Source organism: Mustelus asterias, chromosome 24 (genome assembly GCF_964213995.1).
Source record: "Mustelus asterias chromosome 24, sMusAst1.hap1.1, whole genome shotgun sequence".
Classification (NCBI taxonomy): Eukaryota; Metazoa; Chordata; class Chondrichthyes; order Carcharhiniformes; family Triakidae; genus Mustelus; species Mustelus asterias.
The window spans coordinates 8,606,383-8,852,012 of NC_135824.1; the positions used below are offsets into that span (position 1 = coordinate 8,606,383).

Consider the following 245,630-nt stretch of genomic DNA (forward strand, 5'->3'; position numbering starts at 1 on the left):
ACACTCTTGCTTTGTTTGAGGTTCAGCTGAATGTGTGATCATTATTCAAGACAAGATTTCAAAGTGACAGGATCAAAAATGGTCTAGATAATTAGTACATCTTGATGGAAGATGCATATAAAGTCTCCCACTTTGTTATATTTATTAAAAATCTTTATGGTTTTGATGGTTAAGAGGGGGCAAGAAAGAGCACTGTGGGTGGGGCGGGGGGGTTGATTTCATGGGCTGGAAGTGATTTTTTTTCTTTCCTCCATCTGTTTGGCATTGGATAGCCATTCAGTGCCCTGAAATGGAAGGGCAAGGGGAAGCTTAAGAGAGAGAGAGAGGCTTTCTTTTCTGTCCCGCTCTGTCTCTCACTCTCCCCCTGCCCCCCACCCCACTTTCTAAATCTATCTCTCTCATTTTTCCTACTTTCCCACAATGTCCCTCTCTCCTCCCTTTCCCTCTCTTTCTATTCCCTTTCCCACCTTGTCCCTCTCCTCTTTCCCATGCTCTTTTCCTGGCCCTGCACTCAACCCTGGAACACCTAGATAATAAAGACACCTATGTCAGACCCCTATTTGCTGACTACAGCTCAGCCTTCAACACCATTATTCCCACGAAACCCATCTCCAAACTCTGTGGCCTGAGCCTCGGCACCTCCCTCTATGACTGGATCCTGAACTTCCTAACTCACAGACCACAATCAGTAAGGATAGGTAACAACACTTCCTCCACGATCATCCTCAACACAGGTGCCCACAAGGCTGTGTTCTCAGTCCCCTACTATACTCCTTATAACCTATGACTGTGTGGCCAAATTCCCCTCCAATTCGATTTTCAAGTTTGCTGACAACACTACAGTAGTGGGTCGGATCTCAAACAATGACGAGACAGAGTACAGGAATGAGATAGAGAATCTGGTGAACTGGTGCGGCAACAATAATCTCTCCTTCAATATCAACAAAACGAAGGAGATTGTCATCGACTTCAGGAAGCGTAAAGGAGAAAATGCCCCTGTCTACATCAATGGGAACGAAGTAGAAAGGGGTGAGAGCTTCAAGTCCTTAGGCGTCCAGTTCACCAACAACCTGTCCTGGTCCCCCCGTGCTGACACTATAGTTATGGAAGCCCACCAACTTTCTCAGAAGACTAAGGAAATTTGGTATGTCCACCACGACTCTTACCTTTACAGATGCACCATAGCATGCACCTGCCACAGAATCGGAGTGGGCGAGGTTCCGACGACGGAAATCTCCGTTGATCTTGGGCGGGAATTTCCGGTCTCGCTTGAGCGAGGCTGTAAAATCCTGCCAATTTTTTTTTAACTTCATTAGACATGCCCACTCCGGTGAACAATAGTGCATTCAAACTTAATACAATCGTGGAATCTCTGATTATCCAATCAGTTAGGTGCATTGACCCGAACAGGCGCTGGAGTGTGGTGACTAGGGGCATTTCACAGTAACTTCATTGCACTGTTAATGTAAGTCTTACTTGTGACTAATAAATAAACTTAACCTAACTGTTCTGGCCTATTGGCCAGTCAGGTATTGAAAGGTTAACTATTCAGGGCAGCAACGAGATGTCCAATGCTAAAGGATTCTGGGCAAGAAGAATGTGCAGTCTGGAAACCCAAAAGTTCAGGTTTGTTGGAGATTCTGCTGCAATGAGTCACAGGACTCCATTGATAATTGTACATCAATTGTGCTTAATTGTATGCAGATGGAGGGCATTTATTGTGGTTTTACTTGAGCACATAAAGAGGCGCAAATACAGAAGCAGGTCAATGACTTTATCTGGGACAAAAGGATGCATGGGGTCACTGGCGAGATTCTGCATCTCCTGCTTAGGGAGGGTGGTCAGTGGCTGGTGTGCCTTTGCGCTTAGGTGACAAATTTCCATCTCCAGACCCTGCAGGATACCTTTGCGTTAAATCCCATCACTAATAGAGTGCCCTGGCGATGCATTTCTTCCCCCAGGTGCATGGCCTCAACTATGACCTGCAGCTTCTGGTTATAGACCGGGAAGTCTCCATGCCTCCTTGCAGGAGCTGCCTGTCTTCTCCGCGGAACTGATTAGGGTCTGGAACATATTCGTCTCCTCCAGGAGCTCTCTCCCATCAGGAGTAGTGACTATCGTTAGAGAGCCGCTGCTCAGGAATTCACATCTCCATCAATATGGATTTTGATGGCTGGCGGAAGAGAGGGCCCAGGCCGCTAGGGTGACCAGAGTCAGGGACATGCTGGTGGTGGATGTCACTACGAGAACTAGCCAGGTGTGCATCTGTTAATGCCCAGCTCATGGCCAAAGCCATCCGCAGCCTGAAAACTGTGGTACTTGGCTCAGACAGCAGAGGCAGTTCAAGTGTGTGGTGGATCCCTGTCCAAACTGACACCATTTGGAAGGAATTCCACATTGGTTCAGTGCCCAGATACCTCCCTCAGGAGCTGCAACCCCACAATTTGAGCCATCTCACAGAAATTCCCTCCATACCTTCCCATTTGGTGCAGCGGGCTTTCCTGGGTGGCCTGCAACCCTCCACGTCCTTTCCTACCTCCCTTGTCAAGACACACCTTGGCATTCTGTTCTACTGCCTGGCAGTGGGGGAGTCGCCATTGGCGGGCTCTCTACATGGGAGTCCTCCCTTTTTCCACTGGGGACCTGGCGTGGAGGATGTTGCACGCAGCAGTGCCATGCAATCATAGGTTAAGATGGTTTACAGACTCCTAAGCTGCATGCCTTTTCTGCTGCTGAAGGGAGTCCGTGTTCCATGTTTATGTAGATTGCCTGAGGTTTAGCTATTTCAAGGGGCTGCTCCTCAACCTCTGGTCATAATTCAGCCCCACTCTCCTAATCTTCGGTTAAATGGTGTGGAGGGGGCCAAGCATGGCGGAGGACTTCCTCATGAGCCTGCTCCGAGCCAGGTTGGCCACTAACAGGTCCAGTGGACTGTTGAGGGGTTGTCCAACCTAACTGTCTACCCTTCAACTGTGGCAACATTCACAGCCGGCCTTCTTTGGAGAAGAAGTACACGGTGTCCGCCAGCAGGCTTCAGGCCTTCTGCTGGCCACTGTGGGGACTGGGAAGAATCATCACCTCCGGTAATGACACTTTGGTTTTATTCTGGTTTGATTTTGCAAGTTGCCTTTGATGTTTCGATATCTTTTTGTCACAGGGCCCCATCAGGGGCAGTCACCCCTGTCATTTTTGATTAATTAATTAATTATTGTTTTATTAAAGAGAAGCAATGACCGTGTGGGCTAATGATGTTTATGAAATTGTTGTAAAGTGACACTTACCAAAGCTGACTGTGTTCCCCTTAATAAATAAATGTAGTTTGAGTATCCTTCACCAACTGGCTTTTTGGAATCGAACTTTGGACTGTTTCCTGGCTGGCAGATAGATGCTAGCATTTATTCTCCTCAAGAGCCTCCTCCTATCCTTCTTCATTTAACGCTATTAGCCTATCCTTCTGAAGATTCTTCCATTGCAAAATAAAGCTTAAAAATGAATCCAAGAGGTGGCAAGTGGTTAGCACTGCTGCCTCACAGCTCTGGGGACCCGGGTTCGATTCCTGGCTTGGGTCACTGCCTGTGTGGAGTCTGCACGTTCTCCCTGTGTCTGCGTGGGTTTCTTCCGCGTCCTCTGGTTTCCTTCCACAGTCCCAAAGACATGCTGGTTAGGTGCATTGACCATGCTAAATCCTCCCTCAGTGTACCCGAACAGGTGCCGGAGTGTGGTGACTTGGGGATTTTCACAGTAGCTTCATTGCAGTGTTAATGTAAGCCTACTTGTGACACTAATAAATAAATAAACTCTAAATGGTATAATGAAACTACAGTGAGGGGAGAGGCAATTGTTATATTGTCACAATAGAGGGGGGCTACAATATTGAGGCTGTTCGGTGACAAGGGCACGAGACATCTCTCAAAACCAAGACTTAGAGGAAGAATTGTGGGTCCCAGTGAAAAATAGCTTCAAAGAAAGCAGAAAAGCTTGTAGATTGTAGCAGGAAAGGAAGGCTGACACAGGCCATAAGTTTCAATTTTGAGGTCCTGTGAAACAATGGTTTATATAAAAATGAGTCTTGAATTCCACACAGTGAGGATCTAGAGAGTAGGAAGCTTCATATATGTACAGATTAGGGTGCATGAGCGAATGCTCCTAGGAGCAATTACCATAAAAAAGCATTGAGAAAATATAAAAAGGCTGCAAATAGAGGCTGAGGGATAGCAGTATACAACATACTCAACAGACAACAAATCTTGTGCTGTTTTGCCAAGCTGAAAAGGTCACTCATTTTGTTGAATAAATGGAGGAGAAACAGAATGGTTATTGATGCCTATGCTGACTTTTGAGCACTGAACATTGACAATTATTTCATAGAAAAGGCACCACATTTTCTTCCATCGCCTGAAGTTGCAACATCATTGAAACCTGTCATGTTTAATCAATTGCTGAGATTTTAATGAGGCTCAATGTTAACCTTTGCACTGCAGCAACACCTGCCTCAGGTGATAAGGGTGACAAAGATTCAAAGGAACTTCTGCTTCCTGCTTATGTTCCACTCGCCTCTTCGTTGCGTGAGGTAGCCCACAACAGGAAAGTGTGCATTTATTTCAATAAAGCTGATGAACACGGCTGTTCAGGACTGTGCACCTGCAACTCAGCTTAATCCATTTTTCTTGTGCATACTGTGCGGCAGAGCTTGCTGCTTTCAATGTTTACCCCAGCCTGTTGAATATGCATGCATGTGTCACTTGGGAGGAAACTGCCATTTGCAGTAATAAAAATTAAGGAAGGCTGAGGGACTTTTTTAGACAATGATGTCTGAATGTTTATTACTTTATTGTTCACTTTTGAGGTGATTATTATTATCCCAGGGTTTTTAACCCCTCTCGATTTTAGCACCTTCTCCAGCTCTACAATGCTTGCACATTCTGGCTTCCTGTGCAGCCCTGATTCCATCATTCCATCTCGGAGTTACGTCTTCAGCTGCCAAGGCCCCAAAGCTCAAGAATTCCTTCTCTAAAACCTTCCATCCCTCTACCTCTCTGAAGATATTCCTTAAAAACCAATTTGATCATGATTTTTGTCACCTGTCCCAATATCCCATATGGCGCAGCGTAAAATTTAATTTTTATAATCTTCCTGTGAAGTACATTGAGACCATTTATTAAATGCACTACACAAATGCAAGATGTTGTTGCTACTACCAGAATAAAGACTGGGGGGTGGTTCTCTCATCCCGCTACGCTAATAAATTAGTGCAGCGGACTGGGAGATTTCAGTGGGGCTGGATTAGCGCGATCTGTGCTGGGCGTCCGGCCCTGAGCCATACTCCCAGGGCCAAATTTCTGGCGCTGTCAGCTCCATGCTGGAAATAGGCACAGAGATACATTAGGTATGCGGAGGGGGATTTTAAAATAATTTAAATATGATTAGCAGGCCCAGGACTGAAATCTTCGGGCCTGCTAGGCTCTCCCCCCACCACTATGAGTGGTTCACTCCAGCGGGGTTTAGAGTAGTTCCTCACTTTCAGGGACCTGGCGGCCCGACCCTGCTGGAGTGAAGGGGAAGCAATTGGGGCCCCCCACAGGGTCGGGTGGCAGGGGTGAGAGATGCCCCCTGGGCATTGGCACCTTGGCAGTGCCAGCCAGTTCCCCCGCTACTGTCCAAGGGGCAAAGTGCCAATGCCCACTGGGCATGGGGCAGTGCCAAAGTGGTGTGGCATATGGGGGCAGGGCCTGGTGGGGCGATCAATGGTGGTGGGGGGGGTCCTGCTGCCACTCTGCAGACGGGATGAATGAGGGAAGGAGGGAGGCCAGCGATCGGGGCGGGGGGAAGGGCACTGCAGGGGGGGTCGGCACTGCGGGGGTGTTGGATGGACACTGTCGGTGGGGGCGGAGAGGAGTCATGGTTGGGCCCGGACATGGTCGGGGGGTCAGCAGTCAGGCCTTGGGGTGGTCGCATGGCTGACGATGCGGTGGTCGCTGGGTTGGGGCCAGCGATCGGGAGGCCAGCAGACAGGGGTCACTGCACATGCGCCGATCTCGGCGCTGACAGATTGGCACATGCACAGTCGCCCGCTCAGCATCATGCTGCCGGCCTCTCCAGTGGGAATAGGCCCTGCCCACTGATTTTCAGCGTGAATCTTGCTGGGGCACTCTGCAGTGCACTGAGTGTGGGAGATTCATTTTGAAATTTCCACTGAAAAAAATGGCGTGATTTACTCCAGTTGTCACGCGAATTCAGCACTTAGAATTTTTTCGGGAGAATCGCCCCCACTATTTTTGGTCTGTGCAACTGTTTGCATATAGTTACATCAGACTCCTTCAACACTGCGGACCTTGTCCTCATCAATCGATAGCACTATCCAACATAGCAGGAACCTTGCTGGTTGGAATCAGTCCCAACTGGTGTGTAGCCATTATGTAACAAGCACAGGGCAGAAAATAAGGCTGGCTGTGAATGTTACGTATTTCCCTGAAAATTGTTCTTCGAGTGCACGGCCATCCATCATCCCCAGGTAATCTTGCTCCACTGAGTACAGATTTCCAGCAATTTCTGTATAAACTGAACGTTTTAAATGTAAAGCCATTATCAAGGCTGAAACTGTCCTGTTCAGCTCCTTGCAGATATTTTATGCCTCAGATACAAATTTGTTTTCCTCCAAGCCACATGTTCATACTGAAACCAAAGGATTGCAACACTATCATTCAACACAGATCTCAGCTTAAAAGTTCACATCTGGTTCCATGTTAGGGCTACTTGCTTATGATAATCCCTTGAAATGGTCAAACATACTTCTTCACCACAAAAAACCTGATGCTTCTCCTTGCACTAACTCTAACTCATCCAGAGGTTTGAGGCTTTCATCCTCATCTGAGCCCCTTCATCAATGTCCACTGAATTTTACGGTCCCCAGTATGTCAACCACCAATCTTCTGTTGGAAGTAATGAGAGAGAATCATAGAATCCTACAGTACAGAGGAGGCCATTTGGCCCATCGAGTCTGCACCGACCACAATCCCATCAAGGCCCTTATCCCCATAACCCCATGCATTTACCCTAGCTAGTCCCCCTGACACTAAAGGGAAATTTAGAAATCCACCTAACCTGCACATCTTTGGACTGTGGGAGGAAACCGGAGCACCCGGAGGAAACCCACGCTGACACGGGGAGAATGTGCAAACTCCACCCAGACAGTGACCCAAGCCTGGAATCGAACCAGGGTCCCTGGCGCTGTGAGGCAGCAGTGCTAACCACTGTGCCACCGTGCCGCCCTACATTCAAATACGAATCAAGAGTGTGTGGTTTTGTGAAATGCAAACTACCAAATAATGCAGGAAGTGAATTATTCAGATTCAGTTCATTGGGAGATTGCCAAACTAGACCTGTCATGTGCGCCATAAATAAAACATGTGGATTTACCATTATGGCCAGCCTATTCATGCAGTCCAACACAATTTTTTAAACTGCGTCATGTGGCCAAATAGCAATTGATAAGTTCCGGAATCAGGCTGTCTTGTTGCTCGTTATGAAGAGACAGTAAACAGCGATCAACATTTCCATTCTTTTGAAATAATGGCATTAATCTTCAACAATTGGATGTTGCAGCAAACATTAGACAATTAAGGCTTTTACAAAATGTTGGCACCAAAAGCAATAGTTTAAAAGGCTGCCAAAGTGGATATTCATGTGCGTATGTTGCTTTGTGTGTTGTGTAATTTTAAAAGTTAATATTCAGTTCACATATGATGTAACTTCAATATACCCGTTGAATGACGTATCACCTCTATTTATTGCAAGGAAGTTTCAAATCTAAAATTGTTACATAGAACATAGAACAGTACAGCACAGAACAGGCCCTTCGGCCCACGATGTTGTGCCGAGCTTTATCTGAAACCAAGATCAAGCTATCCCACTCCCTATCATCCTGGTGTGCTCCATGTGCCTATCCAATAACCGCTTAAATGTTTCTAAAGTGTCTGACTCCACTATCACTGCAGGCAGTCCATTCCACACCCCAACCACTCTCTGCGTAAAGAACCTACCTCTGATATCCGTCCTGTATCTCCCACCACGAACCCTATAGTTATGCCCCCTTGTAATAGCTCCATCCACCCGAGGAAATAGTCTTTGAACGTTCACTCTATCTATCCCCTTCATGTTTTGATAAATAAAAATATAAACAAACTCCCTTTATGACATAATGATAAATGCACATTCTGGTGTGGTACTGAGCCAGACAGACCTGGAAGGTTGAAGATTCCATCCTATTATGTGCTGAGTTAGCTGAATTTTTCTGTACTGGGGCGATATAATTCATTTCAGCAACTATGTGGTACGATTGAAACCAGAGCCTTTTTCCCTGATTGTTAACCAGTGACCATTTCTGGAAAATGTTTCTGGAGGCTGGATGATGACAGGATTGGCTAAGGTACCATCCACTGTCAAATACAACCATTATTTTGTTCCATTACTCCTAAATAGCTACTGTCGCTAATTATTGGGCGGCACAGTGGTTAGCAACGCTGTCTCACTGCACGCAGGCTCAATTCCTGGCTTGGGTCACTGTCTGTGTGGAGTCTGCACATTCTCCCTGTGTCTGCGTGGGTGTCCTCCAGCTGCTCTGGTTTCTCCCACTGTCTGAAAGATGTGCTGGTTAGGTGCATTCCATGCTAAATTCTCCCTCAGTGTACCCGAATAAGCGCCGGAGTGTGGAGACTAGGGGATTTTCACAGTAACTTCATTGGAGTCTTAATAGAAGCCTACTTATGACAATAATAAATAAACTTTAAAACTTCACAAGAAGAATGGCCCTTCAGACAAAGTAGTTGAGGCGCTTCTGTAATTGTACCTCTTCACAAGTCAGCCTCCCATCCATGACTCTGTCTACACTTCCCGCTACCTCGGCAAAGCAGCCAGCATAATTAAGGACCCCACGCACCCCGGACATTCTCTCTTCCACCTTCTTCCTTCGGGAAAAAGATGCAAAGGTCTGAGGTCAGGTACCAACCGACTCAAGAACAGCTTCTTCCCTGCTGTTGTCAGACTTTTGAATGGACTTACCTTGCATTAAGTTGATTTTTCTCTACACCCTAGCTATGACTGTAACACTATATTCTGCACTCTCTCATTTCCTTCTCTATGAACGGTATGTTTTGTCTGTATAGCGCGCAACAAACAATACTTTTCACTGTGTGTTAATACATGTGACAATAATAAATCAAATCAAATCTTCAGGAGAGGTTGGGCAAAAATAATTTGTTTATTTAATTTAAATGACAAAAATAAAACTATCAGATTCAACTTCAATGGGTATAAACATTAACCATTTTGGATTTAATTAATCTCGGAATGATATTAATTTACAGACTAGGACTATTTCTAATACCTTCTCTTATGTGCTGACAATGTTACCGATTAAAAAGCATTGAATATAATTATTTATTTGATTTGAATTTCTGCTTTGGCTCAGTGGTAGCAATATAGCTTTCGAGACAGGAGATTGTTGGTTCGAGTCCCATACCAGAGGCTTCATCACATAATCCAGGCTGACATTCCAGTATGCAACTAAGGGAATACAGCACCACTGAATGTGTGTTTTTTGGATGAAATGTTAAACTGAGGGTTCATTTTCTCTCTCAGATGGATGTAAAAGATCCTGTGACATTATTCAAAGAGCAGGGGAATTCTCCAATTTAACTAAAACAGATTAAGAAAAAAATAAAAGATTTGTATTTATATAGCACTTTTCATGATCACTGGACGTCTGAAAGCACTTTACAGCCAAAGAAGTACTTTTCAGCGTAGTCACTGTCATAATGTACGAAATGCAGTAGCCAACCTGGACTCAGCAAGCTGTCACCCAGAAAAAGCAATTTGATAATGAACAGATAGTCTGTTTTGAGATTGGCCAGGGCTCTGGGGATATTTCTTCTGCTCTTATTTTGAGTAGCAGCATGGGGATTTTTTACATGCACCCGGCATGCCATAGGGGCCTTTATTTAATTTGATATCTCATACAAAAGACAGCACCCGCAACAGTACAGCACTCTCTCAGTACTGCACTGCAGCATCAGATTTTATTTTTCCTGCAGTGGGACTTGAGCACAGAACCTTGTGACTCAAGAGGTGAATGTGCTATCAGCTGCGTCACAGCTGACGCAGCCATGCCTTTATTAGCATTGCTGTTTGTGGGATTTTACCATGGGCAAGTTGGCTGCTGGTTTTCCTCCATTATAACAGTGAACCCGGTTCAAAAGTACTTTGTTGATTTTAAGGTAATCTGCGATGTCCTGGAGCTATGAAGGATTCCACATAAAATTAATCCTCTCTTTTCACATTGCTGGTAATACTGCACTCAAATTATCAAAGAAAAATAAATAACTTCTATTTTTATAGAACACCTCAAAGCACCTAACCAAATAAGGAAATGCTTTTCAAAGTGCAATCAAGGTTGTTATGCACAAGAACAAATCAAACATGGTTCCATGAAGAGCAGATTAGATGGGGAAATCAGTTAATCTGCTCTCTGTTGAGGGAGAAATGTTGAGGAGGATAATAATCTGTTCTTTGAAGAGTGCTGATGGAATCATTACTTCCACCAGTGTGGCATAGTGGCACAGCGGTTAGCATTGCTGCCTCACAGTACCAGGGGCCTGCGTTCGATTCCTGGCTCGGGTCATTGTCTGCGTGGGTTTCCTCTGGGTGCTCCGGTTTCCTCTCAGTCTAAAAGACGTGCTGGTTAGGTGCATTGGCCATGCTAAATTCTCTCTCAGTGTACCCAAACAGGCACTGGAGTGTGGTGGCTAGGGGATTTGCACACTAATTTCATTGCAGTGTTAATGTAAGCCTATTTGTGACACTAATAAATAAACTTTAAATTTCTACCCAAACAATCAGCCTTTTCTAAAAGATTGCTGCCAGGATTCTTTGGTCTTGCATGCTCCACCACCACTGCCAGTGAGAACGGAGAATTTGACACTCAGCCAAAACTCCATTCATTGCAGCGGGACTGGAGAATGACAGCTACGAGTGAGGTCGGAGGATTCCAGGTCTGCATCTCTGTCTTTACTGCAGAAAGGGCAAACCAGGTTGCGTGTTTAATTTCCAAACTGGTGCTTGGACCCACAAAATTTTGATTCGGAGGCAAAATACTGCAGTTTAAAATTCAGTCTGAGACTATTCAAGCTGTTTGTGGTATTCGTTCGGTGTGGTGTCTTGTACTTCTGGTGCTCTTCAAACAACGTTGTGGATATATAAACTTTTCTTCAAAGCAGGGTGAATTCTGATGTTTCAAGCGGTCACTCCTTACTGCAGCTGGAGTCTAGCACCTAGTTTTAACTGAAAATAACTTAAAACAGGGAGGTTATCTTCAAAATGCAAAACTGACTGCAGCAGCATAGCAAACCCTGCAATTCCACCACTCAAAAAAAACCTCATCGGTGACTGACAATCACCGTCTCAGATAAAACGAACCAACCTAACTAAAACTACAGTTGGGAAAGTGGAGCTTCCAATTTTCTGGGCGGTCTTCAAGGCAGAAGTAATTTTTTTCAGGCCTGTTATTTTAGCTCAGTAGAGATGAGGTTTTAAACCAAGACATGTTTATTCCACTCCATTGGATGGTCATTAAAGATCCCACCTTACAGTTGTAAAAGTAGAATCTTCTCTCACAATGCAACCCAGCATCTCTTTCTCAACCAACACCAGCAAAAACAAATCAACTGATCGTTTATCTCAACATTTCTACACTGAAAATTACTTCTTTGGCTGTGAAGTACTTTCAAACGTCCAGTGGTCATATAAAGTGCTATATAAATACAAATCTTTTACTTTTTCTTAATCTGTTTTAGTGAAGTTGGGCAATTCCCCTGCTCTTTGAATAATGTCACAGGATCTTTCACATCCATCTGAGAGAGCAAATGAACCTCCAGTTTAACACTTCATCCAAAAAATGCACGTTAAAATGTGCTGTACACTCTTTGTGGTGTACTGGAATGTCATCTCAATGTTATTTATGGGGACTTGCTGACTGCAAAGCAGCTGCTGCTTTTGCCTATGTAACAATGGCTGCACTTCAAAGCAATCCATTACATTTTTAATTCATTCTCAGCTGTGGGCATGTCTGGCAAGGACAGTATTTATTGCCCATTCATAGTTACTGTGAGGTGGTGGAGGTCTCGAACCAACATGGTCGATGTGCTATTCTTTGTTATGGTTTGATACAAAGCAAATCCACGTGTTTGTGTGCCAAAGATGCAAATCTGCCTGTTTCCCAACCAGAAATCATGGATGAACAGGGATATCCACTGCTTGCTGAAGTCTAGGTCTGAGGCGTTCAAGTCAGGCAACCCTGACCTATACAAGCCTGATATGATCTATGGAGATCCATCAACGATGCCAAAAGACAGTATCTGACCAAGCTAGAATCCCAGGCTAGCCACACGGACTCCCACCGACTACGGCAAGGTCTGTAAGACATAACAGGCTACAAAATGAAGGCAGGTAAAATTGCCGGCTCCAATGCACCCCTCCCCAATGAGCTCAACGCATTCTATGCCCGTTTTGAGCAAGAGGTCAGTGAGAGCACTCCCTCCATCCCAGAAGCCTCGGACGAACCCCTATCCGAAGCCACCATTGCCAACTTCAGAGCAGCCTTCTCAAAAGTCAACCCACGGAAAGCAACTGGCCCAAATGAGGTACCCGGACGAGCACTCAAGTCCTGTGTGGACTAGCTGACGGGGTATTCATAGACGTCTTCTCCTCTCTTTACACCAATCTGAGGTCTCTACCTGCTTAAATAAGACGACTATCATCCCGATACCAAAGAAAAGCCAGGCAGCGTGCCTTAATGACTATTGTCCGGTAGCTCTGACATCCAATATTATGAAGTTCTTTGAAAGGTTAATCATGGCACAAATCAATTTCTGCCTCCCAGACTGCCTGGATCCACTACAGTTTGCCTATCACCGCAACAGGTCCACAGCAGACGCCATCTCGCTGGCCCTACACTCAACCCTGGAACACCTAGATAACAAAGACATCTATGTCAGACTCCTATTCATAGACTACAGCTCAGTCTTTCACACCATTATTCCTACGAGACGCATCTCCAAACTTTGTGGTTTGAAGCTCAGCTCCTCCCTCTGCAACTGGATCCTAGACTTCCTAACCCACAGATCGCAGTCAGTAAGGATAAGCAACAACACCTCCTTCACAGTCATCCTCAACACTAGTGCTCCTCAAGGCTGTGTCCTCAGCTGCTTACTATACTCCTTATACACCCCTGACTGTATGGTCAAATTCCCCTCCAACTCGATTTTCAAGTTTGCTGATGACACCACCATTGTGGGTCGGATCTCAAACAATGACGAGACCAGTAGAGGAAAGAGATAGAGAATCTGGTGAACTGATAAGACAACAATGATCCCTCCCTCAATGTCAACAAAATGAAGGAGATAGTCATCGACTTCAGGAAGTGTAGTGGAGGGCATGCCCTGTCTACATCAATGGGTACGAAGTAGAAATGGTCGAAAGCTTCAGGTTTTTTGGTGAACAGATCACCAACAGCCTGTCTTGGTTCCTTCATGTAGATGCTATAGATAAGAAAGCCCATCAACGCCTCTACTTTCACAGACTAAGGAAATTTGGCACGTCTGTTACAACTCTCACAAACATCTACAGATGTACCATAGAAAGCATTCTTTCCAGTGTATCACAGCTTGGTAAGGCTCCTGCTCTATCCAAGACTGTAATAAACTACAAAGGGTCATGAACGAAGCCCAGTCCATCACTCAAACCAGCCTCCCATCCATGGACTCTGTCTACACTTCCCACTGCCTCGGAAAAGCAGCCAGCATAATCAAGGACCCCATGCATCCCAGACATTCTCTCTTCCACCTTCTTCCATTGGGAAAAAGATACAAATGTCTGAGGACAGGTAAAGTTATTTATTAGTCACAAGTAAGATTTACATTAACACTGCAATTAAGTTAGTGAAATTCCCCTAGTCGCCACTCTCTAGTGCCTGTTCAATGCACCTAACCAGCAAGTCTGTGGGAAAAAACGGAGCAACCGAAGGAAACCCATGCAGACACGGGGAGAATGTGCAAACTCCACACAGACAGTGACCCAAGCTGGGAATTGAACCTGGGTCCTTGGCGCTGTGAGGCAGAAGTGCTAACCACTGTGCCGCCGTGTGTACCAACCGACTCAAAGGCAGCTTCTTCCCTGCTGCCATCAGACTTTTGAATGGACCTCCTCGCACAAAGTTAATCTTTCACTACACCCGAGCTATGACTATAACACTACATTCTGCATTCTCTCCTTTCCTTCCCTCTGTATGGTATGCTTTGACTGCATAGTGCACAAGAAACAATACTTTTCACTGTATACTCATACATGTGACAATAATAAATCAAACCAAAACACATTTCAGGGGAAGTTAAGAGTCCAACAGATTGGGAGTAGGACTATAATCCCAGCTTCATGGTACCAGTATTGTATTTAGTTTTAAATGAAAATGAGTAAACTGCAATGGTGAAACTTGGACTAATTTCCAGTAACATGACCACTACACTACATTATCTGAATAAGTGAGATGCTTTGAGACCAAATACATTCTTTCAATTCATAATTCTCTTGCTCAATTTGCAATAGGGTATAACACGTATAGATGTAGTTGAAGAACAGCTAAAAGCCTCCTATTTTCTTCTTGAATTTATGAAATAATATTCAATTCGACATTTAGAAATTGAATGCTATGTTATAGCGTGGCTGCATTGAGGCTTCTCAATAAAACTTCCAAAAATAAATGTGAAATGCTTCTCAGGACAGGTTTGAAGATGCTTAAATTAAGGAACTATGATGAAGTGATTTCCATTTCCCACTCTTTTGAAGTCTGAAAACTAAGAGTTTGGATTGTCATGAAGTGTCTCAACAGATGAACAAAGTAGCTTTCATCCTTTTTGCAGCTTGTGCTAGTTCAGCTAGTTCCTGGTGTGTGAGCTCTGTGCAGCCAGCCCATATCAGACAAACCTGCTGGATTGGCAATGGCACTATGGTGAAAATGCATCTTCCTGACAGATGACGGTGAATCCTGGCAGATTTACTTTTGGATTGCAATCGACTGAGCAGTAAACATGTTAGTGTAGGTCTTGCAGAGCATAAGTGCAGTTGAAGGTCTACAATCACAACAACTTTATTTATATAGCACCTTCAATATAATAAAATATCCCATGGTGCTTCACAGACGGGTCATAAAACAAAATGCACTGAGGCATACAAGGGGATATTAGGACAAATGGCCAATAGCTTGATCAACGAGTGTCTTAAAGGAGGGAAGTGAGGCAGATAGATAGATTAAGGGATGGAATTCCATAAACTTCAGATCCAGGCAGCCACCAATGATAGAGTAATTAAAATTAGGGATGCTCAAGAGACTGGAATTAAAATGATTGCCAATAGAAGATCATAAGAACGAGGATCAGGAGTAGGCATTTGGCCTCTTGAGCCTGTTCCATCATTCGCCAAGATCATGACTGATCTGATTGTGGCTTTAACTCTACTTTCCTGCCTCAGCCATATAATCCTTGACGCCCTTGTAAATCAAAAAGCTGTCTAATGCAGCCTTGAAAATATCCAATGACCCAGCCTCCACCGCTCTCGGACGATTGTGAGACTGGAGAAGATTGGAGAAAGGAAAAAGCCAGACCTTGAAGGGATTGAAAAGCAAGAATGAAAAATCTGAAAGCGAGACTTTGCTTAACTGGGAGCCAGTGTAGGGCAGCAAGCACTGGGGTCATAGGTGAATAGGATTTGGTGCAAGTCAGGGTACAGGTGAAAGAGTTTTGGATGACCTCCAGTGTTCAGGCAGTAAAATGTGAGAGATGGTTGATGCATGTTAGAATAGCCAAGTTTGGAAACAAAGGCTTGGAAGAGGATGTCAGCAGCAGTAAAGCTCCACTGATGAAAGGTCACATGGCCCAAAAAGCTTGTTTCTTCAGTTGATCATAAACAATAACATAAGAAACAGGAACTCTCACTAGGGCCCCTGTGGCTTCTCCAGGTTTGTCTATGTTACCACAAATAAGCAATAATAACAAGTAATAAAAATAACGTGCCACTCCATGGCCTCACCTCTCCCTGTCTTTGTAATCTCTTTCAGACCTAATTTTAGCTCCTTGAGCTTCCCCAGTTTTAGCCACTCCACCATTGGTGGCCACACCTTCAGCCCCCTGCATCCTCCACTCCGGAATATCATTCCTGCGCTTGTCTGCTTCACTACCCCACTTAAGATACTACTTAACATCTACTACTTTGACCAAGTTTTGGGCAGCTGCCCTAATATCTCTTTATAGTGATGAGGTCATCTTTTGTCTTATAATGCTCCTATAAAGCACCTTGGGACTTTTCAGCACTGAGGATCACTGGTTGAATAAAAGCAAAGTATTGCAAATTCTGAAATAGAAACACAAAATGCTGGAAAAACTCAGCAAGTCTAGCAGTGTCTGTGGAGAGAGAAAAATAGTGGCCCTGATTTTACCAGCACGGCTCGCAGAACGGCATTCCCCGTTGGCCTCGGGCGCGATCTTACAAGCCTCGGGTGGGTGTGCCCGTCAAATTCCAGCCAATGTTTTGATACTCTATGACTCTTCTGTTGGCCAGCCCCTGTCAGTGCATACTGCCACCTGATTCAGGGCTGGAGGGCAGCCGGATGGGCAGCACTTTGTTAGAATGTAATGGGTGACAACTTTGTATCGGACGTAATGTCATCAATGGTAACAAGCTGTAAGAGTCAGCTGACCCAGTAAACCATGGAACCAATTACAGAATGATGTGATGGTCAGCTGACTCACTATAAATAAGAGCCTGTTGGGAATTGTGGGGAGCTTGGATTGGCCCAGGACAAGGCCCCAAGTTTGGAGTAATGAAGTTTCTTTATTAAACCCTTTCTTTGATTTATAAGTTGGAGTAAGTTTTGTTATATTTTTGTCTGCATTTGAAGAGTTCCTTCTGAAGAAACACACTTCTTTCCTGTTAACGCACAGCGTATTTGTGGGGAATGGTGCAAAATTATTCATGGATGACCTGATACTGGCTCAGGGTTTTGTATACAGCGAACCAGATATTTCACTGCGATTTACTGAATGTCATCCCTCATGCTAAACTTTTGTTTGCTACTTTGGAGAGCCAGCGTAAACATGAAGGGCCAAATGGCATCCTGTGCTTCAACCAGTCTTAATTCTCCTTCATTACTGTTCTGCGAGCCGTGCTGGTAAAATTAGGGCCATTAACTATGCTTCTCTCTCCACAGATACTGTTAGACCTGCTGAGTTTTTCCAGCATTTTCTTTTTTTATTTCAGAATTTGCAATACTTTGCTTTTATTCAATCAGTGATCCGCAGTGCTGAAAAGTCCCAAAGTGCTTTACAGGAGCATTATAGGACAAAACATGACCCCAACACTATAAAGAGATATTAGGTAGCTTTGTAAGTATAAAAGCACCGAGGATCACTGGTTGAATAAAAGCAAAATACTCAAATTCTGAAATAAAAACAGAAAGCGCTGGAAAAACACAGCAGATCTGGCAGCATCTGTGGAAAGAGAAACAGAGTTAATGTTTTAAGTCCAATATAATGCTTCAAAACATTCTTCTCTCCTTCGGCTTGAGTTGTCATCATAGATCAGTTGTGCATTTGCAACATTATCTGTTTTTATTTCAGATTCCCAGCAGTGGCGGATTTACAGTTAGTGGGGTCTCACGCTCACCTTCATTTCTTCCCTCCCAATCACAACCTCACCCCACAGAACGCAAAAGCAGAAGCCACAAAAATTCACAAATCGATCCCTGCCTTTTCACTTGTAAAAACATGCTTGTATGAATAATTATCCTGCTGAAGTCCAAGCTTCTCTCTTGTCAGAATGACGGGAAAGATGGTCAATATTGCGATGTGAGTTTTGAGGTGAGAAAACATGGAGCTTGCTCATGAGCAACAATTTGGAAGAATCAGCTGGTGACATCACAGGCTTGTACAGCTAGTAAAAACATTGCCTAGCAACTCTTTATTTTAAAAGATTCATGCGTCACAATTAGGATTTCGTCAGAATGAGCCAGTGCAGAAGCAAATACACCAATCGACAAGATGCATATGCTGCCATTCAGTAGATTCCAGTCTCACTCAGTTTAAAAAATAAAAATTAATTTCCTTACTTCCACTTACAAGATAAAAGAAAGTTGTTGCCATAAATTCACGTGAGTGGAGTCCGGTGAGTCAAGGTGGCTTTGTCTGGCAGGGTTTCATTCTTTGTCCTAGAGATTTTCTGAAGGCCGGTCTTGAGAACTATGGTGGTTAGAACTAGTAGCTTGAAACCTGCTTCAGCCATTATATCAGCCTGGCAATGGTCCATTTTGAAGCACAGAATTTAAACAAGAGAATATGAAAGAAGGGCAGATTTTTAAGATTTTCTTACTTCACCCCTCATTGGGAGATTTAGATTTTATTTCTACACATTTTCTTGACAAAATCATCAATTACATCATTGTTAGTAATATCTTGTAAAGATGCACTTTCAATTGTCAATATTGCTGAAATGTTCCTGGCTCATAGTACTTTGCAAATAATCTTAAACTATTTTCAATACAGATAAAATAATATTCACTGGAAGCATTTCTGACAGGTATTGTTAAAAATATTTTCAGAATGGTTTCCACATTTGAAAAGGTTGCCTGAAAATCATCACACACAAGTCTGTACAAATCAACTGGTGATCTCAGAGGGCAGATCTCATCAGTATCGATGAAATGAATGAATTGTTTCCTTTCATCTTCAAAAAGATCTGTGTCTATGTCCTCCCTTTCTTACTGCAGTGGCTTTTGGCATTTACATTCTTACCTCTGTCAAAAAACACACAAAATTAATCAACAGGTTTCTTCAGAGATTCACTTCTATTCTGCAATTGCACTATTATTGTGTCACAAATAACATCGAGTCTCAATGATCTCTTTCCCTTTTAAATTGATTTCATTGTCATTAGTTTCATGAAAAAATAACTTCCTGCATCTTTTTCACTTCTCATCAGATACATTAGAGGAATCTATATTTTTTTGTTAATGTTCGCGTCTCTTTCACCAAGCTTTAGTCATTTCAAACTTCCATGAAAAAGCTTTTAACTGAGGCTAACAATTGTGCAGCATTCAATAAATTTGTATCAATATTTGGTATGACAGTTTGTGTGGAGTTTGCACATTCTCACTGAGTCTGTGTGGGTTTCCTCCGGTTTCCTCCCACAGTCCAAAGATGTTTAGGTGCAGGTAAGGGGGATTGGCCATGCTCAATTGTCCCTTCGTGTCCCAAGACATGTAGATTAGATGGATTAGCTATGTGTGGGGTTACGGAGATAGGGTGGGGGAGAGGGCCTGGGTAAGATACTCTGATAGAGAGCCAGTGCAGACTCGATGAGCCAAATGGCCTCTTTCTGCACTGTAGGGATTCTATGATTTTTCAGCAGTTTGCTGACAGTATTAATTCTCTGAAGCAAACAGTTCCACAAAACAGTAAAAAAAATTGTACTTTTCAAACTTTCTCCTAAGGATTTTGCTTCAGATTTCAAGTGTTTTTTTCTGAATTTGATGTGGCAATGTCTGGGATGGTTTCCCTTATATCAGCAAAGTTCATTTTTAAAGCCAAAACAGCATCTGCGTAAGCAGATCGCCTGGGGTCACAAATTCTTTTTGACTCTGAAATGTTTTCCATTTGCCTGTTCCAAGCGTGACTGCAACATATTCCACTGACACGTGAAAACCAAAACTAAAAGGCATACACGTTTTGAGCAATGTCAAAAAAACGTACAGCTCTCTCACAGGATTCAGCTGCAGCATTGCAGATTAAACTCAAGGAGCGCCTGGAACAGGGATAAAAAATATACATGGGCTTGCATTGTTTAGTCTTGCTTCCAGACCTGAATATTTTCCTGCCATATTTATGGCATTATCAAAGCTCTGTCCATGACAATTTTGATGTCTTGACCTAAATTTGTAATGATTGCCAAAACAGTTGTCTCCAGACACTCAGAAGTATGGGGTTATAGCTGGATAAACAAAGATATCACTCCACAATCCTCACCATCACCAGTCATATATCTTAAAATTAAAATTAATAAGTCCACATGACTCACATCTGGTGCTGAATCAATTATTATGTATTAGTATTCGGTATCTTTTACTTCATGAGTGAATTGGTTTCTGAGATGCTCAGCCATTATAGTGATGAAGTCATCATGGGTTTCGTGTATTACAAAGTTCGTCTTCCCTGAGCCACAATATTGATAACTTTTCAAATGCTCTTCGAGAAGCTCATCAAATTCATTGAGATATTCAAGGCAGGCTAAAAAATTACCTTTTTGGTTTGACAGTGATGACTCATGTCCTCTTCATGGTAGCCCTAAAGAAGACAGCAGTTTGATTGTGGCAACACACATTTCAGCACTTTCCTCCAGTAAGAACACTCCTTTCCAAACAGAGCTGATAACTCAGTTCTTCCAGATAATTTACATCTTTGAACTGACACATAGCTTTAATATGAGCTTTGGAAGTTTCTTCCCTCACTTCAACAGAAACAACAATATCTTGTAGTTCTGTTGTCATTCCAGAGTCCATTTGTTCAACCTTTTGAGTCGATTTGTTTTTTTTTGGAAATTGGCAAATCAGATAATTCACTGATACTTTTGGATGAATTTGTACTGTTCCAATACTTCAAAAATTTTTAAAGTAAAATGACAAGCTGTCTTTTTGCTTAGCTTCTTTCTCTTGCCTTCATTTTTCTGCGTTTTTGACTGCCATATTGATAGTGTTGTGTCACATCGCTAAATAAATTGATTTTGATTTTAGACAGCTAAATAAGTGTCTGAAAGAGCAGGCATTTGCGCAGTCAATCCCATATCTTTATTAGGTTCAAGCTCTGCAAAAATGGAATTCAACTTTTAACAAGAAGTTATGATTCTGATCATGGATTTTAAATAACACCCATTCTACTCTCCTGCCCATTCCCCCTTCACAAACATTCCCTCTCTGTGGACCTTGCAAACCCATCACAAACTCTCCCTCCCCACAACTTGGATCTCACGCTCCCTCCCTGCAAGTCTGCAACCCAAACCCCCTCACACACTCTCCCTCCCTCCATTCCTCATACTCTCCCATTCTCACCTCACTTGCTGGGGGGGAGGGGGGGCGGGGGGTAGTTTCTCTCTGCTGCCAGTGCAAACCTCAGCTTGTCTCATGGCCGGCCTCTCCCTCGCAGTCCATCTGACGAAGGAGTTGTGCTCCGAAAGCTTATGGTATTTGCTACCAAATAAACCTGTTGGACTTTAACCTGGTGTTGTGAGACTTCTTACCTTGATTTATTATCACATGTATTAATAAACAGTGAAAAGTATTGTTTCTTGCGCACTATAGACAAACATACCATACATGGAGAAGACAAGAACAGGGTGCAGAGTGTCGTGTTATATCATAGCTCGGGTGTAGAGAAAGATCAAATAGTGCGAGATAGATCTATTCAAAAGTCTGGCATTAGTAGGGAAGAAGCTATCCTTGAGTTGGTTGATTTATTATTGTCACATGTATTAACATACAGTGAAAAGTATTGTTTCTTGTGCACTATACAAAGCATACCATTTATAGGGAAGGAAACGAGAGAGTGCAGTATGTAGTGTTACAGTCATAGCTAGGGTGTAGAGAAAGATCAACTTAATGCAAGGTAAGTCAATTCAAAAGTCTGACAGCAGCAGGGAAGAAGCTGTTCTTGAGTCATTTGGTACACGACCTCAGACTTTTGTATCTTTTTCTCAACCGAAGAAGGTGGAAGAGAGAATCTCCGGGGTATGTGGGGTCCTTAATTATGCTGGCTGCTTTTCCGAGGCAGCAGAAAGTGTAGACAGAGTCAATGGATGGGAGGCTGGTTTACGTTATGGACTCGGCTTCGTTCGAGACTCTTTGTAGTTCCTTGAGGTCTTGGGCAGAGCAGGAGCCCGACCAACCTCTGATACAACCAGAAGAGTTGCTTTCTATGGTGTAAATGGCACCATGAAGTTGCCACCTGCCTGTCTGGACGTTGCCCCGTTGTCTGACCAGATGCTACTTGGCCATGAGACCATGCGGAGCTTCCCATTGGCCAACTGCACCGACCGTTCAGCAGCCTGATTCCCACTCTGATGCGCCTCCGGCCGGCTTGATTGACAGGTGGAGCCGACCCTTCTCTGGGCCCCCTTCCCTGTAAGAAGTTTAACAACACCAGGTTAAAGTCCAACAGGTTTATTTGGTAGCAAAAGCCACACAAGCTTTCGAGGCTTGTGTGGCTTTTGCTACCAAAGAAACCTGTTGGACTTTAACCTGGTGTTGTTAAACTTCTTACTGTATTTACCCCAGTCCAACGCCGGTATCTTCACATCATGACCCCCTTCCCTGGGCAGCGCCGACCCGCCCCCTTCCCTGGGCAGCGCCGACCCCGCCCCCTTCCCTGGGCAGCGCCGACCCCGCCCCCTTCCCTGGGCAGCGCCGACCCCGCCCCCTTCCCTGGGCAGCGCCGACCCCGCCCCCTTCCCTGGGCAGCGCCGACTCCTCCCCCCTCCGGAGGCACCGCCCACCGGGGCCATTCCTGCGATCCCATTAGCTGGATCCCTCATAGGTGCCCCGCCCCCCAGCCCGGGGCCCCTGTCAATCACACCCGCTCAGCGCCTGACGCCGGCCGTTATTCAAGTTAGGTTGAGCCGCGGCCGCTTTCATATCAAAAACTAAAAGAGAAAAACCCGCGGGCTTTTGTTCATACAGGGCGCCTTCTCCTTACAAAACCGACACAGCTGGGGGGGTGGGAACAGTGAGGAGAGAACGCGGTTTCACGAGCGAGTTAACGTTTTATTTACAAAAAAAAGCATGATTAAAAAAAACAAATTTCAAGAAAAGGGTTCGTTTTCCGGATTACCTTCCGTGCAGGTAGGCGGTGCGAGTGGAAGCGGCTGTTTTTTATTTGATTAATTTTTTTTATTTCGTTGTGTTTATCGTCGCCCTCCGGGCCGGTGAAGCTCGCGCAGCCACCGTTGGCCGCCCGCGAGCGAGACCCCGCCCCTTTCGGCGATGCCGCCCATTGGCTGGAGCGGGCCGGCGGGCGGGCTCGCGCCCCGGCCGCCGATTGGCCGGCCCGGCCGTCAATCACCAATCGTCCCCGCGCATGCGCGTCCCGCACCCCCCCTTTCCTTTGCGCTCACCCCTCCCCCTTCCGGGTGTCTGCCTGCCCGCCCGGGGATGTAGTTGGTGAGCGGCTCTCTCTCCTGTCTGCTTTCTGACCGGGTACAAAGGTGTGCATGCAGAGTTTTTGGCAGCATTTTGGCTTTCCCCACACCCTCCTGCCTGCCTCCTCCCCTCCCTTGCAATCGTGCAAATTTTTCATGTTTATTATGTAGAAATAATATGCCAGGGGTGTGTGTGTGTGTTTTTTAAAAGTACAACAAAAACCTACCGGTGTCAAAATCAGTGTTGTGATGACTGGACCTACCCTGTGGGACTGAAATGTAAGAGGTTTGTTATTTTTTTGCTGTCATTAACCGCTGAAATCAGTTTCTTTGCACATCAGTAGTTCAAAATGCGCCCTCTTGTAATGTTTTCCTTTCCATTTCCCTCTAATGCATAAAATGCAGTGGGTTAACTGCGATGCTTGGTTCACCTAGTGCAGTTGAGTTAGATTTTTTTTTAAAAGATGGTGCGTGTGGAATATCAAAATGTGCTCTAAATTATTGGACGGGCACCGACCTTTAGTGAGGAAGTAACAGGTATGCAAATCGAAACTATTGCCACAAGAATGCGATTTTTTTTTGTTTTGTTAATGGAAGTTCTGTAGACCAGTATAATTCATTTACTTGAAGATAACTTTATCTTGTCTAATGGCCTTTGAAGATTATTCTGAGATTAGAGTTAAAATGGGCAAAAGGCTGAACTGGAGTATGACCAAATCTGGTTTGAAAATGTTGGCTAATAATGGGAGATGCACAATATTCATGGCAACAGTTTTGTAACTGCAGGCAAATTTAAAGGTTGTGCCCCTCAATAGTTGCTGCCAGTTTCTCTTAGCAGTAGCTACTGCATTACTTTGGTTTGTTTAAAATAGAATATACCTCAATAGTGCATTAAGATCTGTGTGATTATAACATTATCTAAATTGTGGCTAAAAGCCATTTGGATTTCGGTAATACAGAACTAAATATGTGAAATTTTTATGCAGTGGTCATTTGAGCTATGTCAAAAAACAACAAATTCAACATTTTGACCTTGTGATTTGCAATATGCTTTTTGAAATGCATTAAGGTAAGGTGTGATACATGTTGATTGCAGCTTTCACTGGCTCTGGGAGCAATTTGTGTTGGTAAGGAGTGATGCACAAGAAGGTTATTCTTACAACATTTAATCATATTTGCTTAAGTGCACTTTCTCTTGTAGTATATTGCTGTTAAATATGCCTCTGGATAATACTTTTCACAAAGTGATAATGGACAGTTGTAACGTGGTACGTGAAGTATCATCTGTATGACGATTGTTCAGTTAAATTTAGAACCTCATGGCTAGAGAAGTATCGAGATACAGATTAGTAAAGGAGGCGTTCTCAACTTAATCATTGGGGAAAGATCAAATTTGAAGGTATCCTTAATGGTCCACATTCTTTTTTTAACATTTGTGAATATAGTATGTGCGTTTACGTCCTCTGCTTTAGAGATGTGTGATAAAGAAAGACTATTATTTCTGAGTGCGAAATGGATAATCAGGTATTCATATTCTTCCTGTGGGGAAAGTGATTTTGTTTCATCTTTTCATGTACTACATTCAATACCAATGCAACAGGGAGGTTGTCAGTTTAGGTGAAGCCTATTACATTGCGCATTGATCTATTTTCCAGTATCCTCTCATCCTGCAATAGCACAATATAACATTTTTAATTATTTTGGAGGATTCTCATCATGATTATTTGAAAGCAAGGCATTTGCCATAAGCATTTTAATGCTTTTTAAAATTAATATTTTTAAAGCTGGCTGAAGCTCTGGATGAATTGCATGGTTTGAGAGATATGGTTTGGGTCATTACAACCCTCACTGCATTGTGGTTTGTCTGACACAATTTTTACATAACTAATACCCAACATCCAATGTGCTTGGTTAACAGAAAAATGTGAACGGGCAAGTGTTGAATGAATCATTCTGTCCACTATGTATATTTCATAAATATAGTGATAATTGGGGTTTTGCAAACATCTGTTTAAAATGTGTGTCACTTTTTGTATAAATGAATGTTAATTTATTGAAATTAGAAAGCTGTGCTTGGATAATATGAGCATGCAAATCTAGTAACCAAGCAATCAATATAATTTTTTTCTGGTGTAGCATTAATGAGGTAATACATTCCTGTTATTTCAATCAAACTGTATAAATTCATCCCATCAATCTTTCACTGTTTTATACCTTGATTATTTTCAGTTACTATTTGGAATTTCCTCCTCCTGTTGAAGTAGTTGCTTCAAATGTTCACTGGGGGGGTGGGGGTTATAAATAAATGAATTATAAACATAGCTGAGGCAAAAAGAAATGCCACTGTCTATTTTCTTTCTCCTATTGCGGTTTTGCGGAACTTAGTTTTGGACATGTTTTTCTCCACACAAACCTGAAAATAAGCTTAGAATGTGGGGGGAAATAAATCTCTCACCTGCATGGACAGGTTGTTGTTATAAATATGTGTGTGTTGGTGTCTTGAATTTTTGTTATGGTTATTCTTTGGATGTGCATGACACTGGAGCAATAAATGTTAGTATATGCCCTGTGAACATTGCGTCTGCATGTAGCGGTGGCAGGATCTTTTCCCCAAAGGAGATCAGTGAGCCAAATCACTAGTTTGTGCCAGTGCCAGATCTCTCACATTACAGCCAAAGCTCGCACAAATTGTTGGAATATTTTTGTTACAGGGGGCCACAACTCGTGACCCCTAAATTGCTAATCTAGTACTGTAACCATAATGCATACCATACCCTACATTCAATTCCTCTCCCATCTTTCTTTTAAACACTTTAAAACCGGGTATATCTCAGATAACTTGTGTGAAGCAGCCAGAGTTTGGCGCAAGGTAGACTGGTGGTAGTTTCTCCCTAGCTTTCCGTAAAGCTTTTAGCACCTAATTTGTTGCTTGAAATAGATAAGACTGTTAGTGAGTCCGTGCTTTTGTGGCATTTGCAGTTTTCTAAATGTCTCAAAAAACCAAGTTAGTGTAAAATCAAAACTAATTACTCCCCTTCTTCCCTTGTTCTGCATTAATTAGACATTAATGAAATAGTTCTGCTTTTTTGTTTTTCAACCGAGTAAAAATTTATGGGATCAGCCCTCAATCCAGGATAAAGTGTGCTTTCTAAATTAAGTTCCAAAATATGAAGTGGCAGGTCGGTGTTTCTGTAAATGAAGAAGTTGAAGTTATATAGTGTGCTTCATGTCCTCAGGATATCAGAGAAATGTTTCATGGCAAATTATTTTGAGGCGTAGTCACTGACCTGTTGGAAAACATTGCAATAAATGTTGGCCTTGGCAGCGACACCAACACCCCATGAACAAATGAAATTAAATAGCAAGTAATTTCCTTTAACAAGGAACTGTCCTGAATAGTGAGATCTTTATTCTTTTTGAATAGGCAAATGGGGCCACTTGCAGCTAACGAGTACTTGGTAGCATTTGAGAATCCATACGTTTTATGAAATATTACTACTTTTTGATGACCTTAATCTTCTGTGGATGGGTGACTGATTGTTGGTGCAAATTCTTAAAGTAATTAGCCCTTTCCAGTGTGTCTTTTAATTAGCTTATCCAATTACATCCAGAGTTAACTGAAGCCTGTACTATTTTGGTTATATTTTCTTGACCCAAAAGATTGTCGTTCATCGTAATACTGAGGAGGCTTAACATTTTGCTTAGTCCTTTCTGCTAATCAAAAGATATGCATAATTGTAATTTAGAAAGTAGTGTCCAATAGCAATAACTTGATAGATTAAAGCTTCTTGTGATTTTATTTATAATTTTTTGTGTAAAATGTTAACATTTGGTTTCAACTTTTGATTTACATGTTATTTTGAGGCATATTGCGTTGCCAGTACTATACATTTTTCTTGTTGGTTTTAAGTACTGCTAATTAATTTTCGCTGTCACTAGCATGTGAAGTACTGGATTTGGCTCTTACTGAACCGCCTATTCTCATTGGCAATGCTGGCTTCATTCCTAACAGTTCTAGAGTAGCCAACTTGCAACCGTAAATGTCTGCTTCAGTGCTCCCACCACCACCTCCAATGTATCTCACGATTCTTCTATCCCTTTCCATACTGCCTCTCGGCAGTTATCTTGTAAGAATGGAGTTGGCTTCTGCATGCACCAATGAAACACAGTTTTAATTATGTCACCTCTAACTCCACTCACTTGATTTTGACCCTGAACTTGTCTTCAGACTCCGAATCTAAACAAATGTTCATTTCCATCATTGATTCCCATTTGTGAAAAATTACTTTTCAACTGTAAAAGCGTCCCTTTTGAATGGAATTATGATATTCCTGTCCAGCGCAGCCAGAACAGTTCACTACACCTCACATTAAGTTTTGTTTCTGGACTATGTAATAATACATGTTTTGGAGAACAATGGTAGAACAAGAAGATTTTTAAAAATTTGTACATGGAATGGGGGTGTTGCTGGCTTATTGCCCATCCCTAATTGCTTTTGAGAATGTGGTTGTGAGTTGTCTTGAATTGCTATAGTCCATGTGGTGCAAGTACACCCACAGTGCTCCAGTGAAGGAACAGTGATATAAATGCTCGAGCATTCTACCCCAGTTAGTTGCTAGCGATTGTATTCACCAGACTATCATAAATTGTGTTGAAACGTTGCTGTTAAACTTGAATGAGGACTGTTCTCGGCCAATTACAAAGTTAAAAGCAAAAATTGTAGTTTTGTTAAAACTGATCAATACTTCATTTTTGGAATTCTAATCAAATAATACTCTGATAATGCATATTGTTGGTTTACCCGTTTGCATCTATCCACTGTGAATTATCTTAACCAACTCTTGTTATTTTGAATACTAGTTACTTGCACGCGGATTAAGTTAGATGATGAAGAAACAGAATGATATGCAGGCTTTTGTATGGAATATCCCCTTTAGCAAAGTTTATCATGATTATACCTGCTTTTTAAGTTGATCTGTGGAAACAGTGCTTATTCCCACCCACCCGAGAATCTTAAAAGCATTCAATCCACTCAAGCATGCAAGATTTCCCAATCTACTTTAGCTTTTGAAAAAAAAAACTGTAGCTATTTTGGATTCAGGGGTTGGAATGTTTTCTGGTTGGTATGCAAAGGATTAAATTTGAGCTGCATTAACAATTATGCATATTTAAATTATTTTAATGTTAAACTTCCCTTGCAGTGTTCTGAGATAAATTGAATCTAGCGATATTCTTTTCAAACAATGTCATTTTTACTGTATGGCAATGTTCCATTTTATTAAAATGGTTGACAGGTTGGAGGGTTCATTTGATGTGCATCGCATGTATAAAGATAATACTTGAGGCTGTTACTGAAGTATCAAATATCTAACAATTGGGCATTTCATTTTTTAAAAAAAAGGCCCTTATTGCAGTTCAGCTGTGTGCAAGACCCACTGACACTCGGTAGATGCTCACTAATTCTTTCCATAAACCACAGCCGTATACAATGTATGTTCTATGGAGAAACATTTAATTAATTACAAAGAAACAATTGCTCAAATTTTCAAATTTATTAATGAGTGTTTGGCTATTTAATGCTTACAAATATTGAGTTATACAAATAGAAAAAGGTCAGTTTTTAGATGGGTTCTATAGAAAAAACTAGTTAGCTTTTAAATCCAGCCTATGCATCTAGCAATTTAGATAATTTTACTGCATAAAGGTTTACAGTTACTTCATGCCAAATGTTAACCCAATGATGCAGGCAGCATTTATAAAATTAAACTTTGAGTCTCATTCAGGTGACGCAAATATGAAAAGTGTAATATTTCTCCCCCCCACCAACAAGCTCTGTAGTACCAGTGAAATGGGCTTAGTGACCTTTGGGTTAGTTCAACTATATTAGGGCAGATACAATGGCAATTGAGGAATGAAAAACATTTTTAATAAGCGCTTGGATATCTATGTCCTTCCGCACAACCTGAAACTAATAGTTAACAATTACACACACTTGATTTTTAGCTGGTGCAATGAGCTACTTAAATGCTCAAAAGTGCAACATTCTTCACCAGAAAGTTGTTAAAGTTTATTTATTAGTGTCACAAGTCAGCTTCCATTAACACTGCAATGAAGTTACTGTGAAAATCCCCTCGTCGCCACATTCTGGCATTCGTGCCACTTGAAATTGGTTTGCCTCAGTTGCCTTAGATGAAACTAATACATTGTGTGCATTGTAGTGTGCTGTTCAGGGTAATAGTGTCTAAGTTGATATTACCCTTATCATTCAAATTGCTAGAAAATTCATGTGTAAAATAAAATATGGTGCAACTTGGAAAAATAAGGTAAAATTAACTGATACAACACATGATTTAGGTAATTTTGCAGATGACAATATTTTAGGATATAGCCCAAATAAAACTTAGTATTTATAACAAACTCTTCATATGGTGCTTTTCATGGAATTAAATGTTTCAAAGTATTTTACAAGAGGGAGCAGTGGAGACCAAGCAACAGAAAGTAAGGGAGGAAGTTTACAGAAATGACTCGAGGTGTTCTCAGTAAAATATGCTTTTCTTAGCTTTTTACAAAAAAGGTTGAAAATAGGTCACAAGTTGAGAATTAGGAAAACGATTGTACAAAGTTATGATGGCCACAGGCTACTACTACATGGTGGTGGAGTTGACGATCTCACTATGTGTCAGTGGTGAACAGTTGCAGCTGGGATGAAGTGCTGCAGCAGGGCATGGAAGAATTTGAAACACGGCGCTAAGAGCCAGTGATCAATAGGACAGAAATAGTGGATTGCAACCTTTAGGTTGTAGAAATTTGTATATATTGGTGTGTATAGGGCAAAGATGGGACTGTTCAGAGCAGCTTGGGAGAAATCTGGTTTCTGGTCACAAGGTTGGTGATTTAGGGTTGTAAGCGGAATGCTGTGGAGTTGGAAGTGAATGGTTTTGCCAAAATCCTTTGTCGCATTTGAAATTTAACTTGGAGTCACATGAATGATGAGTGAACACTTATGGATTCGATTTCAAGTGAGCATCTGTGCAGGGCGAGACTGTCAGTTAATGAATGGAGAACATGTAATATGTTTTAAAGCATTGCTGAATTTCAGAAATGTGTCTGAACTTGTTTATGATGGCTTAATTGATGCCAAAAAAGTTTTCACCGTTTAATCAATCATGTTTCTCCAGATCTTGTCTTTTCCTTCATTTAAACTCTTTCTCTGTATAATTAAATATTTTTCTTTTCAAATAATGACATTTCAGAGATAAAACAAGTTTTTTTTAGTGTGCTTGGTTGAATCACTGTATTGTGTTTAGATATGTTTGCAGGACTGCAAAAGTAGTTGAAATTCCTTGGCAGTGTTGCAAGTGCTAGGTTGGTATTGAAGAGGCTACAAGAAGGAACAAGGAGTAGTGTGAGCCTGTACAAAGTGAGCACAGGTTATTACCGACAGTTTTCCAGCACTGCTTAGAGGCTGTGTTCCTAAACCTCTTTTTGCACGTTTCAACTGCAAAGGTTAAAAGTGTGAAGAATGATTTTAAAACAAATCTGCAATAGATTGAGATCCAGTCTGGATTCAGATGGATTATTTTCTATTTGCCGTGCCTGTAAAGCGAACTCCTCTCTGTGAGCATGAGCCTACAGAGCAAAACTAATTAGCAATTCAAAGAAGACTGATCTGTAAAGTGCAGATTATTCAGGTGAAGTCAACGCCTTTCTTGTGAAATTGTAATTGAAGCACATTGTGATGAGTACGTGTATAATGTGGTGCAGTGGGTAGTGCCCCTGCCAATGAACGAGAAGCTCCGGATTTGAGTCACACCCAAGATCAAGGAAGACGCATTCATAACACAGCCAAACAGAACATATGCCAAATGTAGGCTGAAAGAGCGGGAAAGATTCCTTGTCAGCCTTGTGATGGAAAGAAATTTGGAGTCTCTACCATCATTATTCATAGCTCCAGACTACATTGTGCAAGTGAAAGTGCATACTGCCACACCATGTTGCACACCACCGTCACCACATGTATAAAGATCTTTTAAACATCCTGTAATGCTGCATTTGGCTTGTACTGTTTGATAATGCCAATGGGTGCCTGAAATGTTTTGTTTCCCAATGCTAACATCCCTCATTTTGAACAGGAAAGTCACCAAAATATAACTCTATTAATAGCAACAGTGTAGGTAAGGATTTTAAAGTTTAATGTTCAGTATTGCAATCTCTGGACCTTCAGTGCTGAAACCGTGCGCATATGTGCAATTGCCAGAGTTGAATTGTGGGACTGCCGGAGTAGCCAAGTATCTAATCATTGTTCTGATAGGTGATTGATTTGAAAATTTTAAAAAAAACCTTTTTCATTTTGAGATCATTTAAAACTTTCAAAATATGATCTTTGACTCCTCTTGCATTTAATCTTTTGGGTTTAACTGCTTCTGCAATTATTTGATTTATTTGAAATATTTTTCACAAAGCTATTTGGCTTATTTCCCTGTTTTGCACGCACTTTTAAAAAAATCTTCAAATGCCTAATTCCCTGTTAAATAGTGCAAAATAAGACTGTATAATGTATTCCATATTTTAATTACTAATTCAACAAAAATATTTGTTTTATTGGTATGGTTATTTTAGATACTTGATATCTTCTACTTTTACAATACCTTTCAATGGTGCTTTTTTGACAGGATTCTCAATGTAATGTTGGTGGTTAATGTTTTGTGGTTGACTCTTCTGGTGCATGTCTTGAATATGATTAAATAAATAATGAATGTTCAAGATACTGATGAGTATCCTTGAAAGACTTCTGCATATTTATAAGGACACCTGACATTTAAATGAAATTCTGTGGTGCATAGTAGCATTACAATTGCCAATGTAATTGAATCCAAATAAACTATTATTTATTTTACAATTTGCCAAGAAGAAAGTGGAACTTTTCTATACTTGAAATATCCTAACATAGATTTGATTTTTTATTGTCACGTATTAATATATAGTGAAAAGTATTGTTTCTTGCATGCTATACAGACAAAGCATACTATTCATAGAGAAGGAAAGGAGAGAGTGCAGAATGTAGTGTTACAGTCATAGCTAGGGTGTAGGGAAAGATCAACTTAGTGCAAGGTAGACCCATTCAAAAGTCTGATGGCAGAAGGGAAGAAGCTGTCCTTGAGTCGGTTGGTACCTGACCTCAGACTTTTGTATCTTTTTTCCGACGGAAGAAGGTGGAAGAGAGTATGTCCGGGGTGCGTGGGGTCCTTGATTATGCTGGCTGCTTTCCCGAGGCAGCTGAAAGTGTAGACAGTTAGTGGATGGGAGACTGGTTTGCGTGATGGACTGGGCTTCATTCATGACCCTTCGTAGTTTCTTGTGGTCTTTGGCAAAGCAGGAGCCACACCAAGCTGTGATACAACCAGAAAGAATAGAATAATGTGACTTGATGTTTCGGTAGCTTTGTTTGAGCTTGAACTGGTAACTCTACTCTAAAATGGTACAGATGGCTGGGAAGTACAAACAATAATGCAGTTGGGTAATTTTTTATCACGTTGGGGTGAAATAGAGAGAGCTTTACTTTATATACATTTAATCTATCAATGTGCCTGTTGCTAACCTGGGATACAAACCTGTTCAATTCACTCATGCTAATAATTATTTAAATGCAAAGTTGTTCAATACTATATAATGTAAAAGAAAGCTTGAGTTATGCAACTACCATAAAAGTACTAAATACTGGGCGCAACAGTTAAATCATAACATGTTTTAGAAACCTGGATCAGTAGTAAAATCTGCCGCATTATATTTTATAGCTGAAAAGAATTTTTATGCTGTAATGAATAATTTTTGGGAGCAGATTGCTTTGTTTTAGGCATACTAGGAAGGCTAAAGCCATTGTTTGCGGTCCTCACTAAAAACTCAATTTCCTAGCCATCAACCCCATCCCTCACCCAGGCGTTTGTCTGAGGCTAAACCAAATTGTTTGCAACCTTGGTGTTACATTTGACCTTTGGGCTTCCAACTATGTTTTGATATAATCACAAAGACTCTATTTTTACCCCTGTAACATTGCTGAATACAATCCGTGCCTCAGGTCATCTGTTGCTGGAACCCACATCTCTTTGTTAGCTCTGCTTAACTATTCCAAGTAAGAGTTTTAACAACACCAGCTTGCATCATAACTATTCCAACACATTCCTGGGTCTGCCTTTTGTAAACTTGAGGTAATCTTAACTTGTGAGATCCCATTTACCCACCTATAGTCACTGACCTACATTTGTTCCTGGTTCAGCAAAACCATAGTTTCAGAATTCTCAGTCTTGTTTTCAATTCAACCACAGAACCACCCCCTCACCTCTTTCGCTGCATGTGCTAATGTTTCCAATCTCTTGCAGGCCTAGGCTGCCACCTCGGAGATACCTGTGCTCCTTAAGTTATGACCTCTTGAACGTACCAATTTTTAATCTCATCACTTGACTTCCCAAAGTGTCTTTGTCATCTATGTGGCCTAAGTCAGGAACATAATGGAAAATGCGCTTCTTGGCTTAATGAATGCAACTCCAACAGCACTTGAAGCTCGACACCATTCAGCTTGACTGACATCCCATCCACCACTTTAAACATTCAATCCATGCACTGCTGGTACACACTGTAGCCATGGTGTATCATCTACAAGATACCCTGCAACAATTTACCAAGGTGTCTTGATAACACCTCCCAAGCACCTAGAAGAACAAGAATAAATGGGGCAGGTTCATGTGAATTCCACTGCCTCCAGGTCACCCATCTTCCTGACTTGAAAATATGCTGCCATTCTTTTATCGATGCTGGGTGTAATCCTGGAATTCTGCCTAACAGTGACATGGGGATACCTTCACTACACAGCAGCAGTTGAAGAAGGCAGCTTCTCAAGGGTAATTAGGGATGGATAATGTGTCCAAATCCTGTGAATTAAATTTAATAAATGACTCACTATTGGCAGCTGTGCTTTCAATTGCCAAGGCCCTAAATTCCCAAACGCCTCTGCTTTTGTTCCTCAAATTTATCTTTTAAAACCCTTCTTAAAATCTACCCCTGATCAAACCATTGATCACCTGCCTTAATATTTCCTTGTGTAGCTCAGTGTTAAATTTTGTTTTACAATGTTCTTATCAAATGCCATAGGATGTTTTTCTATATTGACACCAATGACTGGCCTTTTCTTTGTGGATTTAATGCGTGGGCAAAAGTATATGTAGGATCTGATAACTGCGAAGTGATTAGGAGCAAATCACCAGAAGACAACTCAAAGGAAAACAATTAAGTATTTTCTTTTATAATCTGTCTGCAGATTTCTGATTTACGCACCCAGAAATTAAAGACATCATGATAGCTAATTGCTTTCTACTCATATCCAGAAATTCAACCATAATTCCGCATTCAAGTATTAAAATTTGCATTTGTACAAATTGAACTTTAAAAACGTTAACACATGGCGCTCTAAGTTTTTTCCCCAAGATCTCATTTTTGCTGTCAGTTGAAGAATTTTAAGGAGGTAGAATTGGGAATTCTGTCAGTTGAAGCACTGATGATGATGTTTACGCTTGGGTTTCATTAGAATTGTGTAAATCTGAAATGAATTTGCTTTGCAGGCTATATCCGTTTCCTTTTTGATGTGCACTAAACTGTCATATTGCAAATTTGATATCAGGGATAGAGCTGAGCAGGAATTTGAATTAGACTGTGTGCCAAATTGTAAGTCTAGCTTGATATCTACATCCCCACATTTCAAAGGAACAGCATTTAAATTTAATGGATGGCTTGTATGGACTGCTGTACCGCATTTGTAGTTTAAGGTTGTGTTCGAAACTCTGCAATGAAATGGCTTTTGCCCATTTGGTACAGCTGCCTATATTATTGGCTGTACTACATATACTTCTCATCTTTGTTTCACATGTACTCCTATTTATTTTCTCCAGCCTGCGTAGATCAACTTTGAAAACAACATGCGTTTACAAAGCGATTGAAATGCGAAACAATGAGCAATACTTTATACTGACCAGAAAAGTAGTAGTCAAAAGAAGGAGTCAAATTCAGTTTTTTGAAGATGGCAAATAGAACTTTTTGAGAGAAGGAAAGGGTATACCTACAGCAACGTCTAGAAGATTTGCTTCCAGTGAGTGACCAAGCAAAGGGAAGTTGGGAATGAACATTCCCAATCAGCAAAGTGGGGAATGCATGTGAGGACTCGTAGCTGTCAAACTGTACTTCCATAGGGTAAAGTATTTTTTAGTTTGATTTTTAGTGGCATAGCAAGTCATGGAGCTCAAAGGTAGGGGGTGGGTATTCAAAAAAAATTGGGAAGGGAAATTGTGATGGAAACTGCCAAGGGCATTGGTTTCTCAGTTTGAGTTACAAAAAGGGAAATTTAGTTTTCAACAGCATTTGTTGACTTTGAGGATATGAGCAATGTTTGAATTCTGTGTGATGTTCCCTATTCGTCAATCAAACCATGTCCAACCTCCTAGTTAGCGCTGACCTTTGGCTATTGAGAAGCCTATGTTTTTTTTTTCTATTTAATTTGCTGAATGTGATGATGGCCAGATTTTTTTTGTGTGACATTGATTGTTGAATATTTGAGGTTATCGGTGATAATCAGTGCTACAAAAGGCAGTCAACATCTGTGAATATCTGCTATTGCTGAAGTTTTCAAGATTTTGCCAGATTGGACATGGCAATGGAATGAATGAGTTGTTTCTCACCAGTGTCAAATTCCAAGTGTTCTTTTTCTGACACTAATTCATTTGCAACTTGTAGTGTAATGGCCATCTTTCATCTGTGAACTACCACATGTCAAAGCTACAAATCAATTTACTTTGTAGCCCATTAAGGCTATCATCCTGAATTATCATTTATCAAGTTTTGTGATAAAACTATTTCTTATAGATTTTCCTTTTAAAATCTTTTCTATGTAGTTCTATTATATATTATTGTTGTCATTATAGAATTAGAGCATATTCAAGAAAGCAAAAAGGTTCAATCTGTATAAAAGTCTACATGAGACATTGCACATTCGTTGAACTGTTTTGCACTATTTGGGCTTACCGGTATATTAGTATTGTTGAAGTACAGCAAATTTTGTTTGGTGTAATAGATTTTCTGTTGTATGTGTTATGCCACAGATGTTATTAAAGTACAGAGACTGTTGTAACAGTCTGCTTGCAACTTTCTCAGTGATTTGCTCATCCTAGATTTTATAATCATCACAATGCAGAGTTCCAGGTCAGTTGCTTTGCTGCAAAAGGAATTGAAAATTAAAGCTGGAATGAGTTGCTGGGAAGGCTGTTTTTTTTATGCCAAGACACTGGGCACATTCAAAAATCTGATCCAAGGCTGCATCTGGAAGTTAATTGGGTTAGTACTTTGGATGGCTGAGATCAAATGGGCTGAGGGGCTTTCTTTTATCTTGTGAAAATCTTGAGTATATGGGCTGAGGTGTTTTAATGCATGCTTTTGGTTTTAAGGTTTGGATGTTTAAACCCCAGTCTTTTAGTCAAATGCAGCTCACAGACCTTGATATTTTGGCCCACAAACCTCCGACAACTTCAGAAGCTTTTAAATTTGTGTCAGTTGAGTATCCACACTGTTTGTTCTTGAAACCCAGGCCTTTTAGGTTTGCATTTGATTGCTACTAATTCTATCTGATTCTCTATGACCATTAGCCATGAAAATCAGATTAAAAATGCATCTTCCCGGATTCCAGCATTAGTGGATATGGGAGATTTGCTGTGAAGATGTCATTGGTTGAGACTGCTTTTGTGTCTTGCACCATGCTGGCACCATTTTATATTTCTGTTTGTGCTTCTTTCTTGCTTTTTTTGTTCTATTTTGTGAACCTGGAGTTTAGAGAATGAAGCTGTTTAGTTTGTTCTCTCATTTGTGCTGAAGTAAATACTAAATAGACACCCTAAACACACATCTGACATTGGAACAACAAGCCCATTTACTATGTTACTTTTTTTTATTCATTCATGGGACATGGGCATCGCTGGCTGGGCCAGCATTTATTGTCCATCTCTAGTTGTCTTTGAACTGAGTGTCTTGCGAGGCCATTTCAGAAGGCAGTTGAGACTCGACCACATTGCTGTGGTTTTAGAGTCACATATAGGCCAGACCAAGTAAGGATGGCAGATTTCCTTCCCTGAAGGACCAGATGGGTTTTTCTGACAATCAACAATGATTTTATGATCATCAGTCGATTCTTAATTCCAGATATTTTTTTATTGAATTCAAATTCTACCAGCTGACATGGTGGGATTTGAACCCAGGTCTCCAGAACATTAGCTGATTTTCTGGATTAATAGTCTAGCGATAAGATCACTAGGCCATCACCTCCCCTAGCTTGAAGCTGGTTACTCAAAAGTTCCTCAACTTACTCACAAATCACGAACGGTACATATCAGGCATTTCTAGTAATGTTTAAAGGATTCCTTGGCCAAATCAGTTGCAAAATTTGGGGAGCTATGTTGCTTGTTTTTTTTGTACTATTTCAGACTGCTTGTGGCAGTTGTACACTGAAGGGATTTCTGGCAGTCCAGTTTTTTAAATCATGAGGCGCTTTCTCAGTTCTACTCTGGTAAATAGAAATACAGTTGCAGGGAAACCAAATAGATTTTAAGGAACTGCCAACCACCTTGAAGTAATCTCTGGTCCACTGAACTTATCATTGTCCCAATCAGCAAGCTGTTTACGGAGAACAAGATTACATCTAAAACTTTACCAATTTAAATGGGGCCTAACGAAGAAAATTGATCTCTGCTCCGTCAGGTAGCATTGATGGGCAGGGCATCCATTGCAGTGAAAATTGCTTGGGAAAACTGCTTCTCATTTTCTGCCAAGGTCATTATTATGAGAAGGAGTCATCCATTGGCAGCATTGAATCTAATTTTTTTCAAATTAAAGATTTAAAAGTCAACCTCTCACTGACTTATTTGGTCTCCATAACCAGCTTGCTGATTGGGACGGTGAGAAGTTTAATGGTGGTGATTAATTAAGGTGGCTGACAGTTCCTTTTAAATTTGTAAAAATTCTGTTTACCAGAATGGAATTGAGAAAGAGCCTCATAATTTAAAAAAACTGCACTGCCAGAAGCCTTTCAAAAGATTAAAACATTCTGCCACAAACACGAGCACTCTGAAATAATCTAAGGAGCAAAATGTATCACCTCAACTCTAAGCATTTTAGCTGATTTGAGGTAAGGAATCCTTTAAATATTACTGGAAATGCCTGACATGTACTGCCCACGATTTATTGGGTAAGTTGAGGAACTTAACGACTAGAGAACCAGTGTCTTTACATCTGTACCTCCTGTTCAGTTGAGAATATTCTGATTTTAAATCCTTAATTTTAATTTTCAAGTAGTAGCAAAGCATTTGAAAACAATGTTTACAATACTGAATAATTTGTTTCTGATTTTGAAACTTCATGTTGACAGTGTCAGTAGGTACTGTGTCATGGCCATCTAGTTTGAAACATGTCTAAGCAGTCCCCTTCTAAAATTGGTGCGTGTTAAAGTAGTACTTTCAGATGGAGTGTTCTTGTGTCTGTTGACTTCTTTTCCAATAGCTTTGAGCAAAACTAAAAGCACTTTGGAACAGAACAAAATAAGTGCATGTGACATTGAACAAAGACAGATCTTAAGTTAGAAGGAATAACAACCTGTCCTTCTAACATTTTCCAGGCTCCAGGCCTGCTTAATGAACTACTTCAAGTGTTTTATTGTGTGACTAAACATCCTGATAATAGTAATTTGCTCATCCCCAAAAGCTATGCATTCTGAGGTGAAAAAAGATACAGGAATCAAAATCTGGATGTCTGAAAATTGGTTTTACTGCTGATGCTTATATTTTTATCAGAAAAGAATCTATCAGTAATGAATCTAAGAAGTCTGTGACAAAGTTGCTGTAACAATCTTAAGTTATCTTCTGGATGTAGCTATGTCTACTCTACAGTGAACTTTAGAATTTGGGGCATGAAACAAAGGCAACATCTGCCTCTGTGTCTCCAACTTGCCCATGCCTGTGATTCTCTCTCTCTCTTTCCTCTTTCTCGCTCTCTCTCCGCCACACCGCTGCCCCAAACCCGCACTGGGATGTCCAATTAAAGATGGCAGGCAGATTCTCTAAGCAGGCGGGCCAATCAGGGCCTTCCAGTTTCAAAGAAGCAACAGACTACAATGGAAGATAAAGTAAGTGAGAGGGTGCTTCAACTTTAAATCTTTAATTTAGATTAATTAACCTCTGCAAAAGCAGCCTGGACGGAGTGTCAGCCTGCCTCTGACCCTAACCTTGATGGGGGCTGAAACACCAACCCCTGGTGTATGTTGAGGGGTGGGGAGCATGGTTTTCTTTTTAAACTGTTGGTACCTTTATTAATCTTGCTAGTTCAGGAGAGGTGTATTAATTGATTCTGCCTTGATCCCAACGAGTAGTTGTCATTTTATGTTTTGGATTCTGAATGTATTGGCTTTATTAAGACATGCAGCTAATTTGGAGGAAGAGTAAGCCTCAATGCTATAGCTTAATCATGCTTTCAAACTTAAACCTGTTTTTCCTCTTTTTAAATGCAACACAGTAAATAATTCTTGACTTCTGTCTGAACACCACCCATACAAGTAATTCTTTTGATTGTCAGTTGATGGAATTAATTTTCTGTCTTTTTATTCAAAAAAACTTTTTCAATACTTTGAATAAAGAGATGTAGAATTCAATTTTTTTTGAATACATTTTGTTTTCATTCAGACTTTTCTTGACTCAAGTAAAATGAAGTAAACTAGTCATGGTTTTAAACATGTACTGTCTTGTGAAACATTCAGTATAACATAACTAGGAGCAGCTGTAGGCAATTCAGCCCCTCAAGCCTGCTCCATCATTCAATATGATCAAGGCTGATCTAATCTTGGCTTCATCTCCACCTTCCTGACTGCTTCCCATAACCCTTCATCTTTCTACTAATTAAAAACCTATCTCTCTCTTCAAATTTGTTAGTGTTGCGGCACCCATTATGCTCTAGGGTAGAGAATTCCACAGATTCGCTACCCTTTGAATGAAGTAATTCCTCCTTCTTTCCGTTTTAAATCTGCCGCCCCATAGCTTAAAACTAAGTCGTCTTATTCTAGAATGCCCAAAACGTTTAGAAAGAAACCCTTCTCAACTACACCAGGCTGAAACTCCATCCGGGCCATTTTTGCAGAATCTATTGAATCTAATTTTGTTTTTTTAAAAATGTTGAAAAGTTGAAGCAACTTCTCACTAGCTCACCTCCTATTGTAGTCTGCTGCTCCTTTGAAACTGGAAGGCCCTTGATTGGCCATCCTGTTAAAGAGCCTGCCCGCCATCCCTAATTGGACATTGGACCTGCCCTCTGGCCATTAATTGTTCACACCAATGCCCTATACAGTTGCAACAGTACCTAATAAGTTGTCTTTTTATTCCTCTGACCAAAATGGATAACCTCACACTTATCCATATTAAAATCCATCTGCTGAATTATGGCCCACTCACCTACCTATCCATATCCAATTGTAAATTCTTCTTTCTTCATTGCAACTTACTTTGACACCTATTTTAGTGTTGTCTGCAAATTTGGCTATAGTACATTCTATCCTTGCATCCAAGTCATTAATATAGATTGTAAATAGTTGGGCTCTGAGGACTGAACTCTGTGGCACACTACTAGTTACAGCTTGCCAACCAGAAAGAGACCCATTCATTCCCACTCTTTGCTTTCTGTTGGTTAGTCAATCTCTATCCAAGCTAATATATCCCACATATAGACAGAATGATTAAACATCTTGCTATTTACAGAAACTGGTTTGAAAATATACTGATTTTGACCTTTAAGTTGTAGCTTGACTTTTATATTCATGTTTTTTTCTTATTTTACTCTTTTAACTTTTTGCTGTTTTTACTAAAATCTTCCAGAAATGTACCTTTTTATATCGGGATATAATTTCATTTGTTAAATGTTTCCATTGGTTTTTAACAGGTTCCATAGGGGATTTTAAAATAATTCCTTCATCAATCTCTGTTGTTGGATACCTGTTGAGTAAATAGCTCTTTGCAAAAAGCGAGCTTTCATCTATCTTTTGACAAAATATGGTCAATCTTTGAGCAATTAAGGCAAGGCCATTTTGCAGATGCCCTTCTAAAATGGCATTCTACTGTATTGCTGCTCTGAAATCGGCAAGTATGACAGACTGGGATAATGTATTGAATTTTTAGTTTTTTCTGTAGTTTTGCTACATGATCTCTTATCAGTTATACAACAATACTGTGGCTTGCAATATGCATGGGTGCAAGTTTAAACTTGTCTAGCTACTTAGTTATCACCAGTCTGCTCAAATGGAAATTAGCAGAACAAAGTTACGACCAAAAAGTTCTCAGAGTTCACCCACAACTGATTTTTAAAGTTTTCTTAAAGGGGCCCTGGTGCTTTTGTGTTTGTAATCTCGTGCATGTTCTTGTGTAAATACTTTCAAGTGCTAAAATATATGTATCCTTTTTCAACTCCATCTAAACAGCCTTATTAAAGTGGCATTAGGTTTCCTCATTACATGTGTTTTAATATAAACTATAACATATAAGGATGTTTCTTTTTGTATGCATAGGTGAGACAACACAGTAGGTGACAGTAACCATTTATATACTGTGAGAAAGTAATTGTTTTAAAATAATTTTTATGGCCATTTATGTTTACCTTACTGAGCCAATGCAAAAGTATTTTGTTTGTATTTTCTGTTGGAATTAGAGAGAAGTGTGGAGAATAGAAAGAACGCAAAGCGGCGCCACATTTCTCACTTATGAAAGAGACCAGCAAGTCATTTCAGCTGAAAAAGTGACACCGCTGGCATCGTTCTAGCTGTTCTAATACATATTGTAATGAAAAGGGATTTTTTTTTTAGTGCTATTGAGGATTTTTTGGTAGAAAAATGTCTGTTGGTAGAAGTTACTAGCCAATCTAATTTGTTTCCAGTTTAAAAAAAATTACTAGTATTTGGGCCAAAATTTCACACATTAGAACATCTTGTATTTACAGAATTGAAAGTTCAGTTAAAGCTCGGGATTAAGCTCTGACGAAGAGTCATCCAGAGTTGAAACATTAGCATGTGTGGAGAGAGAACAAAACTGCCACACCTGCCTTTTCAGCATTTTCTGTTTTTGTGTAAAGCTCAGATTTGTTGGATTACTGATAATTCAGTGTTTTAAATGGCTGCTTATGAATCTGCTCCAATACCTTTTAATGTACCTTTTATAAAAGCAAGAAATGAAAGGGAATTACATAGAATCCCCACGACAACAATTCCACCAAAGCTTATTTTTAGTCTTCATCCCCCTTTTCATTTCTCTCCAAAATAAGTGGAAGATAAAACTGATGCCAGTTCTAACTCTGAACTGATACTATTGTTAACTTGGTTTGGATCATCATTGTGCAATTGGGGAATTATTTTTTTAAATTTTGCAATCTTCAAAGTCAGCAGTTAACCATGATTAGAACCCAGTGTGTCATTGCAAGTGTTTTATAAATTAGTCTAGTCTACTTTGCATTTGGAAGAGGACATTTTACTTTAGAATGTTTTGCACAAGTTGTTTTATGGAATCTTGTTCCCCAAAATGATCCAGCCTGATTTTGAAAATCCACCTTAAAGTTAGCTTCATTTTATGTGAGTCTTCCTAAATCTGTAATACTTTTATTTTTAAGTTAGCACTGTTATATGTCTCTCTTTTCTGGCAAAATCAGAGGAGCACATGTTTGTTGTGTGGAAGTTTTCGTAGTAGCCGTAACAATATTTTGAGAACTGTGCTGACCAGTTTAAAATTTATTTGTTTAGCTAGCAAACATTTCCAGTAAAGTGCAGAAAAACTTCATAGGCCAACAAGTGCAAAACTGCTTTTCTGGCTTGTTCAAGAATGCTAACTGCTTAGTCCCCTACCTACCAAAAAACATATCTACTGCAAGTGGTAAGTTTGATTCTGTGCACGTTGTATAGAAATCATTGTGTGTACCGTAGTTTCTGACCTCTGCCACGTTTTGGCAGGTGATGAAGAGACAGACTGAGTGGATCCACACATCCCAATATACAGAGAATGAAATTCCCTACTTCACAACTGCTGCTTAAATTATGGGAACACACAACTTTAAATCTGCGATTGGTTAGAGGATATTTAATTATAGATTAAAATACACATTCTATTTAACACTGAACCAGCAGAATCTCTGACCCACCTTCTATCCCTTCCACTAGCTAGTTGAGAATGGTATTGGATTGCTGACAGAGGGTTGGTCACAGGAATGGTTTTGGGAATGCAAGGAATGTGAAAGAAGAATTGATGTTTTCTTTAAAAAGTCACTTTAATATGCTGAATGTGTGCGTGTGTGCGCGCGTGCCTGTGCGCGCGCGTGCGCGCTTAATTGGAAATAAATTGCTGTTTGGCTTGGGTTCATTTGCCCAAAGCTTGTGTGGACAATTTGAGGCATATGTTGATCAGGAAGGTTCTGTTCAGATCACTTACCTTGTGCTGAGTTAACTGATCTGGTCATAAGAACGTAAGAAGTAGGAGCAGGAGTAGGCCATTTGGCCCCTTGAACCTGCTCCGCCATTCAGTAAGATCATGGCTGATCTTTTCGCGGACTCAGTTCCACTTACCCGCCCACTCACCATAACCCTTAATTCTTTTACTGTTCAAAAATCAACCAACGTTGCCTTAAAAACATTCAACGAGGTAGCCTCAACTGCTTCACTGGGCAGAGAATTCCACAGGTTCACAACCCTTTGGATGAAGAAGTTCCTCCTCAACTCAGTCCTAAATCTGCTCCCCCTTATTTTGAGGCTATGCCCCTTAGTTCTGGTTTTACCTGCCAGTGGAAACAACGTCCCTGCTTCTATCTTAAATATTCCCTTCATAATTTTATATGTTTCTATAAGATTCCCCCTCATTCTTCTAGATTCCAGTGAGTATAGTCCTAGTTTTCTCATAAGCCAACCCTCTCAACTCCAGAACCTAGTGAATCTCCTCTGCACCCCCTCCAGAGCCAGTATATCTTTTCTCAAGTGAGGAGACCAAAACTGTACTCCAGGTGTGGCCTCACCAGCACCTTATACAGCTGCAACGTAACCTCCCTGTATTTAAACTCCATCCCTCCTAGCAATGAAGGACAAAATTCCTTCTTAATTACCTGCTGCACCTGCAAACTAACTTTGTGATTCATGCACAAGGACACCCAGGTTCCTCTGCACAGCAGCATGCTGTATTTTTTTAACATTTTAAATAATAGTCCATTTTGCTGCTGTTCCTATCAAAATGGATGACCCCACATTTACCAACATTGTACTCAATCTGCCGGACCCTTACCCACTCACTTAAACTATCTATATCCCTTTGCAGGCATTCAGTGTCCTCTGCACACTTTGCTCTACCACTCATCTTAGTGTCATCTATGAACTTCGACACACTACACTTGGTCCCAAACTCCAAATCATCTATGTAAATTGTAAACAATTGCGGTCCAAACAATGATCGTTGAGGCACACCACTAGTCACTGATCGCCAACCAAAAAAATCACCCATTTGTCCCCGCTCTTTACTTTCTGTCAGTTAACCAATCCTCTATCCATGCTAATACATTACCCATAATGCCGTGCACCTTTATCTTATGCAGCAACTTTTTGTGCGGCACCTTGTCGAATGCCATCTGGAAATCCAGGTACACTGCGCTCGTAATGTCCTCAAAGAATTCCACTAAATTAGTTAAACATGACCTGCCTTTCATGAACTCATGCTGTGTCTTCCCAAAGGGACAATTTCTATCCAGTGCCATCTTACTGGAACTGGTTTATGTCTCCTTAAACTAGGAATAGTAAGGGAGGGAAAAAAAGGTTTCCATTCCTTTACTACTTCCAGTGACTGCTACTGAAAATGTGTTGGTGACACTAAGAACTGGATCAGGTGAGACTTTGTTACTTCCTGCGTTGTTGCTTCCTAAGCCCATTTCAATTCAGTTCAATAGTATCCTAACACACATGGTTGCTTGAGTATGATGCTGTGTTGATGGACTGCCTCACCACATGAGTGATATCTTTTGGCAGAGGAAGAGTAAAGAGCAAACACCCCAGAAAATTAATTTTGTCTCTACTTTCATTGTTTTTATATTTATTAAACATGGAAATGTAGCATTAGACCAAAACTACATTGTTCAATATATCTATTGCAACTTCCATGAGTGGACATTTTTCTTCTGATGCGCATTTATTTTCAAAGGTTCCCAATGTTAATGAGTGCTGCCTGAATTGAATTTTATTTTTGTAATATTCAAAAAACTGCAACATCCCACCTTCATGCATGGTTTTGGCAAATTCCCTGGTTTTATTTTATAAAAGCATATTTACAACACTTGTTAGACATATTTTATAAGTCCAGTGCACATTTTTTGGTAGGTTTCAAATGACTAAATATTAATCTGTGATTCCCCTCTTTAAGATGAAAGTAGCTTTGCTTTGTGTAAGTATTTGCATTGACTATAGTAATTTACCAAAATGCTATAGCATATTTATAATTTATATTTAAGTAGGAATATACTTAAGTATACTTAAGTATATTTCTACTTCTAACTAAAGTAGATAAAAGCATTAAAGTATGTATTTCTTTTTGTGGAGAATTGCATGCTTTGAAAATAAAACTGACAATTAAATTGGATCCATCCTCCCAATAACTGCGCAGGAATTTTAAGCTGAAATCTCCTTGTCTTTTCATGTATGATTTTGTTTTTGTCCCACTAAAGTATTTATCCTGGTGTTTTGTACTGTTATATGTAATTTAAGATGCGTCTTTGAAAGATGATACTGGACCCTAAAACCCCAGTTTTTAATCTACCATTTACTTTAAGGAGGGACCATCTGTTGGCAGTATCAAAGTTAAAGGCTAATTTACAAGAAAAATATCTCTTTTGATGCAGGACCTCCTGGGGGCTGGCACTGACTTGACTCGTACTGCATTTTTGCCTCAAATCCAAGTTATAATGCTGAGGGAAATTATTTTTGCCCTATTTCAGTAGGGTAGTTGGTAGAACAGCTTGAATATATAGTAAGAAATGTATAAGAAATATGTATTAATATTGAAACCTTTTGTTTTGGATAAAGTTTCAGTTTGGAGACCACTGCGTCAATTTGGTTTTATTCACCAGCAGTTTGCAGTTTATATGCACATTATTTTGCTCATTTTTCAATCGATAGAACGATTGAAGCCATTAGACTATGGCTCATTTGTAAGATTCACTTCATTACTTTCTACTGTTTCATTAGATACAAATTGAACAAAAGTGCATTTTAGCAAGATTCCTAGCAATTGTTAATTATGTACACTAAGATTGTAAATCTTGTGTTCCATATTAGGAAAAAGCTTGCAATGACTCATTTATTCACTGACAGGAATAGAGAACACAAACTGTGGTCTTCCACACATTCTTGCTCATTTCTGTACAAATTAAAACCAAATCTTGAAATATTCATTCGGTACAAATTACCTTGAAGTACATGGATCAGTGTTGTCCTACAATTATTATATAAATATGATTACAACACATCTGAATCATAGGTTTTCCTCATTCAGTAGTGAGGGTGAATACAAAATTCAAGCACTTTTGAGACATTGGGTTTTTTTTAGAAAATGAGACAATTTTATTTGTCACCATCCATGATATATGCATTTATGGGTACAATGCATTATAACTGAAAACATGGCATTTCAGTACAAGGTCAATATGAAAGCAAGTCAAGATTTAAGTACTGATATTAACAGTAATATAACGAAGTAGAGTGCTTGTAGCAGTAGAGAAATGTTAAACTTGGATAAATTTTATAATGCATAGCATGTAATTAATCGCAACCAACATTTTTTTCTCACACTAAACAAATTGTGTGCTCCTTTCTGTTGGAACAGCAAAAATAGGCCACTCATCTTTAATGAGTTTAGCATTTTAAGCAGAGTTTGCTTATGAAAGTGCTTCAGTCTAATTTAGGGGTTGGTCAAGGCATGGGTATGTAGAGAATTAGAATTATTGGTCTGAAAGGAACCTCGACCCATGTTTTGTTTCATAGTGCACAATTTAGGGCATTGTGATATGGGGGAGTTAAATAGAATTTTTGAGTGTTCATTTGTATAAACAGAACTGGAAAAATGACTGATTTGATCAAATTAGTTATGGATCACTATTGGAAGTACAAGATATGGACAAATGACATGTTTTCCATAACCTATAGAGTACTAAGCTTTCCCATAGCTGTTCCATGGAGATTTATCATTGAACACATTGTCCAAATTCTGTTCACAGTAACTGTCATGAGTACACAACCCCAAATTTGAGTCATCTCTTTTCCCACCTTCCTCTACACCCCAAAACCAAATTGTATAAAGGGCTCTAATTGATTACCATGAAAGTAAAGTTTACTTCTTAAAGTTTAATAGCTTAGTAATTATTGGCTTATTAGAGATTAGTGTTATAGAAGCTTCTTGATGCTTCAATAATGGTTGTCTTTGCATCCTTTGTTAACACCAAGAGGAAGGCCATCTTGCTTAAGATAACAATGCATTCCAGCCTATGTCTTCGTGTACTAGCATTTCTGCAGTTCTTGTTGGAATGGTGTGAGCTCCAGGTTTGGCTCCAACACTGTTGTTAGATGTTGGAAGGATAAGAAATTTGAAATGTGTATAAAGGTACATCTCTAGTGCACATGCAAGGGGGTACCAAAAGAGGGGAAGGTACACAGAGGGAAAAGAGGAAGAAAGTGGAGAGGAAGAATTGGTGGTCCCTGCCAAGCCAAGATAGGATATGAACCCAATGCCATTGGGTGCCTAATCCAGTTCAGATACTTTATATTTTAAAATTCTAAGCCAGCATTTATTGCCCACTCTTGATTGCCCTTGAACTGAGTGGCTTGCTAGGCCATTTAAGAGTCAACCACATTGCTGTGGACCTGGAGTAGGTCGGACCAGGTAAGGATGGCAGATGAACCAGACATAGTTTTACAACAATGGTTTTATTCTTTTAATTTCAGATTTTTTAATTGAATTCAAATTTCATGATTACTAGTCCAGTGGCAACATCACCACGTCACTACCTCCTCATATCGAGGGCCGAAGGGCCTGTACTGCGCTGTAATGTTCTATATATTTGTGTGCTTATGTATATTTTTGGGCATAAAAATACTTGCAGAAAATTACCAAATTGTTGTAAAAACACAGCTGGTTCATGGATGTCTTTCATGGGGGAGCGTTTTCGCCTCAAGTGTGCAAGTTCATTTCTACGCTATAGTTGATTAATTGGTGCCCTTGAGACAACTTTGAGTACTGCTTCGTCCGTGTCACCCAAGAACGGTGTCCTTTTCAAAAATATCACAGAGCCAAAGAAGTAGGAGTTGAAATAGAAACAGGCATTAAAACAGTTCAGAGAAATTATCTGGAAGATCAGCTAATGCTATAAAGACCTCTACCAAATACTGTGGAAACATGTTTTAATGAGGAGCTTCCTTGAAGCTCCAAAAATGCCGTGTGGTACATATTTTTAAAAAGTCATCATATCATGTGACTTTATGCATTATTAACCAAGGAAATAGCACATCTTTTAGTTTGTTGAGAGAGTTACAAGGGCCAAGATGGAGCAATCAAGAATAACAGTTAATAGCACCATCCCATGGAAGAACAAAGAATAGCAGTAGTTAATATTATACATTATCCATGGGGGTGCCACCAATTCAAAGATTTTGTCGGAATAATTAATATTTTTGAGTTGAATTAAAGAGCTGAAGCTGGACTTTTTGTACACCAGTGGGGTTAAGACTACCCTTGAACCAATGGCAGTGCAGCTTGGCAATTTGGCCCAGGATTTTGCTCTCTGCATTCTCCACATTTCTGATTGCAGTTCAGCTGTGTATGCAACCCCAGCCTGGCCCTTTGTTTTCCAAATCTGGAATTTCTTGCAAATTGTTTTCAAGGGTTTCTTCTACTTGGCCTGTTGTTGCAGGAAAAAATATGATTAGCAAGCTGCCTGTTTGAAACCAAAAATATTCTACCTTGTAAAAAAAAAAATCTCTTAATGGGGTATTGTGCATGGCTGTGCTTAAAATGCTTGCACAGGTCCCTTATCCAGTTTATGCATCCAGTTTATGCATCCAGTTTTTGAACTAAGACAGTCATCTGTGAATGGAAGACTCTTGAGGTCAAATTGTAGCCCAGGCATCCAGCATTCTAAAAACGCAGAAGATTGCAGTTATTATGAAGGCAATCTTCCCTCATTTGCAGTTTGCTAACACGCATTTGCCAACGTATGGAATGATGCTGTTTTCCCCAATGGGTCTCACCCCAGGAAATATCAGGGAGGCAGGGATATAGTAAAAGGTCCCTGCTGGTTGCTTTCTGCCAAACAAATCAATGGCATGAGGAGGCTACAAGTTCTAGGCCAGGGTGTCATCACATGTTACAACTTGGAAGTTGTAACATGTGATTGCAATAATCTTTAGTTATATATTAAAGCAACATTTGATCAAGTTTTTTCCAATCCTTCAAAGGGGAAAGTTGAATTTTTCATTTTTGAATTTAAGCTGTGTGAGAAATTTATTATGGTTTGATTATTATTTTTGTAGTAGCAAGCCCTTTTTAAGGGGAGAAGGAATTATAAGGTCATCTGACCCAATTGGCTAATTGGGCCAAAGAACAGAAATCCTGGGGCTGAGCATAGGACTGAATCGAATTTGGAGCTGGAGTACATCTTAGCATTCTGTATATAATATAGTTGTTTGTTTGTTCAAACCTGGTGGTCACCAATCACTCGTATACTACATCGGCGATGAGGATCATATTCTTATTTTTGGAGGGGATATTTCTGCTTTGTACCCTAAAAATCTCATTTATTAGTGCTTCCCACTGGTTTACGACTGAGTTATCCTTTAGCAGCTTTGCCTAGCCCACCTCAGCCAAGTCACTTCTCAGTTTTGTAAAATTTGCCTTCCCTCAGTATAAAACTTTTATTCTGATTTATCTCTTGTCATTTTCCATAATAATACGGAATCTAATCGAATTGTGGTCACTATCCCTGGTATGGTACACCATTCTCTAGCCATACATTCATCTGATCTATCCTCTTATTCCTGCTCTGGCTAGCGTGTGGCATTGGGAGTAATCCTGAGATTACTACATTTGAGGTCCTGCATTTTAATTTATCTTCTAAATTCAGCTTTCAGCACCTAATTTCTTTGTTTACCCATGTCATTGGTATCGTGTGTACCACAACCATTGGCTGTTCACTTTCCCTCTCCAGAATGTCCTGTAGCCACTCCGTGACATCCCTGGCACCAGGAAGATAACATACCATTCTGGATTGACATCTGCAGCCACAGAAATGCCTGTCTGCACCTCTTAGAATGAATCCTCTATCACCATAACCCTATCACTAATTTTCTTCCCCTTCCGTGCTGCAGAGCCATCCTTGGTGCCATGAACTTGGCCTTTGCTGCTTTCCCCTGAAACGCCATCACCCCCAACAGTACCCAAAATGATATGTCTGTTTGAGAAGGGGCTGACCTCCTTCCTGAGCCTTTTACTTTGTCTGATGGTCACCCATTCCCTTTCTGCCTGAAGTTGGTCTTGGGCTTATCACCTCCAGCACTGAAGATATATGGAGGTATTGTTTTTGCCCAGTAGGCTGTTTGACAATATGTCTCTAAAATTAAATTTGGTACACAAATAGGTCAGAAGGACTGATTTAAATTTTGGTGAAGATCAGGATTCTGGAATTTTTTGAAAGGATCCATTAACGTCAAGTGATAGGAGGAACTGACTTTTTTAGAAGGTTATGGGTTGTTTTATTTAGAATATTATTGATTGTTTTAGAATGTTCTAGATTGTCTCAGCTGCTCTGCTTAAATTTGTAACTGCTGTCAAAATGTGAGCAGTGTTGGGATATGGATTGGCCTAAAGCCGCCTCAGTGAGATGGGAGCTCTTAAGAAAAATATTTATTTTTTTGCTTTTTAGTTTGAGCATCAACCAAGCAGGGAAAAGCCACAAGGAAGGGCTGTGTAATTGTAATAATGTTGAGTTAACACAAAATGGCAGAAGAATGTGCTCTGCTGAGTGCCCTCTTTTCACTGTGACTATTTCTAAGATTCAAATATACAGGAATACAATGCTTCAAAATCTAAAGAACAATGTTTTAAAAATAAAGAAGGTAAATGGGAACACCACCACCTGCAAGCTCCCCTCCAAGCCACTCGCCATCCTGACTTGGAAATATGTCGCTGTTCCTTCGCAGTCGCTGGGTCAAAATTCTGGAATTCCCTCCCTAACGACATTGTGGATCAACCCACAGAACATGGACTGCAGCGATTCAAGAAGGCAGCTCACCACCACCTTCTCAAGGGCAACCAGGGACGGGCAATAAATGCTGGCCAGCCAGTGATGCCCGTGTCTCACAAATGAATTTTTAAAAAATTTGCTTATGTGATTATGCATTCAAACATATAAATTTGGAGCAGGAATAGACCACTTGGCCCCTTGAGCCTGCTCCACCATTCAATAAGGTCATGGGTGATCTGATTGTAAAATAAAGACCACAATCCTGCATACCCCGATAACAGTTCACCCCCTTGTTAATCACGAATCTGAAAATATAGGCATGCTTCTTGGTAATTCTGCAATCTGAGAGTCTGTAAAATGCAAATAAGTGACAGAGACAAGGAGGGTTGGGCAGGTGAAGCGAAAAGCATAGAACATGAAGTTTAAATCTGGCGCTCAGCTCTGTTCTGATCTATAGATAATTGATGACTTTGCAGATCTATTAAAAAACCCATACCAAGTTTTTTACAGTCCCAATTGTAATAAGGTTCATTTGCCTGATATGGCAGGAATTGAATAACTTTTTTTCAAAAAGCAAAGTTTCACTCATAAAGGTTTGCACTGTTTCTCTAATACCCAAGTCATATTTTGTTAAAATAGTCTATTTGGGAGAGTACATTAGCTTTTTCCTCTTTTCCTATTGGTTAGATAAATATATTTACAAGTTTTCCACTTGGGTTCATTTTTTTTGTCTGACTTCTAGTTTGAGACGTTCTGTTGTCAGCTATAGGAAATTTCTTTTCCAGATAATGGCAGCTATATGTTATAACTTCTGCATTTGGTACCATTTCTTTTTCTCTACTAGAAATTGCTTGGTTCCAATAGTGGAAAGTTTATGATTGTACCAGGGCAGTTTTTTAAATATTCGTTGAAGGGATTTGGGCTTTTTGCTCATCTCTAAACACCACTGAGAAAGAGGTGGTGAGTTGTCTTCTTGAATCAGTGCAGTCTGTGTTGTAGTTACACCCACAGTACTGTTAGGATTGAGGATTTTGACTCAGCGACAGTGTTAAAATAACGTGTATTCTTGAAGCCTGGAAAGGTGGGAGTGGGGACTGTTTTAAGAGAGAAGACTTACATATTTATACTCTGTGTAACTTCCACATTTTCGTTTTTTTAATTAACATTTTTATTGTTTCAAATGTGTGGTTTGTGGAATGAGAGTATTTACCGATAATGGGTACTAAGCAAATTGTGTTGAAACTTATTTAAGCAGCTTAATGTTGCCAAAAACAGCATTGAAAAGAGGATTTGTGAAAATTTAAATTCATGCAAAGCCTAAGTGAAGCTGCACCAGTTACTGACTTACTAGCTGAAAGCTTCTGACAAGCATATCGTCTTTGCCTAGAAACATCTGAATTATTAAAGTTGGCTTTGTTCATTAAGTTGAGCATCCAGTAAGGTGGCTGCACATTAATTAAGGAGGGGGACAGGAAGAAAATGTGTCTGTGCATTGTAGTGCTAGTAATCATTTGAGTACAAAGGATCTCTCGCTGCTTTTCATTGACTTGATTAAAGTAGAAAATACCCCATTAGTTAATGCAAGTTGGGGAATGAGTCCGTATATAAGTTTTCATGCAATGTTTTTACAGCACTAACCTATTCAATATTCCAGTAGTTCTCCCCATAACAACTTTACATTGTGACACTTCTCTTTTACAATCTAAAATTGTATTACCACTTGTGGTTATGTATTACTGATTTTTTTAAAAATGACTTGTACATTCTGCTCTGTAATTCAGGCCGACCTTCCGTATTACCCTGTGGTACCCAGGCAGTCTGAATACGAGTACATTTATTTCTGGAGGAAACTAATTGAAGCTATGATTTGAGCACCTAGCTACGTTGAATTTGGCTAATGTAGTAATATTTTGCTGTTTGTAACATTATTTCCTCTTGCTGCACTTTCCCTGCAAATACTTTGTAAATGTGCTACGAGGGCTTATGAAGCATAAGCTTAATGTTAGGTTTGCTGGAGCAAAATATAAAACTACAGAATCTATGCTGTTATTTGCCTTGTAAGAAGTTTAACAACACCAGGTTAAAATCCAACAGGTTTATTTGGTAGCAAAAGCCACACAAGCTTTCGGAGCTGCAAGCCCCTTCTTCAGGTGAGTGGGAATTCTGTTCACAAACAGAGCATATAAAGACACAGACTCAATTTACATGAATAATGGTTGGAATGCGAATACTTACAACTAATCAAGTCTTTAAGAAACAAAACAATGTGAGTGGAGAGAGCATCAAGACAGGCTAAAAAGATGTGTATTGTCTCCAGACAAGACAGCCAGTGAAACTCTGTGGGGGTTACAAATAGTGTGCCATGAACCCAATATCCCAGTTGAGGCCGTCCTCGTGTGTGTGGAACTTGTCTATCAGTTTCTGCTCAGCGACTCTGCGCCGTCGTGTGTCGCGAAGGCCGCCTTGGAGAACGCTTACCCGAATATCAGAGGCCGAATGCCCGTGACCGCTGAAGTGCTCCCCAACAGGAAGAGAACAGTCTTGCCTGGTGATTGTCGAGCGGTGTTCATTCATCCGTTCATTCAACCGGGATATTGGGTTCATGGCACACTATCTGTAACCCCCACAGAGTTTCACTGGCTGTCTTGTCTGGAGACAATACACATCTTTTTAGCCTGTCTTGATGCTCTCTCCACTCACATTGTTTTGTTTCTTAAAGACTTGATTAGTTGTAAGTATTCGCATTCCAACCATTATTCATGTAAATTGAGTTTGTGTCTTTATATGCTCTGTTTGTGAACAGAATTCCCACTCACCTGAAGAAGGGGCTTGCAGCTCCGAAAGCTTGTGTGGCTTTTGCTACCAAATAAACCTGTTGGGCTTTAACCTGGTGTTGTTAAACTTCTTACTGTGTTTACCCCAGTCCAACGCCGGCATCTCCACATCGTTATTTGCCTTCACATTGCTTGAGGACCTTTTTTTTAATGGTTCATCAGCCAAGACACAGGGCTTTCCTTTTTGTCGTGGCTGCGCTTGACGTGCTGTTTCCAGTTTTGCATTCCGTACACAACAGGAAATATCCAAACCCATAGAGGAAGTACAAATGAGAGTAAGCTAAATGATGTATTGCTTTTAGTTATCAGGCCAGTTTCCAGGAATTGGAGGTATTTTCTTTCAAGAAATACAGACTAAGTAGTCATCCAGACACAGTATAATCATGTCTAAAATTTACAATAACCATATTCAAATGCATAGCACTGTACTTGTTCACATTAATATATGTGGACTCAGTCACTTAACATATCTAAATTGCACTTGTGAATGGTTCCACTAATGCCCTTGTGACATTGCAGTAGTACTGCAGCATTATTTCAATATTTTGGTAATTTTTATGTTTTTTAATTAAAAAGGGACGTAAACTTGAACCAGTGCTAGAGGAGGGAGCAGAGAACTGGTACAGCACTAATTTGATGGAAAGCAGAAAATATCTCTGGTTGTTAATTCAGCTATTTTAATTGCACTAACAAATAATTTACAACTCTGGTGGCAGAATCTCAACTTTTTTGTGTTCTATTATCTAATGTGTCAACTTGCAGGGTTTTACAGTAGTTGCTAAATATATTTCAATTTTTTATTTGACTTCTCCTTTATGTGATGCTGTTGCTTATTGGATGTGTACAGCTGGTGATAAAGTTGGAAGAGCTATTGCCTCTTAATTTTTTTTGAAACTTTATTACATTGGAGCTGCTGGCTTTGAGCAGCTAACTGATAAAGGGATTAAATTGTCAATAGCAATAATTGTTAATTCTGGAGTACCTTGAGTGTTTTAGTTCAGTGCTCTCCCACTCTCTAGCTTAATAACCGCACCAAGCTCGTTTTCCCAATAATCAATACTTATGTAGGACATAAAGAAAAGGCTGTTAAACTTGCGTTGTAATACAGATGTCCATGCTGTGGGATGAAACGGTTCTCTGCTTCTGGTATCTGGGGAGTTTATGTCATAGACTCACCCCAGAAGCAACTTCTATTGAAGCTGCCCAAGCTCATTTCGTTTCAGCCCCGAGACGCTGCTAGAACAGATGTGGCAGTGACATAATGGAGCAGACATTGTTACAATCAGTTGTCAAAGGAGTGAAGTTCTTGCTATTTTTTTTAAAAAGCCAAAAGATTGATGGGTTTTTTTTCTAGTGAAACAACCAGATTTTTTTTTTAAAGCTGAGATTTAATTTTCAACAGTTTTTTTTAATCCAAGGGCAATTTTTGACCCCAAGTGATATTAAATAAGCTGGTTGTTTAAAATTCTTGTAGAAAAGTTTTTTAAAATGATTAGCTTCACTCGTGGCTCTAAACAGAAATTGATTTGTTTAAAACTTCCAATTTTTTTTAGCTGTTTTAAAAATAAGTCATTAACTTCTGAACAGTATGCTTAGGCTTTGTTTCACTATCTTTGTGCATTTGCTGAAATCTCAAGCTGTCTTGAACCCCATTTCTCTCCAGCTGCCAGTTGAGATAGGTGAATTCTTCATTCATTAAATGTTCAACTATAGTTCTAACAGCAAAAGGCATTGTTATATATCACTACTAGAAAGCTTCCTTCACTTAATTGTGAGAAAAATGAGCTAGTTAATGTGTTTACTAGAATGTAAACTGAATCCAGAAGCTGAGAACTAAGCATTTGACTTTTTACCAATGTGTTGTAGAAATGGGCGTGCTTATAGAAATTGTTATACATTCTTGTGCCAAATGTTACTGTCTTTCACTGTATAATTGAGGATCGGAGGATCCATTGTACTGAAACTCCACTATGATGGAGATCGGTTCTAATGGAGCTGTTGCAATGCTTACATTTTATAATATAAGTATTATTGATCAATATCTGAAAAAAGAGCAAACAGCTTAATGTTTCTGATAGATGCTTTTAATAAAAGTGCAAAGTTCACTTTATTTGTACCGTTCAGTCGGGAGGGGGGAATGGATTGTGTGCTGTTTGGAATTTATGGGGCGGGGGGAATCATGTTGAAGGTTACATGTCATATTTGACTATATGTTTTATGTTTTGCCTTGAAGAATAGACAGTAGAGCTGAAATTGGTGTACACCAGCATGCAAAACTATCTTGTAGTGAATATAATTTCTTTTTACCTTGCCAATTTTTATTTTTCACTGACTTTGAAAATATAGCCAAGAATTTTCCTTTCAAACCAGTGCAAGCAACAATAAGACAAGAGAACTTGTCTCCTAAAATAATTTCACATGGCTGGTGAAGCAGTTATAGTTCAATGCCAAGGTTGACAATCCATTCAACAGCTGCAGCTAATGCAGTGAGCATGTTTGTGATGGACCTATCAGGGCTGTTGTTATGCAGGTGATGGCCTGACCTGGATGGCCAGAGTCAAAGAACAGTACCTCATGTTCCACTTGTGGAGCAAGTAGCCACATCTTCCCCAGTCTGTCCTCAAATGGTTGAGGGTTGTCAGGTTTTATGTGGAAGGTCAAAACCTGGGAATTCAGTCGGGTCAGTTACCAGTTTGGATTTAGTGATGCTTGACCTTGTCTCCGGTGTTCTGAAGGTGTTACCAGTAGGTCAGTGTGTGGTCGAGTGATACCAAGATATTTTGATGTTGGATCATGGGTGAGTGATTGGCTACAGATCTAAATATGAAGTTCTATCCTAGCCTTTGGGTGGGATTTTCTGGCAGTGCTCGCCCCAAGGTCGGAAAATCCTGTCCACAGTCAATGGACTTCCTACAGTCTGTGTCCCGCCCACTACAATTCCTGTGGTGGGTGGGAAGGTAAAATTCTGTCATTTGAGTTGGTTCAGGTGGAAGGCTGAAACAACAGTCTTGAAAGCATTTGGTTGAAGTCTCCATTTTCTGAAGTAGGCTTCCAGAGAACATAGATCTTCATTGAGTGTTTTCTCAATGTCCTGAAGTTCTTTAACCTAGAAGGCTGGAGACAAGTCGTCAACATATGGGAAAAGCCCTGAATTTGTTTGATGGAGGAATATATTGTAGAGGGCTGGAGTGAGGAATGATCTTGTGGGAGCCCATTATTATTTGAGTGTCGGCGGCTGATTTGATCTTCAAGGACTTGAGAAGTCTGCCTGCTCTCTGGCACAACCTTGAGATACTGCTTCAGGGTTGTTTTTACCATCCGCTTTTCTTCCCAGCTGCATTGTATCTTTGACTTTATCTGGAGTTATGACACAACCTCAGTGGCATTGATTCTAAGCCACAGTTGTGGTTGTTGCAGGACTTTCCATGCCTATTGATTTGAGTGTGAAACGTGAGGGAGGCAGCAACCTTCACATGTTAAAGTAATTTTTTCTAACTTAAAAACCTGTGAACTAATGATGTCAAGAATTCTTGGCTCCAGCCCAAGCAGTAAAAACCCACTGGAAAATAGATTCTCTTAGTGACAACGAAGCCAACAAATAGGTTCAGCAACGAGAATATACCAGCTCAACGTTGAAGGCATATCCTTGACAAAACACCTCTGACAAGAATGCAGATATAGTTGTCCTGCAGGAAACCCACCTCACAGATCACTCCAGCTGTTAAACTCTCATTCCCAGGTCCCAACTCATTGCAAGCAGGGATAACAAGACACACAACCTAGCCACCTACATCAATAAAGCCTCCCAATGACATACAAACCTAAAATCAGATGACTCCTACTCCATCTGCATTAATGTAGGTAGGCTGTCCATCACAATTGCCTACAAACCACCTAATGACATATGGTCCAATATCTTAGGGCACCAAACATCTTCATTGGTGAGTTCAAAGTCACTGAAGGATTTACCCAAGAATAACACTGCTGGAGAACAGCTGTTGGATTGGGGCTCCATGTCCTAAAATTTGTCTATGCTGTACAACAGCCTAGCAGATTCCATTCCACCAGTGAAAGAAAGGGCTATTCATCTGACTGTTTCCGGACCCATCACAGCAATGGCCAACCACTGATGTACTGCCCAGCTACTCCCATAGACAACATCGACCAAGCCTCAAAGTCAATGTTACACTGGAATCTGCAGCATGGAAACTGGGCTGTCCACAGCAGATATATAGAAAACAAGATTAATCCTCCCTGAAAATTATAACCATGACATGCAACTTCTCAAACTGGAAATTACCATATTTGTTCCCTGGTTCTTCAGAAAAACTTTTGGATTCTGGAAAGTCAATGGTTCCAAGGAAATGAAGACTCCCTTGTGGCAACAGTACTCAAATCTCTTGATGAACTCATAAGATGGCAGAAAACAGTGGAGAATGTTGACTTTGTGCACTCGAGCTGAAAGGCATGAAAACTCTTTGCCACCTAGGGGGCAGCCAAGCAACAACCATACCAACAGTCCAAAATCATCAATGCTGCTGGCTCTTCATCTCTGAATAAATTTGGGGATACTGGCCAGCAAGAGTGATGCGGGGATGGTATGCAGCCTCTCGAGCCTGTATTCCAGAGCAGACAGATTACACGAGTGTAAATTATTGCTCTGATGTCAGCACATGAAGATTGGGTGAGGAAAAACTGCATACAGATTTTCTACAAGTTTGTTTTGTGCTGCTGCCATAGATCTATCTTGCGTTCAGTAAGTCTGATATTTCTGAAACCTGAAGGAAAAATATACTTTTTGCTTTAAAGGCATCCATCTCAAACTCTGGTACTGAGTAAATGAATGCGTTTTTACAGATTTTGAAGCTGTCACAATTTTTCCCCATGAATCCTGAAGTGAAACATTTTTTGCATGGATAAATGGTGCAGGTTAGAGGTATTGATGTGAATCAGTTTGTTACGATGACAGTGGATGATACTTCAAACATCCCATTAGTACTAAAGAATACGGGGGAGGAATTAAATACCATCACGAGAGAAGTAGCATCAGACAAAACTAATGGGGCTAAAGGCAGGTAAATCCCCTGGTCCTGATGGCTTGCATCCTAGGATCCTAAGAGAAGTAGCTATAAAGATATTTGATGCATTGGTTGTAATTTTCCAAAAATCCTTGGATTCAGGAGAAACTCAAGGAGAAATTACCCCAGCCCAACGCCAGCATCTCCACTTCAGGAGAAATGCCAGAGGATTGGAAAACTGAAAATGTGACACCCCTATTCAAAAAGGAAGGGAGGCAAAAAGCAGGCAACTATTGGCCAATTAGCCTAACATCTATTGTTGGAAAAATGTTGGAATCAATTATTAAAGAAGTAATAGCAGCACATCTGGAAAATCATAATCTAATCACGCAGAATCAGCATAGCTTTGTGCGAGGGAAATAGTGTCTGACTAAGAGTTTTTCAAGGAAGTCTCAACCAGAGTGGATAGAGGGGAACCAATACATGTGCTATATTTGGACTTCCAGAAGGCATTCAACAAGATATCTCAGTATTAAGTTATAAAATAAGAGCCTATGGTGTTGGAGGTAGTACACTGGCATGGATAGAGAATTAGCTAATGGGGAGGCACAGTGGTTAGCACTGCTGCCTCACAGCACCAAGGACCCGGGTTCGATTCCCGGTTTGGGTCACTGTCTGTGTGGAGTTTGCATGTTCTCCCCGTGTCTGCGTGTGTTTCCTCCGTATGCTCCAGTTTCCTCCCACAATCTGAAAAACGTGCTGGTTAGGGTGCATTGACTCGAACAGGCGCCGGAGTGTGGTAACTAGGGGAATTTCACAGTAACTTCATTGCAGTGTTAATGTAAGCCTTACTTGTGACTAATAAATAACTTTACTTTTAATGGGCAGGAAACAGCAAGTGGGGATAAGCGGTTCTTTTTCAGGTTAGCAACTTGTAGCCAGTGGGGTTCCACGGGGATCAATGCGAGGATTGCAACCATTTACAATGTGTAAATGATTGCAACCATTTACAATGACTTGGAGGAAGGAAGCAAATGTACTGTAGCCAAATTTACAGGCGACACAAAAAATAGATGGAAAGGTAATTGGCGAGGGATACAAACAGTTTGCAAAGAGATAATGATAGGCTAAGTAATTGGGAAAAATATTAGCAAATGGATATCATGTGGGAAAATGTGAAGTTGTTCATTTTGCAAGGGAGAATGAAAGAACAGAGTACTATTTAAACAGAGAAAAACTGCAGAAAGCCGCAATACAAAGGGACTTGGGGGTACTTGTGCACAAAACACAAAGCTAGCACACAGGTGCAGCTGGTAATCAGGAAGGCAAATGGAATGTTGGCCTTTATTTCAAAGGTTGGAGTATAAGGTAGGAAAGTCATGCTGCAACTGTACAAGGTACTGGTGAGACCATGTCTGGAGTAGCCTGAGCAGTTTTGGTTCTCTTTTTTAAGGAAATATATTATTTCATTGGCGGCAGTTCAGAGAATGTTCAGTAGGATGATCTCCGTATCTTTGAGGGAAGGTCAAACAGACTTGGACTCTATTCATTGAAATTTTGAAGAAGGAAAGGTGATCTCATTGAAACATATAGGATTCTTAAGCGGTTTGACAGAGTAAATGTGGAGAGGATATTTTCCCTCATCTCGGGACCAGAGGGCATAGTCTCAGAATAAAGGGGTACCAATTTAAGAAGTTTAAAGTTTATTTTTAGGTTTTGACTGGGATGAAGAGGAATTTCTTCTGAGGGTTGAGCATTTGGAACTCCTTGCCACAGAGTCCTTTGGGGTGACTCTCTGACCTCGTTGCGTCTATTGCAGATTGTGCTGATCCTGGAGAATAACGTGTGGGCCTAAAAATTGGTTTCGCACCAGGTGCCTCTTTCTACTGGCAGAGGCCGATTTGCATAAGATTGACTGGATTACTACCTCATTAGCAAGTTTGGCCCTCGATCATCCACCTGCCAGAATGCTGCCTCCTCTCCGGCGGGAGGTCATGCACGAATCGCTACTAGTTGCCACCAGCAGAGACATGGTGCAATGGCCATGCCGAGAGGTACGGAGGCATTTGACAGTGCCAGTTGGGCAGTCAGTGTACTGGGGCAGTGCCAAGGGGGTAAGGTCTGAGTTGGGGCTATGACGGGTGGACTATGTTGGGGGTCCAGATGGGTGGGGGGAGGGGGGGTGGGGCAAGTCAGGGATCATGATGGGTGACCCATCAGGAGGGCCCTGATGCCAGCAACCTGTATTGGGGAAGGGATAGAGGAACATGCTGCCAGGTGAACATAAAAGTAATCATGGCCTTACTGCAGAAAAGAAGGATAATATTTCTATCTCAACAACATTAAATCAGATTATCTGCTTCCTTGCTTTTTGTGGGAACTTGCTGTGCACAAATTAGATATTTTGTTTCCCTACATTAGACAATGCCTTTGTACAAGTACATAAATGTAAAGTTTCCAGTAACTATTCCAAGTGCTTTGTCAATAAGACCATAAGACATTGGAGCAGAATTAGGCCACTCGGCCCATTGAGTGTGCTCTGCCATTCAATCATGGTTGATATTTTTCTCATCCCCATTCTCCTGCCTTTTCCCTATAACCCCTGATCCCCTTATTAATCAAGAACCTATCTATCTCTGTCTTAAAGACACTCAATGACCTGGCCTCGACAGTCTTCTGCGGCAAAGAGTTCCACAGATTCACCACACTCTGGCTGAAGAAATTCCTCCTCATCTCTGTTTTAAAGGACCGTCCCTTTAGCCCAAGGTTGTGCCCTCTGGTTCTAGTTTTTCCTACTAGTGGAAACATCCTCTCCACATCCACTCTATCCAGGCCTCGCAGTATCCTGTAAGTTTCAATAAGATCCCCCTCATTCTTCTAAAAGGTATTGTTAAAGTAACCGATTGAGTTCCATGAGTACTTTGATTTCACATACACTTTGTCTTAATGACCTTTATTGTTATTGTCAACCGTAACTTTCTTTTCAACGAACGGGAATTATTGGAGACTGCATAGCCCATATCACTTTTGTTTTAGCATGGTTTTCTTCAGTTATATTACCATTGGGAATAGTGTTGTGCTTGATAAATGCAACAGTGTTTTCAAGAATTTTAAATGCGTATTATCATTGCCTATTATTTATGGCCTTAGTGTAAATCCATATTATTGAGAAGATAATTCCCGTAACCACCCCCATAATTTAATATCATATGAAGCCAATGCATATGTTTCTGCTTGGTTGCATGATGTATCAAATAACTTGGAATCTGTTACTGTGTATTTTCTGTCTTGGTTATAATCAAATTCCTGTGTGAATTCACATCATGATGAATTAGCACGCATGCTCGATTATAGACCTGACAAATTGACTGCACAACTGCATTTATGAAATAATTACTCTTTACAGTTGGTATGTGGTTTTTTTGTATAGGTGCTAGTGTTTCATGCCATTAATGTTGTGGTAGTCTAGTAATTATAGAGCTCATCAAACGAGCTTTGATTATAAGAAAGACACTTAAACTTTGTTCTGAGTCGGAAACATTCTTTCTGGTCGTTCTTCTCTTTCCTTCCCCACCAAACAAATCGAAGACTTTTGACATGCAAATTAATGTCACAAGGCACAAGCAATTGCAGTTCTTTAGAACGATTAACCATATCACTTTCTTATCTTGACTTGCACCAAATTCCGTTTACCCATCACCCGTGTTTTTTCTCTTTCACACTCTCTTGTTCTTTGTCTTTTTCATGCATTTGCTCTTTACCCGGCACTTTTTAAAACCTACCTCTTTAACCAAGCTTTAGGTCACCTGTCCTAATATATCCTTCTGTAGCTTGGTGTTCAATTATTGTTTGGTAATGTTCCTTTTCTGTTCTTTTTGAACCATTCACCACACTAAAGACACTGCAAAAAATGTTTTTTTATTGTAGTGGCCAATGTTCAGACAGATCAGAGTCATAGAATCCCCATTATACTGAAGATGCCATTCAGCCCATCAAGAATGCACCAACCCTCTGAAAGAGCATCCTACCCTGCCCTAACCCTGCACCTTGATCATGGCCAATGCACCTAACCTGCACATCTTAGGACTCTGGGAGGAAACCGGAGCCCTCTGAGGAGACACGGGGAGAATGTACAGCTCCACACACTCACTCAAGGCTGGAATCGAACCTAGGACCCTGGCACTGTGAAGCAACAGTGCTAACCACTGTGCCACCCACTAACTAACTTAGGGCATTTTACAGAAGAAAATGTATCCTATTATTAACTACTACATTCACATCAGTGAAGAGTTGAATATAGGAGATGTTAACTTGAAGCAAAGGAGGAAGCCTTTTCTTTTATCATGTCAAATGTAAAAAATCTAGAATTGTTATTGACTATGTTGTCATTTTTTAATTCTAGTGTCACCTGTAGGATCTCGGGATACTAAATCAAGTTCAGACATCTTTTTCTGCAACAGAAGATGAATAATATATTGGAGGTCATCAGTATAACTTGATGATGATTTGTGGAGTAGATCGAAAGTGAAAAAGGTGAGTTCATGTTTCCTTTATTCTCTCGCGCAAGATGAAGAAAGAATGGTAGAATATTGCGTTTACAAATATTCCCCTGTAATTTGAGAGTAAACCGTTGATTCAAGGTGGATTAAGAGAACTACACAATATGAAGATACAGTATGAGACTTGAATGTACAATGCACAGTGGTGCAATTCTAAACATGGCAGACCTTCATAGAATCATAACTAAGTACATTTTCATTTATATTTCTATATAATTTCTGCAGCATTTGAATATCCCAAAGACAACAGGGGTCACTGAAAAGAAGGAATTCTTTTGAAGTGTGGAGAAAGAGACTGCACGGATTTTGGGAGAACGTTAGTATGTGAAATTATTGCACAGTACACAAATGATTGGTCTCCTGTGGTAGAAAAATCAAGCTGTAACAGTGGAATTTGTGGATGTGTGACTTGGAACAGTTGCTCAGCTAGGTTGGAGCAAAGCCATGGAAGAATTTGAACATGAAGATTAGGATTAAAGTCATTAGGAACTAGAAGAACTGAGGTGATGTGTTTGTTGCAGAGTGCAAGTGTTGCAAATTTCTTGGGTAGCTAATGTTTGGAGATGGGCAAGGTAGCACAGAGACTGTTGCAAAAAAATCACACATAAAATGGAAGGAATCTGATTTTTGTTTTAATGCTGAAAATGCTCAGCACCTCGCGCAGCATCTGTGGGTGATGTTTCAAGCTGTGGCTTTATCTGTGAAGCCTCCAACACCTCTTTGAAATATACTCCAGCTTTGTGTTCCCTCCCTGAGTTCTCTCCTGTATTCTTCAGCCCACCAGCTGCCACATGTTTGTTCCACCCAAATAGTCTTGTCATCCTCCCCATATCACCACTCGGTGGTAGTACCCTTAGCTACTTCAACCTCATATTCTGGAACTTACTCCTTTTAAAGCTTATATCCATTTCTAAAATAAAATCTTCTCAAAGCCATTATTGTGGTACAGTCTTCAGTCACTTCCTATCTTGACATGTTGACCAGAGTACTGCTTTCCCCCATGACTTGTTTAGTGGCGGGGCATTTCATCAGGTGGGGACTCTGCCATGTTTCCACCTCATTGCCAATTGAGGTCTTAAGGTGGCCAATTAATGCCCATTTAAGGGCCTCCTACTGTTTCCGCTGGTATTAACCCAGTGGTAGGCAAGGGGCTTGCAATGTAGAGAGCATGCCAGGCAAGCCCCTGCCGCTGCCCATCCACAACCCCCACCCCCAGACACCCCTCCTGCCATTACTCACCTGTAGCCTGGGATTCAGTAACAATTATAGACCTTGAGTTGGTATTGTACTAGCAGCAGTAGCTGTCACCTCTCCAGCGGCAGTAGTGTTCAATAGAGCTTTGGCTGGCAATTCTTGGAGGGCCGGACTCCATCCCGGGGCCCTTGATCCTTTGTTCTCTTCCCCCCCACACACCTCGCTATTGGATAAATGCAAGTTTAATTGTACTTTTGGTTCTTGTGGATGCTGATTTAGGATGTGTATCCCATTTAAATATAGAATCTGAAAGGTAAATGTGTTGCTACAAAAATTGTATTCTTGCGTATTACCTGCTTTGATTTGGATTCTAAAGCAGTTTGCAATACATTTCTTCCAAGACTGTTTCTACAGATTCTACTGTGACTCTATGACTGAGATTTTTTTATTTTTACTACTGATAAGTAAACCGTACATTTATCTTCTCGGTTGAACTGTTGTCACAGGTTAAAAAACCTTTTTGAGTTAGATTGTCACTTCAAAGAGTAAAATGTCAGTGAGCGATTCAATCTGGTAATGAATTGAAGTGATGTGGAGATGCCGGCGTTGGACTGGGATAAACACAGTAAGAAGTCTCACAACACCAGGTTTAAGTCCAACAGGTTTATTTGGTAGCAAAAGCCACTCGCTTTCGGAGCTCTGCTCCTTCGTCAGGTCTGACGAAGGAGCAGCGCTCCGAATGCTAGTGGCTTTTGCTACCAAATAATCTGTTGGACTTTAACCTGGTGTTGTGAGACTCGTTACAATGAATTGAAGTACAGAGGTCTGCAGTGGCAAAGGATAATGCCTTCGGTGCAGGATATTTTGCAGAGGGTTCAAAATCTGGTTATTTCATATAACTTTCAGTTTTGCTTTCTGCAGTTTAATTTGTTCTCAATTCCTCCTAAGAAAAACATAATTCCAGTTTGCTGTTAGCTGGTTTCAATTCTTGCCACAATCATAGAGCAAGAAATTCACAAAAGCACGTTGTAAAACGGTAATCTGATTGAGGTGTTCGGGCTGCATCATTAAGCAAAAGAACAAAGCTGTAACAATTTCTTAATGTCACCTGAACCGAGATAAGATTATCTTGAAATCATGTCTTTCTGATTTTATAGTATATGCTTAGCATTGCTTATCGTGATGAATGCTTGTAGTTGGAAATGTTAAGATACTGAGAATTTTTCATGTTGGCAAAATTAAAACTGTGCTTGAATTATACTCATTTCTAGTTTTTGGCTATATTCTTGGGTGCTTTTAATTGGAGGCCACAAGAGGAAAACATGAAGAATTTTTCTGAAATTAAAAGAACACCTATCAGGTCATTGAGCTGATGGCTTTAACCCTACTTTTGTCTCCTCGGATTATGCATGACCAACCTAAGTGTTTCTACCACTTCTTGATTTTTTTGTATCTGCCATGTTTTAATTTTTGCAGAACTTTTCTGGCTTGTTATAGACAGAACCTAGCAACAAGAGTTGACTGCACTCAGCCACCTAACTGCTTTCCTGACAAATGGAATAAGGATAACTAAAAGGGAGCAGGAGCATTTAAAAATCTCTCTTACTGGTGGATTAAAAATGAGTAAAACTCTTTACTTCCTTTCCAGCCTGGGAGTTAGCTGATTGTTAAAATCCCAGCTGATAATACTGGACAAGTCAGATCCCAGAGGGAAATCTGGCTTGATAGACCATAACTTTGTATTTTTAGAAATTGTGGAGGAAAGTTACTAAACATTTTTACAGCCGATGAGCTTTTAACACAAAGGACAAAATGTTTATTAAACAAGAAAAAAGAACTATTTTACAGCAGATAAAAAATTTGGAAAGATCTCAGTATAAACACAAGAATATAATTCAAATATTCATTGTTCTTTCACGCCCAGCTATGTTTTTAAGAATTAGGAGAGATAAAACAATCTTATCATATCTATCTTGTACTCTAATATTCAGGATAAGTAAGAAGTACATGTATATTAACAGGTGAACTTTGGTCAGATGCACCACATTCCAAAGTAAATGACAGATGCAGTGAGAGAGAGATCATGGATCTCAACAATCCAGCCAGGCACTTGCCACAACGTGAGCCAACTGGTCTCATTGAAACTTTGTTTTTCTAACAAGGGTTTCCAATCTCCACATTTGAAGAACTGTCCTTGTAATTCCCTCAAAACTTCACTCTCGCTTAGATGACTTCATCAAGGATCCACCTCCAGAGCTTCAAGCTTGCCTTCTGAGATTTATTTTCTCCGGATCTCCATGTACACTCGAACATTACCTTCCAAGTATGTTTCGGATCCTCCGCCATCCCAAGCAGAACACCAGTGCTCCAAAAAGCCTTCAGTAAGGAATTGCCAAGCTATTCGCTTGGATCATTCTCTTGAGCCACTTTGCTCAAAGTTTGCTTCCTGCAGCTCTGTATTTTATTTGGAGTGTATTTCTCTGCTCCTTACTTTTAACTTTACTTAGGAGACCTCTTTCTAATCCCTTACCTGGGACTTCCTTCAGGGACCTCATCTAGTTCCACTCCCTGGTTTGACACCTCTTCCCCATGTCCTTCTGCCTGGAATATTTTCCTCCAGAATAATGGTCCCATTCAGGTCCCATGACCAGCTATTTTCATGCCATTTCACTTTCTTGCTTCCTTTCTGCTCAGGCACACTGGGCTGATTCCCAGCCTGAAGAATAAAACCAACCACTAACTGCGCATGTGTGACCATTTTTCACCCAGCGCATGCGCAGAAGGCCCAAGGGCCCCCCCCCCCCCCGCCCCGAGTTGCTGACATACGACATACGACTTCAGATTAAAGTAAGTATTTTGAGTTTCATCCCATTATCAAGTTTCAGAGTGCAAGAAGGTTCAGCATTGATCTTGATTTACAATGTTTTAAAATACACAATGGGTAGGATGCCAACAATTGAAATTGACATTTTGTGTCCTTTGGGTTGTTGAGGGAGATATAATCAGCCAGGATTCCTGCTCCTGTTTGACATTTATCAAACTCTATTGAAAGTGCATGTTTGCTGTTGAGTGCAGACAGATTTGGGCCAAGTTCTGATGGCCCCAAGTCAAACAACCTGCTTATGCTCAGTGTTGATTGATAGCTGACTTTGATAAATTTTATGGTGGGCCTTGTTCTTGAACCAGTGCAGTCCATGTGATGAAGGTGCACCTGCAGTACCTTTGGGTAGGGTACAGATTAATGTGTATGTTTTTCCCATCCTGATTTCTCATCAGGTACTTCACCCAAATGACAGGCTGCTCATCCTTGAGCCTTGACAAGTGAATTTTTGGCTATCTTAAAGCTGATGTGGATCCTGTTCTAACCACAGATCATGATGTGGAGCTGCTGGCTGGTGGAATGCGAGTCTTTACAGGTAATCAAGTCTTAAAGGTACAGACAATGTGAGTGGAGAGAGGGTTAAACACAGGTTAAAGAGATGTGTATTGTCTCCAGACAGGACAGTTAGTGAGATTTTGCAAGCCCAGGCAAGTCGTGGGGGTTACAGATAGTGTGACATGAACCCAAGATCCCGGTTGAGGCTGTCCTCATGTGTGCGGAACTTGGCTATCAGTCTCTGCTCAGCGACTCTGCAGAGGCTGATAGCCAAGTTCCGCACACATGAGGACGGCCCCAACTGGGATCTTGGGTTTATGTCACACTATCAGTAACCCCCATGACTTGCCTGGGCTTGCAAAATCTCACTAACTGTCCTGGCTGGAGACAATACACATCTCTTTAACCTGTGTTTAACCCTCTCTCCACTCACATTGTCTGTACCTTTAAGGTTTGATTACCTGTAAAGCCTCACATTCCAACCATTATTTTGTAAATTGAGTTTGTGTCTTTATATGCCCTGTTTGTGAACAGAACTCCCACTTACCTGACGAAGGAGCAGCGCTCCGAAAGCTAGTGGCTTTTGCTACCAAATAAACCTATTGGACTTTAACCTGGTGTTGTGAGACTTCTTACTGTGCTACCCACAGAGTAATTCCTCGATGTTAATCAGCAATGGCAACCATTGTGGTACATTAGATGCAATCTTTAAGCACAGGAATAAGAAGCAGCCATATAATGTCTATGAAGGAACATATGTTAGTTGAGCCAAGAGAAAGCTGTATCATGGAAGTGGAAGAAAAGATGTTTGAACAGAATTGGCAACAGTGCAGCAGGTCCTATTAGTAATATTGTATTCTCAGTACTATCAACTGATCAGAATAACTCAACCAGAATGTTGGAACGTAGTTGATGACCAGAACATGAGGAAAGTGGAATGTTGGAAGTGGACTCTGTTTCTTCCTCTAGACCTGCTGGATATTTCTTATTATCTCAGGCTTATGATGGGCAGAATGTGGGCAGCCGGCCAGGGGTGCTTTGGGATAGTTAAATGGAGGTAACAAAGGCATGGGTGCTTTCAGATGCTTTAGTGAATTTACGGTAAATCAAATCCAATCATAGAACATAGAAAGCCACAGCACAAACAGGCCCTTCGGCCCACAAGTTGCGCCGATCACATCCCCACCTCTAGGCCTATCTATAGCCCTCAATCCCATTAAATCCCATGTACTCATCCAGAAGTCTCTTAAAAGACCCCAACGAGTTTGCCTCCACCACCACCGAAGTCAGCCGATTCCACTCACCCACCACCCTCTGAGTGAAAAACTTACCCCTGACATCCCCCCTGTACCTACCCCCCAGCACCTTAAACCTGTGTCCTCTCGTAGCAACCATTTCAGCCCTTGGAAATAGCCTCTGAGAGTCTACCCTATCCAGACCTCTCAACATCTTGTAAACCTCTATCAGGTCACCTCTCATCCTTCGTCTCTCCAGGGAGAAGAGACCAAGCTCCCTCAACCTATCCTCATAAGGCATGCCCCCCAATCCAGGCAACATCCTTGTAAATCTCCTCTGCACCCTTTCAATGGCTTCAACATCTTTCCTGTAATGAGGTGACCAGAACTGCGCGCAGTACTCCAAGTGGGGTCTAACCAGGGTCCTATAAAGCTGCAGCATTATCTCCCGACTCCTAAACTCAATCCCTCGATTAATGAAGGCCAGTACGCCATACGCCGCCTTGACCGCATCCTCCACCTGCGAGGCCGATTTAAGAGTCCTATGGACCCGGACCCCAAGGTCCTTCTGATCCTCTACACTGCTAAGAATGGTACCCTTCATATTATACTGCTGCTTCATCCCATTGGATCTGCCAAAATGGATCACCACACACTTATCCGGGTTGAAGTCCATCTGCCACTTCTCCGCCCAGTCTTGCATTCTATCTATGTCTCGCTGCAACTTCTGACATCCCTCCAAACTATCCACAACACCACCTACCTTGGTGTCGTCAGCAAACTTACCAACCCATCCCTCCACTTCCTCATCCAGGTCATTTATGAAAATGACAAACAGCAAGGGTCCCAGAACAGATCCCTGGGGCACTCCACTGGTCACTGACTTCCACGCAGAGAAAGACCCCTCCACAGCCACTCTCTGCTTTCTGCAGGCAAGCCAGTTCTGGATCCACAAGGCAACAGCCCCTTGGATCCCATGCCCTCTCACTTTCTCAAGAAGTCTTGCATGGGGGACCTTATCGAACGCCTTGCTGAAGTCCATATAGACCACATCCACCGCTCTTCCTTCGTCAATGTGTTTGGTCACATTTTCAAAGAACTCAACCAGGCTCGTAAGGCACGACCTGCCCTTGACAAAGCCGTGCTGACTACTTTTGATCATACTAAACTTCTCTAGATGATCATAAATCCTGTCTCTCAGGATCCTCTCCATCAACTTACCAACCACTGAGGTTAGACTCACCGGTCGGTAATTTCCCGGGCTGTCCCTGTTCCCTTTCTTGAATATAGGGACCACATCTGCAATCCTCCAATCCTCCGGAACCTCTCCCGTCTCCATCGACGATGCAAAGATCATCGCCAAAGGCTCCGCAATCTCCTCCCTCGCCTCCCACAGTAACCTGGGGTACATCCCATCCGGTCCCGGCGACTTACCAACCTTGATGCCATTCAATAGTTCCAACACATCCTCTTTCTTTATGTCCACATGCTCGATCCTTTCTGTCCACCGCAAACCAGCAGTACAACCACCCAGATCCCTTTCCACCGTGAATACCGAGGTAAAGTATTCATTAAGCAGCTCCGCCATTTCTAACGGTTCCGCACAAACTTTTCCCCCTTCACCTTTTAAGGATCCTATGCCTTCACATCTCATCCTTTTACTCTTGACATATTTGTAGAAAGCCTTGGGATTCTCCTTAATCTTACCCGCCAAGGCCTTCTCATGACCCCTTCTCGCTCTCCTAATTTCCTTCTTAAGCTCCTTCCTACATCCCGTATACTCCTCTAAATCCTTAACACCTCCTAGCTCTCTGAACCTTCTGTACGCCTCTCTTTTCTTATTCACCAGGTTCATCACAACCTTCGTGCACCACGGTTCCCGTACCCTACCAACACCCCCCTGTCTCATCGGAACGTTGTCATGCAGAGCTCCAGACAAACATTCCTTGAAAATCCTCCACTTTCCTTCGGTACTTTTCCCCAAGAATGCCTCCTTCCAATTTACCCGTCTAATTTCCTCCCTGATGACACTGTATTTCCCTTTACTCCAGAGAAACACTTTCCTAGCCTGCCTGATCCTATCTCTTTCCAATGCTATCGTGAAGGAGATAGAATTATGATCGCTATCCCCAAGATGCTCACCCACCGAGAGATCCTCCACCTGTCCAGGTTCATTAGCCAGCACCAGATCAAGTACAGCCTCTCCTCTAGTAGGCTTATCCACATACTGTGTCAGGAAACTCTCCTGGACACACCTAACAAACTCCTCTCCATCCAAACCCCTTGCCCTAGGGATATTCCAATCTATGTTTGGGAAATTAAAATCTCCCATCACGACAACTCTGTTATTCCTACATCTCTCCAGGATCTGTTTCCCCATCTGCTCCTCAACATCTCTGTTACTATTGGGCGGCCTATAGAAAACACCCAGCAACGTTACCGACCCCTTCCTGTTCCTAACCTCCACCCACAGAGACTCCGTAGTCAATCCCTCCACGGCGTCCACCTTCTCTACAGCCGTGACACTATCCCTGATCAACAGTGCCACTCCCCCCCCCCCCCCCTCTCTTGCCTCCCTCCCTGTCCTTCCTGAAACATCTAAAACCCGGCACCTGAAGTACCCAGTCCTGTCCCTGAGACATCCAAGTCTCCGTAATGGCCACCACATCACAATTCGAAGCAGCAATCCACGCTCTAAGCTCATCCACTTTATTCACTACACTCCTGGCATTAAAATAGACACATCTCAGACCTTCAGCCTGAGCACTTCCCTTCTCCATCACTCGTCTAACCTCCCTCTTACCCTGTTTACATTCCTTATCTATTTGCGAGCTATCTCAACTTATATCAACAAATCATATATCGCACTTAAGACAAAATACAGCCCCTTGATATGTTGGGTGCCAGCTCCCCCAACTCGAGCAGAGTACAGCTGCTGTACATACTGTACCTTGTTCTCTTAGGATTCTAATTTGATGTAATTCTGAACACGTTATGTATGCTGGCTAAAGAACAAGCTATATACAAATATATATAGGAGAAATAAGTTTTTAAAAAACTTAAGAAATTGCATTTGTATTCACAGAACATTCTGTAAAGTGTAACACACAGACTCATTAAAATGAACGCTTGAATACAATACATTTATTCTAAATCACTTTCTTCTACTGTTGTTGAGATAAGTTTCAAGGTCTTTGGCTATCTTATTCCTTATGTACTTGCTCTGTGTACCAAGAAGCTATTCAATTGTGGGGAACATAATCTGTTGAACCAAAAACCTATTTTCCTGCAATCTAGTAACTCAGGTTTGACTCCCAAGATAGTCAGAATTTTATTCTTGAGTTATCTGTAGGAAAAGCAAGTTAAAAAGATAAGTCTTTTCATTTTCTGGTCACCTCAATTCCATGCTGTACAATTCCCTACCCAGCCTCTGCCTCCTTAAATCCCATCTCTAGATTGTGCTGTTGGTTACCCTTCCTCATTTCCTCACCATCCATTTATATCTGATTACACCTCTGAAGCACCTTGAAATGCCTTTCTAGTTTTGTGGTACTCTATGTTGCTCTGTGTGTAAGAACATAAGAACATAAGAAATAGGAGCAGGAGTAGGCCATCTAGCCCCTCGAGCCTGCCCCGCCATTCAATAAGATCATGGCTGATCTGACGTGGATCAGTACCACTTACCCGCCTGATCCCCATAACCCTTAATTCCCTTACCGATCAGGAATCCATCCATCCGCGCTTTAAACATATTCAGCGAGGTAGCCTCCACCACCTCAGTGGGCAGAGAATTCCAGAGATTCCCCACCCTCTGGGAGAAGAAGTTCCTCCTCAACTCTGTCTTAAACCGACCCCCCTTTATTTTGAGGCTGTGTCCTCTAGTTTTAACTTCCTTACTAAGTGGAAAGAATCTCTCCGCCTCCACCCTATCCAGCCCCCGCATTATCTTATAAGTCTCCATAAGATCCCCCCTCATCCTTCTAAACTCCAACGAGTACAAACCCAATCTCCTCAGCCTCTCCTCATAATCTAAACCCCTCATCTCCGGTATCAACCTGGTGAACCTTCTCTGCACTCCCTCCAATGCCAATATATCCTTCCTCATATAAGGGGACCAATACTGCACACAGTATTCCAGCTGCGGCCTCACCAATGCCCTGTACAGGTGCATCAAGACATCCCTGCTTTTATATTCTATCCCCCTCGCGATATAGGCCAACATCCCATTTGCCTTCTTGATCACCTGTTGTACCTGCAGACTGGGCTTTTGCGTCTCATGCACAAGGACCCCCAGGTCCCTTTGCACAGTAGCATGTTTTAATTTGTTACCATTGAGATAGTAATCCCATTTGTTATTATTTCCTCCAAAGTGTATAACCTCGCATTTCTCAACGTTATACTCCATTTGCCATATCCTCGCCCACTCACTCAGCCTGTCCAAATCTCTCTGCAGATCTTCTCCGTCCTCCACACGATTCACTTTTCCACTTATCTTTGTGTCGTCTGCAAACTTCGTTACCCTACACTCCGTCCCCTCCTCCAGATCATCTATATAAATGGTAAATAGTTGCGGCCCGAGTACCGATCCCTGCGGCACGCCACTAGTTACCTTCCTCCAACCGGAAAAACACCCATTTATTCCGACTCTTTGCTTCCTGTCGGATAGCCAGTCCCCAATCCACTTTAACACACAATCCCCAACTCCGTGTGCCCTAATCTTCTTCAGCAGCCTTTTATGGGGCACCTTATCAAACGCCTTTTGGAAATCCAAAAACACCGCATCCACCGGTTCTCCTCCATCAACCGCCCTAGTCACATCTTCATAAAAATCCAACATGTTCGTCAAGCACGACTTTCCCCTCATGAATCCATGCTGCGTCTGATTGATCGAACCATTTCTATCCAGATGCCCTGCTATCTCCTCTTTAATAATGGATTCCAGCATTTTCCCTACTACAGACGTTAAGCTGACCGGCCTATAGTTACCCGCCTTTTGTCTCCTTCCTTTTTTAAACAGCGGCATAACATTAGCCGTTTTCCAATCAACCGGCACTACCCCAGAATGCAACGAGTTTTGATAAATAATCACTAACGCATCCACTATTACCTCTGACATTTCTTTCAATACCCTGGGATGCATTCCATCCGGACCCGGGGACTTGTCCACCTTCAGTCCCATTATTCTACCCAGCACTGCCTCTCTGGTAACATTAATTGTATTAAGTATTTCTCCTGCTGCCAACCCTCTATCGTTAATATTTGGCAAACTATTTGTGTCCTCCACCGTGAAGACCGACATAAGAAACTTATTTAAAGACTCAGCCATATCCTCATTTCCCACTATTAACTCCCCCCTCTCGTCCTCCAAGGGTCCAACATTCACTCTTGCCACTCTATTCCTTTTTATATATTTATAAAAACTTTTACTATCATTTTTTATATTAATTGCTAGCCTAGCTTCATAGTCTATCCTTCCTTTCTTTATCGCTTTCTTAGTCTCTCTTTGTTGTTTCTTAAATTTTTCCCAATCACTTGTTTCTCCACTATTTTTGGCCACTCTGTATGCAGCTGTTTTTATTTTAATACTCTCCTTTATTTCCTTCGTTATCCACGGCTGGTTCTCCCTTTTCTTACAATCCTTGTTTTTTGCTGGAATATATTTTTGCTGAGAACTGAAAAGGATCTCCTTAAAAATCCTCCACTGTTCCTCAGCGATCCTCCCTGCCAGCCTGCTCTCCCAGTCTACCTTAGCCAATTCATCCCTCATCCTATCATATTTCCCTCTGTTCAAACAGAGGACACTGGTTTGGGACCAAACTTTCTCCTCTTCCATCTGAATCAGAAATTCGACCATATTGTGGTCACTAGACCCAAGAGGGTCCTTCACAATAAGATCCTTAATTCTACCTGCCTCGTTACACAATACCAGATCCAAAATAGCTCGTTCCCTCGTCGGTTCCGTAACATGCTGTTCAAGGAAACTATCCCGACAGCATTCTAAGAACTCTTCCTCCATTCCACCCTTACCGACTTGAGTCTGCCAGTCAATGTGCATGTTGAAGTCCCCCATGATTATTGCCATTCCGTTTTTACACGCATCCCTTATCTGCTTGTTTATAGCCCTCCCTACCTCAACATTATTATTTGGGGGCCTATATACCACACCTACTAGTGTCTTTCTCCCTCTGCTATTCCTCATCTCTACCCATAATGATTCCACGTTTTGTTCCTCAGAGCCTATGTCATCCCTCAGTACTACCCTGATATCTCTTATTAATAGCGCGACCCCACCACCTTTTCCTTCCTGTCTATTCTTCCTAAACGCCTGATACCCCTGGATATTCATCTCCCAGTCCTAGGTAGAGTAGGTAGAGCAATACATAGTCCAAATTACAAGGCTCTGTCTACTATACAAGGACTTGACAGGTAACCTTCCTCATAGATCCTGAATTATGAACTTTTATTTCTGATCCCTCCTCTAGTTTGAATCTGTCCCCTTGCATGATGTGCTATTTTGAGATGCAAGTTGAAGAAGCATTTGCAGTGAAAGGCACACTTTTTTATTCATTCATGGGCTGTGGGTATCACTGTAAAGCAGCATTTATTTCTATTCCTAGACAGTGCTACTGAACTGCCTTAAACCTGCAGTTCATGTGATGTGAGAGGGATGTTGCAGGATTTTCACCCAGCGACTGTGTAAGTTATATAGTTCCATAAAACCACAGAATCCTTACAGTACAGAAAGAGGCCATTCAGCTCATCGGGTCTGCACTGACTCTCCAAAAGAGCATCTTAGCCATCACGTGGCTTGCCTTCTGGAACTAGAGCACCAGTATGAGACAAATATACAACTATATGGTCCTGAGGCTTCCTCACATCAGTTGATCGATCACCACCTGTTGCTATAGCATAGCAATCAACTTTGCAGAATTGAGCTAGGCAAAAATGACTTTTTTGGAATTAAAGAATTGTTTTAGAAAGAAATTCCAAACTATATAACCTACAGCCATGTGAATTTGGATTTCAATATTATATCTGTAAATATATCATTTGTAGTCAAATGTATCATCATTTGAGGTTGGAGTGGAGATAAAGTACTTTTGGTGTGCAATACTCAATACCTCTTTCCTCCACTTCACCTCCCCTTTCTAACCCCACCCCAATTCCCACAAACCTTACGGCTTAAAAAAATCTACAGAAACTGCATGGCATAATTTAGCTCATGCGGAAGTACATTGTTGGTCTCGTATATATAAACAAGGAGCAGGAGTAGGCCATTTAGCCTGTCAAGCCTGCTCTACTATTTAATAAGGTGATGGCTGATCTGATTGTAACCTCAAATCTGCATCTCTCCTATGCCTGATAACCTATCACCTCCTTGCTTACCAAGAATCTATCCACCTCTGCCGTAAAAATATTCAAAACACCCTGGTTCCTTTCAGGAAGAGAGTACCAGAGTCACGACCCTCCCACATCTCCGTTTTAAATAGGCAGCCCCTTACTTTTAAGCAGTGCCCCCTCATTCTAGCTTCTCCTACAAGAGGAAATGTCATCTCTGCATCCACCCTGTCAAGACCCCTCAGGATCATGTATGTTTCAATCAAGTTGCCGCCTACTCTTCTAAACTCCAGCAAATAAAGCCCAGACTGTCTAATCTTTCCCCCTAAGACAACCCACCCATTCCAGGTATTAGTCTGGCAAACCTTCTCTGAACTGCTTCCAATGTACTTGCATCTTAAATAAGATGATTAATACTGTACACAATACTCCAAATGTGGTCTCACTATTGCCCTGTACAACTGAAATATAACTTCCCTACTTTTATATTTGATTTGCCTCACAAGAAAGAAAAACAATGAGGCCATGGCTTGACAAGGTAATAAATAATTATTGAAGTTTTGTGTATGAACAAGTATAATGCAGCCACAACAAATATGTTGTACTGTTAATGTAATAAATCTTCCCAAGTGCTTTATTAGCATTTAAAGCACACTTTGATACTGAGCCTCTTAAAACAGCATTATGGCAGATAGCCAATAGCTAGGTCAAAATGCTGGTTTTAAGATGTGTCTTTAAGGAGAGAATCAAAGATTTAGGAAGGGAATTCAAAGGCTTAGAGCCTGGACATCTCCTTCAATGGTAGAGCAATTAAAATGGCATATGCCCAAGAGGTAAAGATTCTGTAGTGATTTCAAAAACTTTGAGGCTCGTGAATGAGGTTTGACTTGGAGGGTAAACTCTGAAATATTTAGTTTCTTGCCTCCTTTGTGATTACCTGACATTGCTTATGTCACTGGTAATATTCAAGCATAAGGCTAAACAATAGAAATATAATTTATAAGCTCATAGTTGACTCATAGTCATTGGTCGGAATTTTTGGCCTTTCCTGCCTGTGGGATCTTCCAGTTGATAGCAAACCCCAGCCACGGATTTCCTGGCTGGGGGAGTGGATGCATAGAATGTGAAATCCTATTGACAGCAGCAACATCAAAAGATCCTGTCGCCAGCCAATGGTTGTCCACCTCTGCCACCGTAAAACATGCTGTAGAGGCAGTGGAACATCCTGCCCAATATCTTTGGATCAAAATTACAAGAAAACTTCAGAGTTAAGCGACTTGTTTCTATGCAGTAAATACATTCATTATGTAGGCTGTACTCCAGCTAGCTTCCACAGTGACATCACTTAACGGTATGGCACTGGTTGAAAAATGTTATTGCACACTTGTCAGCAGCTGCCACAGTTTGAAGTTATTATTTGTGCCATTAGCAAAGATTTGAATAACAGTACCCATCTGGTGATTAGTTAGATTTATTGGACCATACCTTAAATGGACTTGTAATTATGACAGCAATTTTCATAGAGGCTGTTCACTATTTTGAGTGATGTGCCAAGTAACAAGCTGTAGGAAACTAACTCAATTCCATAAAATTTGTTCACTGTTAGAACTCTTAATTATCAGTAAAAGCCATATGGTGGCAGGCCACTGCATTTTGGTTTAGCATTTTATGAATGATTGCAGTGTTTGTTTTGAGGCTGACAATATTGTACTTGTTCATAATCCAATTTAATCAGTAAAGTTGCAAGAACATGAAACTGAATGCAAGTCTTATGTGCAAAAGAAACAGGCTGGATGACCAACACCTTGCAAAAATGATTGAGTAGTTTTACGATAGTCATGTACTATGCAAGAGTTTAGTTTTAGACATTACATCTGTTTTTGATTAATCAAAATTTCAAAAATACTTCATTATTGAGACCATAGCATGATAATGAAATGATTTATTTCATTTATTGGCTCATTAATGAAAATTATTCCAGTCCTAAACAAAACAATAAAGGTAATATAAATGCTCAGTCACTGGAAATCAACAGCCCAATTAGGAAATGTTAATTCTGTTTAACATTATGCTGAAGATTTCTAGAGACAGGATATCATTAGTGCATAGTTCGCTCCATGTTGATGTATCTGATCTGTTATCCTATAATGAAAAATTCAACTTTGAAAGTTGGCATTTTGATTAGAATCTGAAATATCTTGTGCACTGCAGTCATTAAAGATATTTGGTGATTTAATGATAATTCTGTCTTCTGTTACTGACATGGAAGCTACATCATTTCAAAATCTTGTTGAAGTCTTTGTTCAAATTTCTATTGTGGTTTCTATTTGAGCCACGTCAAACAAACAGTAAGGGATTGGTATCTGAGCGCACTGGTGCCTGGAGTGCTGGTGAGTAGTTAGATTTATTGGAAAGCATCAAGTGCTGGAAAACAGGATTTGAAAAGTTTGGTGGCTTGTCTTTGACCGGCACAGACACAATGGGCCGAATAATCTCTTTTTGCGCCGTAGACCTTTGAGTCACAATTATAGATAGGGGAGCTCCAAATGTGAACATTTGAACTTCTTTGTAGCTTTGCAGGAGGAGCTGAAATGGTTGTCCCCAACAGCAGCTTTTTTTTTGGATTAAAGAAAAGCTTCTCTTCGGGAGCATTTCCCGATATCATTGTGCATGTTTATGATTTCAAAGTCAGTTGGTAGGTGCATGAATTGGATGTGAGCCTGCCAACAATTAAAAGGCCAATTAAGGCCATCAAAAATTCAATCAGCAGCAAATTTATGTTGCCCATATGATTTCTAATTCGTCACACAAGGAAAGTGGTTCGACATGCATTACATTTTTTGCATTTCCTCATCCAAGGACGGGATAAAAGTCTCCCAGAGCAGCAGCAGATTCTCTGATATAGTTCGTAGCTGCGTGAGTATAGAATTTACCTTAAGTTTTCTAATTGTGTTTAGCATTTGAAGCATGACTTCCAAGGAAGTCTTGAAATTTGAAAGGTTTTCCTGAGGATTGGAGGTAGTGTTCCATCATTTGTAAGGTACTGGTCTTCTGCATCTGATTCAATGGGGATCAGCTAGTGCAGGGCCAGTAGGGAGGCCAAGGCAGGGGATGCTGAAAGCACCACTACCCAGCAACTAGAGTATACAGACAATGCACCAACTACATCCAGATCTCCAAGTTCCAATACCACAGGAGTTTCTGCCTCCCCAGGGACACACTGACATCAATTAGTGACATGATAGGTCCCGAAAACACCTCCAGCTGCTGGCGATTTTGAAGGTCACAGCGGCCCTCAACTTCTATGCCTCAGATTCATTTTGAAGCACAGTGGAGGACCTGTGCAGTAGCTCTTAACCAGCTGTTCACAGTTATGTTAAACCAGTGATTGATATTGTCTTCAGACGTACCTGCACTTTCATCAACTACTGGACAGATGAAAGCAACCAGGTGGAGAACACATAAGGTTTTGTTGCAATATCTGGGTTTCTCTGCATCCAGGATGCTATAGACTGCAGATATGTGGCCATCAGGGCACCAGCAGGAGAGCTGGGGGGCTTTTGGCAACAGAAGGGGTACTGTACATAAATGTGCCGATTGTTTGTTGCCACAGGACACAGATTCTGCAAGCGTGTGCCATTTATACAGGAAGCTCATGCAATTCATACATCTTGCCGCATTCCCAGGTACCATGGCTGTTTGTGCTGCTGTAAGATTGGATTGATGGCTCATGAGCATCAAGGGCTATCCCTTGAAGAGGTGGCGCATGACCCCACTCCATCATCCAAGAACTGTGACAAGGAGAGATATAACAGGAGTCATGCATTCATAAGAGTGGTGATGGAGAGGACTATCAGGCAGCTCAAGATACATTTCCGATGCCTTGACCAATCTGGAGGATCATTGCAGTATCCTCCTGAGCGTGTCTCCCTCAGTTGTAGCATGCTGTGCCTTGTACAGTCCAGTTCTGACAAGGGGGAACCCACTAGAGGCTGAGGAGAGCAAGGCAGGACCAAAGGCCAAGGAGGCTGACTCCAGTAATGGGTCTGAGGGTGAATCTGGGATTGCACAAGGTGAAGACTTCGAGACGGACGATATAAACATTAAGGGGGGCAGAGATGTGAGGGATGCATAGATCCAGCGAACCTTCAGCTAGGAATCCAAGGTATGGAGGTCGACTCAATCCAATGACTGTCTCACTCTCAAACTTTCCCTTAAGAGCCCAGCCCAGAAATGCTGCACCACACAAAGCGCTCAGCTTACAAGCCTAAGCAACATCTGGCCAATGTGACTTAACCTAAGAATAGCATACAAATGTGCCAAACCCAACAGAAAATTCAAAGTAATTAATGCAAATAATGTCACCCATGATGCACCCCTTTTGTACTTAACATACCTTAAACTTGCACCTGTAAATGTTGCTTCCTATTGCTGTTCAATAATTTGCTACTGGGATGGTGAAGGAAGGCTTTACAGGCACTGTCAATACTTGCAATTCATTCACCATGACTGTATTTAACAAAACTGAAAATAGAAGTTTTGGTGCCTAAACTCCCATACTCTAGTTGTTTGTTTGTTTGAGATCATTATTAATTCTATCCTATTTGCATTATGTCGGTTGTAGAGTTGCCAGTTATGCTTTTTACTTACTCATCCTGACGTGGATTGTGTACATGAATGGATTCCTGTTGTCAGTAAGGGTTCATGTGTGAATAATCTTACTCTGATGTAATTAGGCAAAGATTATCCATTTAAAAATATTTTTTATTCATTGGATGTAGTTGGGTCAGCATTTATTGCCCATCCCTAATCGCTCTTGAAGCGAGTGGCTTGCTTGGCCAATTCAAAGGGTACCTGAGAGCCATCCGCATTGCTGTGGATCTGGACTCGCATGTAGGCCAAGGTAAGGAAAGCAGATTTCCTTCCTTAAAAGACATTAGTGAACCAGATGGATTTTTATGGCAATCAATAATGGTTTCATGGTCATCGCTTGATTTTTAATTTCAGATTTAAATTTTTTTTAAAAACTGAATTCAAATTTCACCATCAACTGTGGCGTGATTCAAATCCAAGTCCCAATATCATTACCCCGAGTCTCTGGATTATTGGCCCAGTGATAATACCGCTACACCATCGCCTCCCCCAGATTTCTAAAATTATTGTAAACATTTGTCTGAAACGAATCTTCCACCACAACATTTAGGGGGCAATCTTAACATTTGCCCAGTCACCTGATGGGCGGGCAGGCCGGTAAACTCGCAAGAGATTCGAGAAATGAGGTTTGCACCCAATTTCTCACCTCTCATGATCTTACTGACACCATATATTCGGCAAGATCAGCGTGAGGCTGATTATAATATTTAAATATGTTAACACTCATTTTAATAGAATTAGTGCACCCGGACAGAATCAGTTGGTGATTGGTCCGGGGAGGGGGGAGCCCAGCCCGTGGGGGGGGGGAGCGGCGAGGCAATGGTGATGGGCCATAAAGGCTGGCTGGCCAGAGTTGAGAGAGGCAGTGACAATTCTGTGCTCTCAGACCACATACATATGCACATATGCAATTGCACCCTCTGCTGCTATCCGCTGTCTTTTGGGTGATTTAGGTCCCGCCCACTCCCCCTGCTGGCAGATTTCAAGATTTTTTTGACCAATTCAGGTAAGATTCGATTTTTAAGTTACCCAAAAAAATGGCATGAATTTCTCCATTTTCATGCCTGCTCGGGCCTTAGAATTGTTTTGGTAAGATCGCACCGTTTAGTCTTTTTTCTGCATTCTATTTACAGTGGGGCATATGTTGGTGTGTTAAAAGCTAACCATTTTATCTTGACCCTTTTTGCCCCATCCAATATTTCCAAACAAAACAGATAATAGACCAACAAAAGATGTAACTAGATGAGGGAACAGTGTTGGGGTGGAAAAGAGTAAATTGGTGTCCAAACTAATTTCCAAAGGGGATGGAAAGTGCTGTGGTTTGTAAGTGGGTAAGCAAGATGCAAATTGTCAGACATGTTTCCTTTCAGGAGTTGAGTTGCACTTGCTTCATGAATCAGTATGACCCAAGAAAGAGAGTTAATCGACATAAATATTGTATATATGTGGGTGCTGTAAGGTGTTTGAAAGACATGTCTCAGAAACATGACCATTGCATAACTACTGGGTCAAATCCCACTGCGAAAATAACATGTTAACAATGCAAGCCATTATTAATCCAGAGACTGAAATATGCTGCGAATTGTGAACTTCCAGAATTTGCTGTTCGATTTATGAGGTGTTATCGTTTGCTTCTCTCAAACTGCGCCTCCCCCTTAGCCTACTTATTTTTTTTGTGAACTTGCTGGATTTGCGCATTAATTGCCTGTTGAACTCACCACAAAATTAAGTCTGGGAATTAAGAGCATAAGTATTCCAAGCGGGTGGGTGTATCACCAAAACTGCAAAACTCTGTACTATCCCAGAGCTATCCCTGATAGCTGTGCTATCTCAAGATATGTGCTGAGCTTACCTGCCGTTGACTTTTCTCCCCACCACTTTTAAAATTCTACCTTTGAACTGTCATTCTAAATTAGTCATGTTTGGCTTTCCTGATTGCCTAGTAGCTAAATGCTGATGCGGTACACGCACACGCATTGTGAAGATAGGAACACAGGACTTAGATGTAGAAGTAGGCTGTTTGGCCCTTGAGTCTGCTGCTTCATTCAAAACATAATGGCTGATCTGATTGTCACCTCAGTTCTACTTTCCTATCTGTCTGCCATAATCTTTGACTCTCTTGTCCATCAAAGATCTATCAAACTCAGCTTTGAATAAATTCAATGTCTCAGCCTTCACTACTTTCTGGGGAAGAGAATTCCACAGACTAGCAACCCTCTTGAGAGATGAAAACTTCTCCTCATCTCTGTCCTAAAAGGGTGACCACTTATTTTTAAACTGTGTCCTCTAGTTCTGGACTCCCCCCACAAGAACATCTTCCTGGTATTTACGCTAACAAGTCTCTTCAGGATCTTGTATGTTTCAGTAAAATCACCTCTCATTCTTCTAAACTCCAATGGGTAAAGGCCCAAACCTTTCTTCATAAGATAAGCCCTTTATCCCAGGAATGAGCAGTGAGCCTTCACTCAACTGCTTCTCCTGAAATTATTTCCCTTTTCGAATGATGTCTAAACTGTACATAGTACCCAAGATGTGGTCTCACCAAGGCCCTTTACAGCTGCAGTAAAACACCTCTACTTTTATATTCTACGCTATGATTGCTGTTGCCTAGAAGTTCCTTTACTATGAGGTCATTAATTGATCCTGTTTTATTGCATATTATCAGATCTAGAATAGCCTAGTTGGCATTAAAATGTACTGCTCTAATATAGTGTCCGGAATGCACTCTGAGCTCATTTTCCAAGCTTTGCAACCTGATTTGCCTGATCTATATGTAAGTTAAAGTCACCCATAATTATTGCAGTACCTTACTTACACGCACTATTTATTTCTTCTGTATTCCTAGTGCTACAGTGTAACAACTGTTAGGGGGCCTGTAAGTACTCCAGCAAGTGACCAGTTTTTCATATTTCTATCCAAACTGATTCTCCATCTGCTCTTTCAAACCAAGGTCTTACCTCATTACTGTATCTTTGCTGTCCCTAATTAACAGAGCTATCCACCACCTTTGTGCAGTATTTTGTCTTTCCAAAAAGTCCAGTACCTTCCAATTTTCAGGTGCTCGCCTTGGTCACCTTGCAACCATGTTTCTCTCATGGCTATCTGGTCATATTTACTAAAACTTTAACTCTGGTTTAATTACTGAAACTTCTTGATTTAATTAATTTGTTTTTTACAAGGGTACATAACGAAGAACTGCATTCACAGCTTGGTAGATAGTAACTTGGGTATAGACACTAAATTATTAATTGGAGGAAGGGAAAGTTATTTTCCCCCTTAGCTATTAGAGTACAATCTTTTGACCACAAATGGCTATTGAGGCAGGGCCATTAATATCATTTAAAAGACAGTTGGATACGTGTTTTAAAAGGATGTGTCATGAGCAGGGAACTAGCAGTAGAGTAGATGGTCCAATTAAGTGCCAACCATGGAACAGGTTCATTTCCTGTAACTTCTGATTTTAATTGCGATTTGTGATATAGGTTGCTGTTTTCAACGTGGATTTCAAACTAAAAATGTATTTTATTTTGGGATCTCCCATTAGTTTTATTTTTCATCTCAGAATTTATTTACAACGTAGCAACGTAGCCTTGTAGCAAAGCCTCAGAACAGATCATGGGGGCAATTCTCCCACCCCACCGCGCTAGTTTTCTAACGCAGCGGGGTGGGAGAATCTCGTATCTGGGCATGCGCGGGATTCGCACATGTGTTCCCGCTGCGTGTGCATCTCCCAGCCCCGGATTTCGGGCGCAGTCAGATCTTCGCTGGAGACCGGCTTGAGAAACCAGATAAGTCATTTTCATCTGTTTTTACCATGAGTTGAATGTAATTAGTTGGCCCAGGACTGAATTCTCTGGGCCCGGTAGCCTCTCCCACCCCGCCAGAGTATTTCACTCTAGCGGGGTTTACAGTAAGTCCCCACTTTCGGGGAACTATCAGGACAACCCCACTGGAGGAAGGGGGGCAATCGGGGCCCCACAGGATGTTGGGCAGAGGGGGGGAGTGGTGGGGCCCCAGTTGCCCCTGGCACTGCCCAAGGGGCAAGGTGCCCATGCCCAAAGGGCACTGCCTGGGGTCTGTGGGGGGGGGGGGGGGCTGCTGGAGATCGAGGCCGTCTGGGACGGGGGGGGGGGTCGAGGCCGACGGGGAATGGTCAGGGGGCTGCGATCGAGCTATGGAGACAGCGCTGCAGGCGTCCCTGGCTGGCCAGCGATCCAGCAGCCACAAACTGAGGTTGACAGTTCGGGGTCACTGTGCATGCATGCGGCTGATTTCAGCCTCTCCAGTGGGGAAAGGCCCCGCCCCCTGAAATCAAGAGTATTGATAGGCAAAGGGATCTGGGTGTACAGGTACACAGGTCACTGAAAGTGGCAATGCAGGTGGAGAAGGTAGTCAAGAAGGCATACAGCATGCTTGCCTTCATCGGCCGGGGCATTGAGTTTAAAAATTGGCAAGTCATGTTGCAGCTTTATAGAACCTTAATTAGGCCGCACTTGGAATATAGTGTTCAATTCTGGTCGCCACACTACCAGAAGGATGTGGAGGCTTTGGAGAGGGTACAGAAAAGAATTACCAGGATGTTGCCTGGTATGGAGGGCATTAGCTATGAGGAGAGGTTGGAGAAACTTGGTTTGTTCTCACTGGAATATGTACTCTGACCTGGCAACGACAGAGGTTGAGGGACGACATGATAGAAGTCTACAAGATTATGAGAGGCATGGACAGTGTGGATAGTCAGAAGCTTTTTCCCAGGGTGGAAGAGTCAATTACTAGGGGGCACAGGTTTAAGGTGCGAGGGGCAAGGTTTAAAGGCGATGTACGAGGCAGATCTTTTACACAGAGTAGTGGGTGCCTGGAACTCGTTGCCAGGGAGGTAGTGGAAGCAGATATGGTAGTGACGTTTAAAGGGCGTCTTGACAAATACATGAATAGGATGAAAATAGAGGGATATGGTCCCCGGAAGGGTAGGGGGTTTTAGTTCAGTCGGTGCAGGCTTGGAGGGCCGAAGGGCCTGTTCCTATTTTGTAATTTTCTCTGTTCTTTGATATTCACACTGGTGACCTCTGCAGTGCAGAGTGTGGGAAGTTCTTGTCTGAAGTCCCACTGAAAAAACCAGCGTGAATTACTCCAGTTTTCCCGTGAATTTGACACTTCAAATTTGTTTGGGGCAATTCCACGCCATGTATTGATTTTGATGTCTAACTAAATGAAATCAGTCTACAAGTAGCTGTAGTTATGGAGTCATAGAGGTTTACAGCATGGAAACAGATCCTTCGGCCCAACTTGTCGATGCCGCCCCTTTTTTAACCCCTAAGCTAGTCCCAATTGCTCGCAATTGGCCCATATCCCTCTATACCCATCTTACCCATGTAACTGTCTAAACACTTTTTAAAAGACAAAATTATACCCGCCTCTACTAACTCTGGCAAACGGTTCAACACTGTTAACTGATCAAACTTCTCAGTTGTGGTTGTGTTGCCAGGTCAGAGTACATATTGCATTATAGAAATGTCCACAATTCTAAGACAAATTTTCACTTCCAAGTAAAATAGAGCTGTCTAAATGAAAACCTGGAAAATCCTTTATAAAACTTTGAAACCAGGAAGGAGTTAGAGTAGGTAATTGTCATTTTGTTAATGTTTAACATTGAACCATGTTTGCAAACTAAAAAGGTTTGCTGATTAATTTCATAAAGCTATTGCTGTATTAAAGCACCTAACTCATCATATTCCATCTGTTTCAGCTATTTGGGGGTCGATGCAGTAGGAAGAGGTCATTTTGGTGTAGTTTTATTGTGTTCTTTAAATGTAGATCAAAATGCTAAGTGTTCAAGCCTTGTTAGTTGTATAATTAAACACTGTAATTAGCAGCATTACTGTTGGGCAGTGGCGTAAGAAGTGGTACTTCACTGTTTTAAAAAAAACAAACTGGTTCAGAGAGGTGAACAGATGTATTGTAATTATTCCATTAAGGTATTTAATGCTTAACTAGCTATTTTAGAGTCAGTGTATTCCTTGTTAGTCTTGTCTCCTTTGTCGAATGCAGTACTGTTCAGGCTAGCATATCCTTTATCTTCTCATGTACATAATGCACTATTGTTAAATATATAATTGCCTTAGCAGCAAATTGCAGGTACATGGTTTTAGCATCAACACTCATGTTGGCATAATGATGTGGAATTGCCGGCGTTGGACTGGGGTAGGCACAGTAAGTAGTCTCACAACATCAGGTTAAAGTCCAACAGCTTTATTTGGTAGCATGAGCTTTCGGAGCACTGCTCCTTCATCAGGTGAGTCATTTTAGCACAAAGGAAGAAACAACAAAAAATTTCTGGAAAAGCAGAATACTGTGTGCCATGTGTTCTTGACTTTTGGCTCCTAGATGTTGGTAATAATCACACTTTAAAATGAGAAAGATCAGATCACTTTACTTTTAACTTGACACGCTGCCTTGCACAACAGAAGGACCGATTTGAACTTGTGTTACACATCAGTCTATGGTGTGGCTGTGAAAGTGGTCCCCTGGAACACTAACACATGACAATTACTCCCTCGCTAATTGGTTCTGAGCTCTTTACGGATATTTACAGATTAGGCAACAATATCTACTATGTGGATGCTAGAAATCTAAAATAAAAGCAGAATTCTGGAAACACTCAGTAAGTCAGGCAGCTTCTGTGGAGAGAAGGAGTTAACAGAACAGTCCTAATTAAAGATCCTTGATCTGAAGTAGTAACTGTTTCTCTCGCCATAGATGTTGCCTGACTTGCTGAGTGTTTCCAGTGTTTTTAATTTAGAAATTTTCAAATCCAATTGGAGCAGTTCCAAACTCAGACAGTACTTCTACACACTGGGGCATCACAGGACCCTTTCATTCCATTGTTGCTGCCAAATATTTTTATTTGCTACTGTAAATAAAGCATTTAAATGTTATAAGAAACTACTTTTTTTTTGCAGGGAAAAAAATTGTATATTACCTAAGGCTTTAACTGGCTCAGGAATGCTGATTTCAGCTGACGTCTTAACTTTAGTGCATTGCCACAGTACTTATTTAGTGGCTTTTTTAAAAACAAAATATAGTGCTTGGGTAAATAATTGCTTGGACAAACATCTGGTCCCATGGAAGAATAGATTTGTGTATGAAACTTGTGGAGGCCTATTTCCAATTGATTTTTTTTGTGTGGGGAGAAATTGTTACACTCTGAAATTAAGGTGTTGCCCGATGGTGATGACGGGAGTAGAATCATAGAATCCCAAGAGTACAGAAGGAGGCCATTCAGCCCATCGAGTCTGTACCGATCACAATTCCACCCAGGCCCTACTCCCATAACCCCATGCATTTACTCTGCTAATCCCCCTAACACTAGGGTCAATTTAGCATGGCCGATCAACCTAACCCGCACATCTTTGGATTGTGGGAGGAAACCGGAGCACCCGGAGGAAACCACGCAGACACAGAGAAAGTTCAAACTCCGCACAGACAGTGACCCGAGACTGGAGTTAAACCGGGACCCTTGTGCTGTGAGGCAGCAGTGCTAGCCGCCATGCCGCCCCATGGGGTTAGCGTGAGCTATTTTGTTTCCTTATGTGATGCTTTGGTGCCTTGATTTGATGCACTGTTCCAGGCTCACCAAGTGTTTTAATATAATGTATAGTTTTGTGTGCTCTCTTGACTGAGATTTGCTTTATTGTGCATGCACTTTGAACTTTACAGATTGGAATTTGCTTCCTTTGGAGGTTTTTGTAGTTAACTTTGCTTTCTCGACAATGAATGTGGCCCGAGACAAGTTTGCATTACACAACCAGTGTGGCTCAAACTGTAAAAGTAGATCTAAGGGCAATAGTTCAAACTATTAAAATGTAATTTTAAAGCAAACATCAAATTCCTCACAAGGAGTAAACTTCCATTTAGAGAAATAGAAGCAAAAATCTGAAATCCTCAACAAAACACGTGGATGCTACAGTTGGATGACAATAGGATATGCTGGATAGATTAAATGGGATGGACTTTTTCATCTGTAGTCATCCAGTCATTGGAACTTGCATGCTGAGAGAGGGATCCAGTATTTATTTCTCTGTCAAGCAAGCCAGACATGATATGGAAATGCCGGCATTGGACTGGGGTGGGCGCAGTAAGAAGTCTTGCAACACCAGGTTAAAGTCCAACAGGTTTAGTTGGAATCACAAGCTTTCGGAGCATTGCTGAATTGCTGGAGAAACATCACCGGAGTTAAACCGGGACATCAGTCACCTGATGAAGGAGCAGTGCTCCAAAAGCTCATGATTCCAAATAAACCTGTTGGACTTTAACCTGGTGTTGTGAGACTTCTTATGAAGCAAGCTAGAAGCAGAGAACATTACCATCATCCAATATTCTAGCTGAGATGTTGGACACATTAGACATTTATCGCTCAGTGGGTTAGCACTCTCAAAAATGAGCTTTTGATCCTGGTGACCGTTGATTTTTTAAAAGCTTTTTTTAATTTGAAAAGTAATTCATTCTTCATGGAGCCTTTGTGTGTTTTGATTCCATGGTGTTTGTAGAGAGGAATGCATTCATGTATCCAAGCAATTATTTCAAACAGTTGTATCTTTCTGAAGTGTTTGTGAAACAGTTATTTATTGGTTCAATATCTCTTAACCCATTTGAACTGCAAGTTTAAGTAGTCTCATTTGTTGATTGTAGCTAGTTCTGACTCCAGTCTCCTGGAGACGGTAGGTTTCTCATCGCGAGTAATTAGATATTGCTATAGAAAAAATAAGTCCTACTCTTCATGTGACCAAGAGATGGTAGGAATTCTTGCATAGATAATGCGCATACCCCATTAAAACCTGTTTCTCCAGCAATTCAGTAACCCAAGAGGCGAACTAAACTACCAGCGACAAAGAAATATTAAAAATAACTTTTGATTTTAAAAAGAAAATTAAATGCCTGATCTATTAAAGCTGAGTAAACCTGCTTATTATTTTGAGTCATTTTATATCTCAAATAACTTCCATTGTGTTTTTACACTAAATATTGCACTATTATATGAAGCATAATTTGCCATTTATTGTTCCATTTTGAACCATTGCCTCTTTGCATGGCTACAGTTCCTTGGGCACTGGTTTTCCTCTGATACCTTGCACATGTTACCTTTCGATTCATCTGTGCCAGCTACTGCAAGAAGTTTTATTGCCAGCCTGATCCTATCTACTTTTTTCCCCTCCGCCTGTTTTTTTTTCCAGTATTCATAAAGGACGTTTTTCCGATCAAAGGCACTGGACAGCAATTGGAAAATGCTGATTATTTCTCATCCCTAACCTTGGGCCACTGAGGCCAACTGTAGCACCCCATCACAACATCAACTGAGATGAGCTCAACAAAATCAAAGCCGAATCTTTCCTATTTATCTCTAAGCTTCTAAAGCGACATTTTGATGCTTAATACATTGAAGTTGTGTCACTAATTTCTGCAAAAACAATTCTTGATGGATATGACAGTATTGTGCACTCAAGTGCTGTACATGTGCCTTTGAATTTTGCATTTTAATTGACTTGAATGCAAGTGTTCAGTGATCATTTCTTCTGAAGTAGGGGTGGTGTAAGCTGATAAAATTGTGATGGTTCTTATCAAGAACCTTGTTTTTATGCAGGAATTTTATATGTGTAAAGCCACAGTGCTTTTAGAGATAATTGTAAGCTTTAATCACAGTTAGCAGAAACCGTTCAAATCCATGCTTTTGAAATTTTAATTGTGGCATTCAGATATTTGAAGAAACTGTTTCAGTATTGTTGGCAACTGTAATTTGCATGTTCTGGCCGTTGAGGAACAACATTTAATCAGGTTCCGGAAAGAATAATTGGCGGTTGTCTACTATTTTGGTTTGAATTGTGTTGTATGTATTGAAACTGCTTTAAGATAATATTTGGCAATTACCTACAGTGGAATTATCCTCTTATCTGTCTGGTGTACATATTGTACAGAATTTTAATGCAAGATTTTGGAATATTTAAACACACCAAACTCTTAAGTGTCCAACATGAAGTAAAACTTACAGAACCACAGGATGTTTACAGCATAGAAAGACCATGTTTGTGCTAGCTTTCCAAATGAGCAATGCACCTAGTGCCGTTTCCTGCTCTGGTTGAGGTCAAACTAGTATGTTATACAAATTTAACATGATTTCTTCAATCTTAATCCAGTTCCTTGTGAATATGGATATGATGCAGATCACTCACATAAATTAATAGTCTTGTAAAAGATCTCAGAAGAATGGCGATGAGGAGAAAACTGGGGAAGTTGCCCAATGGGTGGACAACAGGTTGGTCTCTGATGTATGTGGTTGGGGTGGAGCAAACAAATTTTTGTAGTACAAATATGATACCATACTTCATTTGGAAATTCTTGAAATGAAAGAAAGATTCCTCCCTCCAACCCTCCCAACACTGACAACTGTTGCATTGAGTGCAAAGTGTCATTGCAACCTGTCATCTTGCGATGAGATGATTAGGCTGCCATCTAACTAGTACCTTTTGAAATTTGGTACAGAAACAACTTTTCGTTATTTTGGGTCTTTTGCTGAATGTTTGTTTTCTGTGGAGCTGTGGTCTGGTTCTGCACCCAGCTTCTAAAATATAGAGATGATTTTTTAATCAACACTCAAATTATTGTAGGATCTTAACGTTTTAATGAAGTACAACCTCGAGGTTACCATAATTTGAAAGCATATCTTGCGCGCTAAGGTTTTTTTTAAAAAAGGGTCTATCAAGTTTTTAAATTCTGAAACACCATCAGTTGATATTGGATTAGTTGATTGTATTTTATGTTTTTTTAACATAGGTATGATGTGAATATGCGGTGCTTGGCAGCTCGAGTTAACTACAAGACTCTTATTATCATCTGCGCTCTCTTTACATTGGTCACTGTACTTTTGTGGAACAAGTGCTCCAGTGATAAGGCAATCCAATTTCCAAGAGACTTGGGTCATCTGGAGGACCTGTTCAGAGGAGAAGGTTTGGAAAAACGGGGAGGTGACTCTGAAGGTAACAATGATGTGAATAGCCTTCTACAAGTAGGAAAGTCTCTACCAAAACAGCCATCAGCTGATGCATCCCATCAAGAACAGCAGAAAGCTCCGCCTGTAGCCAATCTTCTAAGTAATAATGCCAACAAACTGTTGGGTCTTAAATACGAGGAGATGGATTGCTTAATAAATGATGACTATACTATAAAAGGACGAAAGGAAGGCAGTGAAGTTTATCTACCTTTCTCCTGGATTGAAAAATATTTTGATGTTTATGGAAAAATTGCCCAGTATGATGGCTATGACAGATTTGAGTTTTCCCACAGTTATTCAAAAGTATATACCCCACGGGGTACTTACCGGCCAGATGGGGTATTCATGTCTTTTGAAGGTTACAATGTGGAGGTTCGAGACCGTGTGAAGTGCATCAGCGGCGTTGAAGGTTGGTCTTGCTATACAAAACTTCTTACACTAACCTTTCTGCTCCTTCCCAACCCTGAATAGGAATTGTTCTCGTTTGTGTTACCGCATATGGATTACTGTGTACAGTTTTGATCTCCTTAAGAAATAATGTAATTGTGTTAGAAGCAGTTCAGAGAACGTTGACCCAACTGATTCTGAGAAGGAAGGAGTAATCTTATGAGAAAAGATTGGGCCAATACCAATGGAGTTTCGAAGATTAAGTGCTAATATTAAAATATGTAGAGATCCTAAGAGAACTTGACTGAGTGGATATTTTCCCTTGTTGTGGGGGGACAGTTTAAAATATTATGGGTCCCCCATTTAAGACTGAGATGAGGAGAAATATATTCCTTGAGGGTCATTAGTCTGTGGATTCTCTTCCTCTGGGAGTAATAGCGGCTGGTCATTGAATATATTCATAGAATCGTAGAATCCATACAATGCAGAAGGTGGCCATATGGCCCATCGAGCCTGCACTGACAACAGTCACACCCAGGTCCGATCCCCATAACCCCACGTATTTACTCTGCTAGTCCCCCTGACACTAAGGGGCAATTTTGCCTGGTCAATCAATCTAACCCACGCATCTTTGGAGTGTGGAAGGAAACCAGAGCACCTGGAGGAAACCCATGCAGAAACTGGGAGAACGTGCACACTCCACACAGACAGTTACCAAATGGTGAAATTGAACCCGTGTCCCTAGACCTGTGAGACAGCAGTGCTAATCACTGTGCCACCTTGCCGTCCTTCCAACCAAGACTGGGTTAGATTTTTGACTGACGAGGTAGTTGAGGTTATTAGGGACAGACAGGAAAGTGGAGTTGAGGCCGCAATCCAATTAGCCATGATTTTATTGAGTGGCTGAGCAATCTCAAGGGGCTCAATAGCCTGCTCCTGCTCTTAAACCTTGAAGAGATGAAAGAAAAAATTCCACCCACCTATTTTCTTAAAACATTGGATATTTTTGTGCACTCAGAATCATAGCATTGGAAGTAAACTTCATTTTGACTTTGCTTTTTTTTTTAGAAACTACAGAATTTAAAATCTTTGAGCTGAAAATTCCAGCTCCAATGTTTTGCTTTTTGAAAAAAAAATGAACATTTGTAAGTATGCAGTTGGTGTTGCACCTGAGTATATCTTCAAAAAGCTTCCTTATGATGTGGTTATATTTGTGAATATATTCTACATATGGCTGTGATTTATTTCTTGACAGTGCATGATGACTTGCGTGCTGAGGAGAATGATTTTACAAATATAATAATCGATGGCTGGAATGTATTGGAAGCGTCTTAACAGATTTTGGAGCTCGAGAAAGAAAGGATTTGCAAACTGTTTTGTATCCAATTAAGTATTTTTGAAGTGTAGTCAGGTATAATGTAAAAAAACATAGCCATTTTTTTGCAACCTCTGAAATGATGCTCATTTGCAATATCAATGGCTTAATCATAAGATTGAAATGTAATGCTTCCAGGCACTTGACATTATGATAAAGTTTACAATCTGATTTGGAGGTGAAAAAAGTCTTTATCTAATAGAACAGGAAATGATTGTTGGCCTAAGTTGTTCAAGCATGAAATTCTCCAACAAGATGTTTACACTTGAACAATGCAAATATTGTGATGAATGCACTTGTTATATGACGGGAAGGAAATGCATATTTTTCATTGCGATATTGTTGTCACTAAATATTTGTAGAAGCTATTCTCTGTATGATCACTGTGGATCCGATCACCTGGCTAGATTTCCCCCCTCCCCCTGCACTATGATTTTCTTCCCTCATTTTCTAAAGGTTTTTGTTGGTTGTGCTAAAACTGCCCTCCAATATCTTGTTAATGCCTTGACAACAGTTGTCAACAGGCTATTCTGTTTAGCAGGACCTCCGAGGTTAGTATGATCCAGCTGTCATCTCCATCTCCATATGCATGCAGATACGAAGGATCTCTGGATTGGAAGAATATGGAATAGGAATCCTAGCCAACAGACAGCATTTAATCCAAGAATACTTGGGCTTACTGAAATTGTTACTTCCATCATGGCTAAGATCCATAATCCTGGCACTGTTTAAAGATGAAACCTAGGACCTTCTTGGTCTCGATAAATGTAGTAAATTATTCATTATTTTTAAGGTATACAATGGTAATTTTTCCACAGTATCTGCTAATACACAAAAGTTTATTTTTGTGTATGAATTCAGATGATGCCAAAATCTAATTTCTGTATCTAAAATAATCAAGATCCAATTAGCAGTCCACCTGAAATGATGGGCAAATTTAACCCTACCTACCCAGTGGAAATTGGGCCGGTGGACAGTTCAGTTTACCCAGATTCCTTTCTCCTTGGGAAGCGGCTAGGATCACTGTGTCGTATTTTAACCTCTACTGAGCAGCCAAATAGGACACCTGTCCAGAGCTGGCAGAATGCTGCTGTGGCTTTCCTGCCAGGTGAAGGCACCAGGAAGAGAAGACAGGGCCAGAAGAATCCCAAGCATTTGAAGATTTTTTTTAAAATTTCATGGAGTGAGGAGGATGTTCAGGATTGCTTCTTCCTGAGTACAAGACAGTCTGATCAATAGGCAGCCTCTGCGCTATCCAATTGCCACAACATTCTATCCAGAATGAATGAGAAGTTATACAGGGGAATGTAAATGAGGTCCAGGAGTTGAAATAACCTGAACCTTGTTGCTGAAGAAGTGGGTGAATTTCCAACTAGTCTCTCCACCCATCGAAGTTAAAGTGAGGTTTTAATCTGATATCCTGATAAACCTGCAGAGAACCAAATTTGATGGGGACCTATTTATATCTCTGTAGGGAACTGTTTCCATACCACTCTGTTGTCCCAGTGCATGTTTCACTCATTCAAAATGCAACCAGCAATGGACAGGAATTCAGTTCAGTTACAGTTGGAACTGATGATGAGTCTCATTCCAAAATGTGAGCGAACCTGTGTTTTCTATTTTCAGATGTCAATTGAATTGTATCTCCAGCATTTATTTCAAAAAGCATTTCCCTGTTCCCATTCCCCAAAAGCTTTTGTAACTCTAAATTGTACTGCACTTTGTGACCTTTGGCACAGATCTGATTTATAGGACATAGAGAACCATTGCAGTGAATGGAAATATGAAACATACCATGGAAACCAAAGTTTTCCAAAGTGTTCTGTGATTCAAACTGCAGGGCGGCACGGTAGCACAGTGGTTAGCACTGCTGCTTCACAGCGCCAGGAACCTGGGTTCGATTCCCGGCTTAGGTCACTGTCTGTGTGGAGTTTGCATGTTCTCCCCGTATCTGTGTGGGTTTCCTCTGGGTGCTCCGGTTTCCTCCCACAGTCTGAAAGACATGCTGATTAGGTGCATTGACCCAAACAGGCGCCGGACTGTGGCGGCTAGGGGAATTTCACAGTAACTTCATTGCAGTGTTAATGTAAGCCTTACTTGTGACTAATAAATAAACTTTACTTTAGGTTATATGTTACATTGATCAACCTGACCACTTCACTGATAGAATCATGCAGCAACTGAAGAGAAATGGTTAATATTTTGAAGCAAAATACTATTTATTGCCAAGTTATGGAGACTCTAGAAGTCTGTATGGACAGAGATAATGTAAAGGGTATTAAGACTATCCAAACCCTTGAGGCAAATGGCAAATAGACAAGGGTTTTGAAGACTGGGAAGGACATTTAGAAGGCAGTTGGTTATTCTCATGAAGAAAATATTCTACATTGATAAATTTTTGCATAAAGTGAAGAGGGATATTGCAACTATATATTTCAAAAAGGGAAAACAAATCTGACCCAAGTAATTGCAAGATTATTAGCATAATCATTACTGTTTAAGTGAGATAATGGCAACTGATGCATAGTGGATGCTCTGGAAGAATGCTCATACAACATAACTTAATAAATTGGATTCAGAAGGGGAATTCATTCCTAGCAAACTTTTTAAATTCATTACAAATGAGGTAGGTAGAAGACCTCCCTATGATGCAACTTATTTGGGAATTCCGAAAAGCTTCTAGCCAAATTCCCGATGAAAGACTAATTATACAGAGAATGACATGAAACCAAAGTAAGTTAATTCAAAAAAATAGGAGATCAAGTGATGATAAAGGTAATAATTGATTGTGTGGGAGGTATTGAGTCCTAGAGGCATCAGTGCTTTGAGCCCTGTTTTTGTTCTAAATTAATAACTTGGGTACTGAAACCTGTCAAAGTTATTGACATTACTTGTGTTGGAAAAATAGTGAAGACTGAGGATGCAGCAAAAGGTATTGAAGATTTTAACATTTATGTGCATGGAAATGGCAAATACAGTTTAACTAAAATAAATGTACAGTGCTGCATGCTGGTCAAAATGCATCAAATTCCTTTCACAAAGTACTTGGAGACAGGAAGTTGAGAAGAGCGGACTGATCCTTTTCATTCAGTAGATAATATGGCAAAGCAATTTTAAAGGGTATTGGAATGCTGAAATACATCCCCAGCACAGTAGAATATTGGCTTTGTATTAAGGCTTTGCACTGCATTAGTTCAGTCATGCTTGGAGAACTGGTCACCATTTTGCAAAGACAATATATTTTGGAGAGGGACAGTACTGATTGTAAGTGTAAAAGGGATATGATATGAAGAAAACTTGGCAAAGCTTGAACTCTCTACTCTAGAACGAAGGTGCTTTAAGGGGTGGGGATAGGGGAAAGCAACTCCGAAAAGAAGGATATAGGATGTAAGTCTATAAAAATGAACGTAAAACAGATGTGAGGTAACAATAAACGTTTGGAATTATCTTCCAGGAAAGGTAATTAAGACAAAAAAAGTCAGTGTTCAGATGCAGGTGGATGTAATTGTGGTACAGTTAAGATATTAGAGGGCCAAACTTCAAGGTGCCACATGCCATTTTCTTACCCTAAAATTTTCTTCAGTGGGAAATGAATGTGCAGAATAGTCAAGACTAATGAAATGTTATTTGTGCCCCACTAAAATTAAAATGAAATATTATTAACCTGTTGGTGCACTATTACAATAGTGTCAAACATGTAAAGAAAAGCTTGTAATTGTATACAACCTTTCATTACTACCAGAAGTCCCCAAGTGCTGTACAGCCAATGAAGTACTTTAGAAACAGAAGGTTGAATTTTACGTACCCGCGCCAAGCATATTTCCCACTGGGGAAGGGTGGATGTAAATAGGGTGGGCACCCATCCCACCACCTACCTGCTGACCCCCAGCTTTTCCCCCATAAAATAAAATCACCAGCATTCATATTTTTCAGCCCATAGTCACTGTTGCAATGTAGGGGAAAATGGCAGCCAGTGTGTGTCCAACAAACTCCAATGTGGTCATGACCAGCTAATCTGTTTTTGTGAAATTGATTTAAGTGGCTAAGACACCAGGGATAACTCCCATGCTGCTCTTCAAAATAGTGCCAAGGGGATCTTTTACATCCACACAGACAGATGGAGCCTCAATTTATCTTATCCAAAGACTGGCATCCCCAAAAGTGCCCCACAGCACAGCGCGACCTCATTAGGCACTGAAGGGTTGGCTTTGATTTTTATGCTCAAGCCCTTGAGTGGGACTTGACCTTTCCGTGGCCCACCCCTCGGGTTGTGGGCGGAATGGGAAAATTCACCCCAATGTGTATGTGTTTTAAAAGAGAGAGCCTCAGCTTAGCTGCCTTCCTATCTCATTGATCTCTGAGGTGCTTAGTCATCCAAGATTTTTCAGCTTGGATTATGTATCGAACTAGAGTTCCTCATTTAACACTCACTACTTTTCCAGTTTTAAACAAAGAACAAATTTTTTAAAGCAAGTATAACTAACTTGTATTTCTGTGATATAACATTGATGTGTGTTTCACACAAGTATAATCACAAATGGAAAACAAAAACATATTAAAGGGATACACATAGTGACACCAGTAATTTGACATTTGAGGAGTCTTCAGTTTTTAATTATTTGAGGTATTGACATTGAATTGATATGCTGACATCCCATGTGGTGTAGATTTCCACATGACTATCATCTAAACTTGACTGCTTTGAAATAAATGTATAACGTCAATGTGTATTTGATTTGTAAAACCAGTAATTAAGTTACTTGTTTGAGGCAGCTAAATTGAGGGGGAAAATCTAATTAGTTGGCACTCATACGACTGATAGTTGATGCGCCATTATTCATCTGGGTTTTAGGAAACTGCCTGTATACAAACGATCAATTGTGTATTATAGTTTTTATTTTCTGTATGATTTTGGGATTGGTTTTTGGAGGATTATTACAAAAGGCTGCTTTGATTCCACTGTGTTTCAGGTAAGATTTAACTTGTCTAGTGCTCCCATGAATGAATAGTTGCAGTTTCTTTAAACTATGAACCTAATTTCAAACAAATTATGATGTGCAATGTTTACATTTAACCAAATTAAGATCAAGCTGAATGAATGTGTTATTTTAATGTTGTAAGAAAACCATCACAGTCTCGATGGAAAATGCAAATATGGAATCAAATGGTCAAGCTGAAGAAATGTGGTATATTTTCACATTCCTTTTTCTTACACTACCCCGAGGAGCTTCTGCAGCAATGTCCTGGGGCTGAGATGATTGATCTCCAAGCAATCATCATCTTTCTTTTGTACTAACTATGACTACAACCAGTGGAGAGTTCCCCCTTTGATTCCAATAAGATCAATTTTGTTTTGTTCCTTGATGCCACACTCAGTTAAAATGCTGTCCATTTGAGTGTCGGGTTTTATTTGTAGCATCCTCCTCCTCCGTTTGGTGTTCAATTGTCCACCACCATGCACAACTGGATGTGACAGGACTGCAGAACTTAGATATGATCTTTTTTGGTTACAGGATCACAACACTGTCTATAAAATGTTGCTTCTGCTGTTTAGTGTGCTTGTAGTCCTGTATTGTGGCTTCACCAGGTATTCACCTCATTTTTAAGTGTGCCCCCTTGACTCCTTATTGAACCAAGATTGATGCTCTGGTGATGATGGTAAAGTGAAGAATATGTTGGATCTTGAGGTTTACAGATTGTGGTACAGGAATATTTAAGATATCTTATGTAGGGAAATGTGTTCGGTATTCTAGCAAAGTTAAGGGATAATAACCAAGAAATGGGAAGTAATCTGTCCCTTCAAAATTTACTTTTAACAGTGTAATTTTCAAAACCATTTAATTTGAATTAATTTATTCCATGTCCAGCAGTTAAATCAAAATTGGTTCAAAACTCCACACAGCACTTTTTGTAAATTTAGATACTTCTCCAAACATTTAAAATCCGAAGTTATTCAGTGAGGATGCTGCTTTCAAAAGGTCCTGGTTAGTGGGGGTCAAAGTGTTCTCATGAAAGTATTTTGCAGTTTAGGCATCGTTAAGTTAAAATGAACAGACAAGGAGGCCTCCTTGAAAGTTTTACAGTGGGATCCTGAGCAAAATGAATTATCTTTGTGTCCAAACTCTTTGTCCTCCTGTCACCATTCCAAAGCAGCCTCTCTTGAAGGCGACGGGTTCAAACTCTTATCATAAATCAAGAGAGAGGACATGCTATTAAATTGAAATTGTTTTGAAACAATTCAATATTCTTGCAACATAGACTTTTGGGGAAATGTTAACTCCAAGGTGGGCAGCCTACACAACGCACGGGTTGGCTGCCCACAAGCTGCAATGGAGGGAAGTTGGTGTCAGTTTTAACATCTAGGCTTCATTTGTATGTCGTTCGCCAGCTGTCCAGTAAAACAGAAAACCAGAGGCTGCCCGCTGGCTTACAACCTGTAAAGATTGGGTAACTACCAGGCCAGCTGTCAAGTATGTTGGGGTCCTGAGCACTCATGGCCCCAGCATTCCTATACCTGCCCTCTCAAATAAGTTTTCAACTTACCTGATTGGGTTTCTGATCCAGAAAATTGGTATCTGTCAGATGATTGCTCAGAAGATGTGAGGCTTCTTGTAAGTTGCTGCTATTACGTGCCAGTACCCTGGGTATCCTTTCCAGGTTGGTAAAATAATGAGTAAATGGTGCTTACAGATAGTATCGGCACTTTAGTTTGTGTAAATTCGAAACCTTATTTTTCACTCCAAAAAGGGATGCAACATAAGTGGAGTTCATTCATGTTGCATCTAGTGAATACCACAAAAGAAAGCTAAGTTATTGTGAATGTTAAGTTTGTGTAGGATGTAAGGAGCTTGCAATGCTAAATTTAATTATTAAAAAGCTATTGAGCTTCCACTTTTCTAAATGCATTTCTTCCCTCCTCCCCATCTTTATTTGCACCATCATTCTTGACTGCAGGAGCAAGTTTTATTGCAGTTTGCTGTAATACTGCTGGATACTTTATTTTTTGGGTTAAAATGGGTTCACTGGTGTTTAATCATAGAGACCCTACAGTACAGAAAGAGGCCATTCGGCCCATCGAGTCTGCACCGACCACAATCCCACCCAGGCCCTACCCCCATATCCCTACATATTTACCCACTAATCCCTTTAACCTATGCATCTCAGGACACTAAGGACAATTTTTAGCATGGCCAATCAACCTAACCCGTATATCTTTGGACTGTGGAAGGAAACCGGAGCGCCCGGAGGAAACCCATGCAGACACGAGGAGAATGTGCAAACTCCACACAGACAGTGACCCAAACCGGGAATCGAACCCAGGTCCCTGGAGCTGTGAAGCAGCAGTGCTAACCACTGTGCTACCATGCCGCCCCTGTTCCAAAGTGAGCGGTGATTTTGTAAGTTATCAAATGGATTATATTAATTAGAATACTACTGAGTTTTGTCTAATCCTGGTATAATGAATTCTTCCAATCTAAGAATAATGTGGAATACACTTTTTTGTATGTTGGAGTAAATGAGCTGTGCCTTCTTAAGAATTCACTTTTATAATTAACCAATGACAACCACAGTGAAGGACATGCTGTTAAAATGGCAGGGATTTTCATCGCACAAACACTGTATACTGGATAATAATGAATATTAAGTAGTAGAAGAACTTGTAAATTTCAATTTGTAATGGTGTCAACCCATTTTGTTGGCATTGTGTTGTGGGAAATGCACCACTGAGTCAGACTTGAAGGTTTCAAGAATACAGTTTTATTTTAACGAAGCTTCGTGGAGACAAGGCGCTAACAAGTAGCAAATCTTCTCTCAATGAGACAATAGGAGCGGTCCATCTTTATACCCTTTACACAATAGATGGACCGGACATCTAGCCATTATCACATTGTTGTAATCAAGTAGGTGATCGATCGTTAACACATCATTATAGACAAATACAGACAGATACAGACATAAGCATGTTAACATCGCATTGTTCTATGAATGGATACATTTCCTACGTCAGTGACTATCAATGGTTTAGTTTCGGCTCATTCATATAATAATTGGTTTTCCTGCATTTATGTATTCCCATTCCCATTTGTGGCTAATCTCTTTAACAGATCCTTTTGTCCCGGGACTGTCCCTATTTCCACTGGCTTCCTGCAGTATCTAATTCCTGCATGTTTTAATTTACAAGTAGTTGTCTGCATGTTTTAATTCCAAGTAGTTGTCTGGGCTAAGAGTCAGTGCCTGTTTATGGTCTCTCTCCCAGTTAACTGTTTATGTGCCAGGCAGTCATTTTTAAAGTGTACTCATCTGTATATTTTTCCCCACTTCACATTGATTCAAAAATATATATGTGGTGAGTGTATATTTTGATGGGTTTCACTGGCATTTCTTCTTTACAGGACTCCGAGGTACTGTTTACTTCTGAAGTGGTAGTATAATTTAGATAAATTTAAAATTGCAGAACACTGTCCAATCTCTTCAGTTAAGGATTGTCTTCAAGTTGATATATGTGATGACACAGCTGCCTTGATTAGAAAATATGAACATTCATTATTTTGAAGAAAGTAGCATTTTGGACTCTGAAAAGTACTACTTGTTCTGAAATATTGGAAGTAGTTGTTTACGGTTCATTGCCTAAACCATGGTTTCACAGATTTTAAATTCTACTGCTTCCTGAAATCTAGGAGATTGTAAGGGCACTCGTGACCTGTGACCTACCCGTAATTAACATCAGTTCCAGCTTGCTGCGTTTTGAAATATAAAGTAACTCTGGATCATAGTACATGGGCTTCCTTTATAGAGTATTCTTTGGCATTAAGCGCAAGAGTTTTTTATTTGTGGAGTGAACTTGAGCATCATGTGTCAAAATAGCTCTCACTTATAAAGCAAAATGTGTGATTGTCACTTATGAGTGCAACTTAACAAATCTTGTGAGGGAGAGAAAGCTCATCAAAGGCATCTAATAGAACATTGATTCGCTATATTTAGCATTTCAAAAGCATCTAGCTAAAAAACAGTATAGTAGTTGAATGTTTGAGAACAGTTATTAATATCAATTGTTATTATAGGAAGGATATTGGGGACAAGGAAAGTGGACAGTTAAGATTTGCTAGAATGATCAAGGGAATGAAAGATTAAAGTTACTATATTAGAAAAGTCTTGATAAACTATGCTATTTCACTGGGATGGGTGGGGTATGAGAGCATAACATAAAAAATAGGAACAGGAGTAGACCATTCAGACCTTCGAGCCCACTCCAGCATTCATGAAGATTATGGTTAATCTTCTGCTTCCACACCATTTCCTGCACTATCACTGTATTCCTCAATGGTTTTAATATGTAGAAATTGATTAAAAACAAGAAGGTTAAGAGGGAGCTAAAATTTTTAGAATATAAAAATAACTGGGATAATGGGATTACAGATAGCTGGCTCCAATTAAAGAGTTGGAATTACTCAAGACTACAAGTCCCAATTTATTGGAATTGCAAGAATGGCATTTATCACTGCAATATTATAATCTGTTACTCATCTCTCCTTTGTTGAGTCTTTGAATGCTATGTGAATGAAAATAAATCAGCGGGGCCACGTCCGTCATATCTACTGATGCATCAAACTGATTCATCAAACTGCAGCCTGATAAGTCTTGGTGTATTTGCTGAGACACTCGGACAACAATTTCTCCCTTCTGGCTACTGTTAAAGCACCAAGCAGCATGGTTTTGATGGCTGTCATAATTTCATCTTTGTTAAATTTGCAGTTTGGAAAGAATTCTTATTTTAACTATAGTCATTCTAACAACTCATTAAATTAGGAAGAGCCACAATCATTTGTATTAATGGCTCTTTAAAGCATTTGCACATGGAACCAGAATGGTCTCCAACCTTTTTAAGCACAAGATCATTTTCAGAATCTAAATGCAGCACAAGATCTTCTCTTTAAAATGTGACTTCACTAAAACCCCCAAGAATGTACGCAATGCATAATACTCACCTATTCTTAGTGTGCAAGCACAGGTGTCGCACTATCTGTGAGTACTGTAAAGTCTGCGTCATAGTTTGAGATGGCCAGTCTCTCTCAGTCCATCTGAGATGAGTGCGATAGTTGCACTTGATTATTTTCATCTGGCAAAATACCATCTCAGAGGTATGTGGAACCAAAGAAGGCCTTCACCTTGAGTGCACAAAATGTCAGAAGAAGATATCTTTGTTTACAAGTTCCCAAATGTCTTTGTCCCTTGACCTAGCTTTCAGGCCTATGTCATTTTGCCTGGTGATAATTTTCATGTCAAGTCCATTGTTTTGTTCAAACACCTGCTGAAAGTTTGCTGTCAATTCTCTAATGTCCGCTTGAAGAAAAGGATTTGACACAAACATAACGATTTGTTCCATCGTGTCAACCTCCTGAAAAAGTCTGAATTCCTTTTCCAATTTGTTCAGGTGTTCACAGAATTTGTTTGGGCGGTACCCTTTCTGTTCGACCGGTGTTAGCTGTTCTCCAGATTTGGGAATTGCTCAGTAATTTTATTCTTTAACTGAGAGGACTACAGGCCCAGTTTCAACTTGAATACATTTACTGCACTGATTGTGTGACAAGTCTTTGTCCCTCCCCTGGAGTTCATGATTCAGCTCGTTCAATTTTGCACTTACAGCCATAAGAATCACCACGTCTAGCAACCACATATTATGACAGCTCAACGTACACTTAATTTCTTAATTTCAGGAAGGTGACAATTTCAGGAAACATCTGATCTCTAGAGGACCTTTTCTCGACTTAACCACCTCACATCTGCATAAAGGATTAGCTCACCGTAGGTGGCATCAAGCTTATCGAGAACTCTGACACAAATTGAGTTGACAATTTTGACAACAACTATCATTACATGAGAAAAGTCAATAACCTTGCTCGCCTAGCACTTGTTGGTGGATAACACAGTAGTAATTGACAAAGGAGGGGAATTCAGGATCATTTCTGCGAAGTGCAACAAAGCCTGCATTGACGGTGCACAATCAGTTGTGATTGAAACCTGTCTCCTGATCGGAATGTTTTTCTCAGTCACACATCTTTTGAATTTGTTGTAGACATTCTTGCCTCTTATCCTTTCTTTGGCAAAAGAGTGAGGAAGTTCTCCTTTGTTGAGTCTTTGAATGCTATGTGAATGAAAACAAATCAGTGGGGTCACATCCGTCATATCTACTGATGCATCAAACTGATTCATCAAACTGCAGCCTGATAAGTCTTGGTGTATTTGTTGAGACACTCGGACGACAATTTCTCCCTTCTGGCTACTGTTAAAGCACCAAGCAGCATGGTTTTGATGGCTGTCATAATTTCATCTTTGTTTCTGAAGTCTTTGAACAAGTTGTCTGCAGCAACTGTCATAGTTTCCTTGATAACTTTGTCATCAGTGAATGCTTTCTTGTGTTTCTTAGCAGGTGGCTAATGTGTAAAGATGTCTCTTTGCTAGCCTTGCCTTTAGCCAAAGGTTTTGAAAAGAGCTTTCAAAATTCCCTTTAATTTTCTTCGTTTGAATCATACTGTTTAAAGGGAAGTTTTCTTGAAATTTTGCATGCGTTGTCTGATGAAGCCATTCCAAATTACCTTTTATGCAAGGCTACAATGAGAAATGAGACAAATGGTCTTCACTTTGACATTTGTAAAACTAAATTCACTTTCCCATTCCTGATTCAAAATGGCAGGTTTTTGCTCTCTTGGAGATTCCTGGCTCCTCGCTCGTCATTTTGTCTTCACCCAGCTTTTTCCAAGTTTTGCGAGAATCTTGTTTCCCCAGTCTCGTGGATTTTTGGCATGGTTCAGCACGCACTGAGCTGATGTGCTTGTCATTACGAGAATCCCGTGTCTCGCGGATTTTTGGTGTGGTTCGGCAAGCAATGAAAATCGACTTTTGAGACTCTAGGATCAACCTGTCAATTGCAATCAACGATTTGGAGTCCATGGACTGCTAAATGCTGTTTACCACCAACAATTTGAAAGATTCTTGAACATTGATATCTACATACACTCAGTAGCAATTGTTTGGAACTGGTTAAAATCCCCAGTAATCCTCCTTTTAATCACAAACAACGAGCGATATTTTAAATAAAAAGGTAAATTTCATTTTTAAAAAGTTGATACAACAAAGATAAATCTCACGTAGGTGCAAGCATTTGCATCACTTCCGCCCAAGTGTGGCGCCATGTGCAATCTGTCTTTCGAACTCTGCCTCCAGTACGTACAATCTCTTACTGTCCACTCATTAGATTTGGCCCTCAAGTCACTTTTGCTGGCAGCCGTATACCATTGGAGGTTCCCTGATACAGTTGCAACTCAAACAGCACACCTCCTTAGCTACATTTATGATAGTCTTTAAGGCACACATTCCCAAATGACTCCTTTATCCCATCCTTTTAAATGGCATGTTTGGCTCTGACATAAAGTAGCAGCAGGAGACTTGTCCCATTCACAATCCCTGCACTCCCTTTCTTCAGCTTTCTGTCCTTTTTTAACTATATTACCACTGACAACACATTGTAAATATGCCTTCACTTGTCCCATTCCTGTCCCTGTCCCCCCACCCCCAGAACTGAATATACGCCAAGATTTATGTTTGCATGTTCTGCAACTGCATTTCTGAGGTCAGCTGTAATTCAATCACTCAATTAGCTAACTATTTACCCTTTGCTTTTTAACTTTCATTTCCATAGCAACCTCTGATCACATGGACAGTTCTTGAAACTAAAATGCTTGCTATGAAGTCTAAACACTCTGCTGTCAGAATACTCTCCAGTTTCATTTTAGAATTAGAGGGATGTTTCCAAAAGAAAAGACAGGCTTTTTTCTCCCAAAGCACAAGAGTCATCACACCTAGACCTATTCTTAAAACAATCCTGCATTGTTGTCCTAAATTTGTGTGAGTGGTTTAACTGTGCTTTCACTCAATTATTTGAGGTTACTTTTTTATCTGTAAATGAGGCAAACTGTTGATTTTAAACCATCCTCTTTTTAACCAGACTAACTCAGATGATAGCATTCACTTGAGTCAGGATAATGTGGCCCCACAGGAGGACTTAGAAGTACAAAATCTAGGTTGGCACTCTAGAACTAAAAGTGCTGCATTGTTTCAGGTGCTATATTGTCTAGGTCAATGTTTAAGAACTATAATGACAAGAATGTTGGATTGGTGGTCTGGAAGGACATAAAATTATTTTGTCCATCAAATATCAAATTAAACTGAAGTAACAATTTAGCCAAAGATAATGCCAGATGTAAACAAAATATAATCATTAGTTCAGAAGACTTCTCTTCTTTTTCATTCTCTTCTAAAATTGTAGTTCCTCTCATCAAATACTGTTGTGTTAACAAAACAAATGGAGTCTTCTGAGTCTGTCCCTTACTGCTAAGCTGAATGATGTACAGTTTCATTCCTGCAGTTGTGCATTCAAATGGTGTTGTGCTTATCACATTTGAAGATAAATGACTACATTGACCATGGACTGGGTTTCATTTATTCTTTCTTTGCTCTGAGTACTTACCTTGAGCTGTCTTGTAGATAAATGACAATGCCCCTATCCTGTAACTTAAAAGTTGAAACATTCCACAACACAGTACTGTACTAAAAACCAAGGTTTAAAACCTGGATAAAAGACTGAAAGGAGGATGTTTGGTTTTACAAGTCCACTTTCACCTGGTCACTGTATACGTCATAAATTGTTCAATCGCCACTTTTTTGAAAGGTTTCCAAAATACAAATTAAAGCCATTAAAAAAATAGTACTGATCCTGGTGAAGTTTTTGGTGAACGTGTTGTCACAATGATGTGACTTTGCACGAATAATATTAATCTGCAACTTCACTGGCTGACGAAACAGACTTTTTCAAGACAAGAAAAGGCACTGACAAAGATGGCTGCCACAAGTCATCTGGTATTGCAAGCTGACCAGCTACTGAAGCATTCCACTGTGAATTGAAATTTAGACATGCCACAACATCCTTCTCTTTCATACTTGATGATATCAAGAATCACTTTAGAGGGATTTACTGAAATTTACCAGACACAGCATTTCCATTTCTATAAGACTACCCCTCCAGCAGAGGCAGAAAGACTGCTAAACCAATAGTTATCTGGAAATGTGTCTACCTACCTTAAGGTGGATAATGACTCATTCAGGAGGTTAATGGCTGGGACATTACAGAATCTTCTCATCCCCAGCCATGAAACAAAAGCAACTGTCGATTCAGACATCAAATGAACAAATTCCTTCTGAAATCATTATGGGAGTGAGCAAGGTGATGTGATTGCAATCTCTATTACAAGCTGTTAAAGACAAAAGCAGTGTCGGAATAAGCTACTAACAGAGCAATAGGGAGCTTCCTTCTCTCTCGTCCATCGCAGAGGGAGTGAGTTTCCCATTGAAAGGAATTTGAGTGCAAAACTCTTTGATTTATTATTGTCACATGTATTAGTATACAGTGAAAAGTATTGTTTCTTGTGCACTATACAACAAAGCATACCGTACATAGAGAAGGAAAGGAGAGAGCGCAGAATGTTACAGTCATAGCTAGGGTGTGTAGAAAGATCAACTTAATGTGAGGTAGGTCCATTCAAAAATCTGATGGCAGCAAGGAAGAAGCTGTTTTTGAGTCAGTTGGTAAGTGACTTCAGACTTTTGTATTTTTTCTCCAAAGGAGGAAGGTGGCAGAGAGTATGTACGGGTGTGTGGGGTTCTTGATTATGCTGGCTGCTTTTCTGAAGCAGCAGGAAGTGTAGACAATGTCACTGGATGGCAGGTTTGTTTGGGTGATGGGCTGGGCTTCGTTCACGACCCTTTGTAGTTTCTTGCGGTCTTGGACAGAGCAGGAGCCATACCAAGATGTGATACAACCAGAACAAATGCTTTCTATGGTGCATCTGTCGAAGTTGGTGAGAGTTGGAGTGGGCATGCCAAATTTCCTCAGTCTCCTGAGAAAGTAGAGGCATTGGTTGGCTTTCTTAACTATGGTGTCCGCTTGGAGGGACCAGTTGCTGATCCAGACAGCTAAAAACTTGAAACACTCGACCACTTCCACTTCATTGCCATTGATGTAGACGGACATTCCCTCCACTACGCTTCCTGAAGTCGACAACTCCTTCGTTTTGTTGACATTGAGGGAGAGATTATTATCATTGCACCAGTTCACCAGATTCTCTATCTCTTTCCTGTACTGTGTCTTGTCATTGTTTGAGATTGAATTTTGGAAGAGACAGATTAAGGCTTAAAAATAAATAGTCTCTGGCAATTGCAGTTACATGGGCTTCAACTCAACTCTTGAAATCTAAAGGAACTTGGAAAAGTTTCTGCCACAGCTACAGTGACCAGCCAAGGACTCAACAGTGAACTCAAGTTTTTTTTCTTATCTTGTTCAGTGTTAAAATTTAATGTGACAAAGAAAGTAACCGCTACAATCGAACATGGAAATTTTGCATGCTCATATGTGCGTGTGAATGTGAGTTACGAAAGTTTGAGAAGCACGAGTTTACCTTTTTAGATATCTTGCTACCTTACCTGGGTAGGTTTTTAATTCCTAAAAATGAACTTTTTGTTTTAAACATCAAAGTCTGTCAGACTTGTTTCTTTGCAATCAGTATGTAAATGATTAAACACGGACATTGAGTAAATTCCTTCATCCTTCTAAATACACACAAATAACCATAGTCAGACTAGGAGTGGTATGACTGATGAGTCACTTGTAGCCCTCCTTACATGGCTGTCACACACAAAGTGCCATATTATTTTATATTACACTCCTATTTGGAGTGCATGTGTTAAAAGACTTTTATCTAGACTACCTAATCATAAATTGGACCATATCTGCTTTTGGAACTGGTGTTATGCCTTGTAATGCCCAAAGCAATATAAAGGTCATGGAATTTATTGTGAATGAATAAGTTAGTTTTTTTTATTGCACGGTATTTCACTGGTGTTCTGGGGATTGAATTCCATGATTGCCAATCATTTATTCCCGTGAAAACCAAGTTAGTGGATTTGATATTATGGTGGAGGAATTTGTTTGAGTAATGCAGCTTGTCTAAGCTTCCACTCGGATGCTTTGATTGAAAACTATTCTTGCATTAAAGGTGCAAACACCTCTAAGTATGATTACTGACTTTCCATTGTCTCAAAACTAACTTGTATCTAACAGCTTTAATGTTTAAAAATCTCAAATTGTATTAACTTGATTGTGCTACATTTGTCAAGAGACTGGATTACCACTGCATTAAGGAAAATAAATCCTTGACAAAAATTAATTTGCCGTTATAGTGCTGAGAAAGTGTATTAATAAATGGTGGCACTGTGGCACAGTGGTTAGCACTGCTGTCTCTCAGCTACAGGGACCCGGATTCAATTCTGGCTTTGGGTGACTGTCTGTGGAGTTTGCACATTCTCCCCATGTCTGTGGGTTTCCTCCAGGTACTCCGGTTTCCTCCTCCTGTCCAAAAATATGCAAGTTAGGTGGATTGGCCATGCTGAATTGCCCCTTAGTGTCCCAAGATGTGTAAATTAGATGGATTAGCTGTGATAAATGCGTGGGGTTACAGGGATAGGATGGCGCTGGGTAAGATACTCTGTCAGAGAGTTGGTGCAGACTCAATGGGCTCAATAGTCTCTTCTGCACTGTAGGGATTCTATGAATATATTCTCCTGTTGACCAAGAGAATTTGTTCTCATCTTCCAGCTTCCACTAAGTTTTTTTTTTACTTGAAACTCAACCACAGTGACAAATTATGTAACTTGGAATAACAAAACCTATAGACCCCCTTTATTGCCGAAAAATATCTGGGAACATGAGATAGAATCAAAACAAATGGGCGCCATCTAAAAGATATTAGATGGGGTGATCAAAAGACAAGTCAAAGAGGTAGGTTTTTAGGTTTTGGGGATCCACTTAAAGGAAAGCGCAACAAGGAAATGAAGGAATTTTGGCAGAGAATTCCAGAGCATAATGCCTAAATGGTTGCAGGCATAGTTGCCTTGGGTAGAGCAAAAGGAGAAAGTGGGGTGCATTAGAGGGTAGAGTGAAAGGAACAGATTTCTGACTAGTTGTAAAACTGGAGGAGTTTAAAAGATGGAGGGAGTGGATTGAGGCTACGAAAGAAATTAAATACGAAGATAAGGTTTTAAGTTGAGGCTTTGGAGTTGGGATCATTGTAGGTCAGCACACACATGGGAAATGGTTAAGTTTTGGATATGCTGAGGTCTGTGGAACATGGGAATGAATCTTTTTTTTGTGGGGGGGAGAGGGTGGAGACTGACATCTCTCTGCACTGTAATGCACATGTACACAGTGCACTGGGAGATCAGGGCGCATGCGCAATAGCACCACTACAGCTCAGAGCCGGGTTCCCGGTGAGAATAGGTTCCACCCACTTCCACTGCTGGTGAGAATCACATTTTGCCTCTTTTTTTCTAAGTGCCATAAGATAGCGTTTGGGAGCTCACACATCTGCACACTCATTCAGCACTTAGAATTTTTTTTTGTAAGATTGCCCCCCCCATGTCTTTTGATGATGTTGTCAAGGGGCAGCACGTAGATGAAGAAGAGGAAAAAGCAGGATATCTTTCTGGGAAATTAGAGTTCAGGACGAAATACAGTACAAGTTCGAAAAGATCATTGTGGTACAGTTTCTATGTAAGTTAATTTAGTTTTTCTAGAGGCTTGGGCATTTATATGCTGTGTGGCATTTAGGCATATCGGTGCTGTAAACCAATGTTCCCTTTTGCAATGTACAGCATTTATGTTGCTTATTGTACAGGTATTTACAAACAGACTTTTTCCTTAGTGAGGTTCAGCATGGTGATGACATAATACATGTGAGAACACTAGCCACACGCAGGGCCTATATCAGAGATTAAGAATACAAATAAACTGATTTTAATAGATTAAATTGAGTTAAAATTAAGAAATCCAATTTTTTTGTTCCAAGGTAGCATAATGGAGTATGACTATTAGCAGATTGTTGATGCCTATTGTGTGTGGTCAAGAGTATGCATATCAAAGTAAAATGGTCCTAGTGAAGAAACAAAGCATATCAATGTACTTAAATCGATCTGCACTGCTCTAAAATGTGTGCTCTGTCCTTTGCTCATTGTCTGCTGAAGCTGCATCCTGAGCTGTTTTCTTGGCAATTCTTGTCAGTGGTGGTTTACCATCGTCTTACAGTTGGGCAGTGTGAGGAGGCAGTTTCGAAGATTACCTCAGCTGGAATGGGAATCAAACTCACGATGTTGGTGTTATTCTGAACTACAAGCTAACCATCCAGCCAACTGAGCTAGCTCACCCCCCTGTTGTAAAATAAGGCATGAAGTCGGTAAATATACGTCTTGAGGCTGGTATGAGTCAAAATAGAGTAGGCTTTATTCTCACAAGCTTGAGGGAGAACCTGACCCCTTGAAAGCGGAAGCCAAAGTTCTCTCTGAACACAAGAAGCGTGGACCTTTATACATCAGGGTTCCCAATACAAGTCATGAAGCAAAGTCCAGTTAACAGTCCTTGATCATAAATTATAGTTCCTTTAACAGCTTCTGATAGTCTCTAACCATGATCTAGAGACTATCTGGTATCCTTGGGTCATAAAGCACAATTCTCCTGGTCGTTGTAGCCAAGGTGCCACCTCTGGTCCCCTGCTCTTCCCGCGGCCTTTCCTTTGAAGTGACTGTGCGCGATTGCAGCTGTCCCAGTGGGAATCCTCCTTCAAACGGCCATTCTCGCACTCTACCATTTGGTAGCTGCTTCCTTTGTTTAAATCATACACAAGCCTATGGGAAAAGTAAGACTTTCAACCCTACATCTACATTTAACTGTCTGTTTTATCAGAATGATATAAACAAGCAAGGGAACCATGAACAAATGGCTTATACTACTAAAAGTTAAAGATGAAACCAAGAACAAATGGCTTGTGCTACTAAAAGTTAAAGATGAAAGACATGAACAAATGGCTTATACTACTACCAGGAGCAATATAAACAAAGGGGTGACTAGCCATAAGGAAGGGTTATGTTTATGATACATTCCAGATACAAAGTTCAACCTTTTAGGCACAAAATACATTGAGTACAAAAAAAAATGAACCCTTTCCCTTCTTCAAGGCATGACAAATATATTCTAGATATAGAATTCATCTTTGTCTTTTTTCTGAGGAATGTTGAGATTGTACTATTGCAACTACTGGATTATGGGTATTTTTGATTCTCTGAATGGTCTCTAATAGTCAACAAAATTCAAAAATCTCTTTCCTACTTTAGCTGAATTGTTCAAATCTAATTTAGAACTCAAGCTTTGTTGCATGCAGTTCAATTTGATTTATGATTTTGTGTACAGAAACTTGAGATAGTTTGACAATATTATTAAACCAAATAGTTCCAACTTGCTTCTCAAATGGGGATAACATTGAAGCAATTCTTAGTTCTAAGAATTTGAGGAGTTTCAACAACTGGCCTCCTGGAATTATTTTTTGTTCCTTCAGAAAATCAGACTAATATTGTTTCTGCTTTTATATTCTTCATGCAAAGTTTTAACAGAAGCCTGCAGATTAACATAGTGTCTTGTATAAACCTTCATGCAAGAATGTTATTGCAGAAACATTTTTTATTCGCTTTTGATTGTCTGGTGCTGCGATGCAAGAAGCCATAGTTCACTTGAATGTAGTAGTAAGCATTTTATAGATTTCAGTTGCTAATCAAAAATTGGTGCATTTGTCAGGAAGGAATTGGTATTTTCAGGCAAAGAAGCTGCCCTTTTGTTTTGCTTAATGTATCTCATCACGTTAATCACATTTTGATATGTCTTGAAGGTAAGAAAAGTCAGGGATGAGAAAAGGCCATTCCCCACCCCCACCAGAGAACGTGTCCTCATTCTACTTCTAGCTCAGATCCTATAGTATTCTCAAAGCAATGGATTAATCGGTTAATGCCAAATTATAAAAACTACAAAACCTTAAATAGACAAGCATGCACATCACAAATGTTTGTTTCAAAGTCTCATCAGGCACGTGAATTGGCAAGACCTCCCGGAAAATGTGGTTAAAATTTTGAAATGTGAACTAATTCATGGGAACTGTTTTTGTAAGCCTTGTGATGTGTATGTGATGGAGTGTACGTAGTTCAGGTTGCCAAATTCCAGAAAAAATCTCTTTGGAATGCTGTAATGAAATTTGCTTGCAAATACTCTTGTGTCCTGAGTATTGTAGCAATTTTTAATGTCAGTAGAGGTTGATGTACTAATTGTCATGAAACTACTCCATAAAATTTCATCTGAACGTACATTAGGCGCTGTGCCTTTTAAATTTCTGGTTGTGAACTTGAATATTATAGCTTCTAAATTGCTATTAACTTTAGTTGGCCTAGTAAGAAGCAATGCAATAAAGATATCTGTCTTTGTTCAGCAAGAAATAGACTTTTAGCATTCATATTAAAAATAGCCTCAATGACCCCAATTAATTTTAAGGTGATGGCATATATGGTCACAGCGCCTGGTCATAAGATCATCATATAAAGAAATAATTTCTTGATTTGTAATAATGTTCTATATTTCATCATTGCTGTCCATGTTGTTTTTAACCATGTAAGCTTTAGACTAGCCCATAATCTTATCTCATCCACATGTCAGTAGAAGATGTTGTACTAATTGTCATGAAACTTTCCATAAAATTTCACCTGAAAATACATTTTAAAATTTTTTAAAACATTATTCTGTAAATTTATTCATATCTGCCATTTGTCAAAGACAAAATCCAGAGGAACCTTGGTCTAATCTTTCAAGAATTTTGTTCACTCTATCGGGTGTACAATTGCTTTCACATTTGGTCCTTTGTCCATGTCATCTGTTCCTTCCAAGCCTGCTACGTTTACCATGTGTCTCAAATTATCACCAAATTCTGATGATCAGCCATTTTAATTTCTTCAATCCCCTAATTCACTCTAATATACATCCCTCTGGACTTACAGTGCTCTGTTCTCTCAGATTTAACACCAACATTTTCACTAAACCTGCTGGCAAGGGGTTGGTGCTACTATTGCTTGGCGAACAAACTCTGTCTTGTGGAGGCTGAACACCAACTCTGAAACATCGCTTTCTATCTCCCCCGAACCATTACTCCAGCACTGAAGGTCAAGCCATTCACATCCCAGATCATCTCTACCTCATCTTCTCCAAAAATCTTATTTTACCCACCCTCACCGCCTGGCTTCCGACCTCATATCCCCAATCCTGCGTAGCTTGCTTCTACTTCCTTTCCAGGATCCAGAAACAGAACTACCTGGTAGACACATTTTTCAGCCTGTTTTGTAACCTGCAAATCCTCCTATTTTCCACTTACATTGATTACATCTCCTCCCACCCTGCTTCACATAAGGATTTGTTTCCATTTTCCCAGCTTCTTCTTCATATCACATCTGTTCTAACAATACAACTTCTGGTGAGGTGAGACAAGATGAGCTGCAGTGAGTATGATGGAGGGATATTGAAGACTCAGGTTAGAGATTTTAATTTTGACGCAGTGATTGATTGGAGGCTTCAGGGACTGGGGTGGTTTGGAAGGGTTTGGGGACCACAGTGAGAGGGGATCTAGCTGTTCACTGAGTCTCCTTAAGCTGGAGTGTGAATGCACTTAACTCCTGAATCCACTTTCCTCACCTTAAGGATGCCTCTGAGTTCTACAATGCTCAGGAAACTTACCCAGTAGCTGTTGAATTTCAAAAGCTGCATACTCATTATTGTATTTAAAGCTGCAACCCGCCTCCTTAGATCAGGTTGGTTTGCTGCCCAACTTCTGGCTGGAAATGGGTGGATTAAAGGTGAGTTTGGGTCAGAAAACAGATTTCTGACACATTAGCTGTCTGTTTCTTTTGGATAAAATTCAGTTCATTAGCTTTGTTTGTCTTCCCACAGATATTGGCAGACCTGCTGAATAGATTCTGTTATTATTTCTGATTTCCAGCATCAAGAGTATTTTTACCTATGTGCCAAAAACTGATATTAACTGGCCTTTTATTGCAGCTGTTTTTATGTGGCCTTTATATTACCAAATTTGCTACCAGCTTCCCCTGCATAAAACCACAATAGTTGCAGTTCAAGATAATTCTTTGGATCTGACTTTGGATTGGAGAAAGGAGTTACATTAATGGAAATATAAATTTGCAGTATTATTAAATATGAACTTGAGTTCATTCCGTTCGAGTAATATTTTGTGTCCAATCTTACATGGATGGTTAATTCACAAACTTGATCCATTCTCAATATGGTCTATTCTGAGTCACAGCTCCAACATTTGTTAATTTTTCTCACCAAGTAATGTTCAAATTTTGTAGGTATGCATCCTATGTCCCTGAGTTGATAAATGATTTTAAGCTGGTCATTTCATCTAAAGTATGTTCCTGGATAAAAAATTTCAAAGGATGTGACTTGAGACTTGCTAAATTTTATAATAGCTGGATTTGAAAATAATAGTGCAGTTTTTGAAATAATTAAAGCAATATGCAATAATCTATTTTTCAATCCATTCCCAATTCAATTTTAATGGATCTAGTTAATACTTTATGAAACTCAATGTTGCACAATTCAGAATGCAAGAGTTTAAAACCTTGAAAGGAGTAATTTGGCATTAACTAATGAAGTGATTCATATCCATAGGGGTAATGAGAATGCTTGATGTAAAAATGCTGTAATTTTGCTCAGCAGGTTGAAACTTGTATTAGCAAGTCCCAAAAGACAAGAGCGACATACTTACTAAGGGAAATTCTCTGTGCCAACATCTTGAATGTAATTACTGTTAGCCATTTAAGCAAATAAACCTGAATAATTGACTGAAGATTTTTTTTTGTAAATCCTGTCTCAAAATTTAAGATTTTGAAATTGCCTTGCATTACTGGATAAGTTTTGCTGCAAAAAGAGACATGTTGTGGAAGCTTTTAGTCTCGCTCTCATCAGGACAGATACAAGAATGCCAAATTTCAAAGGGAACAACAACTTGTGCTGCATGAGAAAAGAATGCTGATTGGTTGGCAAGTGGAAACTGGTTGAGGTGTTGGCATGGAGAATGCACCTGGGAACAGTTATCCCCCAAAGTTTTTAAATTCAGAAAAAGCAAGTCACCTCTGGTTGCTGTGTTGCCATGAGGAATGCACCAGGGAACAGTTGTTCCCCATGCTTTCGTTTAATTGAAAGATGAAATGCCTGAATATGTTCTCACTGCTTATAGAGGACAGGGCCCTACCTGTGAATATATGTAGCCTCTAGCAAGTGCAAGTGGGCTACATTGTGAGCATGACGATCTTAAATAGATTTTTTAGTATACTTGGACAGCACTTACTGAACAATCACAGTTACATTTAACATTGAACCCGATATTGAGTTTTGCGAGCACAGGTTGGTTGAGTAGTCAGTACTTGCCTGTTGCGACTAACAAAAGCGATGTGCTGTTTAATACAATACACCAGTTGGGACATATGACCTACATAGCTGGCTTCACATCAGTACTGAAATCCATGTACCACATTACTCATTTATGTGGTAGACCATCTTTTTGGCTTGATGGCAGTATTCTGTTAGTGGAGAATACCACTCATGTTGCTACTATGTTGTAGCTGTGTGAAAAGGCTAGCTTCACCCGTTGGCCCACATGCTATAAGATTGGACTTATTCGCAACCTTATAAATGGGGCTTGAGTCATTTGCTCACCATGGAAGCTTGATTCCAAAATAGGATGCATCAAAAATATCCTATGGGATAAGGGCAACCCTGATTACGTCATTGTTCATTTCATATCACGCAGACTCATAAATGGTTTTTTTTTAAATTCCTTGGGATATGAAAGTTGCTGGCAGGGTCAGTATTTGTTCACCATCCCTAATTGCCCCTTGAACTGAGTGGCTTGCTAGGCCATTTCAAAGGGCACTTAAGAACCAACCACATTGCTGCGGATCTGGAGCCACCTGTAGGCCAATCAGGTAAAGATGGCAGAATTCCTTCCCTACAGGGTATCAGTGAACTAGATGCATTTTCAACTATCAATGATGGTTGTCGTGGTCACTACTTACTGAGACCAGCTTTCAGTTGCAGGTTTGTTATTAATTAAATTCAAGTTCTATCAACTGCTGTAGTGGAATTTGAACCTTTGTCCCAGAGCATTGGCCTGGGTCCCTGTATTACTGGTCCAGTGATGTTAGTACTGCACTTCCATCTCCCCTTAAAGGCAGCTACTTTCGGTCCGGGAAAGTGCCCAGTCTACTTCAAATTACCCTAGAAGCACAAGGTGTCTCAAAAATTTGAGCAACAAGTGAAGCTAGTTGTTTCACACAACCACAATGCAGTAACAACATGAGTGGTATTCTCCACAAACAGAACGCTGCTGTCAAGCTGAAAAGGCGTTCTGCCTTCCACACAAATGAGCGATGTGTTATATGAATTTCAGTACCGATGTGATGCCAGTTATGGAGGCTGTACATCCCGAGTAACAGATCGTTTCAAATAGCATGTCCCTTGGCTGTTCGCAAGAATACCCCCCACACAATCAGCCTATACTTGCGAAACTTAGAATATAGGATCCGACATTATATATGATTCCCTGATTGGACAACACTTGCTGAACAATCTTGTGTGCTAAGAATTACGGCAACAGCCAATTTGAGATTCTCAATTGGGGCCACAATATGGTTCACCTCCGCTTGCTGGAAGCCTCATAGATTCATATGCAGGCCCTGTCTTCTGCAAGCAGAAAGAACGTGTATATGTCTAGGCATTGTGGCTTTCTCAGTCAAAAAAAAGCATGGGGGACAACTGTTCGTGGTGCATTCCCCATGCCAATGCCTCGACCAATCCAAATCAACTTGCCAATCTGAGTTGACTTGCCAACCGATCAGCATCCTTTTCTCATGCAGTATAAATTGTTGTTCCCTTTTGAAATTTTCTTTTATTTATTGGATGTGGGTGTACATTGTCCATCAATTGAGTGGCTTGCTCAGCTGTTTCAGAGGGCAGCTAAGAATAAACCACATTGCTGTGGGTCTGGAGTCACATGTAGGCCAGACCAGGTAAGGATGGTAGATTTCCGTCCCTAAAGGACATTGGTTGGCAATAGTTTCATGGTCATCATTAGACTTTTAATTCCAGATTTTTCTTTATTGAATTGAAGTTTCATCATCTGCCATGATAGGATTTGAACCTGGGTCCCCTGGGGGTCTTTGGATTACTAGCCCAGTGACAATACCACTATGCCATCACCTTGCCAATTTTGTATTTTTGCCTCTGTCCTGATGAGTACAAGATGAAAAGCTTCAACAGCATGTCTCTTTTTTAGCAATATTGAAGTTCTGTGCCACCAAGTGACTCTTAAATTACTCAAGTGTTAGTTTGTTTTTTTACATTGTTGACAGAAGCTTGAAGATTTAAAAAAATTGATTTCTTGTTAAATAATAAAATGCATTGAGGCACTACAGTATTCTTCCAGTCTGCTTTTCTACTCTGCATCAAATCAAACAGGAACTCTAATGATTAATTAGGCAACAGAAAATACTATTAATATTCAGCAAATCACTCTGCGCCTGAAGAGAGGAACAATTCAGCAGGATGATAATGGACCTCAGAATTCACATGGACAACCCAACAATGACAGACCGGAACAGCATACTGCTATCGTTGCCTAGGAGCTCAGGCATTTTGACATTGACATCACCGGGAGCAAATCCTGGCGGGCAAGGGGAGGTCAGCTCAAGGAACAAGGTAGCTGTTGCACCACCTTCTGGAAAGGTAAACCAGAGTAACATCGCCACCTCCATGGGGTTGGGCTTCAACACTAAAAACAACTAGTTGGCTATGTCAGACACCCCTTGTGGGATAAACAAATGCCTCAGGACCCTTCCATTACGCCCTAGCCCAGAACCAGTCATGTCAGAACTCAGCGCTTACACCCCAACACTGGAAGCAACATGAGTCCTAAGAGGAATTTTACTCCAGCCTCGATCAATCCTCAGCCCGAGTCCCAACTGGAGGCAAACTGATCCTCCTTAGTGACTTCAACTCCAGAGTTGGAAAAAACACAGACCTCTGGGGGGTGCTATCGTCAGAGACGGGGGTAGGGAATTTCAACATCAATGGTACCCTGTTCCTGACTACATGCCCAAAATGCAGCCTTGTCCTAACCACCACCTTGTTCTGTCAGTACAAGGCCTCATGGCAACACAACATCCTCTCTCCAAGCACAGGTACCTGCTCGACTACATTGTCATCCAAGTGAAGGACCGCAAGGATGTGCATAACAACCACGCCATGACAGGAGCTGACAACTGCTGGACAGAACACCATCTATTTCGCTCTGTGGCCAAAATCAATGTAGCCCCAAAGCAGCTAGAGCAACAAAAACAATGCTTCAGGAAAATCAACACTGAGGCACTTTAAAGACATTGATACAAGAGCCCTATTCACCCAACACCTCATTGCCAACTTGATGACTCCTGGTGATTCAAAGATGCAGACTGGCACAAGGTTTGTGGGCAGTCTGCATCTTTGCCCTCAAGGTCTGCCCTCAAGGCTTCCATAATCAGCACCGGTGAAGAGATGCTTGGTCACTCCCCACCGACACCTGGGAATCTATCAGTATATTTTAAAATAGATCTCAACCATCTTCAACTTTTGTAATTGGATTACAGTGCTGCACATTGTGAATACTTACAGATGGTAGCTCTGACTGATTAGTGTAAATATTAATGTTTTACTAATGATATAGCGTGCATTTACAATATGGTCTCCATTGCCCCAGTTACCATGAAATTGCAGAATAGCAACATACTTTATTGCCTTGGGTATGTTATTTAATTATGCAATGATGGAAGAAGATTGGTTGGTTTGTTATAAAGAATGATTATTTTGCAAAGCATGGTTTCGAAATATCTGCCCAAGAAATTCAGCAGGAGTGGTTAAAAAGACTTCTAACCAACAATGGTTAACAATTGTATCTTCGTTCTGGTAGTTTAATGTCATTGCTCCCAATCTATAAAATGAAGGATTTTGCTAAACTAAATTCCTAGATTTGTTGATGCAAAATTGTGATAATTATGGGAATTTTTCAACAGCCTTTCACTGTTAAACTCGGTTTAATGTAGAAATTAACCACCAATTTGAGAACTGAATTAACTGTACAATGGTTGACAAATTTGTGACCAAAATACTAATTAGTTGATAAAACACTGAACACTAATGTTACATTATTTACACACACATTTGAATCTGGTTAGTCAAGTAGGGTAAACCATAATTTTGAAGTAATCAGCGAAGTAACAATTTATGTAACTATTGAACTGTAGTAAATGTTTAGAATCCAGTTCCAGTATTTGCTGTAATAGTTGTGGAGAGGAAATTAATATTTATGATGGGCTAGCGTGCAGTTAATAAATAAATACAAAACTACATATTTTTTAATTAAGTGAACAAACAATCCTATGTATCCAAGAAAGCAAGCTTTCAAATCCAATAGAATTGCAAAGGAGCTTCATGTTTTGAGGTTTGTGATTTCTGCTGTCAGGGCACCGTAAGGCATGTTCGAGGTAGAAATTGTTCTTCACTCTGTAATATGCTTTTGGTATTGCTTTTTCATTCACTCATTGGCTAATAAAATGCCATTTTCACAATTTGCCTGATGTAATACTAGAAGTATCTGCATGTGATTGTATGTGGTGTAAGTTTCTTTGTTCTATATGAATTCCTAAATTCTGTTCGACTGACATTTCTAAAGACAAAATATATTTCTTGATAGATATTTCTCTTCTAGATTCAATGATTCCAGCCCCACAACCCTCTGATATCTCTGCAGTCATCTCATTGTGGCTTCTTGAGCATTTCCAGTTTTAATTGGTGGTTGCATTTTCAGGTGCCTCAGATCTAAGCTTGGGAATTCCATCTCTCTGCACCCCTTTCCTCCTTGACCAAGCCTTTGACCATCTGACCTAATATCTCTATGTGGCTCAGCTTTATATTTTGTTTTATAATACTTCTGTGCAGCACTTGGGACATTCTATTATGTTGAAAGGTATTGTGAAATAACAGCATGGAATTGCTGGAATTCAATTGACTTTCATGTGAGAGCTTTTTTTTGTTGAAACAACTGCAAAATATATTCCAATACAGCTCTATATCACAACATATTGCTTTCAATGTCATTTCAGTAATTTGTCATTTAATTTTTCTGGAGGGTAGGACTGCAATTGAGGCTGCAATCTGATTAGCCATGATCTTATTGAATGGTGGAGCAGGCTCGATTGACCAAATGGTCAACTCCTAATTCGCATGTTTATATACTTTTTCCACTTTTCTCCTGTTGTTGGTGTACATTTCGAGTAAATGGGGAGCCCACTGGTTCTTCCACCCTAATGGTCATTCTTTATGCATGATGCTGTGATTGCCAAAAGATTAACATTGCAGTCAAGCTCAGTTCTCTGTTAATGTCCACATTTGCAATTCCAGCAAATGTTAGGGTATCACAGGCATACCTCCCACATCACCATTTATGTTGTCCCTCAGCATCCCCCAGGGCTTCCTGCACTTCCTCATCTTCATCTGAGGAGGGTTCCTCCTCCCCCAGCCTCTGGCATGGCCTCACCTCTCTGCATAGCCAGATTTTGAAGGGTACAGCAAACTGCAATCAGGGGGCAAACCCTCTTCAGTGCATCTTCAGAAGTCCGATGGTCTCCACTGAGGGAGCTAGCTTGTGGTGGAATGAGCTGCATTGTACCTTTCTTTGAGTGGAGTCATTAGCCACTGTTTAAATAGGTATCCTTCATCCCCAGCAACCATCCCTGCAGACATTCTGGCCCCTCAACAATCCCTGGGAGTGACTGAGGATGTAGAAGTCATGGTAACTCCCAGGGAAACGTGCACACATGAAATATTTGTTTTTGATGGTCACGCACCAACAACATGTTGATGGAATGGAAGCTCTTGCAGTTGATGAACATAAAGGCTGCTGCCAGGGAGCCCTTATAATCACATAGGTGCGATCTATTGCTCCCTGCAACCCAGAGTTAGTTGTGAAGACTGAATCTCTGAGCCTGGCTATTCTTGTCCAGAGCAAGGTTTACATAATGATGGGCCTTCCTGTATGCAACTGTGTGTTGCTGACTGAGAAATGTTGCAAACGACCCCAGTTGCTCCCTGGAAAGACCCAGAGGCAAAGAAATTGAGTGCTGATGTCACCTTCAGGGTCACTGCAAGAGGTAGGCCTCCAAACCCATGTGGTGTCAGGACGTCTTCTCAGAGCATGTGGCATATGTGGGGTTTTTTCTTTATCTGTATCTACTCTTTGTATGTGCTTGTGTGTAGGACATGGCATTTAAACCTCTGGAGCAAGTGTGTACTAATAAATAACGTTAGTTATTTTAATTTCACAAAAAGCTTGCTGCTGAAATAATTTAAATGGAGACAAACTACTCGAGGGTAAGGAAACACACTAACCTCACGCATTAAAACACTCCATCACGGATAAGAGTAAAACACACTAACTCTGTCCGGGACTGTAGTGTGACCTACTGTTAGTCACAAATCTGTCATTGCAGGTGGGAGCAATTTTGAGATGGTGAATTAAGAGCAAGACCAGCTCTTCTTCTGTCCCAAGGTTCCAACTCTTATCAATTTCAGTACTTACATGACAACTTTGAAACATTTTGGGATATCTCAAGGTTGCGAAAATGAAAAAAAATTCTTCTAAACCTTGTAAGACATTGAGTTATAACTGAAAATACCATATTCCAGTATAACCTATAACACGAGGCAAAATTTTACTGAGTTCAGTTAATTTTTATAAATCTCAAAGCAAATCACAGAGCTGAATAAAAACAGTAAATGCTGGAAATACTCAACATTTAACCTGTTCAGTTAACTCTGTTACTCTGAGTCTTCACAGATGCTGCCTGACCTGCTGAGTATTTCTGGCAGCTTATATTTTAATTTCAGTTTTCCTGCATCTTCAGTATTTTGCTTTTGTGACTCATTGGAGTTTATTGACTTAAGTGTATTATTCCTCCAAGAACTGGTACCAGCATTCTTTATGATGATATTAATCGAATATGGATTAAGTAGCCAGCCTTGAACTTGGTTCAGTTGCTATAAGAAAAATGACACAAAGGGTTGAACAGTATCAATGCGTCACTGGCACCTGATTTTAATATTGAGTTTCTGTTATCCACCTGACCATATACTGATAAGATATTGAATTATTTTTATGAAGCTAATCTAGCAAAGAAACAGATGAAACTATCAAAATTTAGGATTAAAATTGTCATGTGACGTAATTGTCATGTGAGGTAGGGGAGTCTAAAACTAGAGGGCATAGGTTTAAGGTGAGGGGGAGAGATACAAAAGTGTCCAGCGGGGCAATTTTTTCAGAGGGTGGTGAGTGTCTGGAACAGGCTGCCAGAGGTAGTAGTAGAGGTGGGTACAATTTTATCTTTTAAAAAGCATTTAGATAGTTACATGGGTATGATGGGTATGGAGGGATATGGGCCAAATGCGGGCAATTAGGATTAGTTTAAGGGTTTTTTTAAAAAAAGGGCGGCATGGACAAGTTGGCCGAAGGGCCTGTTTCCATGCTGTAAACCTCTATGATTCTATGACACTATAACATGCCAAATTAATGCATGTGGTTTCACCATTGTAAATTCTAATCTCGGTGATCCTGATAGAAGGGTAGAGAGAAGGTCTGATACTTATGTTCACGTGCATCCATAGGTGGGGAAAAAACCTTAAGGGCAAGAACTTGCAGATATAATAGAGAATTTAGTGACATGACATCCCTGATAAAGGTGAAAATAGTGAAATAAAACCTTGTTTGACTATAGAAGTACTTTTAGATGCCACCAATTGTGAAAAGTTTTACTGCTGGCATTTTATTTCTTTTCTGTTGATTTAATGTCAACTTTAATGCTTTTAATTCACGTATAAAATGTGTTCCATTTCAAGCATGTTTGATATCGCTATAATGTCCAGGTCCTTTCTGACGTGTCTATTTCAAAAAGCTACATTTCATTGTTCTTGGGTTATTTTAAACTTTGTCCTGATATCTTTTTCTTCTCTCTCCTTTAGGTGTTCCTTTATCCACCCAATGGGGACCTCAGGGTTATTTCTACCCTATTCAGATAGCACAATATGGGCTAAGTCACTACAGTAAGAACCTCACTGAAAAACCACCACATGTCGAAGTGTATGAGATCGCGGAGAAGAGAGACAAAGGCACAAGGCAAAATGACTGGATTGTGCCAAAGGGTTGTACAGTCTCTACAGTCTTTGACAAAACCAGATCCAGCAATGTAAAACAGTTCACTGCAGGTATTTTATCTTGCTGATCAATTCTTGTTGATGCATTATTACTGAGGAAAGACAATGAAGTAACTATTGTCTGCATCAGAGCGTCGGATCTTTGTAGAAAAACTCTGAAAAGGTTTCCAGCTTTTGATGTTGTAAAAAGGGAGGACAAGCTGTGTTATGAAGTCTGTAATATTTCTAGGACTCTCCTTTTATTGATGGCAAAGTAATTTCAAGATCCCATAGGCCACAGACACATCCACTTAGAATGTCTTAACTAATGGATTTTCAAGTGATTTATGGATTGATTTTTAAAAAATTTTTTTAGAGAAAATTTTTAAGATCTATTCATTTGCTGGCTGGCATCTCAAAACTATCTGACCTGAAAAACCTCAGATTAAAAAGAATGCAAATAATTTCCTTCTGCATGCATTAAATTCGCAATGAATTGTACAGAAAAGGTTGAGTTGAAACCTGTTAAAAGACTGAATTGCAGAAGTTGGTTATTTCCATTGGTCTGATTCATGAAAGCTTGATAATTGAAATTTGATAACTATAGGAACTCAGACAGTATTTAGGAAATTTGGACAATCTATTATTGAAATAGGAATGCCTGATATTGAAAATTGCCTAGGTGTTTAAAGATAAAATTATTTTATACACCAAACATCTGCAAAATCCTATGCTGCATTGATCCAACTCTAGAAAAAGCACGAAACCTGAGATTAATGTTAAACCTTCCAACACATTCCAACTTGTCTGCTGCAATGTGCAATGATTTGACCAAGGATGTAATGTTATGGTGTAAGATGGGGCATTGGGCAGCACAGTAGCACAGTGATTAGCACTGCTGTCTCTCAGCGCCAGGGACCTGGGTTCAATTCCCAGCTTGGGTCACTATATCTGTGTGGAGTTTGCACGTTCTCCCCGTGTCTGCGTGGGTTTCCTCCGGATGCTCTGGTTTCCTCCCACAGTCCGAAAGACATGCATTGGCCACGCTAAATTCTTCCTTGGCATACCCGAACAGGCGCCGGAGTGTGGCGACTAGGGGATTTTCACAGTAACTTCATTCCAGTGTTAATGTAAGCCTACTTGTGACACAATAAATAAACTAAACTTTAAAAAAAAAAGGTATGACATCTACAGTAATGGTTTTCTGAAATTTGGAGTGATTGTCAAGAATAGAACTGGTGGTATGAATGTACATGTTTTCACAAATCTAATAGAAAAACTTCAATAGAAAACTGCACACACTTACAGTATTATACAAATGTTTCAATTTATATTTTTTCTTTTCAGAATCTTCGGATGGTGTTTATCTGATGTTAGGAAATGGAAAAGATTTCATCATTTCATTTGATATTAAATTCTTAACAAACGGGAGCATTTCAGTGGTACTGGAGACAACTGAGAAGAACCAGCTGTTTACAATTCACTATGTCACAAACACACAGCTTATAGCCTTCAAAGACAAAGATATTTACTATGGTATAGGCCCCCGGACTAGCTGGAGTACTATTACTCGAGATCTGGTAACTGACCTGAAGAAGGGAGTTGGCTTATCCAACACTAAGGCTGTAAAGCAGACTAAAATAATGCCCAAGAAAGTCATAAAGCTGGTTGCCAAGGGAAAAGGCTTCATTGACAACATCACAATAGCAACCACGGCACACATGCCTGCCTTCTTTGCTGCCAGCGATTGGTTGGTAAGAAATCAGGATGAAAAGGGCGGCTGGCCAATTATGGTAACACGTAAGCTAGGTGAGGGCTTTAAGTCTTTGGAGCCTGGCTGGTATTCGGCTATGGCACAAGGCCAAGCCATGTCTACACTTGTAAGAGCATATTTGCTTACAAAGGAACAGGTGTACCTCAGTTCAGCCTTGCGGGCAGTGGTGCCCTATACCCTCAAGTCAGAGGATCATGGGGTAAAAGCTGTGTTTATGAATAAATATGATTGGTATGAAGAATACCCAACTGTTCCAAGCTCCTTTGTTCTGAATGGTTTCATATACTCTCTACTGGGTCTGTATGACCTCAAAGAAACTGCAGGTGAGAAACTAGGACAAGAAGCTAAAAAACTGTACGAACGTGGCATGGAGTCTTTGAAAGCCATGCTTCCATTGTATGACACTGGCTCAGGTACAATCTACGATCTCCGCCATTTCATGCTTGGTACAGCTCCAAACTTGGCACGTTGGGATTACCACACCACCCACATCAACCAGCTGCAACTGCTGAGCACAGTCGATGATGCACCTATCTTTAAGGAATTTTTAAAGAGGTGGAAGTCCTATTTAAAAGGAGGGAGGGCAAAGCACAATTAGAGCTGAAAGCCAAATTATAATCTTATGAATCATACATATAATATATAAGGAAAGGTTCCTTAATTTAAAAGTTTTTACAAGTGTGCAAATAGTACCTTTTGTATCCTTGCCATCTTCCTCTTGGCACACTGAGTGTAACAATCAGTAATTCTGTATGGAAAAAAAATCAAATGGTTAGAAAAAATGTCCCGGACTAAACATCCTTTTGTTTGTCTTTCTGTAAGTGAAACACTCATTAAGCTTTCAGTTCAGCATGCTCATTAATCTTAACACTTTAAAACCTCTTTCTGGCACTTCACGCATGTCATCAGCGCTCACTGCTTTACAGGTATAAACTTTTCTTTGTGCCTTTGTGGTTTTCAGAATTGTTTTTCTTCAGCATTGACTGTTTTTGCAACTATTTGGTTATACCATCAAATCATTTACCTTTTTGTCAGTAGATGAAATACTGTTTCTTGTTTATTTTTAAAGTAGTTACACCAGTCTCGAACACTTTTCTGTTCAGAGACTTTGTATCCTTGTCTATGATCCTAGCCCCAATACCAAACTAATGTATTAATTTCTATGCTGAATGAAATGTTGAAAATTGTGAATGACCCCTAAGGTGGTTTGTTGGCATGTTTTCATTTTATTTTCTGTTTAGGGTTGAGGCTGCTCTTATAAAGTACATTGAGTAGCATGAACTTTGTAAAAATGTATTCTTTAAATATTCATCTGTAACGGGCACAGAATATTTTTCCATTGTATATTTAAAAAAAGGTCCTTCAAAGCTTATTGCTCATTTAGCTTTTGATGCACATGGCAAAGCACAACACAAAGTTAAAATGTAACTGCACAAGTATAGTATATATGTATAGTGGATCTTGTATTAGAGTGCAAGGGGTGAATTTGGTTTCCAATGGAATCAATAAGTTCCAAGTGGTGGTTGGTGCCATTTCCACTCTTTCTTTTGCCTCCACCACTTTCTAAACCCATTTTCTTCATTCACTCTTGTTTCCATTTGATTTGAGTAGCAACCTCCTAGGATTAAACTTTTATTTGAGGGCACATTGTAATACAGTAATTACTTTATGATTATGGTTATACAATTAGACTATTTTTTCAAGTCTTGTTTGAATGCAGTGAAGGTGCTTGCGTGATTTGGGCATTGCTTCTCTCTCACTTCATGACAGGCAATGTGACAATATAATCTTGTCAAAGAATTGTTGATATAATGAGCTAACTGTTTGACATAGTACATTTTAAACATTCACAGCCTGGTAAAAACAGAAAATTCAGGAAATGCAAAACAAGTGGGTCAGCGACCATAAAGAGAAAAGGCAGGTTACTGTCAAGGACATTTCGGGTGCGGCCTTTCATTGGTTTTGATTAACAATACTTAAAGTAGCAATTGACTGAACTTTGCAGGTGCTGACTGACCTGTTTGTATTTCTAGTATATTGTGGCCAGAATTCTCTGGCCTTTCATGCCCCGCTGCCGGTGAAAATGGAGAATTTGGCGTGCAGCCAAATCTCCATTCACTGCAGCGGGACCAGAGAATCCCAGTTGCTGGCAAGGTCGGAGAATCCAGCCCTATGTTTGTATCTCAGATTTGTCTATCTGTTTTTTTATTTCAAGGCTTGGGCTGCCAAACTATTCAGCAAATAGTATGAGTGGGTCAGGGAAGGGATGGATGTTAAAGCTATATTACTGTATTTTAAGGTAGTGTGCATTTGACAAGAAAATATCACCAGCCCAGAAATGGATTTGAATGCCAAAATCATTTGGATACTGTGAAAGTAAACTAAAAATATTTTCATAACTGTTTTTAATGCCAGAGCATCTCCCAAGTTCAAAACATGTCTTTTTTCTGGTATTTATCATTTGTTATATAGTCTTCTCCAAATAGACCCAAAATAGTTATTGGGGAATGGGAGAAATGCATTGTGTTGAGTATATTTAGAATCAGGAAACAGCCTCACTTGGGTTTTCTTATCCTGTTGCTGTTCTTTAGCATAGGAAACAGACGAAATGATGGTGAAGGAAATCTTGCTTGGTTTCCTTTATTTAAACCTCTTTTTTTTTTATACATGGAACCAAATCAATGTTTTGACGTTAGGAGCATTGATGCATGGATTGAGAGGTTTGCTTTGGTGTTGACGTGGTCATTTGGTTTAATTATGGATGAGGTTGTTTGGAAGTTGCATCTTCCAGCTCTCCTAATATTCCACCAAATTCTAATTATAGTCAGAAAAGGAGCAGACTTTATAAGATCTGATTTTTTTTTTGCTATTCCTAAATAATAGTTAATTTAAATCAGCAAACCAACATGGAATAAAAGGAACTAGACAATCTCTCCTCTTTTTATTGAGTTATCCCTGCCACCTTGCAAATGTGAGAGTGTCTGTGTTGATACAGGTCCATCTGCAATATTTATAGGTATATTGCTCAAATCAGATTGTAAAGCTAATTTGCAAATCAAGTTACAGGTTATGTTGGATGGAATGTTGTCCAACAGTGTGATTTTCATTTTCTGTGCAAAACTGATATCCATTTGATTTAACTAAATGATATATATTTGAGAGGTGTTCACTATGGCATTTGGATGGGCATAGAAATATTTGGCATTTGCTATTTTGTTAGCCAAGCTTTTTTGTTGATGTAATGTTCTGTATGCTGAATCTCTTTTTCTTCCACCAACCCATGGTTCATTTCCCTATTTGTAAAGCGATTGGTGATGGTATTATATTAAAAATGTATTGTTCTGTGTTTCTTTTCCTCCTCTTGTTAGTGAATTATGTTCATAGCTCTAAATCATATTTTTTTCTGAGCTTAAGTGTTGTCAATACCAAAGCATTATACAAAAAAAATCATCCAAACTGCTCTGCACCCGAGAAGATCTTGTTGATAACTCGTAATATTACAAATCACTCTGCTCATTGGATGTATTAAAATGCAAGATGCAGGTGGGTATATGCAAACAGATCATACACAAGCACAATAGTAGATTTTGTGCCGATGTACCCTGTCTGGAAAATGTGCAAGACTTTCACTGAAAGCTGCTATTTTCATTCACACTGTATTTTTTATCATTTTAACTTGTATTTTTACACGTGGATTTGAACCATATGTTGGATATGCAATAAACTGTTTACTGAACACTGTTGCCTGTTGACAGGGCAAGGCAGTGTTATTAGAGCTGTACCGATTTGCATTTGTTAAGCACAATGTGCACACAGTTGTACAGCTTTGCCATTTTGTACACGGCAAGAATTCATAATTTTTTTCAAATAAAGTGACTATATACAACTATGTTTATATAAAAATATTGATTGGATCAATCTTTGCTGTGCTGAGTATCTTTGCTTACTGAAGTTGTACAATAAAACATTTTCTTAAAAAGAAGCTTCCTAGTTCTGTTGGTTTTTCTTAAGACTGTTGCATAAATGTGGAATGTTTGCATGAAATCTGAGGTTACAAATGCAATTCTTCATTTTCCTGAACAAAGACTGTGTCTAGGCCGTATCTGTCTAAAATTCCATATTCACTGTTACTTGGCAATAACATTCAGTTTCTTAAAATGTCACTAGCAAAACTATTATTTAAGCAAAATACCATCTTCAGTGTTGCCATTTTCTAGAAATTATATATAAGTAGGTCACAGGATGATTACTGGTCTAAGATCCCTTTGCATGAACGTGGATTGAGAAATCTTGAATTACATTCTCAGACAAGGAAAAATAGCCAAACATAGTTCTGTAAATGGAGAAAGGAACTAGATGTGTCAATAGTATATTTAGACAAATCAACTGTTACGAGAAACTAACATGTGTATTTTAACATGTTGATTTGGACAGACCACATTCTGCCTGATTTGTCTAGACAAGTAACGTTTGCCAACTGGAGCCCACTGTCGTTAAAATATCAAAGCACTCCTGTAGTTGAAAGCTGCCATGGTTAGATTTGAACCCATGTCCCCAGAGCATTAGCCTGGGCCTCTGAATTACTAGTTCAGTGACTTGAAACTATGCCTCGATTAATTAAGATGTGGAGATGCCGGCGTTGGACTGGGGTAAACACAGTAAGAAGTTTAACAACACCAGGTTAAAGTCCAACAGGTTTATTTGGTAGCAAAAGCCACTCAAGCTTTCGGAGCTCCAAGCCCCTTCAGGTGAGTGGGAATTCTGTTCACAAACAGGGCATATAAAGACACAAACTCAATTTACATGAATAATGCTTGGAATGCAAATACTTACAGCTAATCAAGTCTTTAAGATATAAACAGTGTGAGTGGAGAGAGCATCAAGACAGGCTAAAGAGATGTGTATCGTCTCCAGACAGAGAGCTCTGCAGGTCCAGGCAAGCTGTGGGGATTACAAATAGTGTGACATGAACCCAATATCCCGGTTGAGGCCATCCTCGTATGTGCGGAACTTGGCTATACGTTTCTGCTCAGCGACTCTGCGCCATCGTGTGTCGTGAAGGCTGCCTTGGAGAACGCTAACGCGAATATCAGAGGCCGAATGCCCGTGATATATTCGGGTAAGCGTTCTTCAAGGCGGCCTTCACAACACACGACGGCGCAGAGTCGCTGAGCAGAAACTGATAGCCAAGTTCCGCACATGAGGACGGGATATTGGGTTCATGTCACACTAGTTGTAATCCCCACAGCTTGCCTGGACCTGCAGAGTCTCACTGTCTGGAGACGATACACATTTCTTTAGCCTGTCTTGATGCTCTCTCCACTCACATTGTTTATATCTTAAAGACTTGATTAGCTGTAAGTATTCGCATTCCAACCATTATTCATGTAAATTGAGTTTGTGTCTTTATATGCCCTGTTTGTGAACAGAATTCCCACTCACCTGAAGAAGGGGCTTGGAGCTCCAAAAGCTTGTGTGGCTTTTGCTACCAAATAAACCTGTTGGACTTTAACCTGGTGTTGTTAAACTTTTTACTCGATGAAGTAAGGCAGAGCATTCTGGGGTTCAGGTTTAAATGCATTGCCCAACGTGGAACTGAAACAGATCAGAGAAGTCCCAAGTTTGATTTTTATTTTGTCTCTGTTAAATTAGGTGACCTGAAGTTAAATAAGTGCTGGGAATACTCAAGTTCGGTAGCATCTGTGCAGAGAAACAGTGAATGTTAACTGGGAGGAAGGAACAAAGGAAAGGTTTGTGATAGGGTAGAAGGGTGAAAAGCACTAACATTTTTCATGCTCGTTGCAAATTTGTATTACAATATACCCATTCGCAACCATTTATTATTAATTAGTCATGTGGATGGAAGCATACGAAATTTACATTTAAAATGTCACCATCAATGTTTATAGGACATCCCAAAGTGCGTCAAGTAGCAAATTGCATTTGAATTATGATGTTCATTATGTAGGTAAATGTATAAGCAATTTTTACGCCCAAGTTGTGTTATGAAACTCCACTGATATGTGCAAGTGTTCCTGAAATATTGATTTCCTGTGGTGTATTTTTTTGGATATTAGCAAGAAAAATTTGTGGAAACAGACCTCTCTTTCATTAAACAACAAAGTACTTATTAACTTAGAAGTAAAGTAATAAAACACTATAAAGAACAATTTTATACTTTAGCAAATTAGCAGTAAGAACTTAATCCCTCAAAAACTGAAAATCCAGAAGTATCTGCTTTCTTCATAATCCTAAACTGGAGATTTAGGATTATGAAGAAAGCAGATACTTCTGAGACCCCTGTTTCCCAAACAACAACTATACATTTATTGGTCAAATCTAGCCAGTGATTACCACACCGTACAGCTTAAGCGACCAGAATTGGGAATGGTGTTGGGTTCAGTGAAGAAAATGGATCTGTTGCACAAACTGACTTTTGCCTTCAGCACTTCATCTCTAGCTGAGCTATTTCCTGAAGCTGGCAGACCCTCTCCTACTATTTAAAGTTAATTTATTAGTCACAAGTAGGCTTACATTAACACTGCAATGAAGTTACTGTGAAATTCTCCTGGTCGCCACAGTCCGGCGCCTGTTCGGGTCAATGCACCAAACCAGCACGTCTTTCCGAATGTGTGGAAACCGGAGTATCCGGAGGAAACCCACACAGACACGGGGAGAACGTGGAGACTCCACACAGACAGTGACCCAAGCCGGGAATCTAACCTGGGTCTCTGGAGCTGTGAAACAGCAGTGCTAACCATTGTGCTACCGTGCCACGTTCATCCTGTAATCTCTGGCTGAACTGGTTCCTGGGGATGGCTACCTCTCTCTCTCTTTTTCTCTCTCGCTTGCTGCTCCTTCTTCAATACCTCATCTGTGTCTATTCAACCCACCTCAGCAAGAAAACCCAATCTTTTGTTCTGCTCTGTGAGCAATGCACCTTTTTCCCAGTACTGCACTGAATTGTGTTGCAAATCAATGGTGAGTTTTGAGTTCAGATTTCAAATGAATCCAAGACTTGCAGGTTTTTAAATCCATTTAATTTTGCTAGACAAAATAAAAGTCACTGGTGGAAAGCTTTATCCCCTGCACAGTGGTTGCAAAAACTTACTAATGGCAGCTAAATGTGTGTTGTGTACTGGAGATAAAGGCCACTTCAACAAAGCCTTGAACTGAAATAGGGCAAGCTGTGAGAAGATGGGATGGTAATGGAGAAGGCTATAACCCAGAGGAGGGGATGTGATGTTAAGTAAAATAAAATTGCTACTTTCTATGATTCTGGAAAGTGACTAGATGTTGCTCAGTGCTATGTGGGGGAAAAAATTATTTACTCAATACAGGCAAAATGGCTGCATTTATAGTGCTGTGATGCCAGCAGGAAAATGAATGCCACATTTTGCTTTCCGCTGGCAGATGTCTTTTGGCAACCAAGAACAAATGTTGAGTCGCTCACATTTCCTTTCCGACCACAGTGGCATTTATTTACAATCAGAGTCAAGCCAGGAAAAAAAAATTGTACACACGTTGTCTTGGTGATAAATTTGAATTTTCAGCTGCATAATTTGTGACGAACCACAATTTGTGACATTTTTAAGGCCCATCATTTCTTGGATTTAAATGAAAATTCTTACAGCAAAGGAGGATTTGACTTGCTGAACCTTTCTGAATGTTTGCATTGTGTATTTGTTGTATAAAGCTCCATAATCAAAGAATAAGCTTGGTTCAATTCAAAGTATTCTATATATAATGGCTGATTTTTTTTTTTCCCCCAGCTACAATTCCATTGCTTGTGGCATTTTACTTCTCCAACAAATAGCCTGCAAAGCTTCAGATAACAACGTCGTTACTGATACTGAAAACATAAATCCCTCTTACAGCATTCTCACACTGAGAGGCAGCGTTAATCAATCCATTGTTTCCTTTTGGTTGGGTGCAGATGTAAAATGGGCACCAAGTGACCATCCTGTATCAATGCCCAAATTATTTCTCCCTGGTCCAATGCAAAAATTTGGCTGGAATTGCAATTTGCTTATGCCAGGAAAGAGTGAGTAAGTGAACACTAGATAAGTCTGTTTGTGCTCCCTGCTTGTTTTTGTACACACTATTATAAGGTTTGAACGTCACACATTTAAGAACAATTTAATCCAAAACTTTAAATTTTTTTATTCATTCGTGGAACCTGGGTGTTGCTGGCTGGCCAGCATTTATTGCCCATCCCTGGTTGCCCGAAGGCAGTTGAGTCAACCACATTGCTGTGGCTCTGGAGTCATATGTAGGCCAGACCAACTAAAGATGGCAGATTTCCTTCTCTAAAGGACATCAGTGAACCAGATAGGTTTTTCCAACAATCGTTTCGTGGTCATCAGTAGATTTTTAATTCCAGTTTTTTTTTATTGAATTCAAATTCCACCGTCTGCCGTGGTGGGATTCAAACCCAAATTCTCAGAACACTGGTTGAGTTTCTGGATTAATCGTCTAGCGATACACTAGGCCACCGCCTTTCCATTGGCTAGTTGTTGAGCTTATGCCCCAACAGAGACGAGCATAAGAGATATCCAGGACTGTGTTCATCAAGAAATGAGTCTTCAACACTGGGGACTAGAATACTAAGTTGTCCAGTATCCATTTGGGTAAGAAATATTGAGCCACCTGCTAACCAAAGTTCCCTATACTATTCTGGTATGCATTAACCTTAAACACTAAAGGCTACTCCCTATAATTTTAATGTGATGTTTCCATTTTCCACTGGAGTCATCTTACAAACTGAGTGAAGTTGCCTGTTTGAGAAATTTTGTGCTGAAAAGCTATTTTTATCAAGACCCATGTGGGTAGCCTATTTCCTATACATGTTTGAAATCAGTATAAAAGGAAACTTTCATCCAGGGGATTAATCGGAAACCAAGATCCCAGCTCCTGATTCAGCACGGCAGCCATCCCCTTTGACTCATTTAACATTTCTGTTGCACAGAGCAGCTTTTGAGAGGACTTCAGGAATTGTTGGACAAAAGGCTGAACAAAATCCAAATGGTTCACTTTCTACGATCCTGATGGGTGCAAGTACGATGATAATGGGGGGGACTTTACAGCCTCACTCGTCCCGAAACTGTAAAATCCTGCTTGAGGTCAATGGATTTTCCCATTGTCCGCTCCCATTCCCCTGGCGGGCAGGGTGGTAAAATTCCGGTCTATGGAATTGTGAACTACCATAGCAATGAAGATCAATTAATCCACACTAAAACTAAACCCAGATATGGCGTGAGGGAAATGCAGTGCTGGAGAGCTTTGGGAACCACATATGTCCAAAGCCACCTGTTCTACCCAAACATGCTGCACTTAGCACGTCATGTCTCCAATCCTAAAACGTTCATTTCTAAAATAAATCTATCTCATTAGCATTTTTCTCAGGAATCTGCTCCAGAGCTTGGCACGAAATAATGCTTCCTAAAGCTCTGTCTGTATTCTTCAAAGATAATTAATGAAAAAATACAGTATCCTCGAGCAATCACAACCCTTGGCCACCCTGATTCTGGCTTTCTCTCTGCAAGCTCCATACTGCTGCCTCCCTACCACCCACACTCCATCAGTGAATGTTGGAGATCGGGGAAAACTGATGGTCAGGCCTCACTGTAATTCACATTCAAAAACCCGCCAGGCTGAGACGCCATCAGTTTTATTTTCAACTTATTTTCAACTTTTCAACTTATACCATTCTTGTAGTTTCCTTGTGCAATGTACCTTAGCTAGGTACAAGACACGGTTGGATCTCTTTCCCCAGCCTCCTCTATTGAGCTTAGGATGTTTCCTAAGTCCAAGTGCCTGCATTAGAAATAGAGAGGGACATGTGATTAATCACCCTCATTGATAATACCAATGCAACCCATTACATATCCAAAGATGTGTGGGTTAGGTTGACTGGCCATGCTAAATTGACTCTTAGCGTCAGGAGGATCAGCAGGGTAAATGTGGGGTTATGGGGAGAAGGCCTTGGTGGGAATGTTGTTGTGCAAGCTTGATTAGCCAAATGGCGGCCTCCTGCACTGAAAGGATTCTATGATTTTATATCATTGCACAGGGCTTGTGTGACTGGTCAGAGGGCATAAGGTCATGTTACAGTATTCATGACAATTGGCAAAGACTAGTTTCTAATTGTTCATATTGTTCATTGAGTACAGTTAGTACATAAGCAGGCTCCCATTATGTGCAGTTAGTGTGCCAATGTGCAAGATTAAACTTGAGATCATCCAAAACTCTGTCCATGTTTTAAGTTACAACAAATCCTGTTCCCAATCATCTTTTCTGCTCACATTAACCAGAGTCCTGATTTTAAAATTCTCATCCTTGTTTTGAAACCCTTTCTGGCTTCACTTTCCCCTAACTCTGTAATCTCCTTCAGCCCCACAACCCTCAGATATCTGTATTCCTCTAATTCTGGCATCTTGAGCAATCCTAGTTTTAATCATGGCACTTGGTGGTACTGCCTTCAGTTCTCAGGTGCTGAACTCTGGAATTCCCTCCCTACACCTCTCCACCTCGCTTTCCTCCTTTAAGACACTCCTTAAACCTTAATGAGGCTGCATGGGAGTATGAAGTGGTGTATCTACTGACTGATGCACTTGTGTATTAATCTTCATCAACCATGGTGCTTTTGACGTAATAAAACTTTTGACCAAGCTTCCAGCCATCTGACCTGATGGGTGGGATTTTCCAGCCTCGCTCACCCTGAAACCAGAAAATCCCACCCGAGGTCAGTGGACCTTTCCATGGTCCACCCCTCGCCTGCCCTGATTCCCATGGCGGGTGGGACAGTAGAAGTCACCCCATAATTCCTTATGTGGCTCAGTGACATTTTTGTGAAGCACCTTAGGACATTTTATTACGTTACAGGTGCTTTATAAATATAAGTTGTTGAGGATAAATTCATTGGTGCATCAATTGGCATATAGACCACTTCTTACTCCTCGACAGCCTCATTAGTGTCAAGATGTGTTTATTGCTCTCTGAACATTCTTCACATAAAAGGCCACAAATGTCCTTCACAACCTTCACTTCCTTTATCTCCTTGAGATATTTTATTACACAGAGGCATATTCTCCTTTCACACTTTCCTCCTGATTCCCAGACACACTGGCGCTTTTCCAGCAATTAGCATTCCATTCTCGCATTAGCCTACACCTCGCTGCTAGGTCTGTGTCTTGGGAGTGTCTGGAGTTTGATTTAATCCAATTTACAGTTTACTCCTATTCTGAGCTAACCATTTTTATGATGCCAGCAATTCCACCTGCCTTATTTATAAGTGCCGCAGCACAAGTGAAATGAGATGAGTAAAGGAGACACCCTGTGATTTTTCTGTCTGAACATTTCTGTTCCAGTCAAGGGACTGCATCATGTCTTAATGATGGGAAGACAGAACTGAGGAGCTGACTATGTAATGATTAATGGACTGAAGCCCACACTGTACTATTCCATGCTGAGGTCCAATGTTCCATGCTGCTGTCCTATTTTTTTTTTAAAGTCATATCTTTCACAAACATCTACAATCACCTAGGTTTTTCAGTCTACGTATAGTTTTCAACAAGATTGTTTTGTCTTTAAGCATTTGGGGTGGCATGGTGCACAGTGCCTCACAGCTCCAGGGACCTGGGTTTGATTCCCGGCTTCGGTCACTGTCTGTGTGGAGTTTGCACATTCTCCCTGTGTCTGCATGGGTTTCCTCCGGCTGCTCCATTTTCCTCCCACATTCCAAAGGTGTGTGGGTTAGGTTGATTGGCCATGCTAAATTGCCCCTTAATGTCCTGGGATGCGTAGGTTAGAGGGATTAGCGGGATAAATATGCGGAGTTGCAGGGATTATTGTCGGTGCAGACTAGATGGGCCGAATGGCCTCCTTCCGCAGTGTAGGGATTCTATGATTTCTATGATTTATAGTAGATATGAAATCAGCCCATGCTTTGATTTGATTTATTATTGTCACATGTATTAGTACACAGTGAAAGCATTGTTTCTTACGCGCTATACAGACAAAGTATACTGTTCGTAGAGAAGGAAAGGAGAGAGTGCAGAATGTAGTGTTACAATCATAGCTAGGGTGTAGAGAAAAATCAACTTAATGTGAGGGAGGTCCAAGTTTCTCTCTCATCCTCTACAAAATGACTGTGCATCACACAGACCTCTTTAATAAGTCAGATAAAAGTTTACTCCCATTGGTTTCACATGTATTCATGCACAACCTTATCTCAAAACCCCTCCTTCTAATATGCCCATCAGAAGCTTATGTATTTTCAATAGGACCATTGAAGGGCGAACATCGTGGACTATTGCTGTACAGCCCAGATAATTCTAGAACTCAAGGGAAGAAAATTGAAATTCATCCATCCAAGACCTCCCTAAAGCCCCCAAACACTCTGCCCCATACCACTTCCCTCTAATCTTATTCTCTTTTGCCCCACCATTGTAGTTGGCTGAGGCCATTCACACCCCATTCAAGAGAAGTGAAACCAGGAAGGTATTTCAAAACAAGGATGAGAGTTTTAAAATCAACACTCAGTTTGACTGCGAACCAACATGAGCGGAAAAGGTGATTGGGAATGGGATTTGTTGCAACTTAAAATGTGGGCAGAGTTTTGGATGATCTCAAGTTTAATCTTGTACATTTGTCACTAATTGCACATAATGGGAACCTTTTTAGGTACTAACTGCACTCAATGCACAATATAAATGTTTATTTAGTAGTGTCACAAGTAGGCTTATGTTAACACTGCAATGAAGTTACTGTGAAAATCCCCTAGTCGCCACACTCTGGCACCTGTTCAGGTACACTGAGGGAGAATTTAGCATGACCAATGCAATTAACTAGCACGCCTTTCGGACTATGGGAGGAAACTGGAGCACCCGGAGGAAATCCACGGAGAACGTGCAGACTTCGCAAATTTGATTGGGTTTTTTGAAGGGGTAACCAAGAAGGTAAATGAGGGCAGCGCAGTTGATGTTGTTTACATGGACTTTAGCAAGGCCTTTGACAAGGTACCGCATGATTGGTTGTTGCATAAGGTTAAATCTCACGGGATCAAGGGTAAGGTATCTAAATGGATAAAAAATTGGCTTCTTGACAGAAGCCAGAGGGTGGTTGTAGAGGGTTGTTTTTCAAACTGGAGGCCTGTGACCAGCGGTGTGCCTCAGGGATCAGTTCTGGATCCACTGTTATTTGTCACTAATATTAATGATTTGGATGAGAATATAGGAGGCATGGTTAGTAAGTTTGCAGATGACACCAAGATTGGTGGCATAGTGGACAGTGAAGAAAGTTATCTTCAATTGCAACGGGATCTTGATCAATTGGGCCAGTGGGCTGACGAATGGCAGATGGAGTTTAATTTAGACAAATGCGAGGTGATGCATTTTGATAGATTTAACCAGGGCAGGACTTACTCAGTTAATGGTAGGGCGTTGGGCAGAGTTACAGAACAAAGAGATCTAGGGGTACATGTTCATAGCTCCTTGAAAATGGAGTCACAGGTGGACAGAGTGGTGAAGAAGGCATTCGACATGCTTGGCTTCATCGGTCAGAACATTGAATACAGGAGTTGGGACGTCTTGTTGAAGTTGTACAAGACATTGGTAAGGCCACACTTGGAATACTGTGTGCAGCTCTGATCACCCTATTATAGAAAGGATATTATTAAACTAGAAAGAGTGCAGAAAAGATTTACCAGGATGCTACCGGGACTTGATGGTTTGAGTTATATGGAGAGGCTGGATAGACTGGGACTTTTTTCTCTGGAGCATAGGAGGCTGAGGGGTGACCTTATAGAGGTCTATAAAATAATGAGGGGCATAGATAAGGTAGATAGTCAATATCTTTTCCCAAATGTAGGGGAGTCTAAAACTAGAGGGCATAGGTTTAAGGGGAGAGATACAAAAGTGTCCAGAGGGGCAATTTCTTCACACAGAGGGTGGTGAGTGTCTGGAACAAGCTGCCAGAGGTAGTAGTAGAGGCGGGTACAATTTTGTCTTTTAAAAAGCATTTAGACAGTTACATGGGTACGATGGGTATAGAGGGATATGGGCCAAATGCAGGCAATTGGGATTAGCTTAGGGGTTTTTAAAAAATGGCGGCATGGACAAGTTGGGCTGAAGGGCCTGCTTCCATGCTGTAAACCTCTATGACTCTATGACTATGAGATAGTGACCCAAGCTGGGAATCGAACCTGGGTCCCTGTCAGGCAGCAGTACTAACCACTGTGGCACCGTGCTGCCCAGGGCTGGATGCTTCAGAAACTCTACCTGGTGTTGCACAGTGCTAGTGTGAGTGGTCAGGGGGCCATGTGACAGTGTTCATGAGAATCACAATGATATGTAATGGGTTGCATTAGTTCAATGAACATCAGAACCACTGCCTCCCACCTCCCCCCGCGCCCCCCCCCCCCCCCCATACCTCCCCGTCCCATCCACACACCCCAACACCCAAAGAGGGACAAAAACCCCTTGAGTCAACATTAAAAACTTCTCCCCCTCCCCATAAACCCCACCCCTGGCCACATACCATAGCTGAAATCCCACCGTGGAAGCTGATTAATTTAAATTCACTTAATTAAATTGTGATATAAAGTTTCCTGATTGTGATTAAAAACTTCTTCACCTGGTTACTCATGTCTTTTAGCAAAGGAGGTTTAGTCTGCTGTCCTTATCCAGTCTGGCCTTTTTTTTATTCTTTCATGGGATATGGACGTTGCTGGCTGGTCAGCATTTATTGCTCATCCCGAGTCGCACAAGGGCAGTTGAGAGTCAATCACATTGCTGTGGCTCTGGAGTCACATGTAGGCCAGATCCAGTAAGGACAACAGATTTCCTTCCCTAAAGGACAATTGTGAACCAGATGGGTTTTTCTGACAATCAACAATGGTTTCATTGTCATCAGTAGATTCTTAATTCCAGATTTATTTTCCTTGAATTCAAATTCTACCATCTGTCATGGGCAGGATTTGAACCCAGGGGTCCCCGGAACATGAGCTGAGTTTCTGGATTAATAGTGGAGTGATAATACCACTAGGCCATCACCTTCCTATTACGACTCCAGCAATGCGGTTGATTCTTAACTGCCCCGTGAAATGGTCTAATAATTAACTAATTTGTATTCAAGAAGGCAGCTCACCGCCACCTTCTCAAGAGCAAATTGGGGATGGGTAATAAATGCTGGCCTTATCAGTGATGCCCACATCCTATGAATAAATTTTAAAAGACCAAATTGGGGCCATTATCGGAGAATTACTGGGACACCGTTAAGAGAATTTGCTTTGATGTGTATTTAACAGATTGCAGATTACTAATTGCTGCTGTCTGCTCCAGTATAAATATCCTTGTCACTATTAGATTGGTTAAGTGCCTATTTGATTGGTATCCATCTGAGTCCTTTGTCAATTGAATTAACTTCAGTATGTTTTGGCTGTTGTAAGGTATTCTGTCTGTCAGATGATGGAACTAGGGTCTGAGAGGGAATTTTATTAACACTTTTATTATAGATACCAACAGTCATAGCTTTGAATATTGAATTCATCAAATTTGATTTATATCCCTAACTTCAAAGGGAAAGTATGCAGACAGCATTCTTGATTTGGAATCTGAGAGAGATCACCTGAGATTCCAGTCAACTTTTTTTCTATCTTGTCCACTGCCTCTATATATTCATTCCTACTCTTTTGGAACGTAGGTCCAAATGAAGGGTACAGTTTTGGTCTCCTTACTTGAGAAAGGATATACTGGCACAGTAGGAGGTGCAGAGGAGATTCACAGGTTGATTCCGGAGTTGAGAGGGTTGGCTTATAAGGACTGAGTAGACTGGGGCTATACTCATTGGAATTCAGAAGAATGAGGGGAGATCTTCTAGAAATATATAAGATTATGAAGGGAATAGATAAGATAGAAGCAGGGAAGTTATTTCCACTGGCGGGTGAAACTAGAACTAGGGGGCATGGCCTCAAAATAAGAAGAAGCAGATTTAGGACTGAGTTGAGGAGGAACTTCTTCACGCAAAGGGTTGTGAATCTGTGGAATTCCCTGCCCAGTGAAGCAGTTGAAGCTACCTCATTGAATGTTTTAAGGCAAGGATAGATAAATTTTTGGACAGTAAAGGAATTAAGCGTTATGCGTAGCGGGCGGGTAAGTGGAGCTGAGTCCACGAAAAGGTCAACCATGATCTTATTGAATGGCGGAGCAGGCTCGAGGGGCCGGATGGCCTACTCCTGCTCCTGGTTCTTATGTTCTTCTTATTGTCTCATTGTCTGCTGATGAAGCAACCCTGAGCTGTTTTCTTGATAGTTTTTGGCAGTGGTTTGCCATTGTTTTCCAATCTCAGGGGCAGGGCCCAAGTCTGCCACATCCGAAACAGGAATTGAACCTGCACTGTTTATATTATTCTAAAACATGTGCTAACCATCTAGCAAACTGAGCTAACTAGTCTCCACCACACCCACCATCCACCCAACCCCCCCCCCCCCCCCCCCCCCCCACTCCTTTGCACCTTGTATAATATGAAGACCAGAACTGTTAAAAAGCCTTGATGTGGAGAAGCTGGCGTTGGACTGGGGTGGGCACAGTAAGAAATCTCACAACACCAGGTTAAAGTCCAACAGGTTTATTTGGAATCATGAGCTTTTGGAGCGCTGCTCCTGGTGAGGAAGGAGCAGCGCTCCGAAAGCTCGTGATTCTAAATAAACCTATTGGACTTTAACCTGATGTTGTGAGACTTCTTACTGTGCTTACCCCAGTCCAACGCCAGCTTCTCCACATCAAGGCTTTTTAAATAGAATTATTAACCTGCGCCACAGCTTTTTGTACCCATGATCCTTCTGCTCCTGTTACTTGGGAGAGTCGTGAATGGACAAGTTGTAGATTCATTTTTCGGAGGAGCAAGTTTGGTGGTCTATTCATATTTTACTTTTTTTTTGCTGGTGTAGGGGTGGCTTAAATATTTTTCTTTATCACAATACTTTCGGTAAAATGGAAACTGTAAAAGAATCCAGCGATGCACAACATGGAATTGCTGGTTACTGACGCCAACATTTTCCATTCAGCTGTTGACCAAATGTGCACCAATTCTCATTTCTTGCTAAAATTCCATTATCTCCAAATAAGACATTCAGCAGAATGTTCACATCTTTTGACAATTGCTACACTCCATAGAGAATCCGATTCATAAACCTACAAAGGAGCTACAAGAGGGGGAGGAGGTCATAGAGTCATAGAGGTTTACAGCATGGAAACAGAGCCTTCGGCCCAACTTGTCCATGCCGCCCAGTTTTTTTTAAACCCCTAAGCTAGTTCCAATTGCCCGCATTTGGCCCATATCCCTCTATGCCCATCTTACCCATGTAACTGTCTAAATGCTTTTACAAGACAAAATTGTACCCGCCTCTACTACTACCTCTGGCAGCTCATTCCAGACACTCACTACCCTCTGTGTGAAAAAAAATGCCCCCTGAACCCTTTTGTATCTCTCCCCTCTCACCTTAAACCTATGCCCTCTATTTTTAGACTCCCCTACCTTTGGGAAAATATATTGACTATCTAGCTGATCTTTGCCCCTCATTATTTTATAGACCTCTATAAGATCACCCTTCAGCCTCCTAAGCTCCAGAGAAATAGTCCCAGTCTATCCAGTCTCTCCTTATAACTCAAACCATCAAGTCCTGGTAGCATCCTAGTAAATGTTTTCTGCACTCTCTAGTTTCATAATATCCTTTCTATAATAGGACCAGAACTGTACAGTATTCCAAGTGTGGCCTTATCAATGTCTTGTACAACTTCAACAAGACGTCCCAACTCCTGTATTCAATGTTCTGACCAATAAAACCATGCATGCTGAATGCCTTCTTCACCACTCTATCCACCCCGTGACTCTACTTTTAAGGAGCTATGAACCTGTACCCCTAGATTTCTTTGTTCTGTAACTCTCCCCAATGCCCTACATTAACTGAATAAGTCCTGCCCTGGTTCAATCTACCAAAATACATCACCTCGCATTTATCTAAATTAAACTCCATCTGCCATTCGTCAGCCCACTGGCCCAATTGATCAAGATCCCATTGCAATCCAGGTGCAATCCAGGTGAATGGGATAAAGAATGTATGCACCTACACTCTATGTATCACCCAAAATATGATGAGGGATAGGGCTCCTCTTTCAAGGCAATTGCTGATTCCAACCCATTTTTAAAAAGTTTGTTTTCCCAATGTGCTTGCATATTGCTGAATGTAAAATCAAGCAGCGCAATTGGGCAACGTTTTAAAACTTAGTTTTTAAAAAATATTCCCTAGATTTAAGACTGGAAACTTGGGTAGAGTTTGATTATTACAGCTGACGATAGATTAATCATGTTTTGAATCACAGATATCCACCACCCGTGAAGAAACTAATTTTAAATTGCTAAGTGTCTTTTTGAAAACAAGATACAGAACTATTTTCTAGATAGGTTGGGGTAAACTCCTTAGTGAATTAAATCAGTCAAGTCTATTAATGTCCTTGTGCCCAGAGGTTCCAACTTAACATTTGGTATTTTTTTATATAGTAATTACGGTCGACTGCAACAGAGTTGGTATATCTGGTGACCACTTTCGTGCCTTTGGAATTGGCTGGTTCCCTTGGCAGTGTGAGGCGGATCACATTCTGGATCTCTCTGGATCCAGCTTAATTGCTGAAACCTCCTCGAAGACTTGCAAACAAGTAGAATTAATGGAAATTCCAAACGGTGATGACTTATTTATTTATTGTTAGTGTCACAAGTAAGCTTACATTAACACTGCACTGAAGTTTCTGTGAAAATCCTCCAGTCACCACACTCCAGTGCCTGTTCGGGTACACTGAGGGAGAATTTAGCATGGCCAATGCACCCAACCAACACGTCTTTCAGACTGTGGGAGGAAACCGGAGCACCCGGAGGAAACCCATCCAGATACGAGGAGAAGATGCAGATTCCGCACAGTGGCCCATGCCGGGAATCGAACCCGAGTCCCTGGCTCTGTCAGGCAGCAGGGTGGCACGGTAGCACAGCAGTTTGCATTGCTGCCTCACAGTGCCAGGGACCCAGGTTCAATTCCAGCCTCGGGTCACTGTCTGTGCGGAGTCTGCACATTCTCCCCGTGTCTGCATAGGTTTCCTCCGGGTGATCCGGTTTCCTCCCACCTCCAGAGATGTTCGGGTTAGGTGGATTGGTCGTGCTAAATTGCCCCTTAGTGTCAGGGGGACTAGCTAGGTTAAATGCACGTAGTTATGGGCATAGGGCCTGGGTGGGATTTTGGTTCGGTGCAGACTCGATGGGCCGAATGGCCTCCTTCTGCACTGTAGGATTCTATGATTTTAACCACTGTGCCACCGCACGTGCCCTGGTGGCATGTCCAGTTTTTGGAGTGGGGTCTGCTCTTAAACCAATGGTGCAGTAACAAGTTGTTCAAAATTGATTACAGAAATTCACGATGCGTTGAATGCATTTTTGCTTAAAATTGTCTTTGTACTGAATTGGCTGAGAGCGAGGAAATTGCACCTGAAATACCAAGAACAATTGAGCAGAAGCTCGACTGTTATCATCACATACTGTTTCTCAACACTAAAAATCTCATCCCCTGCAGCTGCGGAATTTGAAAATGCTGGAAAAACTCACCAGTTCTTGCAGAATTTGCTGAGTTTTTCCAGCGCTTTCTGTTTTTATTTCAAATTTCCCGCATCCGCGGTATTTTGCTTTTATTAAAGCTGTGAAAACTGCCTCAGTGGCCCCAAGTTTCTTCTAGGAAAGGTTGCTCAGGATTCCAGCTCTGAGACGAATGTCTCGCGTGCAGTTGGGTGAATCTGATCGTTACTGCATTGTTGTTTGTGTGGGAGTTTGCTGTGTGCAAATTGGCTGCCAAATTTCCTGCAGTGACAATACCAAAAAACACAGTGACCACACATCAAAAAAGTACTTGGCTGTAAACATGAAAGGCTCTGAGTGCAGGTCTGCCTTTACTGCTACAAAGTCTCTAACTTTTCATCCCTAACATTTCCAAATGTCGGCGTTGGACTGAGGTGGGCACAGTAAGAAGTCTCACAACACCAGGTTAAAATCCAACAGGTTTATTTGGAATCACAAGCTTTCGGAGCGCTGCTCCTCCCTCAGGACCTGAGGAAGGAGCAGCGCTCTGAAAGCTCGCATTTCCAACTAAGTCATAGCCTGGAATTTTCAGATCCCTCCCACTGGCAGGATTATCCAGTTCCGCTGAAGTCAACAGATGTTTGAATAGGTTGCCGTGTCCACCGCAGGAGTACCCGGCACGGCGGAACTGGAAAATTTCAGCCATGGCTTTGCAACCTCTCCAAAGATAGAGTGGTTGTGATTGGTATTAAATATTAATTTGTCTGTACATTAACTAGTGTTAAAATAGTTACTTGTTTTTATTCATTCATAGGACATGGGCGTCACTGGCTAGGCCAGCATTCATTGTCCATCCATAATTGCCCTTGAGAAGGTGGTGGTGAGCTGCCTTCTTGACATGCTGCAGTCCACGTGCTGTGGGTTGACCCACAATGCTGTTAGGGAGGAAATTCCAGTCCAAGATAAAATTATTTTATTGCAATTTTTGATTTCTGGACTTTAGGATTCTGAGCTCTTTATCACTCAAACTAATCTTCTGGGGCAGGCTAAAGTATCAATGCTCAACTTCTTTTCCGAGGTTCTTAAGCAATGTTGCTCTTAAATCTCTGTGACAAAGGGCAATGGAGTATGATGTTATTCTGGAAATCAAGCTTGGGGAAGTTGTTACGGATCAAATAGAAATTGGCTCTGTTCGCAAGAGCGTAGTCAGGGAGAGAGACCTCAATTTATATTGTGCATTATCTCATCTCTGCAACATCTCCGAACAGTCTGTGGAGCAAATTAATTCTGGTGTACGGTGTTTATGTAATCTGGCTCTCTTGTTCTCTATTCAGGGTCTCTGGTTTGCATTTCTGTCATTGTTAGCAGGGGCAGCGTCAATGGTAAATGTGTCAGGCAGTGGGAGAGAGAAGAGGGTGGATGAAAGACAGAGGTCCTATTTTGATTTGATTTGATTTATTATTGTCTCGTATTAGTATACAGTGAAAAGTATTGTTTCTTGCGTGCTATACAGACAAAGCATACTGTTCATAGAGAAGGAAAGGAGAGAGTGCAGAATGTAATGCTACAGTCATAGCTAGGGTGTAGAGAAAGATCAACTTAATGCAAGTTAGGTCCATTCAAAAGTCTGATGGCAGCAGGGAAGAAGCTGTTCCTAAGTCGGTTGGTACATGACCTCAGACTTTAGTATCTCTTTCCCGACGGAAGAAGGTGGAAGAGAAAATGTCCGGGGTGCGTGGGGTCCTTAATTATGCTGGCTGCTTTGCCGAGGCAGTGGGAAATGTAGACAGAATCAATGGATGGGGGGCTGGTTTGCACGATGGACTGGGCGACATTCACAACCTTTTGTAGTTTCTTGCGGTCTTGGGCAGAGCAAGAGCCATACCAAGCTGTGATACAACCAGAAAGAATGCTTTCTATGGTGCATCTGTAAAAGTTGGTGAGAGTCATAGCTGCCATGCCAAATTTCCTTAGCCTTCTGAGAAAGCAGAGGCGTTGGTGGGCTTTCTTAACTATAGTGTCGGCATGTGGGGATAAGGACAGGTTGTTGGTGATCTGGACACCTAAGAGCTTGAAGCTCTCGACCCTTTCTACTTCGTCTATTTCACCATTGTGGCCATGTGGGATTGATCCAATTCTAGTCCCCTTTTGTTCTGGTTTGAAGTGGCAACTCCATAAATGAGGTCCTAAGGCCCAAATGAAGAGGTGGCTTTTGTGAGTTTATTTATAGAGGTAGTGCCCACCTCCACTGGTCAATATAAACACTGCCATTAGAGAAGCAGGAAACCGCTTTTATAGTCCCAGAATAGTAAAGCAATCAAGTCACCCAAATCTACACTTTACAACTGTATAGCCACCCATGGCTGACTGTTCCCCTCCCTAGCCTAAGTATTATGGCATAGCTGATGGTAAATATCATGCTGCCCAAATTACTTCAAGCAGCTGCCAAACTCATATTTCCAATGTGTATAGTAAGAGGAGAGGTCCTGAAATCCGGAAATGATGTCCCCGACTGGCACTGCTGCTTCACAGTGCCATGGTCTCGGGTTCAATTCCAGCCTTGAGTGTCTGTGTGGAGTTTGCACGTTCTTCCAGTGTCTGCGTGGGTTTCCTCCAGGTGCTCTGGTTTCTTCCCACACTCCAAAGATGTGCAGGTTAGGTTGATTGGCCATGCTAATTTGCCCCTTGGTGTCAAGGGGATTAGCAAGGTAAATATGTGGGGTTATGGGATAGGGCCTGGGTGGGATTGTTGTCGGTGCAGGCTTGATGGGCCAAATGTCCTTGATCTGTACTGTAGGGATTCTATGATTCTATTCAAAATGTTTATTAAGAACTGAAGAGCATAAAACAAAATAGAATCAAACACATAAATAACCGCACACAGGAGCAATACTATTAAACAGTTCCACAGGATCTCAACTACCCTCAGAGCAAGCCATCCCCTTTTCTGTTCAGCAACTGCTTATAGATTTTAAAATATGTAGAATCCCTATCATTGTTACCACACAGTGACTTGGTTTTCTCTTGGGGTGTCCTCTGAGATTGACAGCAGCTGGTTCTTCAGGTCTGGCTTTGTTCATTGCTTTCTGGGAGTTCTGCCCAATTATTCCAGCTGAGAGATTAGGTACTGGTTAGGGTGCATTGACCCGAACAGGCGCCGGACTGTGGCGACGAGGGGAATTTCACAGTAACTTCATTGCAGTGTTAATGTAAGCCTTACTTGTGACTAATAAATAAACTCTATTTTACTTACTTTAGATCTAAACAGCTATTCCTCTCACATAGTTTTCAATATTCCCTTAAATGCGTTGTTTCCCTATGATCTCTCCATTTTCTCTTTAGAAATGCTTTCTTCCCAGAGTTGATTAAATTAATTTCTTTACCTTAGCTCTCAGGTTAAGTAACTTATTTTAAAATCTCATCTTAACCTACTTACACCTTATTTAACAACTTGTAGATTCTCCTTTGAACCAAAACAACCCATTCAAATCTACTCCTGTAGCTTTATGGAAACATTTGTTTGAAATCCCTCTTGATACATCACTGTATCAAAAACTATCACAATTCCCCCGCCTCTTACTCTAATTACCATACTCACAAATCCCCAACAGCTCGCCTTCTAGTACGTAAGAAATATGGCAATGATATTACCAACAGCCAACTGTTACAATTTCTTTGTTTTCTGGACACAAGGATATTGGTTCCCATGGTTCCATGTAACAGAAACCATTAGTGCCACTTTTGAAAGGATCTACCTCGCATTAAGTTGATCTTTCTCTACACCCTAGCTATGACTGTAACACTACATTCTGCACCCTCTCGTTTCCTTCTCAATGTACGGTATGCTTGTCTGTATAGCGTGCAAGAAACAATACCTTCACTGTGTACTAATACATGTGACAATAATAAATCAAATCAAATAAAATCAAATAACCCTGAAACAAATTGACACACCCTGTCATAGAATGATACAGCAGAGAAGGAGGCCATTAAGCCTATGCCAGTACTTTGGTACATCTGTTCAATTTGTCCCATTCATCCTCCCTTTACCTGCAAATTTTTCTTCTCCACGTATTTATCCAATCCCTTCTACATAGTTATTATTGAATCTGCTTCCATCAACCTTTCATTCCAGATCATAAGAAGAAAAAGGAATTCTCACCTTTAGAATCATAGAATCTCTACATGATTTCAGCAAGATCTTTAACAAGGTCCCACCTGGGAGACTTAGAATAGAATAGAATCCCTCCAGTGCAGAAAGAGGTCATTCAGCCCATCGAGCCTGCACTGATAACAATCCCACCCAGGCCCTATCCCTGTAACCCTACACATTTATCCTACTAATCCCCCTGACACTAAGGGACAATTTGCCATGATCAATCCACCTAACCCTCACATCTTTGGACTGTGGAAGGAAACCGGAGCGCCCGGAGGAAACCCACGCAGACAACGTGCAAACTCCACACAGACAGTCACCCCTAGGCCAGAATTGAGGCCGGGTCCCTGGCGTTGCAAGGCATCAGTGCTAACCACTGTGCCACCATGCCGCCCTTCTGAATTCAAATTTCACCATCTGCCAAGGTGGGATTTGAACCGGAATCCCTAAATCCTGCTCTGGGTTACTAGTCCAGTGACAATACCACTACGTCAACTTGCCTCTTGACTCTTTAGCTAATTATCTTAAATGCACCCAATGTGTCTACAGGAGAGTGATGTGGGGTGGAAGGAAAGGATCAGTGACAGACACTGCATGAACCTTTATTGCTGACAAGTAGCTCTTCACTGTAATGCCGCAGTGCCCGGCAGTGCTAATCTCATTCAGCTCACTACAGATATTATTCCTGTATCCTCCCAGGAGATATGTCTAACAAAAAAATTAATTTCTTTCTGCTTAAGCATTAATATTAAACCATTACCTGCATGGGAGCGTTGCTGTAAAATTTATTGAAATGGCAGCGTGAGAAATGACTGCAATAACCACTGAGTTACAGCAGGGAACCTTTCAAAATCGTACAGTGTTCCAGTTTGTATGCTTGGCATTTAATCAAGTCTGAGCAGATTCATGTCACTGTTGTATTTATTCTCCATAAATTAGGCATAAAAATTAAACGGATTAACTTTTTAAGTGCTGTAAAACGATTGCTAGATTTTTATTGCACCATTTTGCTCCAACTGCAGTCACCTGCAGGCATTTTGTAAAGTTATATTTTTCCATCTGCCCCCACCCTCTTCCCTTCCCATGGCCCTCCTTTAAGTCCGGACCATGTCTCGTTCAATACCTCATTCTTGGTGCACGTGCCTGGACTAGCAGTGACGACAGAATCATGGCGGGAGGTTGAAGCTGAGTCCACACACATGGACCAGGATTTCCCACATCCATTCTTCTGGGGCGGGTTTGGTGATGCGAGTGTAAACTCTCGCGAGAGACCCTAGTCCCATTTTACATAAGCGGGAAATCTCGCCGTGACTGTTCTGGTTCCCCATCCCCGACCTCGCCCCAGTTTCTAAGTGTCCAGGTCACCTGTCCTAGTCCCCCCGTTGCCAGCACTATAGTTAAGAAAGCCCACCAATGCCTCTACTTTTTCAGAAGACAAAGGAAATTTGGCATGGCAGCTACAACTCGTCAACGTTTACAGATGCACCATACAAAGCATTCTTTCGAGTTGTATCACAGCTTGGTATGGCTCCTGCTTTGCCCAAGACCGCAAGAAACTACAAAGGGTCGTGAATGTAACCCAATCCATCACGCAAACTAGCCTCCCATCCATTGACTCTGTCTACGCTTCCCGCTGCCTCGGCAAAGCAGCCAGCAAAATTAAGGACCCCACGCACCCCAGACATTCTCTCTTCCCCCACCTTCCTTCAGAAAAAAGATACAAAAATCTGAGGTCACGTACCAACTGATTCAAGAACAGCTTCATCCCTGCTGCCATCAGACTTTTGAATGAACCTACCTCGCATTAAGTTGATCTTTCTCTACAGCTCTACTAGCTATGACTGTAACACTACATTCTGCACTCTCTCCTTTCTGCACTCTCTCCTTTCTGCACTCTCTCCTTTCTGCGCTCTCTCCTTTCTGCACTCTCTCCTTTCTGCACTCTCTCCTTTCTTTCTCTATGAGCAGTATGCTTTTTCTGTATAGCGTGCTGTATACTTTTCACTGTATGTTAATACATGTGGCAATAATATATCAAATCAAATCAAAAACCAGTGATGTAACAGGAATCCCCACCTTCAACATTGGGGAAAACATAATAAATTTGAATGTCATTATCAGGCCTCGCTGCCTGATCATCCACCCCCGCCCCCTCCCCACCCCCATTAGACAATCAGCGTGAGTGCACACTAGCGTGTATTATGACTGGTCTCCCACAAAGTGCGCCTGGCCAGCAGACCTCCCGGAGGAGCTCAAATGAGCATCACACAGGGGGGAGAAGGTCAGGACTAGGCAGTACCCTGGCACAACCTGGGCATTGCCCCCTGCACGCACAGACAGTAACTTGCATTTAAATAGCATCTTTAGCATGTCCCAAGTTACTCCGTGACGAATGCTTAAATTTTTTAAGGCACGGTAGGAGGTCATTTGGCCCATTGTGCCTCGCCCAGCCCTTTGCACGAGCTAGCCAATTAGTGCCACTCCCCATGAACGTGCTAGCCTTCGACTCAGAGGCAGGAGGGTTACCCATTCCAACCCCTTAGTCACATAATCTCCTGGGAAAATAAAAGAAAACCAAGGTCAATAAGGAGAAAAGAAATTCTAGAAAATTCCTCTCTGCCTCATTCAAACAATTGGAACCAGTCCAGGAGATATCAGTGTCTGTGTGTATAATACCTGTTAATCCTCATACCTTCCATACAATGCACTCCCTCCCCACAATCACTTTCATTAATCTGGCTCTCTTAAACCAACACCAAATCTCATTGGGCACTTTACAGCCTTCCGGAACAAACATTGAGTTCAACAACTTCAGAGCATGAACTCTCCCCTCCACCTTCACCCCATTTCAATTTATTTGATTTTATTTCTTCTTTTCATTTCATTCATCCATTTTTATCACTTTTTATTCTTATTTTCATTTTTCCACTTCTGAAATCTTGCTCTCCATCTTGGCTCCAACCCCCCCCCCCCCCCCCACCCCACCCCCCACCGCCCCCCCCACCCCCCCCCCCCCCCCCCCACCTCTCCCCAGAGTCAACTGCCACATTCCTCAGCTAGTCCCCTAACAATCTATACCTTTGCTCTGCCATTCCCACATTCTGATCACTTAATGGACGCTTTTAGCACCTTTCTCAACCTTTATCATCACCATTTACATTCCCTTTGTCCCAATTATAGATGCTCCTCTGCCCCCATCCTCATAGTATTATCCTTGTCTGATTTTCTTTGCCTTCAGCTCTGACCAAGGGTCATCCAGATTCAAAACATTGGCTCTATTCCCTCTCCACAGATACTGTCAGACTCACTGAGTTTCTCCAGCACTTGTTTCCGATTCCAGCATTTGCCTTTAACCAAATCCATACCCTTCTGGGCTGCAATGCTATCTGCTGTTCCCAGAGTTTACTCTAGTTTGCATCATGGGCTGATGCCAATACCTGAAGATCCACTTGACTCCCTGTGGCCGGAATATAAACTCTTCTTCTGGAAGGGTTTTCCACTGTCATCGTGTGATCTTGTTAACTCCAAATAAACCCCAAATGACGCAGTTCAGGTTTTGAATTCTATGAAGTGAGGACGTAATTGGTACTCTGCTTGTGGAAAAGTGATCTCTCTGAGATTGCCACCTCAACAGTAATGTACAGTTCGTGAAAGAACAGTGGAATCTTAATCTGGATTAAAGTGGCATGGATTCCATCTTAATGCATCGAAAAAGGTGGCTGCAGTAAATAATATTGCTGTCCTCGAAGCCATCGTGGAGGGGTTACAACAATAACTGCATTTATACAGCCAGATTCCTAGCACACTGTACAGGAGTGTAATCAGCCAGAGAAGACACTCGCACACTTGGTCAACAAGGTCGGTTTTAAGGAGCATCTTAAAGGAGGAGACATTTTCAAACACTGCAGTCAGTCTGGGCTGGATTTCAAACAGAGTTAGAGGCCAAACCCATTACACCATCAAGTTCTCTAATCACATTATTTTCTAACCTTGTGAATGGAAAACATATCAGCTTGTGCTTTAGAAGCAGAAGGAGTTTGACCTTTCAACAGTGGACGTTTTCAAGAGTGCTCTTTGTATTTGGGATGTGCCCAGAAGAAATTATCATAGAATCATAGAATCCCTACAGTGCAGTAGGAGGCCATTTGGCCCATCAAGCCTGCCCTGATAATCCCACCCAGGCCCTATCCCCGTAACCCAATGTATTTACCCTGCTAATCCCCCTTACATTAAGGGACAATTTAACGTGGCCAATCAACCTAACCTGCACATCTTTGGACTGTGGGAGGAAACTGGAGCACCCGAAGGAAACCCACGCAATCACGGGAAGAATGTGCAAACTCCACACAGACAGTGACCCGAGACAAGAATTGAACCCAGGTCCCTGGCGCTGTGAGGCAGCAGTGCTAACCACTGTGCCACCGTGCTGAATTATGATGCGTTTGGCATTCTTATAGAAGAACCTAATAATATATGTCTCAACTTTTATTATACAAGCCTCTCATCGCCTTACTGCCGTATCCTAATTTACTTTACTTCCTAATAATTTCAACTCTGGATGTGTTCTGAACTCAGAGACGCAGTCCCTTCACCTTCACAGGGTCAAAGACATAACCAAGTACTTATTACCAGGGGGCACAGATAGGGCAGAATTTTGGAGTATAAAGACTGATCCAAGTTCTCCCATTTTTTGACATTTGTAACTATCTCCCTGGGGAAGAAAATGTGACACTGGTGACCTGAGCTGCTGAACCTTACTGGATTAGAACCGACAAATTGTTTTTCAAAATCAGGTTGTTTGTTTCATGCCTCAGTGTTTGAGTCATGCATCTCTGCTTGCCCCTTTCCCTAGAGATCCCCCCCATATTTAGCTTCCAGCAGTTTGCACCAACGCTAATTGTAAATGTCAACCTTCACTGTTATCATCATGGAGCACTTGAGTTCTGGTGGCTCCTTCTGTATCGGCCTTTATTTCTCAGTGGTCTTTCAAAGACTGATTGGAGTTTGAGGCTCCTGGTGTTCCCCACACTGGGATTATTTCCACAGGAGCAGAGGGAGCCAAAATAAGATTTTCTTTGGAATTTAAGAAAAGAACATTAGGAGTTTTGGTAAGGTGAATGGGGAAAAGAATTACTAGAATTGGGTAGGGAGTTGGTGATGGGGATCCAGAGGAACATGGGAACAGGAATAAGCCATTCAGCCCCTCCAACCTGTTCCAAAAATTTTAAAATATTGCCAGAAGAATGAGGGAGATTACGGGATGTTGTTAAATTAGGTGCATTGACCCGGAGAGGTGCCGGAGTGTGGCGACTAGGGGAATTTCACAGTAACTTCATTGCAATGATAATGTAAGCCTTACTTACGACTAATAAATAAATCATAGAGTGTTCTCTTACAGGGAATAGTTGCTGTGAAGACCATTGCATCATTTAAGAGCAAAACTAGATAACCATTTAACACAAAGGGATGGCACGGTGGCACAATGGTTAGCACTGCTGCCTCACAGCACCAGGGACCCAGGTTCAATTCCCGGCTTGTGTGATTGTCTGTGTGGAGTCTGCACATTCTCCCCGTGGCTCCGTGGGTTTCCTCCAGGTGCTGCGGTTTCCTCCCACATTCCAAAGATGTGCGGGTTAGGTTGATTGGCCGTGCTAAATTGACCCTGGTGACTGGGGACTGGCAGGGTAAATATGTGGGGTTATGGGAATAGGGCCTGGGTGGGATTGTGGACGGTGCAGACTCGATGGGCCAAATTCCCTCCTTCAACTCTGTAGGTATTCTATGATTATGGGAGAGAGAGAATGGGATTAATTTGGAATGATTTAGCAAAGAGCCATTACATATACAATGGATCAAAAAGCCTCCTTCTGTATTGTAAACTTATTTGCCTCTGACTTGTTTCTAATATTTTTGGTTCTAATTCCCATTTTCTTCTTGTCTTCTCAGCTCCACCTAATTGTATGTTCATTGTAGGTAGATGATGGGCATTAATCAGGGATTTACTGAATGCCCCTCTAAATAAATGCAGACTAATAATGTGGTTGCTGGGATGAGGAGGTGTAAGTTTGTAATCTGTGGGCCCGATTTTACCATTGCGTCGCGCCCGAAAACGGGCGCGAAAATGTGGTAAAGTCGGGTGTGAGGCCATTAACGCGATCCGCGCCCGTGTCCGCACAGATGGCCACTTTACTGAAACCCGGGAATGGCGGCGATCCGCTTTGCGCCCAAAACGGGCTCAACGGCGATTTAAATACATTTGCATGCATTTAAATTGAATGAATGAACTGCCCGCCCAACTTTATCAGCATTTCCCCCTTTACCACCGCGTTCGCCAATCCGGAACCGCGCCGTAATGGACCTGCTAAATAAAAGTCTGAATCGGCCGCTCCAGTTGCTGAAGAGCGCATTCAGAGCTTCCAATGGCTCCCTGACTCAGATCAGTGGTGGTGGAAGGGAGGGAGGCGGGTCAGATCATTCTCTGGTTGGGGGGGAAGAGGGGAGTGAGGTCAGACCGTTGTCTGGTTGGGCGGGGTGGGGGAGGAGGAGGCGGGTCAGATTTTTCTCTAGTGGGGGGGGGGTAAGGCTGACCTTTGTCTGGTGGTGGGGGGGTGGGCGGGTGGGCTGAATCGTTGTCTGGTGGCAGGGGGGGAGCCCTGATCATTGTCTGGTGGTAGGGGGAGAGGAGGAGGCGGGTCAGATGTTCCTCTGCGGGAGGAAGGGGTGAGTGAGGCCAGACCATTCTCTGAAGGAGGATCAGTGAGGGCAGATCATTGTCTGGGGGGGCAGGGGGTGGGGGGGGGACGGCCGGAAGAAGGAGGCGGGTAAGATGTATCTCTGTTGGGGAGGGGGGGGGGGGAAGGCCCGATCGCTCACTCGCGGGGGGGAGAGGGGGGGGTCAGATGGATCTCTGGTAAGGGGGGGAGGTGGCCCAATCACTCACTGGTGGGGGGGGTGTCAGATGGATCTCTGGTGGGGGGCAGGGGGGGTAGGCAGGTCCGCTGCCACTCTGTGGGCGATCGGTGGGGGGGAGGGGGACAGGGGTGGCAATTGGTCTGGGTAGCAGGGGGGTGGATAAGGGGGACAGTGATGTGTGTGGGTAGTGGAGGGGGGTGGATAAGGGGGACAGTGATGTGTGTGGGTAGTGGGGGGGGTGGATAAGGGGGACAGTGATGTGTGTGGGTAGTGGGGGGGGGTGGATAAGGGGGACAGTGATGTGCGTGGGTAGTGGGGAGGTGGATAAGGGGGACAGTGATGTGTGTGGGTAGTGGGTGGGTTGGTAAGGGGGACAGTGATGTGTGTGGGTAGTGGGGGGGGTGGATAAGGGGGACAGTGATGTGTGTGGGTAGTGGGGGGGTGGATAAGGGGGACAGTGATGTGTGTGGATAGTGGGGGGGTGGATAGGGGGACAGTGATGTGTGTGGGTAGTGGGGGGGGTGGATAAGGGGGACAGTGATGTGTGGGTAGTGGAGGGGATGGATAAGGGGGACAGTGATGTGTGTGGGTAGTGGGGATGTGGATAAGGGGGACAGTGACGTGTGTGGGTAGTGGAGGGGGATGGATAAGGGGGACAGTGATGTGTATGGGTAGTGGGGGTGTGGATAAGGGGGACAGTGACGTGTGTGGGTAGTGGAGGGGGATGGATAAGGGGGACAGTGATGTGTGTGGGTAGTTGGGGGGTGGAATAGGGGGGACAGTGATGTGTGTGGGTAGTGGGGGAGTGGATAAGGGGGACAGTGATGTGTGTGGGTAGTGGGGGAGTGGATAAGGGGGACAGTGATGTCTGTGGGTAGTGGGGGGGTTGGTAAGGGGGACAGTGATATGTGTGGGCGCCATCGCTCCCGCTTGTTGCCCCGAGCCGTTTTCTCCACTTTCTGCGGCCCGGGACCGATCTGACATGGGGGCGCCTGAGAACAGATTTCTAAGTCAGATCTGCATTACGCCCAGATTCAGCACTTCGAATGAAAATGGTAAAATCGGGCCCTGTATCTCCGTAAATAAATTTAAAGTGTGTGAAGATTAGCTCCAGTTCTATCCCAGTTCCATCTCGACCAGTAAACATATCACATAGTCTAGCATGAGAATCCTGCTCTGTTTCTTAGTTTTTCTGTTTTTGTTGTAGTGATTTTGTTGTAGGGCAGCACGGTAGCACAGTGGTTCGCACTGCTGCTTCACAGCTCCAGGGACCTGGGTTCGATTCCCGGCTTGGGTCACTGTCTGTGTGGAGTTTGCACATTCTCCCCATGTCTGCGTGGGTTTCCTCCGGGTGCTCCGGTTTCCTCCCACAGTCCAAAGATGTGCGGGTTAGGTTGATTGGCCATGCTAAATTGCCCCTTAGTGTCCTGAGATGCGTAGGCTAGAGGGATTAGCGGGTAAATGTGTAGGGATATTGGGGTAGGGCCTGGGTGGGATTGTGGTCGGTGCAGACTCGATGGGCCCAATGGCCTCTTTCTGCACTGTAGGGTTTCTATGATTCTATGATTCTATGATCACATTCAGTTGGATGCAACCTCTTTGGGATATCCTGCAGTCATGAGTGGGTATTTCTTTCTTTGTGGAGTTGTCTTCCCTATGGCTGTCACTGCCTCTCATTATTCCTTCTCCACTCCCAGTTCAGATCTTGCAATCCCTCTGTCTTGGGGGGCCACTTGCCTTGCAGCTGGAGACCAGCCAGTGGTAGGCAGGGGCAAATCTGGGCCACACTAACTCCAGCCTGTTGGGTTGATGTTGTGAATGCAGCCCAGTCCATCACGCAAAACAGCCTCCCATCCATTGACTCTGTCTACACTTCCCGCTGCCTTGGGAAAGCAGCCAACATAATCAAGGACCCCATGCATCCCGGACATTCTCTCTTCCACCTTCTTCCGTCGGGATAGGAACACAAAAGTCTGAGATCATGTGCTAACCGAGGCAAGAACAGCTTCTTCCCTGCTGCCATCAGACTTTTGAATGGACCCCTACCATATGTTAAGTTGATCTTTCTCTACACCCTAGCTATGACTGTAATGTTATGTTCTGCGCCCTCTGCTTCTCCCCTATGTACTCTATGAACGATATGCTTTGTCAGTAGCGCGCGCAAAGAAACAATACTTTTCACTGTATCCCTATACATGTGACAATAATAAATGTGGTTGGTGCAGATGCGATGGGCTGAATGGCCTCCTTCTGCACTGTAGGGATTCTATGATTCTAAATCAAATCAGATCAAATCAAATCAAATCAATGGACAGGCAGCAACAGGGAGTTGAAAGTAGACTGCTGCCCCTCAGTCCTAAGGTGTGAGGGGACACTCTTCTACTGTAAGAGGATCGTTATTAGAATGGGACTCCATTATCTCATCTTTGAACCTAGGAGTTCTTTTGTGGAACTTCCTATGCTGAAGATAGGAAGGGAATAAATCTTTGCTTCCCACAAATATTGCAAAATTTTCTGTGCTCACATGTCTGTGGCTCAACGGACACACAATGGATTTGTTTGTAGTTTGTGCTGTAGCCTGGGTAACCTAAGCTCAAACAATGTTTAATGTAATGGAAGATGCTGGCCAGCTTAACATCCCAGTGATTATAGAGTCCAGTTACAGTGGGTGCAGTCCCTTTAGTCTTTGATTAGGGCAAATAGATTTTTTTACGACAGAGTAATTAATTACACCATGAAATATCAATGAAAATGTAACAGTGAAGGTCACCGCACTTCTTCAGTGGACAAGGCGACAACTCATGAGGCGCAGACCCAAACAAAAATCGAAAAGATTCCAGGTTCGATTGCCAGCTGTGTTAGCAACCTGTCTCAGAAATAATCAGCCCAGGGTCCTCTCACTCATAGAATCCCTACAGGAGGTCATTCGGCCCATCGAGTCTGCACCGACCACAATCCCACCCAGGCCCTATCCCCACATATTTACCCTGCTAACCCTCCTGACAATGGGCAATTTAGCATGGCCAACCCATGTAACTGCACATCTTTGGACTGTGGGAGGAAACTGGAGCACCCGGAGGAAAGCCACGTAGACACGGGAAGAATGTGCAAATTCCACACAGTCACCCAAGGCCGGAATTGAACCCGGGTCCCTGGCGCTGTGAGGCAACAGTGCTAACCACTATGCCACCATGCCGCCCTCCAGAAGGTGCATTCGTACAGAAGTTGGGCAAAGTTTAGCTCAGCTGTGATGCTCTGAAAGTCGAATAGCTCACTGACAATTTTTTTTATTCGTTTGTGGGATGTGGGCGTCGCTGGTTGGCCAGCATTTATTGCCTATCCCTAGTTGCCCTTGAGAAGGTGGTGGTGAGCTGCCTTCTTGAATCGCTGCAGTCCACGTGCTGTGGGTTGACCCACAATGCCGTTAGGGAGGGAATTCCAGGATTTTGACCCAGCGACTGCGAAGGAACGGCAATATATTTCCAAGTCAGGATGGTGAGTGGCTTGGAGGGGGAACTTGCAGGTGGTGATGTTCCCGTGTATCTGCTGCCCTTGTGCTTCTAGCTGGAAGTGGTTGTGAGTTTGGAAGGTTCTGTCTGAGGAGCCTTGGTGAATTGCCAAATCGTTATCAAGGTTGATGGATTAAGAATGGCTCCTTGCGTGAGAGCAGGTGCCCTAGAAGCACACCCCATGGGTCAGCATATCTGGGAGGAGAGGAGCACATTGCTACTAAAATGGTGTTAAAGATATTGGAGATGTTTTGAGTAGAAAGTGTTTCTCCATTGCAGGAAAGCAATTTTAAAAAGAGAATGAATCACACCATCGATCTGAAACATAAAAGTTGGTTACAGCCTTTGATTTTTAAAAAAATTCCTCCCCAAACAAGATTATCAATAACAATTATATTATGATCTTAATGGGACATAGAGTTATTTTCACAGTGATATAATGCGTGTGCAATGGAATAACATTCCTGTTCCTATAAAACAGAGTATTTACCATGTTCAGAAGCACAGCAGACCTGCTGCTACATTTATTGAGGAACAATTTAAAACTGTTCCATAAAAGTATATTGGTTTTTTGTGCACCTTTGAAACATCTGTCACAGCTGCAGTTCATTTCTTGCAATCTTCGCTTGTAGTAAACTGGAGGATTCACTTCCTTATCTCACACACTCCACCAGCCTCCCATACATTAGTTAACTCATTCTAAGCGGCCCACACCGCAGAGTTTGCTGCTTAGACACAGAAGCGTCCACCTCCATGTGTCAATCCCGTCTATTTGCCGCCTCCATCCTTGTGTAGCACCCTCCTGAGGCTCTGGGTCAGAGGGTCATGGGGCCATGCTACACTTCAGGAGCAGAGCTCATAACCTACGCTGACCTTTCAGTGCCGCGCTGAGGAAGTTCTCCACTGTCAACTTTCAGAAGAGACGTCAAACCACGGCAAAGATCCCGTGGCACCATTTTGAAGGGCAATAGGGTGGGACAGTGGTTGGCGATGCTGCCTCACAGCGCCAGGGACTCAGGTTTGATTCCCGGCTTGGGTCACTCGCTGGAACTTTATCGCCTTGCCCGTCACAGAATCGGAGCGGGCGAAGAGCGGACAATGGAAATGTCCGTTGACCTCGGGCGGGAATTCCCGGTCTCGCTTGAGCAGGCCCATAAAAACCTGTCCACTGTCTTTGTGGAGTTTGTTCGTTCTCCCATGTCTGTGTGGGTTTCTTCCAAGTGCTCCAGTTTCTTCCCACATTCCAAAGATGTGCAGGTTAGGTGGATTGGCAATGCTAAATTGCCCCTAAATGTTCCAAGATGTGTAGGTTAGGGGGATTAGGGAGGCAGTTAATAAGGCATGCAGTATCCTGGAATTTAGTAATAGGGGCATAGATTACAAGAGCAAGGAGGTTATGCTGAACTTGTATGGTACACTGTGTGGTGATTGTCCCTTTAAGGATACATTGCGGAGTAAGGGGAACCAATTGGGCAGCATGGTGGCACAGTGGTTAGCACTGATGCTTCACAGCGTCAGAGACCCGGGTTTGATTCCCAATTTGAGTCACTGTCTGTGTGGAATTTGCATGTTCTTCCCGTGTCTGCGTGGGTTTCCTCCGGGTGCTCCGGTTTCCTCCCACAGTCTGAAAGACGTGTTGGTTAGGTGCATTGGCCATGCTTAAATTCACTCTCAGTGTACCCGAACAGGCACTGGAGTGTGGCGACTAGAGGATTTTCACAGTAACTTCATTGCTGTGTTAATGTAAGCCTACTTGTGACACTAATAAATAAACTTAAACTGGGGACATTCCAAGGGTCAGGACTATGTGCTGAGGGATGAACCAACACTTGGAGCAGCTGCAATGGGAGAAGTTGCTGTCTAAGACCCTTCAGGAATTGTAGAGAACTCCTCCCGAGGTGTATGACTCACATTGAAGATACACAGTGAATATAACATGTATTACAATTGTACTGAAGCAGCACAGTGCAAGTGATCAATGTAGAAAACTGAAATCCATTGCCCATTCTGTAATGACTGTTTTGAACATAGAACAGTACAGCACAGAACAGGCCCTTCGGCCCACGATGTTGTGCCGACAATTGAACTGTCTATAATATTTCTCTTGGAATGTACTGAAACCCTTCAAGAGTGTAACATGATTCTGTAGAGAACCTAAATATTATTATTAAGGGCGGCACGGTGGCATGGTGGTACTGGTTAGCACTGCTGTCTCACAGCGCCAGGGATCCGGGTTCAATTCTGGCCTTGGGTCACTCTCTGTGTGGAGTTTGCACATTCTCCCCGAGTCTGCGTGGGTTTCCTCTGGGTGCTCCGGTTTCCTCTCACAGTCCAAAGATGTGCGGGTTAGGTTGATTGTTCATGCTAAATTGCCCCTTAGTGTGGGGGGATTGGCAGGGTAAATACGTGGAGTTAGTCGGATAGGGCCTGGGTGGGATTGTTGTTGGTGCAGGCTCAATGGGCCAAATGGCCTCCTTCTGCACTGTAGGGATTTTATGATGATTGCACTCTGTGCGACAGCCATTTTGAAATGTTTGGAATGTTCTTTCAGATATTTTACGAATGAAGTGTATTTTTGCGACAAAAAAAGTGGGGTAGTTCTCCCCGGCATCCTGGCTGACGGATATCACACAACCTGCAACACTAAAGCCGGGTATCTGGTCCTTGCCTCGTTGCTGTTTGTGGGACCTAGCTGTGTGCAAATTGCCGACCATGTTTCCTACGATACACAAGTGACTGCACTTCAAAAGTGCACCTTTAGCTGTAAAGTGCTTTACAAGGTCCTGAGATCATGAAGGGTACAATATAAATGCAAATCTTTCTTTTCTTTTTTTAATATTCAACCCACCACGTCAAGTCTCTCCTCCCTTCACTGTGGAAGACATAACTTGCTCCAATAAAAAGTCAAGAACAATGTTTGGTGCTGGAGCTCAGGTTTGCCTGGAGGGTTTCCATGGCACAGGCTGGTAAGCGACATACAGGTTCGATCAGGCAGAGCCACACTTGATTAATGCTCCTTCCTGAAGTTGCTCTACTAACACAATGTCCCTCACAACATCGGCCATCGGCATGTGCTACCTGGACTACTCGAATTGACAAGATTTCAGCCGTACCTGGCAGCCCATTTATATATTATTCTCAAAGTCCACAGGACTCGGGGCAGAATCAATTTCCATTATAGTTCCTCTACGGAGGCCGGGAGGCTTAATTAATACTGAAATACCACATATAAGCACAGAACTGATATAATCATGCAGCTGATGCTGATAAAGAAAGATCTGCATTCATATAGCGCCTTTCACACACTCAGGACCATCCAAAGCAGTCTACAGCCAATGAGGTGCTTTTTTAAAAAGGGATTGGAAGCGAAGGATTGTAAGACCCAATTGATGCACAACAAGCTCCCATAAACAGCTATGTGATAATGATCAGATAATGTCTTTTCATGAGATGGGAGCGGGGGGGGGGGGGGGGGAGGGGGGTCGGTAACAAGGCCAGCATTTGTTGCCCATCCTAATTGGCCTTAAACTGAGTGGCTTGCTAGGCCATTTCAGAGGGCAGTTAAGAGTCAACCATATTGCTGTGGGTTTGGAGTCACATGTAGGCCAGACCAGGTAAGGACGGCAGATTTCCTTCCCTAAAGGGCATTAGTGAACCAGATGGGTTTTTACAACAATCAGTGATAATTTATGGTCATCATTTTAGATTTTATTATTTGAATTTAAATTCCATCGGTGGTGGGATTAGCCTAGGTGCTTGGATTACTCGTACTGTAACATTACCGTCTCCCCCACAATCAGAAGGTGCTATTGGTCAGAACACTGGAGAGAATTCCCTGCTCATTTTCATGCAACCAATGTGGATGCACAAACTCGACTCTGTGAGGGTGTGGAAGTTCTCTAGGACAATGCAGTACCACATCACCAACACTCCACCCCATCTCCCCCTCCATTGGTGACCTGCAACCTGTCCACAGTCGGCCAACCCATAACTTACCCACCCTATTCACACTCACCCATCCCGTGGGACCTGAACCATCCCAGTTTTCTTTTACACACTGTTCCTGGAAGATCCTTGAGAGCTTTTCTTTTAAATTCATTCATGGGACACAGGCATCACTGGTTGGCCAGCATTTATTGCCCATCCCTAGTTGTCCGGAGGCAGTTGAGAGTCCACCACATTGCTGTGGCTCTGGAGTCACATGTAAGTCAGACCAGGGTAAGGACGGCAGATTTCCTTTCCTAAAGGACATTAGTGAACCAGATGGGTTTTTCCGACAATTGACAATGGTTTCATGGTCATCAGTAGATTCTTAATTCCAGATATTTTTTTATTGAATTCAAATTACACCATCTGCCGTGATGGGATTCGAACCCGGGTCCCTGGAACATTCGCTGAATTTCTGGATTAATAGTCAAGCGAGGATGCCGCTAGGCCACCGCCCCCATGTTGCTATCGCAAGAAAGGAAATACCTACCCACCTCACACACTTGAATGAGACGGGGGAGAGGTTTCCGTCTGAGGAGAAGAGGGGAATGAAATAAAGAACAGAAAGATTACTCTGACCTTTCAAAGGATGTGACTTTGCTTTGTCTTAACAATGTACAAGGTGGTTTGCTGTAAATCTTTGATGATGAAGGCTGGTGCTGAGGTTTGAGATATGTGCTCAGAGAGAAAAATGAGTTGTTTCAAATTCCTGACATCCTGGCCGGCTCTGCTGATTGATGTTCCTGTGATGATTTTAAATGATAAGAGAATCAGGCACATCAGGTTTAGACAAGCAAATACTGCTTAAAGCAGCTCCAACTACATTTATTGTTGCAACACCCCACCTATCGCTAACTCAATCTGCCATTTGCTCTACCAAAGGCCAGTAGGTGAGAATGTGACATCTTTCTGTTCATTTTTAAAGATGTAGTAAAGCTGCAATGTCATCACAAACTGGCACAGAAACTGTAAACAGTCTATCTTGTGCCAATCTCTGTGTTGATTGTTTATAAACCCAAGGCTGACAAAACAGGGCCCGGTCCCTGGGGTTGGCGGCTAATGATGTTTCCACAGCTGCCTTAGCGGGAAGCAGGGAGAATGATTTTCTCACGTCCCATTTTGATACCAACACATAGGTCGGGATTTTCCAGCCGTGTTCACTCCATGCCGGAAATTCCCGCCCAAGCTCAACGGACCTTTGCATGGTCCACCCCAGCCCACTACGATTCCCATGGCTCACGAGACGGGAACATTTTAAAATTCTAATTCATTCGTGAGACATGGGCGTCGTTGGCTGGCCAGCATTTATTGGCTGTCCCTAGTTGCCCAAGGGCAGCTGAGAGTCAACGATATTGCTGTGGCTCTGGAGTCACATGTAGGCCAGACCGGGTAAGGATGGCAGATTTCCTGCCCTAAAGGACATCAGTGAACCAGCTGGGTTTTCCGGCAATCGACAATGGCTTCCTGGTCATCGGTAGATTCTTAATTCCAGATATTTTACTCTGCCCAGAGCTTCTTTTCTTACTTACAATGCAAGGTGCATGGTGATCCCGAATCTGTGGGTCATCTGTTGAGATTTGGTGGAACTTCGGGAGAAGAGGGAACATGATTAGCGGGACGAAGAAGGAAACTTGCTGCATTTTGCTGAGGCTGATTGTTAGCTAGAGCCAATATTTTTAAAGAAACAAAGGGCCTCCCTTCCTCCTCACTTCAACACTCGGAGGCGATGGCCTAGTGGTATTCTCGCTAGACTAGTAATCCACAAACTCAGCTAATGTTCTGAGGACCTGGGTTCAAATCCCGCCACGGCAGATGGTGGAGTTTGAATTCAATAAATAAAAATCTGGCATTAAGAAAGTACTGATGACCATGAAACCATTGCTGATTGTTGGGAAAACCCACCTAGGGAAGGAAATCTGCCATCCTTATCTGGTCTGGCCTACATGTAACTCAAGAGCCATAGCAATGTGGTTAACTCTCAACTACCCTCTGAAATGGCAAGCCACTCAATTGAAGGGCAATTAGGGATGGGCAATAAATGCTGGCCAACCAGTGACGCCCATGTCCCCTGAATAAATAATCAAAAATCTATCCTGGGGGCGGCACGGTAGCACAGTGGTTAGCACTGCTGCTTCACAGCTCCAGGGACCTGGGTTCGATTCCCGGCTTGGGTCACTGTCTGTGTGGAGTTTGCACATTCTCTTCGTGTCTGCGTGGGTTTCCTCCGGGTGCTCCGGTTTCCTCCCACAGTCCAAAGATGTGTGGGTTAGGTTGATTGGCCATGCTAAAAATTGTCCTTAGTGTCCTGAGATGCGTAGGTTAGAGGGATTAGTGGGTAAAATATGTCGGGATATGGGGGTAGGGCTTGGGTGGGATTGTGGTCGGTGCAGACTCGATGGGCCAATTGGTCTCTTTCTGTACTGTAGGGTTTCTATGATTTCTATGATCTTTATTTTGGGGTTGACCCTAGCTGGTGTGTGTTGGGTGTGAGATAGATTGACGTGGCCTATATAAGAGCAGTGTAATTTACCACCCTAGCGCTGGGAGGTATTATGGGGTGTTTCGATCGCAGGAAGGCCACTGAGTACAGATGTGAATGTTTAATGCTATTGGCCAGATTTCTGGGTGAAATTCATGTCACAAAAATAACTGCACTGCAAAAATACATCGGTGGCACTCTGCAACATTCTCCGTTTGTGAAAGGCACTCTGTAAACTCATCTAACTAATCTGATCCATTATATTCTAATGGTGGTGAAGGCCTATTTACTTCCATGGGTCTTCTGACCCATCATTAGTGCGAGGCATTTAACGCATTCAATTGGCTTGGTGGCAGACTTCAAATATAAATTTGGAGGAGACACAAGGAGGTCATTCGAGTTTTCTCTCCTCGGAAATAGACTCTCAGGTTCAGATCTGCCAATGTCCATGACCACAGCAGTTACCTTTGGGCCCACAACCACCCACCCCCACCTCCGACCCCCCACCCCCACCCCCCACAGGCATTACAGTGCTGTGTCTAAAAGCAGACCCACCATTGGAGGTAGTAGGATCTGTGTAGGAAATTGAAGCCAGGTTGGAACATAGGCAATTGGGAACAGGCCGTTCAGCTCCTCAAAAACTGCCTGGATTAGATCATGGCTGATCTGCATCTTAATTCCACCCACGTCCTTACCTACCTTACACCAAGAATCATAGAATCATAGACTACGGCATGGAGACAGGCTCTTCGTCAAATTGGTCCACGCCGACTAAAATGCACATCTAAGCTAACCCCATTTGCCTGCATTTGGCCCATATCCCTCTAAACCTTTCCTATCCATGTATCTGTCCACATGCCTTTTAAATGTTGTCAATGTCCCTGCCTCAACCACTTCTTCCGGCAGCTCATTCCACATACATACACCCTTGCTCCTCAGGTTCCCATTAATTCTTTCCCCTCTTAGCTTAAATCTACGCCCTCTAGTTCAAAGACTATTTCCTCGGGTGGATGGAGCTATTACAAGGGGGCATAACTATAGAGTTCGTGGTGGGAGATACAGGAAGGATATCAGAGGTAGGTTCTTTACGCAGAGAGTGGTTGGGGTGTGGAATGGACTGCCTGCAGTGATAGTGGAGTCAGACACTTTAGGAACATTTAAGCGGTTATTGGATAGGCACATGGAGTACACCAGGATGATAGGGAGTGGGATAGCTTGATCTTGGTTTCAGATAAAGCTCGGCACAACATCGTTGTCCGAAGGGCCTGTTCTGTGCTGTACTGTTCTATGTTCTATGTTCTCGGTTCCCCAACCCTGGGAAAAAGACTGAGTGCATTCACCCTATCCATGCCTCTCATGATCTAATACACCTCTATGAGATCACCCCTCAGAGTCCTACGCTCCAAAGGGAAGAGTCCTAGCCTGTCCAATCCCTCCCTATAACTCAGCCCCTTGAGTCCTGGCAACATCCGTGTAAACCTACCAATTTCAGCTTTGAGATTTCCACTCCAACAAGCCTCAGCAGCTTTATGGGAGAGAGTTTTCTAAATTTCCACTACCCTTTTTATGAAGAAGTACTTCTTATCATCACCCTGAAAAGGGCTTACCTCTGATTTTAAGGTTATAGCCCCCTTGTTCCGTACAGGGCCCCTGTGTTTGATCGCTAGCTTGTGATTCTGGTGAGGATATTATTGACTGATTGGCTGTGATGCCCAGCTGAATAGACTGCCCAATGTGATGAAGAATGGAAACAGGGCAGCAGTATCAAAAGGGCTGCTGCTGCTGCCAGTGGGGACTATTCATTAAAATGAAAGGGAGGTGATGGCCTAGTGGTATTACCTCCAGAATATTAATCCAGAAACTCAGCTAATGTTCTGGGGACCCGGGTTCAAATCCCGCCACAGCAGACGATGAAATTTGAATTCAATAAAAAGTATCTGGAATTAAGAATCTACTGTTGACCATTGACAATTGTTGGAGAAACCCATCTGGTTCACTAGTGTCCTTTAGGGAAGGAAATCTGCCGTCCTTACCCTCCAGAGTCACAGCAATGTGGTTGACTCTCAACTGCCCTCCGGCAACTAGGGATGGGCAATAAATGCTGGCCCAGCCAGCGACACCTATGTCCCATGAATGAGTTAAAAAAAGAAAGAGGAAAGGAAGTGACAATAGAAAAGAAATGGAACACAAATTTGGAAAACAGCTTTTGGAACTAGGTGCGACCCCTGGAAAGAAAGATTATCTAAAGCCTTGTGGCCTCATTACTGCATGAGTATACTATTCTGATTTTTATATGTCATGGGGCAGAGAGTAATTCTGATTGGAAATTCCTGGTTCTGTGAAGATTCTGACTTAATCGTACACCCAGAGGAATCTAGCGAAACCTCTCCAACACCAGCTCCGGCCAAGAAAGAGCCTTCGCTCAACCCAACTCATTATCTCAGTGTTTGCTCCCCTCAGGGCTATCAGCTGCCTAGTCTTGACAGCAGTTTCTGGGCCAATTCACTAAGAATCTCTGAAATGTAAAATAGCCTTTACTTCTCCCACTTTATTTCATTCCTTGCTCCCTATCCCATTCACTGCCCATCTTTATCATTCTCTCTATCCTTCGCTGCCTCTTTATCCAGTTTCCTACATCTCCTCAATTCTTTGCCTTTCCATCCTGTTCCCTTCTATTAAATTCAGTACCTATTTTCCTATCCTATTTTCTCTCTCTCTTATTTCTTATCTCTCTCTCCCAGTCTTTTCCTCAGTCTCTCTGCAGCTGTATTTTTTCTCTCCTTTACTTTCAACAAAAGGTTACATTTTTAAAATGTTAAAAGGTTTTCGTTCTTTTGCACCGCCTGACTCACCTTCTGACTGTTCCCAGAATTTCCTGTTTCCATTTTGTCATCCCTGCCCCTATTTTTCCCTCTCTCTAACTCGGGGTGGCATGGTGGCACAGTGGTTAGCACTGCTGCTTCACAGCGCCAGGGACCCGGGTTCTTATTCCTGCTTGGGTCACTGTCTGTGCAGAGTCTGCACGTTCTCCCCAGGTCAGCGTGGCTTTCCCCCGGTTTTCCGTCACAGTCCTGGTGGCAATGCATTGGCCATGCTAAATTCACCCTCAGTGTACCTGAGCAGGCGCTGGAGTGTGGCGATTAGGGGATTTTCACAGTAACTTCATTGCAGTGTTAATATAAGCCTACTTGCAAATCTAATAAATAAACATAAGCTCTCTCTCTGTCTCTCTTTCTCGTGGCTTGCTGCAGTCTCTGGTATAAATTTACTGTTCCCAGAACCTGGATCTGTGCCACTGAGTAGATAGACACAAGGGAGTCAAGGGGCTAATCAATGAGGGTTGCGACACTGTGACACGTGTCACATCATATTGTGATGAATTCACCTCTGAGGTTGGTGCCAGCGTGGCTGCAATCTACATTGGAATTCAGTTGGTTTGGCTCTGGTGCTGGTTGTGGTGCTGAATTTAGTTGCTTCATGTTGCTGTTTCCCTGCCATTATGACTGTAAATTTATCAGAAAACTGGGGGTGTAACTAGCGATATTGGAGATAGATTGTAGGATAGGTTTTATCTATCCAATACAATGCAAACAAACTGCGAGATGTAAAACAAAATGTTTGCGAAAACCCATTTCGCATTATCTCTCGATATCAATATTAACCCCAATGTGAACTTGTATCATATTGTATCAACTTGTATTTACTCAGACGAAGGGTCATCTCGCCTCGAAACGTTGGTTCTATTCTCTTCCCACACTTGCTGTCAGACCTGTTGAGATTTTCCAGTATCTTCTGTTTTGTTGCAGATTCCAGCATCTGTAGTATTTTGCTTTTATCTTATATGAACTTGTATCTTCCTGAAATTAGAAGTCCTGAGATTAATTAAATCCCCTCCTTCTCTCTCCCTGCCTTGCATGTGATTGGCAATGTTTAGTTTTGAAGAGTTCAAGAGCATTGCCTTGAATACGCTGTGTGCCTTTTATGGCCAAAACATGTTCATGATCTGAGTTATTTAATTCAGCATCAACAAATGTTTTAAGAAATCAGAGCCAACTGTTCTCAATTTTGAGCACCGCACTTTAGGTAGGTCAAGGTGTAAGAGAGGATACAGAGGAAATTTACCATATGGGGTGGCACAGTGACACAATGGTTAGCACTGCTGCCTCACAGTGCTAGGGACCCGGGTTCAATTCCGGCCTCGGGTCACTGTCTGTATGGAGTTTGCACGTTCTCCCCGTGTCTGCGCGGGTTTCCTCCGGGTGCTCCGGTTTCCTCCCACACTCCAAAAATGTGCAGGTTAGGTGGGTTGGCCGTGCTAAATTGCCCATTAATGTCCCAAGATGTGTAGATTAGGGGGGTTAGTGGGGTAAATATGTGGAGTTACGGGGATAAGGTCTGGGTAAGATGCTCTTTCACAGAGTCGGTGTAGACTTGATGGGTCAAATGGCCTTCTTCCGCACTGTAGAGATTCTATGATAAAGGACTTTCATTTAATGGAGAGATTAAGAAGGCTGGAATTGTTCTCCTTTGAGTAAATTATGGGGAGGTTTAATATATGTGTTTAAAATGATGAGGAGTTTCGATCAAGTAAAGTTTCTACTGTGAGTGGGACACTGATTTACGATAATTGGCGAAGGAAGCAGAAGGAAAATGAGGAGAATGTTTTAATTGTTTGATATGTTATGGTCTGAAATGTATTGCCTGAAATGGTGGTGAAGGCAGATTCAATAACACCTTCCAAAAGAGAGCTGGATGCATAGCTGAAACGGAAATATTTGCAGGGCTGTGTGGAGAGAGCAGGAAGGTAGGACAAAATCAGATAGATCTTCCAAAGAGCTAGCACAGACATAGTGGGCTGAGTGGTCTCCTTCTGAGCTGCAAGATTGGGCGCCTCTTCTTGCTGAATCTGACTCGGCCCATTTCGGTGTCATTTTTCTGTGACTCATGTCGCTGTTTGATTCTGGGCCTGTCTTGCTATCTGGATCACCTGTGCTGAGATGAGTGATGTGCGTAAGTAGCGCTTTACAATGTACAATATTGATGCATGTGCAGAGAAACCATTCATCTTGCAAGTGATATCATTGCTGTTTAAGATGGATGTTTGTCTGGTCGGTGTACTGTTGTGTGGAATCAGTATCCATCCTTCACGAGGCCGCTGATCCATAGTGGACAAGCAGCTGCCCCTCAGACAGCCCAAAAGTCCTTCAATGTGTAAAATGGACACTTATCATAGAATCACAGAATCCCTATAGTGCAGAAGGAGGACATTCGGCCCATCAAGTCTGCATCAACCCACCTTTTTACCATACCCAGGCCCTATCCCCATAACCCAATGTATTTAACATGCTAAACCCCCGAACCTACACATCTTGATTTTTTAAAATTTGATTTGCTTTATTATTGTCACATGGACTAGTATACAGTGAAAAATATTGTTTCTTGCGTGCTATACAGACAAAGCATACTGTTCATAGAGAAGGAAAGAAGAGAGTGCAGAATGTAGTGTTACAGTCATAGCTAGGGTGTAGAGAAAAATCAGCTTAATGCGCGGTAGGTCCTTTCAAAAGTCTGACAGCAGCAGGGAAGAAGCTGTTCTTGAGTCGGTTGGTACGTGATCTCAGACTTTTGTATCTTTTTCCCGACGGAAGAAGGTGGAAGAGAGAATGTCCGGGGTGCGTGGGGTCCTTAATTATGTTGGCTGCTTTTCCAAGGCAGTGTAGACGGAGTCAATGGATGGGAGGCTGGTTTGCGTGATGGATTGGGTTACATTCACGACCTTTTGTAGTTTCTTGCAGTCTTGGGAAGAGCAGGAGCCATACCAAGCTGTAATACAACCAGAAAGAATGCTTTCTATGGTGCATCTGTTGCACACTAAGGGGCTATTTGGCATGGCCAATGCACCTAACCTGCACATCTTTGGACTGTGGGAGGAAACCGGAGCACCTGGAGGAAACCCACGAAGACACGGGGGGAACGTGCAAACTCCACACAGATAGTCACCCGAGGCCGGAATCAAACCTGGGTCCCCCGCACTAACCACTGTGCCAGCGTGCTGCCGAAAGCTTCACAAGGTATTCAGATGGTGAAGACGGATCCTAGCTCATCCATCCACAGTTCCCCCTCCTAACTTTCTCTGACATGATTCCAAATGTGTTACCTCCACGATCCTATCAGGATTACATTCTAATGATTACTCGTCGTGTGATGAGCTGCCTAAATACATAAACCTGGCTTTCACCTGTTTATGATGTGGAGATGCTGGCGTTGGACTTGGGTGGGCACAGTAAGTAGTCTCACAACACCAGGTTAAAGTCTATCAGGTTTATTTGGTAGCACGAGCTTTCGGAGTGCCGCTCCTTCATCATCAGGCACTCACCTGAGAATGAAGGAGCCACCCCAGGAGCAAATCAAGGTGAAGAATCATAGGGGCATTTCAAAAATGGTTTGTTTATTTTGTTTACTTTGATTACTCTTGTTTATTTGTCATAAAATTATTGGAGATAGGAAGAAGGGAGTCCTGACCGAGGGTCAAAAACTATCATTCTTACCTGAGATAAGAGCCTGAAAGTGAATCCCAGGGACCGGAGGTTGGACCCCACACCATGGGGGGAAAAACACTGAACAGATCCAAATGGAGACGTCTGTGGCCTAGAGGGGTCATCATTTGAGGATAAGGGGGTAAACCTTTTAAGTCTGAGGTGAGGAGAAATTTCTTCACCCAAAGAGTGGTGAATGTGTGGAATTCGCTACCACAGAAAGTAGTTTAGGTCGAAACCTTGTGTGATTTCAAGAAGAAATTAGATATAGCTCTTGGGGCTAAAGGAACCAAGGGATATGAGAGGAAGGGGGGAATCAGGATATTGAATTTGATGATCAGCCATGATCAAGATGAATGGCAAAGCAGGCTCAAAGGGCTGAATGGCCTCCTCCTGTTTCTAGTTTCTATGTTTCTATGTAAATCTTCCGGTCCTGCCCGACGCAGGAATCGTCAAGGGTGGGGCGGAAATATGACAGACAAGTGAAAGGTATGTTAAGCTCAGATGGAAATCTGCAATCCCAGAGTGGGCAAAACGGGAAAATCCCACTCTCTGTCATCGAGTAATCTCAACATTTGAGGAGGATCGAGTTCAGGTCTCTACAGGACAAATAAATCCACTGCAAAGCCAATGCCTTCAGCCATCCCTCCAACAGTGATCTCATTTGTAATATTAACAGATCTGCAAACCAAGTTTGGTTTGACATCATAGAATCATAGAATCAAACAGCCCATCGAGTCCGCACTGACACATTAGAAACACCTGAACTCCCACCTAATCCCATCTGCCAGCACTTGGCCCGTAGCCCTGAATGTTATGATGTGCCAAGTGCTCATCCACTTACTTTTTAAATGATATGAAGCAAACCACCTCTACCACTCTCCCAGGCAGCGCATTCCAGACCGTCACCACCGTCTGGGTAAAAAAGCTTTTCCTCACATCCCTCCTAAATCTCCTGCCCCTCACCTTGAACAACGTCCCCTCATGACTGACCCTTCAACTAAGGGGAACAGTTGCTCCTTATCCACTCTGTCCATGTCTCTCATGATCTTGTACACCTCGATCAGGTTGCCCCTCAGTCTTTTCTGCCCCAATGACAACAACCCAAACCTATCCAACCTCTCTTCATAACTTAAATGTTCCATCCCAGGCAGCCTCCTGGTGAATCTCCTCTTCACCCCCTCCAGTGCAATCACATCCTTCCTATAACGTGGCGGCCAGAACTACACCCGGTACTCTAGCTGTGGCCTCACCGAAGTTCTATACAACTCCAACATGACTTCCCTGCTTTTGTAATCTATGTCTCGATTAATAAAGGTAAGTGTCCCATGTGCCTTTTTCACCACCCGACTAACAGCCCCTTCCGCTTTCAGTAGTCACACCTGAGATGACACCAGCCAGATGGTGAACAACTGGTCCCTCTGCTGAGCATTTGTCCATCTAAATGAAGGAGAATCCATAACAAGAATCATCCAATCAGGTAACTGTGAGTTAATACACTGGATGAGGGAAGGCCTCGAAATGATGGACATGTTTGGTGGCCAATAGCAGGGGTGGGCAAATTGGGAGTGAAAACTTTACGAATACCAGACTTGGCAAGCCTATTTGCAAGCAGATAATCTGGCGACCCTGGACTATCACTGGAAGCCCACACCAGCATTCTGATTTCTTTCACCCTAGGTAGTGGTCGGTGGAAGTCTCAGTTTGACACACTACCAGCAAGAGCCCTATTGGGGTGGATGCCGGATAAGAAATATATCCCATTTCATCCCAAAGCTCTGTTGCCCATGCCTTAACTTGCACCACATCCCATTCCCCTACCCAACCCCCCCACTACCCAACTCAACACCTCTCCCCACTACCCAACACCCACCCCACTACCCAACACCCACCCCACTACCCAACATTCCCCCCACTACCCAACAGCCCCCCCCCCACAACCCAATACCTCCCCCCAATGATCACTGACCTACATTAACTCCCAGTCAAGCAACATCTTGATTTTAAAATTTTCATCCATTTTTTCAAATCTCTCCATGACCTCCCTCTTTTCTATCTCTAACTCTCCCAGATCATAGAATCATAGAATCCCTACAGTGCAGAAGGAGGCCATTCAGCCCATCAAATCTGCACTGACAACAATCCCACCTAGGCCCTATCCACATAAACCAACACATTTACCCTGCTAATCTGTCTAACCTATGCATCCTGAGACACTAAGGGGTAATTTAGCATGGCAATGCACCTAACCCGCTCATCTTTAGACTTTGGACTTTGGACATTTGCTCTCTTCTAATTCTGACCTCTGAAGCATCCTCAATTTTAATTACTTCATTGTCAGTGGTTGCATCTTCCGTTGCCTGCACTCTAAGCTCTGGAATACCATCCTTAAAAACCTCCACCTCTCTATCTCATTTTCCTCCCATTAGGCATTTTATAAAAACCAATCAAGCTTTAGATCATCTGACCCAATATCTCCTTTTGTATATTTTCATGGGATGTGGATGACACTGGCAAGACCAGCATGTGTTGCCATTCCCAAATTGCCCTTGAGAAGGGGATGGTGGGCCACCTTCTTGAAGCGCTGCAGGCCATCTGGTAACATATTTTGTCATATTTTGTTTTATAATGCTCCTAGGCCATTTTAAAATCCCAACTTATGTCCCCCACCCAGCATTATTTGCCCTTACTCCCTCCATGCCAACTCACCCAGCATCCTTTGGCAGTTCCTTAACAGCTTTGACAGTTCCTTGACAGTTTTACAGTTCTTGACAGCTCCAAGGCATTCATGCACTTTTTATGCACAATTCCAAAGAATTGCCTTACCACTCCCAAAGGGTGCCCTCCTTTATAAATATAAATTATTGTTCTACGTGCTTCTTTTCTTCACTTTGGTGAGCACCAAATTCACTGGAAGACAAACATCCCAGAATCCTTGCACACCGCCCTCACTTCATATGCAATGGGTAAATCATAGTTTAACTGTTCATAAGTGTTCAGAGTCCATCCCAGCTCTGTATCGAGGTCACTCTGCTCAATGTCGGGGTATTAGAGCTGAAACAGCTCAGAGGAGAAACTCGTAGATTTTGCTTTGCTGTGAGGAATTTATAGCGCAATAAAACTCAGGTACAGATCTGACAGCTAAATCACGCTGCAGTTAAAAATATGAGTACAATAGTTGTTTTATGTCAGCAGCAGAACGCAATAAAAATCATACATGAAAAATGTTCATCTTTAAAACACGGTTACCATGTTGCTAAGATTATAGCAATTCTTTGCCCAGCCAGTGACGCCCACATCCCATGAATGTACGAAAGAAAAGATTTCACATTCACTCCTGCCCACAACAACTTCTGGCATCCAGCAGGGACGATGGGGTGGATTCTGGAGGAATCTGGTTGTCTTGGCCAAGCAAGCCACTAACAGAAAAAATACAGCGGGTGCACCAACGCCACATGGTTTAGTAACGTGGCGCAATTATAGAACATAGAATATAGAACATTACAGCACAGTACAGGCCCTTCGGCCCTCAATGTTGCGCCGACCAGTGGAACCAATCCAAAGCCCCTCTAATCTACACTATTCCAATATCATCCATATGTTTATCCAATAACCATTTGAATGCTCTTAATGTTGACGAGTCCACTACTGCTGCAGGCAGGGCATTCCACGCCCTTACTACTCTGAGTAAAGAACCTACCTCTAACATCTGTCCTATATCTCTCACCCCTCAATTTAAAGCTATGTCCCCTCATGCTAGCCATCACCATCCGAGGAAAAAGGCTCTCACTATCCACTCTATCTAATCCTCTGATCATCTTTAAGTCACCTCTTAACCTTATGGATGGGCAATAAATGTTGCCTTGTCTGTGACGCTCACATTCCAGGAATGAATAGGATTTGGCACTTAGGAACCAGGAGTAGACAACTATAGATCAATCAGGACCTACCTAATTAGGCACTCCCGTTAACAACCCTGTAAAATGCTTTGGGTTCATCCAGAGGTTGTGAAAGGCATTATAGAAACAGATTTTCTTTCATTCTATGTTAAGGTCCAGATTTTCACTCCAGAGTTGGGTACCCAGAGATGGGAGAATTCCCTATTTTGTGAATCCAACTTTTAGAAATGTTTAAAGTTTCAAGTTTATTGATTAGTGTCACCAAGTGTCACAGAGTGGATAGTCAGAAGCTTTTTCCCAGGGTGGAAGAGTCAATTATGAGGAGGCTCAGGTTTAAGGTACGAGGGGCAAGGTTTAAAGGGGATGTACGAGGCAAGATTTTTACACAGAGGGTGGTGGGTGCTTGAAATTCACTACTGGGGGAGGTAGTGGAAGCAGATACAATAGGGGCGTCTTGACAAATACATGAATAAGATGGGAATAGAGGGATATGGCCCCTGAAGGGTAGGGGTTTTTAGTTCAGACTGGCAGTATGGTCGGTGCAGGCTTGGAGGGCCGAAGGGCCTGTTCCTGTGCTGTAATTTTCTTTGTCCTTTGTTCTTTCCGTAGGCTTACATTAACACTGCAATGGAGTTACTGTGAAAATCCCCTAGTCACCACACTCAAGCGGCTGTTTGGGTACACTGAGGGAGAATTTAGTATGGCCAATGCACCTAACCAGCACATCTTTGGAGTGTGGGAGGAAACTGGAGCACCCGGAGGAAACCCATACAGACACGGGGAGAACGTGCAGACTCCGCGCAGACAGCGACCGAAGGCTGGAATTGAACCCATGTCCCTGGTGCTATGAGACGGCAGCGCTAACCACTGTGCCATCGCGCCGCCCCACAAATTCAGATGGTGAAATTTCAATTCAATAATCTGAAATTTAAAATGGCCACCCAAGGGTCGGATTTTTGTTCGGGAAGGGTGATCTGGATTGGAAGTCGGAATCTGTGTGGAGGCTGTTGGTTGCGGATGTGGGCTCGGTGGAATGCCGGGCTGCAGGGGGATCGGCTGGGGTGGGGGCATGGCGCACATGGACTTTACTTCAACCATCTTTAATCTGAGATTTCCCGTCTGTCCTTTTCATAGGCCCACGCGCTTTATAACCATTTCCTTGGCGAAAGATGAAAAGAGTGTTATTTATTGCAAAAGGTCATTAGATTATGGGGTGTCTTACCACAGTATTTTTTAAAATTCATTTGTGGGGCATGGGCATCGCGGGCTGGCCAGAATTTATTGCCCATCCCTAATTGCCCGAGGATAGTTGAGAGTCAACCACATTGCTGTGGCTCTGGAGTCACATGTTGGTCAGACCAGGTAAGGACGGCAGATTTCCTTCTCTAAAGAACATTAGTGAACCAGATGAGTCTTTCTGATAATCGACAATGGCTTCATGGTCATCAGTAGATTCCAGATATTTTTTATTGAATTTAAATGCCACCATTTGCCGTGGCAGGATTCGAATCCGGGTCCCCAGAACATTAGCTGAGTTTCTGGATTAAAAGTCTCGCGACATTACCACTAGGCCATCACCTCCCCCATGTGACCCATGGCAATTGTAGCACACAAGAGGGAATTAGACAGAAGGTTAAAGAAAACTTCAAGTTTAAGAAGAGGATGATAAAAAATGAAATGTGATCCGCAGCACATCAATGGTGCAGGAATGCAAATTGAGGAGATGAATTTGGCATCCCAGATACTACTTACCTTTCATTCTTTACAGGGAGGGCAATGTGACGCCTTCAGTGTGGATACTGATCAATATCCAGTGAATTATTTTCCCAAGGACACAGAGGACAAGAAGAGTGCCCCCAGGTGAGATCGGTTAACCCAGCACAGATTAGGGACTGAATTTGGAGGATTCTTGCATGGCGCAGTGGTATTGTCACTGGACTAATCATTCAAAGACCCAGGGCAAGATCTGGGGACCCGGGTTCAAATCTCATCACAGCAGATGGTGAAATTTCGATTTAATAAAAAAAATCTGGAATTAAAATAAAAGTCTGACAATGACCGTGATTGTGGAAAAATCCCATCTGGTTCGCTAATGTTCTTTAGGGAAGGAAATCTGCCATTCTTACCCACTCTGGCCGACATGTGGCTCCAGATCTACAGCAATATCCAATGCGCTCTGAAATGGAGGGCAGTTGGGGATGGCCAATAAATGCTACCCACATCCTGTAAATAAATAAAAAAAATTAGGGGAGGAATAAAGTCAGAGCCATTGTTAGATCATAAAGAAGTCCTTTCAGCTCTCCATCGAACAATCAGTTGGTCTTATTTCCCCGTTCTTTCATCATAGTCCTGCTATTTTATTTCTGTCAGGTGCCTGCCCAATTTCCTTTTGAAGTCATTCATCTTCCCTGCTTCCACCACCCTCATAGCCAGCTCATTCCAACTCGCTGCGTAAAACATTTCTTCCTCAAATCCCCAATATCTCTTTCCTAAAGTCTTAAATCTGTGCCCCCTAGTCCTTGTACAATCTGTTAATTGGGAACAACGTTTCTTCCTCTACCTCTGGCAGAACCTTTCAGTCCTTTATCAGGCCTTCCCTTAACCTCCTTTGCCCCAAGGAGAAGAACAGCAGCTTCTCCAGCCCTAACCCCGTAGCTAAATTCCCTCCTCCCTGGAATCATATTGGTAAATTTCCTCTACACCCTCTCAAGCTCTCCCACATCCTTCCTACCATTCGGTGACCAGAACTGGACCCAATACTCCAGTTCAGTGGTTCCCACTGCACAGCCGTGAAGACTCCCCACAAAAAAAATTCAAAATGATTAATAATTCATGTAATTAAACTAAAACTAACCTTCGTCTTCAGTGGTTAGCACTACTTCCTCACAGCACCAGGGACCCAGGTTCAATTCTGGCCTTGGGTGACTGTGTGGAGTTTGCATGTTCTCCCCATGCCTGCATGGGTTTCCTCTGGGTGCTCCAGTTTCCTCCCACACTCCAAAGAGAACAGTGGCACAGTGGTTAGCACCATTGCCTCACAGCACCAGGGACCTGGGTTCAATTCTGACCTTGGGCCACTGTCTGTGTGGAGTTTGCACATTCTCCCTGTGTCTGCGTGGGTTCCCACCAGGTGCTCCAATTTCCTCCTACACTCTGAAGATGTGCGGGTTAGGCTGACTGACCATGTTGAATCGCCCCTTAGTGTCAGAGGATTAGCAGGATAAATACATGGTGTTATGGGGATAGGACCTGAGTGGGGTTGCTGTCAGTGCAGGCTCGATGGACCGCATGGCCTCCTTCTGCACTGTAGGGATTCTGTGATTCTATTCCAGCTCTGTAGATGGCATCTCCAATGCCTGATGAACCTCAGGCGCGGTTTTGATTTTTCTTTAACATTGGTCAGGCCCATGCACGTGGCCAACGGAACTTGGAGCTGAAGCCAAAGGCTCCCATGGACCTGCACAAAAAGGGAAGGTTCAAAAAGGATGCAAAAGCCCTGGGAGAGACTTGAGACTAGAGTCCAACGCCGGCATCTCCACATCAGAGACTAGAGAGACAAAGGTTAAAAAAACAGGAGAGAGGGCAAGGAGATGTTCCCAGGCGGGAAGAAGACAGAGATGCGAAACAGGAACTAATCAAATTAAGAAAAGAAGGAGCAGCCTCAAATTAGAGAATGTGTTGCAAGAAGCAGACCTTGAGTGAAGTGCCCTCACAAGAACAGGAGCTGAAAATGCTCCAAAAAAGCACTCTTGCTGGAGGTCAGTTCAGATAAAGTAGGTGGTGTGCTTCAAATTATTTTTATGGTCTAGAGGTGCGTGGTGACATGGGACGTGATCTTACTGCCCATTCACACTACGCTCCCGTTGCAGTGAAGATGGAAAATTCGGCAGCAAGTCAAACCTCCCTTCACTGTAGCAGGAAGGTGCCACAGTGATTAGCACTGCTGCCTCACAGCGCCAGGGACCCGGGTTCGATTCCTGGCTCGAGTCACTGTCTGTGTGGAGTCTGCACGTTCTCCCCGTGTCTGCGTGGGTTTCCTCCAGGTGTTCCGGTTTCCTCCCACAGTCCGAAAGACGTGCTGGTTGGATGCATTGCCCATGCTAAGTTCTCCCTCAGTGTACCCGAACAGGTGCCAGTGTGTGATAACTAAAGGATTTTTCACAGTAACTTCATTGCAGTGTTAATGTGAGCCTGCTTGTGACACTAATAAATAAATGTTAAATCCCACTGGCGTGAACGGTTGGAAACTTCTGACCAAGGTTGGGAACCACTGCTCTAGTTTACCGATCAAATCATCAGGGGATCTTAAAGTTAACGTTTTAAGTTTATTTATTCGTGTCACAAGTAGGCTTACATTAACACTGGTATGAAGTTATTGTGGAAATCCCCTAGTTGCCACACTCCAGCGCCTGTTCGGGTACACTGAGGGAGAATTTCACATGGCCAATGCACCCTAACCTGCACATCTTTGAACCGTGGGAGGAAACCGGAGCACCCAGAGGAAACCCATGCAGACACGGGGAGAACGTGCAGATTCCGCACAGACAGCGGCACAAGCCGGAAATTGAACTTGGGTCCCTGGTGCTGTGAGGCAGCAGTGCCAACCATTGTGCCACTGTGCTTGGGAGCGGGTCGGGGGGGGGGGGGGGGGGGGGGGGGGAATTTATCACATATCTATTAAAAAAATAAAGTTTCTATCAGTCACACTTAATACGATGGAACCAAAATCTGCAAATATTAAACCCATTTGCCCAATGTCCTTCATTGCCGCACAATGTTATGCTGCCATATAATCATCGCATGGAATATTTTGAAGTCATAATCATAAACACTAATGCCTTATCAAGCTGATTGCTTTTAATTGATTTATTGCTTTTTATTGAAGGTTTAATTGAAATCCTGTAAGTGGGATATAAACTGGAAGAAGCTGCAAAATTAATTAAGCTTCAAGAGCCTTGATCGTTCACATCGATAATTGCCCATTGCCAATCCTCCTGCTCTGTCTTTAAACAATTGTTGCTCCACTCCTAAGTAGTTCAAGACTGACAGATATTGCTACTTCCTTGCAGGCAATCACCCTGACACCCACACATATTATTTAGTGCCATCAAGGTCCATTAAGATAAAGAGATTTTTTTTTAATGAGAAATGTTAACGCCAATATTTTAACACCAATAAAAATGTATTAAATGCACGTTGTGGTGCCTTTATTCCGTTACTCCCCCACCCCCCCCCCCCACCCCCCGAACCCCGGTGTGCTGAATTGGCAAAAATACCACTTAGTGTTAAACGTGGAACTCGTGGGGGAAAGAACTAGGTTCAATCTCCCGGGGCCCTGTGCTGAGTTATCTAAAGCTTATTCAGGGTGACGTTTCGCTGCCAAACTAATAAAATTAAATGCCAGCCAGAGTTCCCTCTCCTGATTGCTACCCTGCTGAAAAATGTGCACATTAAGATGCCAGGTAAAGGCAGGACAAGGCTGACTTTAATATCTTCAATTGTCTTATAGTTAGCTGACATTCATTGCCCAGGAAGATAGCCCATCACCTGGTGAGGAACGGGGTGAGGCGGGGAAGGAGGACTTCCTCGTTATTATTAAGGGCGGCACCGTGGCACAGTGGTTGGCACTGCTGCCTCATAGTGCCAGGGACCCGGGTTCAGTTCCGGCCTCGGGTCACTGTCTGTGTGGAGTTTGCACATTCTTCCCCTGTCTGCGTGGGTTTCCTCCGGGTGCTCCGGTTTCCTCCCACAGTCCAAAGATGTGCAGTTAGGTGGATTGGCCATGCTAAATTGCCCCTTAATGTCAGCAGGGTAATTATGTGGGGTGATGGGGATAGGACCTGAGTGGAATTGTTGTCGGTGCAGACTCGAAGGGCCAAACGGCCTCTTCCAGCACTGTAGGGATTCTACGATTCTAACTAGCTCCTGGACCTGGCCACACTTGCTGTCAAGAGCAGGAGACTGAGGGGGTTGTCCGACCTGACAGTCTGCCCCTCTACTGAGGCTACATTCGCGGCCAGGTGTCCATGGAGAGGGAGCATGCGGAGTCCACGAGGCCATTGAGGCCTTCCACGCTCATGGGCCCCGCAGGGACTGGAGTGTGTTGTTGACCCTTTTCATCACCTTTTGGTTTGATGTTTTTAAGTTTCATTTCTGCTTTGGTTCCCTTTAAGGGGTTGCCCTTCTTGCTTCGTCCTTTTATTTAATCTAGTTTAATTGTTTTGCTGAAAAGAATGGCAAATGGCTCATGATAGCAACCAGTGGCCCTTAGAGCGAGTACCAGGAGAGGAAGAGAGAAAGAATTCTCTTCTGAGATGGTGCATTACCGTAAAGGAACTTGTGCTCGGCACAACATCGTGGGCCGAAGGGCCTGTTCTGTGCTGTACTGTTCTATGTTCTCCTGTATTTGGAGGAAATTTTGGTAAATACAAACAGAACTCTGAACTGTTAGATCTGGATGGGTACATGAATAGGGAGGGAATAGATGGATACAGACTGAGTCAGGGCAGGAGGTTTTCTTTTAGTTTAGTTGGGGCATCATGATCGGCATGGGCTTAGAGGGCCGAAGGGCCTGTTCCTGTGCTGTACTTTTCTTTGTTCTTTGTTATTCAGCAAGAATAATTGCAACCTCAGGAGCGCAAGATGTGGAGATTTACCTTTGCAGTTTGATCCACAATAAAAGTTGGAAAGAGCGAAAAAAAATAGCAACAGCAACAGAAATACCACCAATTAATAGCCACTTAGGGGTCTCGACCCACTGCTGCTGGCATCTTACCAGTCATGGCATTTTGTGCCCATGCCACATGGCGAGGCTGTGGACTATGTTAATTGCTGTCCCTGCTTGTTCACCCTCACTCCAGCCTCCCGATCACAGCCCCTACCCCTACAGCCCATAAAAACAGAGAAACTAGAAGCTGGAGTAGGCCATTCGGCCCTTCGAGCCTGCTCCGCCATTCATTCTGATCATGGTTGATCATCAAATTCAATATCCTGATCCCCCTCTGCACCCCCATCCCTCCATATCCCTTTAGCCCCAATAGCTATATCTAATTTCTTCTTCCAGCCTCCATGCTGTTCCCCTCGGGGAGCTGGCTGCAGTCCCAGCAGTGGCCACTGCTCCTGGTGGTGCTGCAGGGACTGGCTATCTGATTGACGGGTAGCTCTCGGATGCGGAGCTTCCTGTCGAAGAGGGGCAGAACCCATGACCTGAAAACTATTGAATCAGATCGTGGTTTCCCAGCTCTGTGGCAACAGGGGCTCCCTGACTTTTCAGACTGGGTTTGGGCCCAAAATCTCCATGAAAATTTCCTGCCGTGGAAACCTTAGCGTCGGAAGAGATTATCTTATCAAATCTGTACTATTGCTAACTCCACACTGGAGCTATCTATTCAAATTATTCCAGCATGCTCTAATATTGGAACTGAATGTAGCATCCATCACAGTAATTTAGTATCGTGTAGAGTTTAATTGTTTTGCTGTGTAATTGTAAAAGCAACTGTTTAGATCCCTTGTGTTACTGTACTGGTATATTAACACTGGCAGTAATCCAATACTAATGATAATTACGCTTCCTCTATATAGTCTTCTTGTATTAACCTCACTTTAGCATAATAATGCATTGCATTGGACAATTTGGTTTGAATAAATCAGACTGGTATTGTGTTGTAACGTGGAGAGAACGCTCGTCCTAAGAACAAAGCGAACAAAGCTCAATACAGCACAGGAACAGGCCCTTCGGCCCACCAAGCCTGTGCCGATATGTGGTTTCCATCTCTCTGTTCGCCTCCCGTTCATGTGTCTAACAAGATACACCTTGAACATTGCTAATGTGACTGTTTCCACCACCTCCACTAGAAGCGCATTCGAGGCACCCACCACCCTCTGCGTGAAAAAATTTCCCCGCCCCTCTCCCCTAAACATACCCCCTCCCCTCTCACCTTGAACCTGTGCCCTCTTGTAGTCGACCCATCCACACTGGGAAAAAGCTTGGAAGTTGAGTTGATTTCTTCCTTCAGTGCCCATGCGATGGTCCGAATGGCCTCTTTCAGCACTGTAGATGTGATGTCTGTTGGGGCATGACCCCTTTAAGGGAACAGGTCATGTGACCTCAGGTGTGGGGTGAGCTGTTGGGATCCGCCCAGTGTGTGCAATCAATGCTTGAAGTGTGGAGCGAGGAGACGGAATAAAGATCGGTGTTTGCTGATGCTTGACTCTGGAGTAGTTACTGAGGGGAAACCTCAGTACAACAGGATTTAACAGTAAGGATTCTATGGGTTCGTATTGTCCCCTTCCCACCTGAAGGTAGTGAGTATCTGGGGCTGGATGCCAGCCTCTCTCCAATCCTCTTTATATGCGAATGGTCTGGGTAGATATATCAGAGTTTGCCCTGTTAGTGTCATCACCCCGGGTCTAAAGTGAATGTTCTTCACGACAGCTTTCCTTGGGTAGCTTTCCAAGCGGCCATTATTCATGCATGACCCTTGGGGCATCACAGCTTCACCCAACCCTCATATGTAGACACTGCGTTAGGGTGATTAAGTGGAATGGACTAGCCATTGGGTAGCCTTTTCATTGAGCCCCTAAAGCTAATTCGAAAATTAAAAAAAATGAAAGACTTGCATTTTTAAAACTTCTTTTGTAAACACAGGGGGCGCGATCTTATCTGCCGTTCACGCCACGCTCCCGCTGCAGCGAGGTCGGAGAATTTGGCAGCAGCCACATCTCCGTTCACTGCGGCGGGATGGGAAAATCCCGCTGGCGTGAATGGTGGCAAGATTCCGGCCAAGATATCCCAAAGCATTTTGTAACCATTGAAGTAGTTTGGAAGCCAAGTCACTGGTATGGTGTAGGAACCATGGCAGCCAATTTACGCGCAGCAAGGTCCCAGAAACAGCAATGTGATAATAACCAAAGAAACTGCTTCTGTGATGTGGGCAGACCTGGCGGGTTCTTTCAGCGTTCTCTGCTTTTGCTTTTGTGATGTCAGCTAAGGGATATTGGCCAGGAATCGGGACGGTCGGGGGGGGGGGCGGGGGGCAGGGGGGGGGGGGGGGGGGGGGGTGGAGAGAATCATGCCAGGGGATCTTGCACATCAACCTGAAAGGAGCAGACAGGGCTCTCAGTTTTTAAAATGTCCCCTGAAAGACAGCTCCTCAGTCAATGCAGCACACCCTCAGTGCTGAAGTGTTAATTTTGATTTTGTTCCTCCTGTGGAATTTGAATCCATAAACCTTCTGACTTGGAAGCAAGCGTGCTACCAACTGAACCAGAGTTAAACATACAAAAAAACATAGAAACTAGAAGCAGGAGGAGGCCATTTGGCCCTTCGAGCTGCTCCACCATTCATTATGATCATGGCTGATCACCAAATTCAATATCCTGATCCCCCCTTTCCCCCCATATCCCTAGATCCATTTAGCCCCAAGAGCTACATCTAATTTCTTCTTGAAATCACACAACGTTTTGGCGTCAGCTACTGTCTGTGGTAGTGAATTCCACACATTCATCACCCTCTGGGTGAAGAGATATCTCCTCACCTCAGTCCTAAAAGGTTTACCCCTTATCCTCAAACAGTGACCCCTAGTTCCAGAATCCCCCATCATTGAGAACATTCTTTCTGAATCTACCCTGTCTAACCCTGTTAGAATTTTATAAGTTTCTATGAGATCCCCTCTCATTCTTCTAAACTCCAGTGAATATAATCCTAACGCACTTGGTCTTTCCTCATATGACAGACCTGCCATCCCATCCCAGGAATGACATTCTTAAGGTGCAAGTAGTGAACTCATGACAAGTTGGAGATTGAAGCTGTGAGTTTATAATTATGGAATCGTCAGGAATCTCAGCGAACGAATAAAAATTAAGCAGGACAGGGAAGAGTTTCAACATTCTGTCATCTTTATTTGATTTAGAGTAATTGTGTACATGATGTCAATCGATAAGCCTAGATATCCAGATCACCAATAACCTGTCCTGGTCCCCCCCCATGCTGACACTATAGTTCTTTGAGAAGGTGACCAAAGAGGTGGATGAGGGAAAAGCAGTTGATGTGGTGTATATGGATTTCAGTAAAGCGTTTGATAACGTTCCCCACGGTAAGCTATTGCAGAAGATACGGAGGCATGGGATTGAGGGTGATTTAGCGGTTTGGATCAGGAATTGGCTAGCTGTAAGAAGACAGAGGGTGGTGGTTGATGGGAAATGTTCATCCTGAAGTTCAGTTACTAGTGGTGTACCGCAAGGATCTGTTTTGGGGCCACTGCTGTTTGTCATTTTTATAAATGACCTGGATGAGGGTGTAGAAGGATGGGTTAGTAAATTTGCGGGTGATACTAAAGTCGGTGGAGTTGTGGACAGTGCGGAAGGATGTTGCAGGTTACAGAGGGACATAGATAAGCTGCAGAGCTGGGCTGAGAGGGGGCAAATGGAGTTCAATGCAGAAAAGTGTGAGGTGATTCACTTTGGAAGGAGTAACAGGAATAGAGTACTGGGCTAAAGGTAAGATACTTGGTAGTGTGGATGAACAGAGAGATCTCGGTGTCCATGTGCATAGATCCCTGAAAGTTGGCACCCAGGTTGATAGGGTTGTTAAGAAGGTGTACGGAGTGTTAGCTTTTATTGGTAGAGGGATTGAGTTTCGGAGCCAGGAGGTCATGTTGCAGCTGTACAAAACTCTGGTGCAGCCACACTTGGAGTATTGCGTACAGTTCTGGTCGCCGCATTATAGGAAAGATGTGGAAGTTGGAAAGGGTGCAGAGGAGATTTACCAGGATGTTGCCTGGTATGGTGGGAAGGTCTTATGAGGAAAGGCTGAGGGGCTTGAGGTTGTTTTCGTTAGAGAGAAGAAGGTTAAGAGGTGACTTAATAGAGGCATACAAGATGATCAGAGGATTAGACAGGGTGGATAGTGGGAGCCTTTTTCCTCAGATGGTGATAGCTAGCATGAGGGAACATAGCTTTAAACTGAGGGGTGATAGATATAGGACAGATGTCAGAAGTAGGTTCTTCACTCAGAGAGTAGTAAGGGCGTGGAATGCCCTGCCTGCAGCAGTAGTGGACTCGCCAACATTAAGGGCATTTAAATGATCATTGGATAAACATATGGATGATATTGGAATAGTGTAGGTTAGATGGTTTAACTGGTCGGCGCAACATTGAGGGCCGAAGGGCCTGTACTGCGCTGTAATGTTCTATGTTCTAAGAAAGCCCATCAACGTCTCTGCTTTCTCAGAAGACTAAGGAAATTTGGTATGTCCATTATGACTCTCACCAACGTTTACAGATGCATCATAGAAAGCATTCTTTCTGGTTGTATCACAGCTTGGTATGGCTCCTGCTCTGCCCAAGACCGCAAGGAACTACAAAAGATCATGAATGTAGCCCAATCCATCACGCAAACCAGGCTTCCATCCATTCACTCTGTCTACACTTCCCGCTGCCTCAGCAAAGCAGCCAGCATAATTAAGGACCTCACACACCCCGGACATTCTCTCTTCCACCTTCTTCCGCCGGGAGAAAGATACAAAAGTCTGAGGACACCGACTCAAGAACAGCTTCTTCCCTGCTGCCATCAGACTTTTGAATGGACCTACCTCACATTAAATTGATCTTTCTCTACACCCTAGCTATGACTGTAACACTACATTCTGCACCCTCTCTTGTTCTCCCCTATGAATGGTATGCTCTGTCTGTCTAGCGCGCAAGAAACAATAGTTGTCACTTATACTAATACATGTGACAATAATAAATCATATCAAGTCAAACTTAAGCTGCCACGCCTTGTTACAACTGTAAAATAATCTTGAGAACAAAAGGAAAGGCAAGCGCTCTTTGTACCTATATTTTGACAAAAAGAGTTTGGAAAAACAGTTACATTTAAATATTGGGGTTTTAAATTAAATTAAATTCTTCTTAAAAAAGGCACTGACGCAGAAAATCGGGAGCAAATGTTATGGGTGCTGAAGTTGCTTCCGAAAGTCCAGATCTAAAAGTAAATTCCTTAGCTTGCCTCAGTAACGAATAAACAGATCACACCCATTGTGTAGGGGAGATTGTGTTCCTGCAGAGTCAGCAGGGATTATCTGACCGAGGCATATCCCTCCCCACCCTTCTGGCTGTGAACAGGTAGAGGGCTGAAATAGGGACTGACAATACTCATGATCAGACTGATAGACAGCAGGGAAACGAGGTGGTCTCAGGATGGAAACACAGAAAATAGGAGCAGGAGTAGGCCATTCGGCCCTTCGAGACTGCTCCACCGTTCAATATGATCATGGCTGATCATCCAACTTGGTAACCCTTGACCCCATATCCTTTGATCCCCTTTGCCCCAAAAGCTATATCTAACTCCTTCTTGAAAATATACAAAGTTGTGGCCTCAACTGCTTTCTACGGTGGTGAATTCCACACATTCACCACTCTTGAGGTGAAGAAATTTCTCCTCATCTCAGTCCTAATACTTCATTTAACTAAATTTGGAGTTCATGGGGAGGTTCAAAAGTAGCCTAATTGCAACCAAATTTACTCAACATTCTTAATATGAAGCACGCTAAAGGTAAGGGGCAGCACGGTGGTTAGCACTGCTGCCTCACAGCGCCAGGGACCCAGGTTCGATTCCCGGTTTGAGTCACTGTCTGTGTTGAGTTTGCATGTTCTCCCCGTGTCTGCGTGGGTTTCGTCCGGGTGCTCCGGTTTCCTCCCACAGTCAGAAAGATGTGCTGGTTAGGTGCATTAGCCATGCTAAATTCTCCCTCAGTGTACCCGAACAGGCGCCTGAGTGCGGCAACTAGGAGATTTTCACAGTAACTTCATTGCAGTGTTAACGTAAGCCTACTTGTGACACTAATAAATAAACTTTAAAATCTCCCACAGTCCAACGATGTGCAGGTTAGAGGGATTAGGGGATTAAATACATGGGGTTAAAGGAATGGGGCGGGGGGACCAGCGTGAAATGCTCTGTCGGAGAGTCGGTGCAGTCTTGATGGATCGAATGGCTTCCTTCTGCACGATAAGAATTCTTTAGCATATGTAGGGAGCTGGGTATACTAACACTGGTTTACTATCACTGTTTAAAGTTTAATTATTACAAGTAGGCTTACATTAACACTGCAGTGAAGTGACTGTGAAAATCCTCTAGTCACCACACTCTGGCTCCTGTTCGGGTACACTGAGGGAGAATTTAGCATGGGCAATGCACCTAACCAGCACGTCTTTCAGACTGTAGGAGGAAACCGGAGCACCACACAGACACGGGGAGAACGTGCAGAATCTGCGCAGACGGTGACCCAAACTGGGAATTGAACCCGAGTCCCTGGCACTGTGAGGCAGCAGTGTTAACCACTGTGCCACCATGCCGGTGTGAGGCAGCAGTGTTAACCACTGTGCCACCGTGCCGCTGTGAGACAGCAGTGTTAACCACTGTGCCACCGTGCCGCTGTGAGATATCAGTGTTAACCACTGTGCCACCGTGCCGGTGTGAGATATCAGTGTTAACCACTGTGCCACCGTGCCGCTGTGAGATATCAGTGTTAACCACTGTGCCACCGTGCCGCTGTGAGATATCAGTGTTAACCACTGTGCCACCGTGTCGGTGTGTTAGAAGCTTGGGGCTGGTGAAAAATCCATTTGAGAAAAAATGGACTTTGTTGATGCAATGACTTTGAAAACATGAAGCGTGCAGTGGAAGCTCAGAAACAAGGGCCAGTCAAAGAAAATGTTTGGGGAATTATAAATGATTGAAAGAGCAGTGTTTACTATATATACAATTATAAATGTTCGTTTTAGATAAAAGTTGCAGTTAGTTTGTCATGTGCCTGTGTTATTCAAGAATCCACTGTGACACTGACAGGCAGTACGGTTACATTATGCCTCCGTGACTTTGCATTTTCAGAAACTCACAACCTTTAGCAGACAGACACAAAATTAACTATTTAAATACCTCAACAAAATTGGCCAAATCTACCCTCCTGTCATTCCTGACCAGACTCCAACTGGCTGACATTTCTACAGCTGATAATTCTGCACTCAGAGTAAAGCAAAGTTTATTTATTAGTCACAAGTAAGGCTTACATTAACACTGCAATGAAGTTACTGTGAAATTCGCCTAGTCGCCACAATCTGGCGCCTGTTCGGGTCAATGCACCCTAACCAGCACGTTTTTCAGACTGTGGGAGGAAACCAGAGCACCCGGAGGAAACCCACGCAGACATGGGGAGAACGTGCAAACTCCACACAGACAATGACCCAAGCCAGGCACACACACACACACACCACACACGCTCCAACCATTTACCCAAATTAATGATTCTCATTGTGAGCTGCACAATGTGTGGCAGCCGGTTATTCAACTGTGGGGAGCACCAGAGCCAGGACTAACCCCTCTCCATCCACAAACTTTCCAGCAAGGTGATCTGACCACCAGCTCGGAGTTGGGAAATCCCGTTAACTCTCCGTTCCCTCGACCAGGGACACCAAAGGCAGCTGAAATACTTCTAATGACGCCTTGAGCGAGGTCACCGTGCTAGGTGCAGGTCGGGGGTGAAACCTTTCACCTTCTGGTCTGTTTAGTTTGGTGCTGTATTGTGTTTTAGACAGGAGGGCTTTGGGGAGCTTTGTTCATCTACCTTCAGCAGCTTCCTGTACATTCACTCCCAACAAATATATCAATAAATTGAAATAATTTCCCAATGTCTCTGCTGGTAAGCATACCAAAGAATTGAGGCAGCAAGCAGCAGAGAAAGGATCCTGGCTGCAGAATTGTACCAGTAAGGGTGCAATTCTATTCCAGCAGGCTTCCAAGCCATGGCAATATATCCCAGCAAGTAGAACTGTTTGCAGAACTGTATCCCAGCAGGCATCTCACCTTTGGAACTGAATCCCAGCAGGAGTCTCCCTTGTGGAACTGAATCCCAGCAGGAGTCTCACCCGTGGAACTGATTCCCAGCAGGAGTCTCACCTGTGGGACTCTATCCCAGCAGGAGTTCACCTGTGGGATTGTATCCCAGCAGGAGTCTCACCTGTGGAACTGTACCCCAGCAGGAGTCTCACCTGTGGAACTGTATCCCAGCAGGAGTCTTACCTGTGGAACTGAATCACAGCAGGAGTCTCACCTGTGGAACTGAATCCCAGCAAGAGTCTCACCTGAGGGACTCTATCCAAGCAGGAGCCTCACCTGTGGGACTCTATCCCAGCAGGAGTTCACCTGTGGGATTGTACCCCAGCAGGAGTCTTACCTGTGGAACTGAATCCGAGCAGGAGTCTTACCTGTGGAACTGAATCCCAGCAGGAGTCTCACCTGTGGGACTCTATCCCAGCAGGAGTCTCACTTGTGGAACTGAATCCCAGCAGGAATCTTACCTGTCTAACTCTATTCCAGCAGGAATTCCATCTGTTTAACTCTATTCCAGCAGGAATTCCACCTGTTTAACTCTATCCCAGCAGGAGTCTCACCTGTGGAACTGCATGCCAGCGTGAGTCTTACCTGTGGAGCTGAATCCCAGCAGGAATCTTACCTGTCTAACTCTATTCCAGCAGGCATTCCACCTGTTTAACTCTATCCCAGCAGGAGTCCCACCTGTGGAACTGAATCCTAGCAGGAGTTCCACCTGTGTAATTGAATCCCGGCAGGAGTCTCACCTGTGGAACTGAATCCCAGCAGGAGTCTCAGCTGTGGGACTCTATCCCAGCAGGAGTTTCACTTGTGAAACTGAATCCCAGCAGGAGTCTCACCTGTGGAATTAAATCCCAGCAGGAGTCTCACCTGTGGAATTGAATCCCAGCAGGAGTCTCACCTGTGGAACTGAATCCCGGCAGGGACTTCCCTCCCTTAAGGCAGAAGGAACGACAGTTGCAAAATTTAGGAACAAGGTTAGTTTTGCAATAATGTGCATTCCTGCTCTCTTGGCGCCCCGGCTCCTCATTGTGTTTGATAGATATTTAACACAGAAACACCGCACGGGCTATAACAAGTGCAACATCTGACTGATTGGAAGGCAAGATTGTAATAATTAACCTCTTACTTTTGTCCATTTATTTTTGTGGAACGGCAAAGGTGAAGTTATTATAATTAATCTTATCATCTGCACCTCATTGGGCTCCCCACAGCTGAATCCCACTCCAGAGCTTTGGCAGGGTGGTGGTGGGGGGTGGGCCGGGGGTGGATGGAGTGGGGGGGGGGAGGTGGAAGGGGGGGTGGAAGTGGGGGGGAGTGGGGGGGGGGGGGCGGTGGAAGGGGGGGTGGAAGTGGGGGGGAGTGGGCGGTGGAGGGGGGGGGGATGGGGGTGGGGGAGGCATTTTAAGAATTTTAAGTGCTGATTTAGTTAAAGTATTTCCTCTTGCTGCTCCTTCCATGCCTGCACCCCACCCCCCACACCCCGTCCGCCTTCACCCCGCCTCCAATTCTTGCCGTGTACTTTCTCCACCCCTTCCTTTCTCCTGCCAAGCCTGCAGAACCAGTTAACAGCAATGTTATCAGGAAGTAAGTACAGTATAACTGTGCCGCGACACACAAGCACACACTTACACCTATCACAGGTAGGTGCATCTTAGAACCGGCGCAGCAGCCAGCAGAGCAGGTAGGTCCTCAGCTTTCTCAGCAGTTTGTTGCACTTTGTGCCTGTTCTGCTACAAGAAACGCAGAGATTTGTTTGGGTCACTTTCTTCTTCTGTTTGGCAGATGCTTCTCTTAATGTTTTAATATTGATTTCCCTCACTGCATGCCACTCTTTTCTCTCAAGTCTGTAGTTCAGTGTTGTTACTGTATCTGGCTGAGGGAGAGACCTTACTGAGAGTGTGTGTCTGAGGTGAGGGGGCCACCCCCTTTACAGTATTTATTCCAGGGCCACATGTTCCTCGGGCGTTGTGACAGTGACCAGTTCGACGATTTTAATGAGCAGCTTAAGGAAAATAGGCAGATTTTTATTTTACACAAGTCATTCCATACTCACTTTCCCCTTCACTAGGGAGCGAAAATCAGCTTCCCCCAACAACTTTCAGAGTCAGTCTCCTTGGTAACTAATATAAGAGCACACGAGTAGGGGTTATGGGTTTTTAATTTTTGGTCCTGCCGCCGTCCTACTGGCTTCAGTTGAAAAAAAATGCTGCCAAGAATTTGGGCCCTCAATCCTTCTCTGATTCATAGAATCCTCCAGTGCAGAGAGAGGCCATTCGGCCCATCAGGTCTGAACTGACCACAATCCCACCCAGGCCCTATCCCCATAACCCCATGCATTTACCCTAGCTAGTCCCCCTGACACTAAGGGGCAATTTAGCATGGCCAATCCACCTAACCCATGGGAGGAAACCAGAGCACCCGGAGGAAACCCACGCAGACACGAGGAGATTGTGCAAACTCCACATAGACAGTGACCCAAGCCGGGATTCGAACCCAGGACCCAGCCGCTTGAGTCGGCAGTGCTAACCACCGTGACGCCCGTGTTACCTCTCTTGCCAACTTTGTACCTGTCTCATTGCCGGCACTGCTGCCCAGTGCCCAATGTTAAAGGAAATGGCTTTACTCTGAGCTTCACCACATCCATAGCATGTCCTGAAATATTTCACCACGGATTACTGCCTTTTGACTACCCCTGAAGGCTGGCTATTGTTTCGCAAACATAATAGAAAGGCAACACGGTCGCACAGTGGTTAGCACTGCTGCCTCCCAGCACCGGGGATCCGGGTTCGATTTCTGGCTTGGGTCGTTAGCTAGGGTAAATACATGTGATTGTGCGGATAGGGTCTGGGTGTGATTGTGGTCGGTGCAGACTCGATGGGCTGAATGGCCTCCTTCTGCCCTATAGAAATCTATGATTTAAAGAGCATCTGCTGCATTTATCCTGAAGGGTCTCTTTGTGTTATGGTTGGCAGTTGTAGTGGGTGTGGGGAAGCGGAGCGGGGGAGATTAAGGTGCACGGGTAGGGTGACGGTGATGACAAGCGCAATTAGCACCGTGTCCAGTCGTAAAGATAGAGGGTAATGTACTTGTCTTACGTCTTCTAGCTTTCCAAGTTTGACCATCCTTGGAGCATTCATAGAAACATAGAAACCCTACAATGCAGAAGGAGGCCATTCGGCCCATTGAGTCTGCACCGAAAGCAATCCCGTCCAGTCCCTATCCCCGAAACCCCACGTATTTACCCTGCAAATCCCTCTATCATACACAACCCGGGACACTGAGGGGCAATTTACCATGGCCAATCAACCTAACCCGCACATCTTTGGACTGTGGGAGGAAACTGGTGTCTGGAACTCATGGCCTAAGTTGATGATTGAGGCTGAAACACTCAACTCTTTTAAAAGGTACCTGGATCAGTGTCTGAAGTGTTGGAACCTGCAAGGCTATGGACCAGGTGCTGGAAAATGGGATTAAAATGAATGACCAGTTCGACTAGTTTCTTTTTTTCCTCTTTTTTGGCTGGAGCAGATACGATGGGCTGAATGGTCTCCGCCTGCGCCGTCATTTATCTATGGTTCTATGGGAAGGATCGGCCAGAAATTTAAATGTAAAACTTCCTCAAATTGTTATATGTCAAGTATAAACTGCTTAAGTATCTCATTGGATCATATTTTGATTCAAAATCAGCCATGTCTCAATAACCGAAATTCTTGTTTCCCTTGGCAACTGGTGTTAAATACTGTTTTCAAAGTAGTTGTGAAACTGGATCTACCGGTGCGGACACATTCACACATGCATTCTTGCTCTCCAATTATTTTCCTTGGAATGATAAAGGAAAGGCATCCTTGATCATTGAAGAAAGATAAAGTGTCGTGTGAAGTGACCAACCCTCTCCATTCCCTACTGCAGATGCCTTTTTTGTCTGCAATTTGCGGAGATTAGATTCTTATTCCACCTCGTACACTCTCTCTCTCTTTTTCTCCTCCTTTAAGACTACTTTAAATGTACCTCTTTTACCCATTTGGTCACCTGTCCTAATATCTCCTTATGCGGCTGGGTATCAGAATATCAGGGCGTTGGTGTATTCATATTCTCACTGGACCCAGGGTCATGCTCTGGGAACCTGCGTTCGAATCCCACCATGGCAGATAGTGGAATTTGAAATCAACAAAAATCTGCAAATAAATGTCTAATGATAACCATGAAACCATAGTCGATTGTCATAAAAAACCATCTATGTTGCCCTTTAGGGAAGAGAATACTAGGGGACAGAGGGTCTAGCACAAAGGAGGAACTGAAGGAAATCCTTACTAGTCAGGAAATTGTATTGGGAAAATTGCTGGGATTAAAACCTGATAAATCCCCAGGGCCTGATGCTCTGCATCCCCAGAGTACTCAAGGAAGTGGCCCTAGAAATAGTGGATGCATTGGTGGTCATTTTCCAGCATTCTATAGACTCTGGAAGAGTTCCAATGAATTGGAGGATACTTAATGTGACCCCACTTTTTAACAAAGGAGGGAGGGAGAAAACAGGGAATTATAGACCGGTTAGCCTGACATCGGTGGTGGGGAAAATGCTGAAAAAATTATTATGGATATAATAACTGAGCATTTGGAAAGCAGTGACAGGATTGGTCCAAGTCAGCATGGATTCACTAAAGGGAAATCGTGCTTAACAAATCTTCTGGAATATCTTGAGGATGTGACCAGTAGAGTGGACAAGGGTGAACCAATGGATGTTGTGTATCTGGACTTTCAAAAGGCTTTTGACAAGGTCCCACACAAGAGATTAGTGAGCAAAATTACAGCTCATGGTATTGGGGGCAATGTATTGATGTGGATAGAGAATTGGTTGGCAGACAGGAAGCAGAGAGTGGGAATAAACGGGTCCTTTTCAGAGTGGCAGGCAGTGACTAGTGGGGTACCCCAGGCTCAGTGCTGGGACCCCATCTACTCACCACCTACATTAATGATTTGGATGAAGGAATTGAATGCAATATCTCCAAATTTGTAGATGACACTAAGCTGGGTGGCCGTGTGTGCTGTGAGGAGGATGCTAGGAGGCTGCAGATTGACTCGGACAGGCTGACTGAGTGGACAAATACTTGGCAAATGCAATATAATGTGGATAAATGTGAGATTATCCACTTTGGTGGCAAAAACAGGAAGGAAGATTATTATCTGAATGGTGGCAGTTTAGGAAAAGGGGAAGTGCAACGTGAACTGAGTATCAAGGTTGAACAGTCGCTGAACGTTGGCGTGCAGGGGCAGCAGGCGGTGAGGAAAGCTAATGGCATGCTGGCTTTCATAGCAAGAGGATTTGACTATAGGAGTAAGGATGCCTTGCTGCAGTTATACAGGGCCTTGGTGAGGCCACACCTTGAGCATAGTGTGCAGTTTTGGTCTCCTAGTCTGAGGAAGGACATTCTTGCTATTGAGGAAGTCCAGCGAAGGTTCACCAGACTGATTCCTGGAATGGCAGGACTGACATATGAAGAGAGACTGGATCGCCTGGGCTTGTACTCACTGGAATTTAAAAGAATGAGGGAGGATCTTATAGAAACATATAAAATCCCAATGGGACTGGACAGGCTAGATGCGGGAAGAATGTTCCCGATGTTGGGGAAGTGCAGAACTAGGGGTCACAGTCTAAGAATAAAGGGTAAGCTATTCAGGACTGAGATGAGGAAGAACTTCTTCACTCAGAGATGTGAACCTGTGGGATTCTCTGCCACAGAAAGCTGTTGGGGCCAGTTCATTAGATATGTTCAAGAGGGAGCTGGACGTGGCCTCTTGTGGCTAAAGGGATCAAGGGGTATGGAGAGAAAGCAGGAGTGAGATACTGAAAGTGCATGATCAGCCATGATCATATTGAACGGTGGTGCAGGCTCGAAGGGCTGAATGGCCTACTCCTTAGTCTATTTTCTATGTTTCTATGAAATCTGCTATCCTTACCCGGTCTGGCCTATATATGACTCCAGATCCACAGCAATGTAGTTGAGTCTTAAATGCATGGTGTTTAGGTTTGGGCAATTGGTCCAGCCAGCGATTCCCACATCCCATGAATGAAACAAATTGCTTCTGTAAAGACTCCTGGGACATTTAAGGTGCTTTATAAATGCAAGTTGTTGTTGTTGACATAAGACACTCTGCCCACAACTGAGGCCATGAAAGGCACATATAAATAAAAGAAGTTCTTCACAATGATTGAGTCCCATATTGGGCAGATGCGTAGAACTCAGACCACATTGTGTTACCTCAACAGCAGAAGCAGCAAGGCTAAGTTCCAATGTTACTTCCTGACGTCTGTTGGGGAGATACTTGCTTCTGTCCATTAACTAATCTCTGGAAAAGTCCTCTGTGTTGTGTGAAACAGAATGGAACAAATCAAATAGTTCCAGGTTTGCTCTTCAGTCCCAGGGCAGGGCAGCAAGGAAAAGCTTATATTTATAAAGCATTTTTCACCTTAGAATGTCCCAAAGTGTATCACAATCAATGAAGTACCTTTGCGCTGTTATAATATTGGATATTCAACAGCTGGTTTAGTGATGTTGGTTGTGGGATAAATATTGGCCAGGACACTGGGAGAACTGCAGATACTGGGAGAACTGCAGATACTGGGAGAACTCCAGGATATTGGGAGAACTGCAGATACTGGGAGAGCTCAAGAATACTGGGAGAACTCCAGATACTGGGAGAACTCCAAGGCATTGAGAGAATATCCTACTTTTCTTTGAAATAGTCCATCTGAGGGGCACACAGGGCCTCAGTTTAACGTCTCACCTGAGCAAAGGCACTTGTGACGGTGCCGTTCTCTCCTTTGTACCGGACTGGGAGTGAGAGCCGAGACTTTTGTTTTCAAGTTTCGGAAGTTGATCTAGAATCCCTGACTCTGAGGCCAGAGTCCTCATCACTGGGCCAGGCTGAGATCAGACTGCTCATCACTGGGCCAGGCTGAGGCCCCACTGCTCATCACTGGGCCAGGCTGAGATCACACTGCTCATCACTGGGCCAGGCTGAGGCCACACTGCTCATCACTGGGCCAGACTGAGGCCACACTGCTCATCACTGGGCCAGGCTGAGGCCCCACTGCTCATCACTGGGCCAGGCTGAGATCACACTGCTCATCACTGGGCCAGGCTGAGATCAGACTGCTCATCACTGGGCCAGGCTGAGGCCCCACTGCTCATCACTGGGCCAGGCTGAGATCACACTGCTCATCACTGGGCCAGGCTGAGGCCACACTGCTCATCACTGGGCCAGGCTGAGGCCACACTGCTCATCACTGGGCCAGGCTGAGGCCCCACTGCTCATCACTGGGCCAGGCTGAGATCACACTGCTCATCACTGGGCCAGGCTGAGATCACACTGCTCAACACTGGGCCAGGCTGAGATCACACTGCTCATCACTGGGCCAGGCTGAGATCAGACTGCTCATCACTGGGCCAGGCTGAGATCACACTGCTCATCACTGGGCCAGGCTGAGGCCACACTGCTCATCACTGGGCCAGGCTGAGGCCCCACTGCTCATCACTGGGCCAGGCTGAGGCCCCACTGCTCATCACTGGGCCAGGCTGAGATCAGACTGCTCATCACTGGGCCAGGCTGAGGCCACACTGCTCATCACTGGGCCAGGCTGAGGCCCCACTGCTCATCACTGGGCCAGGCTGACAGCAGGAAAGAAGGGCAGGGCTATTTGGCACAATCACAGGGAGAGAAACCCTTGGCCTCAGACAAAGCAAAAAGGCAGCCTGAGCACAGGCACAGGAGCAGCAGAGAAACACTCATGAACCATGGGCAGCACGGTGGCACAGTGGTTAGCACTGTTGCCTCACAGTGCTAAGGACCTGGGTTCGATTCCTTGCTTGGGTTACTGTCTGCGCGGAGTCTGCACGTTCTCCCCGTGTCTGCGTGGGTTTCCTCCGGGTGCTCCGGTTTCCTCCCACAGTCCGAAAGAAGTGCTGGTAAGGTGCATTGGCCGTGCTAAATTCTCCCTCAGTGTACCCAAACAGGCGCCAGAATGTGGGGACTGGGGGATTTTCACAGTAACTTCATTGCAGTGATAATGGAAGCCTGCTTGTGACACTAATACTTTAACTTTAACTTAATTGTAACAACACCCTCAGCATGTCCATCACCTCTTGGCAGGGACAAGAGAACTCCCGTGGTCTAGCTGTGAGCTGAACAACAATGCAGAGGCAGTCTGTTTACCTTTCTTGCACATTGTCATTTGCTCTCCATGTTTAATTTGTGTGTATGTTGACCCCCCTCTTTTCATAAAGTACTTCCCTTGCATAGAAGAAAATTACCCTCTAATTTTGACTCTCGGGTTGCAGTCCCATGATCTCCTGTTTTAGTTTTTTCATGGAATGTGGGTCTTGCTGGCTGGGCCAGTATTTGTTACCTATCCCTAATTATTCTTGAACTGAGTGGCTTGCCCAGCCATTTCAGGACAATTATGAGTGAACCATATTGCTGTGTGTCACATGTAGGCCAGACCAAGTAAGGGCGGCAGATTTCCTTCCCTAAAGGACATTAGTGAACCAGATGGGTTTTTTACGCCAATTGATGATGGATGCCGTGTAATGCAATTGATTAGCTATTGATGGCGTACAAGGGGAGGGAGGGGGTGGGGAGCAGGGGGTTCTGTTTACTCAAATGAAGGTGTTGAGTGAGATTCTCTGGCCTCCCAAACCACGTGTTTCCTGCCAGCGGGAGGTGGCGCGTTGTTTGCTAGTGGCGGGATTCTCCAGTCCCGTCGCTGTCAATGGGAATTCCCATCGATGTCACCCCACACCATTCGGAAATCCTCGGGAGGGGCTGCGCTGCCGGCGGGACCGGAGAATCCCACTGGCGTGAACGGCCAGAGAATTCCGGCCTTGCTGTTTATTGACTGGTTGATTGCATACAGCAAACGCCTTTATGCAATTTCAGCACCATTGAGTCATCGGCACAAAGCGTCAGAGATGCTCTGCATTCTCTTAGTTTCACCTACAATATTTGCATTTATATAGCACCTTACACAACCTCATTGCCATTGTTTGGTAAGATTTCACCTTATGAATCTGGAGTTACACATAGGCCAGATTGGGTAAGGATTTCCTTCCCTAAAAGAAACAAATCAGTTGGGTTTTTATAATACTCCAGGCACCTTTACTCAGACTCGCTTTGTTGTAAATTACTTAATTGAATTTACATTTCTAATCTTCTCCAAAAGGTGACCGGTGGAACCTTTATTTGAACACAAGTTTGAAGCGTTTGGGTAGAGAAGGCAATGGATAGGTGGAGGCACGAAGGCCAAGTGAGGAGCACAATACTGAAAAAGAACGAGATGTGAACTGGCTGAACTCGAGCAAAAAATTAGTTGGGTTCCTGTTGCATTATGAAAATTCAGTACATACCTAATTCTGACACAAAATCGCCATCAAAACCGCTCCCCAGATTCAAATAATTCCTGTCCAATTAGCTGAGTACATGGCATTGCAATACCAAACAAAACTCAATGCAGGTTCTGCAATTTCAGAAATGAATGTCTATGCAATTACAAAGAACAAAGAACAAAGAACAATACAGCACAGGAACAGGCCCTTCGGCCCTCCAAGCCCGCGCCGCTCCCCGGTCCAGGATTGAATCCTGAATCCAGGATCCCCGCCCAATTTTCCAGCCTATCTACATACTAATATCCTATCCACCGAGCTGTCCCTCACAGCTACGATGCTTTGTTCATCACAACCTATTAACTCACCCCCATCCCCCCATTCCAGACCATGTGATCTCCAGGGAGAGGCGAAAGCCCAGAGTGAAAACCCCAGGGCCAATATGGGGAAAAGAAATCTGGGAAATTCCTCTCCGACCCCCTGAGGCGATCGAAACGAGTCCAGGAGATCACACTGGCCCTGATCGGAAAATGCTTCCCAACCCTAGTCACCCTGAAAAATTAGACCTCATTTACATCATGCCCTGACTATGTATATCCTCAATCTCAATCTTGTCCTGTCATACAAAGCACTTTTTCATATACTATAGCAGCATTTATTAAGTGTCTTTAATCTGGAGAATGTCCCTTCGATAGCCACACATTGTGAATGAGGGCACAAAGTTGCCAGGATCACAGACCAAATCTATCTAGGAACGTGGAGAGAAACATCCCAGGTTAGCTGCTAGCAGAGGGAGGGGGACATAGTTTGAGGAAAATGCATGGAGCTGGAAAAATCCTTTGGCCCGAGGAGAATCTCCTTCTGATTATCCACATAATGGGGGCTGAGAGAGGCGTGCAGTCACCGAGAGCCTTACAAAAAAGAGAAAACTAGTGACATTTCTCAAAGGATTCAGAAATCCAGAATGTTTAGCGTAACATTACCTCAAACCTGTTGAGTCACATTCCACAGATGCCATTCCCACAAGTGAAGCAACAATGTTCCGTCCAGCATTTGATCATCTCCGCCTACTTTTTAAAAATCTTTCTAACCTTCACCCTAGTCATCATTTGGTATTTGCCCAACTCCTTTGTGTGCTAATTGGCATGTCATTAACCAGTTTCAATGGGAGTTATTTTCATAGATATGCTGTGCTTTGGGAAAATTTCCAAGAACCTTTTGCAAGAGTTCCATCAACTTAACATGGAGATCCTTTTTTGCAATCAAAAGTTGAAGCTAGTTAACAAAAACAGAAAATGCTGGAAAATCTTAGCAAGTTTGACAGCATCTGTGAAGGGAGAATAGAGCCAACGTTTCGAGTCGGGGTACTTTGTAACTCAGAGGCAAGGGTACTAATAGAACAGCTCATGGCCCCTTTTGTTCTGAGCTGCCTAATGACATGAGTAGAGACAACATTTTGAGTCTAGATGACTCTTTGTCAGAGTTGGCTCTGCTCTGATGAAGGGTCATCTAGACTCGAAACATTGGCTCTAATCTCTCTCCACAGATGCTGTCAGACGTGTTGAGTTTCTCCAGCATTTTCTGTATTTGTTTCAGATTCCAGCATCCGCAGTAGTTTGCCTTAATTGACGCTTGTTAAGCTGGTTGTACATATATTATGATGTGGAGATGCCGGAGTTGGACTGGGGTGAACACAGTAAGAGTTTTAACAACACTAGGTTAAAGTCCAACAGGTTTATTTGGTAGCAAATACCATTAGCTTTCGGAGCGCTGCTCCTTCGTCAGATGGAGTGGAAATGTGCTCTCAAACAAGGCACAGAGACACCATTAGTGGATTCTGGATTCTGACCCAGCATTGATGAAGGATTTTGATGTTTTGACTTGATTTATTATTGTCACATGTATTAATATACAGTGAAAAGTATTGTTTCTTGCTCGCTGTACAGACAAAGCATACCATTCATAGAGAAGGAAAGGAGACAGTGCAGAATATAATGTTACTGTCAGAGCTAGAATGTTGAGAAAGATCAAGTTAATGCAAGGTAGGTCCATTCAAAAGTCTGATGGCAGCAGGGAAGAAGCTGTTCTTCTGTCGGTTGATACGTGACCTCAGACTTCTGTATCTTTTTCCTGATTGAAAAAGCACCAGGGACCAGGGTTCAATTCCAGCCTCGGGTCACTGTCTGTATGGAGATTGTGCATTCTCCCCGTGTCTGCGTGGGTTTCCTCCGGGTGCTCCGGTTTCCTCCCACAGTCCAAAGATGTGCGGGTTAGGTTGATTGGCCATATTAAATTGACCCTAGTGTCAGGAGACCTGCAGAGTTTCACTGGCTGTCTTGTCTGGAGACAATACACATCTTTTTAGCCTGTCTTGATGCTCTCTCCACTCACATTGTTTTGTTTCTTAAAGACTTGATTAGTTGTAAGTATTCGCATTCCAACCATTATTCATGTAAATTATATGCCCTGTTTGTGAACAGAATTCCCACTCACCTGAAGAAGGGGCTTAGAGCTCCGAAAGCTTGTGTGGCTTTTGCTACCAAATAAACCTGTTGGACTTTAACCTGGTGTTGTTAAACTTCTTACTGTGTCAGGAGATTAGCAGGGTAAATATGTGGGGTTACCGGAATAGGGCATGGGTGGGATTGTGGTCGGTGCAGACTCGATGGGTTGAATGGCCTCCTTCTGCACTGCGGGGATTCTATGGATTTTATGAAAGACTACAGATTCTGAGAATAAATCTAAAACAAAAGCAGGAAATATTGGAAAGATATCAGTGAGTTGTCACAATCTGGAATGCTTGTCTGAAAGGCCAATGGATTCTTCAGTGACTTTCAAAGGGGAATTCAATAAACACTCAGAAAGGAAACATGAACGAGGCAATGGGGAAAAAGTAAGGGGTGTGGGTCTAATTGGACAGCTTTTTCAAAGAGCTGGCACAGATACGATGGGACTAATGGCCTGCTTCTTTGCTGTATAACTCTATGATAGCCATGATGTGGAGAGTCTCTCACCTGAATCTTCATCACTCACCTGATGAAGGAGCAGCGCTCCGAAAGCTCGTGATTCCACATAAACCTGTTGGTCTTTAACCTGGTGTTGTGAGACTTCTTACTAACTCTATGGTGTCAGAAGTGGCTAGCACAGTGGTTAGCACTGCTGCCTCAGAGTATCAGGGACCTGGATTCAATTCCAGCCTTGAACGACTGTCTGTGTGGAGTTTGCACGTTCTCCCCGTGTCTGCATGGGTTTCCTCCGGGTGCTCCAGTTTCCTCCCACCGTCTGAAAATGTGCAGTTTAAGTAGATTGGCCATGCTAAATTGCCCCTTAGAGTCCGACGATGTGTAGGCTCGGTGGATAAGCCGTGGTAAGAGCATGGGGTTATGGGGATAGGGTGGTTTGTGTGGAGAGGGGGGGGGGAAGTGGGTCTGGGTAAGATGTTCTTTTGGAGAGTTGGTGCAGACTCGATGGGCTGAATGGCCTCTTTCGGCACAGCAGGGATTCTTTGGTTTCTACGGAAGTGGGATGTGAGGAAAAGATTCTGACCTGGCGTGGCAACTCACCTGTTCCCTCCACAGAAGCGGAGTGAGCAGTGTGGGTGCCTGCCGTCTCCCCGGGGTCTTGGAGGAAATGTTGCACTGTCAGAGACGCTGTTTTTCAAATGAGATGTTAAACCATCTAGCCGTTTGGGTGCATGTTAGGCACTATTTGAAGAAGAACAAAGGAATTCTCCGCAATGACCTCCCCAATATTTATTTCTCAACCAACATCGCTAAAACAGATAATCCGGTCATTACTACAGTCCTGCTTGCGGCTGCTGTGTTTTGACATTAACAACAGTGACCTCACTTTGAAAAGGTGCCTGCAAAGTGTTTTTGGACATTCTGAGTCTGTGAGACGTGTTGAATAAATGACGACCTTTCTGTTTATCCATTATTGGTCTGCAAACAAAGGGAAGGGTTTACTGAAATGATGTTAAGGATGACAATGTCCTTTTTGAAGTCTATGGTGATACTGGAGAAAGTGAATTGTTTTGGTAACAGTATCAGGAAATTGTTGTCCCCACATGAATGTTTGTATTGTGGACAGTACAATTCAGAGACTAATGCAGTGTTTACACAGAACCACATAGCTAGAAATTAGAACATGGAAACCAGCCACTGAGCTAAGACAGTCAACATTGCTGTTATCGACCACAGACGGATGCGGTCATCCTGTTCCTATACACCTTTATCCCCTTTTCCTCCAACTACCTATCCAACTTACCCTCCAACTTCCTATCCAACATTTTTTTAAATTCACTTGTGGGACATGGGCATCACCGGCTGGCCAGCATTTACTACCCATCCCTGGTTGCCCTTTAAACTGAGTGGCTTGCCAGGCCATTACTGAGAGCAGCTGAAAGTCAATTTCTGTGGCTCTGGAGTCACATGTAGGCCAGACCAGGTAAGGACGGCAGATTTCCTTCCCTAAAGAACATTAGTGAGCCAGATGGTTTTTTCCAACAATCGGCAATGGTTTCATGGTCATTAGTAGATTCTTAATTCCAGATTTTTTTTATTGAATTAAAATTCCACCAGCTGCTGTGGCGGAATTCAAACCCGGGTCCCCAGAACATTAGCTGAGTTTCTGGATTAATAGTCTACCAATAATACTACTAGGCCATCGTCTCCCCACTTACCTTTCAATACTGATATGATTTGATTAGATTTGATTTGATTTATTATTGTCACATGTATTGGGATACAGTGAAAATTATTGTTTCTTTCGCACTATGCAGACAAAAAACATACTGTTCATAGACTACATAGGGGAGAAGGAAACATAGAAACATAGAAACATAGAAACCCTACAGTGCAGAAGGAGGCCATTCGGCCCATCGAGTCTGCACCGACCACAATCCCACCCAGGCCCTACCCCCACATATTTTACCCGCTAATCCCTCTAACCTACACATCCCAGGACTCTAAGGGGCAATTTTCTAACCTGGCCAATCAACCTAACCCGCACATCTTTGGACTGTGGGAGGAAACCGGAGCACCCGGAGGAAACCCACGCAGACACGAGGAGAATGTGCAAACTCCACACAGACAGTGACTCGAGCCGGGAATCGAACCCGGGACCCTGGAGCTGTGAAGCAGCAGTGCTAACCACTGTGCTACCGTGCCGCCCCTTAGGTAGCACTTAGGATAGGGGCAGAATATAGTGTTCCAGTTACAGGTAGGGTGAAGAGAAAGATCAGCCGAGTATATGATAGGACTATTCAAAAATCTGATGGCAGCAGGGAAGAAGCTGTTCTTGAGTCGGTTGGTACATGTTTTCAGACTTTTGTATCTTTTTCCCTATGGAAGAAGGTGGAAGAGCGTATGTCTGGGGTGCATGGGGTCCTTGATTATGCTGGCTACTTTCCTGAGGCAGTGGGAAGTGTAGACAGAGTCAATGGATGAGAGGCTGGTTTGAGTGATGGACTGGGCTTCATTCACAACCCTTATAATTTCTTGCGATCTTGGTCAGAGCAGGAGCCATACCAAGCTGTGATACAACCAGAAAGAATGCTTTCTATGGTGCATCTATAAAAATTGGTAAGAGTTGTAGCGGACATGCCAAATTTCCTCAGCCTTCTGAGAAAGTAGAGGTGCTGGTGGATTTTCTTAACTATAGCATCTGCGTGGAGAGACCAGGACAGATTATTGGTGACCTGAACACCTAGAAACTTGAAGTTCTTGACCATTTCCACTTCATTGTTATTGATGTAAACAACGGCAAATCCCGCCCTTTGTTTTATTGACCCTGTTGAGGGAGATAGATATTATTTTAATCATTCCACCATTGGAGGTTTCGCTTTTAGCTGCTTTGTCCTGAGCTCCAGAAGCCTTCTTAAACCGCTGCAGTCCCTGAGACATAGGTACACCCACAGTGCTGATAGGGAGGGAATTCCAGGATTTTGACCCAGCGACAGTGAAGCAACAGCGATATGGGCAGCACGGTGGTATAATGGTAAGCACTGCTGCCCCACAGTGCCAGGGACCCAGGTTCGATTCCTGGCTTGGGTCACTGTTTGTGTGGAGTCAACATGTTCTCTCTGTATCTGCGTGGCTTTCCCCCGGATGCTCCGGTTTCCTCCCAAAGTCCAAAAGACGTGCTGGTTAGTTGCATTGGCCATGCTAAATTCTCCCTAATTCTCCCAGGCGCTGGAATGTATCAACTAAGGGATTTTCACAGTAACTTCATTGCAGTGTTAATGTAAGCCTACTTGTGATACTAATAAATAAAACAATAAAGAAAAATAAATAATTCCCAATCAGGATGGTGAGTGACTTGCAGAGGAACCTCCAAGTGGTGGTGTTCCCATGTGTCTGATGGCCTTGTCTTTCTGAATGGTAGTGGTTGTTGATTTGGAAAGTGCTACCTAAGGAGTCTTGGCGAGCTGCTGCAGTGCATCTTGTAGATAGTACACACTGCTGCCACTACTCATTGGTGGCAGACGGATTGAATGTTTGTGGGAGGGGTGCCAGTCAGACAAACTACTTTGTCCTGGATGGTGTCAAGCTTCTTGAGTGTTATTGGAGCTGCACCCATCCAGCCAAGTGGAGAGTATTCTATCACACTCCTCACTTGTTCCTTGAATGTGGTATGAAGCCTTTGGAGAGCCTGGAGGTGAGATTTTCACAGCAGGATTCCTAGTCTCTGACCTGCTCTTGTAGCCACAGTATTTATATGGCTAGTCCAGTTCAGGTTCTGGTCAATGGTAACCACCAGGATATTGATAGTGGGAGATACAGTGATGCCCTTGAACATCAAGGGGCAATGGTTAGATTCTGTTTTATTGGAGATGGTTATTGCCTGGCTCTTGTGTGGCGTAAACATCACTTGCCACTTGTTAGCCAAACCCTGGATGTTGTCCAAGTCTTTCTGCATTTGGACATGGACTGCTTCATATCTGAAAAGTCACAAGTGGTGCTGAACATTGTGCAATCATCGGTGAACATCCGCACTTCTGACCAGGGTGGAAGGCAGATCATTGATGAAGTGGCTGAAGATAGTTGGGGCTAGGACTTTTCTTTCCCTCTACTACCCTCTCTCTCTCTCTCTCTCTCATCCTTAAAATGGTCCACAGGCATAACTCTTTGAAAAGGTTCCTGGCCATTTTCCCTGATACCTCCTTCTGCGGCTTGCTGTCAAATATTGATCAATGATACCCTGTGAACCACCGCAGGATGATTTGCAAGTTAAAGGCACAATATAAATGCAAATTGTTGTTTGAGATGGGAGAGATAGCAGATCAGCTGCTGAGTGAAAAAATAACACTCCTGGAGTAAGCTCAATCTCTTCATCTGTTGGGCAACTTTGAGACATTTTCTGGAACCCCTGCCGTGAGGAGCAACAGTTGTGACAGAAAACAACTTCAGAAACATGCCAAACAGATCGAGATAACCGTCACAGATGGTTTCTGCAAATTAGTCCCTGAACAATGTATTAGTATGCGAATGTGTACATTTTAGTCTTGGAGTGAATAATTCAATCTAAAATAAACCAACAGCAAAGGCTTTTTACTTGAAAGGACAATTAATTAATTAATTAATTAATCAATCACTTAACTATTTCCCAGTTACATTTTATCTGCTGGCTAGCTTCTACTGTTGGAGCACAAATGTTCAGGACTGGTGATATGGATATCAGCCATGGAATTCTCTACCACAGGATGCTATGGAGGCCAAGTCACTGAATATATTTAAGAAGGAGATAGAGAGATTTCTAGACACTAATGGCGTCAAAGAGTATTGGGAGAGAGCAAGAGTATGATGTTGAGATAGAGGCTTTGATCATATTGAATGGCAGAGCAGGCTCAAGGGGCTGAATGGCCATCCTTTGTTCCTAAGTTTTAACTTTATTTATTAGTGTTACAAGTAGGCTTTCATTAACACTGCAATGAAGTGAAAATCCCCGAGTCGCCGCACTCCGGTGCCTGTTCGGGTACACTGAGGGAGAATTTAGCATGGCCAATGCACCTAACCAGCACATCTTTCGGACTGTGGGTGGAAACCGGAAGGAATCCATGCATACATGGGGAGAACGTGCAGACGCCACAGAAACAGTGACTCAAACTGGGAATTGAACCCGAGCCCCTGGCACTGTGAGACAGCAGTGCTAAACACTGTACCACCCTGCTGCCCTATTTCCTATGTTTCTATGATTCTTAAAGAAGTTAACACTTGAGGAAAGTTTAGAATCCACGCTGCTTCCTAAGTATAGGCCAGGTTTCATTAGGTTGTCCTTGACACGGTATGGTGGTGCAGTGGTTAGCACTGCTACCTCACAGTGCCAGGGACTTGGGTTCAATTCCGGCTTAGGTCGCTGTCCGTGTGGAGTTTACACGTTCTCCCCGTGTCTGCGTGGGTTTCCTCCGGGTGCTCCGGTTTCCTCCCACACTCCAAAAATGTGCTGGTTAGATAGATTGGCCCCGCTAAATTGACCATAGTGTCCCACGATGTGTAGGTTAGATGGATTAGCCATGGTAAATTTGTGGGGCTATGGGGAAAGGATGGGGGAAGGGAGCCTGGGTAAATTACTTTGTCAAAGAGTCAGTGCAAACTCAATGGACCAAATGGCCTCTTTCTGCACTGTAGGGATTCCATGACATGAAGACCTTTAACATGCAAATTCAGTTGCCTGCTTGGGGAAAGGTGTTGTAAAGCTGCTAACCTTTGCTTTGCTGTATCCAAAATCTGGGACTTTGTTTATTCAGGTCTAAACTTGAACTTCGTTTTGGGCTTTTTATCCTCCATACATGTAGTGATCTCAATTCCCTGTGACTGCACTGTCCCTGTATCATTTTATTCCCATATCTTTACCCTCTTGTCTAATCTCGCCTCAACAATCATTGAATCATAGAACCCCTACAGTACAGAAGGAGGCCATTTGGTCCATCAAGTCGGCACTGACTTTCTCTGACAGAGTATATTACCCAGACCCCTTCATCCAACCTACCCTATTGCCCCACAAGTTTATCATGGCTAATCCATCTAACCTACACATCTTGGGACACTAAGGGACAATTTAGCATGGTCAATCCACCTAACCTGCACATCTTTGGACTGTGGGAGGAAATCGGAGCACCCGGAGGAAACCCACGCAGACACAGGGAGAAAGTGCAAACTCCACACAGACAGTGACCCAAGGCCGGAATTGCACCTGGGTCCCTGGATCAGTGAGGCAGCCATGCTAACCACTGTGCCACCATGCTGCCCAAAGAGTTCTGCTTTAATCAGTAGTTCCAGAATTAATACCATTGTATAACTCTCTGTCCTAGATTTCTTGCTTCTAAACTTTGAATCCAAATTGTCTCAATCATGAGTCTCTTTCTATCTATCTTTTCTAATCGCTGCGTAATTTTAAAACACTTCTATCAAATTGCCCTTTAATCTTCTCTCTCCTAATGAAAGGGCATCAATTAATCATGCCCAACTCCTTATTTGCATTGCTGCGTACCAGGCAGGGTCCGAATGAATGAAGGGGAGGAACAGCTTCATGTGACTTGAATTGCTTACACATAGACATAGACATAGAACAGTACAGCACAGTACAGGCCCTTCGGCCCATGATGTTGTGCCGAGGTTTGTCCGAAACCAAGATCAAGCTATCCCACTCCCCATCATCCTGGTGTGCTCCATGTGCCTATCCAATAACCACTTGAAAGTTCCTAAAGTGTCTGACTCCACTATCACAGCAGGCAGTCCATTCCACACCCCAACCACTCTCTGAGTAAAGAACCTACCTTGGACATCCCTCCTATATCTCCACCATGAACCTTATAGTTATGCCCCCTAGTAACATCTACATCCACCTGAGGAAATAGTTTCTGAACGTCCACTCTATCTATCCCCCTCATCATCTTATAAACCTCTATTAAGTCGCCTCTCATCCTCCTCCGCTCTAAAGAGAAATGCCCTAGCTCCCTCAACCTTTCCTCATAAGACCTATCCTCCACACCAGGCAGCATCCTGGTAAATCTCCTTTGCACTCTCTCACAATGCTTCCACATTCTGCTTATAGTGAGGTGACCAGAACTGCACACAATATTCCAAATGTGGTCTCACCAAGGTCCTGTACAGTTGCAGCACAACCCCATGGCTATTATACTCAAACCCCCTGTTAATAAACGCTAACACACTATAGGCCTTCTTCACGGCTCTAGCCACTTGAGTGGCAATCTTCAGAGATCTGTGGATATGAACCCCAAGATCTCTCTGTTCCTCCACATTCCTCAGAACCCTGCCGTTGACCCTGTAATCCGCATTCAAATTTGTCCTACCAAAATGAATCACCTCACACTTATCAGGGTTAAACTCCATCTGCCATTTTTCAGCCCAGCTCTTACTCCTATCAATGTCTCTTTGCAACCTACAACAGCCCTCCACCTCATCCACTACTCCACCAATCTTGGTGTCATCAGCAAATTTATTGATCCACCCTTCAGTCCCCTCCTCCAAGTCATTGATAAAAATCACAAATAGCAGAGGACCCAGCACTGATCCCTGTGGTACACCACTGGTAACTGGTCTCCAGTCTGAAAATTTTCCATCCACCACCACCCTCTGTCTTCTATGAGATAGTAAGAAGTCTCACAACACCAGGTTAAAGTCCAACAGGTTTATTTGGTAGCAAATACCTGGTATTTGCTACCAAATAAACCTGTTGGACTTTAACCTGGTGTTGTGAGACTTCTTACTGTGCTTACCCCAGTCCAACGCCGGCATCTCCACATCATGACTTCTATGAGATAGCCAGTTACTTATCCAATTGGCCAAATTTCCCTCTATCCCACACCTCCTTACTTTCTTCATGAGCCGACCATGGGGGCCTTATCAAACGCCTTGCTAAAATCCATGTATACGACATCAACATGGTAAAAAAAAACTTGATATGATCTTGCCAAGGTACGGACAAAAGAACTGACCTTGAGAAAACAGTTATAATAGATGGTAAAAAAGGTAACCACTTTTTCATTTATCTCAGGATGAGTGTATGAAAATGATAGTTGTATTCCGAAACAACTTCACGCCTTTTTCAAACCTGTTTCCTTTGCTTGCTTGTATTATCTCCAGGAGATAAACCTGTGGGCAAATATTCAATTATGTTAATTTTAAAAATTCATTTTATTTAGCCTGAGGATTGGGTGAAGAGCTTTGGAGATTGCTAGTTGTTCCTGCCTTTGGTGGTGCGAATTACTGAACAGAAACCTCTGTTGTCACAGCAGTTTGAGTGTTGAAAATGCAAGAATTCCAATTAATAATTTCTGGTGCGGTACTGCTCAACGTTTTGTGGGTTTTGCAGAGAGGCCTGACAAACCTCAGGGATTGCTCGGGGTCCAGTGTAATCCCGGGAGAAAAATCGTACCCACATTAAGCAAAATCATTTTCTGTTTTCATTTTTCTGAATACTAATTTATTATTTCTAAAAATATTGATGTCAGGTGTGGGAGTGTTTCATTTAGAAGTCAACATTAATCCAATTGGACAACAAAGGATGTGTTCCCTTTCCAATTGGCTGTGGAGAGGCAGTGCACCCGGAGAATGGGCCAGTGGGAATTTGATTTGATTTATTATTGTGACATGCATTGGGATATAGTGAAAAGCATTGTTTCTTGTGCGCGATACAGATCAAGTATACTGTTCGTAGAGTACATAGGGGAGAAGGAAAGGATAAGGAGCAGAATATAGTGTTACAGTCACAGCTAGGGTGTAGAGAAAGGTCAACTTAATAAATGGTAGATCCATTCAAAGGTCTGATGGCAGCAGGGAAGAAGCTGTTCTTGAGTCAGTTGATACGTGATCTCCCAACAGAAGAAAGTGGAAGAGAGAATGTCCAGAGTGTCCAGAGTCTTTTATTATGCTGGCTTCTTTTCCGAGACAGTGGGAAGTGTAGATGGAGTCAATGGATGGGAGGCTGGTTTGCGTGATGGGCTATGGTCACAACCCTTTGTAGTTCCTTGTGGTCTTGGTCAGAGCAGGAGCCATACCAAGCTGTGATACATCCGGAAAGGATCCTTCCTTTGATGCATGTGTAAAAATTGGTGAAAGTTGTAGCGGACGTGGGAGTGTGGGGCCGGATGACGTGATGCATCCTCCAGAAATGCCTCCAACCAGAGTTGGCAACTATATTTCACACCATTATTCCCGACCAACCCAAAGATTAAATTGACTTGTTGCGTCTGGGGGTTTGGTTGAGATGGATAATGAAACACATTTATCTCAAAACATGTCTTTTATTTATTTTCCAATGTTCTTCCCTCTAATTCTAAAGGCATCCAGTTCACAGTCCCACACTTCACCCTCATACTTCCTCAATGTGCCCAGTCTTAGTGTCTGAGCTTCAGTGATGGATAATAATAGGCGGCACGGTAGCACAGTGGTTAGCACTGCTGCTTCACAGCGCCAGGGACCCGGGTTCAATTCCCGGCTTGGGTCACTGTCTGTGTGGCGTTTGCATGTTTTCCCCATGTCTGCGTGGGTTTCCTCCGGGTGCTCCGGTTTCCCCCCACAGTCTGAAAGATGTACTGGTTAGGTGCATTGACCCAAACAGGCGCCGGACTGTGGTGACTAGGGGAATTTCACAGTAATTTCATTAGAGTTAATGTAAGCTTTACTTGTGACTAATAAGTAAACTTATAATAATTTTAACTTTACTGAACCATGGAGAACACCACCTGTGCACCTTCCAGCTGGGATTCCCTGGACTGGACTGTAATCCGGAGCAAGAGCCCGAGATGGCACTTTCCATTTCCCAGTTTCTCGACAAGGGAGTTAATAGTAATAACTTCTACTGCCACCCCTTCTGAGATCAGCTCGCTTGGAAAAGACAAGTTGACAACCTTGGGAACTTCTAGCCTGTGCCTAATTATATTTTGGAATTTTGTTTCTCTTTGATGAACTTGCACCAAACAATATCATCTGTCAAAGAGATTTGCTCCAAAATACATCCTTTGAATTAAGAACTGAGTACCCTTGTGCATCATCTATTCCCTTCACCTCACCACATGCTTCCAACTGCCTGGGCCCCAATCTCCACACAGACAGTGACCCAAGGATGGAATTGAACCCTGGCGCTGTGAGGCGGCAGTGCTAACCACTGCACCACCGTGCTAACCACTGCACCACCGTGCTAACCACTGCACCACCGTGCTGCCCTTTTGCTGATTTCCGAAGATGACCTGCACGGTTCAGTTGACTCTAAGCCATCCCGTGGGAGATCATCCGATTCCTCAGACCAACATTGCACAACTTTCTTTGACGGATTCTCCCGTTTCAGTTTTGTAAACCCGGAGCAGGGGCATAGCCTAGTGGTCTGATTTGCCAAAGTGTGGGCGGGCGCCGAAGGAGACCAAAACTATACACAGTGCTCCAGATGCAGTCTCACCAAGGCCCAGTAGCAAAGAATGGCTGATCCTCCATAGACCAGACCTGAAGCATTTCAATCCTGATCTCTTTATTTTTCCATTAACTGCTGCTCACAGACCTCTCCCATGTGGTAGCTCGCTAGTTGACACTTAATATCCTATTTGACGTTTGCCCTGAGAGCTCACTCCATTTCATTTCTGCTCTCTGTTTCCCATTCATTCTTGCGCAAATCTTCAGTGATCAATATAGTAAATGTCAAAAGTGATCAGTCTGGTGTGGAATGATGTTTGACAGATGTACACTTGAAATGCTCAACCTACCAATCATTGTTAGTAGGCTATCATTGTGATGGACATTTCAGGTCCCACAGTCGTTTGAACATGCTGATTTTTTGCCACCAGCTGTAAGTGCCTGAGGAGAGAGGTAACCATCCATAGCTTTCCAACAATTAACTATATCGTATCACATCTCTCAAAAATGTCCATGGGTTCTTCCCAGATAATAAATTACACTGAAGTACTGACACTATCGTCACCTCGGACAAAACTCAGAAGTCAATATCCACGGAGCAAAATCCCACACTTTGCAATTGGATAAAATGTTGTCCCAGACACTGGGAGAACTCAATAGTCTTCTTCAGTTTGCTATAGGCTTGTGAAAATTGGCCCGAACTGCTGAACCGGATGAATGGGGACGTAGTTTAGCGTCTCACTCAGGGAACAACACCACTGACAATGCAACACTCAGTCTTTGCTGGACAGATCCAGCAAGGTCATGCACTCATGGTCAAAGATTGTCATAGAATCATAGAATCCCTACACTGCAGAAGAGGCCATTCAGCCTATCAAGTCTGCACCGACTCTCTGACAGAGTACCTTACCCAGGCCCTCTCCCCCACCCTATCTCTATAACACCACACATTTCCCATGATTAATTCACCTGACCTACACATCTTGGGATACTAAGGGGCAATTTAGCATGACCAATCCACCTAACCTGCACATCTTTGGACTGTGGTAGGAAACCGGAGCATCCGGAGGAAACCCACGCAGACACGGGGAGAACGTGCAAACTCCACACAAACAGTTACCCAAGGCCACAATTGAACCCAGGTCCCTGGATCTCTGAGGCAGTAGTGCCAACCATCGTGCCACCCTACACCTGGCCTCCTTCTTCTGTAGGAGGCCAGAGCGGGCACAGTTTCGATTACTGGAGTGTTTTGGATGAGTTACAGTGAAACTAAGGTGCTACAAATGGCCTCAGCACCCTTGCGGCTAGATGAGGGAAAATGAGACAGGGTTCCACCTGTTAAGCTATTCAATACTGTTTGCATAAAACTCAGGAACACAATTATGGAATGTGACTCACCAGTGGAACCGTTCCACATCAGGGAGGCCCTTCCTTCAGGACAGCAGAAGGATAAAGTTAAAAATTAAAATGTGAGGAAACAAAGTGCAGAGCAAATGCAAAACAAAGCTGCTGAAAGAAAGAATTTGCATTTATATAGCATTTTTAATGAATTCATTCACAGAGCCAATTTACGAAATATTTTCTGTGGTGTAGTACCTGTCATATGGTAAGAAGACTGACAGCCAATTTGCACAAAGAAACCTCGCACAAACAGCAATCAGATAGTGATCAGGTTCTCTGCGCTGAGTGTTGGATGAGGGACAAATATTGACCGGGGAGAATTCCTCTGCTCTCTTCAAAACAGTGTTGTGGGATCTCTCCCATCCAAACACAGAAGGGACATTAATTTAACACCTCATCCAATAGATGCACCCAATGCAGATACGATAGTGACTTTTAAGGGGCGTCTTGACAAATACATGAATAGGATGGGAATAGAGGGAAAAGGCCCCCGGAAGAGAAAGAGGTTTTAGTTCAGTCGGACAGCATGGTTGGTGCAGGCTTGGAGGGCCGAAGGGCCTGTTCCTGTGCTGTAATTTTATTTGTTCTTTGTTCTAGAGAGCCGCTCCAACTGTGTCGCACTGGGAACATCAGCCTAGATTTTGTTCTCAATTTTTTGGAGAAGGGGTTGAACCCACAACACACTCAGAGGTGAAAATGCCACCAACTGAGCCACCTGACTGCCAAGAGTAAGCCTGTTAACAAGTTAAAGTTAAAGTTTATTTATTAGTGTCACAAGTAGGCTTAGATTAACACTGCAATGAAGTTACTGTGAAAATCCCCTAGTCGCCACACTCCGGCATCTGTTCGGGTACAGTGGAGGAGAATTTAGCATGGCCAATCCACCTAACCAGTATGTCTTTTGGACTTGAGGGAGGAAACTGGAGCACCTGGAGGAAACCCAAGCAGACATGGGGTAAACGTGCAGATCCACTCAGACAGTGACCTAAGCCGGAAATCAAACCCGGGCCCCTGGCGCTATGAGGCAGCCATGCTCACAACTGTGCCACTGTGCCACATAACAGAGCAAGGTGCCATATTGTCTGTCAGCCAGAGACCGCCAGGAACATCGCTTGTTGCCAACGCTCCTTGGGTACCGGCAATCTCCTGACGTGTGCCAGTGGTGGCATTTCCTTGCCACCAGCCTGTACTCAGCCTGTGGCCCCATTGGCTACGTTCAGTAGAAGGCAGTTCAACAACAGAGCTAGAGTTTCAGCTGCATGCCATGCCAGCCAGTTCATTGGTTTTTAAGAGTGATATTGGGAAGTCCTTGGTTTTAACAGGTTAACGTATCTTATCAAAACACTTACTTAAGTGTTAGGAAGAACATACCAGAACTGATAACAGCCTGAGAAAAGAGCTAATGATCAGCTAATGGAAAGTGCAGTGCAGAAAATTCAATCATGGCAAACATTCGGGTCGTATACCTTTCTACTCTCAGTGAGCACACAGTTTAGTAGCAGTATTGGCACGTTAACCTTCTGGGTGCCAGTGAAGAGTTTTTGATTTTCTACATTATTAAAATTGGGGAGAATATGAGAAGAAACAAGGATCGGTATTTCCGGTGTGGACAGTTCTCCAGACACTGAGACTCTTAGGCCGCTGTAACTATTAACGACTGTGCTCGGTAACCCCCTCCAGATTCTCAATCTGACCCAGTTTTTTGCTCCTGGGTGGATATGTGAAGATGGGAGAACGCGTGACTCCGTGAACCCAGCCTTTAAAAGTGGCTGCCCACTCTCTGATTTTCATTTGATGGGGTGGGGGGCAGATTTAGGGCAGGATTTTCCGGCCATGCTCATCCTTAAGGCCAGAAAATCCCGCCTGAGGTCAACCGTCCTTTGCATAGTCCGTGTCTCACTCGCTACCATTCCCGTAGCGGGCAGGACAGGAATATTCCATTGTAGAAGTTGGGTCTGACACCCTGGAATGAGTGCAGAGGCTGCTGGATGTGGGGCAGTCTGGTGGAGTGGTCTCTCCACTCACGTTGTTTTGTTTCTTAAAGACTTGATTAACTGTAAGTATTCGCATTCCAACCATTATTCATGTAAATTGAGTCTGTGTCTTTATATGCCCTGTTTGTGAACAGAATTCCCACTCACCTGAAGAAGGGGCTTGGAGCTCCAAAAGCTTGTGTGGCTTTTGCTACCAAATAAACCTGTTGGACTTTAACCTGGTGTTGTTAAACTTCTTACTGTCCAGTCCAACGCCGGCATCTCCACATCCTTTACCCATCACCATGGTTCCTCTTATGCTCTGTGCCAACCCGTTCTCCCCACCCATCATCCATTACACTTATCCCCTCTATGCCAACTAACCCAGTATCCATCATAGGTAAACCCCAGGAACCATGCTGACATAAAATAAAGTTACGTCTATTGACGATGCTGCTGTTTAAAAATAATCACTTTCATTGATAAACGAGTCAATACATTGAAAATCCTTCAACTAATCTATTATGAAAACAAACATTTCTACTCTATAACCACTCGGAGCTGTCAATCAAACTGCTCCCTTAACAGGCACCCCACTGTGACAGTCAGTCATCGCAGCACTAATCCTATAACGATACTAATTTTAAATGAACGCCAGATTTTTTTAAATTTTAAAACTCAGCAGAATTATATCCATTTACAGCTTTGACAGTACCAATGAGTTTTGACAGTTCTTTGGCAGATTTGGCAGTTCTTCAACAACTTTGACAATTCTCATGAGTTAATGCACTTTTTATGCACAATCATGTTTACTTTTAACAATTCCAATGGGTGCTTTACCTCTCCCAAAGGGCGCCTTACTTAAGTTTAAGTTTCAAGTTTTTAAAGTTTATTTATTAGTTTGCTAACTTATTAGTTAAGTTTGCTTATGTTAACGGTAGGAGAATGTTTCCCCAAGTTGTGGAGGCTAAAACTAAGGATCACAGTCTCAGAATAAGAGGTTGACCTTTTATGGCTGAGATAAAGTTTAAAGTTTATCTATTAGTGTTACTAGTAGGTTTACATTAACACTGCAATTAAGTTACAGTGAAAATCCCCTAGTCGCCTCATTCCGGTGCCTGTTCAAGTGCACGGAGAATTTTAGCATGGCCAATGCACGTAACCAGCTGTGGGAGGAAACCGGAGCACCCGGAGGAAACCCATGCAGACACAGGGAGAACATGCAGTCTCGACACAGACAGTGACCCAAACTGGGAATCACTGCCAAAGGTGTCCCGGGGCCATATCCAAAGGGGTGTCTTACCTCTCCTGGCTATCTAAATTAATCCACCAAATTCAGTCCCAGCTTTTGCCTGGTGTAGTCTGTGCACGTCAGATTTCACACTCCTGGCCTGTCAAAAGCTCACTTCTGTGGAGGCAGCTGATGATCTAAATGGCCATCTGCGTCCATAGACCACGTGTGTGCAAACACCGGCCTGACTCCATTCCCACCCTGCAAAAATAGGAAGTGCCATTTGGGGGTGGATTAACATTTCTGGGTCATTTTCACCGTAGCGGAGACACTCTCCATTGTAATAAAAATCTGGGCCTGTTTCCAAATCCGTCCTTGGCTTCCGCCTCTTTGTCTCTGCTACCTCATCCAGCCCTACTAACCCTTCAAGATTGCCATACTCCATCAATTTTGGCCTCCTGCATATCCTTGATTTTTAACCACACTGGCGGCTGTGCCTATGAAGCCAAAGCCCTACTCTCTGTAATTCCTTCCTTAAATGTGGCCATTCCTCTGCTCCTTTAAGACCCTTTTTAAAACCTACATCTTCGATCAAGCTTTTGTCCACCTGTTTGTGTTTACTTCTGTGAAATACCTTTTGATATTTATCTATGCTAAAGGTGCTATACAAATACAAAGTATTGTTGTTGAATCAATACAACTGGGCAAAAGATTTACCAACTGTCCCCTTGGCGAGACACAGTTAAGATGCATTTAAAGTGACTGTTGAATAATAAGAATGTTATTCTAATGGACGAACAGTAATTTGTAACCAACCGTAAACCATTAACAGAAATTCCAGAGAGCTAAAAATGGCTCATTTGACCTTTGCAATTCATTCAGATTTTGTTTTACCTCTGGAGGTTAATTGTGGAAAATTACACCCTAACTTCAAGAAGACAAACTAGCTTCATTTCAAGGCGTTTTAGACAAGAGTTGCGGTGGAATGGTCAGTTTGGAATGCAGTGGATGCAGCAACAGAACAGGAGGCACAGTGATTAGCATTGCTGCTTCATAGCGCCAGGGACCTCGGTTCGATTCCCAACTTGGGTCACTGTCTGCGTGGGTTTCCTCCGGGTGCTCCGGTTTTCTCCCACAGTCCAAAGATGTGCGAGTTAGGTGGATTGGCCATGCTAAATTGCCCCTTTAGTGTCAGGGGGACTAGCTAAGGTAAATGCATTGGCTTATGGGGATAGGGCCTGGGTGGGATTGCGGTTGGTGCAGATTCAATGGGCTGAATGGCTTCCTTCTGCACCGTAGGATTCAATGATTCTAACTCCTCAATTGCAATGTGAGGCGAGTAGACTGAATAAAATATCTGTGTTCTCAGACGCCTGGCTTTGGTGTAGTTCTTGAGGAGATACCTCAGTACTCAGAGATTTAACCACCATTTCGGCCAATTATAAATCCAGACTAGAAAGGCGGCAAATGTTGAATCTAAACCAGGATCAGCTGCTGATGTGTAAATGGTGCTGACAAATATATGTTGTTGTTGTTTCTCTTCCCCTACTTAGTGCTGGTGTACAAGGCAGACTTTAATCTGTTAGCATAGTGTGGTGATTGTGGTGGTTGTCCCTTTAAGGTCAACACGGCAGAAGGGGGTCACCTGGATTGAGGGACCAATTGGGACTGAGAGCGGGTAATAATCTCAGGGGGTGGAACCCCAACTTAGGCAGAAGACAGTCTGAAGGCATGTAGGAGACGCATAGAGACTGAGGGGCCTCTGTGCAGTTTTTCCCAATTAATAAATATTCTTTGTGTTCATGACGAAATCTGTGAGTGAGCGTCACTACACAGAGTGAGGTTTTTCCTGGAATGGGTCGCTGGCCTGTCTCCAGAGGCTTATAGCTTGAGGGGTACCACTGCACATCAGGTATGGCTAACCAGGAGTCTTTCCCGCTCTTACTGCCAGCCATTGGTGTGTTTGGAAGAATTTCACAGCTTGACACTCAACCTGTTTGACTGCTTTATAAACCATCCTTGGCCACCAAGTCCTGAGGTAGGACTTGAACCTGGAGATTCTGGCTCGGAGGCAGGGATGCTACCCACTGCACCTCCAGCTCTACGTAATAAATATATGGAATAGGTTCAAATCCCGCTCCAGTATCTTAAGCACAAAATCTAGGCTGACACTCCAAAGCAGTACAGTACTGGGAGGGTGCTGCACTGTTGGAGCTGTCAACTAATGGATGAGCCATTAAGCCAAGTTTGCCCTTTATAAGATCCCATTCTATTACTTTAGGTGATCTCTCCCTGGTTCCCTAGACAATATTTATCCCTTAGTCAAATGTCACTAAAACAGATTATCTGCTCACTTATCTAATTGTTGTTGTGGGACCTTACTGTGCACATGCTGGTCTCTGCATCTACTACGTTACAAGAGTAGCTATATTTCAGAAGCACGTTTTGGCTATAAAATGTCCTTTAGGGAAGGAAGCCTGCCCTCTTTGACTGGTCTGGCCTACATGTGACTCCAGAGCCACAGCAGTGTGGTTGTCTCTCAACTGCCCTCTGATCAAAGGGCAATTAGGGATGGGCAATAAATGCTGGCATGTCAGCGATGCCCATATGCCATGAATGAATAAAAAATAAATAAAATTCTTTGGGCCATCTAAGCTTCATGAAAAGTTCCGTATAAGTGCACGCTCTTTCATTCTCTACATTCTTGTGACCACATCATGAATGTAAACACAGAACCCAACCCACTTCAGCCCATCCCTAGTAACCCAAGTTAACACAGTGACATTCTATCCCTTGCTCTGAGCCAGTCCAGGCCCCTGAGGCTCATTTGACAAACATTCCAGTACATGGCAAGGTTTATACTTGTGAACGAGGTTGGAAGGGATGACTTGATGCTGGATAATCCACCGTTAACGCCAGGAGTGAGGATATCGGAAATGCAAATGACATGTTACGTATTCATGACGTCACAATGGACCAGTGAACTCGCTGCTGCTCACTTTCCCAACATCACTATAAATGGATTAGTAGCAAAGATACATTAAGCACACAAATCTTTAACAGGATGTTCCCTGGGGGTCAGTGTGGGGTGATTTATATTCCTGTTTGCTGGCTGGCCATTGAGGTTTATTTTGGAACATCTAGATTTAAAGATCCTTGTCTGAAGTCTAGACATGCAAGAGTTCTGTCCAGGTGATTAAAGAATGGGCTTTATCAACTTTTTAACATCTGTGTTGTCTGGAGATGAAGCCCAAACATGTAAAAAGAAAATGGTACGTATGCCTGATTTGTTGCATAGTGTTAGCAATCTGCTTTTTATTTAATTCTCACTCCCAGGTTTTCCATCTCCTCTTGTGGAGATGGAAGGTTGTTTGTTGCTGGGACAGAACTGTCCATTGCCTCTCCCATGTGGCTGTCTTCACAGCTGAGCACGATCCCAGTATCATCCAATATCTATGCACTGGAGATCAAAGAATAGTCATAGAAACATAGAAGATAGGAACAGGAGGAGGCCATTCGGCCCTTCAAGCCTGCTCCATCATTCATCGCGATCATGGCTGATTGTCCAACTCAATAACCTAATCCTGCTTTCTCCCCATAACATTTGATCCCATTTGCCCCGTGTGCTATATCCAGCTGCCACTTGAATACATTCAATGTTTTGGCATCAACTACTTCCTGTGGTAATGAATTCCACAGGCTCAACACTCTTTGGGTGAAGAAATGTCCCCTCATCTCCATCCTAAATGGTCTACCGCGAATCCTCAGACTGTGACCTCTGGTTCTGGACTCCCCCACCATCGGGAACGCCCTTCCTGCATCTACTCTGTCTAGTCCTGTTAGAGGTCTCTATGAGATCCCCCCTCATTCGTCTGAACTCCAGCGAAAACAATCCTAACCTAGTCAATCTCTCCTCATACATCAGTCCCGTCATCCCAGCAATCAGCCTGGTAAACCTTCGCTGCACTCCCTTGAGAGCAAGAACATCCTTCCTCAGAAAAGGAGACCAAAACTGCACACAGCACTCTAGGTGTGGCCCCACCAAGCCCCTGGATGATTGCAACAACACATCCCTGCTCCTGTATTCGAAACGTCTCACAATAAAGGCCAACATACCATTTGCCTTCCCTGCCACCTGCTGCACTTGCATCCTTCCCTTCAGCGACTGATGCACAAGGACACCTTAGACTTAGAGCTGTGGCTGGTTCCCCTCCCCTCCCATGAGCCCATCTGATATTAGCTCAGACCCAGGATTGAACCTAACCTTTCCCAGATTGCCTGGATCAGTTCCAACATAACAACAGTGACCACATTTCTACTTCATTGTCTGTAAAGTGCTTTAGGACACCTTCTTCTTCTTCCTCTTTTAGCTTTTTGTGTGCTGACCCCATTTTACTCAGGGTCAGCACAGTTCTGGTCGATCACCCAGTCAATCACTTCCAGTCAATCACCTATTCTTTTTCCAACCCTACTGCCTCTAAGTCTCTCGTTACCATATCTTTCCATTTGGTCTGAGACCTTCCTCTTCTCCATCTTCCTTGCAGTCCCATCTCCACCACTCACCTCACCACATTTCCTCTTTCTCTCTGCGACAGTTGACAATACCATTTCAATAACTCCAAACATCCTTATCAGCATCTTCATCTCATTAGAATCCAGTCATTGTTCCTCTCTGCACGTCTAACAAGGCTGGTCTCAAATTATCTCATAGATTCTTCCTTTCAGTTCCAGCGATATTTTTCTGTCATATGGCACTCCAAAGCACTTCTTCCAGTTACTCCAACCAGAGCCAATCCATTGCTTAATTTCCATTTCCATGGCCAATCAACCTAGCTCCGGAGCACCCGGAGAAAACCCACACAGACACAGGGAGAGCGTACAAACTCCACACAGACAGTGACCCGAGGCTGGAATTGAACCTGGGTCCCTGATACTGTGAGACAACAGTGCGAACCACTGTGCCACCATGCCTTCCTGAGACTCAAACTGATAGTCCATAAATTGGAACTTTGGTCTACTGATCTTTATACCCCTATATTCCAGTGCATTTCTCCAGTTCTGCGGATACCTGGTCATGTTCTCAACATCGCCGCCCCATAGCTCCATGTCATTGGCAAACTTTATTGATCCAGGCACTTCCTTTTTCACTTGCTCAGTTCGAACATCCATGACAATCAGGAAGAGGCAAGGTCCTGGCAAGGTTGTGAAAATTCAAATAATAAAATAATAAATAAAAATTCAAGTTATTTTCTTCCCAAACTCCAATGATGCATTTACCTACTGGTTCATTGGAGGACATTGGCCAGAACTTTACAGCCTTGACCACCCCAAAATTGGGGCGGGTGAGGCTCACTGAACGGCATTCTTTGTTGGCCTCGAGCGGGGGCGGGGTGGGGGAGGGATCTTACGAGCCTCGGGCGGGCGAGGCGGTAAAATTACGGCAATTATTTTATTCTTGTTTTAAAGCAGTCATGTGTAGCCTCCAACCACATGTGGCCCACCTGGGCTCTGAGTGCAGCCCACAAGACATTTTGTTGACCATTGCCCATGTGCAGGGTTGCCAGATTCTGCTGATTTCCATCCATGTAGTTTTGTCCTCACCAGTATGACTGAAGTGATATGCAGCCAAAGCAAGGGCAAGTGAAGTGAGGAGTGTGCTGATTGCTCACAACACTGACTGTGAGAGCCGTGCGCTCCCTCTGTGTCCAAAGTGTCAATATTTAGTTTGTTTTCACCATGTGAAGTTGATGACAGTTCTATTAATATATAAATGATTAAACATTTTCTATAACGCGTTATGAAATATTCAGCATGAATTAAATGTATTTAATCTTATTTGTGGAGTCATGGTTAGCAAACAAGCCTGATTTCAATCTTGTGGCCCACAGATGGAGGGCCACTCCTGTGGCCCACTCACTAGCCGAGGTTGCCCACCATGTTGTAGTGATTCACGTGACATGTTTGAGATATTTTTCCAAGTTGTAATATTGCACTGTAAGAAAAGCCTTTCTTAAAAAAACAACAAATTCTAAATATGATAGAGACTTTTTTTGGAAGAGTCCACAGCCAGCAACAACATGAACCACAGAATCCCCACGGTGCAGGAGGAGGCCATTCGGCCCATCGAGTCAGCAATGGCACATGAGAAACACCTGCCTCACCCACCTAATCCCACTTACCAGCACTTGGCCCATAGCCTTGAATGCTATAGAATCATAGAATCCCTACAGTGAAGAAAGAGGCCATTTGGCCCATCAAGTCTGCACCGACTCTCTGAAATAGCATCTTACCCATGCCACCCTCCCGCCCTTATCCCCGTAACCCCACGCATTTACCGTGCTAAATCCACCTAACTTACACATCTTGGACACTAAGGGAAGATTTAGGATAACCAGTCCACCTAACCCGTACGTGCCTTGAAAGCCGAAACGTGCTTGTGTTGAAAGTTTACAAGTCATTTGAACACAATCTCATCCCTTTAAGAAACCTCCATCTGACCAACTGATCTCCTTTGGAGCCGCAGCCTATTTAGAAACATAGAAAAACTACAGCACAAAACAGGCCCTTCGGCCCCACAAGTTGTGCCGAACATATCCCTACCTTTTAGGCCTACCTATAACCCTCCATCCTATTAAGTCCCATGTACTCATCCAGGAGTCTCTTAAAAGACCCTATTGAGTTTGTCTCCACCATCTGGATGGGATCGATTGGATCGAAAAACGTGACTCTGGCCAGGAGAGAGGAAAAAAAAGTTCCAAAAATAATTAGACTTCACCAACATAATTTCCTGAAAGAATTTAACAGTGCCACATTTGGACTAATGAAGTCAATTTGACAACAGCAAATGGGTCACGAGTGGAGACCAATAAAGAAATACAAGTGAGTGCCTGATTGAACAATCATTCTTTGTAAATAGAGCCAGGCCTATCAGGAAATGTTCTGATGCCACAAACATCTGTGACTCCTCTTTTCCAACTCCTTAAAGAGGTATTACCTTCATGGAAAAAAATGTAAACCAATATAAAGAAGGTAATGAGTTAAAAGAACTCAAAATGTCCTTCACCAGTGATCAGAGGTTCTTGTCATTATTGTCCCATCAATGCTAATGGGATCTTGCTGTGTGGCACATTGGCTGCCACATTTCCGACACAGCATCAGTGATTGGTAATTCATTGGGTGTGTAGACTTAAGTTTAGGTTTATTTATTGGTGTCACAAGTAGGCTTACATTAACCCTACAATGAAGTTACTGTGAAAATCTCCCACTCGCCACACTCCGGCACCTGTTCGGGTACACTGAGGGAGAATTTAGCACGGCCAGTGCACCCTAACCAGCATAAAAGCAAACTACTGTGGATGCTGGAATCTGAAACCAAAAGAGAAAATGCTGGGAAATCTCAGCAGGTCTGGCAGCATCTGTAAGGAGAGAAAAGAGCTGACGTTCTGAGTCCAGATGACCCTTTGTTAAAGCCCTAACCAGCATGTCTTTCAGACTGTGGGAGGAAACCGGAGCACCCGGAAGAAACCTACGCAGACACAGGGAGAACATGCAAACTCCGCACAGACAGTGACCCAAACCGGGAATCGAACCCGGGTCCCTGGCGCTATGAGGCAGCAGTGCTAACCACTGTGCCACCATGTTGTTGCACCCTTACTAATGCATGGCGTCTGCCAATCAGAGTCCCGCATTGCCCAGGCGAGACCTGAACCTAGGAATCACATTCTTTATCTCCTCTGCCGAGACTCCACCGACCCTACAATCCTGAGGATTTCTGTACCCCTCCAAATCTGGCCTCCTTGTCATCTCCAATTTTAATTGCTGCAGCCATGCATTTAACTGCTGAAATCTTAAACTCTGAATTCTCTCACTAAAGTTGCTACTTTTATCTAGCTCTTTGAGCAATAAGCTTTTGGTTATTTGCCCTTATGTGAATTGCTGAGAAGATTTGCTTGAAAACACACTTGGGAAACAACTTAGGACATTTTTACTATATTAAAGGTGCCATACAAATGCAAGTTGTTGTTACTTCATCTAACCCTATCACCGTATGCTTGTTTACCTTTTCTCCCTCACATTTCTAGTTAACTTTCCCATAAATCGCCTCAGCACTCTGTGATAGCAAGTTCCACATTCTGACCATTCACAAGAGAAAGGTGGCGTTTCTCCTGAATTTCGTGTTGCATTTATTAGTAACCATCTTACATTTATGACCTCTAGTCAACTAGAAACATCCCATCTGTCTACCCAGTCTATCCAGTAAAACTCCTTCATAACTCCTTCACAGGACGGCACGGTGGCACAGTGGCTAGCACCACTGCCTCACATCGCTAGGGACTCAGGTTCGATTCCTGGCTTAGATCACTGTCTGTGTGGAGTTTGCACGTTCACCCTGTGTCTGCGTGGGTTTCCTCCGGGTGCTCTGGTTTCTTCCCACAGTCTGAAAGATGTGCTGGTTAGGTGCATTGGCCGTGCTAAATTCTCCCTCAGTGTACCCGGAGTGTGGCAACTAGGGGATTTTCACAGTAACTTCATTGCAGTGTTAATGTAAGTCTACTTGTGACACTGATAAATAAACTAATCTAGAAGGCCCATAGTCAGTCACACCTCAGTCATCTGGTTAGATATAACTGTATTTAAACTGAATAACTGAGCTTCAATGCAAATTCCAATGCTCAGCCTCTGGTCCGGGATGAGAGAGCTGCTCTCACCTCATTTTCAGGTCATAACTGAGTGTTCCCAATTGTGGTGGAAAGTTAGCCAACCCCAAGCATTCAGGGTCACACTGGAATAATGACAACTAGGTGAGTAGCAGCATCCTTCAAACCCATCTCCAAGCACACAGTGGTCAGCACTGCTGCCTCACAGTGCCAAGGACCCGGGTTCGATTCCCGGCTTGGGTGACTGTCTGTGTGGGGTTTGCACATTCTCCCCATGTCTGCGTGGGTTTCATCCGGGTGCTCCGGTTTCCTCCCACGCTCTGAAAGACGTGCTGGTTTGGTGCATTGGCCGTGCTGAAGCAGGAGTCCATACCTTCAGGTGAGATGGAGAGATAAGTGGCAAAAGAATGATTAGCTTTTCTAAGCTCAGAAATTAAGTAATTTCCCCTTTAATCGTGGCACAGTGATATTTATTATCTCACTCGAGTTCAGTGTTTATAAGTCATCACCTGCCGTTTGATTTGAAGCCTCTCACAAGCAGTTGGACCGAGTAATGATGTGTTCCCCACTGTTCTGATACTGTGGCTGTTACCACCAGCACTCAGCCTTCCCACTAGGCAGGGAGGGGGTTAGACCATAAGACCATAAGACATAGGAGCGGAAGTAAGGCCATTCGGCCCATCGAGTCCACTCCACCATTCAATCATGGTTGATTTCAACTCCATTTACCCGCTCTCTCCCCATAGCCCTTAATTCCTCGAGAAATCAAGAATTTATCAATTTCTGTCTTGAAGACGCTCAACGTCTCGGCCTCCACAGCCCTCTGTGGCAATGAATTCCACAGACCCACCACTCTCTGGCTGAAGAAATTTCTCCTCATCTCTGTTCTAAAGTGACTCCCTTTTATTCTAAGGCTGTGCCCCCGCGTCCTAGTCTCCCCTGTTAATGGAAACAACTTCCCTACGTCCATCCTATCTAAGCCGTTCATTATCTTGTAAGTTTCTATCAGATCTCCCCTCAACCTCCTAAACTCCAATGAATATAATCCCACGATCCTCAGACGTTCATCGTATGTCAGGCCTACCATTCCTGGGATCATCCGTGTGAATCTCCGCTGGACCCGCTCCAGTGCCAGTATGTCCTTCCTGAGGTGTGGGGCCCAAAATTGCTCACAGTACTCCAAATGGGGCCTAACCAGTGCTTTATAAAGCCTCAGAAGTACATCCCTGCTTTTGTATTCCAAGCCTCTTGAGATAAATGACAACATTACATTACATTACAGTTGTGGGTGTTTGGACGGCGATTGCCTGCACGCTTTAGTTGGGCCGAATGCGAAGTGACCTTTTTTTTGCCAACTGCCTTTCGTTGCCGCACGGGAGACAAAGAAAATGTGGAGACATCAGTGGGGCCAGAAATCTCAAACTGGATGGTATGCTCCAGTACCCTACTGACATGCAGCCTGGCACAAGTCTGCTGATATGTGCCAACACGCCAGGCATTGGCAGAGTGAAGAGCTGTGGGAGCTGTGAAGAATTAGCAGCTTAACTTGCGCAGTGATGAGAGAAGGGGAGAAACTGAGAGGCAAAGAAAAACAATATATGAAAAAAAACCTGTGCTGGATAAGCATTTCAGAGACTCTTATTCACCAGTTGGTACCACTAAAAGGGGCTGTGTCTTTCCCCATTATCTTATGAAGTAAACTTGTATATTTTAAGGTGATGGTACATTGTTGAGTTGCATCTGTCTGATCCACGGTGACCAAATGGCAATGGTAAGGGGATGATGCACACACTTGCTTACGTAGCAGCCCATTCTACGTCGACATTGGGTAGGTGACCTGGTGTGGGAGTAACCTCACTATACAGACTGCGATGGCTCATGGGGAAGGTCCCCCAGCATCTTTAGAAGGCCCACTATACACGTGCCTTAAATTACTGGCACAACCCGCATCTCCCGAAAAGTTATTACCGAAAGAGTCACCTCAATGTTATACAGAGGAAGTGTGGATTTATTTCTGGTTGCTTGAGTTAAAGGTTTGTTTATAGAAGGCAGTTGTTTATTTAAGATTTCAGGACAAGGTGCCCCAGTTCAGAGTTTCCATTGTGAACTCCAGTTGCGATTTCCACATGCCAGATTTGCAGAGCAAATGGTGCAAGGAGAAGACGGATACCTTTCTCCTGTGATTCCAGCCAGTTACGGGCCAGTGCAAAGGTGGCTTCTGGTGGCACGGTAGCACAGTGGTTAGCACTGCTGCCTCACAGCGCCAGGGACCCAGGTTCGATTCCCAGCCTGGGTCACTGTCTGTGTGGAGTTTGCACATTCTCCCCATGTCTGCGTGGGTTTCCTCCGGGTGCTCCGGTTTCCTCCCACAGTCCAAAGATGTGCGGGTTAGGTTGATTAGACATGATAAATGGATGGGGTTAGAGGGATAGCACGGGGGAATGAGTCTGGATAAGGTGCTCTTTCAGAGAGACAGTGCAGACCTGATATGCTGAATGGCCTCCTTCTGCACTGTAGGGATTGCATGGACTTGAGAAAGTAAATCTCGAGGCACTAAACTCTGCAATTCACCTCTGAATCTCTCTACCCCTTTCCTTCCTTCAAGTCCTACCTCTTTGATCGAGATTTTTGGGTCACCTTTCCTAACATTTCTTCATGTGGCTTGGTATTGAAATTTGGCGGCTAATGTTCCTGTGAAGTGGCTTGAGAGGTTTACTACTTTACAATGCTATATGAATGTAGGTTGTTGTTGTTGCTGTTATATAACACAACCTCAGGACATCTCAGAGTGCTTTAAGACCAGTGAAGTACTTTTGAAGAAGTCAGTGTTGTAAATTGGGGTAAACTTGCAGCCCATTTGTGCACAGCAAGATCCCATAGACAGCAAAGTGATAATGACCAGACCATCTGTTTCAGTGAAGTTGGTTGATTGCCCCACCACTGACGGTGGATAGAGGTAATGTTTTCACCACCTTGGTCTGTAAACAATATACCTCAAAACCTAAGGGGTGGATTTCAGTGCAAATTGGTACAGAGATAGGATATGGCCCAAGGAAGAACTGGTTTGGTTTTGGCAAAGACAGAGGTTGGAATTGTTCCAAAGAAATTCTAAGTGCCGAATTCATGTAAAAACTGGAGTAAATCCCATTGCTTTTTTCAGCGGGATTTTCAAAATGAAACTCTGTGCACTGCAGAGAGTCCTAGCGTGAATCACGCTGAAAATCCGCTGGAGAGCCGGCAGCGTAGCACTGAGCGGGCCACTGCGTATGCGCCGATCTGTCATAGCAGAGATCGGAGCATGTGCAGTAGACCACACTGACGGCCTCACAATCGCTGGCCAGCCCCGCGATCCCCGCAGTGCTGCCCCTCCGGCCCCCCCCCCCGCTCCCCGTGACACGATCACTCTCGGACATCTTCAGGTCAGTCCCTCCCCAGCCCCCCATCCCCAACTCATCTCAATCTCCCCCGCACCCCCGGCAGTCCCAATCTCCCTGGCCACCCCCTCTTCCCCCCACCCCCCGCAGCCCTGACGCCTGCCCCCCCCCCCCACTCGGCAGGCCGAACCCACCTGCCCCCGCCCCCCCCCCCCCCCACCTCCCACCCTGATGGCCAGCCCCCAACCAGCCCTTCCCTCCCTAGGTTGCTGATCTAAAGTGCAGAGTGGCAGAGGGCCTGTCCCCCCACCCTGACCAATCTCCGCCTCCTACCCCGATCGATCTCCCCCTCCCCCTCAAGAAGAGATCTTTGTCACAGAATCGTAGAATCCCTACAGTTCAGAAGGAGGCCATTTAGCCCATCGAGTCTGCACTGATAACAATCCCACTCAGGTCCTATCAAGGTAATTCCATGTATTTACCCTAGCCAATCCACCTGACAGTAAGGGACAATTTAGAATGGCCAATCACCTAACCCGCACACCTTCGGAGTGTGGAAGGAAACCAGAGCACCCGGAGGAAAACCACACAGGAGAACGTGCAAAGTCCACATAGACAGTGACCTGAGGCCAGAATTGAACCCAGCTTCCTGGCCGCTGTGAAGCAGCAAAACTGTGCCACCGTGCCGCCCCTTGTCACCCCTTCTCTAACTGAAGAAAAGATGGAGGTGCTAGAATTGCACTCAAACAGTCTTGAGTAAGAAGGGTACAAATCCTTTAGGAACCTCCTGCTTATGGCCTTTCCAGTGGAGCTTGCTGTAAAGTGTGCATGTGGAAGTCAGGTGGGGAGGGCAGGTGGCTGGATAGTCTGCCAATATTCATTGACTGAGCTCATACGTAATGAAGGGTTAATTGAGCGAGTGTTCAATACTTGCCTGAAGAATGCACCTCATTACCTGCTTGTGGCAAATGTAATGTCTTTTAGAGTACGAATGTTCACTTCAGTTTGAGCTGGAATCCAGGATCCAGGGGAAGGGCTGCTGGAGAGCTGAACAAACACAGCGAGAGGGGACAATTTAACTTCTCTAGAAACAAGGTACAGAATGGATAAAACCTCTGAATGAACAGCCCTTGCAATAAGATGGCCACGTAATGTGTCAAACCTGTTTTCCACTGATCCTTCATTAAATTCAGGTCAGAGCCACTAAATACCTGAAACTCACCTAACTGAGACCAGTGAGCAAGTGATGGCAATAACATTCAAACAGCGTTAAACAATGACTGCAATTATATCATTACAGAAATCTAATCCAACAAAGAGCCAAACAATGTATGCGGCTCAGTTATAGAACCTCCCACCAGCCTGTAACTTATTATTAGAAAGTTCTTAAGATAAATGATGGGTAATCAAAGTTGAAAATTGTATAGTGGAATTGGAGAACATCTATCTCGTTTCAGAGTTAGCTACAAAACCGCCCCTCCGGGTGCAGTAGTTAATGGAGTTTCCATTGTTAAGGCGGTGTACATTTTAGAAATGCTTTTCAATGTTCTGCTACTGTACACTCAGATCAGAAAGAATTGATGATGAGGTTCATCAAAGCATTCAAAGGCTGGCCTCATAGAGTCATAGAGGTTTACAGCACGGAAACAGGCCCAACTTGTGTATGCTGCCCTTTTTTAAAAATCACTAAGCTAGTCCCAATTGCCCGCATTTGGCCCATATCCCTCTATACCTATCTTACCCATATAGCTGCTTAAATGCTTTTTAAAAGATAAAATTGTACCTACTACCACGTCTGGCACCATGTTCCAGACACTCACCCCACCCCTCTGTGTGAAACAATTGCCCCTCTGGACTCTTTTGTATCTCTGTCACCTCAAACCTATGCCCTCTAGTTTTAGACTCCCCTACCTTTGGGAGAAGATGTTGACTATCTAACTGATCTATGCCCCTCATTATTTTATAGACCTCTATAAGATCTCTTGAATATCTCCAATTTTAATCACTTTGATAATGGCGGCTGTGCCAATCAATTTGCCTTTTTTCCCTTCCTTTCTTCCATGGGATGTGGCCGTTGCTGGTTGGACCAGCGTTTGTTGCCTATCTCGAATTGCCCTCGAACTGAACGGCTTACTCAGCAGTCTCTCAGGGTAGCTAAGAGTCAACGACATTGCTGTGGCTCTGGATTCACATGTAGGCCAGACCAGGTGAGGATGGCAGATTTCCTTCCCTGAAGGACATTAGTGGGTTATTACAACAATCGATCTGAGGCCACCTTAATATTCCAAATTCCACCAGCTGCCATGGTGGGATTTGAACCTATGTCCCCAGAGCATTAGCCTGAGTGTCTGGATTACTAGTCTATTGGTATACCACTGTGCCACCATCTTCCCCATAAAGCAGCACAAACTTCCCTGCACTAAATTTGAGCTGTCACTTGCTCAGGATAAGAAAATGAAAAGCCTGACTGAACTGTGAACAGACTGAAAATGTGGCATCCTAATCTCAAGACCGTAAACTCTGGAATTCCCTCTGTAATCCTAGCCACCTCTCTACCTCTTTCCCCCTTTAAGATAGGTCCTAATGTTTTACACTTGGTCAAGCTTTAGACCATCAGTCTTAATATCTCACCTAGATCGGTGTCAAGTTTTGTTTCAGAACCCTTCTGTGAAACGCTTGGGAGTTTCATTATTACATTAAAGGAGGTACATAAATACACGTTGCTTTTGTAGAAATTATTAAGTTTAAGTTTAATTATTAGTGTCACAAGTAGGCTTATATTAACACTGCAAATAAGTTACTGTGAAGATCCCCTGTTCGGGTACACTGAGGGAGAATTTAGCATGGCCAATGCACCTAACCAGCACATCTTTCAGACTGTTGGAGGAAACCGGAGCATCCGGAGGAAACCCACGCAGACACGGGGAGAACCTGCAGACTCCACACAGATGGTGATCCAAGCCGGGAATCGAACCCAGCTCCCTGGTGCTGTGAGGCAGCAGGGCTAACCACCACTACTGGCGATTGCAATACTCATTTTAGGTTCTGTCCTCTTGTCAGGAAGTTCATTATGGGTAACAAAAACAGAAAATGCTGGAAAATCTCAGCAGGTCTGACAGAATCTGTGGGGAGAGAATGGAGCTCTATTCTCTATGGCTCTATTCTCTCTCAGTAAGAAGTCTTACAACACCAGGGAGGCATGGTACATTGGGGAGACCATGCAGACGCTACGACAACGGATGAATGAACACCGCTCAACAATCACCAGGCAAGACTGTTCTCTTCCTGTTGGGGAACACTTCAGCGGTCACGGGCATTCAGCCTCGGATCTTCGGGTAAGCATTCTCCAAGGCGGCCTTCACAACACACGACACCGCAGAGTCGCTGAGCAGAAACTGATAGCCAAGTTCCGCACACATGAGGACGGACTCAACCGGGATCTTGGGTTCATGTCACACTATCTGTAACCCCCACAACTTGCCTGGACTTGCAAAATCTCGCTAGCTCTCCTGTCTGGAGACAATACACATCTCTTTAACCTGTGCTTAATGCTCTCTCCACTCACATTGTCTGTACCTTTAAGACTTGATTAGCTGTATTAGCATTGATTAGCTTGATTAGCATTCCAATCATTATTCTGTAAATTGAGTTTGTGTCTCTGTATGCCCTGTTTGTGAGCACATCTCCCACTCCACCTGACGAAGGGGCAGCGCTCCAAACGCTAGTGGCATTTGCTACCAAATAAACCCGTTGGACTTTAACCTGGTGTTGTTAGACTTCTTACTGTGTTTACCCCAGTCCAACGCCGGCATCTCCACATCTATTCTCGCCCCACAGATGCTGTCAGACCTGCTGAGATTTTCAGGCATTTTCTGTTCTTGTTTCAGATTCCAGCATCTGCAGTATTTTGCTTTTATCATTATAGAAACATAGAAAAACTACAGCACAAACAGGCCCTTCGGCCCCACAAGTTGTGCCGAACATATCCCTACCTTTTAGGCCTACCTATAACCCTCCATCCTATTAAGTCCCATGTACTCATCCAGGAGTCTCTTAAAAGCCCCTATTGAGTTTGCCTCCACCACCACTGACGGCAGCCGATTCCACTCGCTCACCACCCTCTGTGTGAAAAACTTCCCCCTAACATTTCCTCTGTACCTACCCCCCAGCACCTTAAACCTGTGTCCTCTCGTAGCAGCCATTTCCACCCTGGGAAAAAGCCTCTGAGAGTCCACCCGATCTATGCCTCTCAACATCTTATACACCTCTATTAGGTCTCCTCTCATCCTGCGTTTCTCCAAGGAGAAAAGACCGAGCTCCCTCAGCATATCCTCATAAGGCATGCCACTCAATCCAGGCAACATCCTTGTAAATCTCCTCTGCACCCTTTCAATCAGTCGGGTTGATAGTGAGGGACACCTGGAGACACGAGTTAAAAGTGGTTGTGAATTTGCCCGAGAAAAGTTACACATTCCTCGGGATGATGTGGAATTTTCTTTGAGCGCAAGACAAAAATAGGCAATTTGTAATTGCTTGTTTCACGCCTAATTAAAGCAGTCACTCAGTTCTTCCATCTGCTCAAAAACAAGACGGAACAGTGGGGTGGATCTTAACTGCGAGGAATAGTGTGAAACGGGTGACTGCGATTTGACAGCTGCTTTTACATCTCTGCAGATGACTTCAATGGAACTAAACATTAGGAGTGATGTACAATGGAATGCCAATGTGTGCTATCATGTTTACACGACTGTGTTAAATCAAGGGGTATCGAATTGATTCTAAAATATGTAAATTAAATAGAAGTGATTAAACATTAAACTGTAGTATTGAAAATCAATCAGTGAGGGTATCTTGTAAGCTGTTGAGCCATATAACCTTGGGTGGAGCCAGATTTGACCCCTTGTCTGTGCTGAGTTGGCTGGTGTGGAGATGCCGGCGTTGGACTGGGGTAAACACAGTAAGGAGTCTAACAACACCAGATTAAAGTCCAACAGGTTTATTTGGTAGCAAACGCCACTAGCTTTCGGAGCGCTGCTCCTTCGTCAGGTGAGTGGGATCTCCCCTGACGAAGGAGTGGGAGATCCCACTCACCTGACGAAGGAGCAGCGCTCCGAAAGCTAGTGGCGTTTGCTACCAAATAAACCTGTTGGACTTTAATCTGGTGTTGTTAGACTCCTTACTGAGTTGGCTGGACATTGATATGATTCTAACTAATGCCACTATTTGATTTCATTTGATTTATTGCTGTCACTGGGTGGCACGGTGACACGATGGTTAGCGCTGCTGCCTCACAGCACCAGGAACCTGGGTTCGATTCCCAGCTTGGGCCACTGTCTATGTGGAGTTTACACATTCCCTCCCATGTCTGAGTAGGTTTCCTCCGGGTGCTCCGGTTTCCTCCCACAGTGCAAAGATGTATGGGTTAGGTGGATTGGCCATCCTAAATTGCCTTTTAGTGTCAGGGGGACTAGCTAGGTTAAATGCATGGGGTTATGGGGAATAGGGCCTGGATGGGATTGTGATCGGTGCAGATTCGATGGACCAAATGGCCTCCTTCTGCATTGTAGGATTCTATGATGTTCCGGAATACCGTGAAAAGTATTGTTTTCTGCACGCTATGCAGACAAAACATACTGTTCGTAGAGTACATAGGGGAGAAGGAAAGGAGAGGGTACAGAATATAGTGTTTCAGCCATAGCTAGGGAGTAGAGAAAGGTCAGCTTAATATATGGTAGGTCCATTCAAAAGTCTGATGACAGCAGGGAAGGGACTGTTCTTGAGTTGGTCGGTACGTGATCCCAGACTTCTGTATCTTTTTCCCGATGGAAGAATGTGGAAGAGAGTATGTCCAGGGTGCGTGGAGTCCTTGATTATGTTGGTTGCTTTACCGAGGCAGCAGGAAGTGTAGACAGAGTCAATGGATGGGAGGATGGTTTGCATGATGGACTGGGCTTCATTCACAATCCTTTGTCGTTTCTTGTGGTCTTGGTCAGAGCAGGAGCCATACCAAACTGTGATACAACCAGGAAGGACGCTTTCTCTGGTACATGTGTAAAAATTGGTGACAGTCCTAGCGGACATGCCAAATTTCCTTAGCCTCCTGAGAAAATATACTCCTAAACTGGGGAGGGAGGGGTTGACTGGGGCTCTCACTATTCTTAACTCTCCTGGCTCCTCTGGGCTAGTGGATGTTGTAAGAGGACAAGCTTAGTCTCAACTGTGAAGGACCCCTCTATCCGCAACTCCAATGGGATGGCTTGCTGGGATGCATGGTCCCCTGGGGTGAGGTCCCAGAGGGTGATAGGCACTTGTGGTTTTATACCCAGTGAACAGTCAATGGCAGCAGTGGAGATTAGGGGTGAAAGTTCATGAAAAAAGAAAGTTAGTCACTAAAACGAAAGAAAAACAACGTGCGTAATTATATTTCAGCAATTGTTTTCCATTTCCACGACTCAGATGTCCTTATGACATAAACCATCAACTTGGCTGTTCCGCAACTTCTGGATAAAAAGGAGCATCTCAAGGATGACCCTCCTGAACTCTCCCTCATTCCCAGTGGAGAAATAAATCCCTGGCCTTCCATTTTACCCTCACAGCTCCTCAGTGGTCAGTCCAGGTCAGGCACTCAAGACTTTGATCTCAGAATCTTGTGCCAGAACTCAAAAACCTGATTCCACATCATGGGTCTTCATTCAAAATCTATCTTCTAATAAATTAGCAGGGCGGCATGGTGACACAGTGGTTAACACTGCTGCCTCACAGCGCCAGGGACCCGGGTTCAATTCCAGCCTCGAGTCACTGTCTGTGTGGAGTTTGCACATTCTCCCTGTGTCTGCGTGGGTTTCTTCCAGGTGCTCCCGTTTCCTCCCACAGTCCAAAGATGTACAGGTTAGGTTGATCGGCCAATCTAAATTAACCCAAGTGTCAGGGGGATTAGCAGGGTAAATATGAGGGGTTACAGGGATAGGGCCTGGATGGGATTGTGATCGGTGCAGACTCAATGGGCCGAATGGCCTCCTTCTGCACTGTAGGGATTCTATGATTCTGTTCTATGAATACGAATATTGACATTCTGGACAAGATCAAATGGCTAAAGAGTCTTCGCCACTCAAACCTTTCTTGGGACTTAGTGACAATTTTTCTAAAGATGTATCATTTCTGGCAAATATTTTGTAAGATTAGGTTGTGCTACATGTGTTGTCAAAGACCGTAGGGAATAACACATGAGCAAGAGGAGGTTGTTCAGTCCCTTGAGCCTGTTACGGCTTTCAATTCGATCATAGCTGATCTACATCCTGACCCCATTTACCTGCCTTTGCTCCATATCACTTACCCTTATCTAACAAATGTCTATTGATCTCAATCTTCAACCAGAATCCATAGCCCTTTGCTGAGAAATCATTTATGTGAAGAAGTGCTTCCTGAGTTTGTTCCTGAATCTTACTTTTCAGGTTACACCCTCTTTTTCTGGACCACCCCACCAGATAAAGTAGCACATCCACTCTAAAGTTAAAGTTTAAAGTTTACTTATTAGTCACAATCCATCCAGTCCATCACACAAACCAGCCTCCCATCCATCGACTCTGTCTACACTTCCTGATGCCCCGGCAAAGCAGCCAGCATAATTAAGGACCCCACACAACCCAGACATTCTCTGTTCTACCTTCTTCCTTCGGGAAACAAATACAAAAGTCTGAGGTCACATACCAACCGACTCAAGACCAGCTTCTTCCCTGCTGCTGTCAGACTTTCGAATGGATCTACCTCGCATTAAGTTGATCTTTCTCTACACCCTAGCTATGACTATAACACTACATTTTGCTCTCTCTTGTTTCCTTCTCTATGATCGGTATGTTTTGTCTGTATAGCGCGCAAGAATACTTTTCACTGTATGTTAATACATGTGACAATAATAAATCAAATCAAATCTAAATCAAACAAGTAAGGCTTACATTAACACCGCAATGAAGTTAACGTGAAATTCTCCTAATTGCCACAATCCGACACCTATTCGGGTCAGTGCACCTAACCAGCACATCTTTCAGACTGTGGGAGAAACCGGAGCACCCGGAGGAAACCCACGCAGACACAGGGAGAACCTGCAAACTCCACACAGATGGTGACCCAAGCCGGGAATTGAACCTGGGTCCCTGACGCTGTGAGACAGCAATGCTAACCGCTGTGCCACCGTGCCACCCCCAACCTATCTAACCTACTACAGTAAAGAAAGATTTTCTTCATTTCCTCACTGGCGGCCCTGCCTTCATCCATCTGGGCCCTAAGCTTAGAATTCCTTCCCCAAACCTCGCAACATCTCTCCTTTCTCGTGGCCCTTAAAATGTTCCTTTCAACCCTAACCCAAGGCCACCAGTCCTAATATCTCCTGACATTCCCCAGTGTCAAACTTTGTTCCTGTGAGGTGACAGTATGTTAAAAATGCTATGCAAATGTAAGTAAGTAGGTATTGTTAGTTAGATCACCACTCATTGTTCTATTCTCAAGCCAAGTTTATCTAACCCACACTTACAGTGGAGCTCTGTTGGCCCAGAAACTTTGTGCTGGAGCAGTCCCTAAATGGAAAACCTATTCATTTATAAATTGGCCGGTTGACAATCTCATATATACAGGGATTCCCATGTTCCATAGGAACTATCACCTTTAAATGGGAGACGAGAGACTGCAAGGCAGATTGAGGGCATCAATAAAGTGCAGGATAAATCTTCATCCACAGGGAAATGCTGGGCCGCCATCCAGAACACTCCCAGCAAATCAGTCAGGCCAAGCCAAAAGGACATAAAGGTCTGGAGACAGTTTGTTTTAAAAAAGATTTATCGTTTCCAGATCGCTACTGGGTTTGTTTGCATTTGGTGTAAAGAAAAATACAAAGAAATTCTAGTCAGAAACTAGAAGCATTTATGGATGATAACAAGAACTTTCCAATGACAATGTTGGAGTATTGGTACTTTGGTCTGAATGAATCATTTATCTATTGCAAACGTTCTCTGTTTCTTCTCCCAATGCACCCCCATTTTCAAAAAAACTGTTCCTGGGATGTGGGCATGGATGGCAAGGCCACCATTTATTGCCCATCCCTAATCACCTTTGAGAAGGTGGAGGTGCACTAAGTTCTCGACCCTCTGCAGTCCATACGATGTAGGAATTCCCACCGTGATGTTAGAGAGGGGATCCCAGCACTGACCCACTCACAATATATTTCCAAGTCAGGATAGTGTGTGACTTGGAGGGGAACTTGCAGTGATGGTGTCCCTGTGTCCTGCTGATCCTGTCCATCTAAGCAGTAGAGGTCACGGTTTTGAGAGGTACTGTCAAAGAAACCTTGGTGAGCTACTACGGTGAATCTTGTAAATGGTGTACACTGCTGCCAAGGTGTGCCAGTGATAGAGGAAATGAATGGTGAGGTGAGAGTGGCTGTCCTTGATATCAAGGCACCATTTGACCAAGTGTGGCATCAAAAAACCCTTGTAAGATTGAAGTCAATGGGAATCAAAGGGAAAACTCTGCTGTGGTTCAGTGGCACAATAGTTACCACTGCTTCCTCACAGCGCCAGAGACCCAGATTCAATTCTGGCCTCTGACTGTCCCATACGCATACACTTTCCATGGTGGTCAGAAGGAGGGCCCTGCCTGATGATCCACCTCCCCTAATTCTACAAATTAACTAAAATAGAGACAGAGGGAGGGAGTCCGTTGGAGAAGGCATGATGGTGGGATGTGGAGGGCGGAAAATGGGGCAGAGGTATTTTTATTTTACTCATTCGTGGAAAATGGGCATCGTTGGCTGGCCAGCATTTATTGCCCATCCCTAGTTGCCCCAGGGCAGTTAAGAGTCAACCACATTGCTGTGGCTCTGGAGTCACATGTAGGCCAGACCAGGTAAGGACGGCAGATTTCCTTCCCTAAAGGGCATTAGTGAACCAGATGGGTTTTTCCTACAATCAATAACAGCTTTACGGTCATCATTACATTCTTAATTCCAAATATTTTTTATTGAATTCAAATTCCACCACCTGCCGTGGCAAGATTCGAACCCAGGTCCCCAGGACATTAGTTGAGTTTCTGGATTAATAGACTAGAGATAATACCACTAGGCCGTCCCCATTTCCCAGCATCAGGTAAGCTATCTCTAATTTAGTGGATTGGCGATAAGTGCAAGAAGGGCCTAACATGGGAATCCCACCCACTGTGGTGGTTGGGTCTTTAATGAGCCACATAAGGCCAATTATCCCTGAGGTCACTGAGATTTGTTGGTGGGTTCAGGGATTTAATGGGACTCACACGGGTTACTCATGATTCCAGAAGGCCCCCTCAGCAAATCCTCTTAGGTTTACCAGCAGCCTATTAGATTCTACACTTGTATAAACTAAACATCAATCCATTCTGGAACATGTATGTAGATTAGAAGGTAGCAAATGTAACTTCACTGTTTAAGAAGGGAGGTAGAGAGAAAACAGGAAAGTAGAGACCAGTCTGGCATCAGTAGTTGGGAAAATGCTGGAATCTATTCTAAAAAGTGATAATGGTGCACTTAAAAAATAATGATAAAATTAGGCAGAGTCAACATGGCTTTATGAAAGGGAAATCATGTTTGACAAACTTGTTGGAGTTTTTGAGGATGTTACCAGCAGGATAGATAAGGGAGAACCAGTGCACGTGGTGTACTTGAATTTCCAGAAAGCTTTCAATAAGATCCCACACAGGAGGTTAGTCAGCAAAATTTGAACACACGGGATATGGGGGTAATAAACTGGCATGGATTGAGAATTGGCTAATGGGCAGAAAACATAGAGTACGAATAAATGGGCCATTCTCAGGTTGGCAGGCTGTGACGAGTGGAGTACTGCAAGGATCGCTGCTCCGGTCCAGTTATTGTCAATCCATATCAATGATTTGGATGTGGGAACCAAATGTAATATTTCCAAGTTTGCAGATGACACAAAACTAGGTGGGAATGTGAGTTGTGAGGAGGATACAAAGAGGCTTTAAGGAGATTTAGACAGACTGAGTGAGTGGGCAAGAACATGGCAGATGGAATATAATGGGGAAAAATGTGAAGTTAGTCACTAGGTGAAACAGAAATGCAGAGTATTTCTTAAGTGAAGAGAGATTGGGAAGTGTTGGTGTCCAAAGGAACCTGGATGTCTTGGTCATAAGTTAACATGCAGGTGCCCCAAGCAATTAGGAAGATAAATGGTATCTTAGCCTTTATTGCAGGAAGATTTGAGTACAGGAGTACGGAAGTCTTGCTGCCGTTGTATAGAGTCTTGGTGAGACTACAACTGGAGCATTGTGCACAGATTTAGTCTCCTTACCTAAGGAAGGATGTAGTTGCCATGGTGGGAATACAACAAAGGTTCACCAGATCAATCCCTCGGATGGCAGGATTGTCCTATGAGGAAAGATTGAGGGACTGGGCCTATATTCTCTGCATCCTAAAGGAATGAAGGGTGATCTCATTGAATTGTACAAAATTCTAATAGGCCGCGACAGGTTAGATGCAGGACGAACATTTCCATTGCTTGCAGAGTCTAGAACCAGGAGACACAGTCTCAGGATAAAAGGTATGCCAGTTAGGACTGAGTGGAGGAGGAATTTGTTCAGTAAGGGAGTGTTGAATCTTTGGAATTCTCTACCCTGGAGGGCTGTGTAGGTCCAGTGATTGAGTATGTTCCAAGCTCAGGTCGATAGATTTCTAGATACCAATGACATTGAAGGATATGGGGATAGTGTGGAAAGATGGCATGGAGGTAAAGATCAGCCTTGGTCTAGTTAAATGGTGGAGGAGGCTCGGTACATTAAATGGCCTACTCCTACTCCTATGTTCCTATTAGGGGTCTCATTATTTACAGAAGCACAGTGCCTGATTGGGGGGGGGGGGCACTGAAAGCCACGCTCCTGCCCTTGCATTTGACTGTCCCTGCCTGCTGCCCCCCACCCCCCCCCCCCCCCCCTTCCCCACCCCCCAGATCACCGGGCGATTCCCTCATGTGACTCCCAGCCATTTGAGGGAAATAGATTCGCAGGGTTACGAGGATCAAGGCGGGGAATGGGATTGGCTGGATTGCTGAATTGATGGAGTTGATGGGCCGAATGTGTCTCAATGACTCGACGGCTCTCTCAGAAGGTTTTTGCTCGGTATGTGTATTAAGGGATATGGGGAAAGTGCGGGTAAACGGAGCTGAGGTCCAGATCAAGCATTGGCTAACTGAATGGTAGAGCAGGCTCCAAGGGGCTGAATGGCCTCCTCCTGTTCCTAACGTTCCTACTTTTTGCCCTAACTGGATTCAACACAACTTGTGTTTGTGCCACGAAAATCAGCCTGCTCAGCACCGGCCAGTCAAATTTCAGATTGTTGAAGCTGTGAGGTTTCAGTGGTGTCCTCATTCACTGGGTCATTGTGTCAACTGTAAACAAAGGATTAAAGACATTCCTGGAACCAGCTTCATTGCCAAGAACTGAATCACCATAGTGTCCATTTGAGCTTCTGTTGGAAAATACACGGGTAACTTAATATGTGACAGTTATAAATTGTGGGCGGACTGTAAACTATGATCTTTGTGAGGCTG

General features: G+C 42.9%; 1 protein-coding gene and 1 long non-coding RNA gene across 10 annotated transcripts; one reads left to right on the top strand and one right to left on the bottom strand.

The window, feature by feature from the left end:
• Positions 1-18,024: 18,024 nt before the first annotated feature.
• On the bottom strand, positions 18,025-23,113 carry LOC144511192 (uncharacterized). Its single transcript, XR_013500760.1, has 3 exons — positions 22,971-23,113; positions 20,391-20,435; positions 18,025-18,889 (listed from the first exon to the last, which is right to left on the bottom strand). It is a non-coding gene; the product is annotated as an uncharacterized LOC144511192 (long non-coding RNA).
• LOC144511190 (D-glucuronyl C5-epimerase-like) lies at positions 22,734-131,666 on the top strand. 9 transcript variants are annotated; one of them, XM_078241263.1, is made up of 7 exons: positions 22,734-22,981; positions 23,489-23,563; positions 63,894-64,024; positions 64,276-64,370; positions 92,668-93,293; positions 125,740-125,982; positions 127,258-131,666. In XM_078241263.1, the coding sequence occupies exons 5-7, from the start codon at positions 92,681-92,683 to the stop codon at positions 128,280-128,282; spliced, it is 1,881 nt and encodes a 626-aa protein (XP_078097389.1). In that variant the 5' UTR covers positions 22,734-22,981; positions 23,489-23,563; positions 63,894-64,024; positions 64,276-64,370; positions 92,668-92,680; the 3' UTR covers positions 128,283-131,666. The 9 variants fall into 9 exon arrangements, with proteins under 9 accessions (XP_078097389.1, XP_078097384.1, XP_078097387.1 ...); XM_078241258.1 differs by lacking the exon at positions 64,276-64,370; XM_078241261.1 differs by lacking the exon at positions 23,489-23,563.
• The last annotated feature ends 113,964 nt before the right edge of the window (positions 131,667-245,630 follow it).

Excerpts from the sequence above, each read along its gene's own strand:
- LOC144511190 (XM_078241263.1), top strand. The coding sequence starts at position 92,681 with ATGCGGTGCTTGGCAGCTCGAGTTAACTACAAGACTCTTATTATCATC. Across the intron at positions 93,294-125,739 it reads GTGCATCAGCGGCGTTGAAG|GTGTTCCTTTATCCACCCAA; the intron begins GTTGGTCTTGCT and ends TCTCTCCTTTAG. Across the intron at positions 125,983-127,257 it reads TGTAAAACAGTTCACTGCAG|AATCTTCGGATGGTGTTTAT; the intron begins GTATTTTATCTT and ends TTTTCTTTTCAG.